This window comes from Lytechinus variegatus, chromosome 3 (assembly GCF_018143015.1).
Source record: "Lytechinus variegatus isolate NC3 chromosome 3, Lvar_3.0, whole genome shotgun sequence".
Lineage (NCBI taxonomy): Eukaryota > Metazoa > Echinodermata > Echinoidea > Temnopleuroida > Toxopneustidae > Lytechinus > Lytechinus variegatus.
This window is the reverse complement of record NC_054742.1, coordinates 54,261,529-54,549,886: the sequence shown is the minus strand read 5'-3', so window position 1 is coordinate 54,549,886 and position 288,358 is coordinate 54,261,529. Positions and strand designations below refer to the sequence as shown.

Sequence of the window (288,358 nt, the reverse complement as noted above, 5' to 3'; positions counted from 1 at the left end):
AAAACCAGAAAAATTAAAGTAGGGATATGACATGGTATCAACAGTACAACTATTGAATATAAATGACGCCGTGAATATCACATAATTGTTTTTATAATAATAATAATTAACATTTATATAGCGCTTAATACAACAGTTTCTAAGCGCATTGGAAAGAGAAAAAAGAAGTAGCAAAATACAGTGAGAGAGAACAGGATATGGAATTAAGAGGACTGCTTAATGAGGTAATAATTTGAGGAGTGTTTTGAAACATTCGACAATGGATGCATTACGGATGGAGATGGGGAGATTGTTCCAAAGTTTAGGGGCAAGAGCAGAAAAGGCACGATCGCCATAACGGGTAAAAGTGCGGGGTCCTAGAGATAGTCGAAGGTGAGCAGTAGAAGAAGATCGGAGACGTTGAGTTGCAGAGGATGAGGGACAGAAAGAGATAAGATTTTGAAGGTAGGATGGGGCGAGACCATGGATGATTTTATAGACAAGGAGAAGGAGCTTGAAAATAATTCTGTTATGAACCTGAAGCCAATGGAGGAAGTAGAGAATAGGGGTGATTCAAATTTCTTTGTGAGGGTTACCAATCTAGCTGCAGTATTTAGGAACATTTTACAAAATGTTCCTAAACTTAACAGTCAATAACTTTGTTTTTTGATATCAGACTTCAATGTAATTTCAGCGTTGCCATTTGGTTTGATAAATTTTGCTGCATCATTTTTCAGCCTCCAAGTTTCGAATAACCGGAGAGATCTATCCAGTATACATTGTCTACCATTCTATTAAACGAACTACCGGGATATTTTACAAAGTTTTATCACTACATTTTATAAAGTAGTAGGATGGGTAAAGTGACCCTGGCATGCCATTAAATGATGGTAGTGTCGGAATGTCATCATAGTAGGATCACTTACTTTTGCTGTATATACGGTGCAGTAACATGTCGAAAAATTGAAATTTATCCAGTCTTGAGGCCTCTCCAAGACCAAACAGCATGCCAGAGCAAGAAGCGCCCGTTGGGAAACCCTCCTCTAATGCCATGGTCACATTTGTTCTACGGCGGCCGTACGGCGAGTCGAAAACAGCCGTTTCAACATTTTTTGTCCAACTACATATAGGTGGTTTGAATCAAAATGATTGATAAAACGGCTGTTTTCGACTCGCCGTACGGCCGCCGTAGAACAAATGTGACCATGGTATAAGGAAATCATATTGGTCTTGTGCATTTCTTTCGTGTATTTCACCGAGAAAATCATTTACTATGGCATCGTGACAAATCTGGTTCTATTTTGCACGAACGATCTGGGTTACTCGAGCGCCGACGCTGCGGTCTATAGTCTTGTTTTCACCGGGACGAATTACGTCTTTACCATTTTCGGAGGATGGCTCTCCGATTTTTGGCTTGGAAACTATAACGCTATCTACCTGGGCTCACTCATCTGCTTTATAGGTGAGTACACAGATCTGCAAATGGTTATCATAATGATTATGACCAATTACCATGGGTCTTAATCGAAGGGGGCACGTCCCCCGTCTTTTGAGGGTTCGGGGCGACATTTCATAATATGCTCCCTTTAACTCAGTCAAATGAACTAAATCAATAGTCAGCTGGGTGCAACTGATTTGTCTAGTCACATCTCTGACGTATATTCTAATCAGAAATAACTCTGTTCTAGTAAAATATGACTAGAAAATAGACATGACCAGAAGAACGGTTGCTCCCAGCTGGCCAGATTAACTAGTCAGTTTGACTGCCTTTTTGTTATGAGAGTGTTGTTTGCCAACAGACTTATTGAAACAAGGGATGGAGACGAATTGACAGGTTAACTAATGAAAGCAAGGAGAATGTCCTGTTTTCAGGTCCGAATGTTAAGAAAAAAAATAATTCAGGTCGCGCTTCGTACTCACATCATTTGTTTTGTATCTTTTAACCCCTTTTCAGTCTCATTTTACACTTGTGTGATTGTATATCATTTGAGTGAGATTTCCATAAGTCTTTCTATCAATCCGTCCTATGTCGTTTTTATCAAACACGTGACACTGTGAAAACTTGAGGTGTTTAAAACTGACACCACATACACCAGTTGATGTTCCTCGAGGACCACACAATGACGGGTTAATATTACAAACCAGAGAATAAACAGTGACACCAGGGTGTAAAAGAAACATCCAAAATGTGCTGTTATGAATAATACCCATGTAATACCGGAGGTGAAATGACTGGTGTCCTATAATCTATAGAGGCCTACGACCATCTACACAGATTTGTTTTGCTATGAATTATCATCTACAATACTGTTGTACAGGTACTACTATGCTGCCTCTGATAGCGTACAAGTGGCCCTTGGTTTATGGTGCAGCTTATGGGTTCGACCTGGGGAGCAAGAGGGTATACTTCCTCATAACTCTGACCATTGTGAATATTGGAACCGCCCCCATCAAGGCATGCTGTGGACCCTTCGCCTGTGTACAAGTGGAAGAATATGGAAATAGAGCGATACAGGTCACTTACCATTGGTGGGTATTTTCATATTCAGTGGCATATCCAGGGGGGAGATCCTATCTGTAGCCCCCCTCCCCCTTGAAAAAGTCATAGCCAATATTTCTGATGAAAATATGTATGTCCTTCATACACAAGTGTGTCCCCCTTTGAGAGTCACAGCAAATATAATTAATGGGAATACGTCGGTCATACACAAGTGAGGATTTTTTTTTTTGGGGGGGGGCTTGTCAAATTTGTCAAAATGTGCCCCTGGGAAAATCTTGGATCCGCCCCTGGTCATTTTATTAACATTAGGCCTATATGTTTATGTTAACTTGTCGATTATTTTCATTCTATTTCTCCAAATTCCTCCAAATAAAAATTGCATAATTGATTTTATTTTATTTAAGTCATTGTTTCACCATCCACAAAAACATACATCTTGAGCAAATAAGAACATAATGACAATAATTACATTCACCGTTTTAGAATGACGTGAAATATGAGGAACCTATGAAAAAGCATATAGCTTGTAATAATTATGCAAAGTTTGGTTCTCATTCGTGAAGGGATCGGATGGTTGTACGATAAGTTTTCGTATAAAACATTGAAGTGTTACATTTATTTACTATTTAAAGATGGTGCGAAATTTGCTTGACCTTACATATTCAAATTTTCTCAAAAATCAATGAATACGGAGTTATAAACTAATGTTTTGAAATGGTAATATAATAAACGTCGTGTTCGGCGTACTCCCTTTTTAAATTTCTATCTAATGTTGAAAATAGTTTAACTTCATTTTGCTTCATCATACCAATAACACTTCCCTGATCATAGTACTTCTATGCAAATGCAAATTCATTCTGAATAAAAAAAATACACATTACTTCTCTTAATTTGATTATTATATGGCTTTGTGAAATTGTTGATGGGAGGGTTCTAGAATCATGAGCTTCATTGATTATTCAATTTTATTAAAAATGAACAAAAACTGCAGGCTGTCTTTTTTCTCCTTAATATCATATTGTTTTTTTAATAATCTTTTTTGAATAATTTTCATAGAAACTGTTTAAGAAAACTTCCAAACACAGCGTCTCGTGAAAAAAAATATCCGGTTGTCCCAAAAGGGTGCGTTTTTTAATTTAAATCTTCTCCCTCAACCCACCATTGCTAGAATAGCCTCCCTGGTTTTCTCGAAATGGTGCGGCCACACTCGCTCCATCGCCGCTCCGCGAATGCACACGATCGTCACAAACCCGATTTCCCGTTTATGTCCTTTCATAATGTATTTTAATAAGTGAATGTGATTCATCACATCATGAAATTGCTCAGTTTTTACATTTTAAACATTATGTTTCAATTTTCAAAAAGAAATATTCTGTCATTTCTTTTGAGTAGATCCGTAATAACATTTTCACGGATACTCATACATTTCTATCATGAAAAATATTATTTTCCCCCATGTATACTATATTGAATGTAATTTTGCAGTATATATTATTATTTTGTTTTAAATAACTTCTCTGGTAGAAATAATTTGAATTTGAAATTTAATCAGATGTTTTAATTCTCAAGGTAATTTGTTCTTAAACATTTTGCTCTCATGTCGAGTGTAGGGTGTATTTCATTTCCGAGATCGCTCCACTCTTCACCTACTCAGTGCTTTCATACGTCGAGGAAGAGGTCTCTTTTTTCTTGGGTTTCATCGTTGTTCTCTGTTTCAACGTCGTCGGCATCTTGGTCTTCGCTACGGGTCGAGATATGTACAAAATGAGACAACCGAAAGGTAAGCCTGACCCCCTGACATAATTATCAACGCAATTCTAAATCGATGGTCATGATCATGAAAAGCCTCTAAAATTTATTGTGGCAGTACTAGCGAACATGGTGTTCATGATGATGATGATGATGATATTGATAATAATGATAATGATGATGATAATAATTATTTATTAATTACATATTGAGAATAATAATAATGATAAAACAATAACATGATATTTAGAAAGTAAATTTTCTATCTAGATGTTCAAAACACTTCAGACGAAATCAGAGATAGAACGTAGAAGAACAATACATTACAGGTTCGAACTTGAACAAAGAATAATAAAACATGTTTGTCAAAAACTTATATAAACGTATTCAGTTTGTCCTTGAATGAGTTCGCTGCATGGTGTCTAACATGTCAGCAGGACTCTAAGTCAATGGTTATAATAATGATGACACAAGGTAAATGGCAGTATACTCGTGAACATAATGATATGAATAATATAATGATAAACATTTGCATATATCTAACAATGTCCATTTTTAATATTTATGAGTGAAAGCGATGGTAATACAAAGGTTATAACAGAAATTATTTCTGTATTTTCTGAACACTATTTTGTTCGCACTTCTTCTTTTTCTTCTTCTCCTTCTTCTTTTCTCTTCTTCTCCCTCCACCTCCTTCTTCTTCTCCCCTCCATATCTTTTCGTGTTCTTGTTTTATTATTGTTTTTCTTGGTTATTATTCTACCCCTCCCCCTCTCTCTCTTTCACTAATTTTCGATATTTTTAGGGCACCAGGCATTGCTCCAAGTCGTCCGAATGCTAAAGAGTGCAACATCAATGTATTCAGAGAGACACGGCAAATGCTCTACAATATGTTGTAGTTGCTTATGTTCCTCAGCATGTTGTTGCAGTGGCCAACCTGTCACCGAGACCACTCCACTCTTAACCGTGGTGAATGAAAATCAAACCCAGCTTCGTCGAATCGATACTACCGGGGGATCGTTGTCGAGATCGTCTGGTAACGATATTGATAGAATCGAAATGATTCAACATGGATTTCTGGAAGATCTTAAGATTGAAAATGGCGGGCCTTATTCAACAGAATCTGTGGAAGAATTAAAATGGCTGCTCAATACCCTTCTTGTTTTATCAGTTGCCATTCTCTATAATACTATTCGATTCCAGGTGAATAATTTTCATTGCTATAGTCATAGTTACAGTATCATGTTTGATATCTTCTATGTAGATCACTATCTATATCTATTATTCATCGTTGTTTTGTTGTATTATTCATATATCATGTTTATAATATTCCACGGGGCTACCTTGCAACATGTGCAATGGAAGCCAATTTGGCTTGATTTGGGTGCAACGCTGTACTTTTTAAAACAGAAAACACGAAGAAAGATAAAAAGATAGAAATAATGCATTTTAACCATGGGTCTATAAAGAGAAGTATTGGAATTTCTACCATTAATTGTTATTTTTAGATATTATGTAAGTTTTATCTGTTTTGAAATATACATCACGAAGCTTTCGAGAATACGACATACGTCAGAGGATGGAAGATTTGAATAAATATCCATCTGCACATGCATGCTCAATCCTAAAAATATGCGCAGATTTTTTTTTTAAATCTTAATATGTAACCACCTTCTTTACCTTACGTTGTGTTTTCCCAAACTCTGTTCAGTCGTATGAATTCAAATGTTTTATATGGAATAAAAAAAAACGCACAGAAAACGCAGGCTTATTAATTCGGTAAAACGATACTATTCAATAAAATTTCAAATATTGCGATTAGAATAACCTATCAGGCATAATGAGTCGACATACAGCCCACTAAACATTTTAATAATAAAAATTTATGTATTTTTATAGATCATTTGGCACTAGTTCAGAAAACATGAGTCGAAATACAAATTAAAAAATGTACAACTTCAAGAATCAATATTAGCCAATACTTGGCAAAATTGTACTCAAGCTTGTTAGAGTGAGGAATCGTAATATTTCCCGCGCTTTTTACCTCCTATCGCACCGCAGTACTCTTCTACCTATCTGCTTCAGGGAGAACGGATGGACCTAGATGGTATACCAGTTGCCTTCCTGGCCCTCTTTGTACCTCTCTTCGTCATCATCACCGTGCCGATTGTCGACCGCTTCGTCTACCCTTTCCTCGAATCTCGAGGTGTAAGAGTCACACTGGTCAAACGAATAGGTATGGCAAAATAAATCAAGAGGCCCGTCTGTTTCTGAAGCCTTAGACCATGGTGTTAACTCTATGGGAAACCGGATTAAAATTGTACACTTCTAATGTTTATGGTGAACTTTTTCAAAGTTTTAATGATTAAGAAACCTATTTTATACCATTCACGTAAAAATGAACAATATAAATTGTGATCTTATGCATGTTCAGTCAACCCCCTTTCCAATTCGTTCCTCGGTCCTTGAATTAGTGATCGCTCATTGGAAAACTTTACACGTTTACCATACCCTGATAATATTCCATGCTAGGAAAATTATTCTATAGACTTACCAACAAGAAAAAATATAAAAATTTTAGTTATATCTGTACGTGACAAGTTATCCAAACTACGAAAGTGAATAATTTTTAGATTAATAGACTTTCTAAGCTTAACGCAGAGTTTCACAAGTTTGTTTGATGTTTCTTGCATCTTTCTTCCTATATCGTAGCATTCGGTCTGGTGTCTGGGCTTTTATCCGTCCTCTATGCAGCCCTGGTGGAGGTCATTCGTAAATACAAACTCAGGAATGGAGGCGGTTTTGACCAGGAAATATCGGGAGTCATTTTTCACGCTTCATCTCTGTCTATCCTCGCTCAAATCCCTGAATACATATTCATCGGTATCGCGGACGTCTTCGTTCTCATCACAGGTAATCGAATTCAAAAGATGATAATTCGTTAAAAGAGTCGCTGAAAGGGTTAATCTGATGTTTGTAAGGGCTGGGAACGATTTTTGAAGAGGGGGTGCTGGTTTCTTAATGACAAGCAAAATTAAAATAAGAGGGGGAGGGTTGTTCACCCCAAATGACGTTGAATTTGGTAGAAATGAAATAAAGGTGCACGGTTTCGGCCCCGAAATAAGGGTCATATATATATCTTTACATTATAACGTACCAACCTAATTTCTAGAAGGGTGCTTGACTTCAATACCCCCCCCCCCCCCCGCTGCACCCCCACTTCTCATGGCCGTGTCAGCGGTGTCTGCTTGGCGGCTGCTTGGAATGATGACAAGAGTTCTTATTTCACTGTTTATGAAATTTTATTGCTGTGGGGGGGGGTAAGCTTTCCCCTGTGTAGGACTACATACCAGCATCAACGATTTGTAATAGAAATTAACATTCTTTAGGAAATAATCCATTGTACGGCCAAGCATGAAGCAATGTTGATAAAAATTTGTGCATGTCTTTTCAACTTTTAAGAGAAAATTGTGAAAGTTTGCATTGCTGTTTGGGTTCTTCCATTCTCACGTCACATTGGTGGAGCTTTAACGTTTGTAAATTTTCTCTTCATTCCTTGTCATTTTCAGGTCTAGAATTTGCCTTTTCCCAGTCTCCAAAATCTCTGCAAGCATTCATCACGGGAATATACCTCTTTTACAATGGTATCGGCAGCTATGTAGGATCTTTACTCGTTATCATTGTCAACGCAGCTTCAGCAGGTAAACATCTGTCTGCAAAGTATACTACTGTTTTTGAGGGGGGCATGGGGGGTACGGACCTACCTGCATGGACCCAAGGTTGTTGTTTTTTTTAATGAAATTCCGGATCCGCTGCTACTACCGACATTAGATATTCATCTCAATGCTACCATAATAAATTTGGGATTAATCAAAGGCTTCTCGCACATTTCATTAAACATTACAAACTATTCCAATAAAAATGTTTGTCGAATCTTTCCGGGTGCAAAACTTTCTTTGACTTATTTTAAAGGGCGCCATCAATTTTAATCGTAACTACAGTAATTATTGCACAATTCTTAACGGGAAGTTCATACTTCACGCCTTTTTTCTATTTTAAACACGGCCCTATACTATATATTTTGGATTATTTGTGTATATTTCATATTAAATCATGCATTGTATTATTTAAACGCAGAAATAAAGATAAACAATCATTAAAAATATGAATACTCCGTGTGTTCTTTTTTAAAACAAACTTCTTCATTTTTTCTACGCAGGGGATGAATGGATTCCTAACGATATCAACAAAGGTCATCTGGAATATTACTTTTTGCTCCTGGCCGGTGTCATCATCTTCAACATGATCTACCTATACGTCATTACCAGGAATTATCAATATGTGCAGCAGTATAACAGACGCTCGAGTCAACAGGGTCAATAAAACAATTTTGATTTTAAAGAATCATCATTTATCTGACTTTTCTTTGTTGCGAAGCGTTTCTGGCTCTCGTCTAGTTAGCAGAGGGTTGTGTGTTCGAATTCCCCCACGGCCTAGCGTCTTTAATGCGTCAACACTCCACTTGGAAACTCTCCGCCCCTGTTTTAAATGTGTAACCGGTAGGATGCAGAAACCTATGTACTATATCTAGAAATTTAGTTTGGAAACTCTTGTTTGAAGGCTTCCCAGGGAGTGGAGAATGTGCATACCTTGTATGCAGGCAAGCCTGGTACGGGTGTTTCATAAAGCTGTTCGTAAGTTAAGAGCGACTTTAAGAACGACTGGTGATCCTTTCTTACGCGCGTTACCATCGCTAATGAATATGCCGTTACCACAATAAAGGATCACCAGTCGTTCTTAAAGTCGCTCTTAACTTACCAACAGCTTTATGAAACGGCCCCCAGGACCCGATGACCGGGGTATGTAAAGCGATTTGAGACGTCATTGCGATATATCGAAACGCTATATACAAAAGAAAAATTAGTAGCAGTAGTATCATTCATAGAGCAATCCAATCTGGACTATCGTAACAGGGTTATTTATAAGACGGTTAACATGGTTAATGAGTGAAGTGCGTCCAGATTACTTTTACCACGATCATCAATTCAACTAGTCTTTCACTGTGAAAATATCGGTGTTGGTTTAACACCAGCCTGGTATATCGGAAAACGACAAGGAAGTGTTGAAACAACACCAATTAAGAATCAAACTGATATTGGTTAAACACTGATTAGTATTGTTTTAATGCCTATTTGGCGTTATCATAAAGCCGAAGTGTGCTGTTTCAACACCTCTCTGGCGCATTCCTATAGTTACCGAGCTGGTGTTGAATTAACACCTGTATTTTTCGATTGTACCCGCATAATATAAACGTATTCTTTCCCGGGGAATATTTTATTAGGAAAATGATAGGGGGATTCATATCATGTTCCGGAGTGTAATGAACTCCTTCCTTCTATAAGAGAGTGAAAAACAGAGGAGTCGCATAATCGTTTAAAATGGTGAACAGTTCGTCCTTAAGAAATAACCATGGTCGAACATTATTATTTCTACAGTCTTCAGACTTGTCATATCATCGTCCAGCCTTTGTTTGATTATCACTGTATGGTTAGAATTAGGGACTTGTGAGTGGACTCGTTATTACACACTAAGAAATAAAGGTTCAAAATTGAACCCCGAAAGGTTGATGTAAAATCAGCACCCTATGGGTTCAGCAATTTTAAATTGAACCTCTAGGGGTGCAGTTTTGAACCCGCGGGGTGCAAAAATTAACCCCAACCGCAGGGCTCAATTTTTGAACCCCAAATCAGGGGTTCAATTTTTGAACCCATTGTGCTGATTTTGCATCAACCTTTCGGGGTTCAATTTTGAACCTTTATTTCTTAGTGTGTAATGTTCGGTATATCTCATGTCATCAACTTCCCAATGGATCAACTATTGAATAATGAAAATAGTAATAACTCTTAATATTTACCCAGGTTAACCACTCTCAGCCGTAAGCTGTTCTTCCAGCGGGCCCTGCATGACAAAATATGTTATTATTACCCTTTTCCATTCTCATACGAGCGCCTGACAAAGAAGGCAGAACGTCCAATTTGTAAAGTCTTCGGTATGACTCGGTCAGGGATCGAACCCACGACCTCCTGTTCACGTGGAGCTGTGACGGTTGCTCATTCTCGGGCCAGCGCTCCGATCTGAAGTTCACCTATCGATTGTCCTTCGATCAGGACCATGCACTATCTCTGTGACATTTAGTCTGCCATCCCCCACCGATTCTGCAGTCCTAATCACCCACCCTAATTGGCTTGATGAATTCACGCAAAGTTGACTCGTGTTATAGTCAACATAATGGGGGTAACTTATAATCTTGATCAAGGGCGCCGGAAGCGGGGGGGCAGGGGGGGCACTTGCCCCCCCAAATAAAATTTTTGGGGGGCAAAACGAGATTTTGCCCCCCCAACGTGCCCCCCTGAAAGATGAAAAATGATAAATTATTTTAGGACAAAAGTAAATGAAGGCACTTTTCTGCCTGAAAATTGTCATTTCCATTGTCAAAAATGAAAAAAAATTGCCCCTGACGGGGCAATACATGATCATAGTAAGCCTCGCGTCTTTTGACGAACAGTTCCTCTGTGAAACATAGCTTTGATAAGCCCCTTTTCCATCTTATTACAGTGTGATAACGTTTAACCTTTTAATGAATACATTTCAGACTAAAAGCGAATGGCAAACTGATAGTGGTCCACCAATGATTAGGTTTATAATTCTATGATGCTGGCTGTGTCGTCTAACAAACGCGCGGTCGCCCAGAAACGCTCAGACCGGACCCGATATAACTAACGCGCGTGAACACTACTTACTCGAGTAAGATATGGAATCTATGTCATAGCTGTCAAGCCCAGAAACCATAACATCTCGAGAAACTTGTTTCAATTATTTCATTTTCAACTAAATATAAATAAATATAAATTGAGTTAATACAGTGATAACAAGAGAGCGGTGTTGGCTCAGTCGGTAACGCGTCTGCCCGTCGAAGTCGAAGCAAAGATCGTAGGTTCGAGTCCACCCTTGGCGGATGACTGAAGTCAGTGCGTTGTGTGTAAACGTCTCTCCCATGTTTCATAGATGCAGGCTATGTTACAATGGAAAACACTCCGTCCCTCGAATAGGACGTTAAATGGAGGCCCCGTGTAGAGGAGAGTCACCACCTTGGCACGTTCAGAACCCGATTCGTATAAGAGTAGGGGGAAACCCCGGTGTCGAGGTCCACCTGCACCCCCCCCCCATCAGTTATATCGGAAGGAGAGACCTGTGGATCATAGTGATTCAGTTCACTTTTCGCCTCCCAGGCACAGGTGACGCAATAATAACAATTCAGTGCCCTAAAGAAAATACCAAGGTCATTTCAACTCAATATAGACATGTTATCAGAAAATTACACTCAGAATAATCATGTGTAGAGGATTATAATTTATAATTTGTAAAAATGGTGAATCCCACTCGAAAGCAACTTAGAGATAATGTTTAGACATGAAAAAAATAAAATCATCTGTGAAAGTGTCTTCTTGACCGGAAGATATTATCCGAGATATGAATAAAAATGTAAAGAATATAAAAGAAAAAAATAAGCGTTACAGTAGTGCTCTACTATAAAAAAAATCTTAAGATATTTTCACAGCCCCGTATTTCCTCTATTCCTTTTCATTGGCATGATTGGAAGGCGTTTTGTCTGATACTATTTCAGCTCATATATAGCACTTATGTATTTTAGATTCCAAAACTTCTTCCCATTACTTGTTACTAATCAGATCGAGATGGCAGCTATGTTCTCTGGTTCATCCCAGCTTTTGTTATTCATGGACGTTTGCAAAAATAAAAAAAAACATCCCGGGAGTGGGTGGGCTGCAAGACCTAAATTTTCGAAGAAACGTAAGAGCGAGGGGATTTGTGATGGGAGAGCTTTTGCATTTTCTAGAATGAAATTGAAGGATTTCGTGCACACTTTTGGTGAATTTTGCCCTCTCGATCGGCGGCCCCCGGCTGCGTACGGTCATCATGTTTGTCATCTTAAACATGTTAAAGTCTTTAAAAGGCCTATATTACACTGGTTTGAAACAATTTCGTTTGCAATAAGGCTCGCAATTTGCTGGAACTGCGACCCTGGTCATGAAGAAACACCAGGCTGGGTCAGAAGGGAGGAAACAGAAGGAGCAAAAAGAACTCCAAGACTGTTTAATTCTCAAGAAATTAATTTTTGAATGCACTTAGAAACGCAACTTTTATACTCCATTTTACACAAAATCCTTACCGTGGGGGGGGGGGTCCCATAGCCTCTCCCGCTCGATCGCTTCGGTATCTCACGCTGTCAAAAATATTGTGCCCCCTTCGGGATTTTGCCCCCCCAAAACTGAAAGTGTTCCGGCGCGCCTGATCTTGATCAACCTCTGCATTACTGATTTGAATTTGACCATTAAAATGGAACGGTTTAAAATGATGATTCTCAAGATTCGTTTTGTTGAAGTTTTTTATTATACCTGACAAAGATGACTATTAGCATTATTGACTAAAACTACTAATGACTAGTAACCATTATTGTACGCCTGGTATCATCCATGGCTTCCCTCCAAATATGGCGACACAACCATAGACCTTATTTTTTCACCCTTTTTAGTTAGACGGTCTCCACAAAACGTCCGGTGCGTCCCCATAACATGCAGATCTCACTTTTTCTGACCCACCCACCATCCCGCCCAACTTTCCCCAAAGACTTGTACAGGCAGCACTTTCATCCAGTTATTTGTCATCACTTTGAAATGAACATCCATAACTGTCTTCTGGGAAGGGGTGTGTTAAAATCCCTTAAGCGAATGGCGTTTATGCTATTCAGTAAACATAACGCTTCAACGCTCCAGTCCGTACCTGCGGTGGCAGTCTTCCATTCATCATGCGAAAACACAAATCATTAAGAACATCTTTTAGCGGGAGAAAATCTAAAAGTAGTAAAATTTGTGGGTGCTGCGGAGTGTATTTTGATATAGGGATAATGAATATTATTTCAGTTTTCTTATTATTTCCTGACAGTTGTGAATGATTTGAGTGTGACATGAACTGATAAATTGAACTTGCTGTACGTGAGATATTTGTGTGACTGTTGACTTTCCATAGTTAATCACAACTTTTAGATGAGTTCAGAATACAGGCGTATGAAAAGCTGTTCTGAATAGTGGCTATTAAAACTATAATTATTTTTAATTTCCATTGAAACATAATACAATGTGATGTAAATCAGATACAAATTAATGGATCGACATTTTAAAGAAAAACAATTTTAAAAGAGCACATGGAATGGGGGGGGGGGTCACTAAAAGCAAAGTGTACGCAAAGTGTAGATCTCCCTCGAAGATGTACATGATGTAAATAAAATGATTGGGTACTAAATACTGTACAGGCGTATATACATACATAAATAAGAAAAATCAGACTGAGGTAAGCAGTATTTTTAATACAGACCGGATGCAGTTTCAGTCATTACAAAGACGTCTTGCCACCCCCCCCCCCCAAAAAAAAAATGTTCCGGTGCCTCCATTGTGATATAGTGAGTAGAGGCCCTTATATGCAAAATGTTTCATTATCATGATTAGTGGATTAGACCCAGCGTATGAACTGAACGGAGCAAAGGACCGTTCACCGTGCAAAGAAAGAAAGAATATCGAAAAAAATATCGATTGGCTCCTTCCCCGAGTTTGTCATTGATCGATCAGCACAAGGTCCGAAACTACAAACTCTGTGTACGGGATATGGATCCGGGATTATAAGTTTCTTACTTCAAGGATTATTGTAAACATACAAGCTCTTGCATGTAGATGCAGTATGCAACTCATCTATTTTCATGTTTTTCGCAAATGTTGACACGAGTGTTGGCGATGTTGTTCATTCATATCTTTGGAAGAAGTACGTCAGGTTTGATGTGGACCTGTAAGTCTTGATCCAGTACAGCACATGAATGTGTAAGTAGTTTTTTCATTACCCATGTTATCTTATGTTTGTTTTACTGATATTGATGATCTAAATCTACGTGCGTGGAAGGATAGACCAAAGTCAAGGTGCCGTATCTCCTGCGGTGAATACATATTAATATCGACATGAACATCATCTTTACTTCATAATTTATCGTGCAATATAATATTCACATTGATAACTAAAGAGTGTCAAATTATTATTGCAGGAAAAAGTGTACATAATATGAATAAATCATAATCTAAAAGAAAATATTTGAACTGAAGAGTCCCTTGAAAAACGTGGTAGACATTAATTCGTTGTTTAATAGTAAAACGATTTTTTAGGGGGGGGGTCAGAGATTAGCGATTAATCGTACACTTCATTTTTACGATTAATTGTACAGTGTAGTCAATGCAATCAATCGTAGAAAAATGTTCTACGTTCATTGCTGAGCTTTGTGTTACGGGCCCCCCTGGTCTCCTTTACAAGAACACCAACTTTTTGTCGTCTTGGGTGCCACTTTGAGTTTGCCAAACAAAGAGGATGAACTTAAAGGACAAGTCCACCCAACAAAATGGTGATTTGAATAAGACGAGATAAATCCTACAACCATAACATACAAAAATTTCATCAAAATTGGATGTAAAGTAATAAAGTTATGACATTTTTAAAAACAGTTATATGCATATCCTGGTCGGAATGCCAATGAAGGGAATGATGACATTATCCACTCACTATTTTGTTTGTTTTCTTACATAAAATGACATTTTCTCCTCATTGTTATGTGAACAACATTTAATCTCCCCTGAACACGTGGAATCGCCCTTGTTTATCATTTCATGGTTCAGTCAAGTTGGCCATTATTGACAAATCTTTTTAAAAACGTATAATAATTTGGTGCCTACGTCTTGCGCACGGGTTCCAGTTAAGGTGTATAATCATGATAATGACATTCCAGAGCGTTTTTTTTAAATGGAATGTACAAAATGTATTTTCAAGCATCTTCCAAGTTTTTATTTTCAACTGGTGAGACTAAAAAAAATTACCACGTTTAGTAATTTGGTGCTTACGTCTTGCGAACGGTTTCCAGATAAGGAACTATATAAGGTAAAGTTAAGTGAATATATAAGGTAAAGTCGATCGAGAAAATTAATGCTAATATGTGATCTTTTTTTAGAAATGCTGTGTCATATGGGGAATATTATGCTCTGAGAATGCTTTCATCCTATTTTTCAGATCATCCCAACACAATGAAGCTGTTTCAAGACTTCTACCGGGTTTTAATCTTAATGATTATTTTGACCATCCCTCTATTCATATTCATCTTAAGAGATTATGAAATAAATGGTAAGTATAATTGATTTTTGTGTGCAAGACAGGTCATGAATGGAAGGATGTCAAACCTCGTCACCATAAAATTATGCACAAGAAAATTCCTGTTCAAATACAAATTGGATGCAAAAATAATAATATTTAGTAGCAGATGAAAAATTAGAGGTGGTAATAACAGAAGTACTAAACGAAGAAGAAGAATGAGGAGGAGAAGAATAAGAAGAAGTAGTAGTAGTAGTAGTAGTAGCAGAAGTACACTGTAAAAACTGCGGTGTTAAAACTGACACCAATTGGTGTTAATAGAGGACCACAACCTGAGGTGTTAAAATTACACCATAGAGATTAAACATGACACCAAAGAGTGTAAATTTAACAACCACAGGTGTTGTAATAACACCTATAGGTGTAAAACGAATACCACCAATTTAACACCGGTGTAAAATAACTGGTGTGTTCCTCTATGTACACCGGCTAATACCACAGTTTTTGCTTTGTAGTAGTATAGTAAAACCGATAGTAAATGTAAAAGTTGTTGGATAATTTGTAAACAAATTTTCGGCATTACTCCTAGGTGTGATCTGGAATGAAAATCATAAGTCAGAAAAAATTGGAACCAGTGGGATTCGAACCTGACATATACTGCTTGCCGGGCTGCGACCAGAAAGTCAGAAAGAAGATGATCGAGGTATTTGAATTCCAGTTCATCGTAACTTGGCAGTGAACCAGAATGGTTAAGTCGCTGCCCGGCAAGCAGTAGATGACAGGTTCGAATCCCACTGGTTCCAATTTTTTTTTACTTATGATTTTCATTCCAGATCACACATAGAAGTAATGCCGAAAATTTGTTTACAATGATAACTTCTCCTATTAAAGCCTCTTTATTTGATTGTTGCAGAGTATCATCCACAACATCATTAGCAATTTTCTTTTTATCTACAGTAACAATAGTTCGTACTTCACACGCCATCCAAATAAAATCGACAGAGCACCAGAAATCTACTATACATACTACTATCATGCAAACGGGTTTGCGGACACCCGGTGCCGAACCTGAAACAGACGATCGTCTCCATAGTAACGATACCAACGATGTAGATATACGGAGAGACTTGAATAATGCTGGAGCGGTGAACTTCACGGTAATTAGGAAAATCATATCGAGAGTTGAGAGTTTCAGTTTTTCGTGCATGGGTTCTTTACCCTTATTATCAGCATAGATTGATAGATATAGTAACAATAATTTTGAAGCAAAATTCACAGAACGCGATAGTCCCGCTTCTTATCACCCCTTTTTAATTCAAAATCATTTTGATTTTATATCATAATGGCCGAAATGACATGTTTTAGCAAGATGATTCACGTATTCATCTTCAACTTAAGTACAACTGTCTAATGGGTAAAACCCAAAGTACTAAGCACAAAATTGCCCCCAAACAAAAAAGGAATTAAAGTCTACAATTATGTAGTGCAGAATTTACGATGTAAAATGCGTTCTATAAAGATACATATTTTTATATCATTTACAGTGCCTTTATAAATGAAACTTGTTATAACTTATAGCATTTTTTTTAATCTCGTATTATTTTCTCTCTTATTATCTATACTATCCAGCTTAATTTACCTATTGATTTGGAAGAACACACGCCCTCTATCGACGAATTATACCAGAGGATAGCAATCGTTTCTGCCTTCTCCCAAAACCATTATCTCGAGGCACTATCCTTCATCGCCAGTGCTCAGAAATACATGCCTGATAAAAAGATAATCATCTACGATCTCGGAATAAAAGAATCAGTTATACCTAAGGTAAGATACATTTTTTGTACAATACGTGCCTTTCATAGCTTTGCATTTTTAGACCCCCCTCCCCATTGATAAATGAATTAATTCATGAATGTATGAATTTATAAATAAAATGAATGAAAAAATAAACAAAAAAAACAAGAATGATGAATGAATACATATATTATATATATATATATTATATATATGTATACATATATATATATATATATATATATATATATATATATATATATATATATATATATATTTATATATATATATATATATATATATATATATATGTGAATAAATAAAAACAAGTTAATTTATTGATAAATGGATGAAGATGCGGAGGTGACGAAAAATGGCGAAAGTCGTTTGTCCAGGGTCCAGGACGATACTGCTGCCGTTTTGATGCACCGACTTCCAACAAAGGCTGCTTTGTCATGAAGGGCTATTGACAATAGATTATCTGCGTTCCAGAAGGCGTCTACGTAGTGGTTGCGGAAACTCCCTGATTTTGTAGGAACTTTATACCTCACTGACATTTGCTCTACAGCCGCAGCAGCGGCCGTACGGCGAGTCGAAAACAGCCGTTTTATTCATTTTCATTCAAACCACCTGTAATTGTAACTGGAACGGCTGTTTTCGACTTGCCTTACGCCGTAGAGCAAATGTGACTGAGGTATTAGTACCATCAGTACATGCAGTAACTTCCCTGAAATCATTGATTTGATGATGAGGAGATGATGACCCACGTATAGCCATGCATGATATTTACCTGTTCCACTTAGATTGCAACTGAGCCCATGGTTCTTGCTTTTATTATCATGTTGTCTAACTTTATTTAATCTCTTGTTGAACTTGTCAGGTTAAAAAGTTGTGCAACGTAGAACTTCGACCATTTCCTTGGCAGTCATATCCAGATCACGTTAAGAACCTACACAATTACGCTTGGAAACCGATCTTAATAGATGTAAGTATATAGATTTCTCTGACCTTAATATTGATAAGTGATGATGATGATGATGGAGATTGTGGTGGTGGTGATGATGATGATGATGGTGGTGGTGGTAGTGGTAATGATGACGACGACAACAATAATAATGTTGATAATGATGATGACGACGACCACGTAATGGTGAATGATGATGACGACCACCACGATAATTATGATGACGATGAAGGGATGATGATGATGATGATGATGATGATGATGACGATGAGGAATAATATGGTGACAAAACTGACAATGATGAAAACATTGATGGTGACACTGCAAGCTTCATATGGCAGTGTAAATCATAATTTCACCTCGTATTTATCTTCTTTTTTTATACACTGACAGATTACATTGAGAGAATTCGGTGCCATCTTCTGGGGCGATGCGTCTGTTCGTTTTAAAACCTCTTTAAAGGATCTATTACCCGCATCCACACGTCACCATGGATACATGAGTCACTGGCATAGCTTCGATCCGAAAACCAACACTAAAATAAGACATCAATACTATTTCACACATCCCGATATGTACGCCAGCTTGGATGTTGACAGAAGGAAATATTACGCATCCAAAAACGAGGCTGCTTACCCAGCGGCAAATCGGCAACTTTACATTAACGGCTCGGTGATTCAGCGCGCCGTTGTTCAACCGATGTTGAGATGTTCTTTAAAACTTCATTGCATTGCTCCTGAAGGTTCGAAAATAGGAGAACACCGTTACGACGCGTCTTTACTCGCCATCCTGGTATACAAAAACATGAACAGAGAATGGACTCCACAAAACAACGACAACGTCATTTTCGACCGAACAATCAATATTCAGAGGAGTACAAAAGGACACGAAAAAGCCCGGACATGTGCAAATCAATGACTTCCTATTGCTTCGTGACTTTTGTTTTTCAACACGTGGAAATTGATGACTTCCTATTGTTTTGTAGTCTTTGTTTTTAAATCTAACCTGCATTACTAAATCGTCTCCCGTCATCGTTTGCTTATATATCATCATATACAACGCAGATTTTTCAAACGATTTCTCTTGTACACAATTTGATGACGAATGGTCGGGGTGGGGTGGGTTTTAATTTGATTGGAGGCAAAGAGACATAAAGGCCGGTAACATATATTCACAAAGGAAGTTTAGTCAAACCATGTTTTAAATTTAAGCCATGGTTTAGTTAGACCATCGTTGGTGAATCGCTCTGAGACCATGGTCTGAAATTTAGACTGGCCTAATTATACCACGTACAGTTTGAATTTAATTTAGCCTGGGCTCACCAAACCTCCTTTGTGAATACCGGCCAAAGATTAATTCTTTGCTTTATCCCCCCAAAATATGGATAATGTATCAGTTACACGCAGGGGCGATGTCAGGATATGTTGAAGCGGGGGGGGGGGGGGTTAAGACGGCCTATGAATGTGATTATTATTAATATTATAGAGGACCAGGGGGCCCGTTTCATAAAGGACTTGCGACTGTTGAAACTTTGTCATAATAGCAAATACCATGGCAACAGGCCACAGCAGCCAGTCATAATCAAGGTTTTCATGGTAGTTGTAATAATGACAAAGTTACAACGGTTGCAAGTCCTTTATGAAATGGGCCCCAGGACATATTTTTGCACTCTTCTTCCTTATTATTTCTTTGTCTTCTAAACTCTTCTCCCACTTTTCACTGTGTTTCACAAAGCTGTTCGTAAGGTACGGGCGACTTTACGATCGACTGGCGATACTTTCTTGTGTTAAATGATACGCAACAAATTTACATTGGTGCTAATTTAGTTCATAAGAAAGGGTCACCAGTCGAACATAAAGTCGATGGTACGTTACAAACAGCTTTATGAAACACACATGCACCAGTACATCGTTATTTTTTCAATACATAATCGTTTTCCCTTTTCTTCTCTTGTTTTTACCACTCGAAAAGTCAGAGAGGACCGCCGCCTCCTGCCCCGTCCCTCTCCACTTAAGGTCACCTCGCGTTTCATCAACATTTTACACTTGACAAGTTGTCGGATCTAACATTTTTCTAGATTTTGATTGGCTGAGACGTTCTATTCCTACGGTAACGGTCGGATAGAACAAGACTTGTCGGATAAAATGTCCGATAAGTCCTTTCATTAAACGTTCACAAATCGGAAGAAAAAACAATAATCACAAAAAACGATGAATTCTTAAATAACACAACTCGTATTAAATATGATAATTCGATGATACGATATCAACCGAAACCAGGCTTCAGAAATAGTGTTTGGAATTCATGATTCAAAATAGTGGAAGAATAAACGGGCAAGGCGACCCAGGTATGACGTCGTTCAGTTGCATGATATAGTTATTATGGGATAACGCCATCCAGACATCTCTAATTGATGATCTTCTCTCTTTTTATTATTTGTCCTTCCCCTCCCTTTCTTTCTCCTTACACTCCTTCTCCATCTGTGACTAAACCAAGATATCAGCATCTATATGTTTAGTTTGTGCATTATAATGAATATCTATTTTAAAAGACGCTTGTTATATCATAATGCATGTTAGTTCGAATGAAAACTTTGTAATATTATAGTTATTTGAACTTTAGCAAATTACTAAAGTTCAAATAACTATAATATTACAAAGTTTTCATATAGATATAGATATCAAACAAACTACAAAATAATGATTCTATATCTTCTCATCTTTGGCGCCTTTATTTTAACCATGCAGTCTCCATTATTAAGAGAAAAGAGCAGATCCCTATCCCTGTTGCAGCTTGTAGCTTGTAAAATCAGTTTCTTTACATATTTATGCGAATGTAAAGTTAACAGTATGAATTCATATGAATGAATATTTCATGTTGAATAAATTGTGCACGTTTCATAAATTATGAAGAGCATTTCAGTTACCTGTCTGATATATAGGTATATAACCGAAAACCTAGTATGACATCCGGCCGGAGAGTGAGAAATACATTTTGGTCATTTTCGGCCGGTACCCGGCCTGCGCCGAAGAGTTCCTACGGGTGCCGGAATATTTTTTCTTACTAGATGTACGGGCGCCAACTCAAACTGAGCCAAGTTGCCTGCTCCCAATTGTCTCGGCGTTTTAAAGTCTTCGTTGTTATGGTTATTATTCAGGCATACTGGCTAAGCCGACTCCAGACCGATCAAATCTATTACGTTATTTCCAGTGGCAGGATCGCTGATATTATATGTTTTTTTCCTTCCCGCTTTCATCTTTCTATCGACTTTTATTTTTATTCTTTATATATACACACAAAAAAAGTAAGTCCCCCCTTAAACAAACATCAATAATTTCCGAACCAATGGCAGTTCTTAATATATTTTTACATGAGCGTGTAGGTAATTTTATAAGCTACCCTCTGAGTAAATGTTGTGGACGTATTTTATGTCATGCTTCAGTGAGCACCGTCAAAAGGCAAAAATGTCACTTTTCAAAAGTCACAAGCCAAATTTCATGACTTTGATTCCATTTTATTGGAACTAATTCCACATTCTCATCATGAAAACTAGTCAGAAGGCTTGTAAAAGGTACTTTCTAAAAGACGATACAACTGTTTAGGCTAAATTTTACGGTTGAATAAACACAAGTCCATATTTGCTATAATGTGGTTTTATACATTTATATCAATAAGAATGGAAGAATATGATGACAGTTATTTTTGGAAAGAGTATCTTCAACAATATTCATTGTTGCACGGTTCAATGAACATTTCTTGAAAACAAAAATACGATTTTTAAATATCATAGGCAAGTATTGTTTCATTTTGGTAACTGAAAATTATCTTTTTTCAACTTTTTCGTTATGTTCACGACCATTTAACATGTTTCAATGATTTAAAGGCGTTTAATTAAACATTCACGCTTGAATGAACATGTGGAATGTGATTAGCTCTTTTTTACGTTATTGGAAAAAATGCAATTTGTAACTATGGATATCTGTCACAAACGTCCTTGCATAGTTCATTTGATTTGATTTTTATCAAAATCCCGATGTTTAATGTATCAGTGAGCACACAATATTCGAAAATTATGCAAATGAGAAGAAAGTTCAAGGCCTTGGCCCCACTCTGTGCCGTGTTGAATGGTTATTTTGGTGTGCGCGCCTTTTGGATAGTGTTACTCCGAAGCCATGTGCGAAGTTTCATGAAATAACTGTTGGCAGAAGTAACAAAAACCGTCCATGAAACAAACCCTCATTTCATATTTGTGAAAATTTTGACTTCTTCTCTCATAGACTTGTGTACATTATGGGTGCATACGTTTAAGAATAAGTAACCCCTTATTCAATATGGTGGAACTTTTTTTCAAGGCTGTCTTTAGCAATGTAATTTGGCAGTAATGTTCATCAACCTATGGGCAGAATTCTGTGCAAAAATGAAATCGATATCTTCATTCATGGATGAGTGAGCACGCATCAAAGTGGGAAAATTGGTATTTTCAATGTCACAGACTCATTTTAAAGGGTAATAAAGTGAATATTGAGGGCGAATTCGGTTTCAATTTTTTTTATCATCCATCATTTCTATCACCACACACTTTCCGAACTTTAAACATATTTTTCATGGTTGAGCGAGCACATTCGAAAACTTACGAATGAATACTCTTTATACTGCTTAAATGTATTTTTTTGAAACAATTTCTCATGAGTTTAATTTATGGGCAAATCATTGGTGGATCCAGAATTTTAAAATGGGGGAGGGGCCTATAATCGGGGGAGCCACCAACATTTTCAAATTTTAACATGATCTAACAAGTTGTAGAGGATACCACCATAAACCCCTATGATGATACGTCACAATACAGGGGCCGCGGAAAGGGTTTCAAAGTGGGGGGGGGGCTGAGCCAAAAGTGGGAGGGTGGGGGCTGACCATGCAAAAAATCACAATCGTTTGGTCATTTTTACATTTTTGCACATGCTTTTTGAAAAAAGTGGGGAGCTGAACACCCCCCACCTCCCCCGCTTCCGCGGCCCCTGCAATACAATGTGCTCACTCAACCATGAACATACGATATCAAAATTGTGTGTGGAGTGACTATATGATGGATAGTAAAACAGTATAACACCATAAAATTCACCTAAAATCAACTTTTGTCCAACTTTGTATTTGCACAATCTGAAACACGACTCTTGTGACTTTCAAAAATGGTCATTTTTAATTCAATCTTTGATTACTCATGCATGACTCAGCTGATCAATCTCTTATTTCTCCAGGAGCTGCCTAATGAGTGTAGAAAACCACCCATGAAATAGCATATCTCAAAATAATTCCGTTCAAAAGTTACAGCAATTTGATTTAGGGGGGACTTACTTTTTTTGTTGTGTATAGTTAGTCAATCATAGGGGGCGACAGCATGCACGCCCTCTGTGTCTCTCGTTATGTCAGTGTGCATGACCTCTGTATTGTGCCCTCCTTTCTTTAAATACTTTTTAATTAAAATAAAATCATTCCACTGGGGGAAGGGTTACTGACGTAGTATGAATTCAATTGTTTTTCGCCACTTTGTTTCTTACCGTGTTCTATTCTTTAGCTATTTAATTGATTAGGAGTGATAGCATGCACGCCTCCACCCCCACCCACCTTTTAATTGTGACATCCATCATTCTCAAAGCGACTACATCCATGTCTTATTTTAATAAAAAAAAATGTTTGCTGAAGACTTAATTGTGAAGTGGAATATTAGCACCTATATAATATGGCCTAATTATAAACAGTCCCGTTTCTCAATAGGGAATATTTGCTCCACGACGCACAACGCATTCAAGAACATAAAAAATTTATTGACAATTCCTGTTCATGCAAACAGCAACCAAGAAGTCTTTAGTCGAAAATCGATGAATCAAAACAACATTATCGTCCTATTTGCAATCTTTCGTCAGCTCCGAAACTTAGGACAAATCTGGTGTTCCGGTTCACCAATAAATATCGTCGACAAAGACCTCCCAGCTGTTCATTGTCATCAGTCTTGACCAACATGTTCTATACATTTACAGTGTTATTGAATTCCCCGGGTGAATTCCTCGTGCGTCTTAGTCTGCTTCTACGGAAGTTGACTTTGATAATATTAATCAACCCGTGACAATTAGAGCATGGCGCTGATTATTCGGCAGTCGAGTGTGTGTTTTGTCAGCAGACGTGTATCAGTCTGATATGATTACTTACGTTGGGGACTCCAAACTCCGACTGTTTAATTCCATCAGAAACGAATGATTCATTGAATTCAATACCGCAGGCACGTTTCTGTCAGAAACCCATTACACCCTAGTCATTGTTTGGCCTCAAACTTTACATGACTAGAAATAATTTAGTAGCGTAATAAAGGCAGTCGGGTACCTGGAAAATCTCGTCGGGATGGGAGACACTTTATGACAGCTAATTAAAAAAAAAATCAAAAGAGGGATCAAAGGTTACTACCGATTCCAAAACCAACCGTCCCCACAAAAAATCCTACTTTTTAGCAAAAAAAGTAATAAAAATTCTGTTTAGAGGGCACTTTGTCCCATGCCCCCGCTCCCTCAGATGAGAACGGGTTATACCATATTTTCATAAAGAGTTGTAAAACTGTTGTAACTTTGCCATCATGGCAACTACCATGGCAACAGGGCTCAGCAGCTAATAAAAATCAAGGTTACCATGGTAGTTGCCATAAAAAAGGAATAGCTTGCCAATATCAGAAACGTGTATTTTATTTGGAAAAAAACCATCACAGCCTTACCATTTGTTCTGCAAATCGATTTTAGAACAAAAAGTGTATTTGATGGTAGGTCCATGATTTGATGCGAATATTGTGACATGAAACAAGTTACTGAGTGAAGTTCAAAAATCATCGTACGAATACCTTAATGGCAATCGTACGATTGACTATGATTTCAAAACAATTCGGACTATGCTCCAAATTAAAGCCCTGCAATTATCCCATTATTTATATTAATACTCTTGAAATTAATTTGAACCTCAAATAAAGAGATACACATAAGAATGAGTTAAACGAAAGCCAAAAATAAAGCGCTCCCGAATAACCGCTTTAATTAGCTGAAATCGAGTTGCGTTCGATCCGGGCGTTTGATTGCAAATCTTGTCATTGGCCACTGATTTGATATTTTGTATTTCTATATCATTATCAAGCATCTACTATTCTCGATTTGTCTCCTAAATTGTTTTGCTCAGGAAAAGTTAAAGTCTGTTATAAATTTGCTTTTCCATTTTCACGGTATGGCTTGACTGTTCTTTATTCAGAATATCGTAATTCCCGGAAAACTACATCTCTGATTATCATCATACGGACATGAAATATAATATTAATGAGAAAGAGAAAAGACAGACAGGATGAGAAGAAGGAGAATAAGAAGAAGAAGAAGAAGAAGAAGAATAAGAAGAAGAAAAGGAAGAAGAAGTCGGAAAAGTGGCGCCTATAGTCTCACTCTGCTTCGCAGGTGAGACAAAAATGTCGATTTCGCTCGCTTTCAATTTTCTCTATGAAATGCCCTTTACATTTTGGATGCATATTACGTCACTGCTAAGAAAAAATAACACCTTAATGGTAGGTAAGCAAGCATGCATGAATTTTGAAGAATGCAGAAACGTTGGTTTTTACAAGGGACCTAAAATTGTATACTCTTACCAGACAAAGTGCTTCATCTCACAATTTACCCATGATTTTTCGATGGGTACATAAAATATCAACCCATATCATGGACCTCACATAGTGTTTTATACGGCGTCTACAATATTGGCACGATTACGGATGCCTCAATTTAACAAGTTTGTTGACGATAATTTCCGTAAAACCAATGAAAATTAATCACATCTAGGTAAGTGATCACAAATAATAAGTTCAATTCCTTTGCTAACTCTGCTTTATCAGGTCATCAAACACAGAATAGAAACAGAACATTTTAGAATAAAGCATATACAATATTCACACGTAATACAACTTTACAATCAAAATTACCCGCCCCCATGAAAATAATAATAATAACTTCAACTTTTTTTTGGCAAGATACGCTAAAATGGAACGTAAAACCGGAACACACGTTCACGCAGACACCACAGTTAGAACCGCCGTCTTTCACATTGAAATGAGTCAGCTATTGGACCCTTCCTGCATTATGTTGTATTTTCAGCTTAACTTGAGATAAAAGATCAATTAATCTATCCAATGAACCTTCCGCTCTTTTGTAACAAACGGTAGCGGCTATAGTTATCCGTTTAATGAGCCCAATAAGATATCACCTTGATGAGCCTGAATAGTTAATATGAGATATCGCTACAATGCACCCTAGCCCGCATCTGTTGATTTGAATCTTCTTCAAGAATGTGGAATACCTTAGTAAAGTCTGTGCTGAGCTGTAAGAATACTTGAAGATATAGCCATACACACCCACGAAAGGACACACCATGACGCATTGTGAATGAGCCATTGGCATCGAGGACGAAATTTGAACTGGAATAGGGGAATAGGGAATGGAATTCAAATTTGAATTTCATTACAGGTGCCTCTGAATTGAAAATGAACATCAGTGTATTCAGGTGAAAAATAAAATCACTGCTTTTGTAAAATATTCATGTACCCGACGCGCGAAACTGATCTAAAGTCACTTCTTGCCAAAGGCCAGGACATCGAAAGGGATGAACTCAAAGTCGTAAGTACATGTAGGCTATATTTCATTAAAGTATACACAATTGATATTGTATTTTTAGACAGTACTAGTAGTACAATATTCATGTTTAATGTAATTAGTATTTGTTTAAGTAGCTTAATTAAGATGTAAAAAAAGGAACGATGTGTATATTTATTTCTTACGGAGATTAAAGTGGGCATTGCAGCGTGCAGATGCATGTAGTTTCATGGCCACGGGTCGATCGAGATCAAAGTTTTAAACGGATTCCGAGATCTCGAGATCAAATTCACACTCGAAAAAAAAAAACATTTACCACAGAATGCTGGGTAAATAGGAGGCATACACAATAATATGACTTTAAAGAAAATAAATGACTGAGCATGATGATTTGAAAAAGTTATAAAATCAAACAGGCATTTTTGCCACATAGTTATTCGTATTTCGATCACCATTTTTTTTTTCCAAAACAGGTCAGATAACAATCGTTTTGCGGAGGGGGGGGGGGGGGGGGGGTTGTGGTGGTGAGGTGTCAGATTTTGAAGGAAAAAAAAGAGAGGAGCTGTTTTCTTTCAGCGACCGAAATATCGAGATTTACCAGCATTATCAAATAAGGGGCGCAACGCGACTGATAATCAAGAACAAAGCGAGCCCGAAGCGCGTGCTGAATAGGCATATGCTGACCCGATAGTGTAACCTATATTACATATCATAATCGTGAACGGGGTGTGTTTCTAACTAAACAAATAATGCGAACTGAATAGCCATATGCTGACCTGATAGCGGAAAATTGCAGCACTGACTGTTCGTAATCATGAACGGAGTGTGTTTCTAATCAAACAGATAATGCAAGCGCGAAATGATTTTTTTCTATGAAAGGCTTGAAATATAATAATTTTACAAGTGTATTGATTCGTCGGCCTACGACACATGTTCTTTGAATATTCCTCAGATTCTTGCCGTATGGATGTCGTCTTGTCTCTGCATGGCTCGTCACGGTAGCCAGTATCTCGATGAGTATTACCTATCTCAACTCAATACCAAGTTATCAACACAAGTCTAGAGGTAAGAAAAATAGCTGATACGGGCATTTCATGGCGTATCTGGGGTTCAGGGGTGAGGTGTGGGGAGATGGGGGGCTACAACCCAATCACCTCTTCCAAAACAATTTACAAAAGCTGTCTGGGTTTTTTTTTATTACTGTATTGTATTTTTAACTTCATAGTTTTCGTCAATGACTGGTCCGATTTTTACCCACCGAATAGAGAATAAAACCAGAAGTTGATTAATGATCTATGGACCTTTCGCCCCACTTTTGCAATGTTCTACAATACAGTGCGTCCCAGAAAAAACGAAACCGAAATTTAGCGATCATTTATCATTACTTAATCATAAACAAAATAGACGAATGACCTACCAATTTAAAGCTTAGAATCTCCTCTTTCATCTGATATTACTTAGATTATTTTTCATTCACGCATGAGTGAGCAAATACAATTTGAAGAAAGGATATCAAAAACTCATTTTTCGGGGGGTATCTGGGTTTCAAAAAGAAAACCACATTTTTGAAAAGTTCAATATCTCCTCTTTTATTTGATACCTAAATTACAGAAAATGGTCAAGAAATAAAAAAATTCTGGTCATTTGAAATAAGGCTTGAATTTCAATAATTTCATAATATGAAGAGGTTCTCCAGGCTGGCTTTCAAACTCATTCGACACTCTGTTTTGTTGACGATCAGCCATGCATTACATCTTTTGTTCACCATGCGAAAGCTTCTGTGGGAAACCGGTGAAAACAGTTTATCTCATGAAATTATGGAAATACAAGCCCTATTTCAAATCACCAGAAGTTTTTTATTTCTTGACCATTTTCTGTAATTTAGGTACCAAATTAAAGAGCAGATATTGAACTTTTCAGAAATGTGGTTTTCTTTTTGAAACCCAGATACCCCCGCCAAATGAGTTTTTGGTATCTTTTTTTTCAAATTGTTTTTGCTCACTCATGCGTGAATAAGAAATAACCTAAGTAATATCAGATGAAAGAAGAGATTCTAAGCTTTAAATTGGTAGGTCATTTATCTATTCTATTTATGATTAAGTTATGATAAATGATCGCTAAATCTCGGTTTCGTTTATTCTGGGACGCACTGTATACAAGTCAACCAAATCAAATGAAATAGCTGCGTGTTTCTTTTTCTTTCTTTTACGAGGTAAAAGCTATCCTAGGCTGAAAATTTCAGGATTCAATCTTTGTATAGCTTTCTGATATCAAATCTATATCAAGACATACTTTTCAGCCTGGACTAACCCTTTGATAGTATATTTATTTACAGACAGAAAGTTTGTTGAAAAAGCTGAGAAAATATCGGTTTACAGTAGAAAGGAATATGTTCCTTGTCCAGCTCAGGGGGAGTGCGATACCAGTCTACTTCCTGCTCGTGGAGAATTTCAGGCAAGTGCATTTTTTCTCACTATCATTTGAATTACATCATATGATACACTTAATCACGACTAATCAGAGATAGTATTTGATTATAACCTGGGTTCGAAAACGAGCAAATTACGGTAAAGTAGAAAAATTGCTTACTTACTGTTAATACTTAGGGGGTGATGCAAAAGAAAAATTTCTGTAAACAATCGCATCAGCTGCGAATTGACATACGATACAGATCAAATTTAACTAAAGCAAATCAATCTATTTTGATTATAATGCAAGGAGCAGACAAGCAATCAATTGCAAATTAGCAATGAACTAAAAAGACTTGTGATTGATTTTAGTACCTAAAACTGATTTGCAACCGATTGCCATTTCTTTGCAACGACCCATTTGTCATATAAACCTTAATTGAAAGCGTAATGAAAAAAAAATGAACACTTAGACAAAAAAAAACACAGTTATGGTAAAGTATGAAGTATTTCTATTTTGGTCAGGGGTTCATGATCTTCGTAACTTTACATTTCTAATCCAAATTTCCTTTCAAGACAAACTGGAAACTTTGATTGCGGACCGAAATAAGCTTTAACAGCATGTTAGGTTTTATCGTTTTTTATAGTAGTACAGACATACGTGTTAGTCGTAAAAATACACAAAAATGCCTATACGTAAATACATAATCAATAAACCTTGCTTTGGTTGAGAAAGAATTTAAGAGAGACGAGTGAAAGCAAACGAACCGGGTTCGCCGTTAGACGTTTTTCCTTCAAGCTATATTTGCCAGAAAATTTGCAACTCTTTGGCAAGGGGGGGGAGTGAACACGAAACATTATATACGAAGGGAGGGGTATAAGGTAAGAAACTAATGACTGAAAGAAAACCGAGTGAGAGATTGAAAAGAACGATTATATTCATTCCCCTATATTTTCCTTTCCTTTATCTTTCTGTTTTCTTTATTTCTCTTGCCTTTCATCGCCTTTCATTTCTTCTTTCACATTATCTACCCCTTTCCACTTCCTGTCAACTGCTCCTGCTAATTTGTCCAGCCCTCAAAATGATTGGGTGTCCCCTTCCTTTGCGATTTCTATTATTTAATATATTATCGTGCTAGGGTCTATTGGTCCCTCTGAGAATGAGATTGAAAGCGGTTGATCTGCCACTCCAGGATCCCATTTCATGACGAGTTACAACTGTTGTAACTTTGCCATTATAGCAACTACCATGGCAGCAGGGCTCAGCAGCCAATCAAAATCAAGGTTGACATGGTAGTCGCCATAATGGCAAAGTTTCAACAGTTAAAACTCTTTATGAAACGAGCCCCAGGTTTTGTACCATAAGCAACCAAACTTTCATTAACTTCCATGGCCCGTATTCTAGTATAGGCTCATTTAATCTTATTTCACACTTTCACACAATATTTTTTTCAATGTCTGAAAATATTAACCAAAATATTTTCCTCAAACATGAAAATATATGGAAATAACACTGTGAACATATAAAAAAGCAATGCAAATAATATTTGACACTTTCAGCTTCCGAGCTTCAGTTAAACTGGGCTTCTAAATACGGTCTCAGGTCATCTTGACAAATGAAAATGAATTGCATTTTAGTTGATTTTTCTTCAAACATCGAGCTTTGTAAGGACCTTCTTTTATTGATTTGTTTTCTAATCACACAGAATGGAGAATTTGATATAGAAAAGGGGATACCTCCTATGAAAGAGTTGTACGAGAGATTTAAAGTTGTGACGGCCGTATCTCAGAACCATTTTGAAGAGGTTAAACCATGGATTGCTAGTATTCAACGGTTTATGCCAGGTCAAGAAATCATCCTCTATAACTTGGGACTAAATACGACATCTCTGGAGACGGTAAGAGCCTTTCCATTATTACGATTGTTGCATATAGGAAAATAACCCAAATCACTGATAATGGAAATTCTCATCATAAAAGGGAAGATGATTATATCCCTTATCGGGTAGTTCAGCCTATCAATGGTTCATGATTAAGTTTTCTGTTAATAATCGTCGAGGAATAGGGGAATTAAGCATTTCGAAACAGATCATCAGGAAACAATATTTCCCTGTAAAACTTCCGGTTGCAGTTGTCTGTTACATAATATTATACGAGTTTCCCATTCTTTTGGTAGTATTACACGCCTATTCAATTTTAGTTCTAATTTTATTAGCAATGATATACTTCTTTCATTCAAGACACAAAGTGAACATTCTCCAAGGAAAACGAAAATCCATGAAAAAACACTTAATGGTCTCCATAGCGAAGAAGAAAAGTGTAGTGGTTTCAAAGAATTTTTGCTCAATCTCCTAAAGATGACGAGAACACACTAGTCGAAACGTCGAGTTTGGGTAGTCCTTTGAAGGACCAACATGCGCCTACGAAATAAACGTGGTGTACCATGGAACCACTACACCTAATTATTATAGCTCTATTTCATGAAAGTTCCTTATATCCCACACTATATCTACAGGTCAAAAATCTTTGTGATGTTCAGGTGCGAACATTTCCTTTCAAGTCGTATCCAAAACATGTCAAGAATCTACATACGTACGCATGGAAACCAATTATCATTGACGTAAGTAACTATGTCTAACAAACGAATTATGATTGAAAGATGAACTGCTTAAAGGTCAAGTCCACCTCTGAAAAATGTTGATTTGAATCAATAGAGAAAAATCAGACAAGCACAATGCTGAAAATTTCATCAAAATCGGATGTTAAATAAGGAAGTTATGTCATTTCAAAGTTTCGCTTATTTTTAACAAAATAGCTATATGAACGAGCCAGTTAAATCCAAATGAGAGTTGATGACGTCACTCATTCACTATTTCTTTTGTTTTTTATTATTTGAATTATACAATATTTCGATTTTTAAGAATTTGACGATTAGGACCTCCTTGCCTGAAGCATAAAATGTTAAAATAATGGAATTCCATGTGTTCAGGGAGGAATGAAACTTCATTTCACATGACAATGACGAGAAACTAAAAATATTTCATATTTCATATAATAAATTATAAAAGAAATAGTGAGTGATGTCATCAACTCTCTCATTTGGATGTAACTGGCTCGTTCATATAACTATTTTTTTAAATAAGTGAAACTTTAAAATGCCATAACTTTTTTTTATTTTACATCCGATTTTGATGAAATTTTCAGTGTTATGCTTGTTGAATTTTTCTCTTTTTATTCAAAGTTTTTGTTGGGGTGGACTTGTCATTTAAAAAAAGAGAGCATTTTTGCACCCCCTGCTTATCTATAGCAATGCATTTCGGCAATTTGGGAATCATTGTGGAATAATGGGGTCCGAGAAATGACCCTTGGGGTACCCCGGCAAAATTAAATGGAACAGAACGGAAAAATACTATTGATACATACAGGCCGAGTCTATAACCTGTCATGCGGAAGAAGGGAAATGTTAAGTTAAGTAACAAATCGTATACCAAATATACGCATAGGCTAAAATGATAAATAAATTGCTAAAATGTGATTATTCAAATCCAGATTTCTATCATGTTTGAATTTGTTAAACATTTTAATATCTTTCGTCATTTTTTTTTTTTTAAGATAACTCTTCGAGAGTTTGGCGCCATTTTCTGGGGAGATTCATCCATCCGGCTCAAAGGCTCCTTGCGGAAACTTCTACCAGTCTCACTGAATCACCACGGATACATGACACACTTTCACGCGTTTGATCCCAAGAAAAAAGAAGAGATCAAACATCAGTACTTCTACACCCATCCTCAACTCTACGATAACCTCGGTGTTAATAGAACCGAGTACTATCATTCAGATGGCATGGCGCCACACGCTGCGGCAAATCGTCAACTCTACGTTAACAGTTCTTACATCCAACAAGCTATCGTCCAACCGATGCTGAAATGTGCCTTGGAATATCGCTGCATCTCGCCGGTTGGTGCCCGGTTGCCCAAGCACCGTTTTGATGCATCGATTCTCGCTATTTTAATTTACAAGAATCTCAAAGGAGAGTGGAAAAGAACGAATAATGACAATCGTTACTTTGACGAGGTGGTGTATCTTCGAAAGAATACTTTGGGAAAAGAGAAAGTTAAAACGTGCTTGTGGTAAGGCCTTTAAAAAAAAATCGTTATTCTGGCCTCTTAAAGGGATACTCAAGGTTGAAAATAATACGACTTGAACAGATAGAGAAAAATCAGACAATCAAAACATTGAAAATTTGATCAATACCGGACAAAGAATAACAAAGTTATGGCATTTTAAATGTAACATTTTGTCACAAAAACATTTCATTTGTATACTTTGGGTCTGCTAAAAATATAAATACAAAATAGCGACCGTGCTTTTTCGCATTTTACGGTCCGTTGGGTGAGGGCGACATAACATTTTTTTAAGGCTAGGTAAAAACATTTATGTTTGCACTTCTATCTTTTATGTCTTTAAACTAATTCAGCTTATGACATTATGAAAATAGTTCAGTACTAATTATGTGCACAATCATGCTAATGCTATTCTGAGTATGCACAACAGTGTATGTTCGGCTATAAATTAAACGTTACTTTGTTCAAACATCCTCTTAAATGAAATGACAGAGGAAGCTGTTCTCATCGAAATCGAGTTTATTCCATTCAAATATCACAATCTCCTTTTTTCGGGAAGGGGGTGAACTAAATGCTTTGCCGTTGTCATGGAAAGTCCAGAGCAAGAAAACATGGATAAACAGCTTTTTGTCAGAAAATCTGAAATCATCCACAAACCATTATGGTACGATGGTGTAGTGCTTATATGCATAGCGATTTAACGTGGTTTCTTTTTTTGTCACAAACATGAATACGTGCAGTAAAAAGCAGCAAGCCAGATATATATTTCTCCATGTACATACATCATGATGCTTATACATAATGGGGGACGTTAGGTTTTAAATTTCTGAAGAGTGTGGTATGTTGCTCATCTTTTTTTCCTTTCTTTCTTGGTCGAGAAACTTTTTGAGGTCATGCCCCCTCCCTCCCCATCTGTACGCCAATGTGCTTATATAGCTATATCAATAAAATGAAGAAATACTCAGCTTGAAGGGGGTATTCTGGGCTAACAAATAGAGTAATATTCCTCAGCAAAATGCTTAAAATATAATCAATGTATAACAAAATAACGAAGTTATTGAATTTTGAACTTTAGAAATATCTTGTGAAAAGATCTTATGTCTCACTTTTAATAAAATGATTTGCAGCAATGCATATCCAATACATAAACCAGTTGTTAATGCTAGTTTTTTAGTTCTTGAGTAAAAAAACTTGTGAAGTAATATAATTTAATGTCATAAAATACAAAAGAACAAGTGGGATATGACGTCAGCATTTTTCTCATTGAATATTCATGAGGAAATACATAGAACTAATTCACCATAATAATGCAAATCTTAAAAATATCATAACTTGTCCGATATTAATAAAATTTTCAACGTTTTATTTGTCTGATTTTTCTTTCTCTGTTCATTACGTCAGCCACTATGACTGATTAACCTAGATGTAAAACGTTTCCAATGTAATTGTTATATACCAGCTTGGCGTTTACCAGCAGAAATGCTGTCCTGCCGAGTTCCTACGGGAGTTACCACAAACAGAAATCCTATTATTTTCAGCCTCGAATATCCCTTTAAAAACGATTTAGGTCGGTTTGAGAAAATAGTTTATGCATGTGACTTCAAAACACTTCATACCGATTCCAATACGATGACTGCATCAACGGCTCAAACCCACCCTCGCACTCTTCGAAATTATAACCAAACTTTAAATATTTGTTGTGTCACAGATTATGCATTAATCCTTGAAATCAGTTGGAAAGTTGGAAGCTGAAATATATTTCAGATTTTTGTAAAACAAAGGTGGCAAATGGCATGTATTCAAGCATTCAGTGTTTTTTTTTTGTTTGGGGTGTATCAATGAAATAAAAAAAAATTATTCATTTGTACCCTCTTTTAAAAACTTATAATTTTCATTGAGGAGAATTATGAAGTTTCACGAAAGTAGGCCTATGTGATAAAACGTACCGTATATGTTTTGTGAGGTAAAACTTGAAAGATTTCATTTATTTACGGTCTCACATGATCATGGGCATAATGGAAGATGCAATATTTTGTTCAAACTGTGTTTTCTAAGGTGTATGTCATATAAGTGTACTCGCAGAATGAAATAAACTTCAAAGATTTTTTTTCTGAAACTATTGATGTGCCTGGAATTAAATAATGGGTATCAAATATGATACCCTATAAAAGTTGATGAGGTGGATTACTTAATTGTCTCTTACCATGGACCTATACCACCTCTATCTGACAGAGGTGGTAGGAACATGCTCATACATACAAAGACAGGAGTATCCTCTTTTAAAATATGGGGCAGAATGGTTGCAATCCACCTCTATCTGACAGAGGTGGTAGGAACATGCTCATACATACAAAGACAGGAGTATCCTCTTTTCAAATATGGGGCAGAATGGGGCAGAATGGTTACAATCCACCTCTATCTGACAAGAGGTGGTAGGAACATGCTCATACATACAAAGACAGGACTATCCTCTTTTCAAATATGGGGCAGAATGGTTGCAATCCACCTCTATCTGACAGAGGTGGTAGGAACAAGCTCATACATACAAAGACAGGACTATCCTCTTTTCAAATATGGGGCAGAATGGTTGCAATCCACCTCTATCTGACAGAGGTGGTAGGAATATGCTCATACATACAAAGACAGGACTATCCTCTTCAAATATGGGGCAGAATGGTTGCAATCCAGCGAACCCGACAATATATACATGAATATCACGCTGATAATCACATCAGCGACTCTTGTCCGAATTCAAACAAACAAAATGCAGTCAATATATCACAAATTATTCATTTCAGGGAATATTTATTATTTCATTAGAGCAGATGATGTATTCATAATATTTACAAATATAAAATTAGTACCTTTCGTTTTCCTTGTCTTTACAATGTGTGCAATGCATGTTAATATTAAGAAATAAGCTGTGATATACTAATCATATGCCATTAACAATGGAAATTAATAACGTTAAACATATGCAATAATTTTTTCACATCCATGACATTTTTTTTCATCAAATGTCACAAAATACTTTGTGGTTCTTTTCTCACTTTTCATAGAATGCCGAATATTGTAAATTAATTGTAAATTTTGATTTACAATATAGAAACAGAACGATAAACACAACTGTTGGATAGAATGAATTCTGATTTCAGCTTGATGTCACAAGTATTATTACAGCTATGACATATCAGCAATTACGTTTCAAGTTAAAAAAAAAAGAAGAAACAAATCACAAACAGATTAGCCGGGCAGAGAACGACAGTATAATTCTCATTGATTTCAAATTATTCTATGGTATATTCTCTCACACATCAGCACCTTGTGTAAATGCATGTAAACAACTACCAAACATTACCATCTTTAATTACATAAATAAATCAACCATTTCCATGTTATCAAGTGTCAAACATAAATACTGCATGTATTTTGAAAAACACATGATTATTCTGAATCTCGAATAAAAAATGAATGAGAAATGAAAATTCACAAGGGACTGATTTAAATTCATTGGCATAGAAATTAAGCATTATCATGCAGTTCAAATAGTTTGAATTGAAAGATAGAAGGCTTCCATATTTAAACTATTCGCCATTTGGACCGGAGCCAGCTATTATTTTTACAGCCAGATAATTAGTAGCTGCTTAATAACGTGTATTTTTCCTATTTCATCTGGTATGTACAGTGTATTTTGATACTGATGTTGTATCTTCCATGGAAAGAGAGATAGTATTCGATGGTTTAGTGCTGAGTTGCTTAAATCTAGCGCACTTGCATCCCACAATAAATTAAGAATGTGTAACCCTATCTTGGCCAGCAGACCATTTAGGGAGATCATATGGCGTCGAATGCACAATCACTCTGAAAATTGGCAAATTGGCATGCAGGTTGTCTAGGAAATAATCTACAAAATTATAATTTTTTTTCATGCAAATTACTATTAATTATATGCATAAGTTAGTATCCAAAAATCATACTTTTTCCTCTAGCTTGTTAACTGTTCAAATTTTTGGTGTAGAGCATCTTAATGGTGTTCTTAGCATATGCACGTGAAAGAAACTGCCATATTGGATCAATTTCTTAAGTATTAAATATGTTTCAGAATATGATATATTATAATCACTTAACGATAAGAACTTTTTATTCTCTCTTGTACTTCTGGCAGATTGCATTTGTCTTTCTAAAAGTTAGGGATGCTGAGTTGCCATGTTTGAGTGATTGTGGACTCACCATTTGATTAATTGGATTGTTGACTGACAATTTGATTGGCTGATTGTCTTTATTTTTTAGTTATATTTTAATTGATATACATGTATGTCATCCACAAATTTCATTATGGAAAAGGTATGGTGCAATTCAATAATATGATTCCTGAAGCTCTGATCAAAAGCAAAACAAAGAAAAATCAGATGATAAACATATCTTGTTCTAGAACTTATTGCAATTCTACATACCGGTAATTCAACGTCTGTCCAATGTCTTGGTTTAGTATGATTGTTTCATTGCTCAAACATAGAAAGGCAATGCATTTTCAAACAACCAATGAATGCAAAAAAGTTGAGAGAGACAGCCTTGGCTTGACCTGAGGAATCTAATGGTCAGCGAGATACTTCCTCATGATCTCATTAACCTCGTTAGGTCGTTCCTGTTGGATGAAATGATCGCCTCCTTCTATACGCTCCACCGTGAGATCTTCGCAGAACTTCTCTGTCCCATAGGAATTATCAGTGTGGAGGGCCGTGTCCCCTGTTCCCCAGATAAGTAGGGTAGGACATTGGATCCTATCTCTCCCGTCCTTCGGTGGATACCGGACCATTGCCCGGTAGTAGTTCAGGAATGAAGTTAATCGACCTTGAGAAAAAGAAAAGAACAATAAGGAAGGAAATATGAAAATAATAAGTCTGCATTTTGAATATACGAAAAGGGCCAAGGATGTTAAGCCAATGGTGACACAACATTTGCTCTTGCAACATTATGCTCTGGTCTTACTCATGTATGTCCAAGTTTTATGAACAAGATACACATACAGAGTTATGATGGTAATTCAACAAATACCCCCAACATGGCTAAAGTCCATTGACCTTGGTCATGTGACCTGAAACTCGCACAGGATGTTTAGTGATACTTGATTACTCGTATGTCCAAGTTTTATGAACTAGATCAATACACTTACAGAGTTATGATAGCAATTCAACAAATACCCCCAACATGTCCAAAGTTTACTGACCATAAATGAACTTTGACCTTAGTCATGTGACCTGAAACTTGCACTGGATGTTCAGTGATACTGGATTACTCTTATGTCCAAGTTGCATGAATCAAATCCATAAACTTTCAAAGTTATGATAGTAATTCAACAGATACCCCCAACATGGCCAAAGTTCATTGATCTTTGACCTTGGTCATTTGACCTGAAATTCACACATGATGTTCAGTGATACTGGATTACTCTTATGCCCAAATTGCATGAATCAGATCCATAAACTTTCAAACTTATGATGGTAATTCATTGACCCTAAATGACTTTTGACCTTTAACATTTTGATGTTGATTCCCCCAATATGGTTTAAGTTCATTGACCCCAAATGACCTTTGACCTTGGCCATGTGACCTGAACCTCACACAGGATGTTCAGTAATACTTGATTAACCTTATGGACAAGTTTTATGAACTAGGTCCATACATATACCGGGTACTTTCTAAGTTATGCTGTCATTTCAAAAACTTAACCTTCGGTTAAGATTCGGTGCTGATGCTGCCGTCGTCGGAAAAGCGGCACCTATACATGTGCATGTAGTATTATTTTTAATGTACACGTACATGTATGAAAGTGAGATATTATTGTAAGAATATTTTGAGGAAAGGAAAACTCATTCAATGCATTGCTATGGTAACCAAATAAACATATTTTACCCATTTTATATTCTTAAAAGAATGTGGATTTGAGTAATAAAGATGTAAGTTTGTAGACTTGCATTATACCAAAGAGATTGCCCACAATGTCAGTTTTACGTCACACCACAATTACAGAATTCCATTGACTCGAACTGGTGTTATGTTAAATATGAATATCGGCATGGAAAACAAGGTAGTTCACGAACCACAAGTCTCGGCTGATTTTGCGATCAATAAAATATGCAATATGATCTTATGATTACCAAGATGACCTTATCATTGCGGGGGGGGGGGCCTCATGGTCTAGTGGTTATGACTCTAAGTCTTTCAATCAAAGGATGTGGGTTCGATTTCCTTCAACAAGAAATTTACCCACTTTGTGCTGCACTCAACCCAGGTGAGATAAATGGGTACCCGGTAGGAAGAAATTCCTTGAATGCTTGAGTGCCTGGCAGAAATGAAGTGGCTATACCATGGTAAATATACCATTATTATTACTATCATCCTCAAGAAAACGTATTACCCAAAGATCATTTGTACCATGTGTGAACAAATATGATGCAGAAAGAAATGAAGTTGAACACAAACTTGAAAAAAGGATGAACATTTTGAAAATTTTGACCCCTAGATGACCTTTGACCCCATCATTCTCATGTGGTAACATGTAGAAATAAAGAAATGGAAGGAAATTTAACAAAAACTTAACATTTTTTAACAGACCAATGGATCAACAGACTAACAGGAAAAGTGATTACAAGGTCTCTGCCGAACTTCGTTCAGGTGAGACAAAAAGGGCCCCAATGTTAGAAAGAATAAAAATTGGGGGGCAGGGGCAAGAGTGACCAGTGGAATATTTTTTTATATTTAATTTCAATCATACATCCTGTAAATTAACAAATCAATACTCTTTTCAATGGAATCATTGTTATTATATCAATAACCGTTGCCATGGTAACACACTAAGCATATACTATACGACAATCATAATGTACAAGTCAATGTGTGTGCATTGTGCATTATTACGCTTTTTCGATAAAAAAAAATTGCAGTTTTTTCGTCTACATAAAAATCACAAATTATTGTATCATATGTATACCAATCATCAAATTATCTATCAAATTCAAAATAACAAAAAATCCTCTACTTTCTACTGATACCAATATCTAAGGATTTTGGTGTTTTTTAGGCTTTTCACAATGTGTCACATGATGACATGCTTCCATTTCCCGGAAGCATGCCTGCAGGCACACTTGGTGGTTAAACGCTTCAAAAATGCAGATTACCTCAAATACCCCATGTTTGTTAAGTCATGCATCTCTTTACAAATACGGATTTACTCTATTCCGTTCAAATTGTTTGGGAATATATGCAAATCTTTAACCTACATTCATGCACATTTACATGAAACCCCATGCACAAACACACAAAAAAATATTCACAAAACCATAGTTAAACAAAAATTTTTCATTTTCACCCAGATACATGTCAAGGTATATAGCATGTCAGTGATTCATAGGCTATATAAGCAGTGAAGTCAATGACCTTTATCGACTTGACAGCTACATTAACATTGGCCTTAATAAAGCATTAATGAATACACACAAAGAGGACATGTTACTACATGGATGTTTAGAAGTTATTTCTAGAACACAAATGGGACAGATCCAAAAATACAATGCCTCCTTTTGAGTCCATAAAACTACCTACATATATAAGGTTGGGGGAGGCATATTTCCTCGACATATTTTACTTGTTTGATTTTACTAGACTCTATTTACTTCATTGTCAATTGTGGACTTGTACTTTGATCCTTTTGTATGAACATCAAGAGTATTTTTAATCCTGAAAGAGTATTTGACATTTACAAATATTGGCTCTTTTTAATCTAACAGTAAGGATACTGGCATCAAAACGTGTGATAATTTTGCTCCATACACTCTTATGATCAGATTTCACATTTTGTGTGTCAAATTTCTTTTACAGAAACCATAAACAGGAAAACGGAAGTAATGAACATCAAAATAAAACATGCTAAATCTGCTCTACATTCAAGGTCTTAAATATGAAATATAAATAATATTGAAATCAGGGTAGGATAATAATTCTTATTTTCAGCGGCTATATATTTTCCATATTGGGACAATTGGTATTTCAGGAAAATTTTCTTCCATTTTAAATGCTACTTTTTAGGGGTAACAAGCAATTATATCAGTTTTCTGCCATAATTATAATACTTATTTTCTAAATAATGTTGAATATTGTTTGTGAGAGATCCCCCAAAGCATGCATTGTGGGTGAATTTCAGGGGCGATTGTTGGCCGTCATGAGGGAAAAAATTGGCAACTACACTCATGTACTTCCTACAGCTGATTCATGCATTTGGTTGACAGTGGTTTAATGAAAATAAATGAATTCTTACCTGGTCTGCTCATAGAGTACTTGAAGGCTTCTATATCTTCATCTGTTGTGGGACCTTTCTTGCAAGCCGCTTTGATCATGGCGTAGTCTCCCATTGAGATCAAAATTTCAGGAAGACGGGGTAACTGGAAGAACATAATATACCTTGGGAGAAAAGGAAGAAGTGAAATATACATATGAAGAATTAACTCATATGCAAAAATGCATGTGAAAAACAAGTGGAGCGCCTCTGGCAGTCTCACTTGCATCATGCAATTCAATAAAGCAGCAGTGCTGACTTTGAAACTTACTATGAAATAATTATTCACAAAAAAGTTCATATAATGATACAATACTACGTTCATTGACAATAGATGACATTTGACCTTGATCATACGACCTCAGACTTGTCAGTGATACTTGATTATCCCTATATCCACATTTTATAAACTTTGAAAGTCAGGACAGCAATCTAATAATTACTTCTAAAATGGTCAAAGTTCAATGACTTTAGTCATGTGACCTAAAACTCACATGAGATGTTCAGTGATACTTGATTACTCTTATGTCCAAGTTTTATGAACTACATGTAGATCCATACACTTTCAGAGTTATGATTGTTATTCAACGAATACCCCCACATGGCCAAAGTCCATTGACCTTTCACCTTGGTCATGTGACCTGAAACTCACACATGATGTTCAGTGATAGTTGATTACTCTTCAGTCCAAGTTTTATGAACTAGACCAATACACTTACAGAGTTATGAAGGTAATTCAACAAATACCCCCAACATGGCCAAAGTTAAATGACCTTGGTCATCGCACAGGGTGTTCAGTGATACTTGATTACTCTTATGTCCAATTTCCATGAACTAGACCAATAAACTTTCAAAGTTGTGATTGATGCAGAAATAAAGAAATGAGAGCAAATTAAACAACAAGTGGAATGCCTCTGGCCGTCTCACCTGCATCACGCGGCTCAATATAGCAGCAGTGCTGACTTTGAATACTACTCTAACTCGCACAAGATGTTCAGTGATACATGGTTACTCTTATGTCCACTTTTTATGAACTAGACCAATAAACTTACAGAGATATGATGGTTATTCAACAAAAAAACCCAACATGGCCAAAGTTCATTGACCCTAAATGACCTTTGACCTTAATCATGAGACCTGAAACTTGCACAAAATTTTCAGTGATGCTTGATTACTATTATGTCCAAGTTTCATGAATCAGATCCATAAACTTTCAAAGTTATGATGGGAATTCAACAGATATACCCAATTCGGCCAAAGTTCATTGACCATAAATGACCTTTGACCCTAAATGACCTTTGACCTTGGTCATGTGACGTGAAACTCATGCAGGATGTTCAGTGATACTTGATTAACCTTATGTCCAAGTTTCATGAACTAGGTCCATATATTTTCTAAGTTACATGTATGATGACATTTCAAAAACTTAACCTCAGGTTAAGATTTCGATGTTGATTCCTCCAACATGGTCTAAGTTCATTGACCCTAAATGACCTTTGACCTTGGTCATGTGACATGAAACTCTAATAGGATGTTCAGTAATACTTGATTAACCTTATGGCCAAGTTTTATTAACTAGGTCCATATACTTTTTTTAAAGTTATGACGTCATTTCAAAAACTTAACCTCAGGTTAAGATTTGATGTTGACGCCGCCGCCGCCGCCGTCGGAAAAGCGGCGCCTATAGTCTCACTTTGCTTCGCAGGTGAGACAAAAATTTGACCTTTTAACCCATAGATGATGTTTAACCCCATCATCCTCATGGGTACACAATTGGTATTACCCGAGTCAAAAAACTGATGAAGAAATAAAGAAATGAAAGTTGAACAAAACTTTTTAAAAAATGATGGACATGAACTAATATCATTTGACCCCTAGATGATCTTTGACCCCATCATCCTCTTGGGCACACATGTGATAATACTCAAGGATCATATGTCCTAATATGAACATAATTGGTACAGAAATAAAGAAATGAGAGCAAGTTGAACAAAAACTTTAATAGTTTTGTAAAAGAACAACAGACTAACAGGAAAGGTGATTACTAATACTACTATAGCTCTGAATTTAGTATTCATTATTAATACAGAATGTCCCCCCCAAAAAAAAAAAAATGCCCCTCTAATATATGGCTGAATTAATTCCAAAACTGAATATTATTAATTTTCAATTAAATGTAGGGAACTAGGAATCTCATGATCTAACTTCTCTAAAAATTTCTAGTCTTGCTTCAGTGGTTTTGAATATACAATCTCTCATGGTGCTTTTCAGCCCATTCCATGTTTGCATGCAGCAGTTCTGTATGCATGTTCTACACTGTCTAGCATATCAACCCCCTTTGATCATCCAAAATTTGACAAGGGCTCTTGCTTGTGACCTTTTTAGGGGCAAAATCTCCCTGAGCCCCTCGTAAGTTTTTTCGCTAAGGAATGCCACCTTTAAAAGTCTGATAATCATATGAAAATATGCCAAAATGGTCTGAATCCAGATTTTAGTCTAAAAAGTGGCATCTCTGTACTATGGCAGCTGTTAGAGAATTACAACTTGTCAGTGCTAATAAGTTTGATGTGTAAATTCAAGAATAACTTTACAAACGGCTTTTAATACATAACAGCTACCCTGCTTGCGGGGAATGTAACAACTCACCATGACATGAAAAGCTGAGATGTACCACTTTCCATAACCTCCCTGAACCTTTCGAGGTGGGGTATATTCATGTTGATCAATTTCTCGACCAGGTCTGGATAGCGGGAAGCAAACTCCCAAGCGATTGCTCCACCCCAATCATGTCCAACGACAACACAGGATGTGTAACCGAGAACTTTCACCAATTCGCTCACGTCACCTGCACACAACAAAAAGAATTATGTAAGTAAACCATTACTCAAAGATGATATGTCAGCTGTGGTAATAATCTCAAAATGAATTAAACAGAATTCAATGAAACCACCATCCTATGTAAACAAAAATATGTACTGAATCATTCTCATAGAAAACATGCAATTGCTAAAATTAGAATACAGCCAGGAGTCGGGTCTTTTTCCAAGCCTGCCTTTGTTGGCAATTTTCAGTGTGATTGCATTTCATTTCAAATTTCATTATTCCACAATCTAGATATATTACGATATCGTAACAGTCAACTTTGATATCTAAGGGAGAATAAAATTCCAGCAAAAAGTTACCCTGTGTGAAAACAGAAAAACAAAGAAACATGTTGGAGTATTCAAATATTGACATCACAGATGACATGGACATCTTTCCTTTGGCAATGAAGTCAATATGTTTTATGTCACAGTGGTAAAACTCCTTAAGTACTCTTCCACATATTTTACTTTAAAATTATCACTTCCATCAAGTCTATCCACAAATTAGATGTGTTCTTTTTTCCCATGGAAGAACATGTCAAGGGCATTCCCTGAAACACATCATGGACAAAGAATTTTATTAATATCATAATGAGCAAAAATAGATGTTTTGAGGCATATTTTCAGTGTACAAAGGGGAGAGTTAACCTTTTGTGACATCATGAATCTCGGTCACATTGCCAATGAGAGGATCTCCACAGCATTAGAGATTTAGACATTCAAACTCATAATCATCCAGGACAGCCAACAAGTTAGAGTAAGAAGGAGCAGACTTACTGACAAGTTCATCAATGCTATAATTCTTGACACCCAATGGAGCATCAGACTCGCCGACACCTCTCATATCAAAGGACACACAGCTAAACAAAAGAAAACAATAAGAAAATATAATTTTATCTTCAAAATAAAACAAATACAAAAATATTAATTTATATAGACATATACTTTATAATATATCTGATAACTCAGCTTTTTCTAACTCTAAGACTGGAACAAGGTCCTGTCCAATGTGTTGTACAATGTACATGTATCCTATCTCGAGTAAAAATATTTAGTATTATACCCTACTGTACATAGATTAAATCCTGTATAGTGATTGGTTCAAATAGCATCATGACATCATGTGACCACATATATTTCAACTATGATGCTGCTCCACATCAGACCTCGATATATTTTTTGCTATACCAATATTCTGACGTCATTATTTTGGAAAACTAGATATTTAGCTAAAGTTTGGCGCACCGGTCAGCGAGCTGTCTCTCCCGGGGAAGTCCCATGATGCCTCGGCGCAGGCACTAATTTGCGTTCCGCTGAGTACAGTAGGTCATTCAAGGCAAGTATATGCCCTAACCGGACTCTGCATGATCATTGCATACATTTTGGTTTTAGATTATGAAAAGTAGGATATAAAACAAATATATCGGGTGCTTCCTTCGAAAGCATATCAATTATCAATCCTCAGTTGGACTGGCAAATCTACATGTACTATAAATATTTCCCTCGGGACTCAGGGGAAAAATAGTAATTGTCAGACCAGCCTCGGATAAATAATTCCACTATACTTCCTGAAAAGCCTAACATAAATTTTTAATGTATGTTGTTTTGATATTGCAGTGTTTTGATGATGATTATCTTTATTACTTTATATTAACACGATCGCACAAATGCATGTACGTAGGGATGCCATCTTGGCAATATTTTCACTATTGTACAAGAGTCAATTAAACATTCATACAACTACTAACAATGGACAGAAATTGTGTTTTGGGTAAATTATTGTCATTATACTGTTACATTTTACAGAACAGATTAGCATTTTTCTGCAGACACTTAAGATCTTGTGGTAAACGGTAATACACGTAATAAACCGTAATACAAGTCCCTAAGAATGAATGGGAAAAAAAGATCAAATACAAACAGACCAGAATAAATAATCCACAAGAATCTCTTCTTCGCAAAATATCTCTCCATGTTCTTTTCATTGCATACCCAGACTCTCCAATCACATCAATCAATCTTTAGAAGCACTTTTCAAATAAAGTAAACTGACAACAAAGCAATACATGTACATATATACTTATCATTTATTTGAATTTTTTTTTTGCTGTAATCAACATATTTCAGATAAGATTTTTACAGGGAAATGGGTTAACAAATGTGGTCTAACATGAATAAGATTGAATTGTGGAGAAAAATATTGAAACATATGTCTGTATTTGCATGGCTAATATGAATAAAAGTACACTCTACAATGAATGAAACACAAATCAATTTCTTTTTCCAATTAAAAACTGCCTTATTGTAACCAAGAAGACAAAAACATCTCTTAAAAAATAAAGATGATGATCCATTTTATTCCCTCTAAAGCCCAATGTTGAAAATGACCTGGCCAGCTGGCCTGTCTTACTTAAAAAAAAAGAAACAAAACATCCCCACAAAGTTGAGCTTTACTTGTAAACATTTCCCTTAAAGAGGGATGTTGCAAATGACCTGGGCCAGTGGGATTCCAATGGGGAGATGACCCTCATTGTCAAACTGGGTTGACTGGTGGGGGTTTTCAAAAGGAAATATTATTCCACCAACAGGGATACATAATGTCTACCTTCTTTGACCCCCCCCCCCACCCCCCACAAACAACATCCTACATGTAATTTTTTTTAGAATGGAACATCTTTTTAATAATTGAGGTTTATAGTGGAAAGCAGACGCAACATATTTATGATTATCTTTTAATGCACAGTGATACAATTACGGTAAGGTGTCATAAACAAGGGCACTTCCTACAAGCATGCATATTTCTGTTAAAAGTGATCAAGCAGTGAAGAAAAATGGCAAATTCATTCAGCAGTGTGGATAACAGTCTTCTGAAAATGTGTGTCCCTGAAATAATAGACTCTGGCATGTACATTTTACTAAGTGGTGCACAAAGAGCTACGGAAGTACTAGCTACTACGGGGTTGGGGGGGGGGTATGCCATTAAGAATGACATCTTGGGTGAAATACTTACTAATAATCTTTGTTGAATTCTTTGATTTGATGTCTCCAGGAATACCAGCATTCTGGGAAGCCATGAAGGAAGAGCATCAGGGGGTGTTGAGGATTACCAGATACAACCACATGAAGGTTTAATCCCTGATAAAAAAAAATATGAATGAAAATCAATGCAATAATATAAGCATCTTTATGATATTCTCACAATTCATTCCGCATTCCCTGTCAGTCACACAAATTGTTTGGTGTATCAACGGATAGATTTGTTACTTACCTTTTACTATTGGCCAAATATTATATTTATATTTGTAAATTCAAGAACACCTTACCAAATGTGGATTTATTTAAAAGTTTTGTGAAGAAACAAAAGGAAATTGAGCATCACCTAGCCAAAAAAAGAAACAAACTCACTGTACACTTTAAGAAGTGGCGATTTGATATATGATTTTTATTTTAGATACAGGTAGTTCCCCCTTTTCCATTCTATTTGTTTTTGTATCTTAAATTGAGACTTGTACAATGCACAGAGTAATATGCTACAATTGATTATACATGTAAATTTATCTCGATGTGTATTCCCTTTAGAGTAACCTGTATCGTCCAATGTTTTATTTTGATTTATGTCACCCTTTTTATTTTTTTGTGATTATATGTGATTTTGAATACCAATAAAACACATAATTTAAAAAAAAAAAAAAAAAGTAATAGAGCAGTCACATTTCCCCTACGGCGAGTCGAAAATGGCAGTTTTAACATTTTTTGTATCAGCTACATATAAGTGGTTGGAATGAATAAAGCAACCGTTTTCGACCCACATCACGGCAGACATAGGGGAAATATGACCACAGCATTAAATTCAGCAAACATAAATTCAGCATGGGCATTCCATGTTCATTACATACATGTACTATTGACCTACTGGAACCAATAGATACCAGATAAAAAGGCAGTGGTATTTGTAGTGGGGGGGGGGGGCATTTTTTGTATCTTGAGCTTTCTTTACATGCATTCCACTCTTTCTTTCTTTTACTGATGTTGTTTTCCTATGAAAAGGATGTATCTATATTTTGAGGACAAGTCTTTGAACATTTTCATTCCTTTTTTTTGGGGGGGGGGCTTCTTTAGCTTAAAGCCTACATCTAGACTGGAATAACAATGTCATCTAGACTTCCCTCAGTAAAGTGGCAGCACCATGGGGGGGGGGCATGGGGGATAGAGGGGATACAGGGGCATTAGCATCTCCTATCCCCCATGGGAAATTATTTTTTTTTTTAAATTTATACCCCCCATCCTTACTGTTTTCCCTCCACCCGGGGGGGCCACTTCCATTCACGAGTGGATACCATGCGCGACCATGGGGTCTCGAAAAGCACCCTAAACACGTAAATTCCATTTTCTGAAAATGCACCCCTTAGCAAGTATTGGCGTGTGAAACCCTACCCTTAACAAGTATTGGAAACAAAACGATACTCTTATTGGTAATATTCCCCGAAATGAACCCCTAAACAAGTACAGGAATGTTTTATTGTTACGGGTCCTTCGGTTGTCGGCTTTACCTTATTTGGCTTAATACGACCCCACCTTCTACACCTCGCGCAAATCGGACTCTAAACATGAAGTTTCGGGGCAAAAAGGACATCCTTTATAAAACATTTTAATTTTGTTTTATCATCCCCGCGCATATTCGACCCTAAACACGTAATTTTCCGAGCGAAATAGATACCCTTTTTTCATTATTTTTGTGTTTTTGACACCCTTATCACATTACGTACGTAACGTGCCCTATCGTGAAAAAGACATCCTTTTTACGTCTTTTTTGGTCGCGCATGGTATCCACTCGCCAATGTAAGTGGCCCCCCGGCCCTCCACTCACAACTACTTTAAAAATCCTGGAGCCTTCATAATCTAATTTGGGCTATCTGGAGTTGGCTCTGGTACACCTAGTCTACATGTAGGGCTACACTGCCAAGTTTATCGTGGCACTTGATGCCTGCCCACTGCCCCTTTGCACAGAATGCATATGTGATTCTAACCAGAGGAGACATGGATCAACCAAGAAAACATCTGCAATACAATACAGAATTTCCTGAAGTCAAGATTATAGAGAAAAATCATGCAAGCGAACACTGGAAATTTCATCAAAATTGTTACCATGAACAAATTATTTTTTAAAGTTTCGCTATCTTTCTAAAAACAGCACACAACTCACTGATAAATGATATAGACCTAGTCTTGAGGACGCAATGATGACGACTTTTTTAAAATCCCGTGACATACTTCTTCATCATTGACGTCTTGACACTGTTCCCATAGTGTCTTAAGCGAAGGACAATAACAAAGATGGATTTCCCTAGGAAATCCATCTTTTCATAACATGATCGCTCGAAATACGTTTATTTTATTAATTTATACACCTTGTATAATTTGGATGTTGTTTGAAGGTTTGCATGGTGGCATGTACAATTGCTGATGTGGTTTACGGTACACCATGTGGAGTGTTATAGAAACAGTGGATAGAAGAAGAGAAGAAGTGGATAGGCGAGAAAGTGGAGATTTGAGAGTAGAGTATTCTTTCTTGAAAATACATGTAGTCCTGAAAAGGACTGTAAACCAGAAGGAATGTTGAGTGAGAACAGCTTGAGTAGTAAAGCTGATGAGGAGATGCTGGCTTGAGTCGGCGAGTAGAGATGAATAGTAGAGAGACTCGACGTTTCGGACAGGTTGACTGTCAGGTTGACTCCTGAAGACGGACAGTCAACCTGTCCGAAACGTCGAGTCTCTCTACTACTCATCATCTCTACTCGCCGACTCAAGCCAGTATCTCCTCATCAGCTCTACTACTCAAGCTGTTCTCACTCAACATTCCTTCTGGTTTACAGTCCTTTTCAGGACTATTCTCAAGAAAGAATACTCTACTCTCAAATCTCCACTTTCTTGCCTATCCACTTCTCTTCTTCTATCCACTGTTTCTACAACACTCAACATGGTGTACCGTAAACCACATCAGCACTTGTATAATTTGTTAAATACTACAAATTATTTATAATTACGTAATTAATTTTAATATTTGTAAAATAATAATTTTTATCTATGAATGGTTTTTCAAAACGGCATCGTTAGCCGGAAGTACGTCATACATAAGCGGTTCAAGGGTCGACACTATTGTATTTTCGTTGTTTACATGCGGATCGAGGGGTCTACGCGGCATCAGTTAGGTAAGAAATCTTCATTTTTTTACATTTTTATTTAACATTTTTTAAAACCTTCCTACGCATTAGGTGTAGAAATTAATAAAATAAACGTATTTCGAGCGATCATGTTATGAAAAGATCATCTTTGTTATTGTCCTTCGCTTAAGACACTATGGGAACAGTGTCAAGAGGTCAATGATGAAGAAGTATATCACAGGATTTTAAAAAGTCATCATCATTGCGTCCTCAAGACTAATATATACCCCCGGGCCGGTATAGACCTATATGTATGAGAGTTGATGTCACTATTTTTTTTTTGCCTTTTGGGGAAGGGGTTGTTTGAATTAGATCTAATTAAAAGATCTACAGTATATTTCATTGTTACAGATTTTATGGACCCTCTTCATTGCTCTTGATCGAACCACAGAATGTTGAAAAACAATAATTCCACATTCCACAGAGGGGATATAGTCTAGATCTAGGCCTTTATCAAGCTTTGTTTTTTTTGACAAAATCAAAGAATTTCAGTTACAAAAGTAAGAGAGAGGGGTGAAATCTTTTTTTTTAATGAAGTTTCTGATCAAATTCTACCTGTTTGTTGCATTTTCTCTAGGCCGAGGCTTTTAGATTTAGCAATTTGATCTTTCAATATCATTTTGTTGTCACTCTTAGACTTAGTTTGGTGGCTAGTCATCCCGGGGGGGCCACTTCCATTCACGAGTGGATACCATGCGCGACCATGGGGTCTCGAAAAGCACCCTAAACACGTAATTTCCATTTTCTGAAAATGCACCCCTTAACAAGTATTGGCGTGTGAAACCCTACCCTTAACAAGTATTGGAAACAAAACGATACTCTTATTGGTAATATTCCCTGAAATGAACCCCTAAACAAGTACAGGAATGTTTTATTGTTACGGGTCCTTCGGTCGTCGGCTTTACCTTATTTGGTTTAGTACGACCCCACCTTCTACACCTCGCGCAAATCGGACTCTAAACACGAAGTTTTGGGGCAAAAAGGACATCCTTTATAAAACATTTTAATTTTGTTTTATCATCCCCGCATATTCGACCCTAAACACGTAATTTTCCTAGCGAAATAGATACCCTTTTTTCATTATTTTTGTGTTTTTGACACCCTTATCACGTTACGTACGTAACGTGCCCTATCGTGAAAAAGACATCCTTTTTACGTGTTTTTTTGGTCGCGCATGGTATCCACTCGCCAATGTAAGTGGCCCCCCCGGGCTAGTCATGCTAGTACAAGCCGCGTAAATGCTTCTTTTTTTTAATTCTTAACAATAACTCCATTTATTAAAACTCTTCTTGGCCTTGGAGTATTTTAGAGGCACATCATTCATACATATATACCAAGTAGTGAATAATGTACCAAGTATTGTCTATAGGCCTAGGGAAATTCCATAAAATATGTATCGGTACGTCCGACCCCATAGGGCTAGGCTATGTTTATGTGGGACCTTTATGAAATTTTCTGTCTATGAATGATTTCTTAATCTTATTCATTTGACAGTCCGTAATGTTCTCCAACTCAAAGGACCATGACTTGATCAGTTCTACTAGGCAAGACCTGAGAAAAATGGGGGTCGGATGTACAAAAAGGTTGATCATTAATGGAATTGCTCTACTATAGTAGGATGGGGGTCGGGTGTCCGGACAGTTTATCTTTTTGAAGCCTTCTTCTTTGACTTTGCTTAATTGGATTACACTAAAAATATGGATTCAATACTTGTAATCATCTTCTATTTTGTTTTTTATAATTTTTCCTAACATTTTGTACTAAAAATTGATGAAACTTCGCTTGTATTTTTTTCCAAATGACTTTCTAAAATTGATCGTCCGGACAAACAACAGCTGGGTATACCATTTTGACCCGTGGCGTGGGCCTGACCCACCCACCCCGCTAAACATGGGCATGGCATGCCTGGTTTAGCGCCGCCGAGCAAGCGGGGAACCCCTTACTTACTCGCTCCCGTACCGTACCGTACCTTGACTCGGACAGTTTTGTGAGTTCCGAAACTCGGATTATCCATACATGGCGGTCGACCAGTTCGCTCTTTTTTCTCGAACATCCATTTTCTTCCTCGAAAGATAAGAGATAACCCGAGTAGCACAAATCCCTTGGAAATACTGTAGATGATAAATGGAATCAGAAATAAGGCCTTTAGCCCCACGTTCCAGAGAAGGTTGGCCATGACAGGTGTCGTGACCCTTATCATCAAGCGCGCGCAGGCGCAGTCAGTCGGCAGTAGTCCAGTGCAGTCGAGCTAGCCCCTGGCCTGCAGGATGAACGGTCCACCGGTGTTGGTTCGATCCACTGACCTCTATAGGCCTACTGCATCTGTGCCTTGAATGCTTTATCCTCCACTAAAATAAATGAAATGGGCAAAGCGTTCTTGATAATAGGAAAGACAAGCTAAACTAGAGTCTCTTAACTCTTTCAATTCAAGCACACATGACTTAAAAAAGGAGAAAGAAAAAAAAAATCAAATTCGATCAGCCAAAAAAAAAAATGGATTAAAGAATACCGTAGACCGAGTTGCAAGGTAAGGTTTAAAACACACTTACATATCATATGATATCCATGCAGCTGAGAGTTTAATGTAGGCCTAAAAGAAGTGTGAAGCCCCCCCCCCCCGCGAAGCGCGAGCTGTGAATTTTTATTTTCGGACCTGAAAACTTGACATTCTGGCTCGATGGTGGGAGGGGATGGTTGTACTCCAGTCTATGTACTTGATACCAGAATAAAAAGAATATGATGGTGATAACTTCTTCGTCATTTTGTCATCAAATCTCGCAATCACAGAAATTAATCTTATGCCATCCATTGCATTACCAGATCCCCCAAAATAACATTGCATCAAACTAAACCAAACTCACTTTATATGAATCTTGTTTTTTATGATCTCAGAGAAAATGATATACCAAGCTGTTCTAGTCATATTTGAGTTCACCTATCATAAAAAAGCACCATACTCTTTTAACTTAACTGTCCTCATAATTAATTTTGGCAGTTTCGTGTTGTACCTGTATATCTGTATTGGTTTATATGAAATTCGCACTGATATTTAAATTGTGTTGTATGTATTTTGTTTATGAGTCTGAAAGAGTTTATTTGTTATTTGTGTTATGTGTCTGCATAAAACATAACTTTGTAGCGGAAGTTGTTGATAAACACTAGGCCTACAGGTGTAGAGGGCTTGGGGGTATTAACCCCCCAAAGGGGAGAAAAGCTAGGGTGACATATCATATCATTTTCGAAATATTGTATCAAAATCTATCACAAAATTAAATTTTTGTATTGAAAAAGTCTCAATTTTGGCTCGATCGCTCTATTGCCCCTCTCACAGCTTTTTAGAAAATTTGTCCCTCATCATGTGTCTGCCCCCCCATATTTTTTTTTGACGGGGGTGGGGCTCGATAACGATTTTGGCTGATTACGAATACCTGATGTTTATAAGATAAAGTTGGCGAAACACGGGGGAGGGGGGTGGCAGGGTATGGCAACCTATAATCAGTATAAACATGAAACAATGATAAAAAAAAGAAAGAGGTCGAGTGTTGTTGATCAGGAAGTTTAAGCTTGTCAACAATAATGTTTAATGTTAATCAAAATCAAACTATCACGGTTTTACTGTACCATACTTTCTTTCTTTATTGTTTAAAACCCATGACAATTTTACATTCCAAAATTCTTTATTAAATAAATAAATAAAATTTGAATTATGCGTTGTAATCTGCCTTTTAAGATGTAATTTTTGGAAATCAAATATTAAGTTATACATTGGTCGGTATCAAAATGATTGTAGGAATAAGGCATGACACTTTTTTTGCAAATAATTATCTGAGGTTATTCACTGAAAATTACTTATCCACCAATTCAATACTTATTTAAAAAAAAACGGATAAGAACCCATCGAAAAAAACAAAGACTTAGCAATATCACAGCTGAAGGATTTAATTGGATTTATCATATTGATTTAATGATGAATATTGTCATTCATTTAGAGAATGATAGAATATAATTTATTGCCTTCAGGTTAACAATGCGAATGTAACAACATAATATGGAAAATGCCTAAATTAAGTTTTCAACAAAAACAAAACAAAACAAAGTCTTGAGCTAGTATACTTTTGGAATATACCCTTTAAACTCATCTTGACAATGTTCTTGTCTTATTAGATATTTTTTACCTATCATTCTTTAACTTTATTTCATGGATAATTTACCGTAAATATATCATACAGACATACTGAAATTTTTTTTTAATGATAAATAGACAATAGAATGTTTTTATTGTCGCATCAAAGTATACATTATTACAACAACAAAATGATAATATTGATAATTATGAATATTAAGCGCATAATAATCTCTCTGTGCACTTTACAGATAACGAAAATGATTATTGCAAACTAATCTAATGGGTGGAAATTACTGGAACAACATACAAAAAATAATAATCCAATCAAAGTTATAGGCATAAATTATGAGACATGTGTCAATAACTTGTAAATATTTCTCAATAATAATGTAAAATCAAAATAAACTAGCTGTATATTGAATTAAGTAGAATTATTTGGAAACGAATAAATTGTATAAAGAATCGTTATACTAATGAAAATAAAAGATTTAAGAAAGTAAAAGATAAGTTTTAAAATGCATTGCAGAGGACTGTCGTGAGGAAGCCTGCATGCCAGATGCACCGAGGTAGTACTATTGTCCACCTCATGTTCCTGTTTTGTGTTGTTTCGTGTTATTTACTATTATTACTTGCCTTTTCGTTATCTTCATGTATTACTTTACGTATATTTCTATATTCCTTGTATCTATTTTTTGAGGGGTCCACATTATACAAGCTTTGCTTTTCAGTGGACCCCTCCATTCTTCTTATGATATATTCTTCTTATGAAATATAATTGCATTGATTCAATTATATTTAATGATATTGATTATATTGATTTAACTTGACATGTATGTTAATTTATATTTGAATTACTTTCAAATATGTATTTTTTTTCCAATATTGAATTTTGTTCATGCTATTGTTTATTTAAATTGAATCAATCTATCTTGTACTTATTTGTATCATTTTGAAGAATGAAAATAAATTTGAATTGAATTGAATTAGAGTATATTCTGAATGACACGCAATATATAATGTTCCAAGACATTTGCTCCGGAGACAATTGCTCGGATAAAAATCTGCACGCTTATATAAGCCAATTTGAAACATAAAACCTATCCTCCATAAATAAATGAACCATAATCCTTATCTTTACATTATTGTGGAAAAAAACTTTATTACAATAGGGATAGCCAATCTGAAACGGGTCTATCCCTGTGATATATAATTTTTTATTACATGCATTGTTAAGTTTGATTATTGTTACATTGCTATATTGTATACGATTATTTGATCATGTAATGTTTATTTTGTTTATATTTATGTATTTTTTTTAAATCGTAAATAAAACTAAACCAAACCAAACTAACCAAACCAACCTAACTCTAACACGAGTCGACCTCTGCTAAATTAAGACAAGAGCAAATGTCGCTGGAGCTTATGTCGTGTCATCACAATAGAGGATCAGTTTATTGTTTATAGGTGCTGTGCTACCCACGTATACATGTTCATGAAACGATCTGCCTCTGCGTCAACGTTGCTAATGGGATGACTGTTTCCATGATACATCAATAATCTATAAAAAAAATAAATAAAAAGAAGGTCCAATTATGTCATTAATTTAATAGGAAGAGACGAAAAGGACAGTGTAAAAAAGATATATGTGACTGTGTCGCGATCGCACTATCCCTATTACTCGGGGAGGGGGGGGCTACTTGAATTATAAGATGACTCCCTATGTGCCACACCAAAGTCGAAAATAGGGGGCTCTGGAACTGAGTCATGGTCTTGTGAACAGCTTTTGGATCAACGATTTCTAAAAATGCAATGCTCTGTAACTGAAAAAAAAAAAAAAAAATTGACCGGGGTCTGCGGAACTCATTACTATCGTACTTGGCAGCACAAATCGTAAATTTGGGGGCCTCTGAAACGGTGAAAAATAGGAATTTTAATGGCTTTCTTAAAATTGGTTATGCTTATGGAAATTTAGGCTGAAAATGGGAGTCTCGACAGCGGCACATATGTATCCGACATTTATACTAAGTAGCCCCCCCCCCGGCAATTTCTCAATAATGGATAAAAATATCAGGTCATTTTTAGTTCGTCTTGGCCCCTACATATCGGACATCAAAAAGCACATAATCTCCTACACATATCCTATTAAAATACAATTTTTGGGATGCAGATTTTTTTTCTGTTTCATTTACCCAGGACAATGTCATTTCACAAATTACTTGACGTTATTGAAAATAACGGCATGATAGTAAGATCACTACCAAATAATATACTAGTACTTGATAATACTTGATAATAATGGTAGCATACTTAATTTGGGAACTGTACTAACTTTGCTTTGACACCTCGTGCTTTGAGCATTTGATGGTAGCGTATGCCCTGCTGGGGTGGAACACGAAGGTCGTCCGATCCGAGCATTATCAGAGTTGGAGCTTTCACCTGATGATGAACAAAAAGAAAACAACCTGAGAATTTGAAGAAAACAATGGCGTTCTCCTGATGACAATGAGTGCGCAACACTCTCTGCAACGAACAGGAAATAATTATATCATGAGAAAAAAAAACCTTTAGTAAATCTATATAATTTGATGCTTTAGAAAATGTTTTCATTCCTGCCTGCTTTGTTCAGCAGTAATTCTCCTCCTATATGATTTGGTATTAGTTTAGGAATTCTTTATTACGTTGTTAATTTAGTTCGTTTTTTTACAAAGCCCAATTCTTATTAATTCATCTACACAGGAAATGATACAAAATATTTACACACCACAACTGATAATAATCAAAGTGTACAAACCATAAACTGTTATTTTTGTGTTGTAGAAATGGACTCGAAATATGTATACCTATGGAAACAGGAAGATTCACTGAAAAGCATTGATTGTAAATTATGTGTGCCCTCCAAAAGGTAATAATAATCGAAAATGTAAATAAAAAATACAAAGTTAGAACTTAATGAATAATATACATATATGTACATTATAGTACGTATGTATATATTTATACATTTTTTAATGATGTATTTAATTCCGAATGCCGTTGAAGGAATTTAAAGGGGAATCCAGCCCTGGTCATAATATGTTGTGTTTGAAAGGAGAAAAATAAATAAAACAGATTGGTGAAAGTTTGAAAGAAATCGAACAAGCAATAATAAAGTTATGGCTGTTTTAAAATTTAGATCTTTAAGACTATGTAGATTTCAAATTGGCAACTGGGTAAGTAAATTATGACAAGAGGCAAGGACAACTTTCCCATAGGCCATGTACTTTATTATCAGTGATTTGTGGTTTTCTCCTAAGTACCTATTCCCCTGGGGCTGTAATCTAAATATAGCCTAGGTAGTATATTGTTGTATGTCCTCATGAAAGAAAAATATAATTTGAAGTAAAAACATTTGATAACAAGTGGAATGCCTCTGGCTGTCTCACCTGCATCACGCGGTTCAATATAGCAGCAGTGCTGACTTTGCATACTACTCTAACTCGCACAAGATGTTCAGTGATACATGGTTACTCTTATGTCCTCTTTTTATGAACTAGACCAATAAACTTACAGAGATATGATGGTTATTCAACAAAAAACCCCAACATTGCCAAAGTTCATTGACCATACATGACCTTTGACCTTGATCATGTGACCTGAAACTGGAACAGGATGTTCAGTGATACTTGATTACTCTTATGTACAAGTTTCATGAATCAGATCCATAAACTTTCAAAGTTATGATGGTAATTCAACAGATACACCCAATTCGGCTAAAGTTCATTGACCTTTGACCTTGGACATGTGACCTGAAACACGCACAGGATGTTCAGTGATACTTGGTTACTCTAATGTCTAAGTTTAACGAACTAGACCAATAAACTTTCAAAGTTATGATGGTAATTCAACAGATACCCCCGATTCGGCCAAAGTTCATTGACCCTAAATGACCTTTGACCTTAATCATGAGACCTGAAACTTGCACAAAATGTTCAGTGATGCTTGATTACTATTATGTCCAAGTTTCATGAATCAGATCCATAAACTTTCAAAGTTATGATGGGAATTCAACAGATATCCCCAATTCGGCCAAAGTTCATTGACCCTAAATGACCTTTGACCTTGATCATGTGACCTGAAACTTGCACAAAATGTTCAGTGATGCTTGATTACTATTATGTCCAAGTTTCATGAATCAGATCCATAAACTTTCAAAGTTATGATGGGAATTCAACAGATATCCCCAATTCGTTCAAAGTTCATTGACCCTAAATGACCTTTGACCTTGGTCATGTGACGTGCAACTCATGCAGGATGTTCAGTGATACTTGTTTAACCTTATGTCCAAGTTTCATGAACTAGGTCCATATATTTTCTAAGTTATGATGACATTTCAAAAACTTAACCTCAGGTTAAGATTTCGATGTTGATTCCTCCAACATGGTCTAAGTTCATTGACCCTAAATGACCTTTGACCTTGGTCATGTGACATGAAACTCTAATAGGATGTTCAGTAATACTTGATTAACCTTATGGCCAAGTTTTATTAACTAGGTCCATATACTTTCTAAGTTATGATGTCATTTCAAAAACTTAACCTCAGGTTAAGATTTGATGTTGACGCCGCCGCCGCCGCCGCCGCCGCCGCCGCCGTCGCCGTCGCCGTCGGAAAAGCGGCGCCTATAGTCTCACTTTGCTTCGCAGGTGAGACAAAAATGTAATTCTAGTCATTTTATTTATTGGAGTACATGGAAGAGTAGTCCTTGCCTTACATCACTTTGACATCACATTTGTTGCCAATTTGAAATCTCCATAGGTATAGTGATTACCAATATACTCAACTTTTAATAACTTTCTTATTGTTTGTCCAATATTGTTCAAACTTTCACCTATCAACTTGTCTGATTTTCCTTTTTCCCCTAAAAACAAGGTTTTATTTGGGTTGGATTCCCCTTTAAAAATACCCGCATACATTCGTAATTCCGAAGCTTCGTATTTCCGAAGGTTCGTAAATCCGAAGGTTCGTAATTCCGAAGGTTTGTTAATCCGAAAACGAAATAAGGTTCGTAATTCCGAAGGTTCGTTGATCCGAAAACGAAATGAGGTTCGTAATTCCGAAGGTTCGTTGATCCGAAAACGAAATGAGGTTCGTAATTCCGAAGCATGTATTGCATTAATATTGGCTTAATTTCGATTTTATCTGAGTAATTGCTGCCTAAGCAAATGGTTTAAGGATGCAGGGAATAAGTTTGTTGGTCGCGTAACCTCCAGATAATAAGATTTGTATGGGAGGGGATGTCATTTTTAATAACAGCTTCTGCTGGTAATAAAATAATACTAATGATGATCATAATAATCCAAACGATGATCATAATGAAAATGGTAATAAAGAATATAAATGTTAATAATATTTTATTGATCGTTACGCCTAGTGTTGACAATGTTAATGACGATAAAAATTATAACAGCTTAACATTCAGTGTTCTTTTTTTATCATAATTCATGTGAAATTTAAAAATGGAATGCATTTAAATTCGTATCCATCGAACAGTAGGCCTATGTGTGTGTATGTTGCGTGAGGGATGCTCATAAAGATTGTTAGTGTTGTGTGTTCGTGCATATCAGGGCCGAAGCCATGATTTTCTATGAGGGGGTTCCGAATAAAAAAAAGAGTGAACCCTTTGTAGTTCACGATCAGTTCCTTTACCTCCCGGAGCTGATCCAGCTTTCCCCAATGCGGGGGTGGGGGATTTTCCTTACATTTTCCCCGATAAAAAACGAGTCGTGTATCTCAAGAAACAAATCAATGCAAGTGTGAAGATCGAATTGATCATTAAGGACTGTTTAACATTATGAAGAGGGCAATTTCTTATTACTAAAATGGAGGCAGGTCGACGGAGAGTATTTTCGTTTAGGGGGGGGGAGTAAAAAAGGGCACTTATAATGTCAAAACGTAAGATTATCACCTGCGTGAAGTAGTTGTGTGTTTTGTATTAATTGAGTTGAGCAAAGCCATTTGAGGTGATTTCTGATTGATAACATTTACGAAAAAAATCAAATCTGAGGTTGTGGCGCTAATTTCTTTAAAAGGGACATCCTTGTGAGATGTTGAAAGCGCGGTTCGCGAGCTCAAACTATTAGACATTTCATGTGACAAGACGTGAACTGGAACATTCAACTTCCGGGGTAATAATAATAGATGGGAGAACAGAACTGAAGTGTTTCTGTTTCTGTTTGTGGTAACTCCCATAGGAACTCGGCAGGACAGCATTTTGCTGGTAAACGCCAAGCTGGTATATAACCAATTACCAATAAACATTTTACGTCTAGGTTAATCAGTCATAGTGGCTGACGTTATAGACGACAGATATCACTCTGTGTGGCTTCCCTTGGTAAATAATATTTATATCATTTTTATAATAATTATTTTAGGCCTACATGCAATTTCCAAAGGTTTGAGCACGAGATTCGCTCGCAACATCTATAACAAGGATGCCCTTTTAACAGTAATTGACCAAAAACTTCAGATTTAATTTTTCTCCAAACCGCTTGCTCACTATACGCTCGCAAAAATAAAACCTAAATATATATCTTATCAATCAGAGATCACTTAAAAAAACTTAACTCAACTTAATTACCACAAAAACACAACCTCTTTACACAGATGATAATGTCATGTTGAAAATATATGTTTGCACCAAATGCCCCTTTTGACATATAAGTGCCCTTTTTTGGCTTTGCCCCCCACCCAAAAGTAAAATACGTTCCGCCACCCCTGGTTGAAACATGCATCGTCTTCATGGCTAACTGCAAAAAGTCCTTGACATGTCCCTTTTAGATCAGGTCAGAGCTTATATTTAAAATTTCTGTTAGCGCTCCTTGCTCGCAGTTATTATACATAGCCATCTCGTTTTGAAGATCACAAACATATTGCCCATCATATTAAAAAAAACACTCGCGCTTCGCGCTCGCATTATTTAAAAAGGGCTTATGATGTTGTTACATATTTACTTTATTTCATAAGAATATAGCAAATTATTGACTGCTAGGACTACCCTTTCAAAGAAACAAACAAAATCAACTTTAAGCTGCCGATCGGGGAAAATATGGGTGCAAAGTTTTTTGCCCCCCCCCCTCAGTTTTAGCGAAAGTTGGATCCGCCGGGGAGGGGGGCAGGGGGCACTTGTACCCCATAAAGAAAAAAAAACAAACAAGGAAATGCTATTTTTTCCAAAATGGGAAATTCCTTTTTTTTCTTAATGTGCCGTTTTTCGAAATAAAATACTCTTTTTAAAGTATACATTTTTTATTAGTTTTCAGGATGGAATATTACAAATTTTCAGCTCGCGCTTCGCACTCTCAATTATTCGATTGGTGAAATATGTATCCTAAAGAGGTCACTAAATGCTTTCTTTAACAGGTTCCTTTTTGGTCAGTATTTAAGCTCTCGTTTTGCGCTCGTGTTAATTCTTTAGTTAGATGCACATCTGTTTTAATGACAGCAGAAACCTGCTCAGTTTTTTTTTCATTTCTTATTGAAATGCCCTAAAATTTTAGCTTGTGATTCACGCTCGCAATACTTCACAATAATACCATTTTAAGAACAATTGACCCCCCCCAAAAAAAAAAAAACGAGTTTTACAACTTTTTTCCAAGCCGCTCAATCATTTTACTCTCTCGCGAAAAATAAAGCCTAAATATACACCTTTCCATAATCAGAAGTCACTTCAAAAAGGCTTTTCTCTACTTAATTACTATATAAAACACACAATGACTTCACGCAGATGATAATCTCAAGGTGAATATATCACCAAAGTGTAAATTTTGACGTATGAGTTTCAATTTTGGCCTTGCCCTCCAAACGAAAATTGATTCGGCCGCCCTTGCCTTCCCATCCTCATAACAATTGAACAGAAACGGTGTCCCCCCCCCCCCCACTTGCCTCTGCCTCGTCTTTCCCGGTTTTCATTTTTCGGATTAACGAACCTTCGGAACATCGAACCTTATTTCGTTTTCGGATTAACGAACCTTCGGAACATCGAACCTTATTTCGTTTTCGGATTAACGAACCTTCGGAACAACGAACCTTATTTCGTTTTCGGATTAACGAACCCTTTTTCGTTTTCGGATTAACGAACATCGAGGTAGAGGCAATTTACGTGTTTCGGAATTACGAACCTTCGGAATAAAGAACCTTCGGAATTACGAAGTGCAACCAAAAATACCAACCTCGGTCGTTGTCTAATAAGGAAGAAAGATGAATGCATTATCTGTATAAAGTGTATAATAAAGAAACAACAACACCAATATCATACCTTATCAATATGAGCCATGGGAGAACAGTTGAACATTTTTGCATACATCTCAGCTGATGGAGATTTGGCGTAATCAAAGTCAATACCAACTTCTGTCATTGTCCTAATGAAGAAAAGAAACATAAAAGAATGTTGATATCGATTGCTTGCAAACGAAATGAAGCATTGGAAACATATTCAACAGCTCATGATTTTAATCAAGTTCCTACCAAATTTTGTTTAACGAGGGATCTATAAATGACGTTGATCAAGGATGGCGATATAAGCTAGGGACAGGGGCGCCTCCTTGGTTTTTTCAAAAGTGATGAAAAAAAGACAGGAAGAGATTAAAGCAAGAAAAAAGGTGTATGAAAAAGAGTATATATTGTACCTTTGTTCAATTGAGGAAAATGATGCTGCCATTGTCTGATTAGACAATTTTGTCCCCCTACCAAAATACTTCACAGTGGCGTCGCTCTTGTCATGCCTTTATTCTACTAAAACACCTTCCTTGGTTAGGAAGAAACGAAAGGCAACTTTATCCTAAAATTAAATCAAAACAATAATTATACTGAAAAGAAAAATAAGCATACCAAGGTGGCATATCTGTACCCGCAAGCATGGCTGCAAAGAAAGGAGAGGGGGGGGGGAAAAAAAAAACAATTTGATTGTTATATAACTAATCATGTTTTTTATATCAGGTTTCATATAAGACAAGTTCACATGATATTAGGTTTTTATAAAGACAGCTTATACACCCATCTTAAACAATATCAAGCAAGGAAGTTCCAAACTTTTAGGATTAAATGAAAAAAATAGTTTCTTTTTCGTATCTAGCATTTTTAAAAATATCTTTCAATCATAAAAATAGATTCAAACAAACAAATACTGATTTGAAAAAAGAAAAAAAAAATCTTATATTGCTGACATGCTCGAACGGGAATCGCATTTGTCAAATGTATAAAGTTGCTGATCATTTTAAAAATGAATATTTAGTGAACTCTCACTATCAGTACTGGAAATCAAACTTAATATAAACTTATGATCAATGATGATATTCTACCAGTAGTCTTTAATTAGAATTGATCAATAACCATCGTTATCGAACAGAAAAGGATGTTCACAAAATCCAGTGACATGTTTATAGACTTACATAGAGATGGAGTTTCTCCACAGAAGTCCAAAGGCTGATACAAAAGCGAATTTCATTTTATTTTTTTATTCAATTTTGTTAGTCTATATTATATTTACCTGCAATGTCAGTGACTGGATTCCTTGTGACACAAACTTTGTACATTTCCTATAATGGTATAGAAAGCATGCATGTGAAAAAATAACATTTTCAATTGAAACATAATTGAACTATACAGGAAGAAATGCTAAAAGCATGAGCCTTACGAACACCAACATCATTATCAGCAGCATCAAGATCATCATCATAATGCAGAATTTAAATATGATTATAAGGTTCCTCCCCCGGACAGCGCTAATTCTTCAGACGTCACTGTTTATCACCAGGAGCTGGACATAGAGGAACAGAAGATCCTGCATCCACAACTTAACCTTATGGTACCTTATGTATGTATTATTGACATCGTCATTGTCACTCCCACAATCCATAACATTATCCTCACAGCCACAGCCACCACCAATACCATCAACATAATCAGCATCAGAAGCAGCAGCATCGTCAACGTGATCATTATCACCATCATTAGCAGCACTATCACAATCATTATCACCATCATCATCATCAGCAACAACATCATCAGCAGTATCAGAATCATCATCATCATCGTCATCATCCTCCTCAGCATCATCACTATTATCATCAACATTTTCGTCCCCCAGTTGTCGGATGGGACCGACTTTCCTTGATTATGATTGGTTGAGAATCACAAAGTGATAACTGTCGGATAAAACATACTTTGTCTGATAAAACTTCTGACAAGTTCTTTCAGGCAATCCTCCAAAGTTCGGCAATGGCAACCTTACAAACGTATTTTACACTTTGAATTCGAATCTACATGCACTTACTGGATACTGCGCAATCATGTGTGTAGCGATGAAACCAGCATGCGAGCCACCCGAAATGGCGATTCTCTCTGGATCAACAAGACCTTGCCTTATTACTGTTTCCACTGTGGTCTTTTAATAAAACAAACAAAATATAATAGTTTTGCATCAAACTTCCATCTTATGAATTGTATATTGTTTCAGATACAGCATAGTTGTATGTCTGAACTGAAATGAACATCATTAGCGTCACGTCCAGGATGTTTTTGAGGGCCAAGGTAATAAAAGGAGCGTCAGGATAATATTTTTGAGGGAATCAACGGGATATTTTACTTTGAGGGATGGGGGAGTATGTTGGGGGTCAAGATATCTGTCTTACATATTTTGAGTCTGAATTTTATTTTTATGAAAAGGTAATTTTGATGGTGATTTCACTGTTATGGTATGGTAATGGTTGATTATCATAGCGATAAGCAGGAGATCACAACCCTACAACCCTACCATCGAATACTACACATTTAGGATGTCGCACGAATGAAAGATATCAGAATTTCTGTCACCTGAACATCTTGTACGTCATTTATTCCTAAATGGCCAGGGATCGAATAGATGGAAGCTTGTCCGAAACCTAATGAACCTCGGAAATTGACTGCAAAAAAAAAAGAATTGATAAAGCAGACAAAGCGAGCATGATATATTCACACAAAACATTTTTGATGGTTATTCATGACAGGAGTGATAAATAAACGCTATATTTGCTTCGAAGCTTTACAACAACTAGCGTCCTATTTTTGGTCAGTATATTTTAAAATAGGGACCTATTTTTTTTCTTTTTTTTGGACAAATTATGTTCTATAAGTTATAGTGGTATATCTCCATATTTCACGTGATTGCAATTCTCTGTCAACCAGTAAATATTATTTTGTCGCTAAGCATAAAGCAAATATAACCATTGACATTATTGAATATCTATAAATTTTGGAAGAGATCTAAAACTACAACTTCTTGTTTTGTAAAGCAATTGTAAAAACGTTATTCTAATATGATTAATTGAAATTAGTCAATGAAGACAAAAGAGGAATTGATTTAATTGAAAATATTGAAACTTTACAGTTTGTTTTCCCAACTTCTATATATCACTTGAACTTTGGTGTATATAAGCCAATTCTACGTTCTTGACAAAATCGGTTAGTGTTCGCTTCAAAATGTTAACAATTGTCTGTAGAATGAACAGACTAGAGTATCAAACACCTCTCAATATCTAAAGAAGACATTCCTCGTACTTAGGATCTAACTATGGCAGATTTTTTAATGAAAAATGTAACTTTTTATTAAAGAGAATTCACGAGTATAATTGTAACATGTTTTTTCTTTATCACATTCTTTTACAAAATAACTTTAAGTAAACAATGAGAAAGATCTATACACGAATGAACGAGTACATTGATGGGTAGATTGATATAATCGAACTTAAGAATAAATGAATTGGATCAAAATGAGATCTAAGAAATAAATAAGCCTAGGACATGGACATTAGGAAATTTGATGACTTTTTCCTTTTGTTTGACCTCTGATTTTTTTTTGCAGACTATCAAAATGCATGTCTACACAGATAACTGTGGTGATATTGAAATCTTATTAATCCAAAATAAGATTACAACTGTATAATAAACAAGATTATCATTACCACACGTGACAACAAATCCAAGTCGACAGAATGCTCCAGCAAACATGAGATAACCTGCACAGAATATTGAATGAGGACCACCTGCGAAGATTAAGAGAGTGTAAATGTACATAAAGAAAGCGAATACAGGATATCCAACTGAGACATTTCTATACATGTTTTGAAAAATGGATTGATGTGTCTGCCAGTGATGTAGTCAAGGCTCAAACCTCCAAGGCCAAGGCCAAGACCAAGGCTTTAATACCCAAGGCCAAGGCTTCAATAACCAAGGCTGAGGCCAAGGCATGGAAACCCAAGGCCAAGGCCAAGGCCTGAAAACCTCAAGGCCAAGGCCAAGGCCAAGGCATTTCAATTGTACAATATATGGAAAAAAAATTAGACAATGCTTAGGCAGCATACATGACACACAGGACCAAATGTATAAAAGGTGTGAGCGAGCAAAATTTTTGACCCTTGTACATTTAAAACGAAAATAATTTCATGATAGATCATGTAGATTTAGACTTAAAATAAATATGTAGTTACCTTTGTACATTTAATTATTGTTCTAGGCGATTCACATTGCAATCATTATTACCAAGGTGATCTGATCCTGGCATGCCCATTCTCAACATATGTCTTTCTCCTCTACCTGGGACAGGGGAGGCAGAATGTATTTTTTTTTGGGGGGGGGAGGTCAAAGCCAAAAATGCACTTACAGTATAAGTCAAAATGAGAATTTTGGTGCAGTTCAGCAAAGCTTTTTTAAGTTATTTCTAATTGATAAGACAGATATTTTGATTTAGGCTTTAATTGGCGAGCAAGTGGTTTTGAAAAAAAAACAATTTTGAAGTTATAAAACTCGATTTTGGGTCAATTATGGTGCTAATCACTGTTAAAAGGGCATCCTTGCGAGATGTTGTAATAAGATGTAATAAGAAATGAAATTTAAATATTTCGAGCTTTTTGTTTTTGTAATCATGAAAAAGGTATGCATCTTACTAAACAAATTAACGCGAGCACAAAACACAAGCTGAAATTTTTACAGACCAGAAAAGGAAGCTGTTCTGGACTGCATTTAGTGACTCATAAATAGGATACATAACTCACCAATCAAATAATGCGAGCGCAAAGCGCGAGCTCAAAAATTTGTAATATTCCGACCTAAAAACTAGACATTCTAAGCATTTTTTTGTGTAAATTGAATGCGAACCTTAACAATAATTTATGCAAGCACAATCCAAAATTTGTTGATTTTGAAACCTAAAATTTTGCTTTGTATGCCATGCTTGGCCCCTCTGACACTTTTGGGCTCATCATGCCATTGATGCCATAGCCCATTTGGAAATGACGAAATTGAAGTTTGTGTTCAAGTTTACCGAATCTTTTCAGAATATCATTAAAACTTAAACAATCTTGTTGGTCAAAGAAAATAATACAAGGAAAACCTAATGGAATAGAAATCAACCTTGTTATCATTCTTTAGAGTAAGCTATTTTTAAAGTATGAAAATTGTTGTCTAAATTGCAGTCAGATCTGTCAGAATTATTCCTGTCATAAAATCACTATAATCAGTGGCGTAGCGTGGGTCACGGCATTGGGGGGCACCAGCAAAAACTTGGAATTGCCTAGTGAGCGCGCGAAGCGCGCCCAGTTGCCAGGTAAACTGACCAAATAGAGATATTTTTATAAGGACAGTGCCAATAAACGGACATGTATCTCACTAGTCAAATAATGCGAGCGCGAAGCGCGAGCTTAAAATTTTTGATATTCAAACCTAAAAAGGGACATTACAATCAATCTCTTTTGTAATCATGATACGTACCTGTCTCGCTAAATAATGCGAGCGCAAAGTGCGAACTGAAATTTGTGTAAATATTGACCCCAAACAGGAAGATTTTAAGGACTATATTTTAGGAATCTTTTATTATCCACATCTCACCATAGTCATCTAATGGGAGTGCCAATAAGCGCTTGCTGATTTTGTTAGAATTACATCTAAACATGCACATAAAGCACTTGTAATCATGATTAACATACCCATCTCACTAATCAAATCTTGCGAGCGCGAAGCGCGAGCTGAAAATTTAGGAAATTCAGACCTGAAGAGGGGCATTTTAAGGCTTGTTTGTAGGAATTCAAGAAGACATTACGTAGTTCACTAACCAAATGATGCGAGCGCGAAGCGCGAGCTAAAAATTTTTGATATTCAGATCAGAAAACAGAAAAAGGGACATTTTAAGGACTCATTCTAGGAATTGATGGAGAGCAGACATCTTTCACCAATCCACTACTGCGAACGTAAGCACGGACAGGAATTGTTTTATATTAAGACCTTAAAATGGGACAATCACTTAAAGTATTCATGAAAAAGAAGCATACTATTGTACATGTAAAAGAATAACTCGAAGTGCGAGGAAATATATTTGGTAGTTTGGTGTATATTGACTTGAAAACGGGAGGTTTTAGTATAACAGGATTATATATCTCGGTAAACAGACAATGGGAGCACCAGGAACAATGAAGACATATGCCCTGAGCAAATTATGTGTCATTTATATGAAAAAATGTTTCTTATGTAATGTAACATAACATAATTATAACATTATAATGAACATTAATGTCTTCTTTCCCACTACGTTTCTCTTCCTTTCTCCCTCTTTTCCTCCTTTTTTTAGTCAGCCGATTGGGGGGGAGGGGGGGGGGGCACGTGCCCCCATGCCCCCCTGTAGTTACGCCACTGACTATAATCCTAATCATAATTATTATCATTATCATTAATATTGTCATTATCCTTATTAGTCATGATTACATCATATTACCAATAAATAAGATTAATTTTCATCACTTCTCTTTGTTACATAATTATGTGATGATAATTGCAATTGATGGCACTGCTAAGTACACTTACTGCTTCTGCTGCAGCTGACTGGTAGTATTTAGTGTCATTAGATGTACAGAACAATTGAAACATTTATAATTACTTGTATAAAATAAATGAAAGTACAAAATACAAAATGCCTTGAAAAAGCCTTGAAAATGCCTTGAAAATGCCTTGAAATTTCAAGGCTCAAAATCCTCAAGGCCAAGGCCAAGGCTCTCTCAAGGCCAAGGCTTGAATGTTCAAGGCCAAGGCTTTGAAAAATAGGCCTTAAGGCGCCTTAAGGCCAAGGCCGAGCATCAAGGCACTACAACACTGGTGTCTGCCTACCTAGATTCTAAAATTGAGAAGTAACTCCAATCTCTTTCTTTCAGTTTTGGAAAGATTTGAAGAAAAAATACGGTCCCCTTTGTTGGTTGTGTCGATGGGGGTATATATAGAATCAACCACTCTTACCCTTTACATGTTACTCCAAATAGGAAAGTTCCGAGAGGGAAAAAAAGTCTACACCCTTTAACGCATTTAATTCTGTTATTTCTGGCCCATAGAGGGGCTATGAGGGGGGGGGGGCTGGGCGCTTGCACCCCCATTCTTTATGACCAAGAAGCAACAATTTTCGGTCGCTCGTAACTTAATATAAATTTGCCCGAAACGCCATATCTGGCCCCCTCATATACGCCACTGACTAATTTTTTTTTACTTAATATTAATTACGTTAAATTCTGTTACTATCATGGGCGGATACAGCTTTTGAAAGAATCCGCTGCCGTCGGAAAAGTGAGGCCGAGCAGTTATGCTCTGCTATGCAAGCGACACCCCCACACACACACCCATACACACACACACACACACACACACAATAAGGTATTTCTCATGAAAGCGCCATATTTGGGCGAGAGGATGAGAAAGCAGCACGTCATTAAGGCGACCGCACACCTTACGATTGGTCTGCGACCCGATTTTGGAATAAAACCTAGTAAAAATTGAATCTAATATTGAAATATGGAATATCTTACTGTGTAATGTTCGAAATCATCGTACAAATACCTATATTCAATTCTGTGACTATGCTATCACCCTTCTTAGAATAAAAACAAATTTAATATCAGTCGTACGATTGGCTACGATTTGAAACTAATTTTGCATTTTACTGCAAAATAAAGGCTTGTAATCTTTCTAAATGGTTATATAAGTATTCTTTCAATTAATTCTAACCTCAAATAAAATGATATGGTCCATTCATATTTTCAGAAAATGAGCAAAATGCGATTTGTTCAAAAATCGGATCGCGAACAGTCGTAAGGTGTGCGGTGGCCTTTACGTATTAAAACCTGAAAGCAGTTCAGGTTATACAAGAGCTGATCTTCTTTTATTTTATTTTTGTTTCAATTTATTAATTTGATGATGACGTCATACCATGGGGCATTACTAAAAGAGGAGGCTTCTTCTCCAGTTTGAGTGAATCTCCAGTTGGTTTCAAGATGATGGTTTCAAAATCAATATTGCTTCCTAAAAAGGATAAATGAAACGGAAACATTTTAATTAAGGGATATTTATACAGTTTGGTACCTGATATCATGAATATGGCCAGCAATCGTTGAGTTATTCACAAACTTAAACAATAAGAAATGTATAGAGTTCGTAATTTGTATTTGTTGTTCGCCTCCAAACCATAAATTTAAAAACCATCGGACTTCAACGTGATAACAGCAAAAGCAGCACCACAACAACAACAACATTAATGATATTGATAATAATAATGATAATAGTAAAAAGAGGAAGAAGGAGAATAATGGTGATAATGGTAAAGAAAATATTTGTATCACTAGTGGTTATATCAATGGCAATAACAAATGAGATTGATAATAATGTTGATGAAAATAATCTAATAATGATAAAATGATGATAATGGTATTGTCACCACTAATAATATTATTGTCATCACCATCATCGCAATTTAACATCACTATAACATTTATAATCATAAGCAAATTACAGTCATATTATATTTACTCATACCAACCTTGCTGAGGCTCAGGTTTGAGAGTAATGACAGACCATGATACGTCAGGCAAGGTAAGACTGGGTTTGTTTAATGGGGTCCATCTGATGTCTGAAATATCACCCTTCTCAGGTATAATACCAATTACCTGATGCAAATAAGCAAAATTAAATTTAAAAAAAACATTAATTGCACACTCTTAGAAATTTTAGAACCTTGTCCCGTACTTGGAACCTCTTAAGGTTCTTCAAAGAAATGGAAAATGATTAAGAGTTTTTTTAAGCCGAATTGGTTCTACATGTATAAGGCACTTTGAAGGTTCTTTATACATCTTATAGGGCTCCTGATGGTATGAGATATCTCACCAATTTTAATAGGGTTAATGAAAAGCTATGGGTTAATTCAAAGAACATTAAACTGTTTCTTGTATAGCCCCCAAAATGGTTATACAGCAAAGGACTTTATTTCTGTTTCTTTTGAGATCCCTTTAATGTTCCAAATACGGGAAAAAGAAAAGTTCGTACAGGCACCCTTTTTCCTAAGATTGTAAAAGCTGAGGTGTTAAGGTTTTAAAACAGACACCCTTTGGTGTCCCTATATAGGACCACGCCTTGATGTCTTTAAATTACGCGATAGAAGTTTGGACTTTACACCAAAGATTGTTAAGTAACGACCAAAAGCGCTGTAATGATGCCCATCATGTATAGGTGTTGTACTAACAATGTAAACTTAACTCCAGAGCAAAATGATTGGTGTAGTCCTGTATTCAAACCGATTAATACCACACATTTTACTGCTTTTTATTTCCTTTTCAAAAGATTTATAGAATAATGTAATCTGAATTCATAATAAAAAAACACAAAAAATTCCAACAAAATAATAATGCTCTTCAACTTGCTATCAAATAATAATACCAATAAAATATCACCCATTTATTCAGAACTACCAAACTTCTGTTTGGTTGCCCGGAAGCTCAATAATCTAGTGTAAATCGTTTTATTTTGCACGCTAAATAATTTATTTTATATTCTCGGCCCGTTGTAAAAGAGATCTTTTATTTCTTAAAAAAAGGTATCGAAACATTATTGTCAAATTGAGCGGGTTCTTAGTAAAAAAAATCAAACGTTCGTTTCATCATTACAAAAAAAAACTTATACGCCTGTACAGCCGTTGTTTGCTTCTTGATATCTGTGGAATTAATGAATACGGGATTTTTGTGTGAGTGTTTGATTTTCAATAAAATCTTTCTATGAAAGGGATAAGACTAATAATTAAACAATTATTTTAACGCAAATATAATGTTCAACATAGCGATGAATTTAGACGGCGGCGAAAGCAGGGGGACGTCCTGCCCCCCTAAATTTGAGGTGGGGGACGGATCTCCATAAAAGTTTTGTTTTTGCTTGTCTAATTTTTTACCTGTGTCCATCCCAAAATTTCAGATAGACCCCCCTAAATTATTTGGCTTCCGCCGCCAATGAATTAAGACATTAATTTGAAGGAGTTTAATTGAAATCAGTCATTTTTGCATTTGTTCGAAGATACAAATTATTGTTTCATAAAATAGTATTAAATCCCTTTACATTTTGATTAAACCTTAGAAAGAGATTAAGATTACTCAGAATAACTTTTTTCTTGTTTCTAAGTTTCACAGGTAATTGTACATCAGAGATTCATGATCCACTCAATTAAAATAGATATAAACAAAATATGAAAGATTTTATAATAAATGTGATATTTACAAAACCAACCAGAAAGTTTCACAATACTAATATTGCACTTGAAGTTCTCCTTGGAGCTCTCTTTTAAAATCTTGAAATACTTAATCTGAATGATAATTTGCTCTTCATTCTTTACATCTTAATGATCTGACATTTTCTAAGATAAACTGAATTAAAAGAATTGTTTTCAAATCGACAAAAAAATTTAAATAAGCCTTGAAAGTGAGAATGAAATAGAATATATTATAAATGTGAAATATGAAAAATGTTTTCTTACCAGTTGACCTGAATTGGTTGGTGACGATCTGTATGCTAGAATCATTTTCTCTCTAATGTCACAGAAAAGCCAACTCCCATATTCTGAGGAATCGGTAAGTCTTATCACTTCCCCTGTACAGATGTTTATTGAAATGATTGCCTACAATAGAAAATAACATGATTGAAGAATGGAGAGTTTTGAAAAAGGACGATAAGTTCGTTTTGGCAAGGGATTGAAAAAGGCACTCCAGGGCGTCATTCTTCATGAAAATTAGGGGCGGGGCAAATATTCAGGAGGTGAAATGTCCCCTCCCCCACGATTTTGAGTTAAATTTGTTGTTGCTGTTCTTCTACTTCTTCTCCTTTCAGGCTCTTTCTCTCTTTACTTTATTTTTTTCTTCCTTTCTTTCTTTTGTTCCTTACATTCTCTCTTCTCTTTTTTATAAGTTACAGACTAAGCTAAAGTTATCCTTCTCAATACGATATTTTGGTCCATTCATCTTTTTATTAAGCACATTTATTCCCATATCCCCTCCGGATTTGCTCAATGATATCTACGGTAGATGTGAAACAATTTCACAAAAGACTGATCAAAATAACTAATCGTTTGGTGAACATATCATAACTAATTCGGAAGACGAATACGAAAAAAGGGGGGTCTGAAAAGAGTGCATTTTTATATACCTTGGTATCCTAAAATACATTCCCACTCGATTGGGTGATGAATAAAAAAGAGACTAAAAAAATGTAGATCTTACCTGGCTACTTCTCCACGGTGTACTTGCAAGAATAGTCGCATTATCCAACCAACATTGCTGCTGAAAACGACCAATGTATAAACCAGGAAAGGGATTTTTTTCTGTTTTATACAAAAACAAACCAAAATATATCATGAGCATTCAATCTATTTACAAGCATAAAAAAAAGAAAATTTCAAAAAATTTCCTAATTTTCTTTAAAATTTAGTGATGCAAACATGCTCATTTGGTCACAAAAGCAAATTGCGTAATATTGGTTTAATTTCGGGGAGCTGTGGATCTATTGCCACCCAATATAAGGAAGTCGAATATGGGAGATAATCAATAAGAAAACAACCAAAGAGATGTATTATAATCTCTAGGAAACAAGACATTCTTCAAACTGGCGATTCCTTTCATACCTGTAGGGTATTGAACTACATCGACTGCAATATTTGTCTCCTTAGTCTCCCACTCACACTGCATGGAAAAATATAGAAAAGTAAATAATAATGTTCTCAAAAATGCATGCAGAACTTTATTATCATAAAGGATGGGTTCAAGGCCGATCTTAGACATACATTTTGCCGGCCTTGATGACCCAGGATAAGTTAAATACACAAGGTACATATGGTAGAAAGTGTTTTTTTTTCTCCAGCGGACTCTATAGATTTTAATTTTCGTTTAATATCTTAATTTATGCTCAAATACGTTGACAATAATTATTTACAAACACAATTCTTTACAACAGTTTTTCAAGAAGATGTACCATCATGCAGGATGAACGGACATTTTTTTTATACTAGAAATTGCATAGTTTATCAAATCATTTCTTTTCCATTAGGATATTTTACTGATTTGATCCTTTCTAAATGCAAATTCTATGATCTACTATTAAAAGTATATTTTTTCGGCAGCTTCATTTGATTGAAATTTATTTTGGATAAGCCTTACACTCTCTGTGACCGATGCCGAGGACTGGCAAAAGCCATCCAGACTCGACTAAAGCCCCCCCCGCATCATAAAAAACACTTCATTTAAAGTATAAGAAAAACAGCTTTGAATCTAAGGGTTTTTTCACATTAATGTGTTCTCACTTCTGAAACTGGCAACATCACTTTTTTGGCCATGGAACGGATATTAAGAAAACTCTCTTAGGTTTACAGTCTACGTAGACTCTTTTTTCCCCACCGTGAAGTCAAAGATTCCTTTTTCCTGTTTGATAATTCAATACCAATGCACATTTTGTATACGAGTTAAAGGGGTTGATAGTGTAAAATCCGTGAACTGCTTTACCACTTTTAATTGGGCACATTTCATGGGAGGTCCATGACAGGAATTTTGAAGATATAGCAGTTTAGACCCATCTGGGCTAAAACTTGGTGACCTAACAGACTCGTCTGTTGCGCTGACGGCATCTGCAAATTAAAACAATAACAGACAATGACATCAACAAAGGTTAAAAAATATCGCTGGTATCCATTCTGAAAAATACGATTGGTCATAAAGTAGAGCCTCGAGGGACAGTTCATTGAATTGAATTCGTATAAAAATCCAGATGACATGTTTTTTTTTTAATGTAATAATGTTAAGCTTTCAAAAACAAGACGAAAGGTAAAAAGAGCGAAATATTTTCACCATTATTTTATGAAAAAAAAAACCAAAGTAATGCTTCTTGGTTCTCGACAGCGGTTATCAACCTTGCGGGCCAAAATAATCAATAACACTATTTTAGAGTGTGTATCATAGCACAAAATGTTTGGGCGCGTTATTTGATGATACTTAGACATTCAAAAACCATGTCGATTCAATTGTAAAAGTAATGAAACAAAAGCTTGGGTTAATTAGAAGAAACAAACATATATTTAATGTGGAACAACTTAAACGATTATACATAGGGTTCGTTCTCCCTTATGCAATGTATTGTTCAAATGTGTGGTCGTATAGATCTGAATCTAATTATAATACGGTGCAAAAACTCCATAAACGTGCAGCTTACATCGTGAGCGGTTATACATGGGAAACCCCATCAGAGCATATTTTTCAAATTCTCTCCTGGTCTCCTTTAAAAGAATTGTACAGGAAATCTACATTATGAATGGTATACAGGTGTGTGTAAATAGATTAGCTCCCCATTTATTAAGTACCAAATTTGTTTAATGATGATGTATCAGTGCGTATAACACGAAGAACTAATAAATTAATGCTACGAGCCCCGAAATTCAAAACGCAGTATTACAAAAACACATTTATACCGGTAGGCATAAGTGAATGGAACTGTTTATCCCAAGACACTCGATCTGCTGATCATTGGCAATATTCAAACGTCTTCTGAATTCTTAAAAATATTCCCACATCATTTGTATCTTAATTGTATCTTATTTGTAAAATTGGTTTTCGCTATGTCAATATCTAATCATAATGTTGAATATATTATGTTACAAGTAAGTAAAGAGTCTGCAGAGTGTAATGGGGTGTGTGTGGGGGTTTGGGTGCTTCTGTGTGTTTATGTGTTTCTGATGAGGATTGAGATTTTTCAAGGTTTATTTCTTGTATATTCTGCATATTATGTACTTTATAATTTGTATGTATTTTGATTAACAGGGCCCAATTGCAAACCAGCTTTTTATCTTTGTTAATGTTTTTTATCGTGTATAGCTGAATTGGTTACCCTGTATAAAGATGTGAAATAAATGAAAATAAATAAATAAAGAATGATCTGCGCGAGATCAGTCCCCTTATTTATCTTTATTTAAGCATGCGTAAAGAGAGATTTTTCCGTCTTCTATACTTTCAATAAGCAACATAATGTTCATTTAATACTTACTGCAGGTTTGACTTGACAGATCCAGATGATAAATGGAACTCCTGATGAATGAATTAAGTAAATACCAGTCATAACATTTTCAAAGCCATTTTGATTTATTAACCGAAGTTGGCCATCAAATTTGATAGGGTCAAAATAGCGGATGACGATGAATATAAACGAAGCATAATTTGTATTAAACAGTTTTTAGATTCATTTAGCTATAATGAGTTAAATCAATCAATAAATCGAACATTCTTAACAGGAAATGTTTCACTATATTCCAATGGTCATCACAACAAACATAACGCAGTTCAATAAATCGGACATTCTTAACAGGAAAAGTTTAACTATATTCCAATGGTCATCACAACAAACATAATGCAGTGTCAGCGGAATTATTAAATTTTAAGTTCTCTAATAAAACTGTGATAAATGAATCTCAGGAGAATACATTGGTGTGCAACGATACAATAACTGATTTATAATGTTTTTGCTCTCTGACTTAAAAGGGAAATTCACCCTGAAGAAAAGTTTATTGAAAAATAGCAGAAAAATACAAGTAAACATATTGGTTAAGGTTTGAGGAAAATACATCAAAGATTAAAAAAGTTATTAGATTTTTTTGATGTCATATGTGAGCAGTTTCTTTATAATTCATATTGTGAAATAAAAAATGTCATTTTCTCAACAAATCGAAAATGGTTTTTATTATACTTTCAGTATATCAACAAACTATTTTGCACCCGCTTCTGAAAGAAATAAAAAGTATTATCATCATGAACCATTAAAAAATCAGCAATTTATACACTGTATATTATACATAACACATGGGGCGCCTGTAAGACGTCACAAGTACCTAAAATATTATTTTAACTATCTTAATCGTTAATGGGCTTTCTTCACAAATTCACCGGTATTTATCTATCAATTTTATGGTATCTGCAACAAACTTTTCTCAGGGTGAAATTTTCCATTTAGAGACATTGCAACTGAATCATTGAAGAAAATAATTTTGAAATTACAAAACCTTGTCTCAAATAGCCAATAGGAGTGATTGCTCTATATACCTTCTATTTGCACAATAGACCATTCCTAGTCTGTAGGGCTCGTTCTCCCATCCAACGAACACTATCCCGCTATCATCAGGAGTCCAGACTGCTTGACCGATAGAGACATCCTTGGGAAGACCCTCTGGCATGGTCACTTGACCAGTCTGAAGGTTCAAGATGCAAGGAACTGGACAATGCTTCCCAACTAACATTTCACCCCAATCTTGGCGGTAGATAAATTTTTCTCCCTGTAGTAGACAGAGTAGATAGAGCTTGACTATGCCACATGTGAGCAAAATGGATCAACTGATGGCAGATTTATTTAAAGAAAGAAAGAAAGAAAGAAAAGAAAGAAAGAAAGAAAGAAAAGAAAGAAAGAAAGAAAGAAAGAAAGAGAAAGAAAGAAAGAAAGTAGAAGAGTCTCGCTGCAATACAAACAGGTTCCTGGGTTCTTTCACCATATAAATTTATATTTGAAATTATTATTTATTACCATGAAACATTCATTGGCTGCTATTGTCTTCGTATAATGAACATTAATTGATTCTGATTGGTTACTCTTCTGTTTTAGTCTTTGCATACATTGAGTTTGATTGGCTGTTGCTGCTGTTGTTGTTTCTGTGCATACTGCAAAGTGTGAATATAGAGTAAATAAAATCTTCAAATAGTCCAAACTGTGAAAATACAATGTGACTCCCGGGGGGGGCCACTTACATTGACGAGTGGATACCATGCGCGACCAAAAAACACGTAAAAAGGATGTCCTTTTCACGATAGGGCACGTTACGTACGTAACGTGATAAGGGTGTCAAAAACACAAAAATAATGAAAAAAGGGTATCTATTTTGCTAGAAAAATTACGTATTTAGGGTCGAATTTGAGGGGATGATAAAACAAAATTCAAATGTTTTATAAAGGATGTCCTTTTGCCCCAACACTACGTGTTTAGAGTCCTATTTGCGCGAGGTGTAGAAGGTGGGGTCGTACTAAACCAAATAAGGTAAAGCCGACGACCGAAGGACCCGTAACAATAAAACATTCCTGTACTTGTTTAGGGGTTCATTTCAGGGAATATTTGCCGAGAGTATAGTTTTGTTTCCAATACTTGTTAAGGGTAGGGTTTCACACGCCAATACTTGTTAAGGGGTGCATTTTCAGAATATGGAAATTACGTGTTTAGGGTGCTTTTCGAGACCCCATGGTCGCGCATGGTATCCACTCGTGAATGGAAGTGGCCCCCCGGGATGTGACTATGATCAATTCTGATGGAGAAGTTTGGGATGAACTGGAAAAGTTAACCTTGAGTGAGTAATATCCACTAATAAGGAATCAAATGGGAATATGTATCCTTGAATCATAAATTTGAGAAAAATATCTAGGATGTTCCACATGAAATACAGTGCTTCGAATCATCACCTTAATTGCTGAATCCCTGTTTTTAGAATCCACTTCAGAACACTCATCCGAGCTCCTATCATTGGACTTGTCAAAATAGGAGACAGATTTGGGTTGCTTCTTCTCTGCCACATACAATAGCTGAGATTCACTTCCAGACCACTCCAAACATCCAAATTCATCTCATGATGGAAATTTTAAAAAAAAAATAGAAATTGTGGAAAGAAAAAAAAATGGTACATATTAGAAATATATATTTTTAGTGAATAATGTCGATTTTCCTAGTGTATTATATAAGATGCAGTTTAATTATCTCAATTGATTTCTTGGTCCATTATTTTTTTTGGGGGGGGGGGTGGCAAGACGAATTAAAGATAGTGCAATACTTTTCTCGGTGAAGTAACAGTTCCAAGACCACAAACACCACTCCATTTTTTGTGTTCTTTCTCCATGTTTTCCTTCCACTATTTTCATATTTACTTAATAACTTGAATAATTTTTTGGGAAGGCTTGCTCAGCAGGGGCGGATCCAGGATTTTCAAAAGGGGGTGGGGCATTTTTCCGAGAAAAATTTTTACAACCAAAAAAAGAAAAACCCAAGTCTTTAATTCCAAATGAGTACAATTTACGTCACGATAAATTTGATATGACTCTCAATGGGGGGGGGCGGGTAGGATGTGCCCCTCCCCATAGATGCGCCACTGGGCGTGCTCGATTTTTTTTAGATAATTGAATGATCAATTGATCACAATGCGGTTAATATTATGTCTATTTCTTTGGTTTTGGACAGTGAATTCCCATATCACCTACCATCTTCATAAACTTTGCCATGTTTGTCAAGAGCAGTCAAATTGATGTTATGAATCTTTCCAATATCGTTCCACACCTGAAAAGACAAGATGGAAAATGGCATCAAGTTTTGGCTTTGAGACATTTTACAGATAAAGTAGAGGTGTGTGGTTATTATTGCACCTCACAGCGACTCCGCCTACTAAACTTTCATTTGAAATCTGAGTCATTCTCACTAGGAATAAAGTTGAATTATGAAAAGAACATCGGAAATGGTAGTTCTCAGAATGAGTTCCCAGAGTAGGAACTATAATTCGCACGAATGCTGCTGGTGAACACTATCAGCATCTACTTGTAATAAACACATTTTCTACTTTGTTCATAATTGATCTTAATGATAAATGTGATAAGGGAAAATAAAATAAAACAAGGAAATACCTCTAAGTATTGTTTTTCATCTCCTTTCCTATCCTTGACTTTCCTCAACACAGCCTTTAGTTTTCCAGATGGTGACAATCGAACCCGTTGCCTATAGAGAAAGGATAAAAATACATATTCTGCAGCTTTTCATGAAAATGATCAAGTGTTAAACGGAATAACCAAATTTAAATTAATGGGGCGTTGCAAGAAACTTGCGATCAATCGCAAGTCTATTTCCGGTCCCTAAATATATCAAATTTCTTGCAATTAATTGTAAATTTGTGACTGATTATTGATCTGCTCCTTGAAACAAGGAGTGACTTGATACAGCTAAAATGGATATATTGATTTTGAAATTGTAACAGAAAATTTGCGATTGATCGCAAATATTTTCTTGCAACACCCCCTAAGACTGAATTACACTTAGACCATCTCTGTAATAGCTCCATGCTTAGACTAAGATTTCTCTTTACGGAGGTGAAAATTAGGAATTCATCTTACTCGGAATGAAGTTCAGTGCTGGTCGCTGGATCAATGATGTTTCCGACTTGTCCTTTGCTGTCTATTGTCACAATATGAGTCTTTCTAAACTTGACGGTCGTTTCTCTTTCCAAATCTCTCTGACTCCACGTTGAATGTACACTAACTAAACAATCTCCAGTCTTTTGTATGGAAGCAGATGAGAGAGTTGGCGCAGTAGCACATTCTCTGTACACATTCACTGCCCTCTCAACAGATGGAAAATCCTGAAATTTATAATAACAACAACAACAACAATAAATTGTTTCAAACTAGGCTGATCAATTCTCTTTGTATTTCCAACATGAAATGAATTATATACCAAGTAAAGAAAATTAAATGCTGACATGGATATGAATATCCTAAAGTTTCATCTCAATCGTATGGAAGCTTAAAAGTGCCACCGAGATGTTGAGATAATTATCTCGGGAAGTCGACATCTTGATAGCAAAAGATAAGATGACGAGATCCCAGATCTCATCATGTCGACATCTTTTAGAAGAGATGATGAGATGACAAGATCCCGGATCTCATCATGTCAACATCTTTTAGAAGAGATGATGAGATGACAAGATCCCGGATCTCATCATGTCAACATCTTTTGGAAGAGATGATGAGATGACAAGATCCCGGATCTCATCATGTTGACATCTTTTAGAAGAGATGATGAGATGACAAGATCCCGGATCTCGTCATGTCGTCATCTTTTAGAAGAGATGATGAGATGGCAAGATCCCGGATCTCATCATGTCAACATCTTGTAGAATAGATGATGAGACGACAAGATCCCGGATCTCATCATGTCAACATCTTGTAGAATAGATGATGAGATGACAAGATCCAGGATCTCATCATGTCAACATCTTTTAGAAGAGATGATCAGATGACAAGATCCCGGATCTCGTCATGTCGACATCTTTTAGAAGAAATGGTCAGATGACAAGATCTTCGATCCATGATCATGTCATCTAATCATCTCTTCTTAAAGATGTAGACATGACGAGTTACGAGATCATGACATCTGATCATCTCTTCCACTGGATGTAGACATGACGAGATCCATGCAAGATCTTGTCATCTGATCATCTCTTCTACAAGATGTCAACATGATGAGATCCGAGATTTTGTCATCTCATCATCTCTTCTAAAAGATGTTGACATGATGAGTTCCGGGATCTTGTCATCTCATCATCTCTTCTAAAAGATATTGACATGATGAGATCCGGGATCTTGTCATCTCATCATCTCTTCTACAAGGTGTCAACATGATGAGATCCGGGATCTTGTCATCTCATCATCTCTTCTACAAGATGTCAACATGATGAGATCCGGGAGTTTTCGTCTCATCATCTCTTCTACAAGATGTCGACATGATGAGATCCGGGATCTTGTCATCTCATCATCTCTTCTAAAAGATGTTGACATGATGAGATTCGGGATCTTGTCATCTCATCATCTCTTCTAAAAGATGTCGACATGATGAGATCTGGGATCTCGTCATCTTATCTTTTGCTATCAAGATGTCGACTTCCCGAGATAATTATCTCAACATCTCGGTGGCACTTTTAAGCTTCCATACGATTGAGATGAAACTTCAGGATATTCATACCTGAAGACAGTGGCGGACCGTGACCCGGAGGAGACAAAGCATTGGGGGCACAGCATTGTTCACAAACAATGCAGTGCCCCCCCCCCAATGCTTTGTCTCCGCCGGGTCACGGTCCGCTACTGCCTGAAGATGGACATTCCAAGGCTTGTTTGTATATAGGAATTCACTAAGACCATACGTATTTCACTTACCAAATGACGTGAGCGAGAAGCGCGCGCTGATTTTTTTTTTATATTCAGATCAGAAAAAGGAAATAGTAAGGAACGGTTTCAGGAATTCATTATAGGAGCAGACATGACAATTGTTATCTCACCAATCCACCAATAGGAACGTAAGCAAGAACTGGAAATATTTTATATTCAGACCTTAAAATGGGCCGGGGTAATCACTTTAAGTAGTCATGGAAAATAAGCATATGCCACTACATGAAACAATAACTCAAAGTGGAAATATATTTGGTGTACATTGACTTGAAAACGGATGTTTTAGTACAACAGTATTATAATCTCGTTAATACCCCTTTTCCACTAGGGCCAGGACAGCGTCAGGACAAGGCGCAGAATGTAATAATTGCAATCCGCGACCCTTCCGCAACCTGTCCGGACATTCCTGGGAGTGTCCGCACGCTGTCCTAAACCCTTCCTGGTGTTCGGGAAATCAAAATTTGTCCGCATCCAAATTTTGGTCGAGACCAAAATTTGGACGCGGATATTGAATACCTGACACCTTCGGGACCCTATCCTGACGATGTCCTGCCCTTCCTAAACCCTTCCGCGTCTTCCGGAAACCATCCGCAATCAGGTCAGCTTCAAGAAGGAAAGAAGAAGCCATGCGGAATGTTTCAGGAACGTGCGGATTGGAATAAGAAGGCAAGCGGACAGTTTCAGGAACGTGCGGACTGGAATAGGAAGGCAAGCGGAGTGATTCAGGAATGGGTGGATCCAATGCTAATATGTGTGGAACGAGTACACAAGTAGCAAAAGCCATTTGTGGTCAGTGCACTAGATGTGGCAACTGGATAATACAAGACAATAAAATTACAAAAGTAAAGAAGTACGGGGGTCAAGGGGCCTAATTAGTATATCACTAAACAAACCTGAGAACCTAATATTTCAAGCATTGTTTTAAACATACATGTATTACGCGAGCGCGAAGCACGAAGGAGGAATATTTCGAGCATTTTCTTCTGATCTGAAAAGTGGACTTTTCAAATATTTCTTGCAATAGTTAAGCTGGCAACGATGCGAGCAGATTATTTTGTTCTGTACTGAACATATAAACATGACAAAGATGTTTCATGCAACGTTTGATTATGAACGAGATTATTTTAATGTACTCAACTGAAAAAGGAACCGTATAGGCAACGCTTGACTTTACAAATAGGACAAGTATCATAACACAAATAATAATACAGGTGTAGGTTTGAAACTGAAATTCAAGTTTATATTCCTATTACATTTTAAGCACTTTGCTTGATCATGAATGAGGTGTCATTAATAAGAAATTTATGATAATAATAAATGAGAGCCGGCTTATAAATATCGCTTTTCTCAGAACGGCTCAAAACGATTTACAGCAGGGGCAAAACGATTTACCCCAGGATTCATTTCAATCCCACATGAAAAGTGCACAATTCTACACCCTGGGAAGCATTCCTTGCATTCATCCCAGCCTCAAAATGGCGCTGGCAAATTCAAGCATACAATAACTTTCGCTTCCAACCGGGTACCCATTTAGCACCTGGGTTGAGAGTGGCAAGGTGTGCAATACGTCTTGCCAAAGGACGGTTAAGAGAATCGAACACACAAGGCGGAGTCAGAATCACTACACCACGTCTCTTTACAAAAAAATAGGCCTTCCTGAAAAAAAGTCGTGCACAGAGCATGTTTCTCATAAACATAAAATATGAGCGCGAAGCGCGAACTTACTTCTTTCAAACATCAAGGATTAAAAAGAAAAGACGAAAGACCTAAGCATTTTTCGTAAATAAAATGAACAGTGTGCACAATCTTCTTATGATTAAACTATTGAAAGTATGAAGCGCGAAATGGACCATTAATATTTTTATAAATTGACCTAGCTGAAACGCTATTCTCCCCGTCTGCAGGACTGTCAATTTCTTCACTCTTCTTCCTTTTTTCTCCTCTTCTTTGGTTACTCCATTTTTTCCTATTTTAACGCAGTCAATAGGGCGTAGCGATCGCATTCGGCCTCCTCGAATTGCCCATTTACATTTCTTTCTTAGTCTATTTCACTGAATTGGTACAAGAGGAGGCAAAGGCGATTAGACTCTCACTGGATTCACATTTTCGTCCAAAATTTAAAAGTGATATTTCTAATCTTACACATTCATAATCTCGATTATTTTCTGTTCATTATCGCGATTTTTCCTCCTTGATTCTATTTCACCTTATTTCATTCATCTCCTTTGTTTATTCATATTTCTTTTGTGCTGTTTGTATATCTCTTTAATACTGGGAGGGGTAAGCCAGCAGCAAGGAGAGGAGGGCCGTATCAGCACGGCACCCCCTTTTCTTTTCCACCATATCATTTTTTAAGTTTCACTTTCCATTTTACTTATTTTTCTTCTGTTTGTACTTTTTTAAAGGGGGGAGCAAGACCACGTCACCCCTTGATCCGCATGTGCCTGTCGAATGCAATTTGCATCCTAACTTCCTGTTTTCTTCCTCTTTTGTAATATATGTATTAATTTGTAGAAAAATTATAAGAAAGTAATGTTATAAAGAGAGCCCCGACTTTGCTATGAACATATGCACTCTTTTTAAAGTTACCTAAGTTGAAAAAATCAAGATCCGAGATAATTTATTGTTATGTATAAAAATGCACAAAATCTGCTTTCAAAAAGTGAATACTACATTACACTGCTAACACACTTTCCTTTATCCTACATATTTTAACTATCAAATAATGCGAGCGCGAAGCGCGAGCTGAACATCTTTTTTTACATTCCGACCTAAATACTGGGCATTCTAAGCACCTTGTAAAAGCATGAACAGGAAAGGGGTATGACTATACACTTGATGTGAGCGCGAAGCGCGAGTCGAAACGAAATTCGACATCTCACGTTTTGTAAATCAGGAAAAGGATGGATAATTGGATAGATGGATAATATTCCTACATTAATAATAATATTTGGTAATGTGATCTGAAACTGGCACAAGATTCGTATCTAAATAAACATCCGTGCGTGTGTTTAGATCCAGACCTAGAATCTGGACATTCTAATTACATTCTTTATTATAATATCAATAATAAGAACGCGATGAGCGAGCTAAAAATATTTGATTTTCCGATCTAAACAAAATAAAATTTAAGCGCAGTTACGAACTGGATATGGATCGCGCTTAATAAATGATGCGAGTGCGAAGCTCAAGTTTATATTTCTATCATTACATATATTTCAAGTTGCGACCGGGACATTTTAAGGACATTTCTTGTCTTCATATGACTATGATGACTATCTTCCTAAGCGAGAGATGAAACTTGTCGATATTCCATTCTGAAAAAAAACGGACAATGATTTTTAGGAAATCATGAAAATATTATTATATTACTTATTAATCTAATAAGCCAAATGAGGGCGCGAAATTGATATTAAGGTCAGATAACTGGACATTTTGTAATCATGAATAGGATGCATGGGTTTATACGTTTTTAACAAAAATAATGCGAGCGCAAATTGCGAGCCAAAAATTTTGATAAACTGTCGAGGAATTTGAAATAATTTATTACAATTGATACAGGTATACATAACTCCAAATCAAAATGCAAGCGATCAGCTTTAGCTGATACTATTCACAATCAGACCACCCTAAAAAGAGATATTTTTCAAAAAATGATGGAATACACAAAGAGAATAGTTATTTGACAAATCAAATAATGCTAGCACGCAGCGCGAGCAGAAAATGTTCATATTTAGACCACAAACTATAGTTATTTTACAGAAAACTATAAAATCTATTTGTAAATCAAACAAATTGAAAACTTAATCCGAGAAATGTTTTGTATATTTACTTCAAAACTTGATATTTCAAGCTCAATATAAGTCTATTGAGCAAGTTATGTATCTCATAGTGACATGAAATCCCCCCCCCCCCCCTCATCTTATTTGATTCACTCGTCTTTCTCCTTTTGTTTTTCCTCTTCTCTTTTCCCTTCTGGTTCTTTTCCCTCTCTTTCCATTTTTTCTTGTTTGCTCCTTCCAAATATTGGGGAGGGGGGCATTTGATATCAAATGCCCCCAAAAAAGTCAGGGGACGCGTCGCCCCTGTCACCCTGGGATGTCCACCAATGTATGCAATTTGATTTGAAATAAAAGAAAATCATACATAGTCTCTGTAGTCGAAGAAAACCCAAATAACACCCCTAAATTCATTTTTTTTTATATGAGCGATAATTTTCATGGAGTATTCGCAAATTGTCCGATTGTCCTAGTCCTTGAATTTACCACTCGTGATGTTGTCCTAAATGTATCCGGTTCTGTCCTAATACGATCTGCATGCTGTCCGCACCGAACGCCGACAAATTTATTTAGATAATCTTGTCCTAGGACAGTCCCAGGAATGTCCTACGACAATACGCAGACAGTCCTGGTTATGTCCTAGGACAAGATCATTTGCATAATCTTTTACGGAATTTGGTTGCGGACAGCATGCCGAAATGACAAAAGTTGCTTCCGCAACCATTCCTGGTCTTGTCCGCGCCCTAGTGGAAAACCGCCTTAACGAACAATGCGAGCACCAGGAACGATAAAAACATTCAGACCCTGAGCAAATTATGTTTCATAAAGTTATGAAAAATGTTTCTATGTAATGTATCACGTTATGTATAACATAACATATTATAATGGCAATAATTTCTTCTATCCCACTACGTTTCAATTCGTTCCTTTCTTTCTCTCTTTTTCTCCTCCCTCCCCCGTTTTTTTGCCAGTCTATGGGGCACGTGCCCCCATGCCCCCGCAGTTACGCCACTGTTTAAGACATGTATAATAATCATTCTACACAATCAGACCAGACATAAATCACTTAGATTTTAACTTACCATCGTTTCAAATGAAGACGGAGAGTAACTTGAATGGTTATGTTATTGAGACTGCATTTTTTTCAGAATAGCTGCTAGAATATCACACAGTTGAAGGTACAATAGAAAGCTATGTGATATCTTTGAAAGACATTCAGTGAATGACTTTTATTTCGTATTGAATCGATTTATTTTTCAGCAATAGCAATTGTACAACCAAGCGTTAAGTCTGGACGCGGTGAACAATGACGATTTTGCTGCGGCTCGTGAAAGCAAGGAGAAAAGATGAGAAAACAAGGCTAACGACGATTTTTTTTTTTTGAGCACGTGTGAAACCAAACCAGAATCTCGAATTCAAATTCTCACCTTCGGATGTGGCTTCCATTTAAGTTTCACTCAGATCGCATGCAGTTTTCGAATGAGCGTGTGAAATGTACGATTCTAAAGACAAATGACAATCATTATTATGATTCACGTGTGAAAAGACCCTGAGTAATTCAACAAAAGAAGAAGGTAGACATTTTCAGCACCTTTCTTAATCCGCTCATTCGGGTGTATCTCCTGAATTCTTGAGCTAAGAGTTGCCCTAGATAGTAGCACAATAGGATTAAACGCTTGAATCCTCATCAGATCTTGACAACAAATTTGCATTCAAAACAATGGTTGTTTACAAAAACTTAAAGAATTTTATTCTACGACGAAAAAAAAATCCGATTTCAAGTTATTGAGAGTATGACTGAGCACATCGAAATGTACTTGGATGCCGGTAGTATTATTATTTTCCGATTAAAAAATACCCTATAAAAAATCAGACACGTTTCTTGCATGCTATTGTACATGTACATGTACAAATTAGCTCACCTCTCTAAGAAACATTTTCTTTGTATTTAAATCAGTATTAATACTAAAGTTAGTCAACTGGGTTTAACAATCATTTCAACATATTTTTGTCCTATGCATGTCAACTCTGGTATTTCTCTGTTTTACTTTTTTTGTTTTTGGAAATCATTGGCGAGGTTAGGGTTATATATACCCAGTCTTATTAGTATTGTATTGTATTTATTTAATCACGGTAAAACTTACATTCAGTCATAACAGACTGCTTTTCAGCAAGTCCGTGAACATTAAAAAACATGTAAAAGTGAGACAATACGAAAATATTTTAAATATTACAGTAACACATAATATAAGACATACATAATTAAAATGAAAAACAATAAGTAAAACTACATAAAACCGCAGTGCGAAGAGAAATCATAGAAATTCTCTAGCCCCCCCCCCCCCCCGCAGATGAGTGAGAAGGCGATGGAATTAACTGATTTCATAAATAAAGAGAACTGATCCAGTTGCCGGGTATTACTTGGTAAGGAATTAAATAATTGAATACCTATATAGAGAGCACCGTCCCTTATAAAATTAGTTTTGGGTTTTTCGAGATTAATCCTACACTGGTAATTTCGAAGAGAATAATTACTTTTCTTGATGCTTATTTTGGAGCACAAGAAAGATGGAAGTAGTCCATGAAGTAATTTAAATATAAAGGAAACTGCCTGCTTTTTCCATCGCAATTCTAACTTATCAATGTTCAGAGTAGAATACAATAGATTGGAACTGTATCTATAATCAACTCTTAAGACCATACGCAGTGCTCGATTTTGAAGAACACAATAATTCTTTAAGTAAAACTTTCCCTGCATTGAACCATACTATAGAGTATAGTCCAAGGATTAATTCTCATGTAGGCCTAGATATACATCTCTTTTTAATTTACCTGTCCTAAAATATAAATTTCTTCTATGAAACCTACATAGTGTGCTCCACTATAATGAGAATCACCAAAATATACAAGTCATGAGGAAAAACAAGCCAAAGTGGGGATATGACATCATCAGCCCACCTAATGAATATTCGTGACGATGTGCATATGTTTTCACAAAATATTGATAAAGTTTAAAATTCAATAACTTTGTTATCCGATTTTGATGAAATTTTCAGCATTTTGCTATGTGAATCTCACGCTCTTTAGATTTATTTTTAGTCCGGACCATCCCTTCAATGCATGGTTGACCGTAGACAAAACGGAGTGTCGAGTGAGTCTGGACGCTAGCCTGTAAAACCTCTTTATTTTATGAAATAATTGAAATTCAAGCCTTATTTCAAATAACCATAACTTTTGTTCTTGACCATTTTCTGTAACTGAGGTATCAAATTAAAGAGGAGATATTTAAATTTTTTTAAATGTTATTTTTTTAATCCAGATACAGCCCGCCAAGTGACTTTATGGTATTCGCTCTTCAGTTGTTTTTGCACACTTATGTGTAAATGAGAAATAATCTAAGTATTTTGAGACGTAAGAGGATATTTTAAGCTTTACAATGGTAGGTCATTTGTCTATTGTATTCATGATTAAGTTTAATAAATAATCACTACACTGGACCAATATCCTCAAGGATCACTACCCCCCCCCCCCTCCCCCATTCTGCTACATTGTAGCTCACCCCCTTGGACAACTACCTTCAGAGACATATGCCCTAGAACAACTTCTCTCATGACAACTACAAGTACCGCAGGTAACCCCAGACAAGTTCCCCTTGGACAGATACCCTCTCTAGAGAAAATACCCCTCAGACAAATAATGGATAATTCCCCCCCCCCCTCCCCCGCTTGTGGAGAAAATGGCGACACTACATTTGCTCTGGCGACAATTGCTCCTTTATTTTGTTTGAGATATATAAGGTTAGGGTTGCAATAGGGTACATTGTTAAATGTGAGACTGAATTTGGTAATTCTGTTGGTGTGAGGAATACAGTAGAGCAATTGTTGCCAGAGCAAATGTCTTGGAACCGGAAAATACCCCCTGATATGTTAATGCAAGCAGGAATCAGAACATTTTGCATTTCTTGTAAAAGTAAATGTTTTATTTATTACCAAAAAATTATACAGAAGATACAAATAATACCAATTATTCCATAACCATGGTTCTGTATGTATATGTCCAATTAAGACCCCCCCCCCCCATCATCACTTTGGAACATGCATTTACACTGTAAAATGCAACATACACACTACAAAAACTCTGCTGATTAAACACCAGCCTGGAATATATATAAGTCCACACCAGAGAAGTGTTAAACAACACCACTTTTGTTTTGGTCTTACACCAGATGGGTGTGTATACAACACCAATTAGCATTAAAACAGCATCCGTTTGATTCCAAACTGGTGTCGTAAAAAAAAAAAATTCTTGTGTGGACAAATAAAGACCGGGCTGGTGTTAAATCAACACTAGAGTTTTTGCAGTGTAGGAATGAATAGCATGAAATGTGGAATGAAACTGACCATCACATGAAATCACAAGCACATTACTATTGAATTAACTTTTTTCCACATCAACACGAGAGTCACGAAATGTGGAAGAGGAAAACCAAAGGCCAGGGGCCAATTCCACAAAGAATCAAAACTGTGTAGGAACTACCACGGACACAGGGCTCAGTGGCCAATCACAATCCAGGATTCCATGAAAGTTACAATAGTCTTTATGAAACAGGCCCTGGAGGGATATTTAATTTCAATTTTTTTTTCTTTGCTATTGAGTGCACTTGAATTGCAAGTCTTCTGACATTTTGATGATTTTGAAAAACAACAATATCAATACAATATGAATTGGAAAAATAAAGCCAGAGTCATTTTTTTCACTACCATATGGTGGAGCGGAAGACATGAGAAGAAAACGTGAAAGTCACAACCTATCAAACATTGAAAAGGAATTACATAAATCATTAGACATAATATATGGTAATCTGTTTATTAATTTTTGACTTGCTATGATATCTTCCAATTTCGATCTTCAAATACCAGGGTCTGGTTTCATGAAGAATTTTTACAATTTCTTTAACAAGTTTAATATCAGCCAATCAAACTGAAAGATTTCTGTGGCTTTAAACCGTTTATGAAAATTTGTTGTAAGCACACTGCTCGACACACATGTATGCACTAATACATTCAACGCTACCACAACACCCAATGAAAAGTTTAGTTCTAAGCAATCAAATATTTTTCCTACTTCATTTCTTTCATGTACCTTAACCATTAACCTTACAGAAGACTAAATCTAGACCCTTTGACAAGATATATCACAATCATTTCATAGTTGACACCTTAGCTGTCGGAAGACAATGTACATCAATTAGAATGGAAGACTTACATACAACTAGACATGTAATGATGAACATAGATGGAGAATGAATGTACATTATAAATTCAAAGTATTGTAACCCAGACACCAAACAAAAAACTCCACAGCGTAACTGAACAAAAATATCAAATATTGAGAGAACGCCCATGTCCCACAAAAAACCAGACAAAACCATTTAACCATCAAACATACTTCACAAAATAAACACATATATTCACCTGAACAGTATTATCAATCTCTGCATACTGAATGGCAATACTGTATTTTGTTTGATTTTTAACATAACTGAGTGATATAAAGGCTGAAAACTGTATTCAGCTATTCTATTTAATACTCATTATCATATTGCAGTGAGGCACAACATGGTTATCAAAAATATATGTCCAATTACATGTACTAGTAGTATAACTTACATGATTACTTGAAATACTTGATCTTTTTTACACACTAAACCATAACAAATCACTTCAATACCTGAATTAACAAAGATTCCATGGTTGGACAATTGGCAGTGGAAGACATTTTTTTTTAGATGTAAATACATAAGTATTGTAAGATGTAAGTACATACATGTATACACAAATATGTATATATACAGAAGCACACAAAGCATTAAAACTTGGTAATTCATAGGTAACACATGTTGTCATTTTCTGTTACAAGATAAGATATACCACAAAATGGAACAGTATTGTCCCTTCTTTGGCCTATTTTGTTTATCTATCATAACATTTAAAGTGGCACTGCATGATGGGTACGAGTTGTGCAAGCTGGTGCCCTACAAAATTAATTTCTAATTTCTAATCCCAATTCGTCCAATTACCATCTCATCTATCAATTTGTCTACCATCAGTCCACTATCTATATGGTATAATTGCCATTTCGTCCACCCATCATCTTGTCTAATAACCACTTGGTCCAATAGCTATTTAGTCCATATACCATTTGGTCTAATCCGACTATTTGGCGAAATAAATGAAAAGAAAATGGGTATTACACCAACTGGTTATGAGATGGTCATAGACGAACTGGTAATTAGACAAAGTGATTATTAGACCAAATGGTAAATGGACTAAATGGTTGATAGACAAAATGTAGATGGACAGAATGGCATTATACTAAATGAAGATAGACCATGTGATGAGTGAACGAGTTGGCAATAGACGAAATTGCAATTGTTTTGATTAATTAGTCTGCTGTTCTTTTTCTTAATTTTATGCAATAAACCATGCATTCAAAATCCCTTTGGAGAATTTGGGCTATTGAGTTGATATTTCATGAATGAACAACCATCCTAGTACTAAGAGATATGTTTGGCAGTAAATAATAGGTAGACTATTTTCAATTTCACAGGAAATGTCACTTGTGCTATGTGCTTCAATTGTAGAGCAGAGGGTGAACCAGAATACAAGAGGAAAGAGGCAGAGCATTGTATCGCTATTTCTAATAATATGAAATTAAGATAGAAATGAGAGACATCATATTTTCAAAATACTGGCAAGTGTGTTTCACAAGGAGTGGACTTTCAGTCATTGCATAAGTGCCCATGCACCGCCATGACACCCTCTAAATGTATCACCCTTATTAAAGTCCAGAACTTATTAATCAGTCTTGGACAGTGGATTCCAGACCCCCCAAAAAATTGACCACAGTCTCACTTCAATGTACACTGGAATGATTGAACAAAGTTGTCTGCTAATCTTGACAGTAACAATACATCAAATATGTTCCCAACTATCTTGTGCCATCACATTAATATAAATACAAGAAATGCACAAAATAATAAAGAAAAAACAAAATCAGGACAATCACGATACCTCATAGACCATAACCAAAGCTTATTAGTCTGAATTTACAAAGTGGGAGGGAGTATAAAAATTATGGACAGTGCAGATTTCTTGCATACCGGTAATCGTGAATTGAGTGTCAAAAGTGCACAATCTCCTGAAGATGACAAGAACACACTTGTCGAAATGTCAAGTTTGGAGGTATTATTCAGGACCAACAATTGCCCACAAAAAATACAAGGTGTACCGTGAAACCAACTTCACTGCACATTTGTTGTTGGACCTTTCTCTGTGAATTGTTCATTAAATGAAATAACCACAACTATGTCCACAAAATCTGCATACATTTCAAAGTCATTTTCTTACGATTCTATGCTATGGGTATCCTCTTAATAATCTATTACAAAAGTCATTAAATGCAAACTGGAAAAAAAAATTGTAGATGAAAGAATTAGAACTAATGCTCATGCTAATACTAATAATCATACTAATACTATAATTATACTAATATTAATACTACTATTACTAATAATAATACTCCTACTTATAATAATGGAATGATTGAATACCAAGGAATTTAATTCAGTAAACTCTACATTCATCAACTTCACATAAGTTAAACATTTGTTAAAGGTCTACTTAAAAGTTCATTGCTTGTCTACTACTTCAAAATTCATGTGATTTTAATTTCTTCCCACTAGAAAACTAACCTTAATCTCCTATCCAATCAACTCAAACTGAGCAGATTAGTGTAATAAAATAGTTCATGAAACAGTACAGATAAATTCTCTGACTATAGGGGATAAGTAACCACAAGGTTTTTCACTACCACTTGAGGAACTCCTTTGGTATCTTCTGATATTTCTTTCATGAACACTCTTCTCTCCTGAACACCGACTGGTACTCTCTGAAGGCAGAGGTCAATGGCTCGTGTGAAGTCCATATGCACGATCCAGCGGTATCGATCATACATCTCCACCAGGATGTCAAAGGCTGCTGGCTGTGTCCTCTGCATCGCAGTGTGTCCAGCAACAACCTGCTGACCGGGATGGCCAAAGACCATGTTCTGAATTGCCCCAGAGAGGTGCTTTAGATTGGGGTTGAGGATGACATCCTGGAGGGTCTGTCCAGGAACTGCAGCAATGACTTGGATACCCCTCTGTCTGGTAGCCAGGACCGCTGCAGCATCCGCTTCAGTCGCGACTTCATCAATGACAAGTGTCAAAGGGCTGTGATTCCGCACTACTTCCTTTATCATATTAGACTGTGAACCCCAACCTGGAATCTATACATATGCAATATTACCAAAATAAGTTTATCTGCCATTTGTTATTAATTCTGAAAGACTTACTACATTTGATAATTAAGTAAATGGTATTTAAGTTGGTTCAAATACAACTTGACAAAAGAACTGCCGTTAACTATATCGTTTAATGAATCAATGTTATGTTTATAATACATTACAAGTAAAATCTTGCAACAATTTTAAAGAAAATATTCAGCAATAAGAAAAAATCAGGTACCATTATGACATACATGTAAACAAGGACTATTCTTCAATGAAATACCAACTGTCCACAAATCTAGTTTATTCAAGAATATATTTTCCCAAATTAATGCAGTCGGACTTACCTGAACACGCCTGGCCCCACCTATAGCCGGATGTGGCACATCCCCATCACCGGTAATCTGCACCAAAGTAGGGAAAAGAATCGTCGGTTAGTCATTCACCTCGTCAGTGCTTGTGACAAAAACTTCCTCATTTAACAGGTAAAACAATCATAAGACAAGTTTACAAAGAAAAATTTTATATAAATTGGTGATATTTCGTCTGTTTACTATAACTGACAATCAAAATATGAAATGAAAAAATTAAGTAGACTATGAGGCATACATGATGAAAGAATGTCTACATTTCACGACTTGCGATGAGAGCATTTTTTTTTCTTTATTTTCTTCTAATTGTGCAATAGTCGTTCATTTTGATCAACTTCGATTAGGGCAGCAAATTTGAAATGCCTCTGTATGTGTTTAAAGAGGGAGGCAAACTCAGAAAAGGTGAAAGAAATAAAAAGATAAAAATAAAGTAACCTCATTGTATGTGTCAACAACGACCACACGCCTCATTGCAACGTCATTTATCACCCTGGCTGCTTCCCTCAATATGGTACTTTTTCCAACACCAGGATTCCCTATGATTAGAATGGACTGTCCCTGGTTCATGAGGTCAAAGAGAGGGGTTGCACATCCTAGGACTGCATGCCTTGTCAATGCTGTTAGTCCTATTGGTTCTTTCCTACGATTGTATATAATCCTGCAAAGCAAGAAGATAAGATATTTTCTTTATTTCTTGTGACATTTTTATTTATTTATTCATGAAAATGAGACAGGACACCTCATCATTTTCTCTTTGTTTCCACAAGGAAATGTTTTGACAGACATGTCCTAGTAAATTTAAAGTTAGTCAAAATATTCCACACTTAAAAGAAGTCTATGCCACTTTCAGAAAACTTTGCACCAACTTACTTGGTGGAAGCATGAAGTTCTCCAACCTAGATGATCTGGATCAAGAAAAAAAAAATTCTTCCACACATTCCAAATACAAGGGGGAGGGGTCACATACTTGTTTCCACTGATCAACTTTATCATATCCTAATATATGTTTGCAGTTAGAATGAAGGCACCAGAAAGCCACAGAAACATTGATATTTTTAGATGATCAATCAGCTGTTCTTCCATTGTGACATAATCAACGTGCAGTGCATACAACATGCACAGATGAGGATGTGCACTATAACAGAAGTATGTCATTACTCAATGTTATCAATAAGTAAGGATAATCCTATGCGCAGATGCGCCTAGTACAAATGACAAAATACCATCACTGTAATGTCCAGTAATGACGTCGGTACCAATCACTAAAAGCCTATATGATGTGGAACAGTGACATAAATGGGATAATTCAACAAATTCAATTTGAACTGCATATTTGCATATGTTGCCATAGAGTACTGAAGTTTTGCATGTCAGCGTTTTTGATACCATATTTTGGAAGAACATGATGAAAAACCCCCTCAACCCAAATTTGGTGGGAATCGGTCCATGAGGCCCCAAGATATGACCTCTTGAATACATAATTAGTCCCATTGAAGTTAGTGTATTATTGGCATGTGTCCTAACATTTAGAACCAGGCCAATAATACACTGACTTTGATGGGCTAATTATGTATTCATGAGGTCATATCTTGGGCCCCATTGACCAATTCACACCAATACGGGGTTGTGGGTGTTTTCATCATGTTTTTCCAAAATATGGTATCAAAAACGTTGACATGCAAAAATAGAAATTTGATGACGTTACACTTTGGTACTCAATTAGTATTTGAAGAATTAAATTGAAATAAATGCATTTTAAGATGAAGGTGATGCAGTGCATGACTACCTACCCTACTCTGTGGAGTGTATCTTTGATTGAAGTTTTACGATCACCTGATACAGGTGAACAGTGTTTTTTCACAAAATCTTTCAGATCTTGCTTTGTTAGTTGTTTGTCGGTAAGAGTCCTTATTTTCAGCTGACCCGGGTGCTCTGGTTGGTAATACCTGCATAAAGAAGGAGTAAAAGTAAAAAGCCCACAATAAAATCTTCAATAGAAAACAGGCAAGAACAAGAAAATTAACCCCTACTTCATACAGAAATGTACATCCAAACAATAAAACAATTTTGGGTAAAAATAGTCAACTGCTTATATACTTGTATGATTCAATTAATTTACTGTAATTTTGTTTGTTTAATATTTTTTACTTCAATTACTAATGCTGCTCTAACGAGAGCTAAAGTAAAGACTAGATGGATTCTTGAATGCATGCAGTTGATATTTAGGGCTTTACCAAAGAATGGGATGATAAATTATATAAGAGCACAAATAATTTCACAATGCAAGCAAACTTAAAGAATTTATTTTCTTTTCAATCACTTGTTTTATATGTACATATTCCTGCTAAAATCTACAATGAGTTTTTGATCTCTTAAGTATGGAATTTGACTTGCATTACCTTTTTAGATGAGGAAGAACACACAAAGACTAAATGATATGCAAACATGTAAAAAAAATCATGTGATCATGCTCCATATGAATTTCTGCTTTTAGTTGGCATGAACACATAGCAATTTATTTCAGGGTTTGTAATGCAGGTCATTGCATATCAACCGTAACCTAGCAATTAATTCTGTAAATTTGAGGCCCCAAAACAAAAGAAAGGTGACCTCTCCACAAAAATGTAGATTTTCTTTTAAAAAGAATGCATGTTTACAATATACATGTACCTTGCACTTGGTTTTCTCCCTAAATCCAGGACAACCTCTGAAAGTTGATCAAGGGAAAGGGATTCATCTGTCTCTGCAAGCGTCTTCAAACTATACTTGATGCAGATACCGAAGGCTTCAACAAACTTCTCCTGGTCATGCTTCACGATCTCATCAAACTCTTCAGCTAATTCATGGGTGGTCTGGCATGGATTGATGGCTTTGTTAGCAAGCTGAAATATGTAAATGGATTATTGAAAAAATACTTAGGAATCACATGCACCTTGAAAGATGAAGAAAAATAAAGTTTTACAAAATAAAAATACACATTGATAGAAATGTATGGCATTTGAGGCGCTATTATCTTAGGCCGGAGATACACATACGTCGAAAGGTGGACTGAGGCTAGCTGGCCCAAAGCAGTTCGACATGTGTATCACCTAAGCCTGAGTCATATTGATTATTTTGAAAACCGGTGTTCGACAGCTCTAATTCGATCGAACATCGATGCATCGAATATTGAAGGCGGGGAAAATTTTGTCTTGTTTTTGCGTCGATGCGATGTCGATGCGCTTTGCATATGCACTACTCACTGACGGTATGCGCTGGCGTTAGCCGGTGAGCGCTGCACAAGCAGATGACAGAGCAAAGTTCGTTTGTATTTTCCATGATCACAAAACACACAAAAAAGGCCGGGGACCAAAGCAGAATTCTTCCCAAAATATCTTCAACAATGATATTTGCAGATGACAACATATAAGTTTAAAATGAAACAATAATAAAGACATGAATCACGCAGAGTCGATCCGAATGATTTTCGGTCAACTAGCATTCGCAGTCCATTCACCAGCCCCGTCCGCAGCTCCGTACACTCACTCTCCCGAAACGACAGGCGTGCTTGACGTCAGCGCCAGCAAACAAGTGCAATCAACGGAGAGCGCTGTAACTTGCCTGAGATTGTGTAGTTGGATCCAAAATGAGCTCCAAATAAATTTATGGGAATAAATACGTAATTTTCTCTGGATGGTCATTTGAATTGCTATTCAATGCTGATATAACGATTGTGAGGAAAGATTGTGGAATATGAGTTATGACGATGTTCGAGAATTAATCCTGATAATGACAATCCAGTTTTTTAGACGCAATTGAGCATGCGATCAAAATAAATACGAATGTTTCGAATCGAGCCCTAAATTCATCTAAATTATTACGATTTAACAAGATTTTATGGTCATACTAAGAATATTGACGATGTCAGCAAAGTATGTTATGTTCATATGGAAGAATTAATACTGGGATTATTTCTATTGTTATTCCATCTCTGGACGTCTCCTCCAAGCTCCGAGAAAATAAGCACAATGCGCATGCGTGTTCGATGACGTATGACATATTTTCCCATTCATGAAATCAGAGCCCAAAGTTGGGCACAAACTAGCTTCAAATTGATGGGAAAAAAAATCAAATGCAATTTTCTCTGTTTTGTCATGTAAAATGTTATTATATGGTGATATTACGAACTTGAACAGAGTTTTTGCATGTAGACAATGTTCGAGAATCAATCCTGACGTGATGATTATATTTTTTTAGACAAGTGCATGCACTAGCTCGACTCAAGAAGTCAAGTCGATCGTCATGAGATGTCCGCCATTGAAAATTGAAACGAAATACAAACGTTTCACATCAAGCTCTAAATTCATATTAATGATTATCATATGCAAATTATTGTTAAATAATAAGATTAAATAATGTTCTATGGTCATGATATTAATATTGTTCATGAAAGCAAGATTTATTTTACGTTGATTGCGTCAATTTCCGGCCATTTTCTGGTTTGATTAAAGAACAATACTGCGCATGCACGATCGATGGCCATGACTTCTATTCGTATTCATGAATTCATCGTGCATAAATTATCTCGGCACGAGCAGACGAGTAAGACTCGAACTATGATCGAAATAAACTTCAAATTAATGGTGAATAGCATCATAATAACTCAATCGGTTTCATTTTTGGGGCAATAGAAATCAAGTAAGTAGTAGTAAAGTTGGACATTACTGATATTTTGATGATTGATTGTGTAAACCAAACAAATCGGCCAGCCGAAGTATTTTTTTTTTTTTTTCGATGCACCGATTTTGCAAAATCTGCACCGGTGTTCGATGACATCTATCGAACACCGATTTTAAAATCGATTCGACTCAGGCTTAGTATCACCTCACTATTTTTTACTACTGGACCGTACTGAATACACCTAAAAGGCGGCTTTACCATTGAACTAGAAAGGTTAATAGCAAATAATAGTTATTGCTCACGAACAATAGAAAATGCTGGCATGAAAAGACAGGCACACTTGTCACTTAAATAGTAGTCATGGATAAAAAATCTTGAAACGGTTTCACTCTACTTCTAGTGTATGTGTATATGCACCAATTACAGGGCGTCTAAGGTGACTTAAAACCTGCGCACATGCATCATGGGTCTAAGATGTATTTGAGGCTGCTGACCTCAACATACATCCATTACTGAATGGCCACTTTGCAGGTAATAAGTGTTCTTTTTTTATTTTTAAAAGATAAGTGAAATGTTATAACCGCAGAAATGAGCCAATTCAAAGTAAATTCTTTTTTTTTATTATTATGGCATCTGAATATAAAAAGACAGACAGAGGACCTGGGAGTGTTTCATGAAAGTTGTCAACACTGACTAAATTGTCAGCACTAACAATTTCAATGAAATCCTTGGTTCCGATTGGCCCAGATGCTCTGGCCTCTGACTGTAACTACGGTAAATGTCGGAGAAAGACAACTTGCATAAAACAGTCCCCTGAAAACATAATGCCCCAGGCGACTACCTATTCCCGGTAGAGGCAAACACAACAAAATCAATACCTGAAGAATGATGGTGGCTGCTGGGGACAAATGATTTGGTAATATTCCACATTTCATATCCCTCAAATAGTCTTTCAAACAGTACCTACCTTGCTTGTAAAAGGAATGAGTGTTGGTTTTCCTGCATCATTGTAGTGGATCACTTTGTCATTGGCCATTGATGATGACTGCTGAGACATCTCTTGTTCACTAGCTGCCTGTGGGTTGGTACTTCCCACTGATCCTTTGGGGACCTCATCAGTGGCTTTTTCTTGCGGCATTGCTATGTGTTTCTTCTCTGATCTACGAGATGTGGTAATGGAGCTGACTGGCCTGGATTCCTTGTCTTTGGCAGGTAAGATGGAATCTGGCCCAGGCCCTGTCAGTATATCAGGATGAAGGTTTTCCTAAGAACATAAAAGTAATGAACAGTGATACAAGGCAGAGACATTCACAGGATGATACTGGATTTCAAAAATTTACTGCTGTGTTATTTTTAGTCATTAGACATTGGCTTTGAATGTTTTTTTTTTATATCATTTGCAGCTTCCAAGATATCATTCTCGAGACAAAGGAGGGAATAAATAAAGTGCATTTCAGTGAAAAAAAGCTGAAGCTCCCATTCAGCAAGCTTATATTTAATCGATGTAAAGCAAAGTATATTAATGAAGCGATGGTGATCAATAACATGATGTGACCTATTACTATCTCTATCTGAAAACAAAATATGACTGACTTTAACTTTTTTTTAATGATAGAGTCAAACTTGAATAAAATAATCTCTCCTGTATATAAGACAAATCTGTGCTTAATTCAATGCCATCAGGACAAACCGACTTGACCCATGCAAGTTTTACTGTCCTTTTCATGAACATAATTTTTTTTCTTGTTACCTCCATATCCACTAGGCCATTTGTTGTCTGGGCTTGACCCACAATTTCAAGTTCAACTAAGTCATCAGATGTGGAGGACACTCTATGTACCGACACAGGCTTCTCAGAAGTGGCCTTTTCTTTCGCTGACGATACTAGATCATGCTTCTGCGATGTTGTAGATGTCACAAGGGAATAATCCTGAGAAACACTCACTGATACTGAAGATGCAGAGGGATTCTGGTTACTGTTCCCAGATGATGTAGTACTGCAAGAAGGTTCTTTTGTCTTGCTTGATGTTGAGGGTAGACCTTCAACTTCTCTACAGTATAGTTGGCTCACATCAGTGATCTGATGTGGTAACATCATTCTGTGACAATATGGAATTAACAGTCAGTGAAGACTGACAAGCTGGTTAACAACATCACCTTTGAGCACTAGTAAGACCATGTTCAAGGGTCACAATGTTTGTGATCTGCTTTAATGTAAGGAAAGGGAAATTATTCATTTTCATGTACTTATCTAAACAAATATGAAAAGCCACCCCAAAACCAAAAATAAATCGGCCAAAATTAATTTTGCAAATTTTCCAGTGTAAAATAACACATCCCAAGGTTTAATATAATATATGACTTGTCAATAATTGATTATATTTCAACAGTATAAAAAATTATTCTTTCAGATTTATAAGCTAATTTTCTCATTTTTGCTTTTTGAAGACCAAATAGTAAATTTGGCTATTTATAGAAATATTTCCTTGGTGACTCATTGTTGGATTGGGGGTGGATGGTCACATATGTAGTTGTTGATTTATGGCATTTCCATCTTCAGTTGGATGAGTTCTAGTATCATTTTGAGTACTTGCTTGAATCACATACAAAATGTACAAAAACTGAGACCACATATGTGCACTCACCTTAACATCTTTTGATAGAGATGTGGGACTTGCTTCATGGTCCATCTCGCTGTTTCCTTGAGCTTGAGGATAGCTTCCTTGCCGTATACCTCACCAGAGCTAGGAGCTTGAATGGTTCCTATACACACCTCTACAACAGGACAAGGATCGATGCCAAACAACTTCAGAGACTCCAGCAATGTCTGGGATTTCTTGGAATTGTTTTTGATGAGACATTCTGCCTCCTGCAAAATAAGGACAAATCGTGTGTACTGAGATTGTAATTTACTGATCCATGGCTATTTTAGTCTTATTTAGACAGAATATGTCATGTTTACTCAACACATGAGCCTAGATGATTTTCAATACAAATTTCTACTCAGCTTCCGTTCACCTGCAGTTCTTGATTAAATTTGGGATTCCAGTTCTGTTTTCGGTACATCAACATACAGAAGTGGATATTCTCAGAGTATCAGCTAGAAAAATTACCACAAACATTTCAGCTTTTATTAACATTTTGCTTCTTATTTTTTTATGATATTGCGATTTTTCTGTCTCTTGTACTCTTACTACGTTATATTATGAACAAACTTACCTGCAAATCAAACACATTGATCATCTTGATTCCAATAGTATCACTGACCTCTGTAAGAAGCTGCTTACCAAACACAACCTACAGTAACAATGAGGAATCAAGGAGGAAGTTCAAATGCAACAGAAGGAAACAGGTAGAGATCTTCCTACAGTTTAGGAACATAAGCATGAAATTATGACTACTTGCATATCTCTTTACCAACTGTTCCATGATTGTACATTTCTATTTTTTGACATGTCAGAAATGAGAACCCATTATACTGATAGCTTCCTCCTCTTTCTTTTCTGGCAACCAGAGATATCTCTTTCTCACTGGTAGCTTCCTACATCCTAGCTCAACATGTTCAAATACAACCAGTGGCTACCAAGAAGAATAGGAGGTTGCCTTCACAAGATAGACATACATCACTTAAAGTTTACTGACTGGCAAACATACCCTATGGAGTTAATAAATCTTAAATCTTACATTTCAAAATTACACGTGTTTAAAACTGAGGACACAAAGTACCTTCAAGATTGACCCACTGGTCAAGAAATCCAATGCGGACCTTTCCAACGGTCCAAGCACCTTCTTATGATCACCAGACGTCAAGGTCAAGGAGATAGCAAATGTAGGGCCATCCCAGAGACCAACAATAAACCAACCATCAAATAAAGACACAGAAAGTATCGGATAGATTGACTTGCTTAGAAAATCTTTGATCAGTTCACCAAAATAGTTGAAATCCTGCAGAATGTGTGAGGGAACATAAAAAAATAATGTAAACATTACCAAAATGCAATAAAATACATAGAAATATTTTGATGAAAATTGAATTAAATTGTCTCACTTGAGGGCAGGATTCAAAAGATTATAATAAACCTCCCATTCTCTGTCAAATTTCAGACTTGTGTGTATATGTACCTCTGAAGTTATTTACTACAAGGAAATAAAAAATGAAATAAAGGAAGAATGAGTGCCCTGACCAAGTTTACAACTGTCAATTTGCTACAAAGCCAAAGCTCGTTCAACTTGCTTTTTGTCATTACGTCCATGAGGAGCTTATGTAACTTTGAAGATAATAATAAATATACTTGCTTATGATAATAATAGCTGGATTAATTTAGCACTTTTTGCCTGAGGATACAAAACGCTTGCTATCATTACCACGGCTTTAGCTCGAGCTACCATTACCGACGCTCAGCGCATGCAAGGAATTAATCCTACCGGGTACCCATTCACCTCACCTGGGTCGAGTGCAGCAGTGTGGATAAATTTCTTGAACTAAAATGCACCATGGCTACGATTCGAACCTCTGTTTGAAAGGCGAGAGTCAGAACCACTAGACCACGACGAACCCACATATAGCACTTAATACTTTAAATAGATCAGGAGTAAGCACTCTAGGTCTCACAGGCCTAATTCATTCCCCATAGACTCATGTGTTAAATTGGCACTTTAAAAAATTCATTAAAAATAAGGATGAAATTCGGGAGTCGAATGTTTACTACCAGTGGATAGGATTTATACCTGGCAATCCATATCTGACCAGAAAAGGGTCCCTCGACCGGCTCATTTTAAAAAATAAATTGGCGTGTTTGTAGACACCGTCGGGGGAGCAGATTCATCAACTCAAACAGCAAAATAGCCCTAATCCTTCCGCCAGTCAAAATATAGTCCAAAATTGGTGATATTTCTTCCCAATAAGGGAAAAGGAAGTTCAGTAATTACCAAAAATAGAATCAGTGTTAGATGGACAATCATATGCATACACTTTGTCAATCAGCCATATCAAAATAAAAAAAATAGCAATGGGTTGGCTCGAATGAATATCTATGGCCTACCACTAGTAATTAGGCCCGTGAGACCTCTAAAGTAATGGAGCATAATTTAGGCAGTTGCGGAAAGTACTGAACAAACAAAACCATATATATCATTGTATATATATTTTATGATGAAGTTTGGGGGAATAGATTCATCAATGGCTGCAAGAAGTTAATTCACAAACCAAAGCTCACCTGAAGAACAGTAACTGTATCCCGGCCTTCAGTTTCTGCAGATGCACTAGCTGGTTCCAGGTTCCCTATTTCATTACTCATCCCAGAATGAAGAGACTCTGAGTCTGATATGGTGTCACTCCCAAGAGATTCAACTTCGTCTTGCCCTAAAGACATAGACTGATCCAAGCTCCCATCAAGTTCATCATTAATGGTTTGAAGTGAAGATCTCTTGTTTGAAAATGAGAAATCTTCAAAATCTTTGGTCTTCTGAGAGAAGCGTGCAATATCATGAGCAGAGTACCGGTATGTTAAATCAGTGTCAATATCAAGAGTGTCCAGGTTTGGGACATCATCAGAACATTCAGTCTTTTTAACATAGCTACCTACATCATTGTTGGGACATAGTAAGTCTTTATTGCCATTGGAATTTACCAAGTTTAGAGGATGGTCAGTGATCTGATCAGTGCTGCATTGATTGTTACCTCCTCTAGGTGATGCTGGGCCATGATCAGCCAGGTCTGAGTTTCTGAGGTCTGCAGAAGAATGAACTGTGGTCTGAATAGAGTTGGAGACATCATTATCAGTTTCTGGAGCATGTTTTTCTTTATCAAGAGAGGCAGAGTTTACCGAGTCTTCACGTTGGTCTGCGTTCTGAGTATGAAAACAATCATCATTGCACAACATATCAGTATCTCCATCAGAAGTTTCAGAGACTTGCATGCCGCCAGGGAGTTCCATGTTTTGGACAGAGCTACATGTACATGCCTCATTATTATTATGGGATGAACCAGTTTCTTGATCACACAGGTCAGAGTCTGCGGAGTCTTCAGGAAGTTCAACACTTTGAACAGAGCTAAGCCTATAAACACCATCATCAGTGCAAGGTGATCCTGTCTTCTGATCAAGGGCATCAGAGTTCGATGAGCCTTCCAGTTGTCCAGTGCTAGATACGGCATCATCCGTGATCGGTGAACGATGGTCTTGATCAGGATTGTCTCTACTATCTTCAGCATTCTGCATTGAGCTGCATTCTATGTTATCTGAATGTGGCAAATTTGTTTCATGATCTTCAACAGAACCTAAGTTTTCTTTGCTTCCTGTTTTTTCAGTGTTGTGGATGGAGCTGTTTGAAGTGCTTGTACATACATTTTCTGTGCCAAGAGTACCAGCATCCTGACTAGAATCATCAGAGTTTGGGGACAGTTCAGAATCCTCAGTACTTAGAACAGAACTTCTTACATCAATATCAATTTGAAGTGACTCTATTTCTTGATCAAGAGCATTTGAGTGTGCCAGAGCTTCAGAGGATTCAGAGCACTGATCTGGCAAACATCCATCTCTATCACCTGCTTGATCTTCTATGGTAACTGAAGTATTATGTGCAACTTTTGAATTCATATCTGGAAGAATGACATCATCCGACTTGACAAACACCCTGTCATTATTCACGGCAAAGTGGTCTGGATATGCAGTGATTGTTTCTCTGAGCTTCTGGCTAGTGCTTCCAACAGCTACTTGCTCTCTCGGATTCAGTGTATCATTGACAAATACCAGTAGTTGACTCATTGTAGGGATGTCTCCAGTATTTTTGCCTCTGACAAAATCTTTGAACCTGGAGACCGCACTCACCAAAGGATTATCCTGAGCTTGAGATGAACCTTGGGCAATTCTGATGAAACCTTTGATCTTGGAGATGGCACTTACAAATGGGTTGTCCTGTACCTGGGATGTTCCTTTGACAACAACTAGCATGTGAGGAAGTATGATAAGAAAGTCATTGCTAAGCGACTGCAGAGTAAAGTTGAACATTTCCATGCCTTCTCCCATTGCAAGCATTTCTGCTCTGTTAAGGAGATGTGGGGCTGAATGGAACAGCTCATTCTTCAGAAGTGCACCTTGTTTATACAGGTGATCTCTGAGCTTAAGTTTACCTGACTGCATATGGCTAAGGATCAGAGAGTATGTAATTTGTGGGTTGCCATTTAAGAACACTTTACCACCTTCAACCTGGAAAACTTCAGGATAGCTCTTCAGTGTCACTTCAAATCTTCTGTGATTCATGCCCACTTTTGACATAGCAAGAGGAGCAGATATGCTTTTACAAGATTTCCACAGTTCCTCTACAGAATCTGGTCCTTTTTCTGTAATACTGGCAATAACATCTTGCAATCCTTCCATCAGGAGATAATGATGCATCTTCACTTTTGCATCACATAAGCGTTGCTTCTTCTTACAATATCCTAGAGAAACCTTCTCTTCACCTGAAATGTCAAGAATTGTTGAAATCTCCCAAACCAGCTTGCTATGGGTACTGCCCATCAAGTCCCGAATACTCTGGATGATACAGCTCAACTTTATATTTTGACTTTCGTCTTTCTTCAGAATGTTCTGTATCGCTTTTATACCCTTGATATAGCTACTGGAAAGAGATACTGTCTGACCATGAACCTTAAGAGTTGTAGGAGGATTTTCCAAAGTGGTTTTCTTCAAACGATTCCTGATCTCTTTAGTAATGGGTAGAGTTAGCAGGAAGGAATCCATTTCTTTCTCGGAGCACTTGAAGGTCTCCTTGTTGCGCAGATAATCTTCAAAGGCTGACTGGTAGTCTGCAACTTCCATGTTGTGTGATGAAATTCTTCAAATACACTTTACAGCAAACACATCAGATCTGTGAATAAGATAAAGAAGGTTGTGAAAACAGGTGGAATGATCATGGCAACCTGTCCTACATTCTGCAATTCATTATGACGTTTGAGTCAAAAATAAACTTGACATCTCACAAATCCCTATAAGGAAAAATATGTCATGAACACATAATTATTATATGTTGCCTGAAAGAGTACCTCCAAATTAATTTCATAATGACATAATTTTATAAATAATAATAATGATAATCTTATATCCATAAGCATCTACAGCTACCGTAAGTGGCCGTGTGTGACTTAAGCGTAACAGACCAACAGAAAAAATCATTAATAGGTCTCTGCTGAACTTCCTTCAGGCGAGATTATGACACCATTGACATCTGGATTCATTCATTGGAGATTCGCAGTCATAACTTACTTTGGCACAAACAATACCTACTGATTATCTAAGTGTGAAGACATACCACATAAATATGGTATGAAATTATTTTTGAGAACCTTGAATAGTAATCCCTTTCAGCAGCTTTAAAGCTATCCCGGGATGAAAACATTCTGTGTATCGGTGTGGGGTGTCATGGTGAAATACAAAGATACTCTTTCTAGTCATATATAATGATTATATGCATTCATGACCTTTTCCTTGAATTGGGATTTGTGAGGTGTCAATTTTTTTACTTGAACTGTAGAAGCATTCTTGCTTTGGTACATGGAAATACCAGATAAAAACCTATGGAAAAGGGAAGAAAAGATGAAACAAACATTGTACCAGCATGTACATGAGGAGAAAGGCTCTATCCACCAATGTCAAATTTCAATTTCCCCAATCCATGTATGATTTTGCTTAAACAAACACAAATTTCAGAGTTGAGCATTTCTCATTATAATCCAATGACTTGTATCAAAAGTGAAAGTGCGTAATAAATGGGTGTTTGCATATACTGCATCACCGGGAATTAAAATTCTGGCGGTGCCTGCTCACTTTTCACTCGCTGCCCAGGTGGTCTCCGTTCAGGCGCAGACATAATCGAGATGTCGCCATCAAAAGATTTTACAGGTCAATTGTTGGATCAATCAAAGCTGTCGAGCAGTCACCGACTGGTCGCCAATGGCGAATTCAAGATTAGCCGGGCAATTACTTAAAAATAGGCTGGTGGCCGATGGAAGATCGCCCATGAATCGGTGGGTGCTCAGCCGATCAATGCGTGGATGCAAAACAGAAAAGTTCCAGATTTGACCCAGATTTGGCCTTGAGGAATGGATAATCCACAGGGCATTGCTCAGACACTGATAAGTCTTCACAGCCCGCTCGGTTTCTACAAAATCGTTGGGTGATGGCTAAATTCCAGCACCGCCTGAGAAAGCTACTTATTGGTCGGTCGCCGCTCTAAGTTGTGACTTTTGGGACTTGCCTGTTTCTGACACAGCTTCATACATGAAGAGTTCATGCATTGATTTTGCCTTTGCATGACCAATTGACTTTGCAATGCACATGCTAGTATTGTAAAAAAAAAGTTTTGCGCATGCACCATTCATCAATCTCTTGGTATTCTCATTTTAAAATTTACGTTAAACATTTTTTGAAACAAGTGTCTTAAAAATAAATTTAATCAACATTAACTTTATTTTATTCTTATTTGTTTATTGTGAAATTTAAAAATTCAAATAACAATTCCCTGGCAATTGTTGCTACGATAATTCGGCAAAACTACACAACAATAACGTGAGCTGCGCATGCAATTTATTCAAGCACATTTGTTGTATTAAAATATTCGGCCTCGGTCTGGGCTCAACCCTTCTGACCTTGGCCTCGGATGGGTCTGCCTTGTCCTCGTGTAATCCCGCCATGGACAAGCCAGCCAAGACACAACCCTGGTCTAGCTGGTGTATGTAGGCCTATACATCCAGAGGGCACCATTAAACAAGCAATTAACGACTCCCCATTCCTAATAAGCCCAACATTTTTGGATCACAGTTCTGCTTCAGTGTTACTTAAAGGAGATGAGACATAAATTCAAAATATTTGTGGTAAAATGTACCACAGTCTGGGGCATGCACGGCTGCTCCCTATATGTAGTACTGGGGATGGGTTGCAACAACTACCTCCTTGCCTTGGTTGGAGCATAGCGTATACATGTACATGTACTATATGGGTTGGAGGCTGTATGTACACAACAATAGACCCAAACCCCTAAGCCCTGTGCATTCATCCATACATGGGTTACGCTTGCGTCGCGTAACGTGGGTGAAGAACAATAGAAAACAAGATGGCGGCGTAAACATCGGGCAAGTCTCTTCCTTCTTTTCATATTTTTCTCATTTTTTTTATGAATTCTTGTCTAAAAATAAAATCCATAGCATAGAAATGTCTGAAATGAAGTTGTATCCTGGCATGTACATGATTTAGGGCTAGATCTTTTAGAGAGAAAGTAGAAATCACGGGGGTGAAAGTTTCAGGTTTTTTAGCGGTACACGCATATGTATAGAAAAGAAGCCCTGGCTTCGTATGAGAGTAAGTTACGTTAGTAAATGATTTTTACTCTCTAGAAGCCTCCTGGCTACGAAGGACCCGTAACAATATAAAACATTCCTGTATACTCGTTTCTATAGGGGTTCATTTCCATGATTTCAGGGAATGTTTGCCAAGAGTCAAGACTAAGAGTATCGTTTGTTTCCAATACTTCTACTTGTTAAGGGTAAGGTTCCACACGCCAATACTTGTAAACATGGTTAAGGGGTGCATTCAGTAGCGGACCGTGACCCGGAGGAGACAAAGCATTGGGCCTGGGGGGCATTGCATTGTTTGTGAACAATGCCGTGCCCCCCCCCCCAATGCTTTGTCTCCTTGGAGTCACGGTCCGCCACTGGGTGCATTTTCAGAATATGGAAATTACGTGTTTAGGGTGCTTTTCGAGACCCATGCCATGGTCGCGCATGGACATGGTATCCACTCGTGAATGGAAGTGGCACCTCGGGACCGCCACACACTACCCTCCACCTACCTGGGAAGGTGGGGGGTAGTGTACGTAGCGTTAGTGAAGTGGAGTGGAGCCCGAACGACCTTCGCTCAAGTGGAGTGGAGCCCGAACGACCTTCGCTTGAGTTGAGCCTGGCTTGAGCTGAGGTAAGTGGTAACTAGCATGTTAGCAGTAAAATCAAGACAAACCTGAAATCGGTTGCTTTCTGCTTTCTTCAGTCAAAACAATCCCATGATATAGATCCAAATGCAAAGACCAAAGTGCATCTAAGGCCTAGGCGCCTATCACAATTGATCAGCAAAAGAAGCTGCCTTGACGTTGTATTCAAGTTGAGCGCGCCGAAACCAATGATACGAGATGTAGAAAATGTTTTGTGGGGAATCCCCGGACGAATTCATTTTTACTCTAGGTAGAAAGTAGTTTTATGAGAAAAAAAAATGCTTCCTTATTTTAGAATTTATATGATAAGTGTTATCATTTTATAATTATAAATTAAATTGTTGAATGTAAATTGTCAATCAAGCCAACAATTTGGTAAAAAAATAACTTATTAGTTTTTTAGAACCCGAATATTACCTTGTATTTTATAATGGTTCAGTCTACTTGCGCTGGTGGAGAACAGGGATCACAGCTGGGTTGAACGACTATGTTTTTGCACGGTGTACCAATCCAATGATCATGCAGCTAACAGTCATAAATACAACACGGTATGTTCAACTTCGAACTTTAATTTAAGCTTTTGGTAGCGAAGAAGATTTTCAAACACAACCAGCAGCTGTACCATCAGTTAGTACTACAAGGCTGGAGTAAAGTCAGCGAAGATAAAGTTGATTAGAACCAGCCAATCACAGGAACCAGGTGATGACTGATGTTTGTAACTTTGTTGACTTGTCATGCTTGTTGTGCCTTGTTGTGGTTTAAACTGTAAATCAGTGTCTGTTCAATTTAATTATTTTCATGTGCAGTTAGAGTGAGCTAGAATAGGTTCATAAAGAGGTACATATATGTCTATTCACTTGCAGTGGCAGTGATGGCGTCGATCCATTTTTCAGATTGGGGAGGCAAAATCATGAATCCATTTTCCAAAGGCGCTCGCGATCACACAACACAAACAAACTCACACACACACACACACACACATGCCTATATATAATATGTGTATATACATGTATATATATGTATACACACACACATCTATATATCTCCAGCAGATTAATGCGAGCGTGAAGCGCGAGCTGCAAATTTTGATATTTCGATCTGAAAAAAAAATTTGAGTTTAAAGAACAAGATTATAGATCCGGCAAAATCGTGATATAGGCCCCGCTCGAGAAACACTTGTAATCGATTATACTACCTCAATATCTAGGTTGCTAACTTCAGCTCACTATGTATACTCGTGATGTAGGCCCCGCTGCTGTGTTGAATGGCTTAGAATGCCCGTTCGCGGGGCCTGTTTCACGAGTATAGTACTATAACCGTTATATAGGCCCCGTACTACGGCACTTCAGTCACTCCAACACAAGAGCGGGGCCTATATCACGAGTATATATTAAGCTTGCATTCTAAGATAGTCGCGAAACAGGCCCCGTCCAATGCGCTTGTCCCAGCATTCGCACGTGTGTGGGGCTCGGATGACGGCTATATTAGTATACTCGTTATCGAGGCCCCTTACACTGTTATATCATGGAAAATAACGTGGTCATGGGGCTTGTTTCCCCATATCGTGGTCATGGGGCTTGTTTCCCCCGCGGCTGGTGAGAATTATCATGGGCGGCACTGTAGGGTGCCGGGGGGGGGGGCTTGGCAACAATTTATGTTCTAAATAAACAAGGAGAGAATATCATGGGCGGCGCTGTAGGAGGGGGCGGGGGGGTCTCCAATTTATTTTCCAAATAAACAAGGAGAGAGGACATTAGTTTACTTCTTCAGAAATTTATTTGTCGATTTATTCGTATTAATATATAGTTATTAACTTGTTCATTTATTTATCCGATTGTTTTTAAAAATTAATGTATTAATTAAACATTGAATTCATTTGTTTTCAGTGTTATGTTTTTTTTCTTTTGTGATATAGAGTGTCAGAAGTATCATTCGTTCTAAATTATTTTTATGTGCGGAAGTTCATTTATTTCAATCTATTGTACTAGTAATTGATTAGTTAATGTATTTCTATTGATTAATAAATGTATATTCATTAATCATCTAATTTATTTGTTTTCATTTTTTTTTGTGATGTAGAGAGTCAGAGGTATCATTCGTTTTTAATTATTTTTATGTGTGAAATTTCATTTATTTATTCATCAATCTATTTTAATTGATTAATTAATGAATTTTATATTTATTAATTAATCCAGGTTAATCATTTAATTTATTTCTTTTCAGTTTTTTTTCTTTAGTGAAGTAAAGAGTCAGAATCTTCATTTGTTTTTTAATTATTTTTATGTGTAAAATTTCATTCATTTATAATATATAATTGATTATTGTGTTTATTCATTAATCATTTAATTTATTTGTTCTCAGTTTTTTCTTTTGTGATATAGAGAGTAAGAGTTATCATTCGTTTTTAATTTTTTTGATGTGTGGAAGTTCATTTAATTTATTTGTCAATCTATTTTTATTGATTAATTAATGTATTTATATCATTTTATTCATTAATCATTTAATATATTTCTTTTCAATATTTTTCTTCTTTTGTGATATAAAGTGTCGGAGGTATTATTCGTTTTTAATTCTTTGTATTTTTGGAAAATAATTAATTGATTAATTCATTCATTCATTTATTTATTTATTATCTATTTATTTATTATTTTTTCATCTTTTTCTTTTGGTGATACAGGGCCATACACTTAATTTATTTTTCATTTATTTTATTCATTCGGTTAGTTATAATGGCTATACAAAATGATGACGGCAATCATTGTAAAGCTTAGCCTATCTTCTCTTTCACCTGGTATTCTCAGAGGATTCCTCGATCATTCAAGCATGAATGACTTTGACAGTTTAAAAAGCATAAATATATAATCTGAATTAAAAATAATCGTTTACCTTTTTTGAATTAGTCGTAGTTGAAGGTGTTATAGTAACCTTATTTTTCGTTACATAACAGGAATTTATATTTTGTTTGAAGGTCAAGTTCACCCCAGAGAAATGTTGATTTGAATAGAGAAATATCAAGCTAGTATAACGCTGGATATTTCAAGTTGTGATATTTTAAAGTTTCGCTTATTAGTGATATATATTATGCACAACTCATTTGCATGCAAATGATACAGTTGATGTCCCTCGCTATTTCTTTTCTTTTTTTTTTTAATTATGCAATATTTCATTTTCACATATACAATACGGGCCAACGTGAAGGAACCATATGTTCAGGAGGGAATTGTTTCACTTGACAATGAGAAGAAATTGGAAAATATAATATTTCATACAATACAATACTTAAGAAATAGTGAGTGGGTTGCGTCATCAGTTTCCTCATTTGCATACCGACCTGGATGTGCATATACTTCTATTATTTTAAATTAAACTAAACTTCAAAATGTTATAACTCTCTTAATTTACTTCCGATTTTGGTGAAATTTTCAGCGTTATGATCGTTCGATTTTCCTTCAGCAGAAACCTTTTTATTCAAAACAATTTTCTGTTGGGTGGACTTGTCCTTTAAATGTTGATGTATTTGTTTGTATTAAACTTTTTGTTTTATTTGATGTTAGACCAACCATTATCGTTAATTTCTCTTTTTTGCTTATGGATTTGATCTCTCTGTATTCCGTATAGTATTAGAAATATATAACAAAATATATTCTGTTATCTTACTAAAGCCAATACGTGAAACTGTAGAGGGGGGGGGGGGGCTAATGCATTACTTATTTCACGTTCTCCTTCGTATTGTTTCACTTCATTCATTTCCTGGTTTATTCATATACATGTATTCATTTATTCGTTCATGTTTGCAGTGTTTCGGGGAAAAATGTTGTCTATTAAGTGACACGATAAGGGGGCATTTTACCCTGACGCAAAGTTGATGATAAAACAGAAACATAGAAAAAAAATATTCTTAAACTAAATGTTTGAAGAAAATATTTGTTTTATTGTCTCGCATTTTGGTTAAGAACTTCGATATTCTCTAATGAAATTATCATACTTTAATTAGTGTTTATTATATGAAATTGTATTCTACCCATTTATGTAATGGATGTCTTGCTAAGATCAATTGTAATTGTCACTTTCACTTGCCCAGTAACCTGCACAATCAAGGTACTAATTGATTGATTTGTTTTCTGTTCCGTTCCAATCATGAAGAAGCGAAAACGGAAATCAGCCACTTAGTTTGGTTTTTGAAAACACAAAAACGAAATCATAACGAGAAAAACGTGTTGTGATGTGGCTTTTGTATATAAAAAACAGAAAAATGAAATTAGAAATACTTTTGTGCTTTATCTGATTTCTCATTCTAAATTTGTGCATTTATATAATTATTAAAAACATTATCAGAACATGCCACGATTTGTGACCTCATTGAATATGTATGATGCAACTGCATGACAAACAGCGCCTATAGAATTGTTGGATGTCGCCTGGAAACAGGATACTATGTTAGTATGAAACTATGTACATGTAAATCAATGTCAAATAATGATATTTGCAGATGAATCCAACATGATGCAAGCAATATCATTTTGGATATATATCGTAAATATAATGCTAAAAATAAAGTTAATTTCTTACCCTCCAGAAACTATTAAACGGACGAAACTGACAAGGTAACAAATGTCACTGAAACACAACAGTCATATCATTTCGTCTTCAAGAAATACAATTATATAAACGAAAAATAAAGCATGATCTGATTATCAAACCAAGAATTATGTAAATCTCAAATATAGAGAAATGAACCAAAAATATCCCCGCAAATGTTCTATAAACGATTAAGCAGGCACTGGGAACGATTTTTTAGTAGGGGGTGCTGTGGGTTTTTTTATTAAGTGGCAAAAAAAGGAAAAAAAATATTATATTCCAAGATGATGGGGATTTTGGTAAAAAAAAATATTGCTCCCAAATAAAAAAAATAATTATAGACCTATAATTTCATGCTCCAATCTATTCAAAGAAGACAACGGTTCAAGGAAAACGCCAATACGGAAATCATTCAAAATACACTATTTTTGATTTGATTGATTTGATTTATTGTTTTCTTCTGCATCCATAACATTTGTATAATACATTTTTCACAACATAATAAACATAATATGTTAGCATTTTTGGCATAAATTGTAAATAAAGATTACTAAAAAGATAATTCCAGACAAAAATGATTAACTATATGATGTTCACAATTTGCAGAAGGATTGTCATCATAAGCAGATTGCTTGAAAAAAAATGACAATCCCAAACTTATACTAATTGAATTAATACATTTATAACATTGATAAAGCAGAATGGGCCTATTCTTTCAAATAGCTGAGGGTGATGGTGATATGATGATGATGTTGATGATGATGATGATGATGAGTTTGTTTTGCAATGGATCAAATTCTACAAGAAAAGTTAAGTGTTGAACAAGATGCCCCCCTCTCACTCCTACTTGTCAGCAGTGCTTAAAAACATACTCTTTTCGTGTCGATATATATGAACAAAATTCAAACTCGAACTTCTATAGCATTCGCATCCTATTCTCAAGTGTGAAAAAAAAAATCAGCTAGCGCCCCTTTCATATCCTGTTAATGCGTCACTGTATAGTCCTTTTCCTTTTTTTAGTTTAGTAATTAAACATTAAATAAATGTTTGTTGTTTAGGGTTAAAGAGAGCTTAGTGTGCTCTAGTCATAGCGCTTAATACATGGATTATAATACACAAAATGTTCGCAGTTAGCGTTCTCGTTTATTTCGGCCGTATGGTAGGCCTACCTTGTAGGTAAAAATTAAAGTAAAATGTACATAAACTACCATATCACCCCCCCCCCCCAAAAAAAAGAAATTGTACCTCTTCCTCTTTGAGTGGCCGACCATGGATTTCATGAATGGCAATGTGTCCAACCAGCCTGTATCCCCGCCCCTTTAAAATTACTGGACCCGTACCTGTGTACGACGCATTCAATCATGCAGACAGACCTATGCACCACCAACTTTCTTCTCAAATTTGCACCCCCCCGCCCCGAAATCTCGGATCTGGGGGACACATTAAATTCCTTAAAATGAAAAATCACAGAAAAGGAAATCGGAGGGGGGGGGCGAGGGTATTAGTAAGTAAATGAATACCGTGTAGGCGAAGAAAAAAATGCAATATTTGGATAGTGAATTATTAATGAAATGACGATCGATCATTTTTTTTTTATTTGTTGATGCGGAATGCCGTTATTTCCAGCAAACAAAAATCCATTATCATTAAAACCATACAATCAAATACAGTTACAAACAATCTTCAAGTGGCTTAATCAGTATTAAAGGGATGGTCCGGGCTGAAAATATTTATATCTCAATACATAGAGTAGAATCCACTGAGCAAAATGCCGAAAATTTCATCAAAATCGGATAACAAATAATAAAGTTATTGAATTTTAAAGTTTAGCAATATTTTACGAAAACAGTCGTCATGAATATTCACTAGGTGGGTTGATGATGTCACATCCCCACTTTCCGTTTTCTTATCTTACTACATAAAATCATGTTTTTTTTTTAATTATTTCATACTTGTGTGAATAATATGTCTCCCTTATAATGAAATAAATTGCAGCTATGAATATCTAATGCACTATATCAATTGACATTCCAATTTTCTAGTTCTTGGAGGGAAAAAATTGAATGAACCTAATTTCACATAATAAAATACAAAAGAACAAGTGGCGATGTGACATCATCAGCCCACCTAATGAATATTCATGGCGACTGTTTTCACAAAATATTGCTAAACTTAAAATTCAATAACTCTATTTGTTATCTGATTTTGATGAAATTTTCGGCATTATGCTCAGTTAATTCTACTCTATTTATAAAGCTATAAATACTTTCATATCATACTGGCATATCAACGAACGGTATTGTAAGTTTTTTAAAAGACAAAAGATTAATAAATGGATATTTAGAAAAACAGAAATTGTACTTTGAAAGTAGGACCTACTTTATAGATGCATAATGATAGGCCTATCCCCAATTGTTGGGGCGGGGGGGATAAGTCTCAGATTAAGTTGATTATATAGTGTAGATACAGCTGTATCCTCAAGCAATAATGAAATTGACCAAAAGAAAATTATTAAATCTTTCCCGAATAAATATGCCTATTCGTTTTCTTTTCTGAATGGATGAAAAGTGAAAAGTGGGGAAGCGGGGGGGGGGGGGGGGGGGGGGGGGGGCATTTATGAAAGGAAAGAAAAAATATAAGAAATTGATAATACACAGGAAGCCAGATGAATGCTACAATATTGAATTTTGAATATATACATTTGTATATAAATATATATTGACTACTTACATCCAGGTGATTATAAATAGATATATGATACATGAATGAATAAATGGATTCTTTCGCAGCATTACGTCAAGTGAAAGATTCGGAGGAAATTATACAAGAACTATATAATTTGATTATTGATGACACCTCCCTCCCCACAAAAAATAATTACAATGAAATGCTGGGGGGGGGGCTCCAATTTATTTTCCAAAAACAAGGGGAATGATAATGAACTTCCACATATAAAAAGAATTAAAGACGAATGATGCCTCTGACTCTCTATATCACAAAAGAAAAAAAATGAAAACAAATAAATCAAATGATTAATAGATAAATATAAATACAATAATTAATCAGTTAAAATGAATTGAATGAAATTTCACAAATAAAAATAATCAAAAACGAATACCTCTGACTCTCTACATCAAATGATTAATGAATAATTATAAATACAATAACTAATTAAGATAGATTAAATGAACTTCCACACATAAAAAGAATTAAAAACGAATATAATACCTCTGACTCACTATATCACAAAAGAAAACAAAACTGAAAATGAATAAATTAAATGATTAACCTGGATTAATTAATAAATTAAAAATACATTAATTATTAAAATAGATTGATGAATAAATAAATGAAATTTCACACATAAAAATAATTAAAAAACGAATGATACCTCTGACTCTACATCACAAAAGAAAAAAAAATGAAAACAAATAAATGAAATGATTAATGAATAAATATATATATGCATTTATTAATCAACATAAATACATTAACTAATCAATTACAATAGATTGAAATAAATGAACTTCCGCACATAAAAATAATTAAAAACGAGTGATACTTCTGACTCTTTATATCACAAAAGAAAAAACATAAATACATTAATTAATAAATACAATCGATTGGTAAATAAAGTCAATAACTATATTAATACATGAATAAATCGACAAATAAATTTCTGAAGAAGTAAACTAATGTCCTCTCTCCTTGTTTATTTAGAACATAAATTGTTGCCAAGCCCCCCCCCCCGCACCCTACAGTGCCGCCCATGATAATTCTCACCGGCCGCGGGGAAACAAGCCCCATGACCACGTTATTTTCCATGATATAACAGTGTAAGGGGCCTCGATAACGAGTATACTAATATAGCCGTCATCCGAGCCCCACACACGTGCGAATGCTGGGACAAGCGCATTGGACGGGGCCTGTTTCGCGACTATCTTAGAATGCAAGCTTAATATATTATACTCGTGATATAGGCCCCGCTCTTGTGTTGGAGTGACTGAAGTGCCGTAGTACGGGGCCTATATAACGGTTATAGTACTATACTCGTGAAACAGGCCCCGCGAACGGGCATTCTAAGCCATTCAACACAGCAGCGGGGCCTATATCACGAGTATATATAGTGAGCTGAAGTTAGCAACCTAGATATTGAGGTATGATCGATTACAAATTTTTTCTCGAGCGGGGCCTATATCACGAGTATGCCATATATCCAACAAAAGACTATTGAAAATCGAAGTGGGAGTTCTTTTGAGGTTTAGAACTGAAAACGGGACCATATTCACCTATTAAATCATGGAAAGTATGGGTTTTTGTTACAGAAATGATGCGAGCGCGAAGCGCGAGCTGAAATTTTTTGATATTCCAATCTGAAAAGTGGACATTTTGAGCACGATTTTAGACGAAGAACGAGTTGTGTATCTCAATCTCGCTTGCTGATTTCTGTGTAACATTACAATCTTATTTTATTTTTAGCACATGCGGAATTATTGGGGGGGGGCAAAACGATATGTTTGCCCCCCCAATATTTTCATTGGTGGGGCGATCGCCCCCCCTGCCCCCCATAATCGACGCCTCTGGTGGCAGTGATTAAGGAACCTTTTTAGGCAAGACTTGCATATGTCGATACCGTCCCCTCCACTAATTAACAAAATATAGAGGTTTGTCAAGTCGTATCTAAATCTAACTTAAGGGTAAGAGTTCCGTAAAATACCTGGACCGGTATCAACGCTTCTCGCTAGCATAGCGGGATAGGTCTTGACTGCAGAGAAATCAAGGTGAGTTTGAGTCCCAACTAAGGTAAGCAACAGTAAAAAAGTGATAGAAAAATCTGAGGTGAACGAACTGGAGGTCTCAACAATCTTGTTATTTTTAGTGGGGGATGCATATGGAACTCTTTCCAATCTAAGAGATTTAGGAAGGAAATGGACACCCGGGGGGGGGGGGGGGGCGGGGGTCACTTCCATTGACGAGTGGATACCATGCACGACCATGGGGTCTCGAAAAGCACCCTAAACACTAGACAGGAATAACCGTCGTTTCTGGGGATTTATTCAACAATTTCTGACATTTTACTGTAATCCCCATTTACCGACGGCAATGTGTCAGTACGAGCCTTCATGTGTAATCTGGTCCGACAATTCGGCGGACGGGTTTTGTCCAGATTTTTTACTTCTTTTAGATTCTAAATGACATTATATTATCTTGGACGAAGGTCCACTATTTTCGTTAGACTCTAATCTTTCTATTGATACTATATACATTATTTATTATTTCGAAAATATACATTACCGATGAGTTATTCCCCGGGTTATTCCTTATTTTTTGACTTTCTGCCGGAGAGGAAAATATGGCAGCCGTCAACGAGTTGTGCTTGTATCTGTTAGATCTAATGTTACTGCTAAAATACGTTGTCTGTACGTACGGGCCTCCAAGCTTTTCAGTCTATGTATTGGTGACTGAGCCAACGCAGTTCAGCGGAACAACCAAAATACAGAGACTGAAGCTTTTGGTCTACCTAAACACATATTTTCCATTTTCTGAAAATGGAAAATATTGGCGTGTAAAACCCTACACTTAACAAGTATTGGAAACAAAACGATACTCTTGACCAGTTCCCTGAATTGAACCCCTAAACAAGTACAGCGATATTTTTATTGTTATGTCGCCGACATTGGTCGTCGGTTTTACCTTCACCTATATCATTGGGTTTAGTACAGCCCCACATCTCGCGCAAATCATACTCTAAACACGTAGTGTTGTTGACTCTGGGCAAAAGTACATCCTTTATAAAACATTTTAGTCTTAATTTTTTACACCCTCGATAATTTGACTCTAAACACGTAGCTTTCCTAGCGTAATTAGATACCTTTTTTTCATTATTTTAGTGTTTATGACACCCTTATTACATTACATACGTAACGTGCCCTATCTTGAAAAAAGACATCTTTTTTACGTGTTTTTTTTTGGTCACGCATGGTATCCACTCGTCAATGTAAGTGCCCCCCCCCCCCCCCCGGATGGACACGTACCAAAATGTTCATTCAGTCATATTATTGAGTGTGTGCAATTCCCAATCCAATTTCCAACGGCATTGGTTTATTAAGACTTTTTAGTCAGAAAAATAGATCCCTTATTATAGACTAGAAACTATATAGTCGTAATAATATGGGCTTATATAATCACTGTGAAACCCACCTATGGCTTACAGCAATTTCTGTAAGCTCAATGAGTAAGGCGATAGACTGGAGATGCCCCATTTTGCAACCAGAGGTTTGAATCCAGAGCCGGAAGTAGACCTTCTAAGTAGAAAAAAAGAAAAAGATTTTTTCACTGTAGGGGGTTTTGTAATAGAAATTTGTTAAGTAGAGGGGACATATTGAAGTATTTCCAAGTTTAAAAAAAAGTTTTAACTTGTAGCATCAATAATCAATTTAGCTGTTTTAGAATATTAATTTTCTTTTGTTACTCCTATGCAGGCTGCCAAAAAAAGTTTGAGCAGACAAATGAATCAAGATCGACATAGAAAACACAGTGTTCATGATGGATTGGCACTGCAATTACCGGATGAAGTCAAATAATGGAAAGGCAAACAGGAATCTACATGGTACATCCAGTGCTTTGAAGCTGTAGCTGTTGAGACATAGATCTAGGTGTCATTTACAATGGATGGGTACCAAAATACCCAAGACAATCTACCTAACCATATTCATTTTATCATTAGTGGTCTTGATATCATCATTAAGGACTTGAAAAAAACACCTGAAGAAAGGAAGGCATTGAGTAAGCTAGTCGAGGTGATAGAGAACACCTGCTGCCAAGGAACAAATATTGTGTGCTTGGGTCCTAATGATGCAAAACCATTAGAGAAACACGCAAACTTGAAAAGATTCCTCCACAAATTTGAGTCTCTTTTTACGGTCACTTTTACAAAGACTGAACTAAAATCAGACAGAACCAGAACTGCTAAGGAGGTTGTTGATGATTTCTTTTATTCAGCAATTGTTGATGTAGCTTTGCTTGTGTGTGGAGGTATCAATGATGGACGTGAGCTCCATTCTAAGATCAACACTTTAGACAACCCTGTTTTTGTCACTCTGGGTCACAACTTTGAAGAATTCATGGCTTCTCTTCGCAGCCAGAAAGATGTTTTTAACATAACAGGGAACTGTGTTTCCTTGAAAGAAGATGATGCTCTGCATAGTGATGTGGAACATTCATCAATGGAACCAGCCTCTGAATGTATCCATTCTGAAACTGAGAAACATGACATTGGTTTGAGTAAAACAGCCCCTACAACGAGTGTGAACCCTTCATCAGGATATGAAGATCAGCTTAGTGCAGAAAACCTTGTTGATTCTGAAGTTCTGGGTGCTACTGCATCACCTTTGGACATCACTGAGAATGTATCCTCACCTCCAGCTGGTTGCAATTCGCCAGCGATCAATGATAGACATTCATCAACTCAGGAACAGGCATCTTACACACAGTCATCAGTAGATAAAGAGGTTGGTGGTTCCTGGACTTGGGAGACTAGACTGGCAAACAGAGTATATGAACATCAGCTTCCTAGAGTATCAGCACTAGAAGGTGTGACGTCCCAGAGAATTGAACCAACACATTGCCTAGTGACAATTGTAAAGGTAATACTTTGGCTCCATGATCAGTACAGGATGTTATGATTACTTACGGGCTATTGTTGTATTATCTCTTTGCAGATAAGCTGATGAAATCAAATTGTAATACTATACAATCTTTATTGAAATCTCTTCAAATGCCACAATACAGAAATTGTGGTATCTACGGTATATGAAGCTAAATGCAAAAGACATTTCATCATAAAACAAAAACTATGATTTGTGGATCATATGAAGGAGTAGTAAAGTCCATTGGAAAGTAAAAAAAAATAGGATCAATAATGTAAGGTTATTGTGATCATAACCTAATCATAATTGTAGCAGTTTGTGCCCTTTCTTGTATGGAGATCTTGAAATAAAACTTCCCTCTATCCAGCCTATGGAGTGAATTGATTCATACATTATTTTCATTAATCAATCATGTAATGTTTGTCCCATTGCTAAAACTATTGTGAATTACAGATTTGTAAACATGCTGCTATTCTTTTCCAGGAGTGTGGTTTCTTTGACAAGCTCTTGATGAGGAAACTCTCGGCTTACATGGAACCAATCATTGGCATCTCTAGCTCAAATGGCTGGCTTCTGGTCCACTTCTGGGAAGGAGAAACCTATGCCATTGACGTGGGTGCACTCTCAAATAGGTCTGATCGGGTCATACCTTCTGAAACGAAGATAGCTGGTGGGACACCAGATAATATTCACAAGTGGGCCATAATTAACTCTGTTGGTCAGTTTCTGAATGATGACTCAATTCTAAAGGTAAATAGTGACAGCTAGCTCTTCATTATGAGACAATGATTTAAGCTGATGATTGCGTATACTTTTGTTCCTTAAGCTGTTTGTTTGGGCTACATGACTACAGCTTTTACAGATAACACTCTTTAAAAAAAACACTTCACTTGTCTTATAAAGAAGAGGTAGATTTTTTTTACTCTAAATTTTTTTGCGTGATCAATGTATTGTAAATGTACATTTACTTTTCCTTACCATTGAGGCGTTAATAGTAACCACTTTGGGTAGATACCATAGAATCACGATTCAACACTGAGTCACTCAACATCAAGTTTTCCATAAAAATAACCATAATATTATTTTAAGTTAACTTTTAATCTTTATCAATTCGTTAAAATTTGACCTTTTGTGGCACGACATTTAACATTTATTTCTTGGAAAAAATATGATTAATAACATGCATTTTTATAAACAACATATTTCAAAAGTTTCTGAGCACATATATTTCATATGTCTGATTGAAGTTGGCCTCAGTTTTCCAATATCTTTGCCTCTGTCGTTGCAGGTTGTGTATGATGCTGAATTGTTGTCTCATGAGCTTGGAAAGAATGCTGGTTTGAAGATTGTTCGAGTCTTTGACGTCTTGGTAAGTAAAATCTTATATGAGATGTAAGGTGTGATGCAGTATCTGCTTATTGAACCCAATTTTGGGGGGCTTAGATCCAGTCCTGCCAGAAGCATCCACTGACTGTTAACTTGATTTCAGCTGATAATTCAATCGTAGTTCCAATCCTGTAGGTCATAAAGAAATCACCAGAGCTCTGGATGCTCCCAGGCACGGTTTATGGTGAAGCTGGAATGTTTTGATGTCTTTTAAAAGATATATTATGTCTTCCCTTTCATCTAAAATTGCAGGTACTATTGATTTCACATGATGAAGAGACACAGTCCATCTCTCATTCTATCTAAAGCAAATTTCAAAAGTTTATCCCTTTAGAGTCAATCACAATAATTGTTAAGACTTGATCATGAGAATTATATCACACTACAACTTGAACATTGAAATTACAAAATGAAGTGATACTGTAATTAAGCCCCTAACCATAGCCTGAGATATGTCTTTTAGTAAGAATCGACTTAAACATTGAAATTACAAAAATGAAGTGATACTGTAATTAATAGCCTGAGATATGTCTTTTAGTAAGAATCCTGTGAAATATGTCTTTTTCTAGTGGCATTTCCCATTGTTTTGGAATCACCATTTCCTATATTACTATCAAGCAAGGACTAATGTAGAGCCATTAAATTGCTCTTAGGAAGGTTCATTGATCTCAGTTGTTGGAATACTCCAAGGTCTTGTAAACTGTCACTTGATTGAGATCTGGAACTCGTGTCATAAAAAGTTGCTGTGAGAGCAACTCTTACTAGAATCTCAATTATCATGACGACAGTGAAAATCCTACCTCCTGATTGGCTATTCCAATGACAGTTGACATTCAAGCAAAAATTTGCTATCATAGCAATGTTTTTGAAATGGGACCCTGGTTTCTATTCCAATCAAATATTCAATACTTCTTTATAAATCTGCCAGAACTTACCTAAACTACATCTCAACAGGCAATATACATGGATTGATGGAAGAGGGGTGGAATACTTGAACTTTGAACTTTTGAACTTTATTGAATAAATACCTTTTGGCCCCAATTGGGGCAAATAAAGGCTCAAACATTTGAACAAAAGTAACATATTTACAAATTGGTAATATACATACTACATGGTGAGCTCACACTTAAGTAGTTGGGCGACATGCAGCGGGGCGAATAGGTCAGAAGTCAATCGCAACAAACATGGATTATGTAAAAAGGTGGTATGTAAAAGGTCTAATATGATCTTGAACACCTGACTACTAGTATTCTGTAACCCGCGGCAAGTCACCCAACCACGTTAAGTGCAATACATATACATTATGTGTAGGGTGAGTATATAATACTAAATGAGCAAAACAGGCAACCTATCGTTGCCTGAAAATGGCAGTACTTATACCATGGAGCTTGTAGCTCCATGTTTATACATAACATGAAACGGCAAGATAAATATAAATGAGAATTTAACGTATATACATTGTGAGACAACTTATAGGACTATTGTGTATATAAGTCCACGCGTGGGGAACATTACTGTGTAATACTGATAGTGGAACATACGTGATACTGGGGTAACGTGCCGTACGTAGGTTACCTCGAGACTGATTGGGGGGGGGGTGAAGCTCAGGGTGAAGGTGGCGGCGGGGTTAGGGGGTAGGGATTTATGATGGCTACGAGGCCCTGTATTTTGTAATAATGGCATAAATCAATTTACAAAGCTTTGTCATTTTTTCTTTACTTACAGTAGTAAACAATTTTTCCATCTTAAAAGTATTTGGGTTTTTATAATAATACATAGGGAGAAGCTCCTTTCTAATATCATTGAAGAAGCTACATTCAAAAAGGGCATGGAATTCGTCTCCAATTTTTCCTTGATCGCACAAAGTACATAACCTCTCATCGTAACTAATGCTGGTATATCTACCTGAGACCACTGGGAGTAGTGTGTTTGCCAGTCTAAATTTTGTGAGGTTAACAGCATGTTTTTGCGGAAGGGTTATGAGATGTTTTTCCAAACCAAACTTTTTCTTGAATATTCTGTAATTGAAACATGTAGTAGAGGATTCAATAGTGGAGAGCCAAGACTGGATAAACTGGTCATCCAATCTTTGCTTTAGTTTAGCTTTCAAACTAGAAATACTGCTAACACAGTTTGACTGAAGTGTCCAGCAACTGTTAAAACCGGTACTAGTTATAATCTTTTGTATAGCATACAACCACTCAGAATGATAATCTTGTTTATCCTGCATATTGAAAATTAAGCTATACATAGTATTAGCAGTATGATGCAAATCTGTCTGAATCAGTTTGGCCCAAAAGCTGACCATTCTTGATTGTATGTAATTAATAACAGGGTATCGACCAAGATCTCCAAGAATCATACAAGTAGGGGTAGATTGTTTACACTTAAGAATTAGTTTACAGAATTTCGAGATCACAGCAGGTGGCAGCATTCGGCGTAATATTAGGGCTAGTCTGAGGGTATATCAATTCATTGCACGGTATCGAAGAGGCGGTCAAGTGATGTTGAGCTGGAGGGGTGCCCATAGAGTAACAGTGAGTGGTAGATGGAATATTACTATCATGGTAAGGGGATGTGTTGGGATCAGAAATGAGGTAAGTTAGAGATGTAGTAGAGGCAAGGTTTGGAGTGACATGTTGTTCAGAACCTCTGCCAGCAGCCTAGGTGTAGAGGTAGTTACCAAGACCCAGACGTCTGTAGTCAATGTCATCTAATCCCAACTTGAACAAGTCATTTGGAGATTCAATGATTTTCAGGGAGTCGTTGGCGAGGTTACAGAAAATCTTCCCATTCTTGGTAGAGGCACGCTTAACATTGACTAAGCTTTTGACATACCCCAGAAGTCTGCTTCTGAGGGGGGTCAAGTCTTCATTAATGAATACTGAATGTATTAGTATATGAGTACATGTATTGCGCAATACCAGTAGGAGGCTCAGCAGGGGGGTTATGGTGATTGCGAAATGTTTTGGTTAAATGACAGCAATAGGAAACTGAATGATTTGTATTATTACTTTGATCACAGAAAGCAGATCGTATTATACGTAGGCACAGGCACCTAGTTCCTCTAGTAGAACTGTTGCATATCTATGGAGTGGCACCAGCCAGCAGTGTAGAAATAGCAGTTGGCTCTGAGGAAGCACCACTTCCCAAAGACCCTTTAGATTACTGTGGAAAATCACAGAGACTAGCTATCACAGACTTGAGAGAAACTGCCCGGGTTTCATCTAAAATCATCCCTTTTCTGTACCAAACAATGTTAAGGTATGTACTTCGATTTACCTCTGTTGGATTGAGCAGGTCCAAATTCACAAAGGTGGTTTTGAAACCATCGATTAAATCCATGGTTTAAGCAGATTTCCTATATGAATTATGCTTATTTACCGCATTTAATAAAAAAAGATGTCCGATGCTGATGCACGCTTTTATCACAGTGCACCAAATTGACTCCTGTTGCCATGGTTAAGCACACTATTCTATTCATGAGTCTCCCGTCTCAAATTAATGAATCCACTCTTCAGAACAGTGAACTCATAAATATTGTAAAATGGTGACAGGTGTCATTATGGCGCACTGACAAACCATGCATCAGCATCAGACATTTTTTTTTTATTATACGGCATATTTAAGCATAATTTATACTGGAATTTTGCATAATCCATGAGTTTAACCAATAATTTTAAAAAATACCTTTATGAATTCGGGCCTGTTAATATGAAGAAAGAAAATGGCAGTAATATTTAGGTACACAAAATGGAACATCATGCTTCGAAGCTGACAAGTCTATTTGAAATGAAACTTCAAATCCATACTAGTGATGATCATTTGCTACTCTATTCATGAGATGGCAATAGAACCAATTTGTAATTGATACTGAGAAAGTTTGTATGATATCACATGTTTTTGTATTAAATGTTCCAAGCTTCCATTTTTGTCTCACCTGCATAGCAGAGTGAGACTATAGGTGCCGCTTTTCCGACGGCGGCGGCGTCAACACCAAATCTTAACCGAAGATCAAGTTTTTGAAATGTCATCATAACTTAGAAAGTATATAGACCTAGTTCATAAAACTTGGACAGAAGGTTAATCAAGTATCACTGAATATCCAGCATGAGTTTCACATCACATGACAAAGGTCAAAGGTCATTTAGGGTCAATGAACTTTGGCCGAATTGGGGGTATCTGTTGAATTACCATCATAACTTTGAAAGTTTATGGATCTGACTCATGGAACTTGGACATAATAGTAATCAAATATCACTAAACATCCTGTGCAAGTTTCAGGTCACATGATTAAGGTCAAAGGTCATTTAGGGTCAATGAACTTTGGCCAAATTGGGGTATTTGTTGAATTATCATCATAACTTTGAAAGTATATTGGCTAGTTCATAAAACTTGGACATAATAGTAATCAAGTATCACTGAACATCCTGTGCACATTTCAGGTCACATGACCAAGGTCAATGAACTTTGGCCATAATGGGGTATCTGTTGAATTACCATCATAACCTTGAAAGTTTATGGATCTGACTCATGAAACTTGGACATAAGAGTAATCAAGTACCACTGAACATCCTGTGCAAGTTTCAGGTCACATGATCAAAGTCAAAGGTCATTTAAGATCATTGAACTTTGGCCAGTTTAGAGGTAAATATTATATTGCTGTCATAACTTTCAAAGTTTGTAGATACAGTGTATGAAATGTGGATATAGGGGTAATCAAGTATCACTGACAAGTTTTAGGTCACATGATCAATGTCAAATGTCAATGAATGTAGCATTGTATCATTGTATGAATGGTGTTTTTTGTGAATAATTATTTTATAGTAGTTTTCAAAGTCAGCACTGCTGCTATATTGAATTACGTGATGCAGGTGAGACGGCCAGAGGCATTCCACCTGTTCATAGGTATATTATTTATTTGATCAGTATCTTCATAGGCGAGACTGTAGGCACCGCTTTTCTGACTGCATCGGCGCCCTCAACATTGAAATCTTAACTAAGGTCAAGTTTTTGAAATGTCGTCATAACTGAGAACGTGTCTGAACCTAGTTCATGAAACTTAGACGTAAGGGTAATAATGTATCATTGAAGATCCTGCTTGAGTTTCAGGTCACATGACTAAGGTCAAAGGTCACTTAGGGTCAACAAACTTTGACCATTTGGGGGTATTTTTAAAATTGTCATAACTTTGAAATCTTATGAAACTTAAACATAAGAGCAAATAAGTATTCCTGAACATTCTGTGCAATTTTCAGGTCACATGACTAAGGTCAAAGGTCATTTAGGGTCAACAAACTGTCATAATGTTGAGGGTATTTGTTGAATTTATGGATCTAGTTCATGGAACTTGGACATAAGAGTAACTATGTATCCTTGATTATCTTATGTTGTTTCAGGTCACATGACCAAGATCAAAGGTCATTTAAGGTCAAATAACTTTGACCTTGTTCTTGGTATTTATTAAATTGGCATCATGACTCAGAAAATCAGAAAGGATCTACTCATATACAGGTAGTTCATTAAACATAGACATAAGGATTATCAAGTGTGTTTTGCACACGTCTTAAGTCACATATTTATGGTAAAAGTTCATGTTGGGTCAATGGACGTAGTATTTTATTATCATATCATTTATCATTTTTTTCTTTTGTGAATGATTATCAATAGCTGTTTTCAAAGTCAACACTGTTGCTATATTCAATCGCTTAATGCAGGTGAGACTGTCAGAGGCATTCCACTTGTATTACATTTCAGAGCTATAGAGAGGAACCTTCATAATCTTTTTTCTGAATTTCTGAATTTTAATGCAGTAGACTAATGTTAGATCATGCTATGAACATATAAAACACTTTTATTGTCTCACCTGCATAGCAGAGTGAGACTATAGGCGCCGCTTTTCCGACGGCGGCAGCGTCAACATCAAATCTTAACCTGAGGTTAAGTTTTTGAAATGACATCATAACTTAGAAAGTATATGGACCTAGTTCATAAAACTTGGCCATCAGGTTAATCAAGTATTACTGAATATCCTATTAGAGTTTCATGTCACATAACCAAGGTCAAAGGTCATTTAGGGTCAATGAACTTAGACCATGTTGGGCGAATCAATATCAAAATCTTAACCTGAGGAAAGTTTTTGAAATGTCATCATAACTTAGAAAATATATAGACCTAGTTCATTAAACTTGGACATAAGGTCAATCATGTATCACCAAATATCCTGCGTGAGTTTCATGTCACATGACCCAGGTCAAAGGTCATTTAGGGTCAATGAACTTTGGCCAATTTGGGGGTATCTGTTGAATTACAATCAAAACTTTAAAAGTTTTTGGATCTGATTCATGAAACTTAGACATAATACTAATCAAGTATCAGTGAACATCCTGTGCAATTTTAAGGTCACATGATCAATGTCAAAGGCCATTTAGGGTCAATGAACTTAGGCCGAATTGGGAGTATTTGTTGAATCACCATCATAACTTTGAAAGTATATTGGACTAGTTCATAAATCTTGGACATAAGAGTAATCAAGTATCACTGAACATCCTGTGCACATTTTTAGGTCACATGACCAAGGTCAAAGGTCAATGAACTTTGGCCATAATGGGGTTATCTGTTGAATTACCATCATAACTTTGCAAGTTTATTGATCTGACTTTTGAAACTTGGACATAAGAGTAATCAAGTATCATTGAATATCCTGTGCAAGTTTCAGGTCACATGATCACGGTCAAAGGTCATGTGAGGTCAATGAATTTTGGCCACATTGGGGGTATTTGTTGAATTACCATCCTATCTCTGTAAGTGTATTGGTCTAGTTCATAAAACGTGGAATTAAGAGTAACCAAGTGTCACTGAACATCTTGTGGGAGTTATAGTAGTTTTCAAAGTCAGCAATGCTGCTATGTTAAATCGCGTGATGCAGGTGAGACAGCCAGAGGCATTCCACTTGTTTCAGTATAATATGCATTGTCAAGTGAGTCTATCCCAAGTTGTCTGGGGCACAGTTGGTTAAATAGATGCCTTTGTTTTGGTTGATTTACCAGTATAATGTCTGCTCCCATGCTGGAAACTTTGAACAACTGTTCCAATGCTTCTGAACAGAGTCTGCAGCAGTCAGACTGGTGGTATGACCTAGGAAGAGAAGACATGGTCACTGGTCCTGACAAGGAACCAACTCACGTTTCTTCATATGCGACTGGTCTTGAAGGCTTGGTTCAAACAGGAAGTGAATCCATGCGTCCAGCTCCTCATCTAGGAAATGGCAAAAAACAACACGAGGAACTTGGAGAGTGTAAAGAAATTTTGAGTAAGAATGGCAAAAGAAGAAAGAGAAAGAAGGAAAGGAAAAAGGAAAGAGAATCTTTGGCCCAATTACAAAGTAACACAATTTCAGCTTCTGTAAAATTGCAAAGTTATAAAATTTCAGATGCTGTTACCCAAGGAGGCACCAGTAAGGAAAAACAAAATAAGATGCAGAGCGATCTTAAGTCAAAGAAAAAAGATAAATTAGGGGAGAAAGTTAAGAATGTTGTCAATGCAAAGGAAAAGCCACAAGCCAAAGGAGATATTGGAGCATCTTGTCTAACATATACCAAAGGGCAACTCAAACAGACTCATTCTAAAGAAAAAGAAAAGGACCATGTGGCACAACCAGATGTGTCAAAGAATATAAAAAGAAAGAGCAATAGTGCACCCAAGGCCATGGACGAAGCTATTTCCACCAAACACCTAGTTACTGCAAAAAGTTCTACCAAAGACAAGCAAAAGAAAATGCATGAGCCAAAGAAGGAGAATGGTATGATTGCAAAGAAAAGTAGGGTAACTTCAGAGAAGAATTCTGTTCAGTCTCCAAAACAGAACATTTCATCTAACAGTCATCACAGTCCTGGTGCCAGCATTAAGACTGGTCAAAAGCAGATGCCACCATCAAAAGGGCATGGTGAGATAAAGGCAGGAAAAGCAAATGAAAAGGGAAAATCTGACCTCACAAATATGAGAGATCAAGGAAGTTCATCTAAACATTCTCACTCTCCAAATGAGAATGTCAACAAAGAAACAAGGCAGTCATCATCTAAGAATGATGTGAAGAAAAACCTGATCGTAAAAGACGATGTGGAAACCAAGTCAAAGAAGAAGAAAAATACTTCTAAAAAGCTTTCCAACAAGCCAGCTACTGAAATTGTTAAGGTACATATGATATCTGATATTACTCAGCAACAGCCAGTCCTGCCTACAGACTGTCATGCTGTAAAGGAGGACTCCGGTGTCAGCTCTGCTCTTAGTTTCACAGAACTAGACCTGATGTATTTCAAAGAAGATGATCATTCTTTGAGAAATCCAACCACTGAATCTCAAGATTATCTTAATCACATTCAGGACCCTCCACAAGGTCATAAGATGCAGCAAATTTGTCAAGATATGGTAGATGCGGATGCTGATTTCATAACTATTTCATATCCATCGCATACATTTCAGCAAAGCAGTCAGCAGAAGAAGAATATGCCAAGAGGTGATTTTGAGGAAAGTCTTCAGAGTGAGCAGTACTGGAAAAGTGATGTGAAAACTGACAGGAATGATGAAAATGTCAATCAGGAGATCGCAAATCATTCTGGTGATAAGCAGTCACACAAACTATCGCCAATGCAAAAACTAATGCTCCACCAGCATGCATTGCCAGACCAGCAGCAGCAAGATGAGCCAATAGGAGACCAACTTATTTATTGCGATGCGCCGAACATAGGGGTGCCAAATGAAAATCAGAATGCAGACACCTCAAATGAAGCTGATGAAGCTACACAAATGCAGCAACATTACAATCAAGTACAACCACAAGAACAGCCACAAAATACTCTTTTGGAGCATCAACAGATTTCAAATTTGCAGCTGCATGTGAATTACCCACAGCACCTGCAAACTTCACATGTGCAGCATCAACCATTGCATGTGCATCAACAACCACAACTACCATCAGAGCGTACTCTTGTTAGGAACATCCATCCTTGCGTGAATGTAGCAGGAAGTCATTACAATCCTGTGAAAGCTGTAGGGCTAAGTTGGTGCAACCCTAGCAATCCAATGAATACAGGAATGATGGCTAACACAACTCTACAAACAAGCTCTCAGATGCCACTGGGTGTCTTGCTACAAGGTCCAGCTCTCCCTTTACAACAAGGGTTTCCTCTCATGCAGTGGGAGCAACACGGAAAAAGAAAGGTCAAGGCTTCTCCAGAAACCAAGCTATCTACCACTCCACAATGGATGAAGCCAATGGTTTTGCAGTTTGAGGAGGGCAACAACCCATTCTTTGTTCATCCGCTCAGTGAGGTAAGTTCCAAAATAAAGGTGGGAGTTTTAGATACTTGTTTCTTTGAGTCATGTTTGATAAAAATTTCAGTAAATCCTATAAACTGGAGTTGTGTAAATTTTTGAATTCTGTCTACCTAGAGAATTTCCATAATTATTCTACATAGAGTTTGAAAAAGAGATGTGAACATTTCCTCCCATCGACCCCCTATCCTCTAAAATAATGTGAACATTAAATTGATATTTTAATAATGTGATATACTTATAGATGCGGGAATATGGAAAATTGATGTTGAACCTTTAATTTTGGTTGTATTTACTTTGTAATCACAAATCATGAAAGCCATCATAACATGTCTTTTTTTTTCAATTTAGGAATATACCTTCACCTGTTGTAGCTCTAATGTCTTAATTCTGTGTGTTTTACTTGCAGCAAGCTGCTATACCAATCAATCCATGCCACCTTACCGATGATCAAGATGAAGAATTTGATGAACTTTTTGGATCGGATGTGATGAAGTTTGTTGAAGCTTTCCCTGAAAACATTCGACTGGCTCTACACCAACTCCAAGAAAACCCAAATTATTCCTTCATTCAGTTGGCAGAGGTCATCTTGGATGTTGGCAGGAAACCCAAAGCACGGTGAGTTTTTACTCTTTTAGATTTTGGCCCCATCCAATCGTGAGTGAACCAATCAATCGCAGCTAAAATGGAAATCCATCAATGTCATAATTTTTCCTACAGGACAGTGTAATCTTGGAAACAGAGGAGCACACTTAATCGTCAAGGTGATGATGAGCGTAGGAACATACACCATTATAGATGTTGGTGTTGCTGGCTTTTCATACTTTGCCACTCGTGACCCAGGTACTAAATGGGTTCCCTGTAGGATGAGGAAGTCATTGCAGCTTGTCCACTACCGCATTGTGTGCAGGAATGACTGATTGAATCTGATGACTGGGTTCAAAATATATCTGTAAAGTGCTTAGACCTATCCTTGTGATGTATTAAGCGCTATGTAAAAGTGGAATATCATTGCACTTGTGGTTGATCAGTCAATCACAGCTTCTTGTAAGACAGGGCTTAGGTTGTTTCCCTTGAATTCGGTCATTTTTGGTCAATAGTAATAATGATCATACTTGCTTGTGTAATGCTCAAAATGTACCTAGTCAGAAGTCTACAAAAGTTGAGCATAATTCACCCTGGCTTTAGCAGACCAGCTCTTACACTGTGCTCTGTATTTTCAAGGAGTAAATTCCTGCCAGGTCTCATTTTACCTCATCTGGGTCAAGTGCAGCACATAAATTCTTTCTTGGGGAAATCGACACCTGGGGGTGTTTCACAAAGATTTAAGTGTGACTTAGAGTTGGTCATAAATTGCAGTTGCGTGCGGTATGATAATACATTCCCGCATCCGTAATATCTAGCACACGGGAAGTGTACTACCGCATATTCTTCAATCAGATTATGTGTTATATATCGTGTGCGCATTGGCATTTAAGAATGACTATTAAAGTCACTCTTGATTCTTTTTTTAAACACTCCCTGGAGCAGTATTTGTACCCTAACAGATAGGAGTCATAACTACTACACCATGGACCACTTGGAAAAAAAGACTTGTCACTAATAATTAGGATCATACTCCAAACTTTATGATTGCTTTGAAAGTCACTTTCAAGTGCTAATAGCACTCTAATAAACAACAACAATGCCATTATCATATTGCTTTTATACATATTTTTTAAAACAATTTTATGGGCTTTAATACCCATATCTTTTCAAATGTAAACGGTTGCATTCAGGGATGGAAGTCAGTTTTTCTGACTGGGCCTGAAAAGAGCCCCGAACACATCAAAGCTCCAATGTGTTGAACCATGAACCATACATGATTGAACAGTGTAAAGCCTGAAAACCTCATGGATAGGAAGGTATGAACACCTCAGATTAGGCAAAAGCATAAAAGCATCTCTGAGATGTAATGAGATGCCTATTTGAAGGGATCTGAAAAGTATTGATTTCAAATGCATGAATATATAGATTGCTTTGAAGCATTCTGCTTCAAAAAGTTGGAACAAGAAAATGATAAATAAAATGATAATTTCTACTAAAACAGAAAAATTACTCATCTAATCAATATTATTTTCAACATTTTTGTTATGATTTTTACATCTGATCTGCTGTGGTGTGTACAACCATGGAATTATGTTGTAGAAGGTTACAAATCAATATAGTCTCTTTTTATCATCTTACCATATTCTCTTATAGGTACCTGAAGTCTGGATTTGGGTCTAAAATGATTGAAAAAGTTTTGGATCATGATGAGTTAACCAAACAGGAATTGAAGACTATCTTAGAAGGAGAGAGCTTTGTCAAGATATCCAAAACTCAGGTTACTATCAGAGATACCCTTCATAGACTCGGGTAGGTCATCTTCAGTTGTTGTTTTTTTCTCTCCTGACATAGATTATTCCACTTTTAGGGGAACTCCGCAAAATGTAATCCTATTCTATTTACATAATGAATTGAGCTTTGATCATAGCAAAAATTTTGTAATCACATGTCATTTCCGTATCAGATTTCATGAATTATGCAAATGTGCGAAAAGAATACAAGCACGCCGCAACTTTAAATGATGTTCAGTGCTGTATGTGTATAATAAAATGTCTTTACACAGAGAATCAAGATGGGAAATATTCCTTTCAAGTTTTACGACTAGTTGGACAGATATAGGAATGTTGCGTCTTGGTGCTATTGTGCAATCCTTGTTGTTTTCATAGTCTACTTGCAAATCGACAAGGAGAGGTCATCGGCATAACAGCTAAGGTTGAACACCCCCTTCCAGGATGCCTCAGTCCATTATATGATGTATTCAACAAGGGCAAGTCCATTCTGGTTCTTGGGCCTACAGGGGTGGGCAAGACAACTCTGCTGAGGGAAGCAGCAAGAGTGTTAAGTGATGTGGAAAAGGAAAATGTTATGATCATTGACACATTATCAGAGGTATGTATCTTTCATTAGTCTTCACTAGACACTAATTACTTGATTGGTTAAGACGTATACTGATGCACTACTAATTTGTATTCTATTACCAATCATGGTCAGATTTGTATGCTTGCCTTTTTTTAACCAAAACAGTTGAGGATATTTCAAGTAAATTCATTAATCATGTAATTTCTCTTTTCTGTACACATATTTTTGAATTAGATATTGAATTATGTTTTATTCATCAATCATTTACTTTAATGGATGCATTGTGATCCACAATTTTTAATCTGTGGTTCAATAAATATGGATTGCTTAATGTTCTGCCAGTACATTTTATTGATAAGCAATTTTGATACTAAACCAATTCGAACCGTCTACTACTGATGAAGTAGACAGGGTTTTTTTGTTTTGCTATTATGCCATGTATGAGACCATGTCAAGGAAGAAACATAACTTTGAAAGCACAGCAGATTTAATTCCAGGTTTAATACAGTTACGATTACTAGCCTCTGACTACAGTATCAATATTTTTCTGAAAATTCATTCCCATGAAAAAATGTATTCATAGCTGTGTTTATATTAAAATGATAACTACAGCTTTCAAACCTTTTCTTCTCATATTCACAGATAGCTGGAGAAGGGGACATTCCACACCAATCTGTTGGAACTGCTCGCAGGTTACAGGTGAGATATGTTTCTGCTTCCAATATTTTGCTGGAAAGTTATAGGAATGGATTATTTCAAGCCTGGAAATCCCAGTTTCAATTTGTTTTATACAAGAACTAGAACACAATTTTCGTCTTTCCTCCATAGCTTAAGCAAGAAAGCAGAGACCACTGCTCAACTTACTAATCATACAAGGGAAGACCTATCTTAATCCTACATCTTGTCTTTTAACATCAGATTGAAGCCTTTGAATGCTCAAAAGAGGTTTAAACCAAGATGGGAATACACAACCTCTTAATATTTGTAAGCACTCTGAAGTAAGTGCATATCCTTCGGTCATATGATAATAATAATACATGAGATTTGTATCGCGCACTTTCCATCTTGATTAGATGCTCAAAGTGCTTCAGAGCAGAACAACCAAAACTATTTACATGTAATACATGTCTGAACAATAAGTCAGTGTCTATCAAAAAACGACGGGTATGTTTTCAGGTTGCCCTTGAAGGTGGTCACTGAAGTCTGGGTGTTCACTTTGTGGGAGAGAATTCCATGTTAAAGAAGGAAAGGGATTTTCTACCTCCTTTTCAATTCAATTCAATTCAGCATTTATTTCCAATTCATTAAAAATACAAGGCATGATCATGTACAAACAAAGAGACAATAAAAATAAAAACATATCATTGAAACATGAATAAATACAGACGAAAGTGATAATCGAAGTACTATTGCCAAATCACTGAAACAGTATAAAAATAAGAAAGATAAATGAATGGAAACAGGAGTGTACTAAAAAAGCCAGGAGAAGGCTTGTTAAAACGCACACACCCAAAATAAATAAATTCTTAAAATAATTGTAATATATGGATGCGGCAAGTAGCAATAGGGTAAAAACAAATAAAACAAAAACAGAAACATAGAAAAAAAAACATCAACAAGACATAAAACAAAACTTATGGAAATTATTGTACTATGAGGATCTTAGTAACTTTGGATCAGTTTATTTTTATATTGCTTTTTAAAAATATTATGAAAGGTAATATTAAATTGTTCAAGATTCAGACTATTCCATATTGTGGGACCAGTGTGACGCAATGAAAATTTAGATAAGTCATTCTTATAATTCCATCTGTGAAGTTTTCGTGAAGACCTTGTATAGTGATTATGTATATTACAATTGAAAGAGAACATATTCATTAATTGAGGAGAAAGGGTTCCAGTATGATACCGCTGCATTAAAGAAGCAATCTGTAGTGTATTAATATCTTGTAATTTAAGGGTTCTTAGCGACTTAAATAGTTTCGAAGTAGGTGCTCTATAATCTGATCCCATACAAATACGTATAGCTTTTTTCTGTAATAAAAACAGTTTGTGTAGATGGCAAGAATATGTATTTCCCCATATTGAGTTACAATAGGTCAAATGTGATAAAATGAAAGCGTTATAAAGAGTAATTAAAATGTGTTTTGGCAAGTCATATTTGAGTCGATTTAAAATTCCAATAAAACGAGAAACCTTATTACAAATAAAATTAATATGAACATCCCAACAGAGTGTGCTACTCAATATAACACCTAGAAATTGCACGGAGTCATAGAATTGGAGACGGGTTCCGTCTACCTTTAAAACAATGTTGCAAGTATTGTATTGCACACCCCTCTTTCTAAAAATCACACACTGCGTTTTACTTTTATTTAATGAAAGTTTATTGCACTTGAACCATGAAGATATTCGGGCAAGATTTCTATTCAGAATTTCAGTTAAGATATCAATATTTTCATGAGAGGCAAGTAGCGACGTGTCATCTGCATATAATATAAAATGAGAGTCATGGCAAGAATTAACAATATCATTTATGTACAATAAGAATAATAAGGGTCCTAGAATGGATCCTTGGGGCACACCCGTATTTACATTTTTAAAAGACGATTTAGTTGTATTATATACAGTAAATTGTTCTCTATTCAATAAATATGACCTAAACCAATTAAAAGGTACACCTCTAATACCATAGTATTTCAGTTTTTCCAATAGAATATCATGTGAGAGAGAGTCAAACGCCTTTGACAAGTCCATGAAAATACCAATAACCTTTTTATCTTTATTTAATTCACTAATTATTCTGTCTTGTATTTCGATAACTGCCATATCTGTTGAAAAATTCTTGCGAAATCCATATTGACTTTCATAAAGAATGTCATGTTTAAGTAAGAAATTATATAATCTGTTAAAAACCAATTTTTTCTAATATTTTTGAAATACAAGGTAAAACCGATATTGGCCGATAATTAGTAAAACACTTTGAATCATTCTTTTTAAATACAGGTACTACCTTGGCTATCTTCAATTTGGAAGGTACATATCCAGAACTTAAGGAACAATTAAAAATATGGCTAAGAGGATCTACAATATAACATATTACTTGTTTAACAACAGAAGGATCGATTTCATCGAAGTCACTACTTTTTCCAGACCGTAAAGATTTACATATCTCTAGTACTTCACTATTCGTTACCGGTGAAAAGAATAAACTATCTGAGATAGGAACATTCATGAATGAAGAAAATTCAGTATTATTATCATCTAAACATATATCATTGGATACAGATGATCCAATATTTATAAAGAACTCATTGAAATTATCTGCTATATCATTGGGATCCGTAAGTGTTAAACCATTATGATTGAATCTCGTTTCTGCCTCATTTCGCTTACGTTTACCCAAAGTTTGATTTATAAGTTTCCATGTACGTTTAGAATCCTGTCTTATGCAGCTGAATTCTTTGAAATAATAATCCCTTTTCGCCCGGCGTAAATGAAATGTGACTTTATTTCTCATCACTTTATATTTTCTATAATTATCATTATTTGGTGAGTTTATATAAGATTTGTACGATCGGTTTTTCTTTTTTATAAGTTTTAAAATTTCAGGAGTAACCCATGGTTTCCTCGCACGAGCTTTCTTTCTTTTAAGAGTCACTGTATTCAGAGGACAGTGCTTATTGTAAAGACTAATGAATGTATCGTAAAATAAATCATATGCCTTTTCTGGATCGTTTTCTTGATATACCATAGACCAATCAATAGATGAGAGTTCTTCACTCAGTAAAGTTATATTCTCAGAGGAGATTTTTCGGCATTGGAAACATTCATTCTTCTTTACATGGCTTTCATTAAAGTGAGATATATCAAATATAGGGAAATGGTCGGAAACACCTGTGGTGAAAATACCTGAAAGAGAAAATGAACTGAAAACATTCGTGTAAATATTATCTACTATCGTAGCTGACTTATCCGTAACTCGAGTTGGTTTATTGATAAGAGTATGAAAACCAGAGGAAATGACTGCATTAGTAAAATCATGGACTGATGTATTTCTATTACTACTTGATATATCAATATTCATGTCTCCCATGAGATAAATATTCTTATGCTTAAAATCTTCGTTATTCATTACTTTATCAAAGAAAGCAGTGAAGTTAGTGACATGAGATCTAGGCTGTCGATAGATTACCCCTACAATTATGTCTTTGTCAGGATTGCAATCAATTTTAATAAATAAACATTCTACTCCTTCGCATTGGTCATTGAATTCGTATATTTTGAAATTTAGTACTTCATTAACAAATAAACCAACTCCTCCACCACGCCCAGAAGTTCGACTAGCATGGATGAATTCATAGCCTTCAATGGAAAAAGGAATATCACTGGCAGAATTAATCCATGTCTCTGTAATTCCTATTACAGAAAACTTAAAATTGATGCTGGCTAAAAAGGTGTGTATTTGGTCAAAATTCCGATACATACTTCTCGAATTGAAGTGTATCAGACTGAATTTCTTAGCCATCGAATTACCTACTAATTCATTAAATTCTGAAGATAGATAGTATTTAGATGGTTTAGATGTATAGAGACCATCATCTTCTTCGATATATTCTAATATGTTGTCTTCAGAAGTCGTAGATTTATGAACGTCTGTGATTTCATCTTCAGAGTAAAACTTAAAGGTAGATAAAAACAAGGCCTCGAAATCAGTGTCGTCTAATTCATAAAAGGGTAGAAAATAAGAAAGAAACGGTTCTTCGTTCGAATCTGAACAAGAGATATGGTTTAAGTCCTCAGTAGGAGTCATTACAGTGTTATTTCTTGACATTACGTATACAACAAAAACAAAACAGATCAAAACAAAAATCAAATTGAACAACAACAAAAAGCAAATCAATTAATACCAAAAATTGTAAAATTAAAATGAGAATATGAGGGAGAAAATCCTTCATTGGAATGCATCAGGAATGTCTAGTATTTATTGCACATCATATACTAGTTCGGGTAGTTGTTCGAAGTGTTCATATACTCTCAAGGTCCTTTATATTTCGTATGGTTTTTTTGATCGTCTTTCCTTGCGTAGCCGGTACAAGTGCAATTATTCTACCGTCGAAAGACCACGCATCCTTGACTTTCTTATGACTTTTCGCAGCCCTCAGAAGTTCTTGATTGGTCTGAGTAAGTGCTTCATCAATGGCCATACCAGTTCCTTTCAGCCTTCGTCGAGCTCTGATCACTGCGTTGCGTGCCCGATACGTGCAGAATTTGACGATGATAGCGCGAGGCTTCTTATTCTTAGCGCCCTCTGTAGTTTCCTTCCCGTTAACGCTGGTGTTCCTTGGAGCCAAACGATGAGATCGGTCGAGGTCTGCTTTTGAAAGTGGCACACCGAGTTGCTCGCTCGCAATCCTACATACAACGTCATCTGTATTTTCGGACTCACTCTCTCTCACTCCAAAAAACTTCAAACAATTGCGACGAGAATATTGTTCAGCTTCATTCATCGCTATTTTCATGTTGTTAATCGACGTTGATTGGTTGTCGAGAATGTTTTTTTGTTTTAACAATGCTCTGACTCTCCAAATCTGCTAATTACATTTCAATAGCACTCCTATATTTGAAAATTTGAAGACTTTTCCTCCTTTTATTTAATTCTTAATTTTTCAGATTTTTTAAATATATGCACCACACATGAATTCCATTGAGCTGAATTTTCTTTGGCATGCCAAGTTCTTATGTAACGATTTTTCTATCCTTTATGATGCAGGTTATAGAAAGAAATCTCCAACACACAGTCATGAGGGAAGCCTACCAGAACCACAGACCCAAGGTCGTCATCATCGATGAGATATCCAGCCTGGAGGATGCCAAGACATGCCTCACGATGAGGCTACATGGGATCCAACTCATTGCAGGTGTCCACGGTCAGACCATTGCAGATGTCCTTCTGAACCCTGCCCTTGCACCCATCACAGGAGCAACCATGGAGAGCAGCACTGTGGATAACCCAGGAGGAAAGAAAGTGAGATTGAGGACCGGTCCTGCTGTGTTCAATGTTGTGGTCGAGATGCTAGAGAAAGAGCGTTGGGTCATCCACTGGGACTTTTCATGGGCCATTGATGCACTCTTACCTGGTGGAAGCAGGACGTTGGAGGTGGAGGAAAGGAAAGTCGTCAAACTTGAAGGTGATGCTGACTATGGGCTGGTTGGCCAACAGGTCCTTGCAATGCAGATGCCTGCTAATTATAAGATATACTCAGGCTGAGGTCTTCAGGCGATACAAAATTAAAAGCAGCTGTGTTGTATCATATCATTCTGGAAGGTGATACCCAGGGGAGCATTTTATGAAAGTTGTCAGACATTTTATGCAACAAGTCCTGTTTTAGCCGACAGTTATTATAGTATCAGTGCTACTATAATAATAATAATAATAATACTTCTCTTATATAGCGCATATAAACTGAAAGTTTCTCTACGCGCTTTACAAATAAGCCAATAAGGCAAGTTTTCAGATCTGACAACGTCAGATGAAATGTTGATGAAACACTCACCTGAAATCGACCTCCTCTCTTATTCCAATCAAGGCGAGCATTTGGTTCTTCTTTGAGATTAGTATTTAGTTCTCATTACTCTATGTATCAGGGATATAACATCAGTTGGGGATGGTAGGATCTTAATTGATGGTGGGGAGATGGAAGGGGAAATGTATGCAACTAATATGGAAGGAAATTAAAATAAAGCAAAGCCCCCCCCAAAAAAAAAAATGGTATCCACAATGAAAAAATACGAAAGCCTTCTATTCTTTTAACTTTTTTCTTTTCTAAGTTAGTCTTGGCTACAAATATTAAATCTTCAAAAGAACGTTAAATGGAAAATTTTAACTGTCATGAACTGTGAATACAAATGTTTTATGTTGCTCATTATTCATAAAAGATAATACTTTCATGTCTTAAAGAAACTTTCTATTCAGTGTGCTAAAAAGTGTTTTCTGAGGCATTGTGACCTTTGATATTTTCATTATTTTATTGTATCAACAGTATTGCCTTGTCATGCGCTGTTAGCTACCCCAGCAGCGCATCAAACTTTCAGTTGCTCTCGCCTGCCCCTGAGTGCTAGCTTCCATCACACTGGTGCTCCCTAGATAAGTATTTGAGAGTAGGAGACTTCCAGGGAAATCTAAGCTCAAGAAATCATTCTAAATTCAAAGTTTATATATATCTGATGACTGATGACTAAAGAACATAGAAATAGGTTCAAACTTACTATAGATTCAATGCAGACTCTAGATGAAAAAAAACCTGAGAATCTTTTTTTTTTGGTGCTGACTGATACAGCCAGGTGGGCATGCTAGGGAGCTCAGATGAGGTGAATACAAAGCAACTAGAAAATCAGTTTACTACAAAATGTGCTGGCCTAGCCTAGCCTGGCGTGTGTTATAGTATTGAAATGTATAGCAACAAGTGACCTGTACTTGAACAGACACAAGAAGTTGCTTTGAAATTTCTGTGTCAATTGCAGATTTATATAGTTTTTTAATCGTGCGTGTAACTTGGAGTGGTAGTTGCAACCTCTAATGATGAGTATGATAAACAATTTCAGATGTAAATGAGTATTGAATATAAGTATTATAAACAATTTCAAATGCAGGTGAGTACTGAGAATAAGTATTATTAAACAATTTCAAATGTAAGCAAACAATCAATGTTGATTTCAGGCAATGAAACATTCGCACTTAGGCAACACCATTCTGGTTGTACATGTAATAAGCTTTTATTTACAGTTTCACTTTTGAAAGATAGCTGCATTGAGATGCCCTGGAATTTATTGTCTTGCCACATTTACCAACAGTAATTACTTGCTTGCTACTATAAATTGTGTCATTTCTTTTATTTTTGCTTTGAGTGTGCTTCCAATGGTAAGTGGCAATCAAAACATTCTGAGGTTTATATTGTGATAATGGCTGTAAAAAGTATTAGAATTGAATTGAACAATTGAATCATTATAATGCAATTTTCCTTGGCTTTGATTATTAGCAAAGGAAACAACATTACATTACCCTTTTATTTGTGAATAAGATGTTAATTATTTCTAATTGTAAAAAATATTGTTTTGTCTACTTTTCTGTGAATATATATATATATATATATACACAATATTTAAAGATATTCCTATAAAATATGTATAACATACCGGCGATCTACTTTATGGTTTGATTACATGTAGAGCATGTTGAATAAGCCTCATCATTTTGTTATTACCCTTTTCATAACACTTGTCTTGTCCATAGAATTCTATGACAAATTTGTTCTGTTATTAAAATTGCTTGTAATAGCTTGTAACTTCTGGCTTTCAGAGTACTCTCCCTCAACCTATTTACCTGTCAATACCGCCCCCTGTGTTACCTGTCTCTTATTCCTTCTAAGTTTTCTAAATTTCTTTCTCTTTCCTTTGTTATCTTTGGTCATGTTTTGAAGATGTTATGATTGTTATGTGTACATGTATATTGATTCGTTTGTCGTATTTTATCATACGATGTAAATTCCTTCCAATACAGCTGTGGACTGCCATGTGGTTTCTAATAAATACCTATTCAAATTCAAACTTCCATTGATACCACATTTCATAAAATAAACCGTCCGTAACTATGGAAAGCCAGCAAAGTCAACATATGAAATGTTTACTCCAAAGATTTGTCTACATATGAATGTTTATCCATAACTTCATTGATTACTTGACAATTTGGTGTGTTCTCCTTTGTTTACAAAGGGCATTTCGCAAATTTCCTATAGAAAAAATTATGACACTGGTGGATTACCATAGAGTTACGATTGATTGGATCAATCATAACTCTTTGTAAGATGGGGCCCAGGCATCTTCCTTGGTGACTGGTATTGATGAAGGCATTATTTTCTTTGTCATCTGTCCCATTATTGTTCAAGTGGTAACTAAATAACTATTTGATGGATCAACTTCAAACTTGGGTCATATATGCATGATATATAGAAATTAGTGAAGCTGATCAGGGCTCCGTAACACAAAGGTTTGCGATGGATTGCAAATATGAAAGAACCGCAGTGATTGGTTCCTAGTCAGTATTTTAAACCAAATGCGCGTGTAACATTGACATTGATTGGTCAGATCATTTAGCGATTGATCGCTAATCTTTGTGTTACGGAGCCCTGATAGACTCTTACGTTATGAGGCAAAAGGACACATGTTATCAATTATTCGTTGGTATGGTAACTAAACAACCATCAAATGTAAACTTAGTTCATGTAGCATGTTGCAATGACTGTGGTCTGATCTGATTTAAAGGTAAAAAGATCAAAGGACATATAGGACTATATCCATTGGCACAACAATTCAAGATCCATAAGAAAATTAAAATTAGAATCAAGTCACAAAGAATCTATTTCTAATTTGACTATGAAAGTTTTACACATTTAGAAGTGTACTCTGCAATATATTGCAGATCTAGTAATTGTAGAGGCATACATTTTGACTGCAAGCAGTTGATAAACCATTCGGTTAAAATCCTGATGGCGTAAATTGAATTGAAACTATTTGAATAGAAATCAGAATTTTGAATGCATTACTTGTTGCAATCGATAATTAAGATGTGAGAAAAATCAGTGTCTGTAGTATAGAAATTAGGCACTAATTTGTTTACTTTGTTTGTCATATGGGAAGCAGCCTAGTTTTATGTTTGTTTGAATCGTTTGCATATCGTTTTCAGCTACCACCTGTTACCCATTTTATGTTACTGAACATAAATTTCAATCATAAACTTCAATCATATTTGTTAATGGGGAAGCAGAAATAAAAATAAAATTGGTTTTGTTGTTGAAATATTGTTGTACTGATTAAATGTATGTAGGTAGTTTTAAAACATAATCGCCAGGTTTGGTAACTGTCTCAAATTGAGTTTGAATAGAATCCAATAGAATGACAATGAAGGTGTTTATATTTATGATTAAGAAAATTATGTGCCAAAGGTTCTGGTTGAAAAAGTGCAAAAACTGAGAAAGTAGTAAAAACAAGCAAGAGATTGAAGTATGATGTTGAGTCTTTTTCCATGCAATCATAACACTCTACCCCACATGTGGTGATATGTGTTGGTGATCTTCAGTGTGATTATTTTCAGATAAAGATTTAATGATTTCAGAGTAAGAATTGTGTAAATAAACTAGATCTAGAATGTACCATCATGTGGCGACAGTTAACCATAATTATAGAAACTTTCTCATGAAATCAGAGTTGGGTTCTTCAGTTACTAAGCTTTAAAGAGAATTAATGAACTTTTGACAAATTATTCAACAATAACTCTGTGAAAACATAGAAGAATTTAAGTAAATTATTTTGGGGTAAATAAGTTGCTTTGATAGATGAAGTAGATCTGATGGCATGCATGAATGTCAGAAGTATGTTCTTGTGAAATAGTGAATCATAAAAGACATAGAAAATGGTATAAATATGTTGAGTAGGAAACTACTGAAACAAAGCTTTCCATTTTTTGTTTTAATCAATTTGATAACATTTACCATGTGCTATTTTATTTGCATTATTCATGCAAAGGAAAACAATTGTCTTGCTTGTTGCAAAGCAGAGCATTCTATGAAACTTGCCAATTTTCTTCCTGTTTTAAGTCATGATGATTCTAACTGTCATAGTTTATCAATATATTAGTAAGTTAGATGAAATGCGTGATCTGATTTCACTCCATAAGTCAATTTGTGCAATTTTGAATCATTTAATTTTTAAAGTCTGGGAACTTTTATTTCATAGAGTATACTTCTACTTGTAATGAGAATAAAATGAAAGAAAATTTTTTGTTTGAAAAGGACATGGACTTTTAAAAAGCAACTCTCAGTATTCATATGTATAAGTTATTGTATATATAGTGAATATCTTTACTTGGAAATATGATATGCTTTGATGAAATTCAAATAACGAAAAAGGGTAAAAAGAGAATTGAAATAAATCAGATTTTGAAAAGTAATATCTATTGTGAAGTTGTATCTGTTGGGAGGGGTGCATGGCTTTGTCTTAGATTCTATGACACTATGGCCTGTATTCTTAAACTTAGGTTTAAAGTTGTGGTTCAAGTAAGGATACCCATTATTACATAAATAACAGAGTCTCTCTACTACTCATCATCTCTACTCGCCGACGCAAGCCAGCATCTCCTCATCAGCTCTACTACTCAAGCTGTTCTCACTCAACATTCCTTCTGGTTTACAGTCCTTTTCAGGACTATTCTCAAGAAAGAATACTCTTCTCAAATCTCCACTTTCTCGCCTATCCACTTCCTTCTCTTCTTCTATCCACTGCTTCTATAACACTCCACATGGTGTACCGTAAACCACATCAGCAATTGTATATGCCACCATGCAAACCTTCAAACAACAAATAACTAACAGTAGATATATCATATTTCAGCTCATTTGGCTCTCAAATCATTCATTATTGGCTAGGAAGTATAGATTGTCTTCACCATCAATGAATCAGGAAAGAGAAGAGTAAACATATTTAGAAACATGCAACTTTTAAAAATTGACACTTTGGCTTTCCATAATTTTAGCAGAGTTAGACCATGGTCTAAGTTAAATCTGACTTCAGAATATGGGCCTAGTTCCTTGTACGTTTTATGTTAATAAATTTAGAAATTGAATAATGACATCCTCCTCTTGTTTTCCTCCATTTTTTCTCTCTCATTCATTCTTTAACCCCTCCCCTCTCTTATTTTTTATTCTCTATAGTAAAGATAAGATGGGTAGGAAAGCACCAAGATGCTTACATCATGGATGATATGCATAGAATAGTGAATGATGATGATGATGACAGTGAGAGAGGGTGAGAAAGATAGAGAGAAGAAAGAGAGGGGGGAGGTGCGTGTACAACAGAAGAAGTATAGACTAATTTGCAAGTTATGTAGTCAGTTAAGTGTTATTATAATACAATTAAGAACTACATATATATATAATAGTATTTTTTCTATTTTCTTTGTTTTATATATACATCTTAAAAAGTACAAGTAGTTGATATATTTTATATTTATTTTTATATTATATGGTTTGTATTCTTTGGATATAAAACTACCAGGTTATCGATAAGGAACCTCTCTGCATCCATTCTCTATTGAAATCCTTCCAAATTATATTCAAAATAATATCAGTCAAAATAATAGCTTGAAACACTCGCTCCTGAAATTAGGTGAAAACGTATATACGGCTGAATATTGTAACATGTTTTCTAGACAAGAACGTCCTGCGAATAAATGCAGGCATCAATATTGCAAAATGTATAAAGTAAATCTAAGTACTATCTGTTCAAGGCTTTTAAGAATTTAGACATTGCATCGGTGGTATAATGATTTTGAATTTATATCCTAGAATTCTGGCATGTGTTACGATAAGAACAAAATTTCGATGAAAGTATGTAGTGTTTAACATCGGTCCGGATACGAACGCGGGGTCTTTACAGTCTGTGATCAGGAAATAATTGCTATTCGTCGCAATGTGTCACGAAAACACAAATCATGTCGACATCTTGCCGACATTTTGTAATCGTGTCGATATCTTGTCATCGCTACGAACGCGGAGTCTATCTTTTATGATCGCTGTAGATCGGGAGTTATTCGTGTAATGAATGTTACAGATTGAATAATTATGTCAGGAGAACACATAAATCGTGTCGACATTCCTGGCGAACGAACGTCGTGTCAAAGATCGCTATGGTAAAGAGTCCTTATTGTTCGTGATCAGGAGATAAATAAGGAGGTGACTCCTGCGTCACATCGTCTTTCGTTCATTTTGGTTGCTTGGATCTTCCATTTATCTCTCCAAGGATCGTACACTTCCACGGTATCAAGGAGCGTCTGCCCGTCATAGCTGCGAGATATTAATTTATGAGAGGAAATATTAGTCTGGCACCCGGTAAAATAGGAAGTTTCTGTAGCAGATCGAAAGTCACTTCTTTTAGGGATTATCCGCTTCCAGTAGCTTAATGTTAGGTTTTCTTTGTCTATTTCTATCTGACGAATCTCATAATTCTGGTACTTAAAACTGAATAGCAATAGATCTATACTGGTGAAGCTTTTTCATATATCAGTTTTAAACTAATCAACGTCAAATTCACAAGTGTATATAGCCTATAGGACAGCGCATGACCATCCGTAGGTCTACCCAATGCTTTGCAAAATGTGAAGGAAACAAAATCTTGCAGAGAAATTACATATCATAATGTAGAACAAAAGAATGTACAAGCAACGATAATTGTGCTAAATTTCAACTTGCACCCTTTCTAGCCAGCAATTCATAAATCGTATAATAAAGAAGAAATAACGGGCTAGAATTCTATGACAAATTCATTGACCAAAATGTCAGGATAGTTTCTTGAGCATACCGAATATACTGCCACCACGATGACTTTTAATACTTACCCTGATACGGCATATATCCTGCCATGGATAGTAGCTCCCCCGACATAGCACCTAGCTGAGTTCATATCTGATAGAACCGTCCATTTGTTTGCACGAGGATTGAAGCATTCGGCTGATGCAATGTGTTGAGACCCATCAAAACCACCGAATACATAAATCATTTCATTCGCAATCGTCACACCAGCTCCTTAAAAGAATACAGATATATAACGAATTGAAGAAGAAAATGTAAATTTGTCTAAGATAACAAACTGAAAGTAAAATCATATTGCTACCTAAAAACCATAATTATTGCTATTTTATACTGCTGAGAAATAGGCCTATATTTCTAACAATTCACGAATGGCTACAAGTACGACTAAGTCGGAGCGCTGCCCTTTCGAGTTATGGGAGGGAGAAAGAATGGAAAGTGAGGAGAGAAGAGTGGATATGAATTTTCTTTTTCGTCACTAGTCTTTGCAATAATTATGTTTATGTTGTTTTAGTTTTGACGTCATTTAAATAATAGTAAGTTTATGGTCCCACGATTCATGTTAGTAAATCAGTTCATATCTTGGTAAGATAGAAGATGTCTCACCCGAGCGTTTCATATTCATGGGCGGGGCTGACATCCACTGGCCGCTCTTTGGATCATACACCTCCACAGAACTCTGGATGGTGATGCCATCGTATCCTCCTATACTATAGATGACGTCATTGGTAGCAACCAGCCCCGCCCCTTCTCGACATACATTCATGGGCGTGACAGTGGACCAGCGGTCGATTTGAGGGTCATAGGTCTCCACCGAGTTGTGCCGAGAATCGCCGTCAAATCCGCCAGCTATATATATTAATTCTGAATATTGGAATTAAGAAAGGAAACTGAATGAGAGTATCATGTTCATTAGTAAATCTCCTTAACCCTGACTTGAGAATCTCAAAACGAAATAATGCAAAGTTATTCACAAAAACATGAATTTAACGATGTGGATTGTTAAATAAATCGTAACGCTATGCGATAGACGTTGAGAATCATGTATATCCCTTTAGAAGAGCCTTTAAAATATTTACCCTTTTCTAAACACTCGAAAAATATCTGTATAACTTCATTCGGGACAACCCAAAACCCTACTTCTTCTAGTGAACAACATGCAGACGTATTCTTTATTGCAAACATGTATGGTTAATTCTGATTCTTTTGTACAACTTATTTATTACATCTAAAAATAACTTGACCATTTTAATCAAAATGGAAACTGGCGATATATCCCATATATTATTGATATCATTATTATTATCGACAAACGAATTGCAATATCAATATGCATTCCTGTATTATCATTTTCGATATGAACACATATATTTACATATTTTTTATTACCATTATACACTGTCGCACCGGGTAGTCCTCTGATAACGCTCATTGGTGCACAGTCGATCCAGCTGAAATCAGACGCGTCCTGATTGGCGTAATCTAAGCACGTGACTGAACTTAATCGTGACGTACCATTGTATCCACCAATTGCATACAGCCGTTGGTGGAGTGACACAGTAGCTAGATATCTCCTGCCATGCTCAAGTTTCTATTGTAAAATGATTTATAGTGGAGAATTGAAAAAGAAGGATTTAAAAAGATATCATCGTTTGGTTAGGTCCCTGGGTTTACATACTATGAACGATTGATATAATAGTAATACAAAATTCCAATACAACAAAAGCAGAAAATATATGATCGGTACATAAGGTATCAATGTACACACGGCCAGTGAAAAGATACAAGACACAAGGGGCCTGATGCATAATAGAAAAACTGCTATGGCTTGTTTTGCCAGAGTTTTCAATTATTGTGTTAATATTGTCAATGGCACAGTGTGGTTTTTTTCTTTATTTGCTAGAGTTTTTTAAAGGCAAAAGTATTATGCAACAGGCCCAACAAGGTATTTAAAGGACAAGTCCATCCCCAACAGAAAGTTCATTTGAATATAAAGAGAAAAATCCAACAAGCATAACACTGAAAATTTTATCAAAATCGGATGTAAAATACAAAAGTTATGACATTTATATGCACATCCTGGTCGGTATGCATAATGAGGAGACTGATGACGTCATCCACTCAATATTTCTTTTGTATTTCATTACATGAAATATGAAACATTCTAATTTTCTCCTCATTGTCAAGTGAAACAACGATTAATTCCTCCCAAACATGTGAAATTAGCATTGTTTAATACTACATGGTTCAGTCAAGGTGGTCCTTATTGTCAAATATAAAAAATGAAATATTGTATAATTCAAACAATTGCAAACAAAAGATATAATGAGTGCTGGACATCATCAACTGACCATTTGCATGTCACTGAGCTGTGCATATCACTGTTTTGTGAAAAAAAAATTCAAAATGCCATAACTTTTTTATTTTACAACCGATTTTAATGAAATTTTCAGCGTTATGTTTGTTTGATTTTTCTCTACAGTGCTCTATTTATTCAAATCCACATTTTCTGGGGTGGACTTGACCTTTAAGGTGAGACGAAAGATTGAGATGATGGAGAGGTACGAAGGATAAAATGAAAAAAAAGATGAACATTATGAGGGGAGTGGATAGGGGTAAAGAAAGAAAGAGGGGTTTGGGGTACACTTACAGGAAGTGGTCGCCAATCTGATGTCTTTGGGTTGAACTCCTCGACTAAAGACAGTGGCTGTCGATCAGCACCAAATCCACCTACTGCAATGAGTCGTACATCTCCACCTGAACAAATACAACAAGAGAGATAGATAAGTCCAGAGAGAGAAAAAAAATGATTATATGTATAAACGAAATTTAAGAATATAATATATGATATTAAAACGATTGATATGAATTGAAAATGATTGATACGATTTGAGTTGCACCCCATATTGATGTACTTGTCGGCAGCTGCGCAATGACTCGACTGTTGGTATATAGTGCAGGAGTGAACCTCAAGATTTTTTCTTTCAAAACCAAGCCATTAATGCCTTAATAATAATGAATAGTTCCTTCCCAGTTCGCACTCAGTTGAATAGAGCACTAACCTGTTCTCTGTTGAAACCTTGGTCCATGCATCTCACCTCTCCTGTCTGGTCTCAGGTGGAACATCTTTGCCTCATCTATTAAATCTCGACAGTCATGACTAGTTTTAACTAGTGGCTATAAATGAAAAAGGAACAAAAAAAATACCCCATAACTGCAATTCTTTACACAAACATGGAAAAGAAAAAAAATGATCGGGATCATAATCAGTAATGATTTAAAACGCTCTCTGTACAAGTGTGAGGCTGCCTAGCTGTTTTTCCGACAGGTACGTCCAGCAGGCCTTACTTTATGATATATGACGATGATGTTGGGGGAAATATTGTTTTCATCATTGCTCTTTTCATGTGTTAAATGCATCCCTAGTATACGGGCCTTTTTTGAAGGGCTAATGTGATGATCCGTTGATTAAACATTATTATGATGAACAACGAAAGGCAAACAAAGACAAAATGGTAGAGGAGAAAAGGGAGAAGAGAGAAAGAAAAAGGGATTGAGAGAGAGAAAGAGAGATGGAATTGGTGTAATCATGAAGATCAATCGCTTCAATCTCATCTTCTATAACTCGATACATAACAACTAGCCCAGTATACTTCGTTTTGTATGGTTTTAAAAACAATCTGCAGGATTCTACACACTAAAATAGACGAGTTCTATCGTATGAATAATAATTTAGCTTTCTGAATCTATTTGATTAATAATTGATTTTACATCTCGTGGTCAATTATCTCACCTGCTTATCGACGACGTCGGTGATGAAGACGGGACTGAGCAATGGAAGTCGAACGTGTTCAAGAACTGAGAATAGATGCTCGTTTCTCTCATTCATGTTGTGCTTTACCCAACGGATTACAGCTTCGTATACTTCACTCTCATCACTTATCTGAGAAAAAAATGTTTGAAAATTTGTCACATTTGTGAAAAACATTTTTTTTTTATGTTACTGCTGTCTTTGTTGGAAGTAAGCAATACTCTGCAATCTTTAATATCGAAGACTTGAAATGTGGAAAGCACGACGCGTCACTTCTATACAATGTCTGCTTGCAAGTAGGTTTATCATAGTTTTCTTTTGTGTACATATTTTACATTCTCCTGTGATGCAGATGATTTTATGTATTATACATAAATTAAAAGCATTCCTGTTTAAAAGTATGGGAAACGGCTCATTTAAAATCAAGAATTTAAATTTAAAAAAAATGAAATTTTCATGCATAGCTTTTATTCAAAATGAATGCTCTGCAAACGTTGTGAAAACAGTTTTTACTGCCCTCATCTCCTTAAAAAAATCTAATGTTAACTAGAGGCCCAGACCTACCTCCAAGTTATCTCTGCATATGAGCTGACTTAATTCGTCTGGTGTCAATTCTAGAAACTCATCCTCCTTCGTGATCTCAGAGAAATGTGAAAGGCAGTAGGACTCAGCTGCTGCCAGAAGTCCCGCCGTAGAGTGGGTCTCTGCAAATCGTTTTATTCCAAGGCAGTTTGAAGAATCCAGCTGATCTTTCAAGAACTCGCTGCATCTCGTCTCCACACCTGCAAAAAACAACAACAGCAACAACGTGATTTATTTTAAAAATAAAAAACTTCAAACAACAAGGAACCGAAAATAATGTAGATCATTCGACATTTCAGCCTGAAAATTTCTGGAGCAAACAAATACAATTGTAAGGACTTTAATAGGGAATCCTTATTCCCATCCATCGCAGATGACCTTACGCCATCGGTCCTCTGCTCTGACTGCTTACATTACACGCATTTATGCTTTCACAAAGCAGTCAGGTAAAATAAACCACCACATTATGCAAAAAAAGATATGCCCATACTTGGTGTGACATAGCCAATACAGGAATACCAAAATGATAATGCTAACCTTTAAGTTGAAGTAGGCACGCAGCAGGAAGCAACTCCTGGACATTCTCTACTGTGACGTCGACCTGCTCAGTATAGATGAACTCGAGGAGGACTTCCATGGTCGTTGCCTTCAGACCACGGAGTTCGACTACCGATTGGCTGCTTTCACTCATCTTCAAGAAAATTAGAGACGTGAAATTGATTATCGTAACCCTGATGTTTTATAAATTAACAACATATATCATTTTGATTGGGTAATACATGAAATTGCATTTCTCGTGATCTATGTATTTTTAAAAGAAATATTTTGCCTTAACCTATTTTGTTGGGTGCTGACTTGAAAAAAAAACATTATTGTAAAGCACTGGAGCTGTCAAAATGCAAGGGAAGTAAAAAAAAATCCTTAACGACCGACATCTTTGGTTTAGTATCAACACTAATAATCAAACAGACAACGCCACGGACTATAGCTCATCACAAAACTAACAACGAGGAGTGTCCCAATTAACTTGCCCAAAGAACCAGAGTTCAGAAAGATGCGATTAATCACATTAAACTGACATCAATTATAATCTGACTGATTATGATGAATGATATGCATAGGTAAATGCATAAATAAACCGATTCGTTATTATCCTTAAACTAGTGGCTTATGATTGATATCAGCAAATTCATAGAATCACACGATGTTGATTTTTTTCTACGCACTTGAGCATGGATTATTGGGATGAGTAATCAAAAGAAGTGGATCAACTAAACATTATAGGCCTAGAGACCGGAATGTGATTTTTGCCAATATATATTATATATTTTGCATAATATCTGAAGATTAAAATAGCTGTGAAAATGAATATTTATTTACTTTTTTTTTACTGAGTATGTTTTATTAAAAAGATCAAGAAAATTGCATTAAAACTTCATGGAATTATAAAAATGTCTAATTTTGGGGAGATTTTTTTTGGGGGGGTGTTAAATCAATACATACAACCTCATATTTCCTTTACCTTTAAGACTCTTTTTTGTAAGAAAAGCAACTAGAAGTATAATTTACCGCCAATATTACAAATAATTCTTACAAACTATTTTTAAAACAAATATCATGATTTATATCATTACCATCATCATCATCATCATTTGCATCATTTTCATCACCATAACCAACACCATCACCGTCACCATCATCCTTAACATTATTATCATCATTAATACCATCATCACAATCATCACGACCACCAATATCGTCTCAATCGATTTATCATCATCGTCGTCATCACAACCTCCACCGTGAATCATCATCATCATCATCACCACCATCATCATCATCATCATCTTCATCATCATCACCACCACCACCATCATCATCATCACCATCATCATCACCATCATCATCATTATCATCACCATCACCACCACCATCATCATCATCATCACCATCAATATTCATCATCATCAACAACAAATAATAAAATGTTTACCTGGTTGGTGAACATTGCACAGAAGTAATCACTACACGCTGCCAAAATGGCGCGATGGGCCACGAACAGACTTCCATCTACGGTCAAAGTGACGTCACAAAGTTGTCCTTTAATCCTGAGATCATTGAGTGCGAGAAGCACAGATTTGGCATGAGAGCCTACGAAGGGTTTTCGGCTATCCATTATACCACCAAATCGTCCTTACTTTGTCGGAATCATCCACATTCTTGTCAGCATGATCACTCTACAATTTAGATTGTTCAAAGCCAAAAAGAAAAAGCGACATTTGAGATATGAAAAGATAAATATAATTATTTAATAAGCCTATTTCTAAAAACGATAACTTGATTACAAACCACAATTTACTAAACATGCACAGCAAAAAACTGTGGTGTTAACCGGTGTACATAGAGGACCACACCAATTATTTTACACCGGTGTTAAATTGGTGGTGTTATTTTTACACCTATAGGTGTTATTACAACACCTTTTGTTGTTACATTTACACTCTTTAGTGTTACGTTTAATCTCTAGGGTGAAATTTTAACACCTCAGGGTGTGGTCCTCTATTAACACCAATTGGTGTCAGTTTTTACAGTGTGTACACAACAAGTATTACTCCATGCTGAAAATAATGTGATTAATTCAAATCTGTCAAGGAATAACAAATGTCTTCATGAATATACAATGAGCAATCTGATGATGGCACATCTCCACTTATTTGTTTGCATATCATGTTTATTCAAATACTGTCCTCTCAAAAAGAAAAATCGAATTTTATTGATAATTATTGCTGCAAATTATTGCTGCTGTAACAAGAGAAATACAGTATATCTTACACACAGTATAAAAATATGAAATAATTGTGATTTCATGTAATAACATAAGAAAAATGGAAGTGGAGACATGACATCATCAGCCCACCTTTTGAAGATTCATGAAGGCAAGCAAACTAACTGTTTTCACAAGATATTGCTTAAATTTCAATTAAAGAACTTCCTTATTTTTGTTTTTATAAAATTTTCAGTGTATAGATGAATTGTACTCTATTTTGTCAAATATAATTATGTTCAGCCCGTGACCTTTCTGCATTTCCTTCATAAAGCTAAACAAACTACTGACAAGTGTCAGTGATTGTCCATTCAATTTTAGTTCATTTTGTTGTCATATAATCGTTAAAAAATCTAACTATATATATATATATATATATATATATTATGTCTACAACGTGACCTAATGATCCAATATCTATTTTTCGTCTTTCTGAACCTTGAACGCTTTTTCGAGAAAGAGAAAATATTCTTCAGATAGAGTACAAAGATGCTTAACACCGTCAGATTAATGAACTCTTTCGATCCGTTTTATCTACTAAATATTTCATATAAATATGTAAACAAAGTCGAACAAACAATTGGCTTAATTCAATCCATCATTCATATCAAATTGGGTTTAATACAATGGTCCTTAATGATTTAACAAAAAGTTTTATATATAAAAAAAAAAAATAGTGATCAGATCATGCTGGGGCACTTACTCCCACCAATTGTGTTCTGCCAACTGTTTGGTGAATTGGTTTATAATTCCGTAAACCATCTTTCAGATCTAATACTATAAGTTTAATCATTCAATGTAACTTTTAAAAAAAATCATATATACCGCGAATTGTATCATTCATGTAATAGTCCATCATTGCATGGGGCTCCGTTGATGTTAATTATTGCTAATTAATGACTCCAAGGACCAGGTGAGGAAATTCATAATAGTTACGAAAACAGATGTGGAACACACACAAAGTTGACAAATAAACTCAAAGATAAGAATTATCTACATTTAAAATGTATAGAATGTGAAATAGTGTACAATAACATGCAATGCAATACCGTCTCGCCTTCCACGACGTACATGAGAATCTTTATTAGAACTTCGATTTACTCACCTCGTGCTCCGTACATATGCTGCTTCTTGTCAACTATGTTCCATGATCACGCATCATTTTAACAATCTTAGAACATGATTCTGTTTATTTTCACAATGATATTTTTATTCATTTGTCACAACGACTTGTAGGGCAGATTCAACGATATTATAATGTTATAGTCTGTGTTTTGGTATAATTTCTTTAGACAGCGCGTATACCGAGACGCAATGGAATGGCTCGTAACTTCGAGGCCGTCGACAATTACTACAAAGAGGATTGACAAAATAAAATCCAAACAATGGCTAAATCTGGGGTACATTTTTAGCTCAAACTCGAAGCAAACGAATTGTAGAAAAGAGAACAAATGCAACAACAATTGAACCATCAACAGATAAATACCACGGTCCTAGTCTTGCATGACAGCTCAGTATCAATACAACTTTTGCATGTCTTTTTGGTATGTGAATGACGGTTGGATATTGTTTATTATTTTGGTTTTGATCTACTCTTTAGATATTCACGGTGTAAATGATTTTGAATTAATTTCAGGCAATGATGACCTAGGCTTTGAACCAGTAAAAGTATCAATTCCCCCCAATCTCTAGGCTCGAGACCTTCTTTTTGTTTCTTAATCTTTCACTTTCTCCATCACATATACATTCTCTTATCCTTTCCTATCTCTCTCTCTCTCTCTCTCTCTTATTAAACCCAAACTGAGTACGATATGAACAGATTGAGTAAGACAAAAACAAAAATAGACATTTCATTAAAAAGGAAAAACAATTGTTTCATTTGGTTCTATGCAGCGTGAGATGACATTTTATTTCCCAACTTAGGCCCACGTTTGATTTTTATATCATATGGAAATACATCCATTCAAATTCAGTGTTCCGACTTATAATGAATTAAGTGTATTTACTTTGCTGTTATTGTGGAAATAAATGAAATGAAATAAATAGAAGCAGGGTTGGCCGCTTTAGCTTGTATAACATCATGATTGCTAAAACTCATTATGTTTTTGCAAAGGAGAGATATCTTACACTGTTACACACAAGAATGAAACATAATGCAGTTATGTGATAACATTATTTTAAAAAGGGGAGTGGGGTCATGACATCATTGGCCATTCTCAGGTCGAAATTCCAATAGGAATGAATATTTGGAGTTTTAATACAATGTATATCTAGCTCTTTTTTCATGAATACATTATACATATCTTGCACATTCATAACGAAATGCACAAAAATGGTTTACAAAATATTGCTAAAATTTAAAATTCAATAATTTCGTTATTTTTAATCATATTTTGACTCTTTCAACTTTACTCTTTTTTTTTCTTATATCATCTTCAGCCTCGAGCACCCCTTTAAATCTCATTTCACCCTCTTACTTTCGCACATCACATTTAAGAGGCCAATGTCGTTCAGTCACAAATTTAATACACTGCACAGAGAATATCGTAGGAAATTCAGGTAAAAATTTTAATGCAGTTTAGAATGCATAGTATAATTCAACATAAAACTGAGTTATATCGTACAAGGTGTAAAAAGGAATTCCTTATTAAGTGACAGTATTGTGAAACACATGTATTGTAATACTTTAAACACGTTTCTCCGTGTTCGATCGCTACGCTAACTCACATTTCATTAATCACCATGCACCCCACCCGATTCACCCATATCCATGCACTTTGTTAAAAAAGAACAGAACTACAGTATAGACATAACATCATAATGAGATAATGATATATCTTTCTCTATAAATAGTCCTATAATCAAAGAAATTTGAAACAGTTATTCAATGTTTGTAAGCTAAGTACAAGAAAATTGGTCTCCATTCAACCCACCGTCAAATTCATTTCAAAATATACATAAATTAATTAATAAAATAGAATGAATAATTTTAGCTAATACACAGATACATGTAGAAAAAAAGGTAAACAGATTACAGATAACAACGGGGCAGCGATTCTGGGGCCCGGGGGCACAGTGCCCCCCTCCAAAAAAAACTTTTTGCAGCCCTGAACAAATTTCCCTTTTTCACGCAACAAAAATGCCCCCTCACGAACGTACACTCTAAAAAATGAAGTGCTAATTCAGCTCTTAAAGAGCGTGTATAGTGACTGCACTTCGGAGTGCTGATTTGTCTAGTTCAAATTTGAACGAGAAAAATCAGCACTCCGAAGTGCAGTCACTATACACGCTCTTTAAGAGCTGAATTAGCACTTCATTTTTTAGAGTGTATAATGTGCCCCTTTCACCTAAGGAGGGCCCGTTTATGTGTTACAAAGTGCTCTTTCTCGTATGAGGAGAATCCGTTTTAGGTGTTACCAAGTGCCCTTTCTCGTATAAGTGCCATTTTTAACCAAAGAAATGCCCCTCTCGAGCGTATAATGTGCATATTTTACCTGAGAAGGACCCGTTTTATGTGTGAGCAAGTGCCCCCTTGCCTTCTAGTGAGTGACGTTTCCCGAATCACTGCCCCTTTTACCCAAGAAAAGTCAAACCGTGTAAGCCTGCATAGTGAGGTTAATTTTGGAAATGAAATTACTAGTTGAAAATCTTAAATATTTTTAATGATACATAGTAGTACCCCAGTCACATTTGCTCTACGGCGGCTGTACGGCGAGTCGGAAAACAGCCGTTTTATTCATTTCTATTCAAAACACATATATGTAGATGGTCCAAAATTTATTATAATATGAAAACGGCTGTTTTCAATTAGCTGTTTGGCCGCCAAGAGCGAATGTGACTGAGATATACATCTCTGCCTTACAACCATGGTAACAAAAGAAAGAGCTCCTTATAAAAACCAAACATTTTTATTATCATTATTTATGAGCATTATCATAAAACATGAAAATTATATTCTTTTTAAATAAGGAAAAAATTTATAATAATGTAATTATTATACACTACAAAAATACTAATATATATAGAGTCAAAAGATATTGGTCACCAGATTATCATGAGGTGAAATCCTCTTGAATTTTACAATCATGTACAAAATGACAATTTTTTTTCTTACTCTCTCTCTCTCTCTCTCTCTCTCCTCTTTTTCTCCCCTCTCCCTCTCACGCACACACATTGACACCCATCTCTCTTTTTTCTTCATATTCCTCTTCCTCTATCTCATTATCTGCCCCCCCCCCTTACCCATTCTCTCTCACTTTTCCCATGTGCAACTTTCCCTTTTCACTATCATTTTATAAAAACATAATTATTGAAGTTACATAAATCAGCATAATTTTTAAAGTGATACTGGTATTTTGTTACAGAGTCAGCATTTAAAAAGCTTCAATAGTACATCAATTTACTTTCAATAGCCGGAATCGACCACTACGTTTGATACGATCCATCCTATGCGAATGCAGAGAGAGAGATATTGCTTTACTATATCAAAAGATTACAAATAGTTTGAAGGCATGAACTTGTACCTCTGGTTTAAAAAAGGAGTCAAAATAATATGCAAAACCGTGATGAATCCACAGTCGTCATCTTATCAAGATGTAAGGGATGGGGTGGCGAGGCACTTTTTTATCGAATGGAATCATTTTATTTAGATACCGTCCACACCGAGCTGCCCTGAAGGGAGAAAAACGAGAGAGGGAAAGAACAGAAAGAGAGGAATTTACTGTATCCGAAAATTAAAAATATTCAATGATAAATCGTCTGCACTTTCGAATTTCAAATTTAAGACAAACCTGAAAAGAGAATTCAAAATGAAACCATGAACTGATAAAGGGGCTCTGAAAGATGATTATAACAATATTACAATAATCATCGAATTTTATTTATCTTGAGTGTATTTTCAAATTTAAGACAAACCTGAAAAGATAATTTAAAATGAAACCATAAACTGATAAAGGGGCTCTGAAAGATGATTATAACAATATTACAATAAACATCGAATTTTATTTATCTACATGTAGAGTGTATTTTCAAATTTCAAATTTATTTAAGACAAACCTGAAAAGAGAATTTAAAATGAAACAATGAACTGATAAAGGGGCTCTGAAAGATGATTACAATAAACATCGAATTTTATTATCTAGGGTGTATTTTCAAATTTAAGACAAACCTGAAACATGCTGAAAAGATAATTTAAAATGAAACAATGAACTCAAAAGGGGGACTGAATGATGATTACAACAATATTACAATAAACATCGATCATACCGGTATTTATCTAGAGTGCCTGGTAGCCAAGGATGAAAGGGGTAGGGGCAAGGCAAGTTTGTGGGTTTAGGATAGAGGAGGGGTCTTTAGTCGTTACAAAATCCGACCTCATATTTCATAATCAGAATTGGTAAATCAATGCCAACTTCATTTTAACAGAGCAAACAAGTACATATTTTCTTCACAAAAAACGAGAGGGAGAGAGAGAGAACAAAAAGAGAGGATTTATATATCCGTAAATCAAAAGCAGGCATATTTAAGTATATCCTCTATATTTTCAAATTTTAAATTTAAGACTAACCTGAAAAAAAGAATTTAAAATGAAACAATGAACTGATAAAGGGGCTCTGAAAGATGATTACAATATTACAATAAACATCGAATTTTATTATCTAGAGTGTATTTTCAACCCAAACCTGAAAAGAGAATTTAAAATGAAATAATGAACTGATAAAGGGGCTCTGAAAGATGATTACAATATTACAATAAACATCGAATTTTATTATCTAGAGTGTATTTTCAGATTTAAGACAAACCTGAAAAGAGAATTTAAATTGAAACAATGAACTGACAAAGGGGCTCTGAAAGATGATTACAATAAACATTGAATTTTATTATCTAGAGTGTATTTTCAGATTTAAGACAAACCTGAAAAGAGAATTATAATGAAACAATGAACTGATAAAGGGGGTCTGAAAGATGATTACAGTATTACAATAAACATCGAATTTATTTATCTAGAGTGCCTGGTATATAGAATTTATAATGAAACAATGAACTGATAAAGGGGTCTGAAAGATGATTACAATATTACAATAAACATCGAATTTATTTATCTAGAGTGCCTAGTTGCCAAGGATGAAAGGTATAGGGGCAAGGCAAGTTTGTGGGTTTAGGATAGAGGAGGGGTCTTTAGTCGTTACTGAATCCGACCTCATATTTCATAATCATAATTGGTAAATCAATGCCAACTTCATTTTAACAGAGCAAACAAGTATATATTTTTTTCACAAAAAAAAATCTTTTTTCCTCTTCTACTTACTGATCGCGCAAGTAGGTCCAGTCCATCCATGCCGACAAACACATGTGTTTGGCGCCACACATTGGCCGTTATCAGAACAGTCATCATGGCAGGTTGCTGGAAATACATATCATATTGAAAATAATACTACTTATTCGCATAATTTTAGAAAAATGCAGTCCTCATGATTTATCATCTTTGCGCTTCAGATGAATCATTATTTTTTAATGTAATACATAAGTGGCTCGAAAGTCTAAAAATAATTATAAAGTGTGCGATATCTACTTCCATAGAGTATACACATGGAAATGCTGATAAAAATGATTTTATCAGGCAAAAAAAACCTCCAGAATAAAAAAAAAGAAATTGTCATTTGTCTATTGTTGAACAACTTTTACGACATTGCAATATTAATGGAATGGGAGGATGTATGCTTTATTGGTGAAAATTTGTATTTAGGGGCAAAATAATTCCACGAAAATGCTCGAGGTCAGGGTGGCCATTATCATAGTCATTTGATAAATGGAAAAATAAAAATAAACATTATTCATAGCAACTTAAAGCAGGTCGAATTTTATTGCTAAAATGCATTTATCCGTCCAGTCAAGCTCACCATAAACGTCTAGTTATTTAAATTAAATCGCCCAGAAGAATCTAATTGATAATCGATAAAAATATCTCAATAATGGTTTACCATTCCAGGAATAAATTCGACTGGAATTATTAAGATGAACCATTGTTAAGAAAATAGTGTGGATGTAAGCCTAATCTCAGCACCACCGTGACTGTGGTACGATATATAACACAAATATTACTGAACCGTTTACAAAAAAATATAATTTAATAGCATGAGTTTTGTAGACTTTCAAGAAAAGAAAACTTATGACAAAGGGAACAAAAGAAGTTTTGAGTTTAGATCTGCACGACAAGCAGTTTGGATTTTGGTATTTTTTGAATTATTGTCCATTTTGTTATTTGTAAATTGTTTCTCAACTGTGGTGAACGTTTCGACTGCAGCAAAATTTGAGAAGATAATAGCCTGTCGAAATAGGGTACATGGGGGGGGGGGTAAAGTACCCCTCTGACAGAATTTCGATGTTTTTTCTTTGTTTAAAAATGTTGCCCCACGAGGTTTTCTAGGTATAATATCGGCCTGTCAGTTTAGGTGTAGACGGTCCTAACTGATGTATACATTGATGGCAGGTAATTATATTATTAGTTGATCTGCAAATACACCCTGCAAATTATGTTAAGTTGTTTTCATATTTCCAATTTTTAATAAACATGTTCCAAATACGTATACTAAAAGTGGTATTCCCGGTTTTGATTTTCAAGTCTGATATATTATTTGGCAGAATTTCGAACACGAGATCTATGATCCGAAGATTCAAGTAAACTCTTGAGTGTCACTTGTGATTGAAACGACCCCCCCAAAAAAGTAAATAAATAAATGAAATAAAAATAAAAAAGAAGGCAGAAGGTTATCTAAGTTTACCTGTTTGACATCGGTTTCCCGTGAACCCGTCTTGACATTGGCACACGTTAGGCTCAATACACGACCCACCATTGAAACAATGCGGGATGCAGATGGCTAGAGGAATATAGAAATATTGATAACCATTTATCATGTTAACGTTGATGAATGGTGGAACAAAATTAATGGTCATTTCCAATGCAAGGGGGAGACAAGGAAATGATTCCCTTTCCAAAGAAAGGGGAGCATAAACAAGATGTTGGGCCTTTTAACTCTAATAAGAATAAAATGACGTCATGTTTGGGTTGCCCCACCCTCTCCCCTATCAAAATGTCCTAACGTTATCACCACCATAGAGTTCATACGTGAGCAATTATCGGAGATCGGAGTGGTCTATTTCTATGTTACGGCTAGGATTCGAACCACGGGCCCGTTTCATAAAGGAGTACAATTTTGGTACCATATTTAAAGGGCTTTGCAGCCAATCATAATCCACGGTAATTACGATAATGGCAAAGACACCATAGTATTGTGAGTCTTTGTGAAACAAGAACACACTAAAGTGTCATTGTATCATTACCATGTTTGCAGCTGGTTCCATAGAATCCTTCAGGACATTCGCACACACCATCATCAGCGCAGACAGCACCGTTACTACAGGGAGGATGACATGGTTTCACTGAAAATGGAAGCAAACATGAAAATCGATGAAAAAATAAAATATAATTGGTATACATAAGATTAAGAGGGTCCTTAGATGACTTATTAAATTGTTTCAGGGTTCTCAATTAATTTAGATCACTTGCATTTACAACCAATTTCAGAAACAATGTCCCATGTGAAGTAGATAAATCAACAGAAGAGATATTTTTCTTCCACCTTCGTCCTAATAATTTACAAATAATATTCCAAAGGTTGCTTACTGTATTTGCTTTAAGCGAGCTGTATATGATCAAGGAAAAATAAACTGTCAATGGGACACAGTTCCATTCATGATTTCGTCGTAATCGTTTATTCTCTCTTCTTTTTTTTCAAAAAGTGTAGCAACGAAGGAATAATTGGGGATTATAACGGCTGTTGCCTCCTAGAATTATTAAGATTAACCTTCCTTTAATTGTCTAGAAATGATAAAGAATTTGTCTTACCTATTTTCTCACATTGTTTTTGGAATGGGATCTTGAGTGGGGATGCTGAGATGTGCCTCTTGTTACCATCCCATATCTTGAAGACGAATCGACCGGATGCGATGCCAGCCTGTCTTCCAGTGCATCTTAACTTCACCTGAAAAACTACATTACAAGCAAAAAATGATGATAATGAAATAATAAATAAATGCTTTATCATAAAAGTAGACGTAGGCTCTAGCGCACCTAAAGGGGGCAGGGGGCTGACTAGCCCCCAGACGAGTCATAACTCATGCAAGGGACGTACCCCTGCCCCCCCCCCTGACTAGTCACAAATGATCCCTGACGAGCCACAAGTGGCCCAAGTGGCCCCCTTTTTTGAACTTGAAGACCTTTTTGGGGAGCTTGTCAATTTTTTTGGCGGACTAATTTGCCTCCCCGGGCCCTCTTTGGAAGGGTACGCCACTGGACGTAGGCCCCTATATATTGCAATTGATTAGCTACAAATGTGTAAATTAATTTCAACTTTTTAAAAGTATTCTTTTTTATGAAACAGGCAAAGATCTATATCATTTTTCAACGATTATGAAGGCTGTTGATCATTACGACAGTTCCTCCAGCAGCTGGAGATATCCATTGTGGATTCATTTTCATCTTGAACAAAGCGAAAGACACTAAGCAGCAAATAGACATGATAGACGGATGTTTCACGACGGCTTTACATCCGTTCCTAGGGAATTTGAAATGGGTATTAATGCGTTGGAAAACATAGCAGCCTTATCCATCATGTTTCTATATACTTGTGGACACAACTTACTACTTTCAGAAGTCGGTATGGTTCCAGAGGGCGGTATAGTGATAGCAATGTTCTCCATGACCCTGGTGTTTGCGGTCCTCGCGTGGATGGAATAATGGAACTGTCGTGAGAAGACGGTGGGAGAAAATTCAGGAAATGTCAAGAAAAACAACCGCGAAAGATTTGATTGACTTGTATGTCATAAGACTTGACATGAACATAAGAATAACATGACATTATACCTGAAATGATACCCCCACCCCGCCACGTTGTGGGTTTTACCTTCCCTCTAGCAGCACCTGAAAAATTTCTTGAGGAGGGGCAAACGTTAATTTCTCGGCAGCTCACAAAATAAAGGTCAATGGGTCGCAGCCATTTGCAGAAGCCCTTTCCTGTCAAAATTTCTCCCAGGGGCACATTGCCCCCCCCCCAATTTTCAGGTATGTCATAGTGGCTCCATTCCCCTTCTCCCAATCTACGTATATACTAACCCTGTTGTTTCTGTCTGTCTGTTTTAAGTTCAAGTTTTTATTTTTTATTTCCATTAAGAACATTATGAACAAATAGAAATCTAACCAAATAGAAATCAAACATGATTACAATGATTACAAATTGTAAAATTCTTTTAATAAAATCTTGTGTGGAAATGGTGATCCATTAAACAGCATTGCTCGAAAAGCGTGGGTTCCCTAGGATATTATCAAATAATAAAAAATTGGGGTCTCATTCGCATTATATTAGGAAATGTAATAAAATACAATAACTTAAAATAAAACAATAGGAATGAAAATAAGATGATGAGTAATGGCGAGAAATAATAATAAGATAACAGATATACGGGATGATACTAAAAACGCAAGAGAAAACAAAGACATGGCCAAGAATAGAGGGAGAGAGAAGGAATGAAGTACTTAAGTGGGAGCGAGAGAGGAAGAGACTAGAGGGCAAAGATAAGTAGGGAGAGAGATTCACAGAGATGGATATGTAGAGAGGGGGGGCAAGAACGAGAGTTCAAACGTGGATCAAAGAGACGTAATAGCGTGCTTAGACGATACTAAAAATATGCAAACTAATTAATTACTTTGGTAAGACAGTAACAGAAATATTTTTAGTTTTCTCTTAAAGGAATGGAGGGAGGGGGCCTGTTGAATATCTTTATGGAGGGAATTCAAAAATTTTGGGCCGGTGAAAATAAAAGTATTTTGAGCAAAAAGAGCTCGTAGTGCAAGTAAAAGTAACTTATCGGTGTGTCTGGTACACCTATGATAATTATTTGCTCCGTCTGTCTGTCTGTCTACATACCCTACCCTTCCCCAATTTCACTCCCCCTGTCTCTTTTAAACTACAAGTACATGTAAATAGACGTTATTTAACCTCGACATAATTTATGTAGGCATGTGAAACAGAGCAACAGACCAATGATGTTGGTTGAGGAACACCTCCACCCCCCGCGTGCTTGTCGCAAAAAAAAATATTTGACGCGTGTGTGAGGTTTGTGGGGGGGGGTAACCCCCTTATCCGTATCCTAATCCTTAATTTTATCCTTTCGAACCCCCATTTATTTCATGTCATTTATTTCCTTTCCCACAAAATACAAATAAAAATGTAATCTGTTTTATTAATAAGTAGGCTATATATTCTTTACACTTGAAATTCATAACTTGCATACCGGTATATGAATATCTAACCCGATATATAATCAATTGCAAAAGTACATGACACAACGGATTGTTTTATGTTTTCTTTTGTGAAAATGGAGAGGCCCATTAAAAAGAAAAAAAAATGTACTTCGTGCGTTCCTCCAATTGATTCATTACACAAAATATGTCATTCTGCAGTAAAACTCGGCCCACTTTTCTACTTCAAAATGCTAAACTTCTGATCCGATATCAACGGGTGGCTCGCTGCATGCGCTGTAAATACCAGCTGCGATTCATTATATTAATTTATATCATTCTACTTCTTAATAACTTATTTTTTTTATAGGAAATTGGGTTCATGGTCAAATATTGCTACAGTCTGGGGGAAAGGGGTGGGCGACATTCAAGTCTAGATTTTAACTTATGGCACACAGGACATACCTTTACATTGCCAATGGCCTGTGACTATATTGACGAACGAGGTGCAATTTCTTGATAATCGCGAATGAGCATAAAACGACTTTTCTTTTAATGAAGAGTTTATTTTCCTGTCTTTTTTTTATTCTTTAGTTTTCACTTTTTCGGTCTTTATTATTTGTTTTGGGGAGGGGTTGTCCCAAGACCCCCGCCCAATGCAAGGGAATGCGTTAGAGTAACATAGAACAATCTCTCATACGTGATCGCGATATCTCCGAAGATAGAACAGGTGTAAATGACTTCATCGAAACTTCTGAGTAAGTTTTGAAGAACATCAGCAGATGGTCCATCAATTCCGCATTTAAACCAGTTGATGAAAGGTAATCAAATAATAGTAAGGAATATCAATTTGATCAACACAACTGCTTTATTTATACTTAGGATCTCATATCTGCCTGGCCGAAACTGATAATGACATTCAGACAGTGTGGTCTCATTGGGCTAAGTAAATTGGGCCGCTGTCCAGTTGGGAAACGGAAGGGGGTGTTTCACACAGATGCACATTGTTGTCATTTCCTTTAAAGACGTTTTCAAGAGACTGTTTCATTTCCATTCAATGATTATTAACATAAATTAAAATTTAAACCAACATCACTGGCGTACAAATAGGGGCTTGCCAGTTGGGGCTCTTGCCCCCCCCCCCTCCAAAAAAATCCCGGCCAAAAAAAGAAAATAGAAAAGTAAAGAAAAAAAGAGAGAAGGGTGAAATATGATATTATTTCCAGAATACTGTGTCAAAATCTATCACAAAATTTCTTTTTCGAAATTAAAATGTCGAAATTTCTGCTCGTTCGCTCGCAACTCTTTATAAATTTTACGCGATACGCCATATCTAGCCTCCTCAAAAGGCTCATTACGCATCTGACAAACATAATCGTCTATGATTAGGATTGCAAATAAAAAAAGTAGTATAAAATAGAGCATATGGAAAAGAAGGGGTCCCATTAAAAATCAATGCTTGTAAAGTGTGAACCCCCCCCCCCATTGAAAATGGAATGATAGTTTGGTATTTAAAAAAAAAGAGTAATGAATAATACGGGGAGGGGTTTTTAATGTTTTCTCTGTCGCTATATTGACCCCACTTTGTATTAATCTTTTAATGATCATGACCAGTTGACAAACAAAGCAAATGAAACACTACAAAACTTGTAATTTGCATCACTGTGTGGAAGTATTGGGCATCAATTATTGAAAAACATCTGCCAATTATACAATAAGGAAAGGTACCTACAACCAACAACAAACATTTTGTATATGAAATCCCAAAATGCAGCCAATGACATTAAATCAACAATTATTGTTTTGCATCTATAAGTATAACTAATCATCTACAATCTTGATAATCATGATAATGAAATGTTGGTAGGCATGTGACGCGATCAAAATCAGTTAGTGAAAATGAAAGAAACTTTTGAAGAGTTTTGATACGAAAATAAAGACCACCCCCCCCCCTTCGCCAAAACATTGGAAATTCGTTGTTTTTTTTTTTCCTTTTTTATTTCACGGCAGTAACAAAGTGCTGCGGGGCAAAGTTTATACAATCTTTAATACGTGATCTGGGGGGTGTTTCACAAAGATTTAAGTATGACTTAGAGTCGCACTTAAATACCGAGTTGCGTACGGTATGAAAGGCTTGACCGCATTGGTCAGATCGTGTCATGAGGACGCGCACTAATGCGTATCTATCAATAAGATCGCGCGTTGCATATCATGTACGCGTCGGCATTTAAGTGCGACTTAAGTCATACTTAAATCTTTGTGAAACCCCCTGGGCTAATTTCTAAATCCAAGAGTAAAACTTCAACGCATGGCAGCATGTGAATTAATAACAGGAAAGGACGTTGACACTTTTTGACAAGACAAAAGATTGGAAAACCTAAACGATAGTGAAACTTGTTATTGAGTAAATTTGATCAATTTACTGAAGTTAATGCACTTTATTCATGTTTTTTTTTGTTGAAATAAGGCTTATTACTTCATGAAGTTCCCAATTACTTTCAATGGTACTTAACTCATGGCGAGAGACTGTCTTTCTTCGATAGTCCGAGGAAGGGTTTATTTGACGTCATATAATGGAGAAAATGATGAAGATGCTGCCCTCTACCCAGGCGTATACATGGCGAGGTTTAGACTGTTGCCCGAGTCAAATATAGGACACGGGATAATGACGTGGTTACGTTATAAGTGCTACTATTCATCACTGTTTTAATTCATTTCCTTCTCTTCATGATTTTTTCTTTGGAATTCGATCTCTTCTTTGTTCACGACCACGAATCATGATAATAAATCTACAAAGAATGTTCCATTAAGCGTGAATAATATTATCAAAGCAGCAGCTAAGTAGGATTAAATAACCACAATATTTTGATTTTATCATTCACGATGAAAAGTGCAACTAAAATATCAACATATCGGGACCCCCTTTGCTCATTAACACCAACGAACAATGCACGATTCTGTCACCGCAATGTGATGACTAAAAACACAATTTGTTTCAATATAAAACTTTGCGGCAAAAGGCTCCAACTTCACGTGATAAGTTTATTGTAATGGTTCTTACCCTGCCAGAGGATATGGTAGCGTTGAATAGAAAATCATGACAATAGCAAAATAAACATCAGCGATTCAGCAGTGCAGAGCGTCAAGTTTAAATCTCAACTTTGAGGTGCATGCAGATTCGCCAGTAAGGTGCTAATAATGCATTCAACCGATCGGTGGTAATATTATGATATTTACATGTGATTTAATATAATATATGTTAGATGCCCTAATCTTATCCTAAATGTTCGATCCTGTCATCCTATTCTGTTTTTTTTTTGGGGGGGGGGATAAAAATGGTATTGTTCAGAACAGAACATAATGAAGTTTTAATGAATATAGTTTTCCTCCTTTTGGAATATAGTTTGTCGATCAGATTTTTATTCAAAAACAATATGTTTACTTCTTTGTATGTTTGTTTCTTTGACGTATGGACGTCGTGCCGGCCGCTGTGTGTCCCTTTCGATTTCATCTATTGCATGCTTGTATCGATAACGGCCTCATCGATGTATAGCGAGGTGTTATGAGCAAAGGTTTTATCGAACTACTATAAAAGAAATAAATGATCAATATACGATTTTGACTCATCAAACGAGCGCCATTGTAATATTCCTGGAAATATGGCAACACAGGCCTATATTATGATTATTGTTGCAATAACTTGGATGGGTCGATGTTATTTAACGGTAGCTAAAACTTAAAAAAAAAAACTCTGATTTTATGAGCATCAATTTATGGATAGAATTTTTAGTATATTTCGTATTAATTTATGGACTGAGCCTTTTGGGTTTATCATTTTACACAATTCCAACAAAATTACAATAGATTTTTTTCCGTTATTGAAGGCGGTATGATGGGGGTGGTACCCTGATGAGAAGAGAAGATAGGAGCGAATGTTCAATGATCAGTGTTGGTCCAAGGCCAGAGGAGAATATTAGTGGAACTAAAGAGTCCATCATTAATGACTGAATATTATGTGCAAATCAAACATTTTATTTGCCGAGTGTCTCGGCAGATCTCTCACTTAGCGCTTCACAATGCCACCAGACACACAATGCTGCATGTATGAAGAGATCGCACTGATGTTATTTGAAGTGAGGTGTGAGTCAATTTATCCTGATCGAATCAGCGGGGAGTACTCGGGATTTTAACCTGATAATTTGGTGCTAGAATTGTATCGAACCAATTACCATTATCATCGAAAAAGTATATTGCCCTCCCCGCGCTCTGCAATCAATTGTTGTTTGGGGTTCCGAGATCGATGCGCGCGTAATGATGGTGATTATCCTAGAGACTTCTTTTAAAGTGTGACCTTGTGCCTTTTTGCCCCTTAACATTTTGGAGATATAAAGAAGATACCCATTAGACACACACATGAGAATGGGAAAATCGAATTGTTCAATTTCAAAATAGCTAGTAAATTATTCCTCAAAGTTTTTTGAAGGAGCCGAAGTAAATTTGATTGATTTATCTTGATTTAATGACCATAAAATGTCATGCAAATCAGAATTATTCCAGATAGCATGTACTTTCTATGATCAGATGACCCAATTACATTCAATTATGTCTGAGTCGTCTGTGATACTTGCAGTATTTGTGTACGACCTTCGTCGATTATCAGTAAGAAATCAGCACAAATGAACTGCATTTTGGATACAAATAAGATGAAAAACGAAGGATTTAGGGGGGAAAAAGATCTATCCCACCCAGAGTCATACAGACTCTGTGCTGATTTTGCATGCACTACAGTAGGTCCATGATTACATGGATGGATCCATAGGAAAAGAAATAAGGTGACTTTGAAGTAAAGTCAATTAAACTTACAGTATTTTTTAATTATTATGCTGCGAGTGGAACAAGGAATGTTCAAAGAGAACAACTGTCCCTCGATTTCCAGCCGAAATATCGTGCTTTCATACATTAGTATAATTTATTATAACGGGCTTCTTTCTGGAAGGAGAAAAAGAGGGCGCTTGAAAAGGGAAGAGGCAGCAAAACTGAACAGCATGTACATATATGCTTTAATCATGGACCTATAAGTGGGTCAAAGAAGCCTTACAGAGAGCGAACATTCCTAATGGCGAAATTCAATGAACTGGGTAGGCCCCTATTAAAAAAAAATGCAAGGCACATGACATGCCAACCAATAGATAAATAATGATTATGGGAGAATGAATATCCAGTGGGGTGCGGGCACACCCAATATTTAAAATAGGGCCTTTGAAAATACGACAATGTTCCCCGTTGAATACTTTTATTGCTTGTCAACATTTATATATATATTTTTTTTGGGGGGGGGGTGGGTGCCGCAATGTCCTTCATTTTTGGACTGATGTCATTTTTTTCATTTGCTTGTCATTTTTTCGAACAAAATCGCACCCCCTATAAGTCCAACTCTGCCATGGATCCATCTAGATAAAATATTAAAGAAAGGACTTATTGAAATGGAAAGTTGAAGAAACTATGAATAAAGCAAGCGAAAGGGCGCTCACCCCCCGGTGCAGCCCTCCATGTAATATTAACTGTGTTGATATCAGAAGGGATTACGGTGAGCTCACTACGAAGCTTCTGGATGATTGGTTGGGCTTGTCCTGCACGGATGATATCCAACGTGGCGCCTCGACCTAAGGACCAAAACAAAATAGGAACACAATCGCATCAACGAGATTAATAGATAATCCAACAAAAATTTGCTAAAAGTAAACGTATTTAAAAAAAACAACTCATGATCTATAATGATTGAGCAGGATCGATGTTAAGCTAGGAGTCACCCTCACTATACCATGTTATCTAACCCAACAAACGGGAATTTTCCTATCTCAACTCGCTATTGGTCTCACTATCTATCACTTATAATTATGCTTATATAGTTATTGTTACTTGTATTGATATCACAATATAACTTAGTTATTGTTACTTATGATTATATTCATACCTACATTCATTACTACCTATGCGTGCAGTGTGCTTATACACGCATGAAGCACACAGTCGAATGACCTGTATGATTGTGCAAGTGTATTTCATTTTAGTAACATTTTGCCACATTCCACTGGAAGCGTCTCATTTTCTTATATTACTTACAGTGTTTTTTATTTACGAGGGATTATGGTAGATGGGCAGATTTGGGGAATAATGTGGTATAAAACTTCAAATGACCAATAGGGTTTTACAATAAAGGTGAATAGTAAAGTCCTATTACCAGTGACAGCCGATTATAGAATAAACAATAACTCACATGATTGGCAGACCTGATCGGTAAACAGAGTTAAGAAAGCTTGTAAATAGAAGGAATGTTAAACAGACAATCCAAAATAAATGCTTTGTTGGTTGATTTAGAGCTCAAGAAGGGGAACAGTGGTCTGCATGGTTCAGTCACCTTTAAATCAATGCATGATTCATTAGAACATATAGACAAATGCACTTTCTCCACTCCCTGGTGAGCATTCCATAACCCAACGTTGGCTTGGAGCTTGTGCATCCCATGGGGTATGTACATGTACCATTTCCAAAAAGCGGATGGCATACTTCAATACTACTACTATTACTACTACTACTACTAGTAATAATCCTACTATACTACCACTACTACTACTGATAATAATAATAATAAACAGTTATTATATCGCACATATTACATTGTCTATATCTTATGCTTGCAATGGACTTGGATAATTACCCTGCCTTTAGCCTTGCTGGCAGCCGTAATTACTGTCTTTCAGCGCACACGCATTTCAAGGTATTTTTTTTCCTACCGGGTACCAGTTTACCTCACCTTGGTCGATTGCAGCACATTGTGATTAAATTTCTTGCTGAAGGAAACTACGCCATGGCAGGGATTTGAACCCACGACCCTCTGTTTCAAAGTCCGGAGACTAATCCACTGGGCCACAACGCTCTGTATGGGCCAGCGTCGGATAGTTTGACGGAGAGTGATGACGATGGGACCCCCCCCCCCCCCCCCGAAATAAAAGACGAATCCAGAAATTGATCAGTGATCTGATTCTATCAAAACAATTATAACAATCTACTTATGGAATTGTCCCCAATCATTACTGTGAATAGGGATGGTGATGGACAGATTCCCAGGTTAAAAAAAAAAGACAAATCTTGATCCTGGATAGATACAATTCATTTCTAGTGATCCTCGTCGATGATTTCGATGAGAAAGAAATGTTCAAAATCGTGAGACTATCTATTATGACCATCATGACAATGTGATGCGGTTCACGTGTTGGTTAATTTCCCATGACTTCTTTCGGCTTACTATGGCGTTATCAGTGAAAAACAATAGGACAACCATTGCAAGCAGTCAGCTCGAGAACATGGAGAAAGGAATTATCAGCTATATCTCAGTCACGATCATCGCACCTGTTCCATCACCCCTCCCCCAAAAAGAAAAGTTCTACCATCGATTAAAAAAAATTAAAAAGAAGGTAAAAAAGAAAAGGGTAAAATATGACAAGATTTTTTTATACTGTGTCAAAATCTGTTTCAAAATTAGGATTCATTACGAAGCGACAAAACTGTCACTCGCTTGTGATTCTTTTTTTTTTTGGGGGGTTGCCCCATAACGCAATGTGTCCCCACCCCTTTAAATTTTGTGACATTTTACACCACTGACATTATATTAAGTACAACTGATAAGACTATGCGGAATATAAACTTGCCAGTTACACTTGAAAGTCTTTCATGATTTTTTAAAAGAAGTGAAAAAAATAACACCTCTTTTGTGTCAATGATGGACTTTTTTTCTAAATCATAAATATAAATATAGTGGTTCCGTACATATTTCAGAGTAATTATTCACGTCGTTTGTACGTTTGAGAGACTTGCCAGTATGTGACGATTTAAAGACCCAGACCACTGCTAAAAGTAACATTGACACACGTGAAATAAGCTACTTAGTACAACAGTGTAAGACTGTGTCGGGAGGAATGGGATTCCATGGGTCTGCACGTAGAATTTTTTTTTTCATTTCCAGGGTATGAATTCGATTTTAAAAAAAATATTTTGCAGAGGGAAATGGCACTGACAATTATTCAGTGCTCAAATGGAAGGAAACCTACAACTACAAGTTGAATAAAACACGGAATGACATCACAGATCCGAGCCCGGAAAAGAAACACAATAAGGCTTATTTTCGAAGCCTGATAATTTTTGTAGCTATTCTTATTCAACCATAATAATCAGATGGGAAGAGGTGGAAATGCATAAACCCTGCATTGCTGTGTTTTCCAGTGTAAGCTTTCGCTTGATAATTTGTCATTTTCACTTTTGGGTCCGGTCGGAGTCTTTAAAAATATACATATTTATCTATTTGTTTTCTAGTTTCAAGTTATTCATTTATTTTTGGAGTGTTTGCATAAATCACAAATTTGACAATCTCTGAACTGGCGAAGCCATGCATTGTCATGATTGTCTTGGTCTCGTGTTTATCATATCTCCATTATGACTAGATAATTTACTTGAGTTGTAAAAAACAGGTCAGAGTAAGCCATCCTGAACGCCAGACATTTCAAAATGTTAATCCTATCTAAATCAAGTTCATTCAATCCCGCAAAGTTGTTTGTTATTGAATTATAGCAGAATAATTTCTATTATCTTCTGACATTTCTGACCTATTTCTGACAAACTCATTTGCAATGGAATGTCGTTTTCATACATCATCATTTTGAAAATGTTCTATGCTAATCTAACAAAACACAAGCACACAACAAAACCCTTGCATTCCAAATTTTGAAATCGTTTGTTTGTGCATTCAGGCCTACATTTTTCACTTGTAATTGTGGATGCCCGGGATTTTTTTTTAGTTAGCCTCAAATTCACCTTATAGAATGCTTAACGTAAGATGAAAAGTCTTCTATGGTACAAATCCAATTTTGTACAATATAGTAGTTAACAATTTGCAATATGAATTGTTGTATCCGATTCCAAATTTAGAAACCGTATCCCTTCAAAGTAATTGCACTTAGCACTTGAGCCACTGACCGTAATGAAATTCGTCTATAACGTTGTATAATGATATCAAGCCGATATTTGAACTTCTTAATCATGACTGGAGCCATTGTCCTCTGACCTTCCAGAGTTTACCATGAAAGAAAAGAGAAATGTGATGACTTGAATAATTATTGAATAAACTTAATAATAATCATTATTGTTACTTCCTATTACATCACGTAGTATATTGCTTTAAATATTGAATGATTCAAATGTGGTAAATCATGTCAAAAATCTTCCCGATTAACATACATATATGAAGTCTTTCATGAAAAATTAAATGGCCATTATTCAAACCAAAATTATATCACTTAGATGAAAAACTAGATCATCTCGTCATGGTACATACAAGTTTCTAGACCAATCTTGGAGGGTGCCGTGGGAGGTGAAGGAAGCCATACGTAAGAAATGTAGACCGAACATTGTTAGGATGGGTGGGCGTGGTGTTTACTGCGGAGCACAGTGAGCCCCGCTACACGCTATTTTGATATTTAGAACTGTCTATCATGTAAATTTACATTCAGACTCCAAATTTACCAAACGAATTTGCCTTCCGAAGCATACTTTTCATCTAAAACATATTGATTAGCGGTAATTAAGACTCATGGTCGTAAAAAAGGTCTGCAGCCCCTAATCCCCCCCACCCCCATAGAGCCGCTTCTGAATAGAAGCATCTCTCGCTGTATGTGGTCGCATGTATGCATTCAGGGTAACATTATTATTCGACAAAGAGATAAGATTGTATTCTCCTCGATATTCATATCAATTGCCAAGTATGAATAAGACCTGCATGATTTATGATGGGCATGCATCAATAGGAAACAATTATTCACAATGTTTCCGAAATATGAATGCCTAAAGTCTGATCAAGAAGGTGAGACGATAATGTCATCTTCTTTTGTAAATGTTTCAATCCCTTGGGTTCAAAGAAGGAGGTGAAACTATCTGTGAAAACTGTTCTATACGAACCAGGTCGACATCATGATTATAATCAGTTCTCATAATCACATGCGTGTTATAAGGGACAGTTTTAAGCAAATGATAATTCAATGTACTTCTTGATAACGGCCAACCCAAATTTTAATCTGCCAAAGTCTGTAATATATCATCTGATATCATAGGGAGGCCTGGATGTTCTACAATTTTGGCGCCATTTCTCAAAACGTCTATCACTATTCACCATTATATACTCGCATAGTCTACACAGGGTGTGTATATAGGCCTTTATAAACCCCTCAAAAAGTTTGGAAATCTGATTTTGATCGATAATATCTCCTCAGTTTTAGTAAATATTAATGTGTAATTGATACCAATGAATAGATCATTTAATTTTCTTTAAAATTATACCCTACATGATATGATTATAGTTCACATGGAGGTGCAGTGCCTTGAAATGTGGGGCAAGGTCAAAATTCAAAAGTTGCAAACTGACACTATTATTGAAAGTCACTGTTCTTATTTCCATGGTGATGAGTGTGTTTTCTGTGCGTTTTTTTTTTGTTTGTTTACATGCACTTTAACATCAACATTAACATGGAGATCTGTGAGATAATATGGTGTGAGTCGTGGTTTGAAATACCCAGGCATGTTTGTTTGTTATGTCTTTGCTTGTGCAGAGGTGTGTTTGATTCCATGTTAAGGTGGTAAAAACAAAAGAAACCGCTGAGAAACTCACTCATCACCACGGAAAAAAAATAATTATTGACTTTCAATATTGTGTTATTTTGCAACTTTTGAATTTTGACCTTGTCCGACATTTCAAGAAACTGCACCTCCATGTGAACCATAAAAATATCATGTAGGGTATCATTTTAAAGAGAATTAAATGATATTTTGAATATTATCAAATAAGCATTGTGTAAAGTTGGGAGTTAGGATAAATTAATGCCAAACTCGGATTTCCAAACTTTTCTTGAGGAGTTTATATAATAGATCACGAATTGGCGGAATCCAGAAACATTCATAAAGAAACAGCCCCAATACACCGATTAAAGAATGTTGGGCATCGTAGATGACTTAAGAGCGTGCACATGGAGAATATCTTAATGAGTCCATTGTAATGTCATAATATTCACAGTTCGATGACGACGATGACGATGATGACGATTACAAGGGAAGTATAAACAAGAAATGAAATAATTTCTCGATAATGATTATTTCATGGGGTTATCAACAAGAAATTGAATATTTTTTATGATGACAATGATGATGCTTTCAAGGAAGGTATCAACAAGAAATTAAAACGTGATGATGATGGTAAAAAAATGATGATAATGATGATGATGATGATGCTTTCAAGGGAGGTATCGACAAAAAATAAAAACATTATTATACTTACATAAAAGCGCTCTGGCCTGGACAGGATCAATCCATACATCAACATCATTGTGAGGTTGAGCTGGATCCGCGCCCAAAACAATCGTCAACGAACATAAAAAGACAAATAGGAACCCCATTATTGATCAATCTTACTGATTTGATTATTCCTGTATTCCTTAAAGTATCTGGATAGGGGTAATAGTTAACTTTCACTGGGAAAACAATTCACTTTCTTCTCAGTCTTGTAAGTATGTATGATTCCAAAGGCAAGAAATTCGAGGGAAGTGTAACAAATTAAAGTGGTCTCAAAAACTTTCAACCGGCTAAAACCAAAAGCACCACTATCAGAAGACTATCCTCCTCCCAACAATGAATTTATAGAGACACCAAATCTTCCAAGCAAATGTAGACTTCAGTCCTGCAGTGCAATGAAGTTTGCGGGTGGATACGAAGGCTGAATCTTTTGTGAACTATTGATATACTTTTTTTTCTTCTTCCAATGCCCCGCTGCTCGTTTCGCCAGATGCCAGAACTCCTTTGAACGCACGAAACCGTGTATGCACATAATAGCGCAACGACACGCATTGGCACACGCAGAGATTTGATGATACTATCTATTTCATAACTGTTGCTCAGAAAAAAAAATCTATAAAAAGAACAGCAAGAAGAGAGAGAGAAAAAATATCTTCCCAAAGATATGACAAAGAGATATGATAAGCCACCTGTCAGAATAGTCAAGCTCCTATAACCCGGCATTTTGAAAAAGTGAGATACAACCATAATGTAAGATATAAAATAGTGGTAGAACAGTGACATATAAGAATTAATCGGGGATTTCGCAGGTTCACCCCCCCCCCTCGCCCCCCTCCTCCCTCCCCCGAAATTTCGAAGAAATCAATAGCAAATTTTCACAATAATGTGTAAAGTGTGAAACGAGAACCAATTCCTTCGTTTTTTCAATAATGCGAAACCCCACATCTTAGTAACAATATTAGTGGCTTGTTTGGGGTTTCAACCCCCATTCTTCAAAAAAGGTCAAAATGACATTCTAAATGTGTATTTGGCATATTCAGCCCACCCATACCCCTCACTTTCAACTCAACACCCCCCCCCCCCCTTCCTCCCGACTTTCAAAACCGTTCCTTGGCCCTGCATTGTTATACACCTTTTGCTCGACAGTTATTGACATGATTCCTTGTTGATGTAAAAGCCCCAAATGTTGTGATTATATTAATTCAAAAGTAAATTGTTTCATGCTCGTGGAATTAAGGAATTCATTGTCTGAAACAAAGAGTACGTCGGGAAATATTTCCGATTTCCATCAACTTCAGAAAATAAATCATAAATCATTAATTAGGCCTTATGTGTGTAAGACATGACTTTTTAAGAGTAACCATTCTAATCAATGTATCTCTGACTTTTGAAATAGCCCTCTGTTCTAATTTGTTTAGATAATTCCACTTTTTCACCACATGTATCAACAAAGGCAATTTTAAGGAATATTAAAAGATTTTGCTAAAATTAGGAGCATGATTGTATCCAGGATGTGATATTATTTTTCACCCGAAGTTGTTATGAATATCTTTTTATACACGAGGGACAAATGGGGAAGGAAAATGGGAGTAGCGATAAAACATGAAACGACAAAGCAGACATGACAAGACTAAAAGAAAAAGAAAGAAAAGGCTGTGTTAAAGGCGGTATCATATTATTTTGATAAATCTAAAAGATTATTTCATTTTTAAAGACTGAAATCTTTATGATAATTATAAAGAACATATAATATGAATAGCACAATTTTCTGTGAAAGGTGCGATGAAAAAGAGATATATCTATTGGTTGTTACTAAATATCAACATATACTGCATAAATCTGAAAGAAATGTCCTTCTGAATTTAAGCATGTTTTTTCCATTTTGGTATAAGTTTCTCAAGCACTAAATGGGTCGACAATTTTCAGGATGAATCTTATAACGCTGGTGTAAAAATTGTTCATGTATCCAGTAAATGAATGACCTATGTGACAAAAAAAAGAATCATCCAGCGAGGGGAGTAGATAACGGCCAAATTCCGACGTTGATGTTTTATTTTAACATATCTTTTATATCTTTTATCGAAGTATTCTTGGTATCGAAGTATTCTTAGTATCACACCCGCACGTTCACTCACTTGCACACACACGCACTCTTCATTTCTTCTTTTTTCTTCTTTCTCATTTTCTAATGATTTGTGACGTAACATTTTCTTCCAGACCCGGACCTATAAAATATTAGGTTTCCATGTAGCGCTCTTCCCCCTTTGGCTGCTATTGCTCAAGCATTTTTTTGCTTATATAGTGTGCCACTGCATTTTTTTTTTCTCCCATTACTTTGTCACCCTTATTGTATTCATGTCTAAATTTTGTTATGATACTACTATAAATCTGTCACATTACAATGTACTTTCATGTCATATTACGATTAGGTTTTATGTATTGTAAAATTTATTTTGACTTTACAATAAATGCAGAAACTCCTGCAAATATCACATAGGCCCTATAATGCAGTATTGTATTATATTGAAAAGTCAAGATTTCAATCGAGGGGTATTGAGCACTCGGTTCAAGTGCTGAACAAAAGGACAAATAGGATGAAAGTTCTCAAATCGAGACTGGTGGGTTGATAAGATTTGATAGATTGATAGGATTAGATAGAAAGATAGATAGATAGATAGATAGAAAGAAAGAAAGATAGATAGATAGATAGATATAATGGATAGATGGGTGAATGGATGGATAGATAGATAGATAGATAGATAGGATTAGATAGATAGATAGATAGATAGGATTAGATAGATAGATAGATAGATAGATAGGTAGATAGATAGATAGAATGGATGAATGGGTGGATGGGTGGATGGATGGATAGATAGATAGATAGATAGATAGACAGATAGATAGATAGATATATGGATAGATAGATAGATAGATAGATAGAATGGATGGATGGGTGGATGGATGGATAGATAGATAGATAGATAGATAGATAGATAGATAGACAGATAGATAGATAGATATATGGATAGATAGATAGATAGAATGGATGGATGGATGGGTGGGTGGGTGGGTGGATGGGTGGATGGATGGATAGATAGATAGATAGATAGAAAAAAGAAAGATAGATAGATAGATAGATAGATAGATAGAAAGAAAGAAAGATAGATAGATAGATATAATGGATGGATGGATAGATAGATAGATAGATAGGATTAGATAGATAGATAGATAGATAGATAGATAGGATTAGATAGATAGATAGATAGATAGAATGGATGGATGGGTGGATGGATGGATAGATAGATAGATAGATAAACAGATAGATAGATAGATAGATATATGGATAGATAGATAGATAGATATATAGATAGAATGGATGGATGGATGGGTGGATGGATGGATGGGTGGATGGATGGATAGATAGATAGATAGACAGACAGATAGATAGATAGATAGATAGATAGATAGATAGATAGATAGATAGATAGGATAAGATAGATAGGATTAGCTAGATAGGATTAGATAGATATGATTAGATAGATAGGATAAGATAGATAGGATTAGCTAGATAGGATTAGATAATATGATTAGATAGGTAGGATTAGCTAGATAGATAGATAGGATTAGCTAGATAGATAGATAGATAGATAGATAAACAGATAGATAGATATATGGATAGATAGATAGATAGATATATAGATATAATGGATAGATAGATAGATAGATAGGATTAGCTAGATAGATAGATAGATAGATAGATAGATAGATGGATGAATGGATGGATGGATGGCTAGAAGGATAGATAGAAAGAAAGAAAGAAAGAGAGAGAGAGGGAGATAAGGAGGGAAAGTGTAAGAAAAAAAATGAGGAAAGAAAGACAAACACACGCACGCACACACGAATGGGGAAGGAGACGGAAGTGGGGGCCTGGGCAGGGGCGGGGCGTTGGATTGGGGTGAATAAGCCTCCAACATTCAAGTTCTCGGTTGGTATAGCCCAGGTAATACGTCTTGACCTTCAGTTGAATCTGTGCAAACATGATGAAGGTGATGAAGGACGAAGCGACGGTGAGATAACATCAAGGTGTTAAATGAGGACCCCAGGGGGAGGCAAGGTAGAAATGCTTCATATTTGGTCTTGATCTGTCATGCTTTCATTAGCAACGCAGCACAATTGGAGAGAAAAGATCGGTTAAATACAATAAGGGAAAAGAAGAAAAATTGGATAATGTTCCAGACAGCGGGGTAATTGGGACATCCCCCTTGGTGAGTAATGTAGCTCCTAGACAAGAAAAACGGCGATGACCGTAGAATATTAAGAGTTTCAGACGCAGAGGGGTTTCAATGGGTGACAACTGATACAATATTCAGCTTCTTCCTTACCTTTAATATCTGTCCGTCGCGATTTTTTTTTCTGAAATAGCACTAAGCATTATTCTTTCTGTTTTACTTTGCTTAATTCGTCTTTTAGACCATGTTCGATATTTTTCATATTTATCATAAAAAACAAGCCTAGGCATGTATCTTAAATGAATCGACGGATATAGTATTTCATAGCCTCGTTGGTATCATGTCAATAGAAGATATATTGTACACTTTAAATACAATAATATTGAGTGGTGGGTTCACACGGAAAATAAACAATAATAAGTACAATGATAATTTGGATCAGAAAGCCCAATTAACCGTAAACAATAGAGAGAATAATAATTAAATGAAAATTATAAATCGTTAAATAGTAATTGAATGATGAGGGGCAGCGATCCATGTTTTGGATTGGGAGGGAAAGGGGAAAAAACTTTTAGAATAGAAATTGTCAAAATTTGCCAAATTATACATGAAGTACAAGATATTGCACGCGAAGCTCACCGAAAAAGTGAGAGTTTTGTATGTTCAATATTTTTTATGACAAGTTAATTGGTTTGATAGTTCCAGTGCGTGTTAAAACATATATTGACACTGCATGATATCAAGTTATCATAATTATTGGGACGGGCAAATCGATATGGATAGTCAACCCTCTCACAAACAAACAAAACTATTTTTCATGGGAGGGCAATCGCCCCTTGCCCCCTCCCCCCAACACAAGATTGACGTCTTCAGGATTGGTCGATACATTATTACATAGAAAAAGTATCAAAAATACAATGCAATTTTGATCATGATTTCACTTGCGGTTTATTGTAACTTAAGAAAAACACAATTTATTTCACTACCATCAACATGTAATGAATCCAGTAATGTTCTATCATACATTAATACATTTTTGATATTTTTATCAAAATGTGATCCATTGGATGTCAATTCATTTGGTGTAGTAGACCGTGGAAATGTGCTAAACATGCAGAAGAAACACCCTTCCTGATAGGAATTCATCGCAGAAAACTGAACACGTGGTTGACGTTACAAACGTTACGTCATTATCCTGCAAGAGTCAGAAAATTGAGGGTCAATGACCATAGATCGTGTAAACTGAAAGAAAATTAAGAGACTAGACTTTTGACATCACTGTTTTATTTACTATATTGCGCATGTTGATAAGTAAACGATTTTACTAGAGGGGTATGCGTTGGTTAGGAAGGGTCTCAAAGTGTGATTATTGGAAGTGTGGTGTATTTCCCCTAGTTATATAATAGTAAATATAAATATAGTATAGATGTGAAACGTATAGTAGTATTAGTAGTATAGAGTAGAGTAGTAGTAGTAAAGTAGAGTAGTAGTATAGTAGTAGTAGTTAGTAGTAGTAGTAGAGTAGTATAATATAGTATAGTAGTAGTAGTATTAGTAGCTAGTAGAGTATAGTAGTAGCTAAGTAGTAGTAGTAGTATAATGTATGTAGTAGAGTAGTATAGTTAAGTAAGTAGTAAGTAGCGTAGTAGTCAGTAGTGTAGTACAGTAGTAGGTAGCTAGGTAGTAGTAGTAGTAGTAGTAGTAGTAGTTAGTAGTAGAGTAGTAGTAGTAGTAGTAGTAGTAGCAGTAGTAGTAGTAGTAGTAGTAGTAGTAGTAGTAGTAGTAGTAGTAGTAGTAGTAGTAGTAGTAGTAGTAGTAGTAGTAGTAGTAGTAGTAGTAGTAGTAGTAGTAGTAGTAGTAGTAGTCGTAGTCGTAGTAGTAGTAGTAGTAGTAGTAGTAGTAGTAGTAGTAGTAGTAGTAGTAGTAGTAGTAGTAGTAGTAGTAGTAGTAGTAGTAGTAGCTAGTAGTAGTAGTAGTAGTAGTAGTAATTTTAGTAATACCGGTATCCCTGAACATATTTCATCCTCCTCATCCATGGCCGTATGCATGGGGGCAGTTGCTCCTCCCCAGAAAACTTTTGAACATTTACCATTATTTGAATTTCACACATCACACAAAATTCACTAAATGTGTGCATGATATCCTTCAATTTCACATAAGAAAATGCAAAAGCGCCCTCTTGACAAGGTTGATCGCTTCGCTCCCTCGCTTTCGTGTTTCTACAATTTTCTTTATGTTTCTCACCCCCCCCCCCCCATACAAAAAAAAATCTGCGTGCGGTCATGTCCTCATCTTCATGAACAACGTTGTCATCTTCAGTGCCCCCATAAGTCTACAGCCCTCACGATTCTTATGACCTCCTTCCGACCCACCTTTTACTCTATTTGCTTTCCTGAAAGTCAATTCCACAGGATAAATCAACGTCAGTACCAACTGACGTCTTTTATCCTCTTTCTGAAGGGGATCAGTCGAACCTAGAACACCCCCTTATCGCAATGTTGATTCAGTTTGTGATGCCAGCCTCAGCCTCAATCCTGTTTTCGAATATCATCTAAGATTATTTTAGCATCCTCCTTGGATCATCTTGCGTCTTTGAATTTTTCAATCTGAATCTGGTATCTGTTCAAGAATTGAAGCAAATCAGTTAGACAGTCGAGGCAGCCATGTTCACCGATACAAATTGAGCTATTTTACAAATCAGGCGTCTTATAGTAATAGGCTATCCCCCAAGGAAAAAACATGTATTAACACCTTTGATCGCAATCTTAATTTTAATTAGACTGATTTGACAATGCCATATACCCGAATCTATAAAATGATGAATTTGCTCTTAGCCAATCAGATAGCTCGTATCATTTGTCAGTGAAGTAATTTGTTCTTAGCCAATCAGATATCTCGTTTCATTTGTAACAATTTGCTCTTAACCAATCAGATAGCTCGTATCATTTGTCATTGAAAAGTATTGCTCTTAGCCAATCAGATAGCTCATTTCATTTGTAACAATTTCCTCTTAGCCAGTCAGATAGCTCGTTCCATTTATCACTGAAATAATTTGCTCTTAGGCAACCAAAAAGCTCGTTTCATTTCTAATAATTTGCTCTTAACCAATCAGATAGCTCGTATCATTTGTCAGTGAAAAATATTGCTCTTAGCCAATCAGATAGCTCGTATCATTTGTCAGTGAAAACATTAGCCAATCAGATAGCTTGTATGATTTGTCACTGAAATAATTTGCTCTTAGCCAATCAGATAGCTCGTTTCATTTGTAATAATTTACTCTTAGCCAATCAGATAGCTCGTATCATTTATCACTGAAATAATTTGCTCTTAGCCAATCAGATAGCTCGTTTCATTTGTCAGTGAAAAATATTGCTCTTAGCCAATCAGATAGCTCGTATCATTTGTCACTGAAAATAATTTGCTCTTAGCCAATCAGATAGCTCGTATCATTTGTCACTGAAATAATTTGCTCTTAGCCAATCAGATAGCTCGTATCATTTGTCACTGAAATAACTTGCTCTTAGCCAATCAGATAGCTCGTTTCATATTAATAATTTGTAATAATCCTTCTTGTTCTCCCCTTCTCTTTCTCATCCTTTCTCTCAACATATCTATCTGTGTGTGTGTGTCTCTCTGTGTCTGCCTCTCCCTACTTATCCTCGACCTCTCCCTCTCTTCCTCTCTCGCTCTCGCTTCAGTACTTTATTCCTTGTCTCTCCTCTCTATTCTTCGTCCTGTCTTTGTTTTCGCTTGAGTTTTTAGTATCGTCCCGTATTTCTGTCATCTTATTAATTCTCGCTTATTTCTATTCCTATTATTTTATTTAGCTCATTGTATGTTCTATACACATGCGAATGAGTCCCCAATTTTTCATTGTTTGATACATTATCTTAGGGGATCTACGCTCTACAAGCAATGCTATTTAGTGGATCCCCTCATTTCCACACAAGATTTTGTCAATTATTTTACAAATGTTTTGTAATTTGTAGTTGATTTGTAATGATTGAAATCATTTTTATTTGTATTTGTTTATGTATAATGATGTATGTTTGATTTGTATTTGTTTATAATGTCAATGATGAAAATTAAAATAAAACTTGAACTTGAAATAGAGTGTCATTGCCCCCCCCCCACACACACACACACACACTCACCCACACATACATACACACTCTTGAGATAGATCTGATGATTGAATTATAATGAGGAAGAAACAACACACGAGTAATAAAATGGATATAAAGATCGATGATATTAATTACTGCTCTAGTACTACAAAGTTCGTTGTTAGATTCTGTGCACAAACTTTACATTTTGATAATTATTTCGTTATAAGATCTTTCATCAGTGTATTGAAGTTATGTTGTTGTTGTTTAATATGATGGCGCTCTTCAATCTCTCCAGATTATACGCGGCAGTCACTTTCGTAAGTAGGACGTCGTTGGCAAAGGCGATCCATACGACGTCATATTTGTGACGATTATATGACGTATTAATATAGATTAGTCACCCATCCACCTATTATATTAGTAGGTCCTACAAGATTAAACATCTTCGAGGAATAACATTTTAATACAAATAGAGAAATATGAAATAAAGAGCGACCACTTCGAGAGAGGGCAGCATACTAGAACTCAACTGCCTTCCATTGATTGTGACAATTGACCGCTGATCAGTGCAATTGAACCACTGTGGATGATTTAATCAAATCAGTCAGGAAATTAAGTAGAGTACGCAAGGTAAATATTACACAAAGTTCAACCAAAATAAAGATTGCGTATTTTATTAACTAAAAGGCTTTCAACAAACAAAAACTGTCGTGCACCTATTTGTAAATTCTGTGTAAAAAAAAATATTTTTATTCATTCGATCATGCATGGGTGGGCAAGCGTTAACAATAATGCAAAATGTTCATATTTCTAAAGCCACAAGAATTATTTCAGAATAAAGATTTGTCAAATTCCCTTTCCGATGAATTACACATACTGTAATCTACGATTCATCTTTCGGTAGACCAAGTCGTATAAATGACATTTAGGCATAAACCGATATTTTCTAAACCGATACTGAAAAGAAAAAACGGAAGACCTTGCAAAAAAGGTTTCAGTTATATGACACAAGGGGCCCGTTGCAGAAAGAGTTGCAATCAATCGCAACTCTGAAAATCACGCGCAATTTGATTTTCGACCAATCAACAACGCGCATTCGGGACTTGCGCATGATTTTTAGAGTTGCGATTGATTGCAACTCTTTCTGCAACGGGCCCAAGATGTGTTTTGATATTTCATTTCCATTGAAACATAATACAAAGTAATAGAAATCATATACAAAATTGTGTATTCTTTTACGTTTCAAAAAGCAGAGTAAAATGCAACATATGTGGAAATCTTAATGAAAATGGATAAGGAAATACTAGTACCATGAAATGCTAAAATATAAAACCTCTTCATTTGATAACTTAGCTTTAACATGATAAATAGGCCCATTGTGAGCTCACTCATGTATAATCGATCTATTTTAGGCATCATGTAACGTAATAGACCATATCTAATGTCCGTTTATAACACAGTTACTTCAGTTTTTAATTTTTTTTGCGAATTTAGTATATTTTTCGACAATAATCTTAGGGGCATAGGCCGAAGTTTGATACATATTATCAAGTAATAGACCTTACAATGACTGAATGACTGGCAAGCTATAGGCCCTGAGTACATCTTACCCCTCCAGCCACCAACTGAATAAAAAAAACAGCTCGCTCGAATTTGTTTGCTTCCAATAAAGCGATGTACATATAGGCCTAATTGGATCACCCATCTTGGCCGTAGAACCCCCGCAGAAGACCAACCGTGAAATAATTTTAGTTGTCATAAATGATTTAACCCCGTGGCTTTGAGACAATAAAATTGACAGCTCGGAAAGTTAATTGCCTTCATGGCAAGCTTAAATCCGGTTGATATATTTACTACGTTAGTTGGACCCCAAAAAGGCGATGCAGAAGATTCAATCACAATGTTTTAAAATGTTTCCTATAGGTATACCAGCTTGGCGTTTACAAGCAAAAAGCTGTTCTGCCGAGTTCCTATAAGGGAGTTACCATAAACAGAAACAGAATATCGCGCAGAAAATAGATAATTATGTGCAAGCATATCGGAAAAGTTTCCTTTGGGTGAGTGGGGGGGCTCTTATGCTAAGCGGAAGCATATCGCAACTGAGGTCTTGTTTCTCGGGTTGCGGGTGGGGTTAAACATGGTATAATTTTTGGAATTTATTGGTCCTAAAATTGCCCAAAGTGGCAATTGTTCTGAATACCCCTCCACACACACCCTCACACACGCATATCCCCCCCACACACACACACCACCGCCACCACCATCACCACTTTCGCCACCACCAATTCCACCATTACATGGCACCCCCTGTCGATAGGAATCATTGATCCGAGCTCCGCGTTTGGCCGCCTTGTGACGCGTCCGTTGCTATTTTGCAGCAAATATTGATGCAAGCACCATCACATCATCATTCTGTTCGCCTGGTCGAGTGAGATGACACCACAGTTATTTTCATATTCTTTATTTTTTACAAATACACGTTTTTATGACCAGGAGGAAATTCTGTCATTTTGCCATCTTCTGTTGGAAAAAATGCTACCCGTTCGGGTTGATTCATCATAATTATAGCAATCAGTGATACTGATAGCAATTAAAGCTGGATGAGGGAACCATTACTAGGGATCATTATACTTCGACCTGCTGCGAGGAGCGGAGACTGGGTGCGGAGACGGAACGAAACTCTGTAAATATTTCCCGCGAATCATGTCCCGAAAACAAGGGACATTATCATCTTTTGAATCATCTGTATAGGACCAAAGATCTAGAATAGACAATCATGGGTTGTAAAAACTCTACTTTTGTGATGCCAAGCCGTAGTATGTGACTCTGGAATTACTTTTATTTACTGTCGCCTGTCTACATTAAGTAACCATGCTTCCTATTTGTAGGGTAAAGAGAATGGTAAGTTTGGAATAGTTAAAGGCAAGTAGAGATTGAAATGAATGTCATGAATGTTATGGGAGGATACATATACTTTTGTGGATTTCCTTTTCGCATGTATATCATTAGGCCTATTACCGCCTATATGTAATCGTGGATGGTATCATGCACTACATGATGTATCCGATTTATTCACAAGTCAACATCATACTAGGCTGCTTCTCTTTGGTCCCTCACCTCCTTTTCACCGTGTCGCCCCATCCCCATATTTTTTCTCTCCCCCTTCTCTCTTTCTCTCTTTCGTTCTTTCTCTCAGTCGCTCTATCGCCCCTGCCCAACATAGCACTATGTTATGTTTAATAATATTGTATCCTTTACTTTTGCCGAGCAAACAATATTAATACTGTTGGTTGTGAGATAATTTTCCATTCATAATTAATTTCCAAGCGCAAGCATGAAAGAAATCCTATATAAGGACCATTAGGAAAGAGGAAGGGGGGAGAACACGCATAAAATCCCAATTTGACTTCAAGTTTTTGTAGAACATTACTGAAAAGTAGAAGACCCCCCCCCCCCCCCCCCCCCCCCCGTTCCGCGGCCCTTGTTTGCATGGGCTTCACCTTTCCTAGATCAATCACCTTATAATTTAAACAATATTTTAATTACAATCGGTTTGAAGCTCTTACAGCTTCATCTTTTACTGCATAATTGGTTCGAAGGGGGTGCGCCTGAGGGTGGGGAAACAGAAAACAAACCTGAGGGGAAAACGGGCCTTGTAACAGCAAGATCGCGAATTTAATTTCATGATCAAGTTCACCTACATAAAAGAATCCCATGTTGCGTATGGCAATGAGCCAGTGATCGAGAAAAAATCTCCAGAAAAATATTTTTTAAATAAAAATGAGAAATATTTGAAAGGGGAAATGATGTGGTGATGGGAGGCATAATGAGAAAACAGAGGTAAATGAAGGAAACGGGGAGGAGAAGTATGACGACAGGATTGGATAGGAACTGATGAAATAGAATGAAAGATGAGCCAGCTCAGTCGGGTAATCCGTGAGGGATATCTGTTTAGATAAACTGTGCCACATCAGATTCTATTTCGGTTCTCAATCCCCGTCGATACGTTATTCGAGATGGTAATATCTCCCAGATGTTTTGGTCAGTCACGGTCGAAATACAAAAGTTTGATATAAAACCCTTATGTACAAGATACGACCCGACTGAGATATGATCCATTCAATAAAATGAGTGATGCCCTAGTTATGGAGTCTCAGACCATACTGGAAAAAAAAAATCATCTCAGTTTCTTCTCGTTTGGTATTCCTGCCTTGCCTTGAAACTTCTCCCTCTGGCAATGGGATCATCAATTAAAAAAAATAATAGATGGAAAATATTTTGAAATAACGATAAATCTCCATGACATGATTCAAGTTTGAGAAACATATTGGCCAAAAGGTCGATGTATATAGTCTTGCGGTAGCAAGCAGGCGCGGATCCATGGGGGGGCCGAGGGGGCCTTGGCCCCCCCCCCTTCGGCGAAAAAAAAAGAGAGAGGGAAAGAAAGAGAGAAAGAAAGAGAGAAGAAAGGGGAAAGAAAAAGAAAAAGAAAAAAGAAGAAAAAGAAGAAAGGAAGAAAAAAAAGAGAGGAAAAGGGGGAAAGAAAAAAGAAAAAGAGAGAGAGGAGAGGGGGAAAAGAAGAGGGGGGAGAGAGAGGAAGGGGGAAGGAAGAAGAGGGAAAAAGAGAGAGGAAAGGGGAAAGAAAAGAAGAAAAAGGGAAGAGGGGGAAGGAAGGGAAGGAACAGAGAGAGGAAAAGGGGAAAGAAAGAGAAGGAAAAAGAGAGGGAAAGGAAAAGGAGAAAAAAAAAGAGAGGGGAAGAGGGGAAAGGAAGAGAAGAAAAGGAGAGAGAGGAAAAAGAGGAAAGAAAAGGAGGAAGAGAAGAAAAGAAAGGGGAGGGAGAGGGAGGAAAGAAGAGAAGAAAAAAAGAGGGGAAAGAAAAGAAGAAGGGAAAGAAAAAAAGAGAAAAAGAGGGGAAAGAAAGAGAAAAAAGAGGAAGAGGGGGAAGGAAGAGAAGAAAAAGGGAGGGGGAGGGAGAAGAAAAAAAAGAGGAAGAGGGGGAAGAGAGAGGAAAAAGAAAAAAAAAAAAAGAGAGGAAGAGGGAAGAAAGAAGAGGAAAAAAGAGAGAGAAGGGGGAAGAAAAGGGAAAGGAAGAGAAGAAAAGGGAGGGGGAGAGGGGGAAAAAAGAGGAAGAGGGGAAAGAAAAGGAGAGAGGGGAAGAGGGAGGAAAGAAAAAAAGAGAGGGGAAAGAAAAGAAGAAAAAGAAGAGGGGAAAGAAAAGGAGAAAAGAAGAGGGGAAAGAAAGAGAAAAGAGAGGAAGAGGGGGAAGGAAGAGAAGAAAAGGGAGGGGAGGGGAGGGGGAGGAAAAAAGAGGAAGAGGGTTAAAAGAGAGAGGAAAAGGGGAAAAGGAGAAAGAGGAAGAGGGAAGAAAGGAGAGAAGAAAAAAGAAAGAGAGAAAGGCGGAAAGAAGAAAAGAAAAGGGGAGACGCAGAGGGAAAGGACGAGAAGAAAAAAAGAGGAAGAGGAGGAAAGAAAATGATGTTCGAACCAAAAGGGCGCTGAAATGATGTTCGAAGGAATGTCAAAATGCTGTTCGAACTGGGGAAGAATTGATGTTTGAACGGGGGGGGGGGGCGAATTAATGTTCGACGTAGGGGCGCCAAATTGATGTTGGAACTGGGGGGGGGGGGGGCTCAAAGTGATACTCGAGCTAGGGGGGGGCGAAATGGTATTCGAACTAGGGGCGCCAAATTGATGTTGGACCTACATGTAGGGGCGCCGAATCGAGTTTCGAACTATTATAAGAGGGCGCCGAAATGATGTTCGAAGGGATGCCAAAATGATGTTCGAACTGGGGGCCGAATTGATGTTCGAACGGGGGGGGGGGGGGCCGAAGTGATGATCGACCTACATGTAGGGGCGCCAAATTAATATTCAACTAGGGGCGCTAAATTGATGTTGGACCTACATGTAGGGGCGCCGAATTGATACTCGAACTAGGGAGGGGGGCCGAATCGATGTTCGAGGTAGGGGGCGCCAAATTGATACTCAAACTAGGGGGGCGAAATGATATTCGAACTAGGGAAGGCAAATTGAGTTCGAAGGAATGCCAAAATGATGTTCGAACTGGGGCCGAATTGATGTTCGAACGGGGGGGGGGGGCAAATTGAGGATCGACCTACATGTAGGGCGCCGAACTGATATTCGAACTAGGAGGGCGCCGAAATGATGTTCGAAGTGGGGGCGCTAAATTGATTCTTGAACTGGGGGGGGGCCGAATCGATGTTCGAGGTAGGGGGCGCCAAATTGATACTCAAACTAGGGGGGCGCCGAATGGATGTTCTAACTAGGGGGCGCAAAACTAATACTCGAGCTAGGGGGGCGAAATGATATTCGAAGAGGGGGGGCCAAAATATGATCGAACTAGGGGGGCGCAAAATTGATACTCGAGCTAGGGGGGATGATATTCGAACTAGGGAAGGCAAATTGAGTTCGAAGGGATGCCAAAATGATGTTCGAAGGGGGGGGGGGCAAATTGATGATCGACCTACATGTAGGGGCGCCGAACTGATATCGAACTAGGAGGGCGCCGAAATGATGTTCGAAGTGGGGGCGCTAAATTGATCTTGAACTGGGGAGGGGCCGAATCGATGTTCGAGGTAGGGGGCGCCAAATTGATACTCAAACTAGGGGGCGCCGAATGGATGTTCTAACTAGGGGGCGCAAAACTAATACTCGAGCTAGGGGGGCGAAATGATATTCGAAGGGGGGGGCCAAATAATGATCGAACTAGGGGGGGCGCAAAATTGATACTCGATGGGCGGGGGGGTGGGATGAGGGGGAGGGGGGGAATGATGAGGGGGGGCGGGGAGGAGGATAGGGGGAGATGATCGGGGGGAGGGGGAGGGATGAGGGGTCCGGGATGGGGGGGGGAAATTGATGCGAAGGGGGAGGGTGATGAGGGTCGAGAGGGGCTGGAAGGATTGATGCGGGGGGGGGGTTGTGCGGGAGGGGGGGTATTATGAGGTGTGGGGAGGTGAGAGGAGAGGGGGCGCCAGGGGGGGTGAATGTAGAAAAGGGGGGTTGAGAAGGGTGGGGGGATATGGGAGGGGGAGTGATTCGGGGGGGTGGGGTTGATAATGAGGGGAAGAAGGGATGATTCGAACAGGCTGAGTTCGAAGGGATGCCAAAATGATGTTCGAAGGGGAGGGCAAATTGATGATCGACCTACATGTAGGGGAGCGAACTGATATTCGAACTGCCGCCTTGTTGTTGGCTCATTGTTCCATATATTGAAAGTTTGAAATGCCTTGGCCCTGAGGTTTTTAGGCATGGCCTTGGGGATTGATGCCTTGGTCTTGGGTATTAAAGCCTTGGCCTTGGAGGTTTGAGCCTTGACTACAACACTGATGGACATATTGATAGATATTATTTACAGAAATTTGAAGTTTACTTGCAAGCACTAAGAAATAAATGTTCAGAATTGAACCCCGAAGGGTTGATGCAAAATCAGCACCCTATGGGTTAAAAAATTGAACCCTGCGGTTGGGGTTCATTTTTGCACCCTGCGGGTTCAATTTGAAATTTAGGGGTGCAGTTTTGAACCCGCAGGGTGCAAAAATGAACCCCAACCGCAGGGTTCAATTTTTAATCCCCAAATCAGGGGTTCAATTTTTGAACCCATTGGGTGCTGATTTTGCAAGAACCTTTCGGGGTTCAATTTTGAACCTTTATTTTTTAGTGTGCAATATGTAAAAGAATAAATGATACTTTCATTGTAATGGTGAAAGTTTCGGATGCGTTTTTATTTTTTGACGAATCGTCAAATACTCAAATAACTGAAATAACTCTATGGTTTATATCGTTCCTATATTTTTTGTTTCATGTAGTAATGCGTAAAAGACAGCTATATACAGTTGATGATACGACACCTTTTCTTTTCTAACCTACAGTGGGAAATCACGTTTTTTTTTTTTAAACGAATTCCACTGAAAATATTACGTGGATTTACTCAGGCCTAAACTGCATTGCTATCATTTACATTTATTGTTACATCTTGAAATAGTTGATGTATACAAGATACATGGGACCTTGGAATTCATGTTTCACTAGTATTGTATGAAAGAGAGAGATAAGAACTTATCGTCCAAAATGATGCGAACTTAAGAGCATTGTTTTCATATTTATAAAGACACTGACAATAAAGTATATTTTTACAGTAATTTATCTTTAGTATCTTATATTCTTTTTATATACACCGTTTACACGCATTTTGTTTCTTTTGAAAATCTTTTTGGAGTATATAAAATTTGAGCAAGATTATAAGATGCATAACCTTTTGATACTTTATATGATTGTTGCAAGAGCGGAAGAGCCAATGTTTGCTGATTAGGACTGACAAGACAACTCACTGTTTTGAATGGAATTCAAGCGAATAACAAAAGATTATATAATATATCCAAACACTGACAGATCAAAGTAGGCAGTGCACTCCCAATTAGTAAATGATGAGTGCTGACTACTGAATCTACCTCACCTTTATAATAAAAAACATGTAAATTTATATCTTTTTCAAGAATATCTTACCCAAAATAAAATATTAATTTTCTTTCATGCAGAATATACAATTTAGTTATTGCACAACCAGTTTTCATACGCGGCGATACAGGGGCGTCATCCCCGTAAGATTTTTCAACCCCTGAAGTAAAAAGTAGAAAAGAAAAAAATAATGGGAGTACCCACAAGAACGAAGAATGCCTACAATGCAAAAGAGGTTTCTGTGAGAAGTAACTGAACTAGACATTACCCATTCTAAAATGGGAGTCAATATTTCGGAACGATTATTACTTGACTTGAAATTAGGGCCCCTAAGAAATCCTGGATCCGCGCCTGGATCCCGCTCACATAATTCTAGCAGGGCCTACTCTGATGAGAAGTTAAACGAATTGAAAGCATCAAATGGTTAAAATAGAAATCGCTCGAGTTTCCCGCTCGCATCGATTATTTGTTAAAGTGATATTACATTTATTCATGAACACATCATTATAAAACCATTATTCAATTGCATCTTCTTCATGCATAGGCGGATACAGGTGGGGACCCGAGGGGTCCGGACCCCCTATTGGTAGAGCAAAAAAAGGGGGGGGGAAGAAAGAAAAAGGAAGGAAAGAAAAAAGAAAAGGAGGAAGACGAATGAATAAAATAAGATGAGAGGAAGACTTGGAAAAAATATTTTATGTCACTATATAAAATTTTCGCTCGCGCTTCGCGCTCGCATTGCCTGTTAAGTGATCAAAATATCTTGTTCAACACGGAGCTTGAATATCAAGTTTGGAAGTCAGTATACAAAACATATTTCTCCTTGGAAATCGAACTTTCATTAATTTTTGTGATTTACATATTGATTTTTAAAAAGTGCTCTGTAAAAATGTTAGTTTTATGGTCTGAATATTAACATTTTCCAATTGCGCTGCGCGTTCGCGAATTTGATTTATCAGGTACCTATTATTTTCACGTATTCCATAAAGTTTTCAAAATATCCCTTTTCAGGTCTGATTGTCAAAACGCATCAGCCAGCGCTGCTATGCTTGCATTTTTGATTGGCAGGTTATGTATGTCTCAAGAGAAACTGAAACTGATACTCAATATTGATTGTATAACAAACTACTTAAAATCCCCTTTTCATGACAGTTTATCAAAAATTACTGCTCCTGATTTGCGCTCGCATTAATGGTTAAAAATATATCAACTAATTAATGATGCATCCTATTCATGAATAAAAAGGTGCTTGAAATGTTCAGTGTTCAGGCCATAATATCATCAGATTACGCGCCCTCATTATGCATTAATACTAAGATATCAATTTAATAATTAAATTGTCACTTTTGTTTTATCTCGCGCTTAGCAAGATGAATAGGAAGATATATAGTCATCATATTCATATGTATGTCCTAAGGATGTCAAGGTCCTATGTCTCAAAATTAAAGTAATAATGAAACATATCAGCTCTTTATCAAGTGCGATTTATATCCACCTTACAAGTTTCCTACAAAGTGTTTGAAATATCAGATCGGAATATCAAATATTTTAAGCTCGCGCTTCGCGCTCGCTTTTATTTTCATGATAAAAGATTGTTTAGAATGCCTAGATTCTAGGTGTAAATCTGAAACACGCGCGCGCATTTTCATTCAGTTATCCAGTTTCAGATCACAATATCGAAAAATTCTGCTCGCCATTTGTGCTCGTATTAGGAAGATTCCCTTTCTCATCCCTTTCATGATTTACAAAACGCGAATAGAGTTTCCCGTTCAAGTTCGAAATCTCGATTTTTTTTACGCTCGCACTTCGCGCTCGCATAATTTGATTGTGAAATATGTAATGTCTTCATGGCTAAATGCAAGCAGTCCTTAAAAGGCACTTTTCGATCAGTTCAAAACGTATACAAACATTTTCTGCTCGCGCTTTGCACTCGCATTACTCATCTTTTTCATGATTTAGGAAACATGAATAGAGTGTCCCGTTCTAGGTCTAAAACTAGAAATTTTCCGCTCGCACTTCGCGCTCGCATCAATTGTTTAGTTATACTGTATAGCTATCCTGTTCATTATTACAAAAACTGATTATTAATTTTTCCATTCTTTATGTAGAAATGTCAAAAATTTTCAGCTCGCGCTTCGCACTCGCATTATTTGATTAATGAAATATGTAATGTCTTCATGTCTAAATGCAAGCAGTCGTTAAAAGGCACTTTTCGATCAGTTCAAAACGTATACAAACATTTTCTGCTCGCGCTTTGCACTTGCATTACTCATCTTTTTCATGATTTAGGAAACATGAATAGAGTGTCCCGTTCTAGGTCTAAAAACTGGAAATTTTCCGCTCGCACTTCGCGCTCACATCAATTGTTTAGTTATACTGTATAGCTATCCTGTTCATTATTACAAAAACTGATTATTAATTTTTCCATTCTTTATGTAGAAATGTCAAAAATTTTCAGCTCGCGCTTCGCACTCGCATTATTTGATTAATGAAATATGTAATGTCTTCATGTCTAAATGCAAGCAGTCGTTAAAAGGCACTTTTCGATCAGTTCAAAACGTATACAAACATTTTCTGCTCGCGCTTTGCACTCGCATTACTCATCTTTTTCATGATTTAGGAAACATGAATAGAGTGTCCCGTTCTAGGTCTAAAACTAGAATTTTTCCGCTCGCACTTCGCGCTCGCATCAATTGTTTAGTTATACTGTATAGCTATCCTGTTCATTATTACAAAAACTGATTATTAATTTTTCCATTCTTTATGTAGAAATGTCAAAAATTTTCGGCTCGCGCTTCGCACTCGCATTATTTGATTAATGAAATATGTAATGTCTTCATGTCTAAATGCAAGCAGTCGTTAAAAGGCACTTTTCGATCAGTTCAAAACGTATACAAACATTTTCTGCTCGCGCTTTGCACTCGCATTACTCATCTTTTTCATGATTTAGGAAACATGAATAGAGTGTCCCGTTCTAGGTATAAAACTACAATTTTTCCGCTCGCACTTTGCGCTCGCATCAATTGTTTAGTTATACTGTATAGCTATCCTGTTCATGATTACAAAAACTGATTAAAGTTTTCCATTCTTTATGTAGAAATGTCAAAAATTTTCAGCTCGCGCTTCGCGCTCGCATTATTTGATTGTTGAAATCTTTAACGTCTTCATTGCTAACTGTATGCAGTCTTTAACAGGACTGGTAGGCCTACCTTTCCAATCAGTTCAAAACGTTTATCAAAAAATTATACTCGCGCTTCGCGTTCGCAGTTACTTTTTATTGCAGGCACATCTTTTTTCAGAATGTTCAAATTTTAGGAAAAAATACATACAATTTCAAAAAAAATTGCTCGCGCTTCGCGCGGTCATTATAAAACAAGGATTATGATATTATACATTTATGTTGATTTAGAGAATAAAGCTAAGAGGTGACTTATAGGACTACCCCCTTCAAAGAAACAAACGAAAAAAAAAATGTTCGAGCGGCCGATCGGGGAAAATGTGGCCCCTTTATTGGCGAAGGCTGAATCCGCCCCTGATTCATGTGCTTATGAAATAAGATAATTCAACATGCATTTAAGGCACTTATGATTGCCTGGGGGAGGGAGGGGCCGCCATTGGCGGCAGAAGCCAAAAAATGTAGGGGGTGTGCACTTGAATTTTTGGGATGGACACAGGTACAAAATTGGACAAGCGCCCCCCAAAAAGGTTATCAACCTAAATTTTAGGAGTTGCTAAACCAAAAATTTTTGACAAGCAAAAAAAAAAAAAAAAAAACCATCAACCTAGGGGGGGGGGCAACACACGTTTCAGGGGAGTCCACGTGAATTTAGGGGGAACCAGGAAAACAAATTGCCCAGCCAAAAAAAAAAAAAAAAGTTTATCATAAACAAATTTAGGGGGGACCGTCCCCCGTCTAAAATTTAGGAGGGGACACGTCCCCCCACCGCCTATGGGGGCCGCCATTTTTCCGAAAAGTACACAGGGGCGCCAAAATCAGGTCGAATTTGGGCCCCCCTCCCTTCGAAATCCTGGATCCGCGCCTGGTAGCAAGGATTCCATCCCTTATAAACCCAAGGAGCTTTTAAAACATAGTAGATACGCAAATAGACCTACATGTATAACAGGGGACTAGACCACCACAGTCTGCTGTAAAAAAAAAAGAAGAACGAGATTTGAAAGGTGCACGCCCCCCCCCAACCTCCCTGGGTAGCCACCCATGCTGTTGTAGGGGGTGCGCTGCCATTCTTGAGAATTTCGCTTATTTGTTTTTTTTGTCATAGAGAAGGAAACGACTATTTGCTGCTACACAACATTTAATTTGAGGGAGCACCCCCCCCCCACGCCCGGATCACAACCATGTTGGCAGTAGACCTACATGCTTTTTCGTGTAGCTCACGTCTTTCCAATTACCCCTTGAGCTGTATACGAGTCAAGTGTACCTTCTAACGTTTCAGGAACAATTCTCTCACTGTCTACAAATGACCCCTAAAGTGGAAAACGAAATATGGCAATCCACAAAACTCTTGACATGTTTAGTGTGTTTGTGAACTGGAGCAAGTGTCAAGAGAGCTTGGAGCGATTGTACCGCCATCACACAACCACCATTATGACCAAGAAAAGAGGGCAAGGAGTGGAGGGGGGGGGGGGGCTGTGACCAAAAAAGGAAATTTGCTCACTTTTAACATTGATGAGGAACGTTATCAGCAAGTGAAATAAGTGAATCGAAGTGTTGAAGCCTTTTGGAGAGAACAAATCCGTTGATGTATTTCTGATTTCATTTATGAATTTTTGTATCCATTTTCCTGTTTGTTTTACTAATCTCTGTTAGTCCATATTCTATCAAAAGATTATTTATGAAATATGACGGAGAAGGCTAGTTCTTTATTTAAATTTCAAATTTAAAAGAATTTTGCATGTTTTTGTTCGTCTTGTTTTTCGATATCTCGAAGAAAGACATTCTCTATTATTATGAGGGAAGTTTTCACTTCATATATAATTGGATCATACTGCTGCACTTTCCTTTGGTCTTGCCCCATTTGAAGCCAAGAATTTACACAGGATTTTCGTTTTGTCAAGGGAGAATTACGTGATGGGTCGAAGATGAAAACTCCCAAACAACCAAATCAACACTCTGAAGTGATAAAAACAAACAACACATTTTCAATGGAGTACTGCTGATAAAAATTTTATATTTTCCAATGTAAATTTACATGATTATTGATGACCTACAACTGAGATGACAAAAAAATGGGAAATTAATTGATATATTTTTTTTAGAATGATGATATGATATGATATAGGCTTACATTTTACATTCCTTCTTTTTCCTTCTTTCTTTTAGAATTCAGAATATTGTGCTCTTTGTAGAGCAGTATGGAAGGGCAGGTTGAGCAAACCCTTTTTGCATTGACGCAATGAGCTCTCCCCCCCAAAAAAAAAAAATCCAGGGGGCATACCATGGCGTATGTTAGACTATTTCTAAGAAGTCGCGAGCGAGTGAAAATATCTTTTATTAAATGAAAATGAAAAATGAAAATTTTTTTATAGATTTTGACATAATAATTTACATGTTCAACAAATAATACCAAACTTTCTCGGGGCAAGGGACGGAACCCCCCCCCCCCCATCCGCCAGTGCCCTATTACGTTCGGGTTTATCCCTTCTAGCCAGACCAATACAGGCCAGCTCACGAACCATCATCTCGTGCGCTCAAATTGAATGATCTTGAATCCACCTACAGTCGAAGATTTGGCCCTTCATTAAAAAATTGTTTAGATTCTAACCAGATTCCGCTCACAACCGAATTAAAATTGCGTTGAAAATAAATACATTCTAGTGCAAATGATAATACAAATGTGTATTTCTTTACCTATTTCCATTATAGGGTGCAGGATTACGCCCAAATGTTATGCTTGAGTTTTATTTGAGAAGCAAACTTGAATCTTTATTTTTAGTGTGATATCCTGTCTGATGCTATTTTACTTCCTAAGTTCCTATTCAACAAAGTTGAGTCAGTTTGATTTGATTTATAATGTTTCGTGAAAGATGGAGTGCCTTGTTCAAAATTTTATGTATGGAGGCACTCACAAATCCGACCTTGCCCCTAACTAGGAAAGAAGAAAGGACTGGATTGTGGCTCCATCTCGGAATTCTAAAATGAAATCATGGAATATTAGAAATATGATCGCTGCTTAGCCGTAGGTCACAGTTGAAATGTTTATGGGATTACACTGCCACAACTTAAAGCAATAGCGAGAAGTTTAAAATTGAGAATTGCAGTTTCCGATGCTCTTTTCTAAGTGCATTATTCAATTCTACTGTAATTCTGACCATGTATGGTGATTAACAGAGGGTGTTTAAACATTCAATAGAGAAATTACTCTTAAATGATTGTGATATTCCACTTAAAATAATGAATTTGTTCTCCAATGAAATTATGTTAATAACTTGAAATGTCGACGGTGATTATCGTCCAGATGACAGTTTGCCTCATCCATTGAAATTAAAAAGGTGATTATTTGCTTTATATTTGAAATTGGAAACGGTCTAATTTAAGAAAGACCTCTTTAAGACCCGTAAACTGAAATAGGTCTGTATGACCAACTTTAGTCAAAGCTAAGAAATCATAATGTAATGTCCCCGAACTTCTGTCTTAAGTAATACACAATCCAACGCATTCCCATTTTAAAAAAATCACACTGAAATACAATTTCATTTTAGGTAGAACATCATTATGTTTGACGGCTTAACTTACAGATTATCACGTGATGCATTTTTTTCACAATCGGACAACAAAAAAAAAGTATTGTGGAATATATATACTCGTGAATATATGGGAGTATATTCTCAAATAGGCCTCTACGGATGTCACTTCATGGCCAGTCAATGGTTAAGGGGATGGGGAAAGGATTCAGAAGAAGAAACGTTTATGCGATTACAGGATTTGCTCAGTTATCCGCTCGAGATGTTTAGTGATATTAATCTTCCGGCGCCCTTCTTATCCAAGGGAATTGCTATGACAGAGTAATAAGGTCTGTCCAGTGTAATGGGTGCATGGATTGGCACATCAAGAGCATAAAAAAGGGAGAGATGTCGATAGAAATATTAGTTTATTTGAAATAATTATGTTTTCAAGTTCTTTTGCCTCAGACACAATTTAACAGTCGAGTTCATAGGGCGGGGTGTTATTACTGTGTATTGCCTATTTGGGTTGGGACAGTGGGGGTGGGGCTTGCAGTTGGATTTTTAATAAGAATTATACATCAATATGAGACAATATACATGTACAACAGCTTTTGGCAACTCTTTGTATTTAAATATGTTGTGAAAGAAATGAATGAAGAGAACAATAGTAGGCGAAGCTTCAAATCAAGGTTCCCCAGAGCTATCTGCCATTTTGGAAAAATTGGTGATGCCGAAAAAAATGTTTCTGCCGGGAATCGAACCCGGGCCCCCAGCTTTGAACGCCTGTGCCTTAACCACTAGACCACAGAGACGGGTTAGTGGCTCGGGCGACCCCAATCCGATTGACCGTCAAATAAACAGATTTTTCGACACCACCAATTAACTTTCCTTTGTCGGATGTAGATGAGTATTGAACAATGACAATGACAAGATAGGCCTATATGATTGCTTAGACATAGTGATTATTCTCAATCGCATGAATAAGCAAAACTGCTATACGACACCAATGTATCGTGATGGTGATGATGTCATTTTTTAACCCCTTCCCCGCCCCTTTCTCCACCCTTTTTTGTTCGTCCTCCATCTCTCCATGATCACAGTTTCGCGGTTGGACGCGATGTTTCAGATTATGTCTCATCGCAATCGTCTTCCTCCTGTGGTTAACCCTTCGACCACATCAGACGAGATCATACAAGGGACTTGATGTCTGGCTCGACCAACAACAAGCCAAGAAAACTTTAGGTAAGGATCTGTTTTTAAAGGGGAAATGGAAAACACTGTGATTACTGCATGATTGTCAATAGGCAATTAACAATCTAAAAATGGTTACATGGTGCTGTGCAGAAGAAGAATAGAGTAAAGGAGGAAAACATCGAAAATATGGAAAATATCGTATATTTGAGTGTTTTTGCGCCCCCCCCCCCAAAAAAAAAAAAAAAAATAAAAAGGAAGGTGAATGCATTAAACAAAATAGTCTTTGACGGCTTTCAAGGGCAAGCCAAAAACTCATAATTAGATTTACATCGTTGAAATTATACAGGATTTGATCATAATTATCATACATTTATCTCTAAAATCAAGAAAACGGGGACTGTTGTTTAATGCCATTTTTATCCTCTTTATAATTCATTTTCCCTATGTATCATTTGAAAATATGCGCAAGAAATTTTCGAATACAAATGTTAATTGAATGTCTACGGTCACTTCATCCCTTTAATTGCAGGTGCGCAACTTGAGTATTTGCCCCATTCGCCATATATCGATCTAGATACGGCACTGACTAAATCGCATGTTTTTTTTTCCAATAATTTATTTTTTACTACAGTGCGAGTCTAAACAAAAAAAAACCCGAAATACTTGTACATAATACACAGCATAGATTATTACCAAATGCTAAATTATTTTCTTTGAAGTCGTATACTTTCTTAGTATAGGAACTTTCATATATTTTGAGCGTCATTTAAGCAGCTAAAACTCATGTCCGATTTGAAGACAACATATTAAAGTCGGAGACAGGAAGAATGTCATGCCCATTCGTGTCATGTGCAAGGACTAGTAACTCAGTCGAATGGTCTGTCTCCTAGCCAACCAAATAAACAAAGACAAGGAAACACAAATCAAATCAATGATGCGTCTTTTTTTCATTTTTGCTTTAAGACAGTACCCATGTCGATGTATAAACAAAGTGATAGATCATTGAGATGCTGCACAAATTCAACAATAAACAAAGCATAGTGGTAGACAGTTTATGATTCATTATATACTTTGCAATGAGAAGTAGGCATAAGTTCTTGTGAATCGATTATTAGCTGAAGTCTGATGTAAAATATAATGAAGGGAAAAGGGGTATTATTGTTTGAAACATCAAGTTATCTACGTTATTTTTTTCAAATGAATATTGTACTTTGTTTCATAAATAATAGGTTTATGAAAACAGAAATACTCAACAAAACATAGGTTGTTAAAATGTTGATTTCATCTGAAATTTTAAAGCAAACGTAAGTACGATGACTCTAATTAAAGATAGCTATTTGTTTTTTTTTTTTTGTTATCCTTTCAAGGTGTGAATATTCCTTACTATTTCATACAAAATGACAACCCTTCGGCACCTTCAGCGAACGCACAACTGAGGCACCTTTCTACGAGATCACGGCTGCAGTTATCTCGCACATCACGATATTTAAACATCTCATTTTCAGCTCCCGCAGGTGTAAGTCAATTTCATTTAATTTTGAAGACATAGATAATGATATTGATACATAAACTAAATGGTGCTGGCCATTTAACACTACACATTATAGGCATGTGTCAACCATATTGGTTATGCTCCATGATTATAAAGGGTAAACCCTTTCCATCATTATGCTTTGCCATGTTTGCCTTCGTAGAGCTCATATTTTTGGATGAAATTAATGTCCAGGTTTCATTGTCGACTTTAGCCCAATGACTCGTCAGGCAAATTGTTACTAGAGGTGCTTCACCCAACTAACTACTGAATTAATCCCAATAGACCTTGTACAGGGACAATACAACACTAGAAGGCAATTTGTAACTTAATCGTTCTCTTCATTTGGACGTACTTGACCATGGTCTCGGTCTGAGGTCTGAGTCGTCTTCACATAGATTATATGACTTTTTTATGATCCCGTTGTCTTATGACCCAATTTACCATTCCACTCTAAATCTCTAATGCATACTCAATGGGATGAAATTGCTTAAACTGAAGAGTTGTTGCTGCTAATGCATGCAATCCAGACCCCTACTTGGAACTGATTCAGATGGGCCGATCGACAACGGTTTGAACTGATGTGCGACCACTGTCGTACCTAAGTCTGCCCCTGCCCCCCCCCCCCCCTGACGAGTCAAAACTCATGCTGGGGACTTACCCCTGCCCCCCTGACGAGTCCGTCTGATCCAGGGGACGTGCCCCCCCCCTTCAGAAGCAAATGGATAATTTGTAAAAATGCAATGAAAACAGAGGTTTGCCCCCTCTTTTTAACTTAATTTTAAAATCAGACGGCACTACCCATTATTTGCGACTATAAGGTAGGCATAAATTATATCTCAGATTTGTGTTTATATCCTCATCATAAAAATGAAATCATGAAATTAATAATCAAATATGACACCACAACTGTCATTTGGCATATAGAGGTCTTAAAGGATAGTTCAAAGTAGAGCTTCTTTCTTCAAAGACAATCTTCAGTGTCAACTTGAACCCCCGACCTGGTTTCTAAGCCACTGAACAAGCAACCTGCAACCATTTGATTACCCCGAGCTGCTCTTCTTGACTTCCACTCTTTCTTATCATAACGGTGTCAAGACTTACATCCTGAATGCTCGGAGGCTTTACATTATCGTCTTGAAGTGGCATTTATTTGTGTCTGGAGGTGTTTGGTTTTTGCCTTGACATTCAACAGGTTCACAAGGTCAGAGGAAAAGAATCTGCAAGGAGAAAAGAAAATGTCTAGGAAGTAAATGAGAGGGTTTTGAAAGGAAAACATTGGATTGGTTGAAATTTCATCTCAGATTCGAAGCTTCATAAAATAACCCCAGGCTTTGGCATATCATAAGTTATATACCTCGGTGTACGGCATAAAAGCCGTCGATAAAGGAGTTCGTTTGCAATGGTGTGCATGGAGAATTTTTGAAATGTAGGACTATGGACCACAAAAGAGCATGGGCGAAGAGTGAAGAAGAAGTCCTGCCTCGTTTAGGGAGGGAGGGGGGGCAAGGCGACCTAATTTTCTCTCGGACGTATTTTTTTCTTCAAGTTTTGTATAATTTTTGTTACTTTTCTATCTTCCCTTTTCTTTTTATCTCTCTCTCTTCTTCTCCTTCATCGTTTTCCTAATTACCCAGTACAGTGAATACGTGATAAGGATAAGTCATAGAAAAGCAATTGCCCCTTGCCCTATATAGCGCTACCAACCCACTGCGTCCAATAACTTGAAGCAATCATAGTCAATCGATAACCAATACTAATCAATGATGCCATTGATGATTATTACAACGTTAAGAAATTCATCTCGTAAAAGTAGTCGCTCAAACAAAATAAGGGGCATAACTGGCATACAGTCAGAATGTGCTAACGTAGACTACACTAGACTTCTTGACGTGGAAGTGTGGTAGTTGGACAATTAAGTAGCTGTCATCAGAAAGACCTATCATCGCTCATCAAGTTCACATAGTCCTGTCTGATGATCGAAAAGTTCGCGTCAGCCTCCTTCCTCAATAACTGCTAGCACTTGAATCCACTTTTTTTTATATTTTTAATAATATGCCAACCTGTCCCAATCTTCTCTTGTATTCTTGGTGGTGATGATTGATTTACCTGATTACTAAGGAAGCATGAATGCTAATAAGCAAGCAACCAGAGGACCGAATGATTAAGGTCCTTTCGGAGGGACCTGGTAATGAGGATGCCTTATCAATAGTACATACAACGGGCACTGGCGCATTGAGTATCCCTAACAATCCTGCACTCCTTCAGTTAATCATTAATGCAAGATCAACCATATCCACTACCAAGGTATAAAGAAAGATCAGTTATTTTGTTTTTCTCATCACAGACTCAAAACGATCTGATCATTAGTATGGCCTCAATTAATGCAGAGTGAACAGAAAAAAAACTAAATCACACTTATTTTTGACAAATGCATGACCAGTCATAGCAGTAAGAATTGGCCACCTTAACTCAAGTGATATAACAGAAATCCCCATTGATTATCGTTACATTCTCACTTTATGGATGTAACAATTTAAGCATATTCTTTAATTTTCCCTTTAATCAATGAATTTCAAAATATTATCAAGAAAGTGTTCAATTTTAGACATACTAGCTTGAAGCTCCCGAAGGTGGTATGGCTCGTCGCTGCCTCATTATTGATGACTTTATCCAATTTCCCGTTGCACTTCTTTCCACGAAGATATCTCAGCGTCTACTCGGTCATGGCGATTTATCTTCTGCATTCAGGGGAAGGGTTTCTTGATTCAAACATCATTTTCTCACCTGATGAAAGACGGAAGCTCCTATCTATCACCACGTTCACGATGCAGCAAGTAGTGGGAGTCTATCCGCACACCAACCCCCTTCATTAGGAGTGCGAAACCCCCGTGACCTGACGCTTAAAACTCCGTCAAATCCAGTGTCAAGGTGAAATTTGAAGAAGACAGGTAAAGGTGTAGGTGAATGATGACAGCCGATATACCACCGAGTCAGACGAGTACGAAGCGATATTCTGCAAACCATGCTAGAATACACTCATTAATAAGTATTGTACAGTTTTCAAAAATGTAAAGGTTTAAAAACAAAGATAAATGAAGGAGGTATTCGAGTTGTCCTTATACCGGACGGGCCCTTTGTTCGGACAAGACGGAGATTTCAATTATTTTGCGAGTAATTTTAATTCATAAATTGTTCAAATTCAAAGTTAGACAATATTACAAAGCACAAACCTTCAAAGTTATTTTGTAGTATTTGATGATTATGTGCTTCGAAGACTGAGAGGATTATGATAGGGGTTTTTTTATATGCATTAGTGTCGGTCCGATATGACTGAATGTGTTAGGTGTCCTGACGTAAGATCACGTCAGTGTGACTAGTATTGCGTTGATTGCGTTTAACGCAACGCGTTTAGTGTATTGCCGATTGTTTCATATTGACCATTATGAATGACAAGTGTACCGATTTGGAAATATTAATAGTTGAAGGTTAATATCTATTTTAGGGTTTTAGTGATATAGACAGTGATTCTGTATACCCAATACAGAGTACCGAAATGACACTGTCTTTTTACAGCATAGCTGTGGTTCCAAAAAAGGAAACCTTGTGCAAAGTATCTGAGGATTAGTATTTAGCAACCATCGCAATCTGAGACTTATCTTACATGATATTGATGCCATTGGGATAAGTGACTGCGACGTCATGTGTACTCTTTAATGACTTTCACGACTCGGGGTTTCAAACTCCATTTTGAGCCTAACGAGAAACATGCATCAAAAGACCATCGATATGTGCCGCGTTATTGATTCGGGTTTATAAGAATCACATATGAGAAACATTATTAACCTACCATTAATATGGCTGGCACATGACGTTTGTAACGTTCCTGCACGTAATTAATAGGGTAACATCAATTACTAACAGCATGAACCTATCATGCTAACAATGATTCATAAAGTGAAATTCGCGTTAGCGTGCTCTTTTTTAAAAGATTAGCGAATAAAAAAATGAGGTGATAATGACATCACTATGTTATTCTTCTACATCCAGCTCACGAAGTTCATGAAAGTTCATGAAAACTGCATGTACAAATCTTAGAAAATAAATCATTGCCTATCCATTTTTTTAGTGGTTTGTGAATGTAGCGGCGTGAAGACAAAGCAGAAATCATATTTTCTGATAACAAGGCATTCATGATTATTTTATGATGACTCCACGGGGAGTCCCGTATAATTGGAAATCATTCTTGAACAAGGGTCGGAGAAGAGGTTAAATACATTGCTGATCGAGACCATTGTCTATATATTCACGGCATTTGTCTGAATAAAACAGACCATCTTGATTATGATACCCAGACAGTTTGAGACAGAATGGCAATGGAGGGGAGGGTGAGGAGGGGGGGGGGGCACTCTAAAAATTGAATGTTAAATAAACATTTGAAAGGTTGGAGGAGTGACAACATTTTCTAAATGTTGCATTTACCACTTTAAATAGTTCTACCCAACACTTTAAATGTTGGATTTAGCTTTATACAAGGTTGGATGTAACATTTGGAAAAGGTTGTCACTCCTCCAACCTTTCAAATGTTGATTTAACATTCCATTTTTTAGAGTGGGGATCTTTTTTATAACGACATACAGTATTCCTCTTTTATGCTCTGTTTCTGTGGTTATTAATTCTCAAATCAATTTTATAAAGTATACAACATTGCAATTTTAGACCTTTAACAAAATATGTTGCTTAATTGTTGTCCCTTTTTATCACCCCCTCCTCTTCTCCCCTCTCCCCCCCCCCCCCACTTCCCCTCTCTCCCCCTCCCCCACCCCCTCTCCCTCTCTCCCTCCCTCCCTCCCGCTGTATTCTCTCCTGTTTGTCTCTCCACTACTCTCTCCCAATTAACGATCACATACCTTTCAATACCATTTTATATCGCCGACAATAAATCTAATTTCTTTAGGATAATTTTACCCGCGTTAACACGGTAAATCAATTTGCACGAACATTTCACACACACATTCAATTTCCTTTGGAAGCAATGTTTTGAAAATGATCCTACAATGATATGGGTTAAAGCAAGAGCAGAACAGCATCCTGAATACGAATCAAAACGGTCCAGCTAATTTCTTTTATGAGGCTTTCGGATTGACTTATTACTTTTACTTATGAACCATTCATTTATACCCTGGAAGAATTCAATTTATATTTCATCAAACTAATATAGGCCTACACCTGATAATGTTCCTCATGTGTTCAACTAAAATCTATATTACAGAGGCCGCGGATATGAGGGGGTCTTTCAGTCGTAGAGTGGTCAGAGTGAGAAAATAATGTAGTAATATGGCACGAGAGGTGGAGGAGGTTGATCTCCATCCTTTATACTCCACTTACCATGCTTACTGTTAACAGTGTTCATCTCTACTTACAATTCAACCAACGTCTTCCATACATTTCCTGTTCGATATTCTTTTTTTCTTTAAATTCTATAGAATGGATTGATCTACGAATAACACAAAATAAAGTAAGTTCCCCTTAAATCACATTGACGCAACTTTGTGTAAGCTGTAAGAAGTGTTGCATGGGACATCCAGCAGAAACGAATTGACTTCTGATTGACTCTTGTGGCTTTTGACAAAAATTTGATCATGCATGATCAAAATAATCAATTTCATTTTAGCGAAAGATTAGTCAATAAGGATATGAAAACTCTGGGGAAAATATGAAGGGGTTATCCGTTATTTGGTATCTCATGACGATCCAAAACATTAAGAAGCCAGACTCTGAACGCAGTCCCACCCTGACTCGATCAGGCGTTGATAGGGTGGTTTATTTATTTGATTTTAGTTGATTTTAGTTGATTTATTTTGACGATTGCTGCACCCCCCCCCCCCCCCCCCCCTCTCCTCAAGTACATAGGCCTATAATACTTAAACAACAACTTGTTCGGTATAACGGAACAGTACCAATGGGGTATTTCGGTCATTAATAATAACATATTATTTGTATTCATAACAGAATTATATGATTGACAATATCCACATACCCCTTCATATTCACAGCCTGGGTTCAAGCAACATGGCTTATTTACCTGCCAATTTTCTCCGACAAATACACCCACAAACTTGACAATCAAATCTGTTCTTGTTAAGTAGAGAAACGTTAAGGTATGCTAACGATTCTGACAGCTAGAGCTTGTCGTGCTAACACGGTCGGTCACGCAATAACTTGATGTGATTGATTAGTGGTGAGAAGAAGTGACACAATAATGTTCATGAATAAATAACGTTTATTTCTTAAGCCCACTCTCGGTCAGGGGTGAAAAATATAAATGTGAACCTTCATTGGCGCCTCCACGATGCCTCCCGGTACAAATTATATGAAAATATCATATATTGTAGGGTTCATCATAGTTCACATACAACTATCTTTGAGTTTGGTTGAAATGTGTTTATCTATTCGTTCATGTTGGCTGACAAAACAAACATTTACGATATAAAGAGTGTATTATATACGCCTAAAACAATATTTTAAACCAATCAACGTTTGTGACATTTTGCACAATAAGATTAAGTTTCACCTTTAAAAATCCATGTGAAAATGGGAGTCTTGAAAATATGGGCTGTATTTATAAATGGTTAAACAACCCTTCTGAGCCTACTGTTGGTATATAAATAAAGTATTTCTAAAATTTTGTCGAATCATATTAATGCATTTTAATTTCTCGAGATGCAATGCAATAATTATAAATGCTCCTGCCTTGCCCCACCCCCTTCATGTCATTGGAGCTCTTGGTGGACTCAAGGCGTTTCCATTGCTTAAATCTGTGCAACTCATTTGAAAAGAAACATTCTTAGTCAGACAAAAAAATGAAAGTCCAGATTAGATAAGTATGTTAATATTTTGTCAAGTAAGTAGAACGCCTGATAACGCAGACGGTCACAGCTTTCTTGTGAACTTGACGCATGGAAGCGTCTCATTTCCCGCGCAAACTGTCGTCTGCTAGCTGTTTCCTCTGCTACGTATCGAATATATCGTCTGCTTCAGGAGGGTGTTAAGGTCATGGCATTCCAGTCAGAAGCACTTTGAGAATTAAAAAGATAGAACGAAGGAAGGGGGAAATTCGTTCAGGCTTACGTTATATTGTCATCAAAACGAGGTTTTAATTGGTTTGGTTGACTGATGAATTTCCTTTGGGGGTAGATTTCAGATTTATAATCGTCTTCGTAATTTCCGAGCTATTCATGTATATCATGTATATGGAAATACTTATCACAAGTTGTCTTCCCATACCAATCATGCACTGTCCCCTCCCTCTTTTCATATTAAGATATTTATCTGTTGTTGGAGCTTGGTTGTCTCTGTTTGCTTTATAATTGGCCTGTCCATTTTCACAGATTATGAATAACAATGTTACATTACCTGTATAGTGTAATATTTATGTCAAGTGTAACGACGACACAGTCTTATTGATCATAATTTATTGACTTAATTTACTTGACGAGACTGTTTATTTCTTTATTTTGTAGGATTTTTCTTAATAAATGAGCTATAATAATTTTATGAAGAAGGGAATAATTATATTTAGCACCTTCAGAACAGCACTGCAGAGTGAACCTGCCCACTTTATCAGTTGCGTTATTTTTTTAATGTTATTTGGTAACAAAATCATTTATTCGCAGTTAAAAATGACAACTTTCCATATCATGCAATTTGTTGAAAAACAAATCAATATAATCAACAAGATATAGAGTCACTTAAAGTATGAAAAATTCTATAGAGCATCTTTTAATATCGCCTTTTGGCAAATTATGGATTTTTTAAACTCATCTCATGGAATAGTAAATCTCCAATGACGACTTTAAGTCAACCGTAGTAATATATATTTGTTTTAGTCATTATCATTCGTAATTATTCAATGCTATTCGCGTCACCATTATCATTATTTTGTTTCTTTAATGTTCATTTACAGTATCATTATTCGATTGAGGATGTTACGACGAGTAACCCAAACCTTGTAGGGTATCCTATCTTCGGTATACCAACCAAAGGAAAAGTGCCATCAAGAAAGACAGGTATAAACCATTCATCATCAGATCATATAGTGTTTTTTTCAATTGTTGCTAATTTTATGTAATTTTTAACAATTTATCTCAAGTGATTCAAACTGAAGTGCAAAATCATGGAACATTTTTGGGGATTTGATAAAATGTATGATATGATTTATTTTCTTCTCGTTCTGTAAATAACAATAAAATGGAGTGTTGATGCGGTGGAATTGTTATAACTATTGACAACGTTCAACTTCATTATTAATATTCCGTAATGGAAAAAAATCATCTCCAAATTATGACAGTACTGCATTTTCACTTAAAGATAAAAAGGCTTGTTTTTATAATTAGTAGTTCAAATTCGTATTGGTGTGTTTGAATTAATTAATGTTGTATGACAAAAGATATTTTACTTTATGATTTACGGTTGTGTACTATATTCATTTAGACTTCTGGAATAAAGCTAGATTGAAATTTGGCTAATATTATTTCTGTACAACCCATTTTCAGCATTTAGTGTTGAGTTCCGATGCACTGGGAAGGAAGCAGGTACAGCCCTTGTCAGCTTTCGTCTTCGATTTCAGACTGAAAACTACGATGGTCAAGATATCAAAGCATCACCTCTTAACTTTCAGATAGAGAAAGAATGTGAAAAATGTAAGTTGAAGATTATCTCTAAATTTATATTCAAGTCTACTCTCAGGTCTAAAGAATGTACTCCGAATTATCATGATTATTTATAGATCAATTTACAATAATGATAAAAACATATTTAATCGAATATCTACTCAAAACTTTAGTTGCCAGATCTACGTGTACTCGGAATTAAAGTAGAATCCATTCAAATTATGAGTTCACTCGAATAGTGTTTAATCCATTCTTATTACATTTCACTCGATTACAAAATGAATCTGTTCCAAATTATAGCTGAATCCTCTGTGATTAATTGTCTACAAGATGATTTTAAGTATATAATTTATACCATGGTAAAAATTTCTTTTCACCACCGAAGGCGGGGGTAGGGGTCAAATTGGAAGGGAAGTTTTAAATCCGAATTTGCATATATTTCGCCACTCCCCAACCGCATTACTCAAACACATTGACGGCTTGAATATATCGGATCCTTACATCATATACTATAATTTATATCAATTCTTTATACATATTTTGTTTTAGTTTTCAAATTTACCTGTTAAAAAAAGACGCGGGCGGGGGGGGGGGCGTACAGATCCATCATATCAATTGAAGCTCAACGTACATCTGTCATGGTCTGCTTGATTACATGTAACAACATCAAGCTTCTAATAGATTGAATTTCCTTCCAGGGACGGAATTATTGGGATCACGTGACTCAAAGTTGTCATTATCAATTATAATCTTCAAGCGCAGGGCCTCGTATAGAGCTAAACAGTGCATTTGATGAATAAAGAATCCTTTGATAAATTGGTATTTCAATAATTTCCTTTCCTTTTCAAAGACGAGAGCGTGTCGAGATCAACGATTGAGGTCTGTCAGCCACCATGTTCAGACGGGGGTGTGTGCAGTTCAGACGGCAGATGCGATTGTAAGGAGGGCTATTACGGTCTACGATGTTCACAACGTATGTATCTTCCACTGAAACTCATTGAATTTTTTCTTGTTTTCAATTCAATTCAATTTGCATCTATTTCATTCTTGATTTTTTAATGTAATCCTTCATAATACAAAATATTAAAAATTATCTAAAGTAAAAATGAAAGTGACATTGTGAAATGCATAGATATAGCCAAGAGGCAGTTCCCACAAAATTTTAATCTATGTATTTCTATTTTTGCTGAATTTCGTTATTCAGGGACCACGGAGCGGTTTTGAAAGTTGGGGAGGGGGACTGATCATGAAAAAATATATAAAAACATGAAGATGCTAACTTTTACGTTTTGTACACGTTTACTACAAATAAGTGAGGGCTTATCCCCCTCGATCACTCCCCCACCTCACCCATCCCAGTTTCGTGGCCCTTGGAAACTACGTGTATGTTTCTCTCCTGATCGATTGAATATTACTAAATTACGTTGTACTGTATTTGAAAGTTATGAACGCGTAATAGAATCATAATGAATGTTTGTTTAGTGATTAAAAAGGGGGAAATTTCATCCAGAATCATGCACGAAAATGTTGAAAAATTGATTTCAGAATGGCTTTAATATGGAAGTTGTACTTCCAGTCAGTTGGATATAATATCGTGAAAAGAGAAAATATCAAAATGAATCATGTAGACCATCGATCTACCATGTGTCATCTCTGTAGAGAATATGTCTAAAATTACCACAATTACTGTTGAAAGTATACATATTAAACAGATTTAGGAGTCATCATCGCTTTCTCAAATTCGATTTCCTGCTTCCCACAGCTCTTTGTATTCCGCATTGCTATAACGGTGGCACTTGCATCAAGCCAGGAGTCTGCGCATGCCCAGAAGGATTCAGCGGGAAAATCTGTCATTTAGGTAACATACCAATTCAATTTGTCAAAAAACATTGCCCTTTTCCGGTAGATTAAAATTATCATAAGTATTATATTATCTAGTTGGATTCAAGAAAGATAAATCAATCAATGAACAATATAATTATACCTAATCAAGAAACTGTATTATCTACTTTAGTCCATTTACTCTTTGAAAGGTAATTAAAAATTATTTGTCAATTTAAAAATAAAAATCACATTAAAAGATCTAAGAAGACCTAAATGTGAGTTGATTAATTCATTATGACAATAAGATAGAGGAATAGCACTGTAAAAACTGTGGTGTAAAAACTGACACCAATTGGTGTTAATAGAGGACCACACCCTGAGGTGTTAATATTACACCCTAGAGATTGAACATAACACCATGAATGTAACAACCAAAGGTTGTAATAACACCTATAAGTGTAAAACTAACACCACCAATTTAACACCGGTGTAAAATAACTGGTGTGGTCCTCTACACCAGTTAACACCATTTTGTTTGCTGTGAAGAAACGAATCATCTACTTGTTCCTTATCGTTTCTTTCCTTTTTCTCTTTTTCATACTTTGAAAAAATGTTTGATTTTATTCATTGAAATCTTTTTATTCAGGATAGCTGGCATCAGTGAAATGGGTTTACATCATGGTCATTTACAGTTGAAAAAAACCCAATCATCTGAATTGAAGAACACAAATTCATTAAAAACCAGAGCCGAGGTATATACATGACAAGATTAATACAACCATGACAACAGTACAGATAAAAATATCAAAAGCAATTCGAACTACAATTCTGTTTGGGAGTTAACTTCCTACCCCTTTTCCGCACCTCTGTCCCTGAAAATATCATTCTCAAACTGAAATATATTTATGGCAGGTCTACTTCTTATTTGCTATTTTAAACCATGTCTCTTTTATTTCTTTAAGCCTCCTGTAGAGATAACTGTTTTAACCACGGCCGTTGCATAGCACCGGGGAAATGCAAATGTTATCGCCAATTGGTTCGGTGATATGTGCCAGTACCGTAAGTAAAATATTAATTTTGTTAAGTTTGAACATAATATTAATGAAATAATTGTCAAGTTGATTCGAGAGATTTCATATCCTCCAAAGGCCCTGTCATAAACCAATCATTTTCTACTTTCGGACAGGGGTGTTAGTTTAATCTATTTTTAAAGGTTCCTCAAACTTTTTGCTCGTTATATGCAAATAGTGAAACTTTTTTTTAAATACGATATATGCTTTTCTCGAATAAAAAAACATTGAAAATTCGTTAACCTTTGACGGGGGGGGGGGGGCAACTGACAAAAAAATGTAGTCTGTCATTGAATGTGTGTTATATTAAATAAATAGTCTCAAAAGTTTCAATACTTTGAGATAACCAATAATCAATAACACATAGAATTATCCAACAACAGTTTTATGTTCAAAGGAACTAAATTGTTTTCGAGTCAAAAGTCCTCGTTTTGCTACTTGGCATCATAATAATTGGTGTTGAGTGATTCAAGTGGGACTGTATTACAATACTACACAGCTCAGAATGGTGCATGATGCTGGCCAGACGTGAGTAGTTGAGGAGTTGAGGTGGCGCTCTTCAGGCTGATGGTTTGTTCTCTTTTAAATTGATATAAATTTAATTTTTGTTTCGTCCACAGCTGTGTCAAGAGAGAAATCTCAGCAAGATAAAAGCGGAATTAACATGGAAAAGATGAAAGAAGGCAACAGTCACTATTCATCAGAATGAAGTACTCCATTTGAACCCATCTAAAGACATTAGAAAGGACATCCAGAACTGGGATGGACAAATCTGGAGTGGTTAAAATCATGAGTGTCCGAGGATATGGAATAGGATGGTCTCTGTATCTGACACCACGTAGCTCTAGCGTCCCTTGTGCACATTTGACACTCTCTACCCAGGTGTTCGATGGATATGGTTGGGTTCTTAAGTCATTGCGTGACTGTGACTCCCCAATGAGTGGCGAATGCATATATTGTGCGAGGATGAGCCAAAATGGGCTGACCGACGGGAAATAAACATCTCCAATGGTCAATCTATACATGTATCAGTGTATGAAGTGCTATCAAAGACACATTACCAACATCATGGAGATAAAAGAAACATGGAGTGCACCATCGATGGAAAGCTCTGAAATGATGAAATGTTCAGAGGGGAAAACAAGAAGACAAGATGCTTGTTTCATCAGGTTAAGAAAATGATGATGGTATACAGTATCCCGGATCTCCTGATATCGACTTCGTCAAGACGGTTCACATCTTAATAACATAATCTCTTCCGTTTATTCGGCTATATTTAGATTTTAACTATTCATTTTCTGTCAAAAATATGCAGACTTTTCAATCAAACATAAAAGGACAATTATAAACATAAGATTCATAATTGATTAACTAAGGAACTGAGAACGAATCTGACTAAGCTAAGAAAAGAAACGAAGTAAAAAAAATGGATGGGGCTTACCTGAACAAAGTGCCTGATATCAATGGAGTGATTTGTCTGAGAGATTTTAAAAGGCAATTGCTGTAATATTTTAATATGATATTTGAAGTATTTGTATCTGTGTTTGATTGCGAACAAATTTGTCGGTGGAATCGCTAAAAGCATAAGACACTTCCTCTAACCTCAAACATGAAATTCTGGAGTTCAAGAATTTTTCATCTTATGTCGTGACAAAGTAGCTCAATATCACACACTGAATCCCATTTACAGAGTACTTTATAATAGTCTTGATTCTTCATGAAATGGAAATAAACAATGTTGAGTATTCTTGGTTTTAATCTTCATTCAAAAACAGGAATTCGCTAAAGCATGTTGTAATTCTGATGTTTTCTTGGCAAAATGATATTGTTTGAAGTACCAATAGATCCGTGAAAAAATATTTTCTTTCTTGTGGGTAGGTATTATATCGTGAGACTACATGATGGGGATGTTGTTCCGGGTAAAGAAACAGAAATTATTTTGCAGCTTAGTTCTTGTGGGTGATGATGTTCACTCTAGCTGTGAAATATTTAATCTATAGTTTATACACGCTGTTACCCAGAAAGATTATGTTCGCCGGAATTTTTAGTTATTCAATTTCAATAGACTGATTCTCCAGCTTTAATAATTATAGTCATTTATGAAATGACACAGTCATGCTATGTTGTTTTTATTGTATCCTGACAATTCATGGTCAGACTCTAGATCAAATCTTATGGTAGTTAGCTCAGTTATCTGATTATGGTTGTGCGAATTATATTTGAACAGCGCCAGCTGTTGATTTTACCCAGATCCGTAGCAGCAACTAAGTGGTTTTACCAAACCAATGCTGAAATTTACAAACATCAAATGCACCCTTTGACTTGATCACCCAAATAAAACAAATTACAGATGCGAAACGCTAAAAAGTACAGATTTCTTGAGCTTTGTTTTTTACATGATGAATGAAATCATACTTTTACCTTCTACCTGTTTAGACGATGTTTTGATGATAAACTATTATTTGTATGATGTTTAATTTTCTCTGTCATCTATCTCAGTTAAATCAACCGGGGGGGGGGGGGGGGGGGGCGGAACATATGCCGAACATATCAGTTTTATTCATTTTCAGTAACAATAAATAATCGTATCATAACCATCATAATCATCAATACCACCACCATCACCACAGTCACAATTTTTTAACGGTTAAAATAGAAGAATGTTCGGTTTGAAAAATACTATGGTGAAAAGTGAACAAAGGAAAAGAGACAACGAAGAAAAAAGGTGAGTATGATTTAGAGACAGTTGTGAGGAAGGCCAGAGAACGAGTGATGAATTGATGAGAGGTGAGTGGAACTACGGAGTGGTCTGTAGAAAGATGGCACGGACATTTTTTATTGATCAAACTCACGACAGATAGTTAAAAATAAAATAAAGGAGACTTGATATATTTGAAATAGGTAAATTTTAATGACCGATATAAGTAGTTTTCATTATACTAAAAAAAATAAACATAAACAGTCATCGATTTATTTTCACTATTTCTTATACCACAAAAGTTAAGTAGCATTTAATTTTATGACTTTTAGTATATTATGCTAATGGTATATAATTCATTATTTTTTAATCAATAACTATATCTCGCTTTGAAAAAGAAACCATGCATATAAAATTTTCAAGAAACTATCAAATATATCAACGAAAATCAATTTTTAAAATGGATTAATCAAAGAAGATACTATAAAAGTAATACAAAAGTCAAATCAAAATTTGGTCACACTTAATATTACATAGGCACTTATGACTTGCGGATTTACTGAAGTGGATAGAAATTCGCCCACATAAATTTTTTATTTCTATTATTCACAATATCATTTCCCTCAAGAAAATGATAGATATCGTACAATATATATATAAACATGAATAAATACATCTAAAAGAAACCAATGTATACGGTGAAAATAAATAAAAGAAATGCATTTTAACAATCAGGTAACTCGTATAAGGGCAGTATTACTGGTAACATTCTAAATGAAATAAATGTTATTAAAACCAAATGATACCTACATTTAGTCAACATGCTGGTTAATAACATTTAGGCCAATGTCGAGTCTTGGTTTAAAAAAAATCATGATTAAAGTAAGAGGAAATCAAACATGCATATAGGCACGGTATTCAATAAGTTGAAAAAAAATTAATCAATATTACATAAATTCGCCCTGATCTCATGACGACAGACGCACAATGACCTATCCTATATTATAATTCCTGTTGAGAGAGCAGACAATATAAGATTTACTTAATTACATTGAGAAATTCTCCACACAAATTACACATTTTTTATCAGATCATTCTTCTCCTTTTCCCACTATATCCCAAATCCTCAATGTCAAACTCGAACTAGGAGTCCTGAATGATTCTTGGGAATTTCCTTATAAAAAAAAAATAATATAGATATAGAACTAGCTCAAATTAACAATGTCTTATCATCTAAACGAGCAATTTTTTCTGGAAACTTCATCGGGTTAAGTAGGCTCTCCACCATTTAAATCCATATTGCAACCTTTTCTTCTTAATCCAAACATTGATTGAAACTTGTGTTGTTACCACTTAACCACATATTAGTTAATGTGTGCTAAAGGCATTCAAAAATTTGATATTTTTCCGACAGTTTCATGTTTTGTACAAAGAAAAATGCCTGTAATTGTCATTCTAATATGCAAATGAATGCTGTTACAGATTGTGTAATTATATTTTTCTATAATTAGACACTTTAAATCTTCGAGCTAAACCGTGGTTTAGACAATAAAGCTGAACAATTAACCTCGTATAGAGTAGAGACATATTTCTCTATAATAAGATAATGCTATATAATTTTCATATTTGATGGTATCAATTTGAAGCTTTGAAGTGTATAATCAGTGAAGTCCCTCCAAAACGTCAAATCGATACTTCTCGGAGCTTCGTCGATTGATAGAAAATGTTTCAAAATTACGAATAAACATTCCCGAACGAGGACTAAGTCTATGTTTCATAATGACCTATAATCGGTGTCCCGTTTCATAAACAAATGCAAAATTTATATAACAGATTTACTGTAAGCCAACCAGGTTGAATGATTTCAGAAGCTTTTAACTGTTATCGCAAATTTGTTACTATCACAAGTTCATGAAACGGGCCCCTGCAGTTTAACTTATGCATAATTGGCTGCGGGGGCTCCTGTATCGTAGCTGTCACGTGTCACCTGATAGTATGACGTCACACAAACAACGCAAAAGATCTGTAAGAGAAAAGAAAAAAGAAAAAGAAAGAAAAAATTTAATTGATAGGCTTGACAGTTGCTTGTGTTTCCTTAACGATGATTTCGTATATACATACTATCCATGCATTTACATCGATTCTTAAAACAAATACCTATATGACTATTATATGATTATACCTCCTGAAAAACATCACAATAACACTAGAATTCGTTTTATGGAGGGTCTATGCAATATATAATAAGCAAAATCCTAGTAAAATTCGAGGAATTGGAAATAACGCACTCAACAAAATTAAGCCCTTGATTCTTCAGTGTATAATCGCCATCATTGCATTTTGATTTTCATATTTTCCCTACACGATCAAAGTTGTCTTATACTGCATTTGAGCTATGTGATGTAATATTTGTTTGTTCTATCGTACAGAATCTATCATGCATATTAAAAAATAGCAATGAATGAAGGATAAACAGATAAACAAATACATAAATAAAACTGTAAAATAAATAGGGGAGAAATGAATGAATGAATGAATGAACGAACGAACGAACGAACGAACGAATGAATGAATGAATGAATGAATGAATGAGCAAATGACCAAAATAAAGAAAGTAACAAAATATGGATAGAACGGCTAATATGCCTTTGTCGCCGGATATAAAGTGACATTATTTATTGTCGAATATTTAAAACATTTCCATTTATATTAAGGAAGAGGCAATGATTATTTTAAACTTACATTGATGATCAAACACAAGATGTTGAACAAGATGGAAAAGAAGTCCATGCCGTCGAAACCATTCACTATCTGAAAGAGTGAAGTGTGGGAGAATGACGGTGAGAGAGTAGAGTGTGGGAGAGATGTGGAGTGAGATAGGGAGGGGGGGTGACGGAAAGGCAAGGGGGATGGCTAGTTTGAGCGTGGGGAGGGGGAACTAAAGTTTTGAAAATCAGCTGTTGGAAGCAGAAGAAGGGGTCCTATTTTCGTTCTGCTTGCCAGCAGGCGCGCCGGAACACTTTCAGTTTTTTTTTTTTGGGGGGGGGCAAAATCCCGAAGGGGGCACAATATTTTTGAAAGCGTGAGATACCGAAGCGATCGAGCGGGAGAGGGTGTGGGACCCCCCACGGTAAGGACTTTGTGTAAAAATGGAGTATAAAAGTTGCGTTTCTAAGAGCATTCAAAAATAAATTTCTTGAGAATTAAACAGTCTTGGAGTTCTTTTTGCTCCTTCTATTTCCCCCTTCTGACCCAGACTGGTGTTTCTTCGTGATCAGGGTCGCAGTTCCAGCAAATTACGAGCCTTATTGCAAACGAAATTGTTTCAAACCAATGTAATGTAATTATAGGCCTTTTAAAGACTCTTAGATGACAAACATGACCGTACGCAGCCGGGGGCCGCCGATCGAGAGGGCAGAATTCACAAAATTCACCAAAAGTGTGCACGAAATCCGTCAATTTTATTCTAAAAAAAGCTCCCCCATCACCATGGGCGGAAATCCCAGGGGGACAGGGGGAAGCGTCCCCCTACCATTTTGGAAAGGGGGGGGGGGACATAATATCAAATGTCCCCCTACTATTTGTGCTCTTTTGTTATGGAAAAATACATAATTCAAAATCGAAATTATACACGTGTATCCTCGAATTTCGAAATATATTAACAGATAGTTTTTGTTAAGAACTTGGTTTGGAAAAGAAAAGACATACCGGCCCAACTATTCTCGAACTCACATCTAGCCCTATATGCCAGCCAATGAGAGATGACATTGATGACATCGATGGCCATTGTCAATTTCATATCTAATAAAAATGACGAAAAAAAATCGCCTCTGGATACTTATCATAGATTAGACGAGAATGTTCCATACCCAGTAAAATCATACCTTTGTTAAGCCAATTCACTTTCCCTTTATTCCAAATTTACTTGGAATATTAGAATATTTTCATTGTTCGCGTACTCAGTATAAAGAATAGTTTTCATGAGTTATGATTAATCCTTCACAGTGAACTTTAACTATGTTTAATCCCCAAAAAATTGTTTTTAAACACTCTATTAACGAGACTTTTATATTCCATTTTTACACCAAATTCCTGCCGTTGGAGGGGTCATCATAGGTAGATCAAGGGGGCGAAGCGGCGGAAGGTGAGGAGAAAGATAAGAAGAAAGATAGGACCGGGAAGAAAGATGAATGATGGAAGGGAGGGGAATAATTGGAAAAAAAACTTTCAGGTCATAGTATAAAAATAAAAAAATCGCTCGCGCTTTTGCATAAATTCACAACCATCTCTTTATTTCAAAACGTGCTTGATTTTTTTTTTCACTTTTTAGATCGAAATATATAAAATCACATCATTTATTTAAGAAGATACCCATCTTTTTCATTATTTGTAGGTTCAGATATTAAAAAAATAGCTTGCCATTCGGTTTTAGTCTGAAATGTATTTATTAAAAGGTTAAACGTTATCACACTGTAATAAGATGGAAAAGGGGCTTATCAAAGGTATGTTTCACAGAGGAACTGTTCGTCAAAAGACGCGAGGCTTACTATGATAATGTAATTGCCCCGTCAGGGGCAAAAATTTTTCATTTTTGACAATGGAAATGACAATTTTTAGGCAGAAAAGTGCCTTCATCGTTTACTTTTGTCCTTAGATAATTTATCATTTTTCTACTTTCAGGGGGGAACATTGGGGGGGGCAAAATCTCGTTTTGCCCCCCCAAAAAAAAATTTATTTGGGGGGGCAAGTGCCCCCCCTGCCCCCCCCCCCCGCTTCCGGCGCCCTTGCTTGCCAGTGTCGGAACTCATCTGCCTCAGCCGGATGGCGCGCGTGCAAACATATTGGCATGAGGATAATTATGTGTCCAACCAAAGTGGGGCAGTATTTTACCAAAGAGGGAACATTGACCAGTAAGATTAAAAAATAAGCAGCAATAACTTTAGAATGGGCAAAATTTTCATCACACTGGACAAATAAAAATGCCCAAAAGAAATACAATATGTTGGTTGGACACCCTCGTGGAGTATTTTTACCCAATATTTTTTTAGAATGGGTACCAACCCCCCCCCCCCGCATATGCCCTAGAAAGGATGGGGATTGCAGGAGCAGATATGGAGAGGAGGAGCTAAAGTCGAGGGGGGGGGGTGAGTGAGAGAATACCAATCAGATCGGAGGGGCCATAGCAATTACTGTTTAGTGGCGAACTTATGATTTCCCTTGACAATAATTGCCACAGTTGTTCTCGCACTCAGTATCATATTCAGGTTTATCATACAATACTTATAGATTTTCGTTATAATTAATCAAAATTGCACCGAAAAGACAACACATTTTGGCGATTATGAACCAATGGAAAATAAACAACAAACCTTGCGAGGACCAGACGATTCTTCTTCGATATAACAAAGTAAATTGTAACTACAGAAATATTAAGAAATTACAAATAAAGATGATAATATAAATTTCTCTTTCTTTCTATACTATGTATTGATTTATTTTAAAGTAAACTCTGTTTTAATGTAATTATATTCTTACCATGTTATAAAGAATGATGATAAGACTGATGATTTGTATGAGAACAAAGATGGCCATCACTATGATGAATGGGATGAAGAATTTGAATCCGTCCTGTAATAAAAATTGAATGTTTAAAAGTACATTTTAGTTAGAATGTGAACTACTAGTATTCATCACAGTCATAACATTGTACATGTTATATTCGATCAATATGAAGTATGACCGGCTAGCTCTCTGTCATTGTAACAATCAAGATGTAAATATCATTTCCGTGAACAGCTTTGCACCCATAAGGCTGAGCACACATTCATAAAATATACCTATTTAAAGGACAAGTCCACCCCAACAAAAAATTGATTTGAATAAAAAAAGAAAAAAATCAACAAGCATACCAATGAAAATTTCATCAAAATCGGATGTAAAATAAGAAAGTTATGGCATTTTAAAGTTTCGCTTCATTTCACAAAACAGTTATATGCACATCTCGGTCGGTATGCAAATGAGGAACTGATGACATCACTCACTCACTATTTCTTTTGTATTTTATTAGGCCTATATGAAATACGAAATATTATTATTTTCTCGTCATTGTCATGTGAAATGAAGTTTCATTCCTCCCTGGGCACATGGAATCTCATTATTTTAACATTTTGTGCTTCAGGCAAGGAGGTCCTAATCGTCAAATTCGTAAAATTAAAATATTGTATAATTCAAACAATAAAAAAAAAAGTGAGTGAGTGACATCATCGACTCTCTCATTTGGCTGTAACTGGCTCGTCCATATTAACTATTTTGCTAAAAATAAGCGAAACTTTGAAATGTCATATAACTTTCTTATTTTACATCCGATTTTGATAAAAATTTTCAGCATTGTGCATGTCGGATTTTTCTCTATTGATTCAAATCAACATTTTTTTGAGGTGGACTTGACCTTTAATAATAATTGATAGATTGCTCAAAAGAGCTTACCCGAAATATAGCAAAGAGAAGGAGAATTGAGACCATGAGGATAGTGATGTAGAAAATGAGTTCAAGCGCGTTGATGACAAAGACACTCGTCTCACCAGCATCTGAGAGGGTAAGAAAAGTAAACATAAAGAGTGTTGACATTGATTTGTTTGCCCCGAAATACTTTTTAGTGTAAAAAGTGGTGTTCCAAAGCAGTAATTGTATATGGTAATAGAGTACATGTATACAGAATACTGAATGACATTTGAGAAAGTGTTGTCAAACAGGTCATGTTTTATCTTTCTTTACAGTGATCCATTAGATGCGATCAAGGGAAGCATTTCACGAAAGGTCTTGTCGAACGCTTATACTTCTCAGCCAATCAAAATTCCGGAAAATTGTCAGATCCAACAACTTGTGAGACAAAATCGTTGATGAAACGCTCCCATTGATTTGCTCTGAGTAAGAAAAACGGTGCAAAATAAGTCACTTTTTCATTTCTGTAAGTGTGGAATAATCATTGCATAAACAGTAGATTCACCAAAAACTAAGCTTTTGAGGAATAAAAATGCGACAAATTTCTGGAGCTCAGACGCTTCAGACAATCTTACAGATATTTTTTTTCCTTTAAGGATCTCTCATGATTCAGCATTTTTAAAGATTAATCATATTTATTTTCTACCAGGCCTTGAGTATTAATTTTGTATAATTTTACTTACAATCTTTAATACTAAGAAAACACCACCCCGCCCCGAAAAAAACACAAGCAAACAAACCCTGACAAACAAAATCTGTTTACAGAGTTATTTTTATCATCCCTTTCAATGGGGGTATTTCACCCCTCCCCTTTAGGGAACCCAAGGGGGGGGGTTACCCCCCGAACACCCTTGATCCGCTACTAGGTGGACGAAGATTATTTTGATGTTTCTTCCTGGTGACATGTGTCATGTGAAAAGATTATGATGATAGCTTACCCAGTGTTCCATGCCTGTAGACGTAGTATGCAGAAAGCGCAACTGAAATTGCAGAGAAAATCTGTCAAAAAAGAAAATTAAAGAAAATATATTAATTTTATGTCAATATGATATACATATGACGAGAACTGTAACAAAAAATACAAAAATGATCATTATAGATGCATGTGTTATACGGGAGAGGTTTAGGTTAAAAAAAGAGCTGTCACTGAAAGAACTGCATTGTTTGAAATATCTCTCTTTTTTTAATGTAGTGAAATGGATCCCGATAAAATGGTTGGCTCAGATAAGATATTTAAAATACCTGTATGGAGGTAACTCTGGTTTTGATGACTAGTCACATAAATCATTCAGGGCCCCGTTGCGTGAAAGTTACCATTATGGTAACTTTGCCTTCCAATGGTAACTTCCATTGAGCCCTTGATTTTGATTGGCTGATAAGCATTGTTACCATGGTAGTTACCACTGGATGGCAAAGTTACCAGAATAGACGTGTCTTTTATGCAACGGGACCCATGTATAGCAATGTGACCTGCCATTGGCCCTTTCATGTCATGATTCACCAACAGTCCTATATGTACACATCTACGTTAGATCAGATATGGTGCAGATGCAAATGTAGATGCAGATTGAACGTAGCGGATTAATCAACTCTAAGATTGGCTTGTTGATTATCTTTTTTTACTTGATTTCTATTATATAGGAAAACATGATGCTACTGAAGTAAGTAACCAGAGAACCCACTGATTAACGTCATCTTCGAGGGACCTGGAGCACTAGCTTGGTTTCGAACTCGGGTTTCCGGATTACTATAAACCAGTCAGACCGAGCTATCGCTCCTATTGATGAAGTTGATTTTAAACCCCCAAAAGAAACCTCGTCATTTATTTTTAAGACAACTATAAAGAAACGGTTTTTAAGAGGACTGAGCATGCAAAGAAAGTCACAATTGACGGTCATTTCCTTGTTACTGTACCCGTTACCATAAAAGTAGGGGGTGGGTCCCCTTCAGCCCCCCCCCCCCTGTTCCATTGCCCCTGAATTTCTACAACTCTCAATACCTTTGCTTGTTAAAAAAATGTCCCACATAATAATAGTGCCTTAACCAAGCGGGCCCTGACTGATGATAAAGGCCTAGATATTCATTTAAATTTCCATCATTGTATTCTCGTTTTACTCGACAAATTATTAACTGATTTCCACATTATCATCTTCTTCTTCGTCATTTTTGTCGTCAGATTCTCTTTAAAGAAAAATGAATAACCATCTTGAAATAGACTCCTATTCATCGTCCATTCTTACTCATCATAAATGACGAGTAAGAAGATCATCATTAATGTATGGGGTTGAACATACATCTCTTTGGTATTCCACCAATTCAATCATCGTCGAAGGCCTTTGACTTCCCACAAAGATAACAGCCGTCATCCATGTAACCATCACGTTCGAACCATCATGCTCATGAGCATTTAAACCTCGGTCACACCGTCCGGCATTCATACACCAACTACCAATTAATTCCCATTGACAGTAATCGGGTATCGGGTCAAGGTCGGGTAGGAGTAATGTCAGTCAGACTGGATCGTAGGAATGTATGTTGAGGATCCATGCACTTAAATCATTATAATTATAGATGGTAGAAGATTTGACATCACTTACAGAAACCCTCTTAATACAGACTTTAAAATTATAATAGAGGGACAAAATAGGGTGACTTGACATAAGTTAGATTGGCAAATATAATGTTATGAAAAGCGAGTGGAAGTGTCACGTCTTTTTCATAATAGGTAGGCGCATTAAATAAAATATCAGTTGTATATCAATAATAAACAAGAATCAGTATTCGTACGAATTCATTTTTCGTTGACTGCATATGCATAAATCCTGGTAGAGTGAAAAAGGGGGTATTGATTGGTATTGAATTGCGATTATGTTTTTTTTCTATATTTTACTACATAATGTAGGTTATAAGGGCTATAGCTTTTCCACATGCCCTATCATGTATGTCTGGTTATCCTGGTTACATGTCAGATAGGATACACCCAGTCCAGCCTCCAGCATCTCGGTCTTCAAGAGAAAGGGCAAGTCACTCTGAATCAAGTTAGATTTCAACACTCGCCAGTGAAAACAGCCGAGTCAGATGATAGGGCTATTAGTGTATACATATGTGTATTTTCATCTGAGTTTGATTTACTGTTTCTATACGTAAAGTTAGAATGGCCGGCATGAATCCATGATGAGATCACTTATCTTCTGCTAATATTATATCACACTGATGAATTTGCTGTGTATATCCAAAGAGTTTAGCATTATCTCGCTTGCATAGAGCAATCACAATTTCATAATCATGACTTTTCATTATAAACATTTTCGCTAGCATCCTATCATATCTTTTTAGCTTCTTTTTCATAGGGGTTTATATTTTACTTTTCCCATCCCTCCATTCCCGGGGTTGCTCCGTCTCACGGCATGACGTAGATGATGAAGTATGAGGCCGAATTCTCGGGATATCTTTTTGCTTCAGTTCGTGTACACAGAGAGCTACCCGTGATATCTACCCAGGATACTTCCAAGTGCTAGAAACGGAGAGGAATGGAATCTGGTAGGCATCATACCCAACAGCAGCAGATTTTGAATATGACTCAACTATCAATAGCCCCTATATGCTATTCTACTTCATAATGTTCCCATGAGTGGCTAAACAACTATAACTTAATTTCCCATAGATTCCAATGCTTTGGGGTGATATCAAGGATTGATGATAAAATTGAATGTAAATTGGTATAAAAGTATTAGAAATCATTCTTAATCCTCAACCTCAACGCTATTTCTTTTTTTTCCCATTAAAAAAAAATAATTTATTCCATTTATCTTTTTATTTTGAGGGGGGGGGACAAAGCCCGAAGATCAAAGCACGTGTTTTTCTTTTATAGCAATTCCTTTTTCTGTAAATTCAGGAATATATATATATATATGAAATAGGATCCATCTATTATTGTGGAGCTACTGCGTGTATGGTTGAATTTGATTAAACTCAGCGCAATAGAATATATAGATATAGTTTTTGTGCTATATAAATGAATATATTATTATTATTATAAAATAATCGTATCCGTATATGTGTTCTTTTTTAAACATTGGTTCCCTAAGGAAAAATAATTTGAAAATAAAAATTCTCTCATCATTAACTTGAGGAAAAGGAACAAGACAAGCAAAAACCGTTAAAACAATTCAATGATATAAGCTGATAGTGAAACTTCTCTTACCATGCAATAAATTGCACTCAAAATGGATCCACTCCTCAATCCACAACAAAAACATTTTTCCATAATAGCCATGTTGTTTTGGTTATCCAAATCAGATCAAAGAAATATATGACAAATCCAGTACAAAATATTCCCGAGATGGAAAATGCAAGAGTTTGGCAAATGATCGTTCATAAAGATTAGAAGTTCTATTCAACTAGTTAAGAGTGTCGTTCCATGGAGTAGAAATGTTGGTATCATCATCATCATCATCGCATCCGGAGCGAAATGTCATTACCATCATCACATACAACACGCATATCGTGTCATGAAGGAGAAAGATGCAGTGAGTGAGGGAGTGATGGGGTGTGAGTTTGTGTGTGTTGGTGAAGCGATATAGGGAGAGAGCGTGCACAAAATGTACGCACGTGGGTGTGTTTGTGTGTGTGTGGGAGAGAGAAGTTGAGAAAGTGGGAGCTAGAGAGGGAGAGGAGATACGAAAGAGGCCATTTTTGAAACGTCATCATCAAACCAACCTCATCTTGGACGAGGATGGATGTTGACTGGACGTCATGGCAACAAACAAAATAAATACCGCATATACCAATCAATGATAACATTAATAATATAGTAAAAATAACATATCTATATATATGTTAAGGGAAGAACCCACCGACACTCCAGACATGTATTTATATTCAGGGACGATTCGGCGGTGCCTCTGGGGCGGGGGAGACCTCCGCACCCCACATGGGGGACGGAAGAAAAGTGGGTAGAAAAGGAAGAAAAAAAGGGGACATACAAATAAGTGTTTTGGTATCGATTGTACTTCTTATAGCTGTTGTAGGTTTATCATCGTCATCGTTGTCACCGTCTTCATCACCATCATCAGTAGGCCTATGTTATAAATCTATTATTGTTATGATTCTTATTTTTAACGTTTCGTAAAGGACAGCTTAGAACTTTCCCGATGTATCGCAGAACCTCCGTATATATGTTTGTATTTGCTGCTGTTTTCAGTTCCAGTACTGCGTTTGAGTACTGATTTAAATTCTAGTTCTTACAGTTGGAATAAGTCACATGACTGGCGATGATACTTGGTGTACGTGAACCTGACGATGGGAGGAAAGTTGTAAAGACCGTGACTATGGGCGATGCATTCCAAGAATGTCTGATGTGAAATTCTATCACAACAGCTGACCTGGACAGTGATGCCCGTGAATACCAGCATGGCGTAAAAAGGTGGGGGGGGGTAGGCATTTGAAAACTAACAGGGCTGAGTTTTCAATAGGAACCGCATTTCGGAAAATTAAGTTAGCTAAAAAATGATTGTATTGTGTGCGTGTATTTTGTTTTTATTTAATCCGATTAATTAATGGAAGAAATAAAAGGTCAATTGTACAAACTTGCCTATGGGCTACTGGTCTATTTGGGTGGACATTTGGGTAGGGACTGGACCCCCCCCCCTCATTGATTGGAGGTCATAGGCCAGCTGAATACTAGCAGAGGAACCAAGGATCGGAAGAAAGAATCCAAGAAATACAGCTGAAAGGAAGAAGGGGAGAGGGGGGCAATGACAAAACAAAATTATACAGAAAGAATAATAAACAGAAAATGATAGAGAGAAAAGAAAAAAATAATCAAGAGCAGCACCAGATATGGGTTGGTCGGAGTGGAGCAAGACAATATGACGTCATTTTTTCTCTCTCTCTTATTGAATAACAAAGAGTTGCACAACCCAGACCTCCCTCTCTATAAGATGGATTTCTTTTTTAGACTCTTGTATCTTTGTCTTCCTTTTCTGGTGTTCAATTTCCAGTGTGTCAGTTCAACACCCATGGACCATGGGTGTCATAACCACACATTCGGTTGTTGCTTTAACACTCTTTGGTGTTATGTTCACACTCTAGGGTGTAATTTTAACCCCTCAGGGTGTAGTAGTCCTCTAGGGGCACTAACTAATTTTGGTTTTAACTAGTTTTTAGAGTGTGTACATGAAAATGAAAAGCAAGGGCAGCAACAAAAGAAATGCAAGGATGGATGAAATACCCCCAAAACATCCACAGTATACATCACGATTATCAAGCCCTGGTTATCAAGCTGTAATACAGGAAGAAGGATTACATCAGGATACAAAAGAAGATCTTTATCAGTTTTTATTTAGCATTTTAATATTATGGTACATATACAATCATTACAATTTACTTCATAAATCTTAAATTTGATAGTCAAGTGCAACAGTTATAATGATAAAATGCCCAATCATGAAGCACACATAACTCATACATTAATTACATTGGCACACACTTCCAATTTGAATAACCTTGTGACAAATTATTTAAGTGGCAACTTTTCACTAAGTGCAGTATTTGTTTCATATTTCTCTCTACATGTATCAACAATATGCTGGTAAATTTCTCTATCATATTTTTGTTATACTTTCAATCAATTTGGAGAAAAAAACACTTCACCAAGGTATATCATTAGATGACTTCGTTTCGCAAACACCTTCAATACACTTTGAATAGATTAAAATGTAATATTTTATTCAATATATTGAACACTTATTATATCAAGACGATGACACAAGGTGGTTCACAGATATATTTAACCTAGTCATCAGACCCTGGATTTCCTCACACAAAGTATGCACATGCTCCACTCTCTGGGGAGCATTTCTGCAAAGGGTTCCAAGCTCAAAACCATATTTCCTATCCAGGAAAATGGACATCACATGCAGCAATCAGCTATCACAAGATTTGAGTGTCACTATATGAAAGTAAATCCCATCATTTAAGCTACTCAAACTACTAATATATAATATAATCTACAAACTTCATCCAAAAAAATGAAATTACACCAGAATAACATTAAAGTGAAAAAATATCAAACCTAAGTAAACATTCAGAATCACTTTCTTAAATTACTGTCACTATAAATAAAATGAATCAAATTATTCCACACTTAAAAATCACTATCAATATTATTCTAACCAAAAACTATATCACTTCTCAAATACACAAGGTCAGAATTCATCTCTCAGCCAGAGAGTTTAAGAAAATAGTACACATGCATCCAACTTTGGTGATTTCAAAATGATGAACTTTGTGGCCTTTAAACTTTGGCCTTGTGACACACAAAACAAACCTGTTGCAGAAAGAGTTGCATTTGAACACAAGTCAAAATATCAAGCGCAAGTCCCAAATACGGGGTGCTTCATTGGCTGAAAATCAAGTTGTGCAAGATTTTTTCAGTTGCGTTTGATTGCAAGTCTTTCTGCAACGGGCCCCAGACCACTGACTTTCCAAATACATGAGTCAAGTAAGATTGTTTAATCCCTCAATTGATTATTTGGTGATGATCACTTGTAAAATAAGATGTGTTAATTTATGTAATGACTGCTGTGACCTTTAACCTCAAATGACTTGTTATACATCCCCCAAAACAATATTTTCAGGTATGTAATGACGTCTGTGACCTTAGACCTCCTTACCCTCAAAACTTCACTTCTATTTCTTGGATCAAGTTTAAAGGTGATCTATCAAATGGTTCTTTAGTCATCACAAGAACAAAAGAAGGTTTGGATGGATGACCCAAGAACATAATGCCTTCAGTTCCCAGTGGGCAGATGCATACAAATGTGAATTGTGACATTGATAATACAAATATACCACATCAAGAGGAAGTTCATCCTGATGAGATGGTTTTAATTAAAGGAAAAAAAATGAAAAAAATTGAATTTATAAAGTTTTGATTTTTATAAGTTGTGTGATTTATTTTCCCCATAACGCCATTTTCGTAATATTTGTGTCATTATTACCTTGAAAATACATAAAAATTCAGCATTGGTCACAATAAACCATTCATCTATCTATCTATCAATCTATATATCTATGTTTCTATCTACCCTATCTATTTTCTATCTGTCTGTCTGTCCATCCGTCCATATAATTCAAGCAAGACATATAGGAAATATCAGATGGTCAGTGCACTTTTGGTCCCAAATTTTTCAGTAATGTGACTATTTGTAACATGTATTCCTTCATGTATTCATCTTTCAATACCATTAAAATCTACCCATTCTATGAGCTATACTTTCATTCCAATTTTCTTTGCACATTCATGAAAATACTTCCAACTGGGCCATTTACATAAAACCAAAAAAGTATCAAAAACAATTTTTGGTTGAATAGCCCATATGCTAAATAAGCCAGGCTTGCAATGAGACAAGTATAATCAATTTTGGTGGGGGAAGTAAGGAGTTGCTTCATACACACAAACACAAACTACATGTACATTGCACATAAAACTATTGAGCTTTACATACACCTAAAACATGGAATGGTTGATTCAAGAGTACTGTAATTCTCAAAGAATTACTTTCAACATCCCTTTTTCATAACTGAAATGCTTCTCAATTTAGATTTAACACAAAACTATTTTTTTTAATGTGCATTACACAAAATTTCATTACAAATTCTGATTCAAAAATGTATTTCAGGGCCCCATTTCATGCACATATTCAACATAAGAATTCTGGAATTCATTTACACTTTTAGAGTCTTTATATCATTTTAATGTCTTTTTACAGCACCTGTCATTGATGACAATTTTCATCAAACATGACCATAGTATTGAAAAGCCATTGACACCGAACCAAATTACACTGGTTTCAAATGGTTTGATAGTGATGGTGAGGACAAGATATTTCAAAGTATGACTTCTGTAATATTTTACCTTTGACCTTGATACTCCTAAAACAGGTCATTGTCACTCCACACACATACATGTACGTAGACCATGTTAAAAGTTGATAATTCAAATATTTCCTCTCTCTCTCTCTCTGGGGTGTCTTTTTTCCTTCTCTCTTCAATAATAATACTTATATAGTGCTTTATTAGAAATACCTGAAGGCTTTACAATGATGCATCATAATTACCCTGTCTATTGAGCAATTAACACACCTGCTACACACTCCTGTGTTTAAAGAAATAATTTTTTTAAAAAGCACCCATTCACCTGGATTGTGTTTGCGAGTCTCAATGATATGATACTAAAATATAATACAGTTTAGCCTTTCATCATGTTTCAGATTACAATATTCAAAAATCAAATACAATATTTATCATTAATTAAAGCAAACTGATTTGATGCATATTTAGAAGCTTCTGTTTATGAAAAATCAATAAGTTTGCACTAGATGTTGTAGAAAAAAATAATTTAATTGACTCATTGATTCATGAATGTCAGACTTTAACCCTAAAATCGTCACCTTCATCTCACAAGTTTACTTATTGCCTGTTCACCCAAGTAGACATTATGCAACACTAACAAACATGCAAAGCAGTCAAAAAAGCTTATAATTTCAATAAAATAGTAGTAAGTCCATTGAGTTTCAAATATTATCATACTTAACCAAATTATCACTACACACTGGCAAACACTTTGGTTATTTCTGACATACAAAAATAAACATCCATATTTTAGTGCACAAAATAGAAATCTAAATAGAAATACTCTGAAAATTCATTTTCCCCAATTAATCATGGGCCAAGAAGCCACTGTGCAGCGCCAGATGCTTTTTTCTATCCCTTGAATAATTGAACACTAAACAGGGTTGCAACAACTCCCAGACTCCTCAAGACAGGACAGTCAACCTGCCCAAAACGTTGAGCAACCCCTCTTCACTTCAACCTGCTACTACTCAAATCATCGCTACTCAAGCCATATTCAGCTCATATCATCTGGTTTACAGTCCTATTCAGGACTTCACTCACTTTCAAGAAAAGAATACCTCTAATTTCCTCTTTACATCCTTTCTCATCTTTACATTTCAATTTTCTGCCTGTTTTTCCTTTCCCTTCTTCATATTACACATGGTGAACCATAAACATTCTCCAAGTAACTCCCATTTTTTAACGTCCGAGGCGGCAGGAGCTTGAATTCCTGACCCCATGGTTGTGAGAGTGAGACAGACTCTCTACCAACTGAGGAAACAAACCAGTTATAGGAACAACAAAAGGATAATGCAAAGAAATGTCAGATATGAATATCATTGCACATGGTAATGAAAAATTATCATGGTGATCAATAGGCACTTTAAAGTATATACATTTCATCAATCAAAATTTATTTTATGTATGTAGTGGATTAAAAAAGATGTTCCTAGGGTACTCTAAAAAGTGTTCCTAGGGTGCTAGCAATAATATTAAAGAATTAAAAAAAAAGAAAGTTTATGGCAAGGTGAACCAGGTTCTGTCACCTGTCCAAAAGAAGGCAGACAAGAAAGATCAAAGAGAATTGAATTACTATAAAGAAATTAATTACTGGGTTGAATATACTCCATCTTTAGACACCTGATGTTCTGTTTACCGAAACAAATCCCATTCCAATCAAGAAATAGGAGAAATAACAGGCAGAAATACAGGACAGAGAAATAAGAGACATGAATTCTACCTCATTCCCCTCCAGCAAGAATCTAGCATTTATCATCAGAATTCATTTTCAACCATAATTGTCAGAATTGTCTTCAGAACCTATTTGTCTTCAGAACTATATGTCTTCAGAATTAATCGTCTTCAGAACTAATTGTCTTCAGAATTAATCTTTCTTCAGAATCTAATCCCATCGTACCTCACCTGCTGAATACATATCATCTCTTTTTCTACTTCGTTTTCGACGATATACAACAACTTCTAGAAATAGGATGAGGTTGCGGATAATACTAGAGGAGAACTCGGAGAGCGTTGTATGCTAATTTACAATTAGGAGGAAAGACAGCGAGTGTGGCAGAGAGCTAGGACACGACTGCGGAAAACAGCTGCATGGGAGGACTGAACATTCTTATAGACTGAACTGCTACAAGGCCTTGCCCATCTTCCGAAAATACAGGTTTCTTCTTTCTAAAACTATTTAACACCCTTTCACTTTTAATGTTAATTGATTATTGTTAAAGAGAAGCAATTGGAATTATTTGTATTCCCCTGGCAACTTCAAATTAATATTTAAAATTAAAGAACCAAGAATAATCTATATATATAAACGTCATTGTCTGTATTTATTTAATGTTGTGGTCTTTGTTTACACTAGCCGACCCCCTCCTCGACGACGGTAGACTGGAGAGTTAGCAGAACATATCAGAAAAAGAACTCTGCCTCAGTGATGAGACCGTCGGCGGGAAGAGGGGCCTGGTTATATGTATATTAATGTTTTTGGTAGACTGCATATGCTTTCATACCCATTTAATTGGAAAAATATACATAAATTGACAAATCTTAATTAGATTAATTATTTTCAGCAATCATTCCTACCCGACCAAGACACTTTTGAGGTTAAGTGCTCAATCCTATGAGAATGCACGGTGATGTCTTAAAAGTACTTTCAGAATTGCCAGCTGAGCTAGCGGGCTTCCCACCATAATCATGAAGGTATAATAGAAGTTCTCCTTATTTGCTGTCAGAGATTTCTGTCGACTTTAGAACATGATTTTGCACTAGAGAAATAACAAGGTCCATCCCAACAATAGGTTCATATGAATAAATCAGTATATCAATTAAATTTCATCTGCATGTCAACATAAGAAATTTTTGCATGGCTTTTCACTTTTTGTTTGGTTTCACAGAAAAGTGACATTCACAAAATAATGTCAGTGGTTTAAATGATCTGATGTAGGCACACTCACATTATCTTCTGTATTCTCCTACAGTATTCAATATATCAAATATTTTTGTTCACTCAACCAATTACAATGGTTTAATTTCTCCTTAATATCATCCAACTCTGTCAATGAGTGATACAATCTTTTATATTTCACATACTAGAAATCTTGCTGTACTAATGTTCAAAAGGTAATCATGTGATACAAGATATTTATGCCATCAATTAAGGATGTGAGTTGATACAGTACTATCTAGTGTACTATCTAGGATGTTTCAGACGAGTAAGCACTTTGTCAACATTTGGCACCAAACAATAGACCTGCTGAAGCCCATAGAGCTGCATTCCGTAAAGAGTTGAGGGTTAAACTGTAAAGGACTGGCACTGGTTTTGCAAACCGTACCCCATTGTGGTACAGTGAAACCTGCCGGTATGCCCCTAATGCGGGTTGCAGGTCCGGCTGAGTTCCGAGTTCATTTTCAAATCCGCAGATTATAGCTGTAGCACAGGTATGAAAAAGGGAGAAGTCACGACACACACATAAATATTCAAAACACACAAACGGAATAAACTGAGTTCGGATTACTCAAGATACTGTGTTTCTTACATGGTAGATTCTTGTAGAGATGCTTACGTTTCCTTAAAAAAAAATGGGGTATTTTTGTCTTGTGAACATTGTGTGGGCCCGCGAGCTCAGTTCACCAAATACCGCCTCAATGTACACTAGCCTCATAAGTGCCTACCATATAGGTCACACATACTGCCACTGAAGATATCCATTGATTTTTTATTATTTCATTGCCAATTTGAGGAGCTTGTTTTTGCAGCACATTGTGTACCAGCATATAACTCGTAAATAGTAATAATTACTGTTGCAATCGGTGATTCTTAAATTGGCTCTGAGAGTTACTGCTCAATGCTTACGAGATCGACGAAGACCCATTTCATCGTACAATGTCACTCCCAGAACTCTGGATTAAAGTTAAATCGGTGATTTTGGAAGTGATTTCACTCCAACTTTAGTTGGAAAATATTTTCCAGATGTGAGCTTGTACAGTGTGGGGATATCACTCACATCATGGTGAACACATGTGATTGAGTGAGTGCCCATGGTAGACTTAGATTATATGATTAACCCCAGGTTCCAACCAAACGGGTCAGCGGGTCCTGCCTGCAAATCATTGGATTATAAGGGTCAGTACGGATCGGGTTTTCACTTGCCGGTTACAGCACTAACTGCCACTGTATTGTAAACCTTTTACTTATGCTACATAAGTACAGTATTTATGTAGCATAAGTAAATGGTTTAAAATGGAAGTATGTTCAGGAAACAAGGCACTACAATCAGCAAGAAGCTCAACCATTAATCTGTCTTCTTGTCTTGAAATGCAGGTGTTGGTCTCACAAAGAGGGCATCCTTCAACTGATGGAGGACACCGGTAAAAAGAAGGGTATCCCCAAACACCATAAAGCTAACTAAAATCTAAGAACAGTTTCACCATGAAGCTCAATTGTTAATCAGTCTTCTTGTCTTGAGATGCAGGTGGTGGTCTCACAAAGAGGGCATCCTTCAACTGATGGAGGACACCGGTAAAAAGAAGGGTCCCACCAAACACCATGGTGGTTCCTAACCAATGCAACAGGGTGAAAGAGTTTTGGAAGAAAATGATGGAAGCAACGAGGCTGATGAACTTGCGGAGGGTGACGACTAGGGTGGTGACGAGAGATGGGCATTCCGAGGTCAGGATGAACACACTGCGAATGCATATATACGTAAGGTCAAAGGTTAAGGGAGGAAATAACATTTTCTACAAAATCAACCCTCCTCACATCAACTTCCTCTTCCAACAGATTATAGGGCAGTGCTCACTCCACAATCTATGGCCACTACATTTTTATATATCAGTCTTGGATTTGACGTTATTATATTCCATCAGGATGATGAAATGTTACTTTGAATTTCCTCTTCGCAGAAGGCTGTAGTATCAAGATATTTTGCTTGCATCCTTATTTTTATTTCACTTTCTTTTTTTATTTTTTTTCCATCCTTCTCTTATATATTCATCTAGAAGGAAGTTTCAAATTTAATTCGAGATTTCACTTTTGTTCATTTCCCCTAACCCCTTATCCTAATATTTAGTATTCACTTCCACATTACATTTCTTTCTATTCAATTCCATATACCATCTACTATCTACCCCCCCCTCCCCCTCCCATTCTGACTTGAATTATATTTCAGTATTTTCTCCCAAATACTGCTCTGACCAAAACATGCTCTATTTCTTAGTTCATACATTCTAAGCCAATAAATATGAAGCAAAAAGGATATTGTGTAAGCATGTTTCCAATTAGATAAAGCCACATCTTTGGTATAGCTATTCCAAGACCGACCACAATAGGTTCTGGAATAATAAACATGAAGAAACAAATTAACAAAAGGAAAGGTTAAATGAGGTTGTCCATTTGAAACGGACACTGCATACCACACGTAAAATAATACTGGTAGAGTCATAAAATGGTGCTAATAAAAAAGTCAGCATTACCTGCAAATTCACATACGAATACACCTTAACACAAAAAAGGTAACCACCAGTTGTCAATTATTCAATGCCAAAGTCTTTTTTTCAGAGAAATTCTTGTAAATTCAATGAGTGTTTTACCACAATATATGACATGTGGAAGTAATCATATTAATTAACAATTTATGGATTAACTAGGCTATAAAATTACAATAAATGCTTTCCATTATACCATGTTACAAAGACAGTAATATACCAACATATTTATTTATCCACATAGCAGAAGATTTGTACTTTAGATATCTATTGTGGTCTTGATCTAGTGACTACTGCCCTCATGCACAATCTGTACATTAAGCCAAACACCAAACTTACCCTAAAATGTAACACTCGTGTATTCTTTTCCCCCATGATACTAGTTTTTGGTACCAAAACACTGGTGGTACCAAAACGCTTGATCAGACGAAGACATAATCATATTACAGTTTGCCCCTCCATTTTTTGGTCCCATTAGAAATTTCTAGCACCTCCAATGATGAATGATGGTAACCCTCATCATAGAAACAATATTGCCCAAGCAATTTTAGCTCTTGCACAACGCCTACTTAGCTTGTTGTACGTGAGCAAATGGGAGGCTGAATGTCAAACATTCGTACCGTTGCACAAAAGACGTACCATCCAAAATGTACTGTCCAAAATGTACCATTGCACGGCTTTAGGAGGTGACGTCACAATACAATTTAATTCATTGCGCTCAGTAAAAATGAAGGTGCAATACGCGTATAAGCCTGCTGGCTAAATTTGCAATGCTGCCCAAGGTCATGTGCGCTTGTGGGATTTTGCTTCCAGCTTTCAGTATTTTTGCTCCCTTTTCATAGATTACTCCAGGGATAAACTCTTGTTGTTTCATATTTTTGCTAAATTACGAGGCGTTGTACAACACAAATAGCGAATATTCTTATTCATGCAATGGTGCGAGATTTCGCATTCGGTGAAAGAAAGAGACACTCTAATAGGGCATCTTTCTTTCTCCTCATGCAAAATCTATCACCATCTCACTCATGCCTATTCACTTTGACCCATATTCTGAACTCTGGTTTAATCTTTACTCTGGTCTAAAGTTGTAGTGAACTATGGGTAGCCAATCGTGAAACAAATCTCTAACAGTACAGGTTCAATTTACAAGCTCATCCAGATCGTTAACAACTGAGTGGGGATAATTACTACAACAGTTCTCTTTGTCTTCAAAACATGAGGAAAGAGCCAACTAAAGAAAGAATGCTCATAACTTCAATGCAATTTTGAAATGGTTTTGTGATTGACTATTCTTTGTTCCTAAGCACTTTTTGTTATTAGGAGTCTGATGACAATTGTTTTTTTTTTTATTGAACATGACAATAAAAATAACTGAATTGAAATGACTTGAATAATTTTAACAGAGTTACACCATGGCCTATGACTTTGAACAGAAAACAGGCCTTTAGGTCTTCAGTTCATTGTATGGAGCCACTTACCTGTAGCACTATACATTACAGCATGATGATAGATATCTCTACCCATTAGGAGAAACCCAGGAAGAGGCAATGCATGCTGTTGGAACAAAGAAAGTAGGAATCAAACAAACAAGAATAATTATCATATTAAGTATTATACACAGCTGACTATCTCTATCTGAAGTTACATAAAAAGACATGCTTTCATTTTCAATAAAGACAAAATTTGCTGTATCGTTTTTAATGTATTTTATAATGTGTGTGAACCGCATCCGTACCCATAATGATAGGAGAGATGGTTGGTCATTTTTTTGTGTCTTATAGGCAACAATAATCAACTTAAATGATTTTGGAGTGGTACCATGACAGAGTGGTCTAAGGCACCCAGCTACACAATGAAAGTCCGAGGTTCGATTCTTTTACTGAGTAGTATATATAAACATAGCTCTTTTATCGTGCATCAAATAAATGAAAATGCTTTATGCATTTTTATACTTACGTGTGCACTTGTAAAAAAAAAACTTGAATGATTTCTGCTGATGATTATCATTAGAAGGTCTTATGACACTCTTATCTCTTGTTCTTTCATTCATTCTTTATTCATTGTACTTTATATTATGAGTCTTTAGAATTCAAGGAAATGAAGGGATACCATCAAGGTACCCTTACTGCATGAACTACGCATCAGTTTGATTTCTCTCAGATGATAGGATATTATGGTGTGCATCCTAATTTGGTCTGCTTCACAAGATAGGATAGTGAGTTCAAGTATTTCTGTTTAAAACACTTCTTGTACTTTTTTTCTCAACAATTCAGAAGATTCAACCTATACTGGTCTGCACTTTTGGGGCCTGTATGAGGGCAAATGTGCGGTTTTGTATGCTTTTCAAAAGAAAGATGTTAGTTAAGTAAAGATAACCATGATATTTCAAGCGTTCTTTCTGTGGAAAGCTACATAATGTCAATTCATTGAATTTTGACCAACGCCAAGAGGAAAACTGGACGGTCACCATAGTGTGGTCAATAAACTAATTTCATTCCCATTTCGTAGGAAACAAACGTACGTAAACAACTATTAAACTAGCACGAAAGAAATCAATAATAGCTGCATTCTTGTATAGATCTACCAGTCAATTTAATTGAAATATCCCATCATGGGGTTTGATGGGCATGATATACAAACAAATAGGAAACATCACTGAAGAAAATAAATGTACACATTAATATTCTATGATATGAAAATGAATAATACATGTCATTTAATCTACAAAGGTACTTGTCAAGAAGTCCTAACATTTTAAGAGTTTAGTCACATTCACAATTGACTTAGAGAATATTAACATTGGATTGTTTTTCCATGTAAATGCCTATCGAGCAGAATTAATACAGAGTATTGGGCTTGTGAATATTCATATCACTGTTGCCACACCCGCTAATTACCATTGGTCAATAGATAATTGGACAATATATGATTGTTCACTAGTGTGCATGAAGCTCCACCCATAACTATCCAACCTATTCAAAGATTGTGATAATCGCAAGTTTCATCAACCCTTCACCTGCGACTTTCCAAGAGAAACAAGTCAAAAGCCCCCATTACTAAACTACACAAATAAGAATATTAAGCAATAAAGGCAAGTAGGACAGATTTTTAAAATTTCTTAGAAATCACAACTTTTATTTCATGAGTATCAAAATAATCACAATCTTGAATAAGTGTTTTTTTGTAGCATATATATTAAAAGTCATCCTACACAGAGCCAGCAAAGATACATGTACATAAACTACTACATATAACCCAGAGGTTTATAATGTTCAACATTTTCAGCAAAATATGGACATTAACTTTTTTTTGTAAGATTATACTAGTGTTAAATTATAAGTATTCATTAATGTTGTTAACATTCAATTCCCAGCAACGTAATTTATTTGTAGTTCCTGTATATGTGTGGGATCAAAGTGCATAGGAATCAGTGTCATGTGACTACTTACTGAATAGAAGAGGGCTTCCCTGGGGTGTTTGCCATGGGCTTTGTAAAGTGTCTCTTGAAAGATTCCCATGCGAGCAGACAGGAAAAGGGCAAAGGTCAACATACACAAACCTGATGAGAGAGAGAACATTGCATTAATAATACATAACACATGCTGAAGAGAAACCCTCCATTCCACAATGAGTATGTTCTATTATATCTAACAATGGCTGTATTTCCATTGATTTCATGATGAAATCATGAGGGAAGGAATGTTTTCATATGTGGCTGTATGAAACACGGGAAGGCATGTTGACACATTACGTAGTCTTCAATGACTGAAATCTACCTTCTTTGTTTGGAGTGGCCAACACTTATATAATACTGAGCCAAATGATTAATTATTGAACAATCTCAATAGATTCATTCATTTATAGCATGTTCACTGCCTTTTCCATTCTTATGTTTTTACATTTTTTCTTCTTCTTTTTGTTTGTCTTTTGTTTTGTAGTTTAGTTTGTTTTTTTTCTTGGGGGGGGGGGATCATCCACCATCAGTAGAAATGAAACTGGGCCCCTATGTCTCTGTGTGGACCCTACCTGCTGAGTACAAACTGAACCAATCAGCTCATTGTTGCATGACGAAGCAATCTGCAGTCAGTTGGATTACAATCAATTGAAGATACACACACAATACTTCACACACAAAGGCAGAGATTATACACAAAGGATTTCGTCTGGTCTGTTTGCTGCCTCTCCCCATTCCCTAAAAGCTTTAACATACATCCCTGATCAAATATCAAATGTCTGCATTCCCGTGAGAATGATGTGAGAGAAAATGAGAATCATATATACGTTAATTGTCTGAGAGTGCACAAAAAGGGTGATCTCTCATTGTCAAGTGTTTGAAAATTATACTCATACTACTGCTGCAGAATACTGTCTTTTATTCATTTCATTATTTTCATTAGAAATGTATAAAATGATTCACATTACTTCAAGGCATAATAAACAAAACACTTTGAGGGGGCACAACATGGCAAATGTGGGAACATTTCTAACAGCATCAAGAAAGAGCAAAGGGAATGAGGACATTTTTTGCCTTCTGAAAATTAAATTTGAAGCATAAAGGGGAGTCCAGCCCTTGAGTATACTACATATAGACATTCTAGGCGTGATTGGTAAAGTCAAGTATATTACACACATATTAAATGCATCTACAAAAGATAATGATTGGAAAAAGGTGCAGAGAGAAAGAGAGAGGGGAGATAGGAAAGTAGAAATGAAAGTGAAAGAGAGACAACAGAAACAGGAAAAGGTGGATGAGGGGGGGGAGGAGGGAAGGCATAGAAGAGATCTTACCTATTATCCACAACATGAAATCTGACATGGAATCAAATCCTTCCGTTTTGGGTTGATCTTCATTACCCTGAAATTCAAATCATTTCAATATACATGTATAAACAGATCCCATATAGAGCACCATGCTTTAAAAAAATACCGGTAAAACAATCACCATGACCCAACGGTGAATACTCGGACAGATTCAATTGTGTTCATGTTCATCCACTAATGGGGGAGGTATGGGAATAATTTTTGAAAAAATAGAATTTGTGTGGATGCTTCAAAACAATTACCAATTCCTGCAATGTGCTTTTTAGATTGATAACATTTCTTTGTGATGTGATCTATCATGCATATCATGACTGATACATATATTTTGGTAAAGCTGAAAAGAAAATACAAGTGACTACAGAATTATTTACACTGTAAATTATATCATAAAGTAATTACACATGTAAAACCAAATGATGAATATGATAAAGTAAAAAATAATTTCTCTACATGTTTCTCATCTCCCATTTAATGAGAATTTTGCACAAGGAGTTTGGGATTATAAAACTCGTGCTTTATCAATTTCATTTTTTCTAATAATTTTGCCAGCTTTGTTTTTTTAATGATCAGGAGGCTGATGGCTAAGATTCTTGATAAACCTGAGAGGAGGTGAAATATTCAATTACTATCTTGTTACATTAGCTCCAATTTTTATTTAGATGATATTAAAATAATAATTTTTTTCCATATTACTCAGCTGGACCATACCCCTTCACCACTATTGTGATCAAGTTCAAGAACTTTAATGTCTTTTTTCATTGGAATTATCCTCTTTCCCCTACTAACATGATTACAGGACCTTACACTAAAATCCTTTAAACATTAAATTCATTAAAAGAATATTTTCAACTCACTATGTTCTTGGCCGACATAAGGGTACACAGACAGATTCCTGCTGATATCATGAATATAGCCACATATTTGGAAGGAGAATATCTATCATAGGAATTTAAAAAAAATATAGAAAACATAAATTTTAAATTAAAAAATGCAAAGAATAAAAGCACTACCTCGCTGAAAAAAAATCTTTCAACTTTGTTTGTATTGAATGCAAAAGAATGATGTGGTATTCAACTCTGGTTTTAGAAGTGATTGAAAAGTGTCATTCTAATTTTTCACTGCAAGCATATAACCTACCAGTACCTTGCCTCTTTTATGAACATATTTCTCTTTTGAATCAAATGCTAAGACTTTATGAAAACACTCTAGGGAAGAATAAGAATGTAGACTCGTTTCTTAGTGCAACAGTCAAAGTCCTCACCAAAGAAGTGGATCTCGATCAAACGTGTGATATTCAGAATGAAATGACATTTTAGGATAAATAAATTTAATTTCAAACAAAACTTGAAGTCTTAAAATGATGATGGATGACTTAGTTTTGCCCTTGTGACAGTCGAAGGGTACTTCAAAGCATTTGCCAGCATGATATTGGTTTAACCCCCTTGGAGATTGTGCCCACGGGTTGGAGTCGATGGAAAACATATATGTTACAGCAAAGTCAGTCAGTTTCCAATGGGTTAATCAAGGTAACTAACTACTTGCCACTTGGTCTAAACCTTCTTCGTCTACTTCCTGTTTGGTCTAATATCACATGGTCTAATCCTAGATTGTCTATCACCAAAGAGTCTAATAATTGTATCTATTACCATGGTGCTACACATAACTTTTTAGAAGCACTTGCACAGTCGGGCAAGTAAATTTTTAAATAGTTTGAAAATACTTGCCCCCCAAAATCCTTGAAAAAAAAAGCTTTACCTCAAAAGAAAGTTTTGCGGTTTTATCTTTTGACATGAACTAATTTACCTTGTTATTGCATTTCTTTTTCCAAAGTGATTTTAACTTGCCTGCCATGACCAAAATTAGGTTCAGTATCATATCATCGACCCTAATTCTGGTCATTCTACTGTGAGAATTTTGCTTGCCCAATTCAGGCAAGTAATTTTGGTCTTTACTTCAAAACAATTGCCTGACTATAACTTTTACTTGCCCCAGGCAATCAGACAAGTGCTTATGTAGCACCCTGCTACACGGTTTAGAATTCTAGAAATCAACAACTCACCGTTTGTGTAAGATGATTATACCAAGAGCCATGTTTGCTATGAGAGATCCCTATACATTGACAAAGAAGAATCAAATTTGGACTCAACAAATGACAATGATTTGGACTAAGCAAAGAACAGTGATTTAATTAAAAGTTAAGAGAAACAAAATTTTGCTTCATTTAAAGTATGCATGCTTCTCTTTAAGAAAAATACATGTCAATAATCATTTTGTTTAACGGATCTGAAAAATGTTCCTACTTTGATACAGGATCTTAAATCTACATGTACATAAAAAAGCTAAAGTTACAAGAAAACATACTGGGTGGTGTCCTCATAGCAATGGTCTAGAAAACACTAGGCTAATTTACACCACACTTTTATGGAATGCAATATGCCACCTCATTAATCAAGAAAATATTATATCAAGCAATCTATCAAAGGAATAGGATAATGTGAGGATACACACAAATTCAATAATTATATAGTATGTTATCTTGAATATTGACGATTAAACTTGGAATTCAATAGAAATATGGCTTTACAAATATTTTAATCTGGAATTAAACAATAGTTCAATCATGAGAATAATACATATTGAGTTTACTTATATAGTACATTTCTCATATTTCAAATAAAATTGCAACATACTTACACTTCTGAAGATAGTATGAAGAGGAACAGATATTTTAAAGTTGAGTGCATAGTTGTTCACGACACTTGTTGAGAAAAAGAATGCCACCATTATAAAGTAGTACCTGCATCAAAATATGGATTAAAAAGAAAAAAGGCCATTCAGATAAAGTGAGATTATTTTGATAACAACCTAGGGTAATTTCAATAAATCAAACGATTGCATGTTAGTATGTAAAGAAAAAATGATGATTAATGATGACAGACCGTCAAGCTGCCCAGGAAGTCAAGACACCTCATTGCTACTACTCTTCGTTGCTCATCTTCTCGTCACCAATCTACTCTGCTTATATACTCGTCTTCCACTCAATACCACCAGTACTTCTCATCTCAACTCATCCACTTCTTCAATTTCATCTAGTTCACGGTCCTTTTAAGGACTACACCTTACATCATGGAAGAAACTACACAATATCATCTTTCTCGCCTTCCATTTTTATCTTTATCAATCCACCACTCAACAGACCTTTTCAGGACTATTCAGTTCAATTCATTTATTTTCAAAGTACAGACAGCCGGTTAAGAGACTAAACCACTTGGTGAACTATGAACCTCTCCCATAATATCTGTACCACTATGCAGACCCTCAAAGGTTATATAATACCCCCTTTCATAAACCCAATTATGCGGATAATAGCAGCATAATCCGGTCGTAAAATCGGAGGAGGACCACAGTTATCCACATTATTTCGAAGCTGCAATTATCCGCATAATACCAGCATCGGGACCAGATTTTGACTTTATGAACGCATTTACTCTTAGGTGGATAATTGGAGGATGGGTTTATGAAAGGGGTATGAGAAAACATTGATTACATCATACTTACTTGATAGGGATAACGGGTCTCTTTGTCCCAAATTGAGAGGTAAAAACAAATCCTTCTACAGCTATCAGAAGAAACTGGGCGAATGTAATAATGTTGCCACTTCCAGGATATTCACTGATTAGAAGTCAAAGCAAAATATGAAGGCAGTTAGTATCTCTGTCCATGATTCAAAGTCAAATTCACTGCAGCTTCCGCTGCTAATTCAATATCAATTACAATATTTAAAGTGAGTCAGGGGTGGCCGGACTTTTTCAAAGTTCAAGTCACAAAATCATTCAGAATGAGCAATATGCAACCATTTCTTTAAGCAAAGGTTACATAAAAATATTAACCTTTTAGTACCACTACCATTACTTTCCTAAAAAGATTTTCATTAATTGCCAAAAAATTGCATTTATACATAGTGGCCAGTCTTTCCTATATGAATGGTTGCTGAACTTACACGTTCCTTAGTTTAAAAATTTAATCAATGAAAAAAATGTAGGAAAATGAGGGTAACGTAGCAGATAAATTACAATAAAAAGAAGAGATAAGAAATAAAATTTAGATTTTTTTTTTTGGGGGGGGCAGATAAGATAAATCAAACAAAAATCGGTGTGTTGGCTCAGTTGGTAGAGCATCCGTCTCACAACCGGGAGGTCGGGGATTCAAACCCCGGCCGCGTCAGACCTAAAGACGTTAAAAGATGGGTGTTGCTGCTACCCTGTTTGGCGTTCTACAATTAAAGGGATAAAGCCTCTTCTATCTGGCACTGCACAGTTGCTGCCGGGCCCAAGATCAATTGGGCAAAACAAATTTTTGGAGTATTTCATTTCTGGTGTCTACTTCGAACAATAAAATTTGGATTTTAAGAAAACACGATACTGGTATTTGAATGTATATTGTTAAAGAAATCAAGAAAATTCAGATCTGGAAACATTATTTGAACTCTGAAGTGTATCATTCTCACCTCACTATAAGCTCCAAGAAGAAGACATTAGCACCACATCCTATGAACACCATGGTCATGGCCATATAAACATACATACTATATGCCATGTCTGTTTCCTTGTGCTACAGTTTCAGTCCAAAGTCATGCACACATTGCCAGAGCTCTGCAATTACAGGTAAAGATTGTACAAATCATTACAACGCAATTATTTGTGGTAGAACAAATTTAAATAGCCGTGTATTGATTGATCTTGAAGGATGAACTTCCTCTCAGTCTCAAGATGACTCTAAACCTTTGTGTATCCCTGGTTTATCTAACTATTGGCTGCATGCTATGTGGTCTAGTCTAAATAGACAGACCCCTGGACAGCATAAACTGCTCAACTCCAAGAATCAATGAGGTAAAACAAGTGGAATGCCTCTGGCCGTCTCACCTGCATCACGCGATTCAGTATAGCAGCAGTGCTGACTTTCAAAACTACTATAAAATAATTATTCACAAAAAATGCTATTCATATAATGATACAATACTACGTTCATTGACATTTGACTTTGATGATGTGACCTAAAACTTGTCAGTGATACTTGATTACCCCTATATCCACATTTTATACAATAAACTTTGAAAGTTATGACAGCAATCTAATAATTACCTCTAAAATGGCCAAAGTTCAATGACCTTAAATGACCTTTGACTTTGGTAATGTGACCTGAAACTCATATAGAGGTTCAGTGATACTTGATGACTCTTACATGTATGTCCACGTTTTATGAACTAGACCAATACCCTTTAATACAGAGATATGATGGTTATTCAAACAAACACCCCAAACATGGCCAAAGTTCATTGATATTTCAAGCATATTTTTGTGGTGGAAAAGTAAAGTTGGTCAGATTTGTCACCGAACAATCTCTTCTTTTTTATTTAGAAAAAAATAATTGAAAGATTTCATTCAACTTTACAGCCAAGATATATGATGAATAGCTGTAACAGAAACTGACAGTGTAAAGAATCAAGCATTTATCTATCTTCAGTAACAAGAAAAAAAAGCCAACCTTATTTCACCACACAGGGGGTCCTAACAGAGAACAAGGTACTACCAGTCAGCTTTCTTAAACTCACTATTACCAGTAAAAACCAGAGACCAAATCTACTGTATTGTTTTTTTCACAGGTAATAGGGAGTTGAAGATAGCTAACTGGCAGTGTATCATAGCCTTGAATTGTAAGATCCCTAAAGTCTGCGCAGTCCCCCTTGTCTGTGCGCACATGTATCTGCACGATTCCAGTACAAGAAGATATTTAACGACCACAAACGTTACAATACATAGAACAAAAAATTTCCCAGTCATATCATGATGTGAACAGGACTTTTCATGATGATGATTGTACACGAGTGTTAACGCAAAGCTCTATGCGGGGGCGGAGACCCCTAGACCACACCAGATTCAGCCATTATAAACCTTAAAGATGCCGCTATTTTCCATCAAATCATGGGTTTAGGTTTGAAAAACACATTACTTCAAGGCAGTGGCATAATAAACAAAACACTTTGAGGGGGCACATGGCAAATGTGGGAACATTTCTAAAAGCATCAAGAAAGAGCAAAGGGAATGAGGACATTTTTTGCCTTCTGAAATTTAAATTTGAAGCATAAAGGGGAGTCCAGCCCTTGAGTATACTACATAGGCATTGCTTGGGTGGTACCTCTCGAACCTCTTGATGTTCAGTATTTTTTTTGTCCTGCTTGCAACAGTTATTGCATTGAATATATAGCAAGGCAAACAAGCTATATTATACACTCCATCCCATTCTTTCTTCCTGTTACTTATTTTCAATTAACAACAGCTGGCCATGTTCTTTAATAAATTCCTGTTTTTTTCCTCTTATCTTTTATTCATTTTAAACAAAACATTTCAACCAACATCTTGGCTCAATGTTCCATTCTAACTCTTTTTTTTTTCTTTTTTGACTATTTTCTTTCCCTTTTCCACCATAAATTCCCATTCCATTGTTTTTTATTTCTCACACATTCTTTTTATAGTCTAGATCTTTCTTTTTCTCCTTCCTTCCATTTTACCTTCATTCTCGTTATTTCTCCTTCCTTTTTTCCCCTCTTTCTATCTTTTTCTTCTTTTTTCCCTTTACATTAGATCTAACATTACCCCTTCCTTTCTTTCTTTCTTCTCCCTTTTCCATTTTTCCTGTTTGTTTGTTTTTTACTTTTCCCAATGGGCTCTGCCTAGTCTTGAGGATGCAATGATGATGACTCTCTGTCATATACTTCTTGATGAAGAAGTATATGACAGGATTTTAAAAAGTCATCATCATTATGTCCTCAAGACTAGGCTCTGCCGGGGGGGGGGGGGCTGTTATACCACTTTAACTCACTAAAAGGTTCATTACATGCTGCTTTTCACAGAAAAATCAAGCCATAGCATAACTTCTTAGATCTAGGTTAGTTATATAGAAATCCACTGCCAGCCAAATGCAATTCTTATCTTACTTTGTGAGAGGTTAGTATAGTAATACTTGTTGGTACTAACACTAACCTCACACTAGTGTGACTGACTGTCACTAAAGTAAGGCATAACAACTTAATACAATAATAGTATTGAGCTCGGTAAGTAGGAATCTTTTATTTAAGGCAGTATGATGCATGCGACAATCGGCGGCGCGCGACGCCTTACCCTTACTACTACAAGGGTTGCAGCCGGTGACGCCCCGGCATTCATGTCATGGCGCTGCCGCTGACCCGCTGACAATAACGAACACATTTGAGCACAAAGTCTCAGACACTGACATACGTTTACGTCTACTTAAACGATTTCAAATTTGCATCCAGAACGTCCTTTCGAGCCAGTCACACAGAATGAAAATTATTGGCACTTTTAATTCAGAAATAATTACAATTTTGATCATATTTACCGTCGGATCGATCCGGTCGTCCACGTCTGCTGCAGAGCCGTAAAATACAACTGCCCTCTATTGACCACGGGGCGGTTAGTTGTCGAATATAAAGGTCAATTCCACCAAAGAAAAATGATGATTTAAATAAATAGAGAAAAACTTGAAAATTTCATCAAAATCTGATGTATAATAAGAACAAGTGGGAATATAAAATCATCAGCACATTCATAAAGACATGCCTAGAACTGTTTCACCGGAATAATGCAAATCTTTAAAATTCAATAACTTTATTTGTTATCCGATTTTGATGAAATTTTCAGCATTTTGCTTTGTGAATTTCATTCTCTTTATCGAGATATAAATATTTCCAACCTGGACCATTCCTTTGAATAATGCTATTTCCACAATGTAATCAATCCTAGTTTCACTTGACAATGAGGAAAAATTAGAATATTTCATATTTCGCACAATAAAAATACAAAAGAAATAGTGAGTGGAATAGAATGACAAGGATGTGCATAATTATACTGTTTTGTGAAATTAAGCGAAACTTTTAAAAGTCATAACTATCTTATTTCGCATCCGATTTTGATTGAAATTTTAAGTGTTATATGTTAAGTGTTATATAACTGGGCGTTGTGGCGTGCGCCTGTAATCCAAGCTGTGGGGAAGTTACAAATTGATGCAGAGGGTCGAGGTTCGAGCCCTGGTCACGTCTTTCGGATGGTGACGTTAAAGGTCGGTCCAGACGTAAATAATCATATCTGATTGATACACGTCTGACAAAACTCAAATACACACTTGTTGGATTTTCTTCTTTCTATTCAAATCAGCTAATGGTTAGGGTGGACTTATGAATGAATGTATGAATGAATGAATGAATGAATGAATGAATTAATTAATGAATGAATGAATGTATGAATGAATGAATGAATGAATGAATGAATGAATGAATGTATGTATGAATGAATGAATGAATGAATGAATGAATGTATGAATGAATGAATGTATGAATGAATGTATGAATGAATAAATGAATGAATGAATGAATGAATGTATGAATGAATCGGAATGAATGAATATAAAATGGTATAGGCCCTATCCTAAAGCTCCAATGGAATGCTTATTCTAATGAAAAGATCGAAATGGTTTGCGGAGTAAATGATGATCCATTGTATACGAGTCCGTTAAAAAAATAAGTCTCAATATGACAACTATGTGGTACCTCTTCTGTTGTGGAATACTTAGTGACGGGGCTTCCCAGCTAATCACGATCATTGTTCGACTCTTAAATTTAGACATTTGAAATTGTCTTTAGTGCCAAAAAATTTGAATGACAGCTTAACTCCTCCCCAAAAAGTTTGGAAATCTGACTTTGATATATAAACCCTTCTCGGTTTTAGTGAACTTTAATGTGTGATTGATATGATTTTAGTTCACATGGAGGTGCGTGCCATGAAACATGGGACAAGGTCAAAATTCAAAAGTTGAAAAATGACACAATATTGAAAGTTACTGTTTCCTTTTTTTCCGTGGTGCACGTGAGTTTTCAGCGGTTTCTTTTGTTTTCATGCACTTTAACATCAACATCATGGAATCAAACATACCTCTGCACAAGCAACACATAACAAACATGCATGGGTATTTCGAACCACGACTCAAACCGTGTTATCTCACAGAACCATCATTACATAAACCACAACAAAACATAAACTATGAAGAAGCAGAGGCTTGATTTAAATGGATTTTCACATGCAGACAAAAGAATCATATTCTTCATTGACCCTTCATGACTATTTCTGCTCGTTGGCAGCTTTTCAATTCAGACCTCATCCAACACTTTTGAATCCTGCTCTTTTTGTAATGGCATGTTCATAACAAGCGTGGTATCATTTTAAAGAAAATTAAATCATCTTTAGAATGATATGCATTGTGTGAAATTGGGGATCTGGAGAAATTAATGGCCAAACTCAGATTTGCATATTTATAGGGGTTTAAACAGGCCCTACCCCCAAAAAGGTGAATGGTCTCTCGAGAGAGACAGATCAGAGAAAATGACAATATACGACTATATACGACTATACAGCTATGTATAAAGGCTATACCTCGCACCCCCCCCCCATCCGCCTATGCATTCTGGTTACAGGTTGTGTGCACCCGAAGACTCCTTTTTTCTAAAACCATCTATATGTTGTCATTTTTAAGACATAAAAAACTCTTTACAATTTCCTGTGAGTTTTTAAAGGAACTATCATAAATCAAAAATTGAGCTTTTTATTTACGGGGGAATCTAATTACTTTCAGACTGCAGGGCGCCTTCTTAGTTGTACTGGTATGTGTGCAAGAAACCGCCACAGATCTGGGGGGTGTGTCTAGGGGAGGCATGTCGTATTGTCGAGGATGAGGGGGTGCTTCATTTATAAGAAATAATCATTAAAATTTGTTTCTAGTGATATATTTTTGAACTTACAAGCTGCATAGATATAATAAGAGTGCCGTTGATTTTAGGGCCTATACAGCCTACAGGAAGCATCCTGTCATTTCAGCCATCTTTTTCATGAGTTTTTCATCCGAGCTGGCTGGAATTGGAATACGGCGGAACGGAGCGTGGAATAGCTACTCTGCTAAATACAGTCAGGGTAATTTAATAAAAATCGCAATCAGATGTAGTCTTTTTTTAATAAACGCCTTCAAAAATGTAATTGGTCGTGTCGAAAATAGGGGTTCCCGTGCACCATCGTGACATGCCCTATATTTTTTAACCATGTTTTTTTTTGTCTGAAGTGTCTAGTTAATGATTCTTGATGTTCCCTTTTCAAAATCGTGTCCCATGGGGTTAAAATTTGCAACTTTGACGGCCAGCCTGGATTTTTCGTGAAAACCAGTTATTTTCATTTTTTTATGCACAGACAAATAGGAAAATCTTAAATGAATACGCATTTCACGATGATTTAGATAGAAATCGATTGCGATCTTTTTCTGGACTGTCCGGTTAAATTTTGTTTGAAAAAGATGAGAATTCATGCCAAAATTTTAATGTTTTTGGTCAAAAATTTGCATATGCATTTTCCTGTTTTATCATTAACATCAACAACTAATGCAAAATATCAGCATTCGACAAGAAAGAGAATATATAAACGAGAAAATTGATATGCTTCTTGGCAATATTAATGTCTTAACTTATTTAGGTGGCAAATATCTCCAAATATATTACTCGATATTGCGATTCTAAAAAGACAAAAAGAAGCAACCTCGGCGTCCTAGTGATACCAACCACAGTGCGATCGCTGGCATACTTTTCAAGAGAGTCCAATAGACTAAAATAATCGGTCTTACCCCCACCTTTGTTGGTGTGACTAACACGTAGAAATGCATGCAATGTGCGTAGCGATAGAAAGGTGTATATAACATAATATGTGCATGTGGGCACAAGGCATTTTCTAGACTTATTAAAGCAAATTTTGTGTTAATGAAAACTCTTGGAAAAGTTAGAGGAAACATTGCTCTGCGTGTTGCATGAACTTACATTCGAGCACCTTAAGCATAGTCTCGCAGGAGCCAGTCAAAATTACCCACCTTTATCTGTAGCTTAACTATTAAAATATCTTGCATTTTGGAGCCCCAATGTGGCAAAATTGTGTTTCGGCTATGTAAAAAAAACTTGTATTTTCTTGAAATCACTTGGCGACGAAAGAGTAGGCTTTTCTCTATCAGCTAGCTTCATAAGTGCTGACACAGCAAAGCCTACCCCCTCAGGGGGCTGCCGAAGTAACCCAACCCCTTTTCGTAAGTTTGTCTATTTCTTGGAAGATGCAAGGGACGTATCCCTGCCCCCCCCCCCGACGAGTCACAACTGATCCCTGACGAGCCACAAGTGGTCCCCTCCTTTGAACTTGAATGAACTTGAAGAATTTCTTTTTCTGCTTGTCATTTTTCTTCTGGTCCGAAATGTCCTCTTGTTGCGGTTGAAGACCTTTTTGGGGGCAAAAAGGTGTTTACGATACATAGCAAGCCACTTTCATTGTCTTGAAACCACTTAGAGACGAAAGAGTAGCTTCCATCAGCCACGTATAAAGAAGTGCTGGCACGGCAAAGGGGGCAAAGCATACCCGTCAATGGTGCCGAAATCACCCTTCCCCTTTCGTTATATTATCTATTTATTGGATAATCTGCCATTCTGGAGTCTACATTGAGGCAAAAAATCGTTTCTGCTACGTAATTAAGTCACTTATATGGTTTTGAAAACCACTTGGGAAAAAGAGTAGTCTTTCCTATATCTGCTACATATAAAGAAGTGTTGGCATGTTGAAGCCTACCCCCCCCCCCTCCCTCTCAGCGGGCTGTCGAAGTCACCCACCCCTTTTCCGTGATAAAAAAAAGCCTTCTCTTTCATTTCCAAGTGGTTTCAAAAATGAAAATAAAAGTGACGTTAATTTATAGCGATCGCTATGTGGTCGGTATCACTAGTGTGACTAGGACACAGAGGTTGCTTTTTTATTTTATCGCAATATCGTATAATACATGCACTTGGAGGTATCTGCTCTTTATCTAAGGAAGTTAAGACATAAATACTGTTACGAAGCATGATAAATATTCTCGTTAATACATCCTCTTTCTTGTCGAATTCTTATATTTTGCATTAGTTGTTGATGTTAATGATAAATCAGAAAGATATTTATGCACATGCAAATTTTTGACCAAAAAAAATTAACATTAACTATCTAATTTTTCAAAAAATATTAACCAGACATTCCAGAAAATGGTCGCAATCGATTTCTACTCTCTTAATTATTGTGAAATGCGTATTCATTTAAGAATTTCCAATTGTCTGTGCAAGAAATATGAAAATTTTTGATTTTCATGAAAAATCCAAGATGGCCGACAAATTGCCAATTTTGATTTCCATGGGACATGATTTTGCAAAGGGAATATCAAGAATCGTTAACTAGACACTTCAGGCAATACAAAAAGTTGGTTAAAATATATCATGATAGTGCATGTACGGAAACCCCTATTTCCGACTCAACTAATGGTAATTTTTGTGTATTTGTACACGTCTATAGGAGTCTGTCTATACAGACAATATACTTAAAGCTTTGCTAATTATTCAACGGGTCATTCTATCGTCATGTTAGTCTATTGGTTTATAAAGTTTACTTATTTTTCTTTAAACTGTATACGAATTGAAATCCTTTCGATTTTAACATAATACAGATGTAATTGATACCAGTACTTTGTTTTCATGATGGAAGTCGAAGTTCAGCTCGAAGTCAACGGAAGTTTGTAAATAAGGATGAATGGTGCTAGTAGAGTGTAGAGTTTAAAAACTAACGATGTTATTTCGAAGGATGCATAAAAAGTAACGAGTGATATTCATGCTAAGTGATCTTCATATCCATGATATCGCACGTGACAAAAGTAAATGCTGATCCCAAGTATTCATTTAGTGATTTCAAGGGTGGGGGGTCACCACGAGGATAATTTTCTCATTTTGTATTTCCTGTCATCAAGATGTTTGTATTATGTGACCCAATGGAAAATCTACGCAAATCAAATGACAAGGGCCTATAACAGAAAAAATTATGCAGAAGTGAAATTGTGTGTACTGTCCCATGTCATTCTTGCAAAATTTTACATAACATCACTCCAAGGCCTGCGTATGCCACGAATTGCGTCTCTGGTGGAAATAACACACAGTCACCAAACTGTGAAACACAGTGTGTTCACATAGTGATTCCATACTGATGTGAAGAGTGTGTCAACGCATGGCCCTGGGTGGGAAGCGGGGGCGCTTTAAGTGTTATTTTCCATACGCAGCACCTCCTGGAAATCTGGTAATATAACCAAAATGTCAAATTTACTCCAGCAGCCTCCGTAAAAAAATAATTCCCAGGGTCCTTTGTCAACACCGAGAATAATAACATAAAGTGACTTAACCACAGAGAGAAAAAAAATGTTCACACTGTGTTCACGTAGTCATTCCACAACGATAAAGTTGGGCATTTTTTTCACTCTGATGTTAACATGTTCAAGACTGATGTATAAGCATTCGCATTGTATAACACACTATGGCCCGTATTCTGAAGTCAGGTTTAACTTAGACCACAGTCTAACTCTGCACTAAAATTATGGGAAGCCAAGAATTCAAAAATAAGTTTATATTTTATATTACTTATGTGTAGTATTTAGTTTCGTTTTGCTTATATAATAATTAAGAAAATACTTCAGTTATCATTCCCAGACAATTATGAACAAATTGGGTGTCATATGAGTTAATAAACTGAATGTTTACTGTTAGGGATTTATGCTCTAATTGGCTTTCCATACTTAAACCACAACTTTAAACCAGAGTTTAATTTAAACCCGACTTCAGAATACGGGCCTATGAAAACATATTTCACTTTCTCAGTGGGATATCGTGAACACAGTGTGGCCAGAGAGAAACACAGTGTTGCCACACTGTGTTTCACTGTAAGCTCTCTCTGGCATAGATAACCGCTTTGACTTATTTGTCCACCAATTGCGTGTCGTCTATAGTTATGGTTAGTAAATACACTTTCCATCTGAATTTCTGTTAGAAAAAGGTACAATTAATTATCAATGAAACACAAAAGTGGCTACTCAAATCTTGTATACGTGTTCTACTTATCACACTGTGTCAGCATTGTGTTCACACACTGTGAACAATTGACTACGTCTTGATTAACCCAGGGGGCTCCCGACCGCGTAGCGGTCGGGAGCCCAGGATCGTACGTGCAATTTGGCATACTCACCTGACAAGCGTGAAGTAAGGTCAAAATAATTCTCCGAATAAATAGTTAAAACAGAAATCAAGCACTTACCACGATTATATGGATGATGGTCTAACGAGTTCTCTCCTTCTACCCCCGTCTCGATCGGCCATTTTTGTTATGAATTGTAACAAAATGGCCGATCGAGACGGGGTAGAAGGAGAGAACTTTTCGTTTTTTGAGGTTCGAGTCTGTGCCCAGATGTCAGAAAAACTGCCACTCGTTAGACCATCATCCATATAATCGTGGTAAGTGCTTGATTTCTGTTTTAACTATTTATTCGGAGAATTATTTTGACCATACTTCACGCTTGTCAGGTGAGTATGACAAATTGCACGTACGATCCTGGGCTCCCGACCGCTAAGCTGCCGGGAGCCCCCTGGGTTACGTCTTGATCATAGTAACACACTGTGTTGATAATATGTTGGTTCCGGCATGAGTCTGCGGTCAATTTTGTTGATTCACATTTATATTATCCTGTCAGCTAGATGGTCGTCCGGGAAACTAATAAAAACTATTATTTAAGTCACTAATACCCTTTTCATAAACCTATCCTCCAATTAGCCGCCTAAGAGTAATGCGGATAATTCAATAAAAATTGCGTTCACAAACTCCGAAAATAAGCCGCATTATTTTTACGAGCGCCCGTCCTGAAAAAGGCGGATAATCGTCATGACAACTGGACACGCCCCCTCCGATGCGGTTGCGTTGGAAAAGGGTGACCTTGTGACCGCACCATGGCAATTATCCGCATTATTTGGAAATGCGTTCATAAACTCAAAATCTTGTCCCGATGCTGCTATTATGCGGATGATAGCAGCATCAAAATAATGCGGATAACTCTTGTCCTCTGATTTTACGACCAAATTATGCTGCTATTAGCCGCATAATTATCCGCATTATTTGGAAATGCGTTCATAAACTCAAAATCTTGTCCCGATGCTGCTATTATGCGGATGATAGCAGCATCAAAATAATGCGGATAACTCTTGTCCTCCTCTGATTTTACGACCAAATTATGCTGCTATTAGCCGCATAATTGGGTTTATGAAAGTGGTATTAGTATTGGAAAACTTTCTGTGTATCATCCCATATATGAAATATCTTCTAAGATTGTTTTATTTTAAGTCTGCAGTAAACCCCTGATTATCTTGTGAGAATACCTCCGTTTCGGGTTTAGGAAATATATTATTCGTTTTTTTATGGTCAAACCTCGAATGGCATATACCAGCCGTTTGTGGTTTGTGAATGTGGAGGTACTGGCTGGTGCCCCCCCCCCCCCAGAAGTACTGAAATAAAGTTAATTTAAAAAAATTAATGATGAAAAACGGTTTGTCGAATATCCAGCAAGAATATATGGAGTTAGGACTTAGGTCATAAAAAAAATTGGGAGATACAGCTCAATGGGCTATTCGTGCAAGATGCGTGCATGTGGGGTATATTTTTGATATCAATCCCCACCCCCATAAAATAAACCTCTAGAATCACATCATATTCCATATAGCAGGCTAAACATTACTGCGTAGATGCATGTTACCGTGTTGATAATCCTTTATTTTGTTTACTTTAAGGATATTAGAATGACAGGTATATATACCATAATCATATTCCATTATCATGTTATTACACACACTTGTCTTCAAGGTGGATAGGTTGGATAGATCTCACCTTGAAGTGATAATGACGAAAGTCAGGAACCACTTCAAAAAGTAAACTGTAATTTGATCATGGAGAGCTACACTAGAAAGTAGGTCCATGATCATCCGTACAAAACAAAAGATCCTGATCTATCGGAGGAGATAGCGTGTGTAGTAAAAATCAGCCTGGCTAGATACCAGCAAACGTGAAGTCCGGATTCTAATATGACTGCATGCTGATACTACCAGTATATTACTAAAAGAAATTTTACGCACGGAGAAAAAAAAAATGACCAAAACAATTAAGTCGAGAGCGCCTCCTTGCCTCTATAACAGACAACATGCACAGTTACAAAAGGGTGTATACTTCTGGAAAGGAAAAGAAATTAGCCTTGTCTCTTGAGCGGTATGCGCATGAAGAGGGGCTGTATTTCAAAGAATTTTTATTAGTTTTGTGCCATTGATCCCAAAGATAAGATGAATTGAGGATCGATCTACTCCAACTAAAAGTGGGGAACATTTTGCCAGCTATTCTTTAATTCTTCAAGACATATGAGTGAAGAGGGACTTGTGCAGTCTGCATCTACTGCTTGCTGGGCCGAAGAGACTGAAGGAGGTTTGCAGTAGACCAATATCATGGTGGTATCACATGCTGGTAAGAAAAGTGATATACGTATTGTCGTTGGATATATATATATATATATATATATATATATATATATATATATATATATATATATAAACTAACTAAACTGATAATCTTTTGTAACTCTTAAAAGGATAGATACGAAAGCTTTCTGTCAGTAAAGTTAATCATTAATTTAAGAAAATTCAAGAAATGAGCGTCACCGTGACAAAATAAGTAATTATGCAAGTACAAGAAAAATATCATTCTATTAGCTTCAAACATTAAGTTCTTTAATCCAAGTTTGTTACAGAACAATCGATAAAAACAATTTGAAGAGAAATTGAAACTTAAAACACTAATAATGCCTTTTCAATAAGTCATGTTGGAAGTCCAATGAAAGCATTCATCTGCCAGTTTGGAAGTCTACAATCCCGTTTTCAATGCAATGCATATGTACAATGATAATGTCTAACGCTGCTGACACATTGCATAATCATGGTTGTAGCATTTACATGGTCTATATTGTTGCTGTTTTATGTAAATTATTTATACGTCAGTTAAAATTTCAAACCACTAGTTGTCCGACTTCCTGCCCGTTATTGCCTCTGTCATTTCCATGCATGCGCCACAAAGTCGGTTTTAATGTATTTTTATTATGCAATTACTTTAATTAAGTGCATCTTCTCTCCAATAGCGTAACTACGGTGCCCCCATATGCCCCCCCCCCCCAAAAAAAAAAAAAAACCGGGGAAAAGGAGAAAAAGTGGGAGAAAGGAAGAAAAACAGAGGGAAAGAAGAAATTATTGTTCATTATAATTTTATATTATAATTGTGTTATGTTGTATTACATAAGAAACATCGTTCATAACTTTTGATAACATAATTTGCGCAGGGCCTATGTCTTGTTCCTGGTTAACTATGATCCGGTTGTACTAAAACCTCCTGTTTTTAAGTCAATATACACCAAATATATTTTCTCGCATTTCGTCGAATAATTATTGTACTGACATATGCTTCTTTTTCATACTTAAAGTGATTGCCCAACATTCATAAAACATATAAATATATCATATCCGTGCTTACGTTTGCATTAGTGGATTGGTGAGATATGACTGCTCTTCATGAATTCAGTCCTTAAAATGTCCCTTTTCTGATTTCATCGCATCATTTGGTTAGTGAAATACGTATGGTCTTAGGGAATTCCTAAAAACAAGCCTTAGAATGCCTCTTTTCAGGTCTGAATTTCGTAAATTTTCATATCACTAATCAAATTTTCAGCTCGCGCTTCGCGCTCGCAATATTTGATTAGTGATATGCATATGTTAATCATTATTACAATGACTAATTGCTTCATATGTTTAGATGTAATTGTAATAAAATCAGCAAGCGCTTGGCACTCAATGACTATGGTGAGATGTGTATACTCTTAATGGATTCCTAAAATATAGTCCTTAAATATCACTTTTTGGGTCAATATATAAAAAAATATCAGCTCGTGCTTCGCGCTCACATTGTTTAATTAGTGAGATATATATCCGTTTAATTGCATTGTCCTTAAAATGTCTCTATTAGGTCAGTATACCTGGCAACTGAGTAATGTTGTAATGTATTTTTTCATCCCCTTTAACTCCCTTCTCTCTCTCTCTATTTATCTATATCTCTCTTTCCATTTGTTTCCCTTTATTTCCTTCTTTTTCTCACTTCCCTTTCTTTACCTGCCACTTTCTATCTCAAATTTTATATCCAGTTGACTTCTTTCTTTTCGCTCTTACAAGATCTCTTCCATTCTTCTCTTCAGTTATCTCTCTCCACCCGTTTTTTTTTCATTTGTTTCCTGTATAGGTAATTATTTTGCCAATTACTTTTCGTTATATTGCAATATATGTTCATATATATTCCTTCAACGTTTGAATATTTGTTCAAATTAATACGTCATTAGCGTTTATTTATATACTTCATGTTATGTACTGCCAGTGGAGGACAAATTTCTATGTTTGTGGTATGGAGCAATAAAATGAATCTTAATATGAATATGAGTTACATTTAATGCTCGGATGTGAATCAATTCCTAACTTTCAACAAACTTTTATCAATTTTTAAGAATAGATAAAATGTTGAACAAAAAACAGGTTATTTCAGTAGTTCATACAATTTTGAAACTATACAACTACAATGGAACATTTAAAAGCCATTTCTACAGAAAATATATGTATACAAATAAAAAATACCAATAAATGAAAATTTCTACTGAAATAATGAACTTATGATGTGAAAAAAATGCTGAGAAAATTCATCAAGGTGAATATCAAATTCATTAAAAATAAAAATGTATAGGCGAAACAGTAAAATATTTTCAAAATCAGATAAATGATAGAGTAAACGTATGGTAAATTCTATATCCGGAATTACTAAACGGTGGTATATTACTTTGTCTTTTTATGCACGTTACTGTCATAGGGATTCGAAGATGTCATACAGATGAAGCGTTCTTAGTATTTTACTATGAATTCCCACTGCAATAAAGTATTGTTTTATAAACATGTAAAGACTTCGTTCCAATCTAAATTTTATTATGTCTATTGACGGTACTGTTTACATTCCATGAGGAGTGAGACCATTTGTATGGGTAAGGGAGCCCTGTGTTAGATGGTCCACCCAAATAATTCCAAAGTGGTTTACTTCGATATTTATAATATTCAAAGTTAAACAACGTTTCTAGGTTTTCCAGGTTTGTCTGTTGTAGTAAAATCCCGTTCAAAATTTTGGCAGATGATTTCTTCGTAATCGTTATACGAACAAATATGACATACCCCTGCCAAAAAAAAAGAAGAAAACAGAAAAAGAAAAAAAAATCAAATATTTACTATCTCAAATTTTGATAAAGGCTCATAACGTTCCAATCTTAGAAGAGTGAAGTTGTTTCTTTGCGAAAATCTTAATTTTAAATCAGTTTGCAATTTTCTAGTGTCTTCTTTTGGTAATAATAATAATAATAATAATAATAGAACAGCTTTTGTATAGCGCATTACACCTTACAAAGGTCTCAATGCGCTTTAGAAGAAAAAGAAAGATGAGGGGTAAGCTGCTGGTAATGCTTTGTTAATATTCTTTTCAGTTAAATAAATATGTTTTCAATGCAGTTTTAAATTGCCCAATTGTGTCAACTTGCCTTAAATTTTGTGGGATGCTATTCCAGAGTTCCGGCGCAGCATGCGCAAACCCCCGTTCACCATAAAACTTTGTCTTAACAATCGGTACGTTATATAAATCCTTATGAAGTGATCTAAGATTTCGAACAGGTTCATATTTTACAAGTAACTCTGACAGATAAGTTGGAGCCATTTGTCGAAAACACTGAAAAGAGAGTAGTAAGATCTTGAACTTAATACGTGACCTGACAGGCAACCAATGCAAGGATCTTAATACAGATGATACAGATTCATTTCTTTTTCTTCTGGTAACAATCCTAGCACCCGTTTGGTAACGTTTATTTTGTCATATTCTTTGAATAGGAATTGTTAACTCTTGACCAATCATTACTCATATTAAAAAGCTGCAAATAAATATTATATCTTGAAAATTTAGCCCGTTCATGGCTTGAAAGTGGTAAATTGTAAACCGTTCATTATCATGAATATCGTAAACATTAGAATTTTATCCGTTTAATGATGAAGACCTGTGTAATGTTTTACGCCTGAAATAATTTGACTTGTTGTCATAATCAGACGCCAACTATGAAAACTATGGCCCGTATTCTGAAGTCGGGTTTGATTTAAACTCTGGTTTAAAGTTGTGGTTTAACTATTGAAAGCCAATTGTTTCATAAGTCTCTAACAGTAGAGGTTCAATTTATCAGCTCGTTTGACTCACAAAACATTATTAACTGCCTGGCAGGGGCGTCGATCCATTTTTCAGATTGGGGGGGGCAAAAATCATGAATCAACTTTCCAAACCAACACACACACACGCGAGCACCCTGACACACACACACCCACATATATATATATATATATATATATATATATATATATATACAGTGCGTCCAGAAAAAACGAAACCGAGATTTAGCGATCATTTATCATAACTTAATCATAAATAGAATAGACAAATGACCTACCAATTTAAAGCTTAGAATCTCCTCTTTCATCTGATATTACTTAGATTATTTCTTATTCACGCATGAGTGAGCAAAAACAATTTGAAGAAAGAATACCAAAAACTCATTTGGCGGGGGGTATCTGGGTTTCAAAAGGAAAACCACATTTCTGAAAAGTTCAATATCTGCTCTTTAATTTAGTACCTAAATTACAGAAAATGGTCAAGAAATAACAAAGTTCTGGTCATTTGAAATAAGGCTTGAATTTCAATAATTTCATAAAATGAAGAGGTTCTCTAGGCTGGCTTTCAAACTCACTCGACACTCCGTTTTGTTGACGATCAGCCATGCATTAAATCTTTTGTTCACCATGCGAAAGCTTCTGTGGGAAACCGGTGAAAACACGTTTATCTCATGAAATTATGGAAATACAAGCCTTATTTCAAATGACCACAACTTTTTTATTTCGTGACCATTTTCTGTAATTGAGGTACCAAAATAAAGAGCAGATATTGAACTTTTCAGAAATGTGGTTTTCTTTTTGAAACCCAGATACCCCCCGCCAAATGAGTTTTTGGTATCCTTTCTTCAAATTGTTTTTGCTCACTCATGCGTGAATAAGAAATAACCCAAGTAATATCAGATGAAAGAGGAGATTCTAAGCTTTAAATTGGTAGGTCATTTGTCTATTCTATTTATGATTAACATATGATAAATGCTCGCTAAATCTCGGTTTCGTTTATTCTGGGACGCACTGTATATGTATGTATGACTCATGAGATAGAGACACATACATGTATTTCACCAACAAATTAATTCGAGCGCGAAGCGCGAGCTGAATTTTTTTGAGAATCTTATACTGACCTGATAACAGGAAAAAGATGCCTGTTTAAAATAAGATCCAACAAAAGATTACTGCAAATAGAAGCGGGAAGTCTTTTGGGGTTTAAAACTGAAAACGGATCATTCTGTTCACCTATTTAATCATTAGAAGTAAGGGTTTTTGCTACAGAAATGATGCGAGCGCGAAGAATGAGTTGTGTATCTCAGTCTCGCTTGCTGGTTTCTGTTTAACATTACAATCTTATTTATTTTGTGCACATGCGGAATTATTGGGGGGGGGGGGCAAAACGATATGTTTGCCCCCAATATTTTCATTGGTGGGGCGATCGCCCCCTGCCCCTGTTACACCCACAAATGTAATAATCGCCCACAAATGTAATAACGCCCACAAATGTAATAACACTTTACCCAAATGTAATAACGCCCACAAATGTAATAACACTTTACCCACAAATGTAATAATTTTTGATCGCCCACAAATGTAATAACACTTTACCCACAAATGTAATAACGCCCACAAATGTAATAACACTTTACCCACAAATGTAATAATGCACTTTACCCACAAATGTAATGACTTTACCCACAAATGTAATAAATTTGAAGTGATTTTTGGCGAATTTGTTCTAAACTAATATCCTATAGTAATGCGTTCAAAGAGCACAAAAGTTCAAAGTCTTTTTTTCCAGACCCGGTTAATGAAATATTACAGTACAAGACCAAGTCTTTTTCCAGACCCGGTTTTTCAAAATTATAATATACGTCCAAAGTACTTTTACCAGACCCGGTTGTTTCAAAATTATAACATTCGTCCAAAGTCTTTTTTTTCCAGACCCGGTTAATTCAAAAATTATAATGCAAGTCCAAAGTCTTTTTTTTCAGACCCGGTCGTTTCAAAAGTTATAATATACGTCGGTGAGGGGTAAAGACAACACTCTAAGCCCAAGCATTTTAAGTGGGTTTAATTTTGAAGATTGGTCTCAGCTGTCATTTTTTTCAATATTTCTTTATCTTCTAAATAACCGGGTCCAGACGAAAGACTAAGCATAATACTCGTGTTATTCCACAAGAATAAGAATATGAGTTTTTTATTTTTAGGATTGTTTAAATCATTTTTAAATCACCGGGTCTGGAATAAAGACAACGCTCTAAACATGTGCTTTTCTACATGCATGGTCTTAATTTGGAGGATTGTTGGTTCTTAGATTCGTTGTTGGGGGTTGAGTTTTATTGATTTTTTATTCCTGAAATAATTGTGTCTGGAGGAAAGTCGATCTTCGACAATCGGTCTTCATGTTGTTCCACAGTAATTAGATTATTGGGTATTCGTTTTAGAATATTTGTAAAAATTATTTTATTTTTCAAATAGTAACCAAGTCTGGAGAAAGGATGTCTGCTTTACCCACGCGTTAGTAGGGGTAGTAGTATTATCTAAAAAAAGACATATTTTTACTGGGTGAAACTTTGGAAATTTGGTCTTAGATTTGAAGTTTTTCAGTTACTTTTTTTAATAGCCGGGTCTGGAGGAAAGAGTACGTTTTAAAACTCGTGTTATTCCACGAGAATAAGAATATAAGGTCTTATGTTAGATTTTTTTTCGTAACTGTTTTAGGTCTGGAATAAAGACAACACTCTAAACCTCTTTTAAAACAGGTTCTTAGGTTGAAGGTTTGTTTGGTCTTTTTTAATTCTTACTATTAGCGTTTTTTTTTAAGAAAAAAATGGTCGGGCAGAAAGACTACGCTATATCCAGCATTAATAAGATTATGGGGTCTTTACACTGTTTTTAAACTGTTATTCATAATGTTTAAATAACAGGTAACCGGGTCTGGAGAAAAGACTACGCTTGATTCTCAATTTACTCTTAGTGCATATATTCACAATATACACCGTATAAGTTGAAACAACAACAAAGACATTAATTCCACCAGTTTTAATTAACTGGGTCTGGAGAAAAGACTAAGCTCGATTCCCATTTTTTTCCACAAGAATATCATTATTGTATCTTAGTTTGGACTTATATCATAGATCTTGAAACAACCGGGTTTGGGAAAAAGACTTTGGATTTATATTATAATTTTTGAAACAACCGGGTCTGGAAAAAAGACTTTGGACTTATATCACAATTTTTTAAACAACCGGGTCTGGAAAAAAAGACTTTGGACTTTTATTATATTTTTTTAAACAACCGGGTCTGGAAAAAAGACTTTGGATTTATATTATAATTTTTGAAACAACCGGGTCTGGAAAAAAGACTTTGGACTTGTACTTTGATGTTTTATTAACCCGGTCTGAAAAAAAAAGACTTTGCACTTTTGTGCTATATGAACGCAATACTATAGGATTTTAGTTTAGAACGGATTCGCCAAAAATCCCTTCAAATTTATTACATTTGTGGGTAAAGTCATTATTACATTTGTGGGCGATCAAAAATTATTACATTTGTGGGTAAAGTGTTATTACATTTGTGGGCGTTATTACATTTGTGGGTAAAGTGTTATTACATTTGTGGGCGTTATTACATTTGTGGGCGTTATTACATTTGTGGGTGCAACAGCCCCCCCCCCCCCCCAGGATCGACGCCTCTAATGCCTAGGAAGGATAAGTATGACAGTTGTTTTCACCATTAAGTATTAGTAAAAAGCATATAATAAACATGGGAAGCATTCACTTTAAACAAAATTTTGAAACGTTTGGCTTCCCATAATTTTAGCACATGCAGAGTTAGGCCATGGTCTAAGTTAAACCCGACTTCAGAATACGGGCCTATATGTTTTATATTCTTAAAGTAAAATTTTAAATTGGCTTTGTTTCTCACCTATTAAGAAAATAGCGGGTGATATAAAAATCAACTCAGCTTGGTTGCTATATGTAAAATGTGCAATCTAGGCTCGTTAACTTGTTATTTTGATTAGATTTTGAAATAAAATTTACCGTTTATTGTATGAATAATAAGACTAGATTGATATCAATTTTAAGTGAAGTTGTAATGTCCTTGAGAGCCAATGTTGAAGTTGTCTTTATGTTGATGAAATTTGCAAAATTGCACTCACGATAAATCGTGCATACATTTAACGAGCTTTCAAGTCAGTTTTTGTAATAAGTGTTAGAACATTGTCTTAATAGTGTAATGTGATGTGATCAAGGGAATACAAAATGATAGGCTCAAATTGATGATAAAGAAGTAAAGCAGATAGAGTTTATCAACCAATTCAGGTCAGATAAGTAGAGTTGTCTATCAAAATCTATGCCTAGATTCCGTATATTATGTGCACGGTTTATATTCTCAAGTGTTAGAGACAGGTGAAATGTGATTCTAACGATAAAAGATTACTGCCGTTCAGCAAAGGGCTAAATATTTTCTGAACCGATTGTAATGTCTATCTAATGAAATGTAAAGGGTATTTCGTAAATGGATCCCGTTAAAAAGAGATAAAATGAAGGTATTTATTTACAGAAGAAGTCAGCCGTATACGAATATGCGGGCATGTGCCTGGCGCAACCTTATAACACGAGTTCTTGCTGGGGAACAGGGAAGGAGAATTATGAGAGAATATCAATATGAAATAGAGCGATAAATTTAAGCGAGAGATGGAGCGAACGAAAAATGGAACGGGAGACAAAGTATATAAAAAAATAAAGTTTTTAAACAGCAGTATCTGAAAACTTTGCGACGAAAACATGTTCATTGGGGTTATGAATATCTTTACATTGATTATTACAATCTAAAGAAAAGAGAAAATTAGAGGTAAGGGGAAAAAACTGAAACTAAACGGCGGCGAAAATAGAAAAGGCGGCAACACTCAAATCGCCATTTCTATAATAGGTTATAATTTGGTTTTATTTTGCTAGTTAAAAGTCACATAAATCAGGAATCAGTCGTGATTAATCTTTCAGCTAAAAATGAGGTAAGATAATAAGCAAAACAATGAAAAGGGTGAGACGTAGTGAAACTGACGCGGGGGGGGGGCTGTCGGAAACACACCCCTCTTTCTGTTTCAGTTTAGTTTGGTATATTCCGTGAATGCCAAGATAACATGGGGTACCACTCGTGTCATTGATCTCTCAGCTCCAAAGAAAACATCGTTTCTCATTGGCTACTGCCGAATGTATAAAAAACATGATGAGCGAGAAGCGACATACAATTTGGCGCCTTTTGATAATTGGAAGAAGTATTATTTATATCTATGGGTATTATCTCTTTTCTTCAGAATAATCTTTGGAGTGTCGCAACTCGTTAGAAGCAGGAAAGATGTCATCTTGTCGAATCGGCCATATACTCCTGGCAGTGATATGCATTTTTCGAATACAATGTGGAGAAAGTATATCTGGTAAGTTCCTTTGCTTCTTCGTTTCCTTTTCACCCCCTATTTTTGATGGTGGCATTTCTTGGTTTGGGATTTGTTTTTTATATAAGTCTATCCTATATCATTTCTTACTGTTATGTATGATGATATCCGATCCGGGGCCATTGTCATGGGGCCTATTAATGGTGTTTGTTGGGGTTTGGGTGAGTCATCATTTTTTTTTTTTCATCATCTATGATTGAAAAAAAAACAATATCAGCCTACCATAACCGGCTCTACCTTATCTTTCCTGGTCATATCTTTAGTTTAGCAGCTTTTCAAGTACCTGTATTTTATTATTAATAAAGATCGGTTCGCTTATGATATAATTATACAATATTCCCAAAACAGAAGAGTAAATACACTGACAATAGCCGAAGAAATTGTCCAACGGCGAAATGATATAGATTTTCTGAACTCCCCTATACAGCTGTAAAAAAACCCCTAAATTTTCCATTCGAGATATCTGACCACCTTCTTAAGTAATTGATAATCATGCTATATTTGGTTTGATTGAATAGTTTATTCTATATCATTTAAAAACATTCTGCATGAATTATACCTGATAGTAAAATCGTAACATGAATAATAAAGTATGGACGTTCTCATGCTATAATCATGCTATTTTTGGTTTGGCTATAGTACTAGTATTCTATAATCATTTAAAAACATTATGTATGGATTATACCGAATAGTAGAATGTGTGTATTGAGTTTTGTCAGACGTGTATCAATCAGATATGATTATTTACGTCTGGGACCGACTTTTAACGTCATCATCCGAAAGACGTGACCAGGGCTCGAACCTCGAACCTTTGCATCAATTTGTAACTTCCCCACATAGCTTGGATTACAGGCGCACGCCACAACGCCCGGTAGAATTGTCACAATCATGACTTATAATATAAAGTATGTACGTTTTCGAATATAGAAAAATGGCTAAAACAACCGCTGTGCCATTTACCTTAAAAGTGCAGTCCATCATTATGGCTTTAATTAGAAATGACAATTGCATGTAATAAAATTGATGTTTCCATACGGAAAATTTAATTGTCCGTCAACATTACGAGATTACGACCAGTTTTCTTAGCATTAAACACCCAACTAAACCACAACGTCGTCTGTGACAGCTTGTACACACGTGGTATTCATGATATTGGTATTTTATGATGCATTCTGTCAAGGAATATCATGTTGTTAATACTGGAAATGAAGATAGAGGTCAATGTTATGATTATTCGTGCGAACAATCCTTCGAAATGAATTCTTCTCGGTATTTGCATTGTTATAAGTTAGATATTTCAGGAACAGGTAGTGAACGTACTTTTTGCTACCACTATCCCAATCCGTGTTGGGAATTCGACTCCCTCTTAACACCATTAATGAGTAGGATATTGGTTTTTATTTCACTCGACTGCTAAGAAAGTACAAAATGTCGATAAGCAACCAGAGGGCCGAGGCGTCGGTTCCTTTGGTTGCCCGACGGCATTGGGTCTTCTCCGAGGAACCCGGTAATGAGAATTATGCTTCACCCAATTTCTGAAGTACTAGTATTAGATACATAGAAGTTGAAGCTATAAAGAGAGTATCTAAGCGGTTTTTTTTCTAATTCAATAATAAAAACAAGCTATTCTCTCTCTAAAAGTAAGGGCTGAAAGTCAAAAGTCAAAATTCATGATTAAAAAAAGAAAAGTTATGACTTATCTAATTTTTATTATTGTTCCTTTCATTATCATTATTTCAATCTATTCGATTTACAAGAAAATACATAGAGATAAAATGAATAGAAGGATTTAATAATAAACGTTCAGTTTGCCTTGGAAAAGTCAGGTAAATTTGATCAAACTACTCCATAGTCCACATAATGTCTGACATCGACATTTATTGCAGCGTACAACCAATATTGGTTTTTGAATTACCCTTCATCCACCTCATCACCTTTTTATCCTCCAAACCTCTTTCCCATCCCCTCTCTATTCCTCTCTCTCTCCCCCCTCTCTCTCTCATATTTGTCTATCTTTCCCCCCCCCCTGAATTTCAGATCAACTTAACGGATTAATGCTTATTTTAGTTCTCATCAATTTCCTTTCTCTCCATTTTTTCTTTATCTTTGTCCCTCTAGCTTCACTCGATCCTATAGACCCTGAAATCCAGGTCGGAAGTTCTCTTACTCTCTCCTGCACCCTTCATAACGGAAAGAATGAGAATAGATCATCTCAGTCAATACAATGGAGAAAAGGCTCCACCCCTATCCCAGCATCTCAGTACACCACGCCCAATGCATCGACGTCACTTCTTCATTTGCATAATGTCACAATCGAAGACGCGGGAAAATACTACTGCCAATTCAAAGATGATGACGATCGGTCGAGAAGGCCAGGCGTCCACGTGTTTATCGGAAGTAAGTTAATGACCCAATTTATTTGGTAAAAAATGAAAAATTAAGTAAAAAGACGGATGGAAATAAGAAATAAAAAGTGAGTGTTTTCAACGGACAATCAGACAAGATAAAATATTAGATCTTTTTCTAAAATACTAGTACTCTATACAGTCTGTTTACCGTTAGACCTACTTTGTAACGAAACTGAAGTAGCTGCATATAAATACTATATAAACTTGAAGAAATTGTTTGTTTATTATTTATTTTGGGGATTGAAAAAAAACCCTGTATTGTGATTAAGGATTGTAACCTCTATAAAAGGGCTACATCGAAATAGCCGTTGAATTTTGTGGAAAGGGTTTCTAATTTGTTAGAATGTTATTTTCTAATTTTTATATGCAGCTAATTACAAAATGTATTCATGCTCTTATTCATATACTTTATTTGTTATATATTTCCAATCCATCATCATGTCATTCTTTGTTATTTATCTGGCTTTCGTTTCTGTGCGCTTACACCCTTTTCTTCATTTTGTGAAATTATGAAATTTCATTTTTAACTTTTATATTGCACTGTCCATCACAAATGCTTGCTTCTCCAACATATACATAATACAGTTGAGCTCAATTGTTTGTGAACCCAACCACAAAATGCATTGCTCCATGCTGAGTGTTGAATGCAGACACTTTATTGAATGTAATGTTTTATCACTAGCTAAAACATTGCAGAAATTTAACAGGAAGAAAGAAATCACTCCGTGAGAAAAACAAATATATTAAAGAAGCAAATAATTGAGTAAATAAACAAATAAATAAATGAAAAGATAAATAGTAAAGAAATTATGATTGACCAAAGTTATCTCTGTATGTTCGATGTATTGATTAATCAATCCAGACAAAAGCATATGAATTGAAATTTGTGTTGCTGGATAAAACAGGTCTTTAACTGGCTAAATCAATTGAGTAACTATATAGAGAGAAACAATACTCTTCAATGTTGTACAACCTATATAGCAAATCGATATAAAGATGTGTTCATTTTCATAGCTGCTCTCAAAATATAGGTTAATACATCGATACCAGTGGCCGCTGAAACGGGGGGGGGTTAGGGTTGGGAGGCCCAGAGATCCAGCCCCCACGTTTTTCCGATAAACGTGTACAAAGACATAAATAATTACGATCTGACTGTGTGTGGGGGGGGTGTTGCATTGTAAGCCCCCACTTCGGCATACCGCACCTTCAAAACTGTTCCATGGCCGCTGGATACAGTAACAAACATTTTAGGTTGCCAAATGTTTTATTTATCAAGTCCTTGAAAGGTGTTTTATGATCTCATGATAACAAAGCAATCAAAATTTCATCCATAAATTACCGCAAAACAACTTTTATGTTTGGAAGGTTGGGATTTTGTAAGTTTATTCTCAATACCCTCCTCTACCGGTACAATAATGAATATTACATAACATTTTTTTTACATAAAATCAACATGAATAATGAAGTTTATGACCAGATTGTGTATTGTCATATCAAATTGTTTCTACGGGTATCTTGCAAAGCAATAGAAGTTGTTAAAATTTTAAAGCTGAACTAAATTTAAAAATGCAATATGAATGTTAAGTTTGACCAATTATGTACCTTATATGAATTATCTTCCGCTATAATGTGTCAGTATTGCGTAGATTTTCGAATCGTAAGAAGCGGACTTCATAGGAAAAGCTTTGCCCTTTCATTTTTTTTGGGGGGGATACATTAAATGTCCTTCACCGACCTGACTTTTAGTATAATAAAACACTAGTTGTCAAAAATGTTTATTTATTTATTATGAACACATATAGCGGTGTTATATTGGTGCAGGAATTATTTGGTTTTTAGATGATCCCCGATGGATAATGATAGAAGCTTTCATATTCAATCAATTAAATCTGGAAAATTATCTCCACAATTCCCCTATCGCTGCCCCGCAAGATATCTTCTAAAATTCATGAACATTCAAAACTGCAGACAGGGTGCTGGTAGAGTAAAGAAAAAAAAACATTTATAACATAAGCCGAGAAGCCTTTAAACGTCATCAATTTTGTACAGAAACGTCACAATTTGTAGCAATAATAATATGTAGTCAGTTCCTCAAATGAAATATCATTTGGCAGGATTTCTGTCTCCTATAGCTTTCGGGTGTTTAATTGCCATTATGTTAAATTAACTTATGGCTCATTTAAGAGGGTTTTTGCCAAATCAACATTCACACTGATTTGATTGAATATCGATTTATTTTAGACTAATATATATTTTCTTATTGATGAGCTATGTCTTTTCGCGATCTTTCCAGTTAGTTAGGCCGGGTCATCACCACAGCACTCTAAAAACAATGTACTTAAAGATATTGCATTCATGTATTAAAGCTGGGTAAAACTAATAATGTTGTGAAATACTTACAAAAGTCGTGACCAAAAAAAAACCCGGTTTCTTTTCTCTGACCCTTACATCTATATAGACATTTAAAGAGTGGAGTTTGTTTACAACCTGTTTTGAGAATAAATTATTATACACAAAATAATTCTTTCGATCACTCTTTACTTGAGCTTTTTTGTAACCGTGTGGTATGGTTCCGTGCATGTTCATCCACAGATCTTGCAATATAGATATTTTATAGTCGAGTTAGCCCAATTCCTTAGTCTATCTTTTCTCCGTTGATTTCAATCTATTTTGATCTCTCATCCTGATACATTTTATCTAAATATTTGTATTTGTTTGAATCAATTCATAGAGAATTTTAAATGGTGTAATGTCAGGAATATAAACTTATATACCCAAATAACACACACAGGTACCCTCCTCCACACACACATGCACAACAACTCCTCCATGATGTCATATACCTTATAGGATAAATGTTTGAATCACTGGAAGAGAGATTTTTCGATAGCGCAAGTAACAAGAAATGAACTTATTTGCTCTTCCCCTCACCTTTATAGCGCCACCCCAACCTGTGGACAATATAACATGCGAGGCCCCAACGTTAACAACATTTTGGTGCACATGGGACAATCGCCACCACACTACTACAAATCTAGCTGTCACAGACACACTCGAGTTCAAACCATACAACGAGTAAGTATATTTTCATTGTACAACAAACTCACTTATCGATGAATCACTTACTTATAAACTTGCATTTTAGGAATGATTGATGGTTTACCCACATCCCTCCTTCTTCACTAGCTTACTCTTCATATTACATCAAAAGTGTACTACTTTAGTAAACCAACAATAGCTCTTAATTGCATATTCCTGGCAAGAGTGATATATAATAAAAGCGATTTATGATAATAGTTAAAACATGGAGCTATAATAGCTCTATGGTTCAAAGTAGGTTGATTTAAACATCGGGGTTATAATATGTTCATATTACACAGTCACAATGTGCAGGTATTTCAACAATAATAATATCCGGAAGATGACATGTGGTCGAAGTTATAAAAAAAAAATCGTGAGATAGCTTATCAATTTGCAGCAGGACATTTCGAAAGGAGATATCAAACCTTGGATCAATACTGACATTTAAGTAGCAGCAAAATTGCGAAACGATATCTGTATCTACTGGAAATTTTATATATCTAATACAGAAAAAGGAATCCGTTAGCCCAAATTTTATGGTGGCGTGATGTCAGTATTGTGCTTCAAAATTTCAAATGAATACCTGTCCAACAGGATTTCATTTTATTCTGTCAGTTTATATCCCTTTAGAAGGAGACAATTTGGAACACCCCCCCCCCTTAAGTCGCTCATGTTTGATTTTCAAAAACCGTCCAACGTATTAAAGGCCCTCGATATTTTGGCTGATTTTTAAGTATAATAATGATAATAATATTGATAATTACAATAATAATAATGATAGTAATAATGAAAATAATAATAATATTTCTTTTTATATAGCGCAGTTACTATGTGCATATACTCAACTTACTGTTTGATAAAGCTGTACGTAAGGGTTAAAGAACAACCCGAAGAGACAGATGGGGGACTAAAAGTATTTCCTGAAGTTTAAAGAAAAATAAATCGGGTTTTCAGTCATCATAAATACGTATGGAAAATCAAAATGGACAGAAAATCAATTTTGCGATAAATTTAATCATATCTTCATAAATCTGGTCAATAGCCTCTCAGGTAACAAAAACAAACTCATGCAGTTTTTTTTTTACTAGATCCAGCTAAATATCAGAGCAAGTCTTACTCGGTGAAATAATTCACTAAAATTAAGTAATTATAGAAAAATTAAGTAATTATAGAAGTAGTGTCCAGTGGTGTATTAGTATGTGAGTACTTCTAATCAAGACGAAGCTTTATACACTTGAATTTGCAAGTCATAATTGTAATTTCTCGTTATCCAGAGATTCCTGGCGAACCTGTAGGAATAGGCGTACAGAACAGAATAGATGTGAAGCAAGCTGTCAAGACTGTCATGACACATTTGAAATACGTGTAGTTTCTTCCAATGTGCTGGGAAAGTCTCTCAGCGAACTGTCTTCATTTTACTTCGGAGAAATTAGTAAGTGATGGGCCCTTTAATATAGGCCATATGATTGTTCGTCGTGGTACCTTTTCAGTACATGTATTTAAAAACATATTTTTCGTTTTCCCTAGTATTTTGAGAAAATCTTAATAATGGCTTGGGTGTATCCAATCATTTTCCCCATTTCTTTCAAATATACTTCGTATATTAACTAAAACCAACACAGCTTTGTCAAGTAGAAGACTACTTGACAGAGCTTTGTCAAGTAGTAGAATATCAAAGCTACATTTTTTCAACCTACCCATGTTAACCAGAAAGGACGTAGATTGAATTTGACACAAACCATTTTCAATCTAGATAAAGATCACTTTTTTAATTTAAAAAACATGTTCAGCCTATTTTGACACAAACCATTTTCCATTTAAATAATGGTCACTTCTTAAACTAGAAATCATGCTCATCCCTTTAACAATGATTACTTTCATCCTGCAAAGCATTTAATTATCAGTGCATGGAGATGCTTAGGTACTGACATATGCCATTATCACTATAGGATAATTATGATATCATTCTTTCTTAATTTATTATACTATGGCCACATGCTAAATGAAACTTGAAAGTAATAACTTCAATTTCCTTTCCTAAGCAATAGGTGTTAAAATAAAACCGTAGTAAGACATTTTCATATTCAAATTGCATTTACAGTTCGTCCCAATCCTGTTACTGATCTCAGCGTAACTGCACTCGAGCCAGGATGTTTAACGGCGTCCTGGAAGGACCCTGTTGGGTGGATGAACGGGTCTCTGTTCTTGACATACTCAATCAGGTTCCGAGACCTGGATCATCCAACCTCGGATTCACAGTGGACCGAGGTAAGTTTTACCATTCACAAACAGGTAAATGTAGGGAGTTATTCTGAAACATCATTGTAATGCAAACGTGATTTTGATCGTGAAAACCGCTTCAAGATTAAAAAAAAATTGTCGCCCTCATGTTATTGTCTTCTAAGTGCATGACTTGTGAAAACCGATTAGGAAGAAAAATGGCAGCAGTTTTCTCCACTGTATATAGGCATAGATTCACCTTCCCATGTATGGTGACATGGGAAGTTCTTAGTTCCAGTACTTACATGAACCCAGTCTTTTGTGTAGTCATAAATGTGGAAAAGTGAATTGCGTTTATGGAGGACCGATTTAGAGCTTCGGCAATATCTCTTACAAGTATTATTGGGAGAAGAGATAAGAGAGTGGTTGTCTAACTTTTGCTGGTATCAAAAGTCATCAAAATCAGTTTAAATTGGGAAATGTACTCCCTTCTACCACAGCACACTGACTATTGTACTTCATTTTTCATCTCTCTCTTTTAGGTGGCAAAGCAGCGTAAAATAAATGTCAATTCCATTTCAAAATTAATGCGAGAATGAATAAGCGTCGAATTAAGAAACACCTTTCGTAATTAGTGTTTTTTATGGCTGTGCTGTACAGATGATTTTCAATTTACTCTGCATTAATATTTCAGTCATAATACATTCCTCATAGCATTTTCATATGTTTGATTTCCAGGAGGAGTATATTTTATCTCAACACTACAAACTCTGCGACTTAAGGTCTTACTCTACATATGAAGTAATGGTATCATCATCGACTTACTTAAACCTAAATGATATGAGAACATGGTCTAAACATGTTACAGCAAGAACGCTAGCAACAGGTATGGATAATTTTCAATCCCTTTCATCTACCATAGTCATATATTTATTGCTATGCCATATAACTAGCATTTTGCTATGAGTGAAGTTCTTGTTCTTGTAAAAATGCTTTTACCTTAAATTCCTATACATTGAATACAATCTGCTTCGTGTGGCCAATTCACTGTCTGCCTATATTGCTTATAGTCTCTTAGAAATATAATAGCATTTTTTTTTGGGGGGAGGGGTCTTCTCTATAGAGCTTGGAACCAACACAGGGCCAGTTCTACTCTCTGGGCCTGAAAAGAAACCAGATCATTGTGTACTCTTGAGCATAAAAAGGCATGAACTAGGAAGTTTTCAGGCCAAAAATCACGCAAATACCTGAAGGAGAATAACAACTTTAACCCGTTTTTTTAAGTTTTTAGTAGAACTACCAAAGATGAGACTACACCTAATTCAGATGGCGTAAATATTCATATCTGAATGACACGCGCCTCAAAACCCAAGCTAACAACAACAACGGGTGCATTGTTGCGGGAAGATGCAATTAATATGGAAATAAAAGTACTGAGAAATTTGAATAAAAGATCGAGACATATATCAAAATTTCAGAATATCCCTCATTGCTGATGAATTGTTGCGATCATTACAAAACTAAAGTGAAATGGATTTTGAGCAATATTGTCCGAAATGATCATATCCCTGATGGAATGAAGAGTAGGGTATAAGAGAACAGCAAATAGACGTCGTCAACATGTTCTGTAAATTGCCAACTTGGACCGTTTGGATTTTAGACCAAACGACAATTTGATTAAATTCCGAAATTGATTTATCCCAAATGCTTGTAGACCAAATGAAAATAAACCTCTACTATAAATGTTGATATTTCAAAAAAAAAAAAATAAAAAATTAAAAAGTTGAACTGCATCGAACTTACTATTGTAAATATATACCCATAGTATACCCCTGTTGCAATGGAGAGAATGATAACAAAATAACGATCATTAAACACGTGCTTGAATAGTGTCAGAATTATCACCATATTGATAATCATGACGATAAAGATAAATATCATCTTGAACTTAATTAAGCACTTATTTAAAAAATATATTATATCCCTGCTGTAATGGAGAGAAGGGTAAAGAATAAGGATAATACTTTAACACGTGTTTTGACCTTGTCGGAATAATCAGTGCTGTTTAGTCGAAATTTAGAGATGCCGATATAGTCTTGAAGAGCAAGATCAAATATAGGCATGCATGATAACAATATACATGCATAGAGATGATAAAGGAAAGCTTCTGAATCATACCGTTAGCTCTTTAAATAGTGCCTCACAGTTCCCGATCCTCTGTTTCCTGATTCTTGAAACCGATGTTAATACTTTCTATCATTGCTTCACAAACGTCAAAGAAGCAATAATCTGTTTGAGGTTCTTGAAATAGACGACATGTTAATAATTCATGGCTGAGAAAAAGGTGCAATTGGTTCTGATTAGTAGTACTCTTAAAGTACTTATACAATTGTTAACAGTTGAAACTGATTTGGCATTCATTTCAGATAGAGGACTTACATCTCATATTTTTCGTCATAAATTTGCATGTAACCTTTGAATTCATGGCATGTATCGCATGTATATATTGTGAGGCTGACTTATCAAATAAATGGCTGGTAACTGATATCCATTGTAAAATCCAGGTTACCTTTTAATAGGCTTATCAATTTGGCGTATCCCTGACATTCGCCACCAATATCTAGAGTAGGTTAAGTCCAAGCCATGCACCCTTTCCTAACTTTCGTTAGGAGTAGAATAGGTAAGTCTTCAGAGCACAACGATAATGAATATAAGTCGTAAGTGCAAATCAGATAATTGGGAAACTGTTGGAAACACTAAGTGCTACTAAGTGCTAACATGCTGAATAGCATGATACAAATCCAATCGATTTTACTCATATCTATTTCAAAGGAAACGAAAGGATCTTTTGATCTATTTCATCATTATTGTTATCTTTTTATTTTTTCGCAGCTCCATCAGCAGCACCCCGAAACCTCACCTTGAACGAATCTTCAGAAAATCCAAATTGGATCTCAGTCACATGGTTTCCAGTGGACCCCATGGAAGAAAATGGCATCATATTCGGTTATATGATCTATTCCTGCGAACTGAATGGGTCCTATCCACATACCTATGTTAGGGATTCTGTCAGGAGTAGCAGAGACTCTCAGGAATGGGCATCTCATCTCTGCTTAGGTAAATTCTCTTATCGATTTTATATTATTTACTATATTTTGCAAGCTAGATTTCACTTTCAAATTTAAACATAACTTGCAGTATTACTGAATACCAAAGTTATGTTTAAATTTGAAAGTGAAATCTAGCTTACAGCTTATTCTTTAAGCTTTACAGCTTAAAGATTATAAGAAATAGATAATCTAATTAATTTGAAAATTTAATCAGATAAAAAAAAGATAATGGTGCCACCAAAAGAAGTTTGTAGCACAAGGATGGATGCCCATGAGAAGCAAATATTGGCTCTGTGCAATATTTTACGAAAGTCAGAATCGTCTTCATTTTCATTTTTTATATTTTTTATACGTCTTTTTAATATTTGTGTTTTTTTTGCATTCTTTCTACGGCAGATGAAATAATCGTGGAAAACATTACTGTCGCCACAGAGGAGCAGGAAGACATTCCATTAGAATACACCTTAATCAACTCTGAAGCAGGGCAGAGTTACCTGGTCTGGGTGAGCGCTGTAAATATGAGAGGAGAGGGACCCACGACTGAACCCGAAATGATTGCTCTACCAGCCGTTCCAGAAAGTAAGTACAGATCAGGTACACAATCATTCTTGCTAAACTGACACCAACCCATACCCTCACCCTCCCATTCTCTGAGGGATTTAAAATTTTCAAAGCGTTTTGGCGGGGGAACTGGCTTAAGTCTGTGGGTATAACTCTACATGATCATCATAAAATGATAAATCGATAAGAATTACATCGCCAAATGATAAACGCGGCCGATTGGACACTCCTGGACCCACCATGATTGACAATCAAAGGGGAAAAATGAGTAGCACTCTTCAATAGGCAGTATATTGTAAAAATAAAGGGTTTGGTTAACATCATAGACATTGCAATAAGGAAAATAGCAAATGCATTTCGCATCAATCAATTTATTTAGATTATTCATGTATGATTGGGGTGTAGTTTCACACACAAAAAAAACACACGATGCACATAAGGGGTTTAACTGCATTATACTTGGCTGTTATCTTTATTCCGAATCTTATTGTGATTGAACATCAGTACATCTTTTATTCCACGAAAAGGTAACGTGACTATAAAATATCGACTTACTATTAGCAGAAATCCAAAACGTCATAGGCGAGCTGCCAATTGGAGATATTCACCCATGTCTTGGAGAGAAGAAATAGTACAAATCATCGCGCAAAATGGAAATAGTTACGAGGAATCAAAGAAATGATCACATTCCCATTCATCTTTTTTTATTTCTCATCTCCATTTTTTCATACAGGTAGTAGAAGAAAAGGACGAACCGGCGGTATGATCGTGTCAGCTATAACTCTCTGCCAAGTGATGTTCATCATTGGTCTTGGATTGTGTTGCTGGCATATTGGGATTAATCCGTTCAAAAAAAATCCACGTCTACCTCAACCATACATCCCACCAGAAGTCCTCGCCATGAAGGTGAGTTTTCCAATTATAATCTACATGTAAATAATTAGCTAAGCTTGAGACCGTATCCCAAACGTAATAAAAGACGTTGACGGAAGGGGGGGCAATCGTAGCTGGTGAAAGGACTGTATAAAGATTAAACCATGTGGTTAAGGTGAATGGGACATAGATTCAAGTACTATTTTACTTACAACTCAGCATTGTCAATGATGAATTACATTAGTTCATGAATACGATATGAGCTCTTGTTAAGTTTGTCATGAATTATTTGCAAGGTTGTGAAATGTGTTAATAGTAAAGATACTGTACATGACATATGCCTTATACGGAAAGACTGTTCTCACCAAACTATTACCATCATCACCGTCATCATCATCGCAATCGTCATTTTCACCAACATGATCATCAGCACCTTCAGCATCATTATTATCATCATCATATCAATACGAACATGACGAATGGCGAAAATAACCTTTTATTCGTTCGCCACCTTAATGTTTGTCCTTTGTTTTGATTCATTATCTGCAGAAAGAAGCACTGACTCCTCGGCCGCCCTGCTCCAGTGAATATTTTAACGAAATTCGTGAGTTCAAGGAAGACAAGTCGTTACTCGAAGACCATTCTCAGCGTTCTCCAACAATGGTTAGCAACAGCGGGGGTTCGAGCGTCGATCACGGTTTCTATGACATGCAGAGCAGTAGCAGTAACAGCGGCAGTGGGTCATCATCGTGTTCGTCTTCTCAGTACAATTCTTCCAACTATCACGATGTGTCTACCTTGGGTTGCAGGGTGAAGTTAACAAGCAATAAACAAGTTCTTCTGATGAAAGATCCGGAAACAGGTTATTCTGTGGCAACACCAGCAGCTAAATGCGGTATAACTTCAGAAAAGGAAAGCATGGAACAGTTATTGATCAATAATGGGAATTACAACATTGAGGAAGCAGATGAGGAAGATGAAGACAGCTATGGTTATGTAAATCCAAACGATGTTGAACCTGGTACACTAGGTGTGTCAAGATTAATCTTAAAGGGAAACGTGTACGATCAACCTACCAAGAGGATTAGATTCCAATCTAGTCAAAGTGATACTCCCACTGTCTTGACCTCGTCGAGTGATCAGGGTTTCGGGAGTGCAGACAGTGATCCAGATTCCCGGCAGGTCAGTCCTACGGAAACGACTTCCCCCATGTTCACAGAGTTCATACCTTCGAATCTGGACATGCTGCATGCACACGTTGACTTGAAAGATAGAACAGATTACTTTGGTCTGGATGAAATAGAAAGCATTTGCAGTTCAATGGCGTCATCACGGTATCGGTCTTCTAATGGTGACAACTTTCCCTACAACTTACCTCAGTATCGTAGGAAGTCCAAATCATCTAACAAGAGCTTTGGAAGTGAAAGTGACATCTTTTCAGGATATATGTGTATGTCGACCAAAGAGGAGAGCGACACTGACTATGGCTACGTCTCAAAGGACCAATACGGTTGTGCACAGCGAGGTGACGAAATTACCTTTTTACCTGTTCAAGAACAAAAAAGTGCCATGTCAACTTACGATGCGAGTGACTTCTACTCAGAATCAGATTCTTCTGTAAACGAAAGAATGAAAACAGTACTCGTCTGCGATACATCTCCAGTAGATATCCCTAGTGAAGTAAGTCGTCTCCGTTCCACCTGCATTAAAATACCAAACCCGTCATGCCCTTCCTCAACGACATCTTCACCTTGCACCTCTGTAGCTTCTTCTCCGAACTCGTCTGTGTCTGAGGTTCCTTCCGATGATGCAGACAGACAGATCATCCTGGCAAGAGATGTTGAGGAAGACTCCTCGAATGGCCAACTTAGGAAGGGAGGATGCGTGTTTAAGAATGGCCATTATGTCTCCCATGAGGAAGCAAGCGAGATGTCTGCCATTCATTGTGGCAGTATAAACCCTGAAACAATATCAAAAGAAATTCCACCGGGATCGTCTCCAGGCATGGTTTCCAAAGAAGACAACCCTCCAATGAGACAACCACAACGCCAAAATGTTTGCGAAATATTGGTTACCGATCCTGTGTCAGGATACGTCCGAAATGCAGTATTTTCTTAGCCTCAAATTATCACTGTACTGATAATCTTTTCAAAGATTTAAAAAAAAACACGATTATATCTTTTCGTGGCTAATATATTTTTAAAGGAATCGTAGAAATAGAATTTAGTAAAGATTCTTTTTATTCCTGTATTCAGCTTTTTTTATATTTACCTATTACTATTTACTTACTTATTCCCGATCTCCTTATACCATGTTTATAATCCATCTATCTATTTTCCTAGTAACGAAGGTGGTATGTGACTTCTTGTTAGGTAAAATCGTATTACAATTAACGTGTCCAAGTTTGTGTAAACGGAGCAACAATGCTCGAATTAAGAATTTAAAGGGGCAAGGCCATTTTTTAAAAAGGCACTTAAGGAAAAGGGCAGGCAGTTTTCACTTTATGGGACATCCAAGGCCGCCAAAAAAAGGGCATCAATAATAAATGCACTTTTCAATGGGGCACATGCACTGGATTACCGCAGGGCACCAAGGCCACAGCAAAAAAGGGCAGTTATTTTGGCCTTAAGTCTACAAATATTTGAAAGGGCATCAAGGCCATTTCTGAGGGCATCTAAGGCCATGGCCTTGGATGGCCTTGGATTAGTTCGTTCTTTGCATCAGTAATGCGTGTGAATTGGATTCCATATAGACCATTTCGTTTATAATTATTCAATCAAAAAGGCAATTCGTTCTACTAGATAATAGCTATACCCCGTCACTTTCCACCCCCATCGTCGACTTTCTTTTGAAAACATTAGTAAACTGGACTGGTTTATTTTATCTTTAATAATATTCTCTTTTTCTTTCCCGTCTTTATTATGTTGTCCACCACTTTTCTGAGTGTTCTCTATGCAACGATATTTCTAGATAATTTCTTCCTTTATTTTCCCTTTTCCTTCTCGGACTTTGCAAAAGCACTAAGCAATAAAGTAAAATGAAGTGCAATTTGTTTTCGTGCAAATCTTGTGTTGAAATAGATTATTATAACAGTTTTTTAATGATCCATTCAATACTTATTTGAAGTATTTGTTGAAATTAGATAGGTCATGGTCAAATTTGTAATATGAACTTCTTTATGATGTCTTGTAAATAGGACTACAAAAGTATAGCATTTGCTCAACGATTTATCTACCATCATTCTGTTCGTTATAAAGTTGATTGCTTATCATTTAGGATATGATAAGTGATATATGCTATAAAGCACACTGCTGCAAATATGTTTATCAACACTGCATACATTTTGTAGCCATATATATGTTGCGAATAATATTCAGTATCATATTTGAGATGTTTATGAACTATGTATAATTAGAACTTGTAATCTGCACTGCAAACATCATTATGCATTAATAGACGAGTTCCATCCACGAATTGTAAATATTTTTATTTTGATAATAAAAAATACATTAGT

The 288,358-nt window shown here is 36.2% G+C and overlaps 12 protein-coding genes and 1 pseudogene across 25 annotated transcripts; 6 read left to right on the top strand and 7 right to left on the bottom strand.

Annotated features, from left to right (window-relative positions):
- The first annotated feature begins 462 nt into the window (after positions 1-462).
- On the top strand, positions 463-9,844 carry LOC121412069 (solute carrier family 15 member 4-like). The gene is made up of 9 exons (XM_041604981.1): positions 463-588; positions 1,195-1,441; positions 2,298-2,508; positions 4,090-4,259; positions 5,034-5,431; positions 6,290-6,464; positions 6,941-7,141; positions 7,798-7,929; positions 8,448-9,844. Exons 1-9 carry the CDS (start codon positions 463-465, stop codon positions 8,609-8,611), a joined length of 1,824 nt encoding a protein of 607 aa, XP_041460915.1. The 3' UTR covers positions 8,612-9,844.
- Positions 9,845-13,899: 4,055 nt separating this feature from the next.
- On the top strand, positions 13,900-19,611 carry LOC121412232. The gene is made up of 6 exons (XM_041605136.1): positions 13,900-14,175; positions 15,404-15,514; positions 16,439-16,638; positions 17,111-17,305; positions 18,156-18,260; positions 18,633-19,611. Exons 1-6 carry the CDS (start codon positions 14,172-14,174, stop codon positions 19,155-19,157), a joined length of 1,140 nt encoding a protein of 379 aa, XP_041461070.1. The 5' UTR covers positions 13,900-14,171; the 3' UTR covers positions 19,158-19,611.
- Positions 19,612-26,396: 6,785 nt separating this feature from the next.
- Positions 26,397-33,446, top strand: LOC121411390. Of its 3 annotated transcripts, none has more exons than XM_041604089.1 (6): positions 26,416-26,923; positions 27,852-27,964; positions 29,220-29,353; positions 31,014-31,205; positions 31,823-31,927; positions 32,920-33,446. In XM_041604089.1, the coding sequence occupies exons 1-6, from the start codon at positions 26,910-26,912 to the stop codon at positions 33,439-33,441; spliced, it is 1,080 nt and encodes a 359-aa protein (XP_041460023.1). In that variant the 5' UTR covers positions 26,416-26,909; the 3' UTR covers positions 33,442-33,446. The 3 variants fall into 3 exon arrangements, with proteins under 3 accessions (XP_041460025.1, XP_041460023.1, XP_041460024.1); XM_041604090.1 differs by having other exon boundaries at positions 26,422-26,923; positions 29,235-29,353; XM_041604091.1 differs by lacking the exon at positions 31,823-31,927 and having other exon boundaries at positions 26,397-26,923.
- A 1,359-nt stretch (positions 33,447-34,805) lies between these two features.
- LOC121411391 (epoxide hydrolase 3-like) lies at positions 34,806-53,129 on the bottom strand. Of its 4 annotated transcripts, none has more exons than XR_005969461.1 (7): positions 52,818-53,129; positions 47,638-47,762; positions 45,405-45,487; positions 44,410-44,608; positions 41,746-41,888; positions 35,743-38,282; positions 34,806-35,650 (listed from the first exon to the last, which is right to left on the bottom strand). XR_005969461.1 is itself a non-coding variant. In XM_041604092.1 (6 exons), exons 1-6 carry the CDS (start codon positions 53,046-53,048, stop codon positions 38,023-38,025), a joined length of 1,041 nt encoding a protein of 346 aa, XP_041460026.1. In that variant the 5' UTR covers positions 53,049-53,129; the 3' UTR covers positions 34,806-38,022. The 4 variants fall into 4 exon arrangements, 1 of the variants encoding a protein (XP_041460026.1); XR_005969460.1 differs by having other exon boundaries at positions 34,806-35,844; positions 35,938-38,282; XR_005969459.1 differs by having other exon boundaries at positions 34,806-36,978; positions 37,694-38,282; positions 52,818-53,128.
- A 7-nt stretch (positions 53,130-53,136) lies between these two features.
- LOC121411389 (acylamino-acid-releasing enzyme-like) lies at positions 53,137-88,396 on the bottom strand. 2 transcript variants are annotated; one of them, XR_005969458.1, is made up of 22 exons: positions 88,180-88,396; positions 81,489-81,733; positions 81,006-81,096; positions 80,589-80,664; positions 79,800-79,960; positions 78,402-78,631; positions 77,353-77,393; positions 75,822-75,943; positions 74,948-75,005; positions 74,547-74,647; positions 73,808-73,948; positions 71,831-71,957; positions 71,224-71,316; positions 66,948-67,028; positions 65,821-65,909; positions 65,282-65,392; positions 64,496-64,544; positions 63,838-63,868; positions 63,266-63,368; positions 57,304-57,410; positions 56,336-56,532; positions 53,137-53,196 (listed from the first exon to the last, which is right to left on the bottom strand). XR_005969458.1 is itself a non-coding variant. In XM_041604088.1 (21 exons), the coding sequence occupies exons 1-21, from the start codon at positions 88,180-88,182 to the stop codon at positions 56,433-56,435; spliced, it is 2,160 nt and encodes a 719-aa protein (XP_041460022.1). In that variant the 5' UTR covers positions 88,183-88,396; the 3' UTR covers positions 55,889-56,432. The 2 variants fall into 2 exon arrangements, 1 of the variants encoding a protein (XP_041460022.1); XM_041604088.1 differs by lacking the exon at positions 53,137-53,196 and having other exon boundaries at positions 55,889-56,532.
- Positions 88,397-91,054: 2,658 nt separating this feature from the next.
- On the bottom strand, positions 91,055-111,934 carry LOC121411388. Of its 3 annotated transcripts, none has more exons than XM_041604087.1 (12): positions 111,850-111,934; positions 105,672-108,321; positions 104,182-104,400; positions 103,675-103,752; positions 103,101-103,324; positions 102,206-102,554; positions 101,423-101,719; positions 98,467-98,678; positions 97,587-97,742; positions 96,232-96,454; positions 95,773-95,829; positions 91,055-95,425 (listed from the first exon to the last, which is right to left on the bottom strand). In XM_041604087.1, exons 2-12 carry the CDS (start codon positions 108,270-108,272, stop codon positions 94,934-94,936), a joined length of 4,908 nt encoding a protein of 1,635 aa, XP_041460021.1. In that variant the 5' UTR covers positions 108,273-108,321; positions 111,850-111,934; the 3' UTR covers positions 91,055-94,933. The 3 variants fall into 3 exon arrangements, with proteins under 3 accessions (XP_041460021.1, XP_041460019.1, XP_041460020.1); XM_041604085.1 differs by lacking the exon at positions 111,850-111,934 and adding an exon at positions 111,462-111,642; XM_041604086.1 differs by lacking the exon at positions 111,850-111,934 and adding an exon at positions 111,190-111,233.
- On the top strand, positions 111,899-146,391 carry LOC121411387. Of its 2 annotated transcripts, none has more exons than XM_041604083.1 (11): positions 111,899-111,980; positions 122,493-123,656; positions 124,143-124,409; positions 124,948-125,028; positions 128,071-128,309; positions 132,095-134,375; positions 134,788-134,996; positions 136,620-136,775; positions 137,132-137,354; positions 137,967-138,023; positions 143,098-146,391. In XM_041604083.1, exons 2-11 carry the CDS (start codon positions 122,679-122,681, stop codon positions 143,593-143,595), a joined length of 4,989 nt encoding a protein of 1,662 aa, XP_041460017.1. In that variant the 5' UTR covers positions 111,899-111,980; positions 122,493-122,678; the 3' UTR covers positions 143,596-146,391. The 2 variants fall into 2 exon arrangements, with proteins under 2 accessions (XP_041460017.1, XP_041460016.1); XM_041604082.1 differs by having other exon boundaries at positions 111,947-112,131.
- A 2,869-nt stretch (positions 146,392-149,260) lies between these two features.
- LOC121411385 (kelch-like protein 12) lies at positions 149,261-159,313 on the bottom strand. 2 transcript variants are annotated; one of them, XM_041604081.1, is made up of 12 exons: positions 159,065-159,313; positions 157,129-157,372; positions 155,673-155,826; positions 155,118-155,335; positions 154,536-154,685; positions 153,805-153,919; positions 153,393-153,499; positions 152,132-152,333; positions 151,503-151,606; positions 151,349-151,361; positions 150,772-150,958; positions 149,261-150,220 (listed from the first exon to the last, which is right to left on the bottom strand). In XM_041604081.1, exons 2-12 carry the CDS (start codon positions 157,309-157,311, stop codon positions 150,091-150,093), a joined length of 1,563 nt encoding a protein of 520 aa, XP_041460015.1. In that variant the 5' UTR covers positions 157,312-157,372; positions 159,065-159,313; the 3' UTR covers positions 149,261-150,090. The 2 variants fall into 2 exon arrangements, with proteins under 2 accessions (XP_041460015.1, XP_041460014.1); XM_041604080.1 differs by having other exon boundaries at positions 151,349-151,606.
- A 3,285-nt stretch (positions 159,314-162,598) lies between these two features.
- Positions 162,599-181,095, bottom strand: LOC121411384 (wnt inhibitory factor 1-like). Its single transcript, XM_041604079.1, has 8 exons — positions 180,633-181,095; positions 174,788-174,918; positions 167,661-167,760; positions 166,865-167,008; positions 166,300-166,398; positions 165,741-165,836; positions 164,267-164,362; positions 162,599-162,630 (listed from the first exon to the last, which is right to left on the bottom strand). Exons 1-8 carry the CDS (start codon positions 180,748-180,750, stop codon positions 162,605-162,607), a joined length of 810 nt encoding a protein of 269 aa, XP_041460013.1. The 5' UTR covers positions 180,751-181,095; the 3' UTR covers positions 162,599-162,604.
- A 10,271-nt stretch (positions 181,096-191,366) lies between these two features.
- LOC121412230 lies at positions 191,367-220,016 on the top strand (annotated as a pseudogene).
- Positions 220,017-221,609: 1,593 nt separating this feature from the next.
- LOC121412229 lies at positions 221,610-232,153 on the bottom strand. The gene is made up of 6 exons (XM_041605135.1): positions 231,839-232,153; positions 228,573-228,633; positions 227,620-227,720; positions 226,669-226,761; positions 223,876-223,944; positions 221,610-223,156 (listed from the first exon to the last, which is right to left on the bottom strand). Exons 1-6 carry the CDS (start codon positions 231,908-231,910, stop codon positions 223,070-223,072), a joined length of 483 nt encoding a protein of 160 aa, XP_041461069.1. The 5' UTR covers positions 231,911-232,153; the 3' UTR covers positions 221,610-223,069.
- A 2,752-nt stretch (positions 232,154-234,905) lies between these two features.
- LOC121411383 (UDP-xylose and UDP-N-acetylglucosamine transporter-like) lies at positions 234,906-254,326 on the bottom strand. Of its 4 annotated transcripts, none has more exons than XM_041604077.1 (11): positions 254,279-254,326; positions 251,357-251,501; positions 250,408-250,521; positions 249,544-249,646; positions 248,909-248,958; positions 247,704-247,785; positions 246,817-246,883; positions 245,478-245,587; positions 243,507-243,582; positions 241,803-241,875; positions 234,906-241,246 (listed from the first exon to the last, which is right to left on the bottom strand). In XM_041604077.1, exons 2-11 carry the CDS (start codon positions 251,443-251,445, stop codon positions 240,988-240,990), a joined length of 1,023 nt encoding a protein of 340 aa, XP_041460011.1. In that variant the 5' UTR covers positions 251,446-251,501; positions 254,279-254,326; the 3' UTR covers positions 234,906-240,987. The 4 variants fall into 4 exon arrangements, with proteins under 4 accessions (XP_041460011.1, XP_041460010.1, XP_041460012.1 ...); XM_041604076.1 differs by having other exon boundaries at positions 254,266-254,321; XM_041604078.1 differs by lacking the exon at positions 254,279-254,326 and adding an exon at positions 254,145-254,249.
- Positions 254,327-262,983: 8,657 nt separating this feature from the next.
- On the top strand, positions 262,984-287,439 carry LOC121411382. Its single transcript, XM_041604074.1, has 11 exons — positions 262,984-263,330; positions 272,454-272,573; positions 274,710-274,988; positions 277,939-278,074; positions 279,355-279,512; positions 280,182-280,348; positions 281,039-281,186; positions 283,193-283,417; positions 283,807-283,989; positions 284,705-284,877; positions 285,394-287,439. Exons 2-11 carry the CDS (start codon positions 272,495-272,497, stop codon positions 286,960-286,962), a joined length of 3,117 nt encoding a protein of 1,038 aa, XP_041460008.1. The 5' UTR covers positions 262,984-263,330; positions 272,454-272,494; the 3' UTR covers positions 286,963-287,439.
- Positions 287,440-288,358: the final 919 nt, after the last annotated feature.

What these genes read in the sequence shown, in the direction of transcription:
- LOC121411391 (XM_041604092.1), bottom strand. Translation starts at nt 53,048, where the DNA reads ATGATAAGGGTCACGACACCTGTCATGGCCAACCTTCTCTGGAACGTG. An exon ending in ACAAAACTGTCCGAGTCAAG is followed by an intron (nt 47,763 to 52,817) that starts GTACGGTACGGT and finishes TTTTTTTATCAG; the next exon opens with GGATTAAACCTTCATGTGGT. An exon ending in GTACTCTATGAGCAGACCAG is followed by an intron (nt 38,283 to 41,745) that starts GTAAGAATTCAT and finishes CTTTTTCTCAAG; the next exon opens with GTCGATTAACTTCATTCCTG.
- LOC121411389 (XM_041604088.1), bottom strand. An exon ending in TGGCAAAGTTTATGAAGATG is followed by an intron (nt 79,961 to 80,588) that starts GTAGGTGATATG and finishes TTCCATCATGAG; the next exon opens with ATGAATTTGGATGTTTGGAG. An exon ending in TGGATTTGTTGTCACGTGTG is followed by an intron (nt 65,910 to 66,947) that starts GTAATGATAATC and finishes TTTTTTTTGCAG; the next exon opens with TCAATTTCCGAGGTTCATTA.
- LOC121412232 (XM_041605136.1), top strand. An exon ending in AAGAATCAGTTATACCTAAG is followed by an intron (nt 17,306 to 18,155) that starts GTAAGATACATT and finishes TGAACTTGTCAG; the next exon opens with GTTAAAAAGTTGTGCAACGT. An exon ending in GGAAACCGATCTTAATAGAT is followed by an intron (nt 18,261 to 18,632) that starts GTAAGTATATAG and finishes ATACACTGACAG; the next exon opens with ATTACATTGAGAGAATTCGG.
- LOC121412229 (XM_041605135.1), bottom strand. Translation starts at nt 231,910, where the DNA reads ATGGCTATTATGGAAAAATGTTTTTGTTGTGGATTGAGGAGTGGATCC. An exon ending in TTCTCTTTGCTATATTTCGG is followed by an intron (nt 226,762 to 227,619) that starts GTAAGCTCTTTT and finishes TTTTTATTACAG; the next exon opens with GACGGATTCAAATTCTTCAT. An exon ending in TCATCATTCTTTATAACATG is followed by an intron (nt 223,945 to 226,668) that starts GTAAGAATATAA and finishes TCACTCTTTCAG; the next exon opens with ATAGTGAATGGTTTCGACGG.
- LOC121411385 (XM_041604080.1), bottom strand. Translation starts at nt 157,311, where the DNA reads ATGGATAGCCGAAAACCCTTCGTAGGCTCTCATGCCAAATCTGTGCTT. An exon ending in GTGCCTACTTCAACTTAAAG is followed by an intron (nt 155,336 to 155,672) that starts GTTAGCATTATC and finishes TGTTTTTTGCAG; the next exon opens with GTGTGGAGACGAGATGCAGC. An exon ending in CAGATTGGCGACCACTTCCT is followed by an intron (nt 152,334 to 153,392) that starts GTAAGTGTACCC and finishes ATTTTACAATAG; the next exon opens with AAACTTGAGCATGGCAGGAG.
- LOC121411387 (XM_041604083.1), top strand. Translation starts at nt 122,679, where the DNA reads ATGGATGGGTACCAAAATACCCAAGACAATCTACCTAACCATATTCAT. An exon ending in TTGTTCATCCGCTCAGTGAG is followed by an intron (nt 134,376 to 134,787) that starts GTAAGTTCCAAA and finishes TTTTACTTGCAG; the next exon opens with CAAGCTGCTATACCAATCAA. An exon ending in GATACCCTTCATAGACTCGG is followed by an intron (nt 136,776 to 137,131) that starts GTAGGTCATCTT and finishes TTGTTTTCATAG; the next exon opens with TCTACTTGCAAATCGACAAG.
- LOC121411382 (XM_041604074.1), top strand. Translation starts at nt 272,495, where the DNA reads ATGTCATCTTGTCGAATCGGCCATATACTCCTGGCAGTGATATGCATT. An exon ending in ATGTGGAGAAAGTATATCTG is followed by an intron (nt 272,574 to 274,709) that starts GTAAGTTCCTTT and finishes TTGTCCCTCTAG; the next exon opens with CTTCACTCGATCCTATAGAC. An exon ending in CAGAAGTCCTCGCCATGAAG is followed by an intron (nt 284,878 to 285,393) that starts GTGAGTTTTCCA and finishes CATTATCTGCAG; the next exon opens with AAAGAAGCACTGACTCCTCG.
- LOC121411390 (XM_041604089.1), top strand. An exon ending in TTATCAACACAAGTCTAGAG is followed by an intron (nt 27,965 to 29,219) that starts GTAAGAAAAATA and finishes ACCCTTTGATAG; the next exon opens with TATATTTATTTACAGACAGA. An exon ending in CTGCTCGTGGAGAATTTCAG is followed by an intron (nt 29,354 to 31,013) that starts GCAAGTGCATTT and finishes CTAATCACACAG; the next exon opens with AATGGAGAATTTGATATAGA.
- LOC121411383 (XM_041604077.1), bottom strand. Translation starts at nt 251,445, where the DNA reads ATGGCATATAGTATGTATGTTTATATGGCCATGACCATGGTGTTCATA. An exon ending in TTCATACTATCTTCAGAAGT is followed by an intron (nt 248,959 to 249,543) that starts GTAAGTATGTTG and finishes GTCAATGTATAG; the next exon opens with GGATCTCTCATAGCAAACAT. An exon ending in ATTGGAAACATGCTTACACA is followed by an intron (nt 241,247 to 241,802) that starts ATATCCTTTTTG and finishes CTTTGACCTTAC; the next exon opens with GTATATATGCATTCGCAGTG.
- LOC121411388 (XM_041604087.1), bottom strand. Translation starts at nt 108,272, where the DNA reads ATGGAAGTTGCAGACTACCAGTCAGCCTTTGAAGATTATCTGCGCAAC. An exon ending in ATACAGTTACTGTTCTTCAG is followed by an intron (nt 104,401 to 105,671) that starts GTGAGCTTTGGT and finishes CACATTCTGCAG; the next exon opens with GATTTCAACTATTTTGGTGA. An exon ending in GATACACTCCACAGAGTAGG is followed by an intron (nt 96,455 to 97,586) that starts GTAGGTAGTCAT and finishes CTTGCTTTGCAG; the next exon opens with GATTATATACAATCGTAGGA.
- LOC121411384 (XM_041604079.1), bottom strand. Translation starts at nt 180,750, where the DNA reads ATGGGGTTCCTATTTGTCTTTTTATGTTCGTTGACGATTGTTTTGGGC. An exon ending in CCAGGCCAGAGCGCTTTTAT is followed by an intron (nt 174,919 to 180,632) that starts GTAAGTATAATA and finishes TTTGGTCCTTAG; the next exon opens with GTCGAGGCGCCACGTTGGAT. An exon ending in CATACCGACTTCTGAAAGTA is followed by an intron (nt 167,009 to 167,660) that starts GTAAGTTGTGTC and finishes CTTGTAATGTAG; the next exon opens with TTTTTCAGGTGAAGTTAAGA.
- LOC121412069 (XM_041604981.1), top strand. Translation starts at nt 463, where the DNA reads ATGGATGATTTTATAGACAAGGAGAAGGAGCTTGAAAATAATTCTGTT. An exon ending in ATAATACTATTCGATTCCAG is followed by an intron (nt 5,432 to 6,289) that starts GTGAATAATTTT and finishes ATCGCACCGCAG; the next exon opens with TACTCTTCTACCTATCTGCT. An exon ending in CGTCTTCGTTCTCATCACAG is followed by an intron (nt 7,142 to 7,797) that starts GTAATCGAATTC and finishes TGTCATTTTCAG; the next exon opens with GTCTAGAATTTGCCTTTTCC.